This window comes from Panthera onca, chromosome C2, assembly GCF_046562875.1.
Source record: "Panthera onca isolate mPanOnc1 chromosome C2, mPanOnc1 haplotype 2, whole genome shotgun sequence".
Classification (NCBI taxonomy): domain Eukaryota; kingdom Metazoa; phylum Chordata; class Mammalia; order Carnivora; family Felidae; genus Panthera; species Panthera onca.
In genome coordinates this window covers 57,819,423-58,061,629 of record NC_138347.1, presented here as the reverse complement: position 1 = coordinate 58,061,629, position 242,207 = coordinate 57,819,423, and the positions used below count along the sequence as shown (strand labels likewise).

General features: G+C 39.9%; 1 long non-coding RNA gene across 1 annotated transcript; it reads right to left on the bottom strand.

Moving 5' to 3' along the window:
* Window positions 1-43,991: 43,991 nt before the first annotated feature.
* LOC132683741 (uncharacterized) lies at window positions 43,992-215,614 on the bottom strand. Its single transcript, XR_009612356.3, has 3 exons — window positions 215,472-215,614; window positions 60,958-61,025; window positions 43,992-44,156 (listed from the first exon to the last, which is right to left on the bottom strand). It is a non-coding gene; the product is annotated as an uncharacterized LOC132683741 (long non-coding RNA).
* Between the last annotated feature and the right edge of the window lie 26,593 nt (window positions 215,615-242,207).

Here is a 242,207-nt window from a genome sequence, read left to right as displayed (position 1 = left end):
ACAGAGGCTTTATTGAGGGGCTTTGGGTCAGACAAAGCTGTTCAAAGAGTGAGATTAGATTATGGAGGGCTTTGAATTCTGAGCTATAAATTTTGTTCTTCCTGTTAGAGAGAGTTACAGATTTTTCAAGAGAAGAGTGACATATATAAAGTAACATTTTAGAAAGATGAATCAGGTGGGCTTGTGAATAACAGTAAGGGGGGAAAAGAGGGTTAAGAGCTGTTAGGGGTCTTATATTTCCCTAAGCAGTGGAGGGCAAGAGGCTGCTGATTGGTTATGGCAGTGTGACGGGTGGTGGGGGGGTGGAGAGGCGGTGGACATTACAAAGAAAGAGGAAGTAAGGCTTGGTGTCCCATTGAACATGCAATAAAAATCTGCTCTCAAGTTTCATGCATCAGAATGTGGAGAAAAAAACAACTCTAATAGATGTAAGGGCTGTAAAATGATGTGAAAGTATAATGGATTAATTCAATATCCCTGCTGGAAGAGCCACTCTACCCTCGGGGCAGTGGGCAAGGGGTCACTGAACTTTGGACAGAAAGTGAGGGATAGCCTATTAGGGTACAGGTAGAAAGGCCTCGCCTTCACGAGAATCAAGTTCCTCTTTTGGTTTTCACTTGGATTTTATGAGTTTTAAGAATTACCATCTAAAGGGAGAGAAAGAATATCATGGCACTTTCATAACATATAGCAATCTATTTTATCATTGTCCTCTCCACCATGCTCAACTCTCTCCATTAAAGACTGATTCTAATGTAATGCATTTTGCCAATGACAACATCAATATCTGCTCATTGCCAGAAAACATTTTAAAAGGTTAACAAAGAAAATAAATATCAGCTGGAATCCTAACCACCCACAGGCAATCAGTACTTACATTTTGTCTTATATCTTTCTAGATTTTTACATAAATATGTATATAGGAAGAAAATGAATTTTTACTATCTTTACTATATGCACTCTACCCTGTCCCTTTTGTTTTACTTCATAATATAATGTAGACACACATGGTAATGAAACGAAGATAAACTTCCTTCCTTTTTTTTTTTTTTTTAAATTTTTTTTTTCAACGTTTTTAATTTATTTTTGGGACAGAGAGAGACAGAGCATGAATGGGGGAGGGGCAGAGAGAGAGGGAGACACAGAATCGGAAACAGGCTCCAGGCTCCGAGCCATCAGCCCAGAGCCTGACGCGGGGCTCGAACTCACGGACCGCGAGATCGTGACCTGGCTGAAGTCGGACGCTTAACCGACTGCGCCACCCAGGCGCCCCAACTTCCTTCCTTTAAAATAGTTGCATGGTAGTTTATTGTATAGACATACAAAAAAAATCTTTAAGTAAGATAAGTATAAAATTTCTACTAATGTTTTACTTTAAGAAATAGAATTTAAAAATTCAGTGGAATAATTATAGTTAGTGATCTCTGAATATTTTTCAATGGTAAGCTAAAATAAACAATGAGAGAAAGAGCAACAGACAGAAGGGAGAGAGAGCTTGATTTTGCCAAAGCCCTGGGAAGCTAATGCTGGCTCACTAATCACTCAATAAAGTTGACTTTTGCAGCAATACATTTTAAAAACTATTAGTATTTCTAGGATTAACATAGAATAGAAGAAATCTTTTAGATGATGTTCTACCCAGATTCAAAACATTGAAATGTCTCTTCACACGCAATGGAGAAAAAAGTACCACCTGAAAAACTGAGAAGTTTTGCAATTGATTTTAGAACTTAAAAAAGATAGTATGGAACTAAATCACATACTGTGATTCTTTGGTAGACTCCTACAAATATATTTTGACCACACTGTATTTTTAAAACTATAGATCACATACAGATATTGTTTCTTTTTTTTTTTAAGTTTATTTATTTATTTTGAGAGAGATAGAGCATAAGTGGAGGAGGGGCAGAGAGAGAGAGGGAGAGAGAGAATCCCAAGCAGGCTCTGCACTACCAGCACAGAGCCTGAGACGGGGCTCGAACTCACAAAACCAAGAGATCACAACCTGAGTGGAAACTGAGAGTCCGACGCTTAACTGATTGAGCTACCCAGGTGCTCCTGTGTTTCTATACTTGGTAAAAAGAATAGACTAAGTAAAACTGGATATAACCATTAGCCAGTAATCCCCCCCACCAATCAGAGCCAGCAAGTGAGAGAGGAAGGGATACAGAGGCCACATTGATATTTGCTGCTTTATGTAATGGTGTGGCTCAATACAACCTTAATTAGGTAGTGTTACCAGGAAATAGCAGATTGTGATTAATAGCATTTCCTGGGTAATTGAGAGTTAAATCACATTCTTTTCTTGGGGGAAGAAGAACTATAATGGGAAGGCTCGTTGAGTGGGATAGAAAGTCCTCATTGCTGAACAACTTTTAAAAAGGTATTATTTTGCATTTCTAGCTCAATGATAACCTTGGAATGAACATTATTTCACTTTATTTGGTGATTGAGGATCTTTTTTTTTAATTAAAAAAAATTAATGTTTATTTATTCTTGAGAGACAGAGAGAGACAGAGAGAACGAGCAGGGGAGGGGCAGATAGAAACAAAGACACAGAATCTGAAGCAGGCTCCAGGCTCTGAGCTGTCAGTACACAGCCTGATGTGGGGCTCGAACCCATGAACCGTGAGATCATGACCAGAACCAAAGTCATATGCTTAAGCAACTGAGCCACTCAGGTACCCCAGTGATTGAGGATCTTACAGAGACCACAAATATTGTTCTGAACCTGAGACCCTATCTAAGAATATAGAGGGTAGTTATAAATAAAAATATACTCCCCTTCTCCAAAAAAGAAGTCTAACTTATTAAAAATTTGTCTGCTTTGTGGAAGAATCAAAAACAGAGACACGTGCATACCCCAACACGAAATTTGTCTGCTTTGTGGAAGAATCAAAAACAGAGACACGTGCATACCCCAACACGAAGACTGTCTATTTTCTGCCAAAATCTATAGAATGTTGGAGCTACAAGGGACTGTAGCAATTATATAGTATAGGTAGAGTCCTTCATATTAAAGATGAAGAAACTGAGGCTCCAGAGGTAAGTGTCTTGGCCAAGGTCAAAGAGTTTGTTGAAAAGAACCCTGTACTACTTGTTACACTGAGGTAATGAGTCATACCTCACACTATTAAACTATTCAGTTTAGTATGCTTAACAGTTAAAACCAACCATTCTTCAAATTAAAATGCAAATTGCCTCCAATATCTTTACAAGTAAGAAACAATCTAGAAATCATTTGCTTTCTTTTAATTCCCTTGACATTTCTCTTGACTCACCTGCTCCTGTATATCCCAGAGGAAACAACAGTGAGCAATTTATATGTCTGAATGTACACACACACACACACACACACACGCACACATTTGTTTGAGAAGTTTCTGTTTGTGTATTTATTTGTTTGCTTGCTTGCTTTTCAGTTTAATTTCCTGGAGGAATTCTGACCAACTCTCTGGGCAATGCCAAACAGGCAATTTTTAAATCGAAGACAGTGAATTAACTTCACCTGGTATTATGTAACGCATCGATTTGATTTTATTGCCACTGTTCTTTCACCACTTATTATGTATTTTCCTCTTTCATTTTGCTCAGAGAGGGCACAATAGGTCTCCTATTTACTTCTCCAAACACTTCTTTTTCTTGGGGGCCTCTCTGTCCTCCACCCACACAGTTTGGTAGACGAGGAAGCTGCTCTAATTACCCAGCACCCAGCCGGGAAGACCACACTTCTAGAACTAGATGATCATGCAAACAAATGAACAACAGAAAACAGTGTGTGTGGAGAGTACTCTGAAGCAAACAGAAGATCCTCAAAGCGTTATTTTTTCTAAAACAGTCATGCCTTGTCACTTCTGAGAAGGTAGAAAAGCTTTTCTTCTCTCTTTTCCCCTAAAACTTAATCATGCCTTTTTGCTTTTGAGAATGTTAGAATCTACTTGGAATTACCAGCATTTGTATAATTTTCACACTCTAACAATTGTTATAGGGCCCTGGAACTTCAGAATAATCAACCCCTTACTTTATAAATAAGGAATCTGGGGCCCAGTGAAGGGAAATGATGAACCTAAAGGGTTCTGTGCCTAAAGGCACAGAGTTATGTCTTCCATAAATACTGAACTCAAAGGCATGGTTTAACTTGGGCCACTTCCCCCACCCCCATACAGATTATATCATGAATATTGCTATTTACCTGACCCTATTTACACGGTTCTGTGGTTTAAAGCACCACAGAACCAGACTGAGTTGTTAACTAGGCCTCCCCAGCAAAGAGATTCACCCCCACATACCAGTCTCCCAACACAGGTAACTCAAATATGTGTCTTTGTGACATATAATTGCACAGAACAATATATCAGAGGCCTGATAAGAGGTGCAAACCTCAAATGCCAGCTCTGTAAATGTCTAAGCTCCTCTTTCCATACATCTCTAAGGCATAGTCAGTGGTGCTTGAGAGGAACTCAACACCTCGTTGTGGCTGGCCAGGCTCTGCACAACCAATCGCTGGGCCCCTGAATCCCTCTCCTCCCTCCCAGCCCCACAGGCCCTCACTCACCACAAACCTGCTCTCTTTCCTTTCTGTCCCTCAGGCCCTCTGTATTCATTAAACACAGACACAGAGGGTGTCTATATATGCCATTTTCTCTGTTCGGTACTCTTCCCCAGCCTTGTTACATTACTGGATTCTGTCATTCTGGGGTTATTGAAATGCCCCCTTCCTCTTCAAGGGCTTTTCTGACCCCTGTGATTATACAAGGGAGCACCCCCACCCCCTCACCACGGGTCTGTTTCACAACAGCCGTATTTCCTCTATGGGGCTTATGAACTAAGAGAAGTTAGGTTGCTTACATTCTTGTTGGTGTATTGTTATTTTCCATTAGAATGTAAGTTCTGCAAGGAGAGGGATTTTGTGTAGTATTCACCTCTTACACCTCACCAAACATCCCCTTGACTCACCTTTTCGTCCCAGCTGGTTTTTGAAGGAACCAGCTGCTTACATGTGCAACACGAAAGCACCCCCTCTTGGCCGCCCTGAATGTCCCTCTCTTTCTGACCTGGGGTCTCTGGAGCAGAGACGCAGTGCCTCATCTATTCTGATACATGAACAACCCTGAGAATTCAAGGTAGTCAGCGCACCATGGGGCAACACGTGACCAATGAGGAGCAGGATCCTGCTGGTGCCTAAATCCCTCCTCTTCTCATGTTCAGGTGAGTGATTCTAAGGTGTGTTATGCATGGCCCCTCAGAGGGTACCCAGAGGGACCCAGACACATCTGTCTACAATATAAGCTGCTTAATAATGTGCTCTTGGACTGGCTTGCCTTCATTTCCTGCTTTACTCATTCCAGTCCCTAATTTGTGTTCCAGAGAACAACACCCCAAAGTAGCTGTAAACAGGCTCTTACCTCAGGCTGTGCCCTTGAGGGGGAATGCATGCGAAGGCCCTCTCCTTATTCACTGCTCTATCTCCAGCCCCCAGAATGGTTCTGGCCACAAAATAGATACTATCTCAGTATTTTTTGGTCAGATTTTCTTTACTGAGTAATACCATTTCCAATCAATGGGAACAATATAGCCTACTTATCTCACAGTGTCCATGAAATTGAAATAAGCTAGTCAGATAGTCTTAAAAATAATATATATCCTTTATTTTGATGAGTTTCTCAACAAATATTGGGCTCCAACTACATGTTAGGCACTAGGACTGATCCAGAGGTAAAGATAAAGAACCTTTCCTCTTCTCTGACATCATTTCAGCATTATCAAGGAGAGGGGTGACCACTGTAAGGGCGAACAGTTAAAGGACTCCCATTGGGTCCCCCACAAATTATGACCTTTAGGTCCACTGTAAAGAATACAAGACTAGGGAAATTAGCAGCTCATAAAAGAGCAGACGGTATATACCCTGACAAAGTCAATATACATTTAAAGACACTTCATGGCTGACTTGCCAAATGCTCAAATGAACTATAGAAAATAGAGAAACCCTTGTCCCACGAGCCATGGAATCCAATGGCAGTACTTCAGACAGAAGTGACAAACTTACCTCTACCCATGGCAAGATTCTTTTCTCTGATACCCACACAGCCAAAAGGTGTAACCATAACCATGAGGAGATGAGTATGATAAAATCTAGGCCTCTTATCCAAAGGCAGGTAATCTTTAACAATATCAGAAAAGACACAATGCAACTTCTGTCGGCACTAGAGGCCTAGCACTCGCTGAAGTTAGTGCTCTCTGGGAGCTGCATTCCTCCAGAGCTGGTAAGCCAGTCTCATCCCAGCAGAAGACAAAAGGCATACCCAAAAGAGATAATTGAGTAGAGTTTAATAGAGGGTTTATACGTAAGGCATGGTAGGGTGTAGGGGAAACAAGAAGCGATGGCATAGTTCTCAGGGCTAGCAACACTGGGGATCCAGTTCCTTTCCCGAGACTGAGGAGGATTGGAGAGGGGCACCAGAGAGAGTAACTGTAGGGAGAGGGCCTCTTGGCAGGAATCGTGGCCTTCAGTATAGAAGTGCAAGCAAGCCACGGACACCCTTCAGATAGGGAGCTGGGGACATAAACATCCCAAGCTCACCTCCCACAGAGGGAGGAAGGAGAGTGAGGTCGAGACATTCGTGTGTACTCATTTGCAGAACCAAAGGTCAAGAGAGCTCATTTACACAGTCCACACAGCCTAGCCTCCTGGACTGGTAAACATGGTAGATCTGGAGGGACAAAAAGGTAATATCCAGAATACCAGCTATGTGGTCCTCAGTTATTGTAACAGAAAAGGCTGCAGGCATTCTTTGCTGGTTCACCTGCACCATGGTCGAGTCCACTGTTGAGTACCCAGCCTCACAGGAGTCACCAGTCAGAGAATTTGCAGCAGGGTGATAAATGAGAGCCAGTTGGAGGATCCTTTTCCTTCTATAAGAAGGGCTTAAAAAGATGTCACTTCCTTCAGTCCTGTGCAATATGAGGTAAGTCCTATCATGAGAAAGAGCTCCCCTTATTGGCGATGCCTGCAAGAGGATCTCAGATCTCCTGGAAGGAAAACGGTTGAAATCAGAAGAATGTGTCATTATGTTCAACTTCAGTTCCATCACCTCTTGTCACTTCCTTGTATGTTAAAAGCATTCCAGGAGGGGCGCCTGGGTGGCTCAGTCGGTTAAGCGTCCGACTTCGGCTCAGGTCACGATCTCGCGGTCCGTGAGTTCGAGCCCCGCGTTGGGCTCTGTGCTGACAGCTCAGAGCCTGGAGCCTGTTTCCGATTCTGTGTCTCCCTCTCTCTCTGCCCCTCCCCCGTTCATGCTCTGTCTCTCTCTGTCTCAAAAATAAATAAACGTTAAAAAAAAAATTTAGGGGCGCCTGGGTGGCTCAGTCGGTTAAGCGTCCGACTTCAGCTCAGGTCACGATCTCGCGGTCCGTGAGTTCGAGCCCCGCGTCAGGCTCTGGGCAGATGGCTCAGAGCCTGGAGCCTGTTTCCGATTCTGTGTCTCCCTCTCTCTCTGCCCCTCCCCCGTTCATGCTCTGTCTCTCTCTGTCTCAAAAATAAATAAACGTTAAAAAAAAAAAATTAAAAAAAAAAACGGGATATTTAAAAAAAAAAAAAATTAAAAAAAAAAAAAAAAGCATTCCAGGAGACCAAGTGTTACTGTAACAGACCTCCTCTTTTCATTTGGTCCCAACATTCCAGGTAAGACCAAGGTTCCCTGACAGGAAGAGCATGGGCACAGGTGTCAACTTGAAATCTTTATCTAGGAAAACTCTTGGATGTTTCCAATGAATCTTCTACTTTTATGATGTGGAAAAGAAGCTTGATATAGGGCATGAAATACTGCAGATCAGGAAAATACCCCATGGCCTATTAGAAGGGGGAAATGAAGACTTGAGAATAAGCAAACCAGAAATGTAGAGTTCAAAGTGGGTAGCAGGACCCAGCCACAGACTATGAACTAAAACCCCTTTTTCATGAATATCTATCAAGACATTGTGCACCACCACCATGTGATGCCCATGGAGTCCTGGATCCTGACACGTTGTTGTCACGGTTTGCACTAAATCCACTGGACAGAGATATTAGGGATTATGGATTTTAAATATATAATTTCCTATGTAGGGATTAAATGGTGTAACATACCATATTTGTTCTCTAAGGGCTACTGTAACAAATTGCCACAAACTTAGTGGTCAAAAACAACAGAAATTTATTCTCTCACAACTCTAGGAACAGGAAGTCCAGAATCAGGTGTCAGTAGGGTTGCTTTCCCTTTGAAAACGCTAGAAGACAATCTTTTCATTCCTTCTTCTGCTTCCAGGGACTGTTAGCATCACTCCAGTCTGTTTCAGTCTTCACATGGCCTTCTCCCCCTCACCCTGTGTCATCTCCTCTTCTGTTTCTTATAAAGACATTAGTCATTGGATTTGGGGCCCACCCTGTTAATCCAGGATGATCTCATCTTGAGATTTTTAACTTAATTACATCTGCCAGAGACTTTTTTTTTCAAATTAGGTCACATTTATAGGTTTAGAACCTGCACATTTCTTTTGGGAGGCCACCTTTCAAACCGCTAAAGATACTGTGAAGCAAAATCATCTCAGATAATCAAGCATTCTCTGAGCACTGAGAAAACTGGCATCTTATAGATACTGTGGTGTACTGACAAACTCCCCCATTCAGGACTGAATCGCGCATTTCCCCTGCCTGCTCATGGCTCATAGCTGAGTCACTTTCCAAGAATTTTCATCATCTGAAGAGGGCTGCCTCTGCCAAGTGTATGCTTCCTTCCTGGGAAAAACCCAGATGTAATGAGAGGATAATGAGGGGCAGGTACAAAGGCCTGGTCTTTGCCTCAATTTTGGGCACCTTAACAGGGCCCCCTGTAGGATGGGCTGAGTTCTCTGCTACAACTTTATCACAAACCATCTTCTCCTTCTGCCCCATCTTGCTTCCTCACTCCCTGGTAGATGTTGTTCCCAAGAGCAGCCCCCATTACACCTCCTGTGGGCAAAATCTCACCACAATATGTTTCCCAAAGACCTTGACCTAAGACGCACCCTGACATGAGATAAACCATAGATACTCTAAGTAGCTTAGAAGGAGTCTTTTTGGAGAACCATCTGCTTAATGGGCTGGGAGAGCCATTTGAATTATCAAAGGAGAGCTCGGGTAAAAGAAGTCCTTACCCTCCGTTGTGTGAGCTCCCTGCTGTATTATCATCCCTGTGATTAGAAACATGAAGAAGTTAAACACACGAAGACAAGGACACATTTTTTTTTTTAAATATAAGGAGCATTCTTCAAAAATTATAGGGCTAAGATGATTAGCAGGTACTGAATATTAGTAAGAGAAATCAAACCAAAAATCTTAACACATTAATAAAGATAATGTGTTATCTTGGCTACATGGATAAAGACATCCAGGCATGGCCTCCAGAAACTTAATGTCTACACTCCCAGTGGAAGTATTTGGTAGAAATGTATCAGGAACCTTTCAACTGCAGATTGCTTCACCATGTTGGAGTCCCACGCCATGTGTGAAAACCACACCCAAACCTGTACACAAATATAAAGAAAAAGATCTGTATTCATTTGGAGCATGAGCTGCACAGTTAGATCGGCTTCAGTTCTTGGCTTTGCCATTTACTGTCATTACCACCTTAAACAAATGCTTAATGTTTCTGAGCCGCTGTGTCCTGCCATCAGTAAAATAGGGTGAGTGTGAATATTTATGTAAAGCACCAGACACCAAAGGAAACCCACTGCAAAATTAGCTATTATTAACATGAAATGCCGAGTACTATTTTATTGTTTTTATAATGACAATAACTTTTCCCAAAATGTTAGTTTGCATTTATTGCCTAATTCTTTCCTTGATGAAAACAATTTGAATTTATTTTTCTCAATGTGTGCCAGCTACAATTTCAAAGGAGCTAAAGAGGTACGCCTGGGAGGCTCAGTTGGTTGAGTATCTGACTTCATCTCGGGTCATGATTTCATGGTTTGTGGGTTCAAGCCCTGGGTCAGGCTCCGTGCTGACAGCTCAGAGCCTAAAGTCTGCTTTGGATTCTGTGTCTCCCTCTCTCTCTGCCCTTTCTCCAGTCATGCTCTGTCTCTCTGTCTCAAAAATAAATAAACATTAAAAAGGTTTTTTGTTTTTTTTCAAAGGAGCTAGAGAAAATGATCTGTGCCCTGGTTAGTGCCATTCTTCATTAACTAAAGTTTCCAGCTATGTTTTGAATCCTTAACACAGACAGTAACGTGTGAAGCAAAGGTTGGGTCAAAAGGAATGATTTTCAGACAAGGATTTGAGCTCAGGGGATGAGAAAATTAGAAAATCACATTTTGCCTTAAGAGAGGCAGTATAGGGTATGGTGGGGAATTTAGGGTTTGCATTAAAATGAACTTTGGTTTTAAAATATTGGATTCACTAGCTATTAGTTCAATGACCTTGGTCAAGTAACAACTTCTTTGAGCCTTAGTTTTCTTACATAGGAGGATAGTGACAATACCTAGCCACCAGAGTTGCTGTGAAAAAGCAGTCAGTGAGACTGCATATGTCAAAGTACTTGGAACAGAGTCTGGCCAATAGTGTAGCTAATGAGGCCACAGTAATGATAATAAAAATAAGATGCAAAGGAAGGGAGTCAAGGAAGACTTTCTAACTATAGGTCTTCCTCAACTCAGTGATGTTAGACAGATAAGTCATTTAACTTTTCTGGGTTTGCGTTTCCTCATTAGTAAAACAGTAAACTGCTAAAGATTATAGAAATGGAAATGGCCTTCTAGTTCACTGACTCAAGACGAGTCTAATGGTCATCATTAAATGACTTTTAGAGATCTCAACATTATAGCAGTCTGCTAGGCCTGCTATTAAGCTACAAAACATAAGATATCCATGAAATATACAAAAGATGATAGACCATATAAAACATAGAAAATTACGGTAAATTATATGGATGAATATCTTAGTTCTGGCAGATGCAGCCTATAATCTCTTAATGTTTTTTCCCCTCTGAGTAAGGGGCTTTTTCTCTAATCCTTAAAAATCAATGCTATAGTAAATTAATCATAACCTGCTGTAGTAATTGGATTAACAGAAAGATCTTGCTAGGGTTTGCATGAAAGCCTAAAGTAAACAGCCACCCAATATACAGATATACTGGTTAGGGTATAGAGACACTATAAAATCCAGTTAAAATTGAATTAATAAACCTATCTACTTAAAAAAAAAAAAAAACACCTTCGGGGAGCCTGGGTGGTTTACTTGGTTAAATGTCTGACTGTCGATTTCAGCACAAGTCATGATCTCACAGTTTGTGAGTTGGAGCCCTGTGTCTGGCTCTGCACTGACAGTGTGGAGCCTGCTTGGGATTCTCTCTTTCCCCCTCTCTCTGCTCCTCCCCCCACTTTCTCTCTCTCTCTCTCTCAAAATAAATACGTAAACATTTAAAAAAAAGAAAACTTCTAAAGCAGAAGGGATTGGGACCTCAGATTCTTAATCTTTTTGCCTCTCTAGCTATTTTGCTCAAATAAAATTTAAGTTTTATTAAAATCATAGATTCCATGAAAGTCTCAGGCAAGTTAGTCAATACATCTGCCCCAGGTGCTTCCTGGAGTGGTCCTGGTTCTAGGCTATTTAATCTAGACCAGATGAATATCTTCATCTCCATCAAATTCATTTGTGAATTTAAGTTAGCCCCAGATCATTCAACAACTGAGTGTTTTTAAGCTGACCTTGAGAAAGTCTTTTAAGCTTCTTCAGCAGAAGACAGCTATAACACTATGGTAGGAGAAGATAGCTAGGAAGTTCAGTCTCCACGAATCCACATGGCTCAAAATGTTTGGCATAAAGGTTCAGGGCATGCATGATGAGTCGATATGTACTCAGAAGTGGCCATAATGTTCTGATTTATCATGTTTCACTTTTCCCACAAAGCAGGTGACAAAATGGGAATAAAACAAAATGAATCTATTCTTATTAGATTGGGGCCACAATCTCATATTGAGTTTAGATATTGGATTTCCTGACAGCTTCCTGTGTTGTCAGCTTATTGCTTTCAAGGGAGCCAGCAATGGCCTGGGATAACAGAGTGTCTAGGATGTGAGACATCTTAAATGGATGACATATTTCCCTGGGCTCTGCTGCCAGCGGAGTTCCCTAAGCAAGTTAGAGTTTATGTGTCGGTGATGTTTGGGGGCTCAGTGGAAACCAGACAGGAACGATCCTTGTCTAGAGTAATGATACCATAGAAGAAAGTGGGAACACAGAGATGAATACTCTTACTGATGGTATTTACTCAGGTGCAGTATTGTCTGCGTGAGGAGTTTTGTTTCTTTGGGCCCACGAAGACTCGAGGGTTCCTTCTGCACTGGTCTCCGCTCCTTTCAGGGTGTTTCTGAGTACCCTTGCCTCTGACCCAGTCATGGCTGTTCCTCTCTTTCTTGTATCAAATGTGACACATGCCCCCAACTCCATATGTTGTCGAGTAGGTCCTTTAATATTTTCTGACATAAACTCGATCTGTCTGGCTCAGGGCCTCAGTGTGACAAAACAATAAAGCACTCTCTTCTCTTTGAGTTATACGGGAGCTTTAGCCTGGCTTTGCTTCTTATAAGTGTAAGTTTGATGATAGGTCCTGGTGTTTGCTGATAGGTCAAAGATCAAGAATATTTTCCATTAATTCAAAGAAAAAGAAGACATCACCTGAAATAAGCACTGAGAAAAGAGCAGACAAATTTAAATGAAAACGAAACTTGGAAATTTATAATGCTTTGTTAAAGCTGAAGTACTTGGGGCTAGAAGCTGTGGCTGGATGAGTGGGTGGGGAGAGATGAGGGGAGACCACACCACCCAACTAGAAGATTCCTTCATCCTCTAGCAGCTCCATCTTGGATTGCAGGACTCCCTGGTATCAGCAGCTGACTGATCCCTCTGCCTAGCAGTGCATGGCAGGAGGGCCAAGGTCAGCCCCATACCTGCTGCATTAGGACTCCACTGCTCTGTCCCATCAACTTGCCCATGAACTGACCGTGTTACGAGTCCACCTGGATGGAATGGGACACTGGTTCTTTCCTATCATGATTCCCCTCACTCAGAGAGTGGGACTGCTGGAAAACTTGTCTGGTTTCCGTAGGCAAGACCAGGGCAGTGCTCTTCCACTCCTACCCCCCACCCCCCTCCACCCTATGCACAGTTCCGTGGCCAACCCTCCTCCATCTTTTTGAAGCCATTCAAACTTCCACTCCATAAGATGAGTCTTCCTATAATACGAGTCTATTTTCCTTCTTCTTTTCTTCTCTGTCTACCCTCTCTGCTGTGTTTCTCACCAGGAGTTCAAGTAGGCGGTGGCAGAGTAATAGTGTATGCAGATGCTGAGCTTCGTATTGGGAAAGCAGAAAGAATAGAGGATTCTTTTAGGGGAAAAAAAGGCGAGTGTGAAGTAGCAGGAGTGGGGAGCGGTTAAGTTAGCAGGAATTATCCTATTTTTAGGATAGGATTTTTGGGAGTACAACATTGATTTTAGGCTGAGGGGAAGTAGACAGTAAAGAGACTAATAATTTAAGAAAAAGGGGGAAAGTCACAGGAAAGTGTCTGGGAAAGGATGAGGAGGGCTGAGATCACAACACAGTTGGAGTGACCACACTGCAAAGGGAGAGCAAAGTGTTTCCATTCTTCTGGGGAGAAGAAAAAGTATAGTGGACTCGGTATGTAGAGAGCAAGAAAATTGGACGAGTTCAGATCTGAGCCCTCAGCCTTGGATGTAAATAGAAGAGCAGGTGGACAGCTTGCTGAAAATCGGTGATGGGGGAGCCCTGAGGAAAGTGGAGTAGGGAGTTTTGGACTACAGACCTGGAGGATGGTGACAGGAGGGCAAGAGAAATGAAGAAATGGGTTTCTGAGCAGAGGTGAGACTGCGCTTGAGGATGATGGGCCGACTTTGGACTGAAACCAAACAATGCTTGATGTCAGGGAGCAGGACAGACAGTTGCGGCTCAGCAAGGCGGTAATGCCAGGAGGCTGAGAGGCCCAGGTGCAAAGACAAGACAGAGGACAACTAACTCTGCTGGCTATGGGGTATCTGAGGAGAGATGGAAACTGAAAAGGTGGCTGAAGAATGGGGAGAAGAGGAGCGTTGGAGGGGATAAAGGAGGTAAAGAAAAGAGAGATCAACTCTCCCTCCATGCTTACAGATTGTTCTCTGTTCCTACTGGTCTATAATTTTGACCCAATTTCACTAGTAAATTTTTTAAAGAAGGACTTGTGTGGCTAATATGCAATTTAAAATGTAACTACTCCTTATCCCAACAGCTCATTGTTGTACCAGCTCACACCAATATATGTGGAAAAACGGCCTTTGTTACAAGGAGACTATAGGCTATACCCTTTCTGAGTGAGCTAAAGAGAAAAAGGCTAGTGTCTGCGGCTGAAGATCAGCAAATTGGGAACCACAGACCTTGGACTTGGGAGTGGGGCAAGGGCGTGAGGCATGATCCTTAGCACAATGCTGAAGAATAAGCTTTGCTTCCTCCATTCTTGCTGTGCTGTGTCTCAGGCATATGTGGCATTAAATGAGAGGAAGAAATGGTTATGAAATTCTGTCCAACTCTGACCCAGGATCATGCTAGTGCTCAGTTAGGAACCAAACACCCGGATTGTGTGGAGAGGTGGGAGGGAAATCACCTGATTAGATCAAGACAGTTCTCCACATCCAAATACAAATGGTGCCAGCCCTCGACTGTCTGATTATCTTTGGGCAGTTGCCAACTTTCATCCCAGGAGGTCTTTATTTTCTTTCAAGAGACCCAAAATCAATCACTTAATTCTTGGTGAGGTTAAGGTGGAAGATTAGAGTGGATTAGAGTCAATTATAAATACAGTCCCTTCTGCCATGCTTCCTGGGGACCAACAGAAGCTCACCAGACCACTCATTAAAGCAATTACTCTCACAAGCCAGTGATACTGTATCTCTTTTACCTGTTGGCTATACCTGGGTCTATATTGAAACCAGACAAGAAAAATTAAGGGAATTAATAGGAAATAAGTAGGAATAAAATAGGAAACAAGAAATAAAATACCTGAAAAACTGCACAGCCTCAGACTGGAAAGACCTGCCTTACAATCCAGATAGATAGAGAGATAGATAGATAGATAGATAGATGTTTATCTTAGATCAAGACTGGTGAGGACCATTCACTTCTGGAATTGACCAATGTAGATATTAATATTAGTGCAACATTTTCTAAGCTAGAAGAAATTGAAATGGTGGTAGTGGTGGGAGATGAGAGGAAATTGAACACTAAGTAAATGAGAGAATGTTAGGGGCCAAGGAGACAGCTGAGCCCAGAAAACACTCCTGGTGCTCCCCCATACCACTTGGACTTGTTGTGGTAAAAGGCATGTCTGCTCAGCTGGCTTCTCTGCCAGAGTAGATTCCATATGAAGCATTTCTATTATGCAGAAGAATGGCTAAATGGCTCACAGATGTGCTGTTTAAAAATCTGCCAGCTGCCAAGTACGAACTGGGGTTTGACAACATAAAGTCTCTACTATGTGACCTCAGAGTCATTTCAAACTGTTTCCTCATTTTTTATGAATATTAATTGAGGCAATAACACCTTTATGTATTTCTTTTTAATATATCACGTCTCTATAATAACGCTTCATTTTTCAAGAATGTTTACAAAATGGGAAAGAATTCTGGTTAAAATTAATGCAGTCTCAAAATCAGTACTTTAACCATACAGAAAGGCAGAAAATGTAAAGTTGCGACTCTCGGTTCTACCACAATCCAGTGTCCTAGCAGTACTTAAAACTTCTCATTAGCAGGTATGGTATTAATTCCTTCTTCTGCTAGTACAATGGGTTCAGCTACATCTGCCTTGGGATTTTAAACTTGAGGTTTTTACTGGAATTTGCATGATTAAAAACACAGCATTAATTTTGCCTTAATACTTAACTATGCTTTATTTTTAGTTCTCCTTTTTAAGGAAGGAAAGTGAGTAGGAACAGAAAGGGGACAGAGACATTTATTCAGTTAGCCCAGAGACTGAGTGTACTGTAAGCCTTATGGGGGACCTTGAAGGGAAGCATGAAGTGAAGGCAAATAGCAGTGCTCTCACAGGTTATTATCCACAGTCATTCTCTACCCAAGTGAACCAGCCAGTTAGTTTATACACAAGGACCTCTTCCACCTGCAGGATTAGAACAGAATTTGAGCTATCAACAGCACTGGATTTAGGATCACAAAACCTTAACTTGAGCCCTGCTTCTGTCATTCACTAGCTCTGTGAACTTAGACAAGTTATTTTACCCTCTGAGTCTGCTTTGTCTTCTAAAATGAGAATTTTCCAGGATCTTCCAACTAGAATAGGAATTCTCCTAGATTTTTAAAGGGATTAGATGAACTCACAAGAGAAGCACCCCAGACAATGCCTGGTGCATGATAGTTACCGGATAAATCCTAGGTTATTTTCTTCTTTCCCATTTTAATGAATAAAGGATGGATTTTGAGAAATTGTTTCTAGGAATCACATTTCTACCTACTTAGAGCATTAGCAGAGACAACATCTGTGTAAGTCATTTCATAGCCATTTTCAAAGGCTGGCAAACGTATACTACCCCAGTCAAAAGGGTCTGACCTTAACAATCTTCTAGTCCAATTCCCTCATTTTATAGACAAGGAAATTGACCCAGAGACCTTAAATGAAACACCCAAGGTCACACAGGTACATAGTGGCACAGTCGAGACTTGCAGCCGGCTCTCTTGCCTGGACTCCTGAGCTACCCATTACCATGTGGATACCACTGGAGCTGGGAAAAAGAAGTGCATGTGTCCATGAAGTCTGAAGGTTCAGGTATGCTTGCAAGTTTTCAGTCAACTCACTGGTCTCAGAAAGTGGCTGAACCTGGCACATAATCAAATCACAACAAAAAAGGAACATTCAATCTGGTTGACAGGTAAGTACTTCCAGAAATTTATGTAAGGGCTAAGACTAACCTTGAAAGTAACCACCTAGAGCTGGCCTCATACACATATCATCATAGCCCACAGTGGTCTGGCTATGTTCTAAGGAGCTCTACCCAATGGTGGCAAATGAGAGTCTAGACATAACGAATGGCATTGAAAAATACTTGGGGGACTTCCACATTTAACATATACCATATTTCCCCCAGGTACCTCTTCCGTAGATTGGGTTTATAGCCGAATCTTTCAAAGGAGGTAACGTCATGTGGCACACTTCAGGGAATACTTACCCAGCCCGCCACTAGACTGGGATTTTGGTTGAGGCCATTTGGGGAGAACTTTTAGAGCAATGGTTTTCAAGAACCGGTGTGAAAACTTGGGCCAAGCTGGCTAGCTCTACCACTAGAGAATCTTCTGGAGAGAAAGCTTGAAGAAATAGAGATCCTCCCCTGGAGATCCTCTTTCAGGTCAGTCTGTGGTGGGGCTTGGACATCTGTGTTTTTCAGAAGTTCCAGAAGTGTTTTGATATGCAGCCATCACACTAACTCAGGGTGGGGGCATTTGGGGAAAGATACTAGGAACTTTTACAAATGACAGATATGACAGCTTCTAAGCCAAGTGTCTCCCCTCATGGCACAGATGTGGTAATGTGCAAGGTAGTGGCTAAGTGTCTCTCACTCTATTCTGCACTACCATTAGCTATTCCTCTCTCCATAGTCAAACTTGCCCATCTACCAGAATCCAGGCATATACTTTGAATACACCTTTCTGCCCTGTCTTAGTAATTCTCTTAGTAATTCTCTCTGTCCTGTCTGCTCCCCCAGGAGTCAGTGACCTCCTTGAGATAAGAATGGAGACTACGTGTATCTTTCAATGATCTCTGTACCAAGTGCTGGGGCTGGCACATGATAGGAACACAATAAACACTGGAAACAAGAATTAAATACAGCCTCCTTGTTATCAGAGGATGTCATCATTTCTGCCGTGGCTTTAGAGGAAAAGCATATTGACATCCTTGGGAAAAATCTTATGTCATTCAGAATTCTGAGATTTACTTTTCCAGGGAACTGATAGACACAATCTTTGAGCTCAATTTCCATGAGAGAAATCCTAACCTGACAAATGATATAAACACCCATAGTGTCACTTCAAGAGATGAGCCATGTGGTCCCTGGGCCTTCCACATGGCTTCCGTGATTCTCAGAGTGATTCAGCCAATGGCTGTTAAACAAACACAGATGCTGATCTGGGAAGCAAAATGAGGTTAAAAGCTGGTGAGCCCACAAGTCTACAATAAATCAGCCCTTGAATCAACTGGGATACTTTGGGAAGCATGTAGTCTTCTGAAGCAGATTCATCTTCAGCTGCACTGAGTTAATTTGGGGGTTATAAAACTGGAGTATAGGAATGAGGAAACAATGAAAGTGTCAGTTTGTGCTGGCACTCAAAGAACTCAACTGCATGAGCAAAGTTACTTATCATGACCCAAGGAGCAATTCTGTTTCTTATTGAAAGAGAGGATAGTGGGGGTCCCAGCTGAGCCTAAATTCTTTTTAGTTGTGGTCAAGCCAAGGCTGGCCAACTCTGGCTAAGTCAAGAGTAAATCTACCAGAAGTTTATAGGACTAAGAGCAACCTTGATGAGAATTCATCTCATCAAGGGGAGGAGAGAGACAGGCTTCACTTTGTAGTAAAGCCTCAGCTTCAAGAGGCAGCAGGAACTCTGTATACATCTTGGTGTCTCTCCTTTGCATTTGTCTCCTGACCTAGTCCTTATGAACTCATATCTTAGTCTACGGAGGGGAGAGGCATAGGGAGTGGATAGGGAGGTGGGCAGCACATAACTACAGAAATAACTGCACAGTGTGTACAAAGCTACACCTAGTCCAGACGGAAATTTAAGACTTCTTTATCTTTCCAGGATCATGTGAGTAGAGAAACTTAGTCCACAGCTACTCTCATGAAAACCTCCTGTCCCCTCCAAATTCTTGAGCATCTCCAGATTCCTGGAAGCCTCTCATCGTTGCTTCCTATCAGAATTCTCCCATGTGTATAGTCTTGTCCTCACCATCCTGATCTATCAAGCTCCCCATCCTTGGTACAGAGCATTCACAACACGCATCTGAGCTGGGCTCTCCCTCTACTGTATGCTCCCCTTCACTGGGTTTTTACTTCTTTTTCCTTGATTGCTTTTCTCAAACTTTGATTTTGTCCTTTCTCTGTTCAGAAAGGAGGGAAGCAAAGAAGCTGTGAACATCTATGTGTTAGGTGCATCTCCTCACAGCTGTTTCGATAAAAACTCTGTCAAGTTTGGAACCAAACAGCCCTTTTTAATATGCCATTAAGAGAAACAACACAAGTAGAGAGAAGAGATCTTTACAGTTCTCCCCAGAGCCCCATATAGCCTTGGCCAGGGTTCCCTGAGGGTTCATATGCAAGAACAGCCCCGATGCAGGCAATGGTAGTCAGAGTAAGTGGCAGAGGTGCATCAAGACATTAGTGGTATAGAGGTACAGGGAGAGGCAGTGGCAATGCCCAGTGGCAACATCAGGGCCCTGTGGAGGTGATGGGGAGACCCATGAGAGCAGCTATATCCTGTAAGAGAGAACCACTATGGCTTCTACCAGCTGATGCAGGGCACCTTCACATGGGTCTCCATACACTGGAGGCCTTGGAAGCAGGCATCCCTGAATGAGTCTGGAGCAGAAGAATAAGAAAAGGGCTCATGACTTTTGGTCTTGAAAAGAATTGTTTGAAGCGTATGTGGGGTACCATTTAAAAACTAAGGGGTTGATATGGGAGCTAGTGATACTATAATAGCGGGTGGCAGAAAGAGCCAGTGAAAAGTTAGGTAATGTCACTCTAATTCCTGTGTTTTATGCTCTTCTAGAGAGTATCACAAGTCCATGAGTGAGGATGTTTGACTTGAAGACACATAGATCACTTACGACAAAAATGATATCAGTATGTAATTCAACTTTGATATACTGATATCCGGGTTTTCATAGCAAAATATAAATACAAAGTTCCTCTATTTAATATGAATTGTTTGGTGAAGTCCCCAGGAATCATTGATCAGAAGTCTTATATGTACGCCCACTATCTGATTCAGTGTTCTCTTAAATGTAGGTTCTGGAATATATGACCTTCATATACATCTTAAAGACACGCTTCTGGTCTTCAGACTTTGAGTGCTTGAGAATTGGGTGAACTTATTACACAATTGCTACCGTAAAAAATATAATCAGAAATAGGCTTCTAGGGGCACCTGGGTGGCTCAGTTGGTTAAGCGTCTGACATTGGCTCAGGTCATGATCTCACAGTTTGTGGGTTTGAGCCCCACATCAGGTTCTGTACTGATAGCTGAGAGCCTGGATTCTGCTTCAGATTCTGTGTCTCCCGCTCTCTCTGCCCCTCCCCTGCTAGCACTCTGTGTCTCTCAGAGTTTTAAATAAACATTAAAAAAAAGGAAGAAAAAAGAAATAGGCTTCTACTATTAACCTACATTTCATTGGCTAAGGATGGGTAGATGGATGAAGAGCTGGATGGAAGGATGACTGAATGGGGACGAATCTGTTTTAATACTCCATAGGATATTTAAAGTAGTTAACAACATCATCCAGTTTAGTTAGCCATTAGAAATATTTTTCCACACTCATCATTCTTTAAACATCACTGACATTATCAAACAAAAAAAGTTAGAATATTGGATTAGAAATCAATAGATCTATGTCTGCCAATCACCATGAGCCCTCAGACATGTTTCTTTACTTCTCCCCAACTCAGTTTTCTCATCCATATTATCAGAGAATTGAACTAAATTGTCTCTGAGATCTCTTTTTGCTCTATATTTCTATGATTCTGCTTTTCTTTGGTTGTTCTAAATTGGGTAATGATTTTCCAACTTTTTAAACCAGTGGTGTTCTTAATCCATATGGTATATAAATTAGTCTTAACACATAAAACAAATAAAGGCAGAAGTTTTGTAGATGAATTATAGGTGGGAGGTAGATTTTACAATTTCTTTGTACTCCTCTCAAACCTCCTCTGGCCCCGAGTGTTCCATAGACACCAAATTATAAACCACTACACTATGGAGGCAGGGGCTAAAGCAGTAGAAACTAAGTAGGTACATTTGAAGTGATGAAGTAGAAGCTAAACCTTGGAAACAGCTAGAAATTGGGTTGCCAGTGGTTCTAGTTAGTTCTGGAGTCAACTAGGAAAAGCATCAAAGTTTCAGAGAGGTACCTCATAAAACAGAGGACTGATTCCACAAAACACCAATTTTCTTTCCTCTATGACTTCAAGACCAAACTCTGTAGAAGTTTTGTGTCAACTTCACATTCCTTGAAAAATGAAGACACAAAGAGGGGGAGCATCCCTGGAGGAGTTTTGGGCAGACAACCTTAAATCAAGTTCAAGGAAAGAAAAATGCATTTTGAATTGTATCAAGTAGCATGATGCAATGACATATCAGTAACAAGTGCCTGTGGCCACATTTTTAAATGATGGCTTGAAATTTATCCCCATTGCCCTCCTACCTCCCTTTTAAACTAAATGGCAAATAAGGTTGAGTGAGAAATGTCATCTATGCTTTTCCCATTCTTCTCCCATCCAATTCAGAAATGAAAATGATGTTGATGGTTTATTTTGGTCATCTTTTGTTAGAATTCTCACTGCAATCCATCATGTTCTCTAAAAATATTAGCAATTCCTTTTGACCTAGTAGAAGACAGTGAGCTTCAAATTGAATTGTTGACGGGGGTAAGTGATAGACAATGGTACCTTTCAGCTATTTTAGGTAAAGCCCGTTCTTGCCATAACTCTGATGGATGGTAGTAAAACACACAATGGGCAAGAAGAAAAAGGAGGCAATGAAAAAAAGTGACCATGATATTTCCCCCACCTTTCTCTCTCATCTACCTCTCCCCAAGAGAATGGTATATCAGAGAGACCTTCACTATGAAATTTATAATTGTTCCTTTATTTAGCACAGTTCAAGGCTGTAACTTACTGTATCATTGGGGACTCTGCGGGAAAACTTGAAATAGTCATTGAAGGTGAAGGATAAAGAGTAGAAAAAAACAAAACTCCTGAGTGATGCCATTTCCTCAAACAAGAATTATCTTACCTTTATTCCTTATCTACTCTTAATTTATCTCATCTCATCTTTGGCTTTGTTCAAATAGAATAAGACTGTACTGGTTTAGGTTTTAGGCATAAATTTCTTCTTAGTGAAAAATAAAAATCAAATATTTCCTTGTATAATTTGTCACAGTATTTTTTTCTTCCATTTACTTATCTAAACATTAAGAATTTATGGGGTTCCTATATGCTAACTGCTATTAATTGCTGGAAAGAAAAAAAAAATGAATAAGACATGATTCTTCCCCTCAGGAAATTCATGGTTTGATTTTTCCACATTGAAATCATAGCCTTAATAGAGAAGTCTCTAAGCAGAATGTATTGCCCTTAATAAGAAGCTTAAAATTAAGACTAGAATAAATTGGGATTACTAACAGGAATATAGGGAGAGAAAGATCAGTTAATTCTTCATTTTCTACTATAGCTTAGTTATTTATGATGATATTCTCTCCTTTTCTCCTATCTTATCCAGTTGGAGGTACAATGCTGTTGTACGAGGCCATAGCCTCCCATCTCATACAAAGGACAGACATAAGCAGCAGCTTGAGTAGAAGCAGCCCTTTGGTCTTTCCTCTTTCAACCTAAAGGTGTGTAAGATCTAACTATTAAATTTGAAGGGAAAACAAATTCTAAAAAGAAAACAGGAACTTTTAAGTCCCTTAAGGGGCGCCTGGGTGGCTCAGTCGGTTGGGCGGCTGACTTCAGCTCAGGTCATGGTCTCGTGCTCCATGGGTTCGGTTCGAGCCCTACATCAGGCTCTGTGCTGACTGCTCAGAGCCTGGAGCCTGCTTCAGATTCTATCTCTCCCTCTCTCTGCCCCTCCCATGCTCATGCTCTGTCTCTGTCTGTCTCTCAATAAAAAAAAAAAAAAAAATGTTAAGTACCTTGCAAATTTTCTCTCTATTCCACTTTTACATAAGATTAGGTATGGGGAATCATTTTTACATCTATCTCATTTAATCCTGTCAATGTTACTGTGAGGGAGACATTATTAATATGGAAATTCAAAAATTTGGGTACTTAAACAATATTTTTAACTCTGAAAAATCTTTTTGTTTGAACAGTGCTTTGAACTTTGTTTTATCTTACTGTGTCAAGAAGACATAACATGAGAGCTACCCTCTTCACAAATTTTTAACTGTACAATACAGTAGAGTTGACTACAGGTACCATGTTGTATGGGTAGATCTCTAGAAGTTGCTGCCTAATTGAACTTTTACATCTGTTGGCTAATAATTCCCTTTTCTCCTCTCCCCTTAGCCATTGGCAATCACCATTCTACTCTTGATTCTATGAATTGGATCATTTTAGACACCTCAAATAAATTGAATCATGTAGTATTTTATTTCTGTGACTGGCTTATTTCACCTAGCAAAATGTCCTCAAGATTCTACCATGTTGTCAAACATTGCAGAATCTTCTTCTTTTTCTGAGGCTGAATAATATGCCACTGTATATATAGGCCATAGTTTTATCCATTCATTTGTGAATGGACAATTAGGTTGTTTCCACACATTAGCTATTACTAATAAGTGCTGAAATGAACATAGGAATGCTAATATCACTTTGAGATAATGACTTCAATTCTTTTGGATAAACATCCAGAAGTGGGATAGCTGGATAATATGGTAGTCTATTTTTTATTTTTTGAGTAACCCTCATACTGTTTTCCATAGCAGCTGCACCATTTTGCATTCCCACCAACGGTGCACAAAGATTCTCTTTTTTCCACATCCTCACCAACACTCTATCTCTTATCTTTGTGAGGACAGCCATCCTAACAGATACAAGAGGATATCTCATTGTAATTTTGATTTGCATTTTCCTGATGACTAGTCACACTGAATATTTTTCATATGTCTATTTGCCATTAATATGTGTTCTTTGGAAAAATGCCTATTCAAGTCTTTAGCACATTTTAATTTTCTTCTTTGGCCCTCTTAACTAATTTCTTTCATCCTCCACACCTCTCCTCTGGCAACTACCAATCTGTTTTCTGAAACTATGAACTTGTTTTTGTTTTTATTGTTGTTAGTTTTGTTTTATTTTAGATCCCACACATAAGAGAGATCATACGGTGTTTGTTTTTCTCTTTCTGACTTATTTCACTTAGAAAAGTGCCCCCAAGTCCCCTCCATTTGTTGTAAATGGCTACATTTCATTCTTTTTTATGGCTGAGCAGTATTCCATTGTGTATATATATCACAACATATCTCTATAATATTCATCTATTGATGGACACTTAAGTTGTTTCCATATCTTAATTGTAAATAATTCTGCAATGAACATGGGAGTACAAATATCTTTTCAAGTTAGTGTTTTCATTTTTATTTAGACAAATACCCAGAAGTGGAATTGCTAGATCATATGGTAGTTACATTTTTTAATCTTCTGAGGATCTCCATACTGTTTTCCATAGCAGCCACACCAGTTTACATTCCCACAAACGGTGTGTAAGTGTTCCCTTTTCTTTACACCCTTACCAACACTTATTATTTCTTGTCTTTTTGTTAATAGCTATTCTAACAGGTGTGAAGTGATATCTCATTGTGGCTCTGATTTGCATATCTCTGATGATTAATGCTACTGAGAACCTTTTCATGTACCTGTTGGTCATCTGTACATATTCTTTGGAAAATGTGTACTTGGATCTTCTGTCCATGTTTTAATTGGACTTGTGGGTTTTTTGTTTTTTGTTTTGTTTTGTTTTGTTTTGTTTTGTTCCTGTTTTGGTTTTGGTTTTGTTTTTGTCGTTGGGTTGTACAAGTTCTTTATATATTTTGAATATTAGTTCTTTACCAGGTATATGATTTGTAAATACTTTCTTCCATCTAAGAAGTTGCCTTTTCATTTGTTTTCATTTCAAACAAATTTCATTTGTTTTGATGGTTTCCTTTGCTGTGAAGAAGCTTTTGGTATGATGTAATCCCATTTATTCATTTTTGCTCTGGTTGCTTTTGCTTTTGGTGTCATATTTTAAAAATTATCACCAAGACCTATGTTAAGGCATTTACCACCTGTGTTTTCTTCTAGAAGTTTTATGGTTTCAAGTCTTAAGTCTTCATGTTACCTTAACTTTTGTGTATGGTGTAAGATAGCCATCTAGTTTCATTCTTTTGCATGTGGCTATACAGTTTTTCCAACACCATTTATTGAAGAGACTGTCCTTTCCCCCATTGTATCCTCTGGGCACCTTTGTCATAAATTAATTGAACATATATGCATTGGTTTGTTTCTGGGCTCTCTTATCTATTCCATTGACCTATGTGTCTATTTTTATGTCAATACTGTAGTGCTTTAATTACTATAGTTCTGTAGTTTGGGTTGAAATCAGGAAGTCACAAAGAAAATCACAAAGAAAAAGTCACAAAGAAAATCTACACTTTTACTGCATAAAGACATGATCCAGCTCTGTTATTCTTTTTCAAAATTGCTTGGCTGTTCGAGGTTTTTTTGGTTCCATACAAATTTTAGGGTTATTTGTTCCACTTCTTTGAAAACAGCCATTGTAATTTTGCTAAGGCTGGCACTGAATATGTAGATTTATTTGGGTAGTATTGATATTTTAACAACATTGGCTGGTCCAATCCATGAGCATGGAATATCTTTCCATTTATGTGTGTCTTTTTCAATATCAAAATTTCTTCAGTTAATCAAGTTATTAGTTTTTATGCTATTGGGTTGTAGGAGTCCCTTTTATATTTTGGAGATTAACTCCTTATCAGATACGTACTTTGTGAATATTTTCTCCCATTCTCTAGGTCGCCTTTCACTCTATTAATTTTTTCCTTTGCTATGCATAATCTTTTCAGCTTGATGTAGTCCCATTTGTTTATTTTTTGTTTCATTGCCTATGCTTTTGGTTGTCATATCTATGAAATCACTGCCATAACTAATAACCAATGTCAAAAAGTTTTTCCCTTGTTTTCTTCTAGGGGTTTTGCAGTTTCAAGTTTAATGTTTAAGTATTTAATCCATATTGAGTTGATTTTATGTATGGTGTAAGATAAGATTTCACTTTCGATCTTTTGCATGTAGATATTCAGTTTTCACAGAACCTTTTGGAAGAAATCATCCTTTCTCTATTGTGTATTTTTAACACCCTTATTGAAGGTTAATTTCCTGCATATGCTAGGGTTCATTTCTGGGCTTTCTATTATGTTCCATTGGTTTGTATGTCAGTCTTTATGCCAGTACCGTTGTGCTTTGATTATTGTGGTTTTGAAATATATTTTGAAACTAGAAAGTTTAATGCCTCCAACTTCATTATTCTTCTCAAGACTTATTTGGCTATTCATGGTTCCATATGAATTTTGGAATTTTTTTCCCCATTTCTGTAAAAAGTGGCATTGGAATTTTTATAGGAATTGGAATTAATCTGTAGATAGCTTTGGGTAGTAGGAACATTTTACAATATTAAATCTTCCAATCCATGAACACTGGAAATCTTTCCATTTGCTTGTGTCTTCTTCAATTTCTTCATCAGTGTTTTTGTAGTTTTCAGTATACAAGTATTTCATCTTCTTTGATAAGCTGATTCCCAAGCATTTTATTCTTTTTGATGCTATGGTAAGTGAGATTATTTTCCTAATTTCATTTTCAGGTAGTTTATTTTTAGTGTATAGAAATGTGACTGATTTTTGTATGTTAAAAGGACCATACACCATCACCAAACAGGATTTATCCCTGGGATGCACAGATGATTCAACATACAAAAATCAATTAATGTGATGTACCACATTAACAAAATAAATGATAAAAAAACATATGATCATCTCAATAGATACATAAAAAGACTTTGACAAGATTCCATACCTTTTAATGATAAAAACTCTCAACAAATTAAGAATAAAAGGAAAGTATCTCAACATAATAAAGAAGGCCATATATGAAAAGCCCACAGCTAGCATACTCAATGATGAAAAAATGAAAGCCTTCCCTTTAAGATTAGGAACAAGGCAAGAATGCTAACTTCTATTTAACTGACAGTGTTAGCCAGAGCAATTAGGCAGAAAAAAAAAAAAAAAACAAAACTAAAAAACATCTAAACTGGAAGGGAAGTAAAACTAGCCATGTTTTCAGATGAAAAAAATCTTACATATAGAAAACTTTAAAGACTCCATAAAAAAAAAACCCAAAAAACAAACAAAACAAAACAAAACAAAACAAAACAAAACACCCAAAACCAAACCTGTTAGAACTAACAAGCTAAGAGTTTAAGGTATAATTGGGTAATTTACCCAAACATATAGTTGAATGGGTGCCAATTCTAACAGGAAATCCAAAGTTTTGTTTTTTGATAATCTTATCTGTGTTCATTGGTTAGAAATGTTTTAATCTTAAGATGTTTAAGAAAGGAATTTCCATCATATCAGTGTACCTCACAAAATATATTGTCCTGATCTATAGTCACAAATAACTGTATATATTTAATTGTATAGGATGAGTGTTTAAGAGAGTCAAGAATGAATGGTAGGGTTAGTGGAGATGGAACAGAATAAATTATTACAGAATTACTATAATTCATCCATATGACATCATGCAGATTAGAAACTGTTGATCATATTCCTCAGCAATATCTGAGGTGGATGATTGCAGAGAATCTTCCTCCTCTATTCAAGGAGGCTCAAATGTATCAATTATTTATCATGGCTATATTCATCATATAGAATCCCCTGCAACATCTGAATTAAAATAATTAGCGTTCATTACAGATGAACACAAACACAGTAGAAACACAAGGTCCCCTTTGCAATAACTATACTACTTCATGGGTAATGCAGTTACCTTATAACAGAATATTCCTGATTTCTCCCTCCTGTCCCCTATTACATTACTGTCACTTATTTCATTTATCAATAAGTTCTACTCAGCCAGTATACTGTTGCTATTATTTTTTTGACAAAACCGTTATTTGGTAAATCAATTACGACTAATAGAAATATAATAGTTTATTTTACCTTGATTTATTCTTTCTCTAATGTCCTTTTGTTTATGCAGATCTGGGTTTCTGACCTATTTCATTTTCCTTCCCTCTGAAGAATTTCTTTTAACATTTCCTCTAAGGCAGGTCTACTAACGACAAGTTCTCTCAGTTTTCAGTTGCCTGAAAAAGTCTTCATGTATCCTTAAATTTTGAAAGACGATTTCACTGAATACGAGATCACTGATTGTTACTGTAGCCTTGTCTGGTCTACTGATAAGGCCATCAAAGGTATTCTTCATTTCTGTAACAGTATGATTCTAGCATTTCCTTTTGATTTTTCTTAGTCCTTTCCCCAGATTAGTTAGACTCCGGTAGAACCCAAGTAAACTAAGCTCCAGTAAAATAGTTTCCCTTGAGGGCAGGCCATTGTTAAGGAGAACAGAGAACCCTGGACTTATTCCAAAATGGCTGCTTACTCCATCCCCCTGCCAAAAGCATGCGGGGATTTTTCTCTGATCTTCAACCTGAGAACCTAGTGGTTCTCGGCATCCAGAAGTTTTTATTTCTCATGTTAGTCTATGCTCAGTCTCCAGCTATTAGTCAATTATCCTTTGATTGTTCTTAACAAGCTCCAGCCGTGGCTGCTGATGCCACTAAGCTGTGATTTCCTGTATTCTGACTCCAGTTTTCAGGGCAGTAGTTTGCCTTGTGAAGTCAGTTCTGATGAATCTAAGAAGAGTAATTGTTTTTCAGTTTGTTTAGCTTTTTCCTTATTGTAGCACAGGATGACAACTTCCAAACTCTGTACATGTCAGACCAGAGATCGGAAGTCTACAAATTTTCAATCCATATAGTTGGTACTTTTTTTTCTGGTATGACTTCTGTCACATAATTTTGAGATTCACCCATGTTGTTGCATGTACTAATAGTCTTGTTATTTTTTATTACAGGGCAGCAGTCCATTGTTTAGATATACCATAATTTGTTTATACACTCATCTGCTGATCAAAATTTGGGTTGTTTTCAGTTATTGACTATTGCAAATAAAGCTGCTATAAACAAAAGCATGTAAGACTTTGAATGAACAGATTTTTTTGTTTTCCTTTGAGCCAATTCCTAGGAGAGGAATGGCCAGGTATTTTGCTAGGTGTGTATTTAACTTCTTCTTAAACTGCCAAAACATTTCCCAAAATTGTTTTACTATTTTACACTGTCACCAGCAGTGTATGAGAGTCTACTTTCTTCACATCCTCACCAACTCTTGATCTGGTTAAGTTTTGTTAATTTGAGTCATTCTAAGGGGTGTTTAGTAGAATCTCATGCTTTTAATTTGCATTTTCATGACTAATGATGATCATCTTTTCATGCCCTTATCTACTTTTGGTATATCATTTGTGGTGTTCATTCAAATCTTTTGCCCATTTGGTTCTGGTGGTAGGGTGTGATGATGAAGGTCTTTTTTGTTTCTGTTATTAACTTGTATTTTTTTTTAATGTATTTTAGATACAAGTCTTTTGTCTGATATATGTATTCTAAGTATATCTTCTCCTAATATGGCTTGCCTTTTTTCCCCCTCTTAATTATAATTTTCAAAGTGCAAAGGCTTTTAACCGTGGAGCTGTCCCAATTATTTTTTTATGGTTTTGCTGAATTGTAAGCAATTTCTCTTGTGTTTTCTTATAAAGCTTTTTTGTTTGTTGTTTTCTATTTTTTTTTTAATTTTTTAAATGTTTATTTTGAGAGAGAGTGCATGCAAGTAGGGGAGGGGCAGAGAGAGAGAGGGAGAGAGAGAATCCCAAGAAGGCTCTGCACTGTCAGTAGAGTCCAACACAGGGCTTGAACTCATGAACCACAGGATCATGATGTGAACTGAGATCAAGAGTCAGATGCCTAACTGACTGATCCCCCACGTGCCCCTCTTCTAAAGTTTTATAATTTTAATTTTTATGTTTAGGTCTATAATCCCTTTTTAGTTATTTTTACATATGGCAAGAAGTAAAAGTCAATAGAATTCATCATTTTTTAGCTGCTTTCAAAACTGCTTATATGTCTTTATATTCCTTGTTTTTTTCAGTACTTTGATTATGCTATGTCTAGGCATGCTATTTTTCCTTTTGTTTTTATATCCCATTGGGGGTTAAATGAGCTTCTTTCCATTGCTTTCAAGTGCATTTTCCATGGTCTTATGGAGACGAGTTATAATAGCTGCTTTAAAATCTTTTTTTCATATTTTAAACTCCAAGTCACTTTATGATTAGCATTTGTTGTCTTCTCTCCCGAAAATTGCTCACATTTACTAGGCAATTTATGATTGTATTTTATAAATTATGGCATGTTACTTGTGTAGACCCTGAAACATGTTATAATCTTCAGGCGAATGTAATGATTTTTATCCATATACGTACAGACCCAAGTACTGTTTCACTTTCCCAAGGTCATGGCTCACATGTAAGTTGGGTTCTTTAAGGCACTGCTATGCTGGTTTGGGTTTGTCCCACACATGCATAATTCAGGAGTGAGCCTAAGATCTGCAGCTTTTTATGCATAATTAGGGACTCCTTTCTGATCTGGGATTATCCTTCCTCATACTCCAGATTCCAGGGTGTCTTTTCCCTGTTTCCTCTGGCCAGAAAAATAGGGCTACTATTGGTGGTTTGGTGCTCTGCCCTCATCACCCCATAGCTCTGCAACAGAGGTCTGCACTCAGAGCAAAGCCCATTAGGAGACAAAAAGCAAACTGAGAAACTCACGTATGAGGTCCCTTAAATTTTGATTTTCCCCCACAATCAACTTGCTGTTGTTTAATTTTAGAGGCCAGAGGTGGTGCATTTTTGTGTTTTATCTAGGGGTTTTAATTGTAATCAGCTGGAAAGGTAGACCCAGTGAACTTAGGCCACCATGATAGATCTGGAACCAAGTTGCATATTTCTTTTAAAGGTTACTCTTAAGTATTTCATCTTTTAATAGTGAATACAAAATGTCTTCTCTTCCATTATAAAATTATATCTTTTAACTGGTTATTGCTTATATACGTGAAGGCCATGTATTTGCATATATTAATTTTGTATCTTTCTACATTATTGTTATTATTTGTGTTTTATCATTTTATTCCTTTGAGTTATTTAATCATAGTCTCTCAAAAAAAGATATAGATTTGCTTCTTTTTCCAATTTCATGTTGGTAATCATTATCTCTTCTCTAAAATATATAGGCTAATACCTGGAATATGTTGTTAGTGAAAGAGAGTGGACATCTTTAACTCTATTCTGACCCTAGTGGAACGACTACATAAAGTTGTACTGTTAAGTCAAATATGGCTTTAGAAATGAGTTCTATATATTTAGTGTTAAAGCAGAAGCAATACTTTTTCATTGAGTTTATTATTTTTTTTTAATCAGCAATGGGTGCTGAATTTTGTCAAAGGTCTTTTTAGGATCTATAAGAAATCAGCATTTATTATTTCTCCTTAGCTAGTAAAGGTAATGAACTGTCTTAACAGATTTCCTCATATTAAATCACTTGGGAATAAATCACCTGATCATGGGTATTTTTATAAATATACCATTGGAATTTGTTTGCTGGTGTTTAACTTTTAATTTTGGCATTATTATTAAAAAGTGAGACTGGTAAAAAAAAATGAGACTTGTTCTTAAATTTTCTTTTTATATTTTATTGATTCGGCCATCAATGTCATACTTGCTTCATTAAAGAAATTTGGAAGTTTCCCTTCTTTTTCTATGCTCAGGGGCAAGGATGATGGACTATCTTTGAGAAAAATATCTGAATCTGGTGCTTCTTGTGGGATAATTCTTTCATATCTCACTGGTTTTTCCTGTCAAAAATTATTTGCTTGAAACTTTTATCCCTGTTGAGGTCAATTTTGGCACATTGTATTTTTGTAGGAAGCTATCCATTTCATTTTAAATTTCACATATTTGCATTGAGCTGTGCAAAACAATGTGTTATGACTTTTATAATTTTCTCTTTTTCAAAAGTTATTTCCCTCACACCATTTATTTTATGAATATACCCTTTCTCCTCTTTTTCTGGGTTTGATTAGCTAGTAGTGTGTCTATTTTGGTGATTTTTCACCAAAATTCAATGTTTTGATTTATTTAGTTAGTTTTACCATTTTTCTACTTCCTATTCCATTGATTTGTACTTCTTTATTTTAAAATTTTCTTTTAAGAGAAACCCTTTTGCACTGCTAGTGGGAATATAAACTGGTATAGCCACTCTCGAAAACAGTATGAAGGGTACTCAAAAAATTAAAAATAGAATTACCCTATGACCCAACAATTGTAGTACTAGGTATTTATCCAAAGGATACAAAAATGCTGGTTCGAAGGGGCTCACCCCCAGTGTTTTTAACAGCACTATCAACAATAGCCAAAGTATGGAAAGAGTCTAAATATCCATTGACTGATGAATGGATAAAGAAGATGTGGTGTGTATACACACACACACACACACACACACACACACACACACACACACACTGGAACATTACTTGGCAATCAAAAAGAATGAAATCTCACCATTTGCAACAACTTGGATGGAACTAGAGTGTATTATGTGAATAACTGAAATAAGTGAAATAAGTCCGTCAGAGGAAGACAAATATATGATTTAACTCATATGTGTAAGTTAAGAACCAAAACAGATGAACATAGGGGAAAGAAAGCAAAAATAAGATAAAAACAGAGAGGGAGGCAAACCATAGGAGACTCTTAAATACACAAAACAAACTGAGGGTTGCTGGTGGGGTGTTGGGTGGAGGGATGGGCTAAATGGGTGATGGGCACTTGCTGGGATGAGAACTGGGTGTTAAAATGATGAATCACTCAGTTCTACTCCTGAAATCATTATTACACTATATGTTAACTAACTTGGATATAAATTTTTTAAAAATTAAAAAAAAATAAATAAAATTTTTTCTTCTTTTTCCCTCCTATCCTTCTGAGTTGGGGATTTAATTGGTTTCTGTTTTTAATTTTTATTTACCTAAGTATCACAAGTGTGTAGTGCTATGCATTTTCCTCTAATCACAACTTTAATTGTATCTCACAAATTTTTTAGGAAGGGTTCATGTGTAGAGTATTTGCTGAGTTTTTGTCTGCATCAGACTTTTTCTATAGGACTTATATTTAAAAGACAGCTTGCCTACATATAAAATCATTGGTTTACAGTTTCTTCAGTTTTTGAAAGTTGTTATTCCATTATTTTCTTAATTTATGATCTTATTTTCTTTGTGACTTGGCTTTTTCATGTGGATGCACAGAAGATTGCTTTTATATATTTGATGTCTAATAGGTTTATTAGACTATGTTGTAGAGTTGACCATTCTAGGCCATTTTTTCCCATGTACACAATGGGTTCTTTCAATTCATGGACCCAAGTTTTCTCTTATTTATGAAATTTTTATTGGATTACAGTTTAAATATTAGTTCTCTTGTCCACGGTTCTGTTTTTCTTTTTTAGAAATTTGATTATGTATACAGTTGACCTTTGGACCACATGAGGAGGGTTAGGGGTACTGACCCTCCTTGCAGCTGAAAATCCATGTATAAGCTTAGACTGCCCCAAATTTCACTATTAATAGCCTACTATTGACTGAAAGCCTTTCTGGGAACATAAATAGTCAATTATCACATATTTTGTACGTTATATGAATTATATACTATATTCTTACAATAAAATAAGCTAGAAAAAAAGTTAAGAAAATCAAAAGGAAGAGAATATACATTTATAGAACTGTACTGTATGTATAAAAAAAAATCTGTGTATAAGTGGCTTCTTTCTTTCCTTTTATCTTCAAGCATCCAAAGAATGCCTCTCTTTTCCAAGTTGGCTCTTCTCCCATAGAAATTATATATCTCCAAGACTGCCAAAATTTCTTCTTCATCCTTCAAGCTATTTCCTTTTGATCCTTTAGTAGTTATGTTCTGATCCATTTGGCCTTAGACCTGTTCTAAGTATTGTCCACATTTGGAATGGACTCTCTTTTATGGGAGTGATTTTATCTGTGTACTGCCATGTTGGTTTCTCACTTGGATAATGGCTTCTTATGTACTGTCTGTTATGGCATGGCTCTAGAGCTGGCTTTGGAATATTTTGGAATATTTGTTCCTCATATACACATGTAATTTCACATATTACATCCTGCCTTCTAGTTTTGCTATAAAAACCAGTGGTGAATCGTTCTTGTTTAATTTTCTTTCACGTTTATTTTATTTTTCAGAGACAGAAGGAATGGGGTAGGGTCAGAGAGAGAAGGAGACACAGAACCCGAAGCAGGATCCACAGGTTCCACACTGTCAGCACAGAGCCCGACATGGGGCTTGAACTCACGAACCGTGAGATCGTGACTGAGCCGAAGTCAGATACTTAACTGACTGAGCCACCCAGGAGCCCCAAGTGGTGAGTAGTTTTATTTACTCTTCATATGGATCTGCATGCTTTTTTTGACAATGTATGGAGAGATTTGAATTAGAAAACTGCAATTGACCTACAGGAACCCAAAAATCTATAATTGTACTCCTGGTGTCCTCTTCAATCCAGTGGTTTTACAGATTTTTTTTTTCCATTTCCACTTGGAAGGAAGTGTCTCTTTAAATTTTTATTTCTTGTCATAAGATATTTATTAAATAAATTAATAGATGAACATTTGGCATCAAATTTACATATATATACACACACATTTATACATATTTTATATATTTATATATTTTATATACAAAATTGTATATATGTATATTTTACACACACACACACATATATACATATATATTTATAAATTGGTTTCAGTGTTAATGACAATCTTCTTATATGATTTTTTCCCCTATTCCTTAATTCTTTATTTCATTTACTTCAGTTGGCTAAAATATCTTGAAACAGATTGTTCAAATGTAATAGGTAGATGGTATACTTTATGAGCCACTGAATATCTAAAAGATTGTTTTTCTCTTGCTTTCACACCTAAGTGACCACATTTTGTGACTCACATTCTTGGGTCATGACATTTTCCACTATTTTGTGGTTGCCTGGTGTTCAATGTCAAAAAAGTTTAAGGTTCATCTGGTTGTCTTCCTTTATAAATAACTTTCTTGTTTTCATTTTGTTGCCTGGGGTTTAGCTATCAATGTTATACTCACTTGGTAAAAGAATTTAGTAGAAGTCTATTTTATTCTACCTCAGTGAACATTTTAAACAATTCTGAAGTTATCCTCAGTAGAATTCCCTTGTGATACCATTTGGGGACTGATGCTTTTTTATTTATTTATTTATTTATTTATTTATTTATTATTATTATTTTTTAATCTCTTTGACATCTTTCTCTGTTTCCTGCATGGTATTTGATCTGTTCATATTTTGTCTTTGGTCAATGTTGGTCAATGCTTGGTATTGATAATTTCCTAGAAAATCAACCATTTCATCTAAATCCTAGAACATATTCTCTTAAGCTGATAAAATCATCCTTGTAATTATTATAATTAGTTTATAAATTTGTGCTATCCTCATTTCTCCTAATTTAGTTTTTTATCAATTTATCTGTCTCTATTTTATTATCATTGTTTTCATTTTTATCAAAGAATCACCTCTCAGATTTATGATATCCATTTGTGATTTTTAACAAATTAATTCCTAGTCATTTACTTAGGGTTATTATTATTTGCAATTACCTTTTTCTAATTTATTAATTAGGTTCTTAATTTCTACATAATCTGGGCTTATAAACTCCATCTTCTGCTCTGTGATTGTTATCCTCATATTTGCATTAGTTTCAGATTTATAGCTAAATGAATCAAATGCTCATGCCAGACCTTTTTCTATAAGGTCTGCATTTAAATCTCAGTTGAGTAAAGTTTTCTTCAGTGTCTTCAAGTGTCTTTAAGACAAGCTCAAGGAAACTTAGACTTGGCATGTTTCACACTATTTATCTGTCAGCTCTATACCTTAATCGTGGATTAGCTAGGTATAAAATATTTGGATCACATTTTCTTCCCTTGAGAATTTTATAACACTTTTAGATTGGAAGTTGCTATGGAAAAGTCTGAAATGAATCTTATTTTTTTTCCCCATAACAGATGAATAGCTTTCACTGGTCAGTCTTATTTTCTTATCTTTGAAACTGATCATTTTGCCAGAATATTATTTCTTTTTTTTTTTCCCAGTTTTTTTATTTTTAGACAGGCAGAGAGGGTGCCAGCCGGGAGGGGCAGAGACAGAGGGAAAATCTCAATCAGGCTCCCTGCTGTCAGCACAGAGCCCATGTGGGGCTTGAACTCACAAAACCGTGAGAGATCATGACCTGAACAGAATCAGGAGTCCGATGCTTAACAGACTGAGCCATGCAGGCGCCCCTAGAATATTATTTCTTAGTGCTGATGATTATGTAAACATTTTTCCATGGCATGTGTGCCCTTACAGTCTACAGATGAAAGGGTTTTTTAAAAACATTTTTGGCAACATTACAAATATCTTTATATGTTTTCTGTCTCATTATGTCAGATCTCTTTTTTATGGTAGGTACAGAGGGAGATACATATTATACTTATGCTGCATTTCCCATATCTGTTTTCCACATGGATAATCTTCTTTCTAGTACCTTTCATTTTACTAATTTTAATTTCATTTTGATCATTTTCCTCAAGCCTATCATTTGCCTCATTTATTTGAAAATGTTTTGTGCAGTTTTCTGCTTTTGATGTATCTTTTACCTCTGTTATGGTTTTAAACATTTTTTGTTTACTTCTTACCTGGTAAAAGATCAAATTTTATCTCCTTCTGTTGCCTTGTCATATCTTCCCTCTTATTTATTTGTTTTATTTTATAGAGTGAGAGAGAGAGAGACCATGAGTGGGAAGAGGGGCAGAGGGAGAGAGAGAGAGAGAGAGAGAGTAAGAGAGTGAGAGAGAATAAGAGAGAGAGAATCTTAAGCAGGCTGCATGCACAGGGAGGAGCCCAGTGTGGGGCTTGATCCCAAGACCCTGAGATCACGACTTGGGCTGAAATCAAGAGACTGCCACTCAACCTACTCAGCCACCCAGGCACCCCTCTTTCCTTTTATTTTAGAGACAACTTCTTTAAAAGCAATTTAGAGACAATTAAGCTTCTGATTTTTAATTTTTATGGGGGTCCACTTGCCCACAATTGGTATTTGCTCCAACAAAACTTTTTAGAATGAGTGTATTTTATCTGTAAGTTCTTTCCAAATTCCTCGCCTCTATCTGTAATATCTTTGTAACGATCTTGTGTTACTTCTTTTGATTTTATTACTTCTTTTGAATTCATATAATTCATATTATAAATTCCTAGACTTTGAAGTTTCCTATGGATTAAGGACTAAGACTATGTTTCAAGTTTGTAGAAATTCTCTTTATGACATGTGTGTGTGTGTAACTTCTTTTTGCCTCTACTTTCCTTAACCTACTGGAATCAACCTGGTTGGGTAACTTACCATATGCAAATTCTCTCATCCCCTGCCTTACCAGTAGCCATCTTCCAGCAAATATGGCTTTTCTGTGTGATCTCTTACTTACCCTTGATTTCCTTGCTGCTTAAAATACTGTGGTGAAATAATCCAGAGAAGTGATGGCTACCAGACAACATTCTCATCCTCCTTATTCCAAATGAGAGCTCATTGGTTAGGGTGCCAATTACTTTGGAGATTTGTGCTTTGACAGCTTTGTGTGATATTTACAGATATGAGTACATGTCCTCGGTTTCTTCCATAATGCTATTAGACCTTGACTATGTTCTTTCTTAGAAATTTGTTGAAAATGAAGATGAGTACTTTTGTTTCTCATTCTCTGAGTTTTGTGTGATATCTAAAAGTGGAAAGGAGAAACCACATTTTTTTACAGCCATTTTAAAACTGAAAATACTCTTCTATCACAGCATTCTGAGAATACAAAGTAGAGGCTTCTGAAACTTTCATTGGCTTATTATACAAAATCATATTAAGAGTTTTCTCCTTGTGAATCTTCACAACAATGTTCTCTTTATTGTGACTTTTTTTTTATGGGCTCAGTGTGGGTCTTTTTAAGCTTTTCTGTCAGGGGAGACACAAATGAAGTGTTAGGATTTGCTATCAGAAAGGATTGGTAGTATGTTCTAGGTCCATCACTATCTCCTGGGGGTCTGGAAAATTGTTTCCTTAAAATATAACCATTAAAGGGCACCTGGATGGCTCAGTCACTTAAGCGCCCAACTTCAGTTCAGGTCATGATCTCGCGGTTTGTGGATTCGAGCCCCACATCGGGGTCTGTGCTGACAGCTTGCTCAGAGCCCGGAGCCTGCTTCAGATTCTGTGTCTCCCTCTCTCTCTGTCCCTCCCCCATTCATCCTCTGTCTCTGTCTCTCTCAAAAATAAATAAACATTAAAAATTTTAAACATAAACGTTAAGTTTTGTTCTTACTCATTTTATCATTGTTAGAAGGCAGGAATCCAGTGCAAGTTTCCTGGATCTTCTCTTGCTCTGTCAGATTCTCTCACTAAACGAGGGGGTATGATGTAATTTGTATTTTGAAGAGTGGAATTACATGAAAGACCGTCGCTCCCAGCCTGCACTTCTAACATTCTTCTTATCTCTGCCCAGGTTCAGGGGACAGAGCATTTTCTGTTTTATCAAGTTTCTTCTCATCCCTATGTCCTTCCTTCTGTGCTGTGTTCTGGGAATTGCCATTTTGAAATGATGGCAATAAAAAGAATGTCATAGGGAATACATGTGGAGGGGATAAGACCTTGGCTCTATGTGGCTACAAAATTAACTCCTCTGGAGTTGGAGAATGGCCACCTGTTTTTCTGAGTCAGTCCATCTTCACTGCTGCAGAATTAAGTTCTTACAGAGAAGGTGAATCAAAGCCTTTTCTAACCTTACTAGGTCCATCTGGCCTGTTTTGGTTCAGAGATTAAAGCATGTGTTGTGCAGTTCAAAAATGTACTTCTTGAATTTATCCCCACGGCTGATGCAATTAGTTGAAATTCCACCCGGATCTGGCATATGGTCTTCTCTTGTCTTGAGTTTACAGTGATTTTGCCAGCTTTTAAAAAAACTTTTCATATTTTCATGGATATTTTAATGGTAAGTGGGAGAGCTGACATAAACAGCTCAAGCCTGCCACCATCTTAACTTCCATATTTTCACAATGAAGCCACACCTTAAATGCCTCGGGAGCAGGGACTCCTATGTCATCTGCAGGGCTCTTTATTTAATTACTGTCCAGAAAACATGATTGATTTAGAACTGAATAAAATAAAAATTAAGTTGTCCTTGGTTCTTACTTTACTATGCTAATTTTGAACTTTATATTATCCTAGTTCTGAATATTATGAGTACATTAAAGTGATAAAATTCACATGTAAAAAATACATCTAAACTTCAGATTTTTGTTTACCTGTACAAATCTTACTCTAGTTGAAATTCTCTATTATTTTTTTTAAAAAAATTTTTTAACGTTTATTTATTGTTGAGAGACAGAGAGACACAGAGCATGAGCAGGGGAAGGGCTGAGAGATGGAGAGACACAGAATCTCTCCACAGAGAGCCGAAGTTGGTCGCTCAACCGACTGAGCCACTCAGGCACCCCTCTATTATTTTTTTTTAAAGAAAGCTCAACTTGTAAATAAATGGAATTTTGAAAAGTCTTGGAAATTGTGCACTTGTAAAGTACAAATCATTATTCTCTTTAGTTCACTCTACCAAATTGCTCACAATATATAGTGAAGCATTCAGCTTGGTCATATTAGAGGCAGCAATTTACAAAATTTCCATTATTGTCAAGAGACATATGGGAGTTAATGAGCTCTCAAATCATGGTTTACTCCAGGTGTTATTTACTTTACCCATCAGTATCTTTTCTTTTTAGAGTCACAAAGACAACTAGTATCAGAAGATCTCTTTTAGACCATCACACACATTCTGCCATATCATGAAAGATGCCATAGCTACTGACCTAGATTGTAAGTCCCCCTTCACTTGTATCATAACCACCTAAGGCAACGGCTGTCTTTTAATTTTTCCTTTTGCAATGACCTCTAGGCACTGAGAACGGTTGTAAGGCCCAATCTAGAACCATACTTTAAAGGATAAATTATAGAATTTAGAGTCAAAGGACTTGAGTTTCTAGCTCTGCCATTTATGATCTATATGACTTCGGACATGCCATTTATTCTCTCTCATATGTTCAGAGGGCTGTTTAAATAAATATATTTGGTGCTCGCTTCGGCAGCACATATACTAAAATTGGAACGATACAAGATGTTCAACGTCGCTCCTTATCAGGGAAATACAAATCAAAACCACACTCAGATATCACCTCACGCCAGTCAGAGTGGCCAAAATGAACAAATCAGGAGACTATAGATGCTGGAGAGGATGTGGAGAAACAGGAACCCTCTTGCACTGTTGGTGGGAATGCAAATTGGTGCAGCCGCTCTGGAAAGCAGTGTGGAGGTTCCTCAGAAAATTAAAAATAGACCTACCCTATGACCCAGCAATAGCACTGCTAGGAATTTGTCCAAGGGATACAGGAGTACTGATGCATAGGGGCACTTGTACCCCAATGTTTATAGCAGCACTCTCAACAATAGCCAAATTATGGAAAGAGCCTAAATGTCCATCAACTGATGAATGGATAAAGAAATTGTGGTTTATATACACAATGGAATACTACGTGGCAATGAGAAAAAATGAAATATGGCCTTTTGTAGCAACGTGGATGGAACTGGAGAGTGTGATGCTAAGTGAAATAAGCCATACAGAGAAAGACAGATACCATATGGTTTCACTCTTATGTGGATCTTGAGAAACTTAACAGTAACCCATGGGGGAGGGGAAGGAAAAAAAAAAAAGAGGTTAGAGTGGGAGAGAGCTAAAGCATAAGAGACTGTTAAAAACTGAGAACAAACTGAGGGTTGATGGGGGGTGGGAGGGTGGGGAGGGTGGGAGATGGGTATTGAGGAGGGCACCTTTTGGGATGAGCACTGGGTGTTGTATGGAAACCAATTTGACAATAAATTTCATATATTAAAAAAAATAAATAAAAATAAAAAAAATAAAAAATAAATAAATATATTTGAATAAGCTTGATAAACTATAAATATGCTATAGAACACTGCACTTACTGTGGATTGCTCTTCAGATGGATGATATTCAGTGGTGATCAGAGCCAGGTCAACTGGCAACCGACTAGAGCAGTAACATGTTACATAGAATGTAAAAGGAGGAAAAGAACCTTATTTATCAGAACACTTAAATGGGATGAAATGCGGAATGGGTGTGCATGTGTTTGGGAGGACGATTTTGATAACTTAGGCTGAAGGAGAAGACCCTCAAGGGATATGTATCAACAGATGATGCCTAAACTGCTTTCCAGGAAGGACCAGACAAATTAACTACAGCTTTCTGTTTTGATGAGCAAAATACAGAATCTGGGTTTACCAATGGGACCCTCTTCCCCTTTCCTTCCCTCACATACCTGAGCAATCGTTCTCAATATGTTCTAAACCATGAGTTAGAAAAATATTTGTTATAACGGCTACCACCTTAACAGCCTGTTTGGGACATGCATGGGAAGCAATTGAGTCTTCAATTGTATATTTAATTGAATATTCAAATTGTACTATAAATTGTACTATAATGGATATTCAAATTGTACTATATAGTAATATGCAATTGTACAGTAACATCAATGCGGTGTTAAACAAGAGGCATGTCTTTTCAGGATTAAGTTCTCTAAATTCTCCGACTCTTGGCATTATTTGCTCTGACTTAGGTCTTTGTGGTTCAGCTTTTAACATACTGATTAAACTCTGCTTTTCGGGTTTCTTATGAAGTTATAGCTCTTGAAATGACCGATGGTGGCTTCCTGCTTTATTCATGATTAATGAGGTTTTTCACAACCTCTCTGTGTCTATGCTTGTTGTCCTGGCTAATCTCCTAGAAATTAGCCATCTTTCTGCTTTTCAGGGATTGGTTGTCTGGGATGCTGATTATTTTGCCTTATGGGTCACCCCTGGTACTTGTAAGTAGAAGCGAAGGACACAGTAGATGCCACTGTTTGGGTCTAAGCATTGCTTTTTTATTATTACAATCCAAGAGATAATTTATAAAGGCTGACAGCCTTATTTTAGTTTCCCTGAAAGTTGTTTTGATTCTCTGGGCCCCAGAGCAAGCCCTTTTTAGAACAGAAACTATTTGTTTATACAGTCAGACTTTGAGGATGATTTATTATATATTCATATGAGAAAACTACAACTCAGGCAATTCAGGACTTTCAACTTATTTAAAAAAAAAAAAACTTTCAACAGCAATGGGATGTTTCCAGATAAAAGCAATGTCACTTGATGAACAGCCTACTTGTTATCTATCTTTCTGTTTTTGGGAAACCAAGAGAGGTCAGCCAAGGACATCTCCAAAAAGGTACTATTATTAATGGAAATTAAATTCATTAAATGGTATACAATACACAATATGTTTTCTGCAATTGTATTCTAAAATGAAATGGAAAATAGTTCCATAACTCTGGAGCTGATATCTGATTTAAAATATGTTTTTGCACATAATTTAATTTAATCTTTGTTTTGTATGAAATTTATAAATCATCAAGAAGATATAAACAGGGATGCTGGAATTAATTTGCTTGATGAAAGATGATCCTGTTGGCTGTGCTTATGGTTTGAGAATCCCCTCAGGACTTTGACCATTTTGTTTATGTCTTTAAGTCTGTTGGGAGTATATACATGGTACATACAAGTGTGAAGGCATAAAATGTAATATAAACACCATAAATGTGATTCTATTACTCTTTTGCTGAAAATCACTTTAAGTCTCATTCAAGTCTTCACGTCTTTAAGATGTAAATTTCTTAATATTACATACAGACCCTCCATGATGAGACCCTCGACCATGTTCTTCACTGGATCCCTGACCACTGCTTCTGAACTTCCCCTCCAAGCTACACATACATGCACACATGTGAGCATACAAACCTCCCTAACTGTGGCTGTAAGTTTACTACATAATTCTGTCTGGATTTGTCTGATGTTATCCCTATCGGATATAACTTACACTAAGCCAAAGCAACCCAGCCCGTGCATGGTCCTGCCACTAAACTTGCAAAATTAAGAGATACGAGGCAGCCCCTGTCTTGACATTTTTAGAGGAAAGACAGTTAATTTACATTGAAAAAGCATTTGCTGTTGAGTGATATATGATTGGAGAGTATAAAAAGGGTGGCTAATGTATAGCCTATTGATAATTAGAGGTAGCTTGAATTTGGGTTATAATTCAAGCATTTATGTGACATGTGATCTTCTTAGTCAAGGAAACTTCTCTCAGCTTCAGTTTCCTTGTCTAAAAAGTGGGCCCAGCTAGAATACTAGGCAATCAGGAAATCGGGTTTATTTCTCACCCATTGGATGGGTAAAGAAGAGAATTACCTGGGTGAGGGATAGGGAGAATGGGGGGACTTGGCTGGTGGTAAAAAGTGGAAAGTACTGGATGAGTTGCCTCAAGTATTTGGAGGACTTGGAGTCTGGCTGTGCACCCATGAGCATTTTGAAAAGTGCAAAGAGCAAAGGCAGACCAGAAAATGGGAGTCAGAGGCAAGGGTCAGAGACAAGTCAGGCCTTAATGGAGGGAACAATAGGGTCAGGATCACACGAAGTGGTGATGGCTAGGAACAAAGTGGAGGGGACTGTGACTTGTCCCAGATCAGCCCAGACAATAAAAATGCATTAACTCCCAGGGTGATTGTGAGCATAGGCTATTAAAAGTCATGTAATTCGAAGCATTTAAAAAACCGTAAAGCTCTAACAGAGATTACTATTTTTATCTTATGTATCATAAAGATGAAACAACTGCCAAAAAGCTTGTCAAGATTAACTCCATCAGGGAGCAACCTAACAGCTGTCCTCCCTTCTACCCAGGGGAACGTGCACTTGGCATTCACAGAAAACTTGCCTTTGCTTCTCCTCATGCGTCCGACGCTCTCTCAGACTCGGGGCATTCACCTTCTGCTTTGATCCCTCGGTGCTTCTGGTGAATCGTCCAATTCCCAACCATAAAGGCTAATGCAATAGCAGGACTTCAGGCATTTTGCATCAAGAAATCTCTCCACTCTTGCTACCTAGAGTTAAAAAATGTATTTCTGAAGGGCCAAGTTATTTTTTCCCCTACTTTATTATTTGTTGAGTCCTCTGTCCTAGTGAGACGATGTGCTTACATTCCATTACCATAAATTCAATTGTTGGAGAATTTGTTCTCAATCTTTTCTCCCCCCCTCTGGATATACAGCTACATTTAGGATAGGTTGTCATTAGAAAGTTGCTTGCTTTCCTTTTGTTGAAGAGTTCTCTGAACTTCTCACTGCCTGTTTGATTCTATTATTCCTTTTCAATAGCTTTTCATTTTCTCAAATAGTACTGGTCACTCTACTGTCCAGTGAATATTTTCCTACCAACAGATAGACATTTACCTGCCAGTCATAAAGGAACTGGTATACTGGAGATCTTTCCTTTGTGCATTAATTCACAAAATCAGTTTGTCATTGTCTTTCTTATTCAATGATCTATCCTCATTGGTCCTTGTTTCTTTCCCCTCATTCTTCAAAGCTGCACAGATTCCTGAGCAGGCAGATTATGCTGCCCCTTTCTGATAATATTAACCTGACATTCAGGGTGCTCCATTAACGTGCCTGTGGTCAGAAACACAAAGTGAAATGCTCATCTCAACCTCCTTTTTAAGAGAAGTTACTGCCCTGCACACTGTAATCACAGAACAGTGACGAGGCAGTCAGCCAAATGCATCTCCTCTGTTGAGAATGTTAAATTCTAGAATTTAATGTGGCTACAATCTACATGTTGAAGAGACCCCGGATTAGAAATGAGGCAAATTAAGTCATAATTTCCGTTCTGTATCAAAAAGTCTTTATTCATTGATCTTCTTACTACTCCTATATTTCCCTGATCTTTTACCCTGTAAAATTAGAAGCTTGATTAATTGACCTTTAAGGTTCCTGACAACTTTAGAACTCCATTTTCACAATTTCTTTTCTTCCTGTACAAATACAGTCTCCCCACAGTGGGAAAAAAAAACAAACAAACAAACAACCCAGAGTGATTGGGGAAGTCAACAGAACAGACGTTTTAGCTGAGCTTGAAAGACAGAGTTCAACACTTCCAGATAGATGAAGGAAGAAAAGCGTTCTAAATAGCAAGTGCAAAGTCACAGAGGTGAATTAGCATGGAGTATGTGAACTTTGGGTAAATAACCAGTGTGGCACTCAAGGGGACCTCAAGCCTAGGATGGCGGCTCTAGCCTAGTGAGGTTTGTACGATCATATTACATGACTAACTTTGAATTAACATGGAATTTCTTAGTTGAAAAAAAAAAGACATTAAATCACATTTACACAGAGGATAACAAGGGCCAGTGGGTTTTCCCGGCTCTCAGGAAGGAGCTTTGCAGTAGAGGCTCTAATTCTAGGGCCAGTAATTACTTTCAGGAGGCCAGACCAGTGAAGGGTTTCTGGAGCCTGCATGGAGTCAAGTATTAGGGGAGATGGCTCCTTAGTCTGACTGTCCATAGTGCAGCCAAAATGAAGAGCCCAAACTCAGTCCAGTTGCTGCACAAAGAGACAGAATCTAGATATGAAGCTCTGGAAAGGCAGATGGAAGGTTGGAAGTACAGCCTGAGGATAACAACAAAGATGATACCTTCTGCGTGCCCAGAAATTTATGGTGATTAAATTGTCTAAGGCAGTTAAAGGGTTTAACATACTTTCTGACCCGTAACATTGAATAAATGGAAGGGTGTTTATTGTTGTTGCTTAAGGCACTGAAATTTAAACACTGAAGGCCTTAGTTGAGGTTTGGTTGGCTTCTAACGTAAAGGTGTGAGACTACACAACAACAATAAAAACAACAAAGAAATAAAACAAGCAAAGAGCAAAAAATAGTAGAATGTTCCTCAAGCCCCAGGCGTTTTCCTATTCTTCCCCTGCCCTCCTCTCCATTGGATCTCCCAGGGAGCCCTCCCTAGTGCTTTTGCACTCATTCATTATGAGATCCAGATCCTACTCCACCCCCCTGCCCTACAGTGTTTCTGGTTACAATACACTGAGTTTTACATGGTGCTGCCATGACTTTGAACTAGAAGTTCCTCTCACCTCTCACTTAGAGGATCAAGAGGTAGTTTCATGAACTATAGTTGGATAGCACCAGCATGAAAGTCAGGATACCTGGGTTGTTTTTTGGGGTTTGTTGGTGGTGGTGGTGGTTTTTGGTTTTTGTTTTTTATTTTTTTTGAAGCTCTGTCATTAATAAGCTAGGTGTCCTGAGCAAGTAACTCAATCTGCCTATGCCAGAGTTTCTTATCTGAAAAAAGAGATGAGTTAGATGACATGCAAGGACTTCTCCAAATACAGCAGTATGAAAGAGTGGCAGTACCTAGGGAATCTGCCCTCATTACTAAAGTTGCCAAAACGTCTCATCCCATCATCTTGGGCCTCAAACTAGCATCAGCTGCATAATACCAGATAATGAGCTCTAGCTGGAAGGAAAATGACAAAGAGGGAAGTAATACCCACAATGTTCCAAAGTTATTATTTTAGCCAACAGGAAGCTGTTCCCAATAGCCATGAGTTTGGATAAAGGACATCCAAAGAGCTAATGGCCATTTTTGGATATTCAGTAATCAGTAACTGTAGGCTATTTAATTCTCCTTGTTACAAGTCAACTTGAGCACCACACCTTTACTGGATGCCTCCCTCCTGCATGTAGGTGTCCTAGGCATGTCTTCTCTGTACTAGATATACTAATGCTTACCAACTAGATGTGCTAATGCTTACCAAATATCCACTTTCTTTAAAACATATTCTATAACTTGGCCGATTCTAGAGTGAAAAAAATCTCCTTATTTCCACGCTAAATTTGGATTAACATGTAAACTAACATCAGGATCTATTAGTTTACACATTCCTGGTGAGAGAGATTTAACTTAGGTTAAGGCTAGCTTTTCATGACAATTGCATTCTATCATTATCCACAGATACTAAGTCTTTGCCAAGAACTCCTTATGCTGATGTGGTTTCAAGAAGAACTATGAAGAGTCAATAAAACTGGAAACAGTAACAGCAAATATGATCTTTTATATCCTTATGATTAGGCCATTCGTATTTTCCAGTTCTCCAATGAAGTTGATGCCATCCCACTAATCCCCTCACTGTATTTGTGTACCTTTTATTTTCTGGTGTCTCTGGCTAAATGCACTTTCTAAAGGCATTGTGGGTTAAGGGAGAGCTATCTTCTCTGGAAATCCTCAGGCTACTTGGGTGTGTAAAGAAAACCCTGAGATCCATCCATCCTTACTTGGAGCTCTGGTCCTGCCATTAGTAAATAGCACTTCAGTATTTGAAATGACGCCCAAGGAGCTCTGAATCAGAGCTTCAGTGATTTACCTGAATCAATGTCTAGATAAAACTTATTAAGAGTATCAAAAGAGATGGCGCATAAGAAGGCATTTTGCGATAGCATAAAACCTGGTTATATAATTAACATTATTGTGAGGACCTACCTTTCTTTCTTCTTCTCTCTGTTTTGCTGGTTTCCATGGAGCTAAAGATATTGTGAATGATGAGGCAGAATGGAAACTTGACCAGTGTGGCCCATTCAGACTATTCAGGAAATGAGATTATCAGAAATTTCTTTCAATAATGTAAAAGCAGGAGTGTTGAAACAAAGGTTTTGATAAATTCATTTTATAAGGCCAGATTGGTTCTCCATGTCCAAACATAAGCATGAATTAGTTCTTTCCCCAACATTTTTTTACTGTAGTATATGTCTTCTTTCTGTCTCCTAGTAATATATAGACCATTAAAATTAAGGAACATGACAATAAAACTACTGATTTTTGACCATTACCAAAGCAACTTATCATTAAAGAGAACATATTGAAGCAGTAAATCAAATGAACATTGCATCATGGAGACTATAAGGTTATTAAGAAAGAGGTTTTTTTCCTAACTTTTCAATATTAGGATATTGTGCTGTGAGGTATTTCAATGTGGGGGTTAGCGAAGGAAATTGAACTTATCTAGGAAGGTCGCAATAATATTTTTTGAAAAGAAATGAATTAAACAATGAAACATTTTTAAAAATGTGATCTCCTGAAAATGCAATCTCTACTGTAGTCTTTTTCCACATTGACAATCTACTTTCTGTCCTTTCTGCATTCATAAGACCAGAGAAGTGGCAATAAATTGTGTCTCTCCCTGGTCGTGCCTGAATTCTGTGTAGAATATTTTAGACACACCTACTTTCTTCCTGATCACAGCAAAGGGTTTAAATCCATCAGCAATGTGATTCCCAGAACATATGGCTCATAGGGGAGAATAGCTTGCATTTAGCTCTGGCCAGCTGTCCAGAGCTCAACAACGTTGGTAACATATTTCAGGCCATATAAACTAGGAAATATATTTAGAAAGTGCAAGCTAAGAAATGTACACTAATCTCTACTATATTCGAAAACACAAATTGCCATTGCATTATTGCTTAGAGCAGAATTTAATTAAATTATTCCTGGTCACTAAAGATCTGACTGAACAGGAATAATATTCACCTTTTCAGACCTTGTGTAGATGGCATTCATCTGGCTAAAACCATAAAAATAAGCTTTCTGATAACTGGCAAGTTCTTCAATTGCGTGTCAGATATGATTTCTGACACTGTAAAAGTTAAATGATCAAGGGAAGATCCATATGCATAAGATGGACCATCTGCATATTTGCCTCAGCTTTCAGACACTTAAGTGAAAATAAGGCTTATTTTAAGTTTCTGAGTTCATGAATAAAAAATAACTTCGTTAACAAGGCTCCTTGGAGATGTGGCTAATTCTTGGGCTGGGGCAGGGAAAAGAAAGATGAACCTGGAGTATCTTGTAGTGCCAGAAAGAAAGGGATTTAAAAATAAAAGAACAAAAGAAAAAGGAAAGGAAAAAAGATGGACATATGTCAAAAGCACACAGGAACCAACCCAACAGAGCTCCCAATGGCCAAAACTGCAACAATCTGAGCAACAAAATAAAGAACTATAGCATTGGATTAACACTCAAAGAATTAAACAAATATCCATGTGCCCATACTAAGGGAAATAAATGACTGAATAAGAAATAAATACCGGAGAAGAGACAAATCTTCCATAGACAAGAATTCTAAGATATATATATATATATATTTTAGAACTATATATATATATATATATATATATATATATATATATATATATATATATATTTTAGAACTATATATATATATATATATATATAGTTCTTCCCCTCTTCAGGAGGCAGAGCTTAATTCTCCCCTGCTTGAGTGTTCATTGAACTTAGTGACTCACTTCCAAAGAATAGAATATGAAAGGAAAAATAATAACTTCAGACTAGAGAGCCATGACAGATACCACCTTAACCAAGAGATCAATGGTACAATCATCAGTGATAAGTCATGTTAATAATATGTATCCAATATGGTATGATATAATGAAAAGTTCCCTCAACTCCTCAGCATGTCTCCCCCAAGTCCATAATTCCAGTCTAATCATAAGGAAACATCAAACCAAACCAGAATCAAGGGGCTTTCTACAAAATATGTGACCTCTATTCTTCAAAATTCTCAATAAATAAGAAACAAGGAAAGACTGAGGAACTGTCACAGATTAGAGGACAGTAAGGTGGCATTTTGGCTACATGTAATACAGTTGAAACAGAAAAAGAACATAAGTGGAAAAAACAGGTGAAATACAAATCAAGTCTGTAGTTTAATTAACAGTATTGTAACAAGATTAATTTTTTAGCTTTGACAAATGTACTCGAGTTATATAAGATGCTAACATTAGGGGAAGCTGGATGAAGGTAACATATCAAGTTTAGATTTTTAAAAATAACATATTTAAACTCAGTTTTTAACTTCACACATTTAAAAGAGAGTTAAACCCGCATTTAATGGTGTTAAAATAAATCCAACTTCACTTTCTAAGGAGAGCATTGGTTCTTTCCACAGTGTTTTTTTGCTGACAGCCTCTGAGAGAGATGGGATGTCCATCTATCCATGCATTTGTCCTTGTTAAAACCTTTAATTTTTATAAAAGGGTATTCATTTTCCCACTACTTTATTAAAAGAAACATGTCTATGTATTAACTAATATCATCAGATTATTCCATTCTCAAGGCTTTCCAGGAGGGATAATAACAAATTCATTATTGCTTATTTAAAATTTTGACTGAGTGGGGAGAGGTCAAGACGGTGGAAAAGCATGAAAGTTTTTTTTTTGCGTCTCTCATTGCTGAAATACAACCAGATCAACACAAAACCATCTTGCACATCTAGAAAACTGATTTGAGGATTAACACAACAATCTTCACAACCTGAACCACAGAACTTGGCAGGTATGCAGCATGGAGAGGTGAACGGGGGGAGAGAGAAGACATGGAAGGCAGGGAGCTGTTTTTGCTTGTGGAAAGAGGACAGAGACATGGGGGGAGAGTACAGGAAAAGCACCTCCCCCAAAAGCAGCTAGAGAGAAGGTGAAAAAGTGGAATCAGCTGCAGGGACTGAACAAAAAAGGGAGAAAGGATAAAGGAGAGTGTTTAAATTCCATTAAGACTCTATAAATAGGGGGAACACAGAGTCTGAGGCTCCGTAGCTTGGTACCTGGCGGTGCTCTGGTGGGAAGGACGAATCCCCAGGAGCAGAGAGCGAGGTCCAAGGGGTCCTCGGGCCACATGGGGAGAGGTGGTTCTCCTGCTGGGAGGACATTTGGTAGAGGCTGTGCGGCCACCACACAGGCAAAGGTCCCAATGGACTCTGGAGAACAACCATATTCGCTGGTGTTGGAACAAGGATGTTAAGGGTGAAGCCTGGTGCCAGATGTGTGTTGTGATTTTCCATAAACCCTGAAACACTGCTGCCACAAGATCACGTGAACATCCTGGGGTGGGCTAGCACCCAGCCACAGTCTCTGGGAATTGGCATCAGTGTGGTCTTGTAAACGTTCCTGGGGGTGGGCGGGCACCCGGCCATTGCTCAGTGAGACTCTCCCCTAGAGGACCTGAGCAGATCAAAACCACAGTCCTTCAGAAGTGAGGGGGTGAGAAACGCAGCCCCATTTGAGATAAAACTCAGGAGGGAGGTGCCACCTGGCACCTGATGGCTTGGTCACAGACAAGAAGCAGGGGTGGAAAGAAGCCAGAGACAAAGGAGGGATGCCTGATTGCTGGTTGTGGAAAGCACAGAGTTCCCATACTTGAGACTGGGTAGCTGGGTGACACCATTTTCACCCCTCCCACGCATGCACATACATGCCTAGACATGCCACAGCAATCCACCCTAGTAAGCTAAGCAGTGCCTCTAAGTGGAGAACGGAGCTGTTACACTAAACCCCACCCAACTGGGCCAATTGCACTCTTGATAAACACAAGTCTCTCCACCTGCTTAGTTTACAGACTATAAAGTGCTTTGTAGCTTGATTTCTATGGGAAACCAGATGAAATTTCAATCATACTTCATTCTGTTCGCTGGTCCTTTTATTCATTTTTTTCCTTTTTCTTTTCTTATTCTTGAATATAGAAAGAAAAAAATATTTTTATTTTCCATTTTTATTACAAAGATTTTCAATTTTTTTCTGTGTATTTTTTACTTTTTTGTAGATATTTTAAATTCTATTTTACTTTCATCATTTCATTTTATTCTATTTTATTGTATCCATTTTTTCAAATTTTCAAATGTTTTCCTTTCCCCCACTTTTTTTCTTTTGTCTATTTTTTCTTTCCTTATCTTTCCCTTTTTTATCTAATCTATCAAACTTCTTTCAACAACCAGACCAAAAAACACCTAGGCTCTAGCATCCTTAATTTGATTTCTTTATGTTATTTTTAACTTTTTAATTTTAAGGTTTTTTTTTTACTTTATTATTCTGTTTCTTCCTTCAAAATGACGAAACTAAGGAATTCACCAAAAAAGAGCAGGAAGAAATGACAACCAGAGAATTAATCAACACAGATACAAGCAAGACGTCTGAACCAGAATTTAGAATCACGATAATAAGAATACTAGCTGAGGTTGAAAAAAGATTAGAATCCCTTTCTGCAAAGATAAAAGAAGTAAAAGCTAGTCAGGATGAAATAAAAAATGTTGTAACTGAGCTGCAATCTCTAATAGATGCCATGACAGCAAGGATGGATGAGGCAGAGCAGCAAATCAGTGATACAGAGGACAAACCTATGAGGAATAATAAAGCAGAAAAAAAAGAGGGAGACTAAGGCAAAAGAGCATGAAATAAAAATAAGAGAACTTAGTGATTCATTAAAAAGGAATAACATCAGAATAACAGGGTCCCAGAAGATGAAGAGAGAGAAATAGGGGTAGAAGGGTTATGTGAGCAAATCATAGCAGAAAACTTTCCTAACCTGGGGAAAGACACAGACATCAAAATCCAGGAAGCACAGAGGACCCCCATTAGATTCAACAAAAACTGACCATCAACAAGGCATGTCATAGTCAAATTCACAAAATACTCAGGCAAGGAGAGAATCATGAAAGCAGCAAGGAGGAAAAAGGCCCTAACCTACAAGTGAAGACAGATCAGGTTTGCAGCAGACCTATCCACAGAAACTTGGCAGGCCAGAAAGGAGTGACAGGATATATTCAATGTGCTGAATCAGAAAAATATGCAGCCAAGAGTTCTTCATTCAGCAAGGCTGTCATTCAAAATAGAAGGAGAGATAAAAAGTTTCCCAGACAAACAAAAATTAAAGGAGTTTGTGACCACTAAACCATCCCTGTAAGAAATTTTAAGGGGGACTCTCTGAGGGGAGAAAAGATGAATATATATACATACATATATCAAAAGCAACAAAGATTAGAAAGGACCAGAGAACACCACCAGAAACTCCAACTCTACAAGCATCATAATGGCAATAAATTCATATCTTTCAGTACTCACTCTAAACATCAGTGGACTCAATGTTCCAATCAAAAGACATAGGGTAACAGAATGGATAAGAAAACAAGATCCATCTATATGCTGTTTACAAGAGACCCACTTTAGGCCTAAAGACACCTTTAGATTGAGAATAAGGGGATGGAAAACCATCTATCATGCTAATGGTCAACAAAAGAAAGCCAGAGTAGCCATACTTATATCAGACAACCTAGACTTTAAAATAAAGACTGTATCAAGAGATGCAGAAGGGCATTACATCATAATTGAGGGGTCTATCCACCAAGAAGACCTAACAATTGTAAACATTTATGTGCCAAATGTGGCAGAACCCAAATATGTAAATAAATTAATCATAAACATAAAGAAACTCATTGATAGTAATACCATAATAGTAGGAGACTTCAACACCCCACTCACAGCAATGGACAGATCATCTAATCAAAACATCAACAAAGAAACGATGGCTTTGAATGACACACTGGACCATATGGACTTAAAAGATATATTCAGAACATTTCATCCTAAAGCAGTGGAATATACATTCTTCTCTAGTGCACATGGAACATTCTCCAGAATAGAACATATACTATTGGAGAGGAGAGGGACACAAATCAGCTCTAAGTAAGTATAAAAAGATCGAGATCATACCGTGCATATTTCCAGACCACAATGCTATGAAACTCAAAATCAACCACAAGAAAAAATTTGGAAAGGTAACAAATACTTGGAGACTGAAGAACATCCTACTAAAGAATGAATGGGCTAACCAAGAAGTCAAAGAGGAAATTAAAAAGTATATTGAAGCCAATGAAAATGGTAACACCACAGCCCCAAACCTCTGGGATGCAGCAAAGGCAGTCATAAGAGGAAAGTATATAGCAATCCAGGCCTTCCTAATGAAGTAAGAAAGATCTCAGATACAGCCTAACCTTACGCCTTAAGGAGCTGGAAAAAGAATAGCAAAAAAAACCCCAAACCAGCCAAAGACAGGAAATAATAAAGATTAGAGCAGAAATTAATGCTATCGAAACCGAAAAAACAGTTGAACGTATCAATGAAACCAGAAGCTGGTTCTTTGAAAGAATTAACAAAATTGATAAACCACTAGCCAGTTTGATCAAAAAGAAAAAGGAAAGGATCCAAATAAACTCAAGAATGAAAGAGGAGAGATCACAATCAACACGGCAGAAATAAAAACAAGAATAAGAGAATATTATGAGCAATTATGCCATAATTATGCCAATAAAATGCCAATATTATGCCAATATTATGCCAGTAAAATGGGCAATCTGGAAGAAATGGACAAATTGCTAGAAACATATACACTACCAAAACTGAAACAGGAAGAAATAGAAAATTTGAACAGACCCATAAGCAGTAAGGAAATCGAATTAGTAACCAAAAATTTCCCAAAAAACAAGAGTCTAGGGCAAGAAAGCTTTCTACCAAACATTCTACCGAACATTTAAGGGAGAGTTAACACCTATTCTCTTCAAGGTGTTCCAAAAAATAGAAATGGAAGGAAAACTTCCAAACTCTTTCTATGAAATCATTACCTTGATTCCAATACCAGACAGAGACCCCACTAAAAAGGAGAACTATAGACCAATTTCCCCTAAAGGCTAAAGACTCCACCAAAAAACAACAACAAACTATTAGAACACATAAATGAATTTAATAGGTTGCAGGATATAAAAATCAATATACAAAATTGTTGCAGTTCTTTTTTTTAAGAGAGAAAGAGAGAGGAGAGGGGCAGAAGGAGAGAAATAGATTGTGGAGCCTGATTTGGAGCTTCATCCCATGATCCTGGGATCATGACCTGAGCCAAGAGTCTGATGCTCAACAAACTGAGCCATCCAGGCACCCCCAAAATTGTTGCATTTCTATATATTAATAATGAACTACCAGAAACCAAAATCAAGAGAATAATACCATTCAAAACCTCATCAAAAAGAGTAAAATACCTAGGAATAAATTTAACCAAGGAGATGAAAACTGTAAGACACTTATGAAAGAAATTAAAGGATATGGACAAATAAATGGAAAGGAATTCTGTGCTTGTGGATTGAGAAAATTAATACTGTTAAAATGTCCATATCACCTAAAGTAATCTACAGGTCCAATGCAATCCCTATCAAAATCTCCATGGCTGGAACTGGCCATGGCTGGAACTGTTCCATGGCTGGAACTGGAACAAATAATTCTAAAATTCACATGGAATCACAAAAGACCCTACCTATGTCAACCAAAGAAGTCTTGAGGAAGAATTAGAAAGCTGGAAGGATCATACCCCCTGTTTTCAAACTTAAAAAGTTATATGATATGGCACAAAAACAGCCACTCAGACCAATGGAACAGAACAGAGAACCCTGAAATGGACCTACAAACGAATGGCCAACTAATCTTTGACAAAGCAGGAAAGAATATCCAATGGAATAAAGACAATCTCTTCAGCAGGTGGTACTGGGAAAACTGGACAGTGACATGCAGAAAAATGAACCTGGACCACTTTCTTACACCATACACAAAAATAAACTCAAAATGGATAAGAGAACTAAAAGTAAGACAGGAAGCCATCTAAAACCTCAAGAAGAAAGCAAGCAAAAACCTCTTTGACCTCGGCTGCAGCAACTTCTTACTCAACACGTCTCCAGAGGCAAGGGAAACAAAAGCAAAAATAAACTATTGGGACCTCATCAAGATAAAAAGCTTCTGCACAGCAAAGGAAACAATCAGCAAAACTAAAAGGCAACTGACAGAATGGGAGAAGATATTTACAAATGATGTATCAGATAAAGGGTTAACATCCAAAATCTGTAAAGAACTTACCAAACTCAACACACGGAAAACAAATAATCCAGTGAAGAAATGAGCAAAAGACATGAATAGATACTTCTCCAAAGAAGACATCCCGATGGCCAACTGACACATGAACTAATGCTCAACATCACTCATCATCAAGGAAATACAAATCAAAACGGCAACAGGATACCACTCACATCTGTAGAATGGCTAACGTTAACAACTCAGGCAACACAGATGTTGGTGAGGATGCAGAGAAAGTGGATCTCTTTTGCACTCCTGATGGGAATGCAAACTGGTGCAGCCATCTGGAAAACACTATGGAGGTTCCTCAAAAAATTAAGAATAGAACTACCCTTCGACCCAGCAATTGCACTACTAGGTATTTATCCAAGGGATATAGGTGTGCTGTTTCAAAGGGGCACACAGACCCCAATGTTTATAGCAGAGCTATCAACAATAGCCGAAGTATGGAAAGAGCCCAAATGTCCATCAATGGATGAATGGATAAAGAAGATGTGGTATATATATACAATGAAGTATTACCCAGCAATCAAAAAGAATGAAATCTTGCCATTTGCGACTTGCCATTTGGAGGGTATTATGCTAAGTGAAATTAGTCAGAGAAAGACAAATTCAGATGACTTCACTCATTTGAAGACTTTAAGACACAAAACAGATGAACATAAGGGAAGGGAAGCAAAAATAATATAAAAACAGGGAGGGGGACAAACCATAAAAGACTCTTAAATATAGAGAACAAACAGGAGGGTTGCGGGAGGGGTTGTGGGAGGGGGGATGGTCTAAATGCATAAGGGGCATTAAGGAATCTACTCCTTAAATCATTATTGTATCATATTGTAACTAACTTGGATATAAAGTAAACAATAAATAAATTAAAATGTTTCAAAAAATAAATTAAAAATAAAAGTTTGAATGAGACAATATTTATGTATAATTGCTTGGAGGATATTCAGTATATCCATTTCTCTAGGTGCTCAAAAATCTCAGTATGGAATGAACATGTCATCAGATATGCCCAATACATTTTGGGCATCATGCCGACCTCCTAGGCAATTGCCTTACATCAAATTATTCTTTGGTAAAATGTCATTAGTCTGAATTGAGACCTACACAGACCATTCCATTAAACTCATCACTGTGGTTTCTAGAATACTGTTTGAGTTATGATTTCTCACACTACATAGTATAATCCAGGTATGAGATATTTCTTAAGTATCAACAACAGGATTATGTGCTCCTCTCTTGAGAAATAGATGGCTCTTAAACTCAGACACCCTTTAGATTATGGAATTGGTTCTGTTTTCATTTTTGCATTAATTAGATGCTAGAAAACTCAGTTAAATTCGTGACTGGCATCAAACAAGCATATTTAAAGTCAGAGCATGCATTCCAAGCACTAATCTTACTTTTGACTTTATTTTGCTTTTTTATTATTTTATTTTATTTTATTTTATTTTATTTTATTTTATTTATTTTATTTTATTTTATATATTATTTTTAGAGAGAGTATGCGTGAGTGGGGGAAAGGAGCAGAGAGAGAGAGAGAAAGAGAGAGAGAGAGAGAGAAGAGAGAATCTTAAGCAGGCTCCATGCTCAGCACAGAGCCCAACATGGGGCTTGATCTTACAACTCTGGGGTCATGACCCGAGCCAAAATCAAGAGTCAGATGCTCAACTGACTAAGGCACTCCTGACTTCATTTTAAGTTACTGTACCTTTATTTTAGCATTACTTGTATTATTTTTATATTGTTGATATGTGTTCACTGTTGAGAAATGTAGGGAATACAGATAGACAATATGTAAGAAAATTAAAGATTATCATGTCACTTGGATAATGATTGTTAACATATTGAAGTATAGCATATGAACATTTAGATTTATTTTATCATGCTGTATTTTATTACCTTTATTAGGCTGCTTTGAGTTTAGTGGAGTGGTCTTTTTTTTTTTTTTTTTTTTTTTTTTTTTTTGCAGAAGGGGGAGGATATGACATAGGATATAAATTAATTAAAGCAAAATTAAAGGAACACTTTGAAGTCCTTGATCTTGTTTTGATTGGGTTTGAGCTAATCACTTTTAGGTGGACTAAATTCTGTGTCTGTGTCTTCATACATGCTTTGAGAATCTTTCCATTTAGAAACACTGAGGAAAATACCCGTAGTCATCAATTTATTTATTAAGCAACACTGACAATAAAAATATTTACCTGATGTATTATAATAAAGTCAACAAGCAATCATTGGTTCCTTAATAAACATTCTGGTACAAGAGCATTACATGTTTTTAATTAGAACTTGGAACCAATTCACCTCTTTCCTGTTAATTAAAGAATGGCAACATTCATTGGCTGACTCTTGAAATAAAAGCTTAACTTTGAGGTCTCCATAGAGTTCTGCTAGTCTAACAGGAACCTTGCTACATGAGATATTGGAAGTAAAAATAATTTTCATATAAGGCATTGTGGCAGCATCAATGCCGTAATCATGATAATGGTAATAAAAATGATACCTTTATCTTTTAAAAATAGTCAAAAGATACCCTAATAAGAAGAGGAAACAAAGGAAGAAAAAAAGGAAATAGATTGCATAAATAATTTTATTAGAGAAATCATGACCTTAATGTTTCTTAGCCTATGTTGTTGAAGAAGGGTGGGGAGGAGAGGAAGAGGTGAACATTTTTAAATAAAGAGGAAAATGGAGACAAGCTGGACAATTTTCATGAAGAGTTAATGAGGAAGAAAAGGATCTCATTCAAAAAGAATGTTAAGGGCATTCTAAGTCCACAGAAAATACTCATTGGTTTATGGTTATGAACTGTTGGAACCAGGAGGACATCTTTAAAACACATCTACCTTAATCTCTCTCTCTCTCTCTCTCTCGCCCTTTCTATCTCCCTCCTTCTCACCCTGCCTTCCTCCCTCTTTCTCCCCCATCCTCCCTCTCTCTCCCCATCCCCTCCCTTTAATAGATAGAGAAATTGAGATTCAAAACAATAATACGGTCTACCCTAATTACACAGCTGTGTGGCTAAGATAAGGGTAAAAATCTACACTTATTGATTACTAGCTCAATTTTCCTTTTACTTTACTGGGCAGGGACAAGATATATATTTTATATATATTTATATATATCTTTATTTTTATATATTATATATATTTATTTATATTTATTATTTATTATTTATATATAAATATATAAATAATAATATATATAAATTTATATATATATAATATATATATATATGGCAATGTCATGACATAGTCAACTCAAACATAAACCATGGTTAATAACAGCTCTACTGCTGAAATTAGGTAGCTCAAGGGCCAACCTTATTGATGTGTGTCTACAGTGGGGCTCTGCAGTTAAAGATTTAAGTAATTATGTCTATTTCTGTCTTATTAACTTGTACATACAAAGGCTGAATACATATCATCTATAATAATCTACTAGATTATGGTTGAATTTCCACCCTGGCTTGAGGTTTTGGTCAGCCCTTTGATGTTAGAGAAACTATGACTCCTGATCCCTTTGCCTCCTTGGACCTCTTTCCTATTCCTCACACCAGCCCTCAACCCTAGATCACCCCTGCCCTAGAAAACAGCTAGAGAAAGTCACACACTGAGTAAACTTCATCTTCTAGCCTCTTAGCCCTTAATAGATTCAGACAGTGGCTCCTAATTAATGTTCAAAAATTCTTTTTACCCTTCATTAACACTATGGAAAATTCCACATTGTAGTTGTTGCCCAGTTTTTCTTTTGTCCTATGTCTAGTTCCATCTTCAGAGCAGAGAACCCCATTTATTATGTCACTGTGAAGCTTGAGGCCATTTTTTTTTCTTTTTCTCTTCCAGAAAATATCTGTGTACATATTTTGGGCACATTCCTATGTACTTTTACACACTCATCCTCTTTCCTAAATTAACTCCTACATCTGCTTCCTCCTGGTCCTATTCCCTCTCTCCATTTCCAAACCTCCCACTAGCCCACCTCTGCAGATTTTTCTCTGCCAGTAATTCCTTATATCTGGTTTGCTCAAAATTTTTCTTTGTTGGCTTCTTATCCTCAAAAATGTTCAGGTTTCCACCCTCTTGAGGAACGCATCCTTGAGCTTTCTGCTCACTTCGGTGGCTCTGCCCCTTGGCAAGTGCATTAACTCTCAATGGTTGAGGTACTGCTGTTGTTCAAATCCTTTGCAGACCTTTTTCTCCAACCTATACCTTTCTCATAAACCACAGCTAATGTTTATTGAATTCTATTCAAGGTCATTCCAATTCACTTTGGTCAGTTTAAGAAAAGTTGATTTCACATTTGTTACCACCTTTCTTTTTTCTTTTTCTGACTTGTTACAGCTTGATTTCATTTTTTTTGGCTCACCGACCTCCTTTTTATTCAAAACTACAGTACTCCTATAATACTTTCCTCATATACATGTGGCTCAAACTGGCATCTCCAATATAGTAGACACCATTCTTATATTTTTCTTCAGCACCACATACCAAGTATATAACCCTCCGTGCCTATGGAATTAATGGACTTGTTTCCTACTCAGATTCTTCTCCAGCAGCTGGTGGTCAGGTAACTGCCTGGCTAGGCCCTTATTTCCTTTCATCTCAATGATCACAATGGCCTTCACACAAGATTCGTAGCTAGTGGGTTCAGAACAAAGATTAAGTGTTATCTTTGTAAGTTATATCTTACACAGCTGATGCCAAAACATTTTTGATAAAATTCAACACCCACTACTGCTTAAAACCTTTAGTTTCTTGGGACCAGGTGGATAATTCTCTAACTTGATGAAGGACTTTCATTGTAAACAGTCAATATTACTTTTAATCGTGAAATTCTAAAGTATTTCTATTAAAATACAGAATAAGCAGAGAATGTTGGCCATTACCGATTTTATTACCTAATGCTATGATGGAATTTAAGAGATACATATTTTGGAAAAAAGGAGCCAAATATATCTTAATCTGAAGAAGATATGATTGTTGCCTACTTAGGCAACTTAAGGGAATCAGATAAAAAAAAAGTATTAGAACTAATAAGAGAGCTCACCAAGGTTACAGGTTATAAAATAAATACCCAAAAGAACATTGCACTTACCCTGGTAGGAAGATGAATGTATTCAGAGGGGTGATGGGTTGAATTTGCTGACATTCTAAGCATTAATCCTGCAGAAAGAGTCAAGATAGCTTTCAATTAATAGAAAGGTGAGGGTGGGGGCAGCAGCCAAACTATATGCAATCAAAACCTCATACTTCAGCCTATAGTAGATGCACAATAAATATGCTTTGAATAAATGCCGTGTACTTTCACGATAATCAAGATCATTTAGAGTGACAGATTTACAGTATTATGAAACAGTTGCTTATGATCAACGGGTTCAAAAGCCAAGTCCCAATTAGAGAATATTTATTCCACATGAACTACAAAAAGCCAAAGGATATTCTGAATCAGGCTTATGTTAGTTTGACTTCAAGAGAAGAGAAATTAATTTTTTTAATTATTACTCATGTTACTTCAAAAAGCATTTAAGGCAGCAGAAATCTGTATTTTCATTCTAATCCAGGTGTTACCAAACCCCATTGTAAGAACATACAGGGGCCCTTGTATAATGTATGTTGTATAACATTTTTTTTGTATTACTAAATGTGTTACAATCATTAATAAGTTTTCAGACACATTTGTACTGTTATTTTAGCAAAGATCTTTTTAATGTTAACACAGTCTCTACAAGGGGACCTTCTAGACATGTTAAATTAGGATTCAGGAGAACCTTTACAATGTTTAGATCTCATCTGCCAATCTATTTCCTCCTTCTGCCTCTCTGTTGCATAGGGCTCAAGAAAGCATATATAACTTGCTCTCATATGGCATAAGGGCTTCTTCTGTTGCACAAGCCTAATATTTTAAAAACAAGTCAAATGGAAATGAAAGAAGACCACCATATTTATCACACTGTTAAGTTCACCCAAGAATTTTGTTATATGACCACATTAAAAACAAAAACAATTTTCAGCATACATTTCAGTCTTTTCCACAGATAATCATAAGCATAACTGCCATCCAAGAAGACCTCGACTTTGATGGGCCAAAGGAAGGTGCTGTGATGAGCTATAGTGAGGGAGTTTGGGGAATGGAAAATAGAGAATAATCCAACTGGCTAAAGGGGCTAGCTAGGACTTCTCAGTGTTGTGTCAATAATTATGCATAAGGGGTCTATGAATGCGCAATAGAGATAAATGAGATGAAAAGATTTTAAAAGTCAGGTAAAAATGTGAGCACCAGTTCAAAGCAGCACTAACTAATGTGATGTCACCATAGCATTAAGAAAGGACAAATGGAGGGGCACCTGGGTGGCTCAGTCGGTTGGGCAGCCGACTTCGGCTCAGGTCATGATCTCGCAGTCTGTGAGTTTGAGCCCCGCGTCGGGCTCTGTGCTGACAGCTCAGAGCCTGGAGCCTGTTTCAGATTCTGTGCCTCCCTCTCTCTGACCCTCCCCCGTTCATGCTCTGTCTCTCTCTGTCTCAAAAATAAATAAACGTGAAAAAAAAAAAAAAAAAAAAAGAAAGGACAAATGGACTCTTCTGCTGAAGAACTGGGTTAAAATCCCAAACCTGCCACTTGCTGTCTCTGTCAGTTGAGTGAATTATTTACCCCGAAAACCTCATTTTCCTCATTTATACACTGACAGTAATCTCTACCTCCTGAGCTGTTTTGAGGGTTAAATGAGAGAGATTGTATGGAAAGTCTTAATAAATTTTACTAATCAACATTATGAAAATAATATAAATTGTTAAGAAAGAAAAAAAGTCCAAAATGGAGCCATTTGGCCCCCAAAACAGTAAGCCAAGACTTAGTTACAGTTTCAACCTATTCCGAGAATGTGACATTTTAACAGTAAATCTGAAATTTCCTTATCAGCATGAGTGATGTTATCAGTATAATTAAAAACCCTGCCTACTGTGCTCGCTTCGGCAGCACATATACTAAAAACCCTGCCTACTCCCTTCCCCAAAAAGATGACGTCCTGGCCTGAAATAATCCTTCCTTTTCTTTTGTTAATAACCTCTTGCCCCATCCTCCTTCCTATAAAAACCTTCCATTTTGTACAATTCTTCAGAGCTCCCCTCTGCTTGCTAGCTGGGATGCTGCCCAATTCATGAATTGCTTAATAAACCCAATTCGATGTTTAAATTTACTCAGTTGAAATTTCATTCTATAAATGAAATTCACACTATAAAATGTCCGTGTTTCTTTTTCTTTCTTTCTTTCTTTTTTTTTTTTCTTTCTTTCTTTCTTTCTTTCTTTCTTTCTTTCTTTTAGTTTATTTATTTATTTTGAGAGAGAGATGGCGCACAAGCATGAGTGGGGGAGAGGCAGAGGGGGAGAGAATCTCAAGCAGGCTCTGTGCCACCAGCGCAGAGCCCCACGCGGGTCTCAAACTCACGAACCATGAGATCCTGATCTGAGCTGCAACCAAGCATTGGTACTTAACTGACTGAGCCACCCACGCACCCCAAGCTGTAAGTTTTATGAAGGTGAAAACCATATCTGTGTTTTTAGCTCGGGTCTACCCCAGTGCCCAGGACTCTATAGGTATTTGTGGACTTAAACAAAATGAATAACTGAATGAACTGCAACCAATAACTGTAAATAGGAGCTCAAGAAGAGGCCAGTTTTCAGAAAGAAAGCTTAGAAGGAAATTGGGTTGTGCAGTTGGCCTTGTTGCCTTGTGTTTTTTTACAAGGATAATAAAAATTCAAAGAATGCAGAGACAAGACATTAACATCTGTATAGCAGAAAGAAAATGCACTGCCATTCAGCTGATGAATGTTTAGAAAGAAGGGTAAACAAGATCCTGTGGATCAGAGCCTGGTGTACTTCCACTCAGAGAAACTCCACTTCATCTGTGTTTCTCAGTAATTCATTGCCCTCAGGGATAGTCATGTAAATCAATGCACACTTACCAGGAAGGTACAAAAGTGGACTGATAAACTACACACCCAGTGAAGATCTAATCACACATCTTTAAAGATTTATGAGATTCCTCCATAGGTGAGGGTTTGTCCACAAGAATCAGCAGGACAAAACAAATGTGGCTACTGGCATTTTTTCAGGTCATAAATGTGCCTCCCTTCCCCCCTTTGTCTCTTAGGAGTCACTCAGAGCCCCTGCCGTGTAGACCACTTTGAAATGCACTCTGTAGGAAAGTGAAATAGAAAGAAAAAGTGAGGTTTCAAGACTTAGTATCTAATGAAGATAAAAGTGAATGAGAAATGAAAATTCCTTCCAAAAACTGAAGACAACGTGGTATAGACGTTAAGAGCACAAACTTCAGAATCAGATTTATCAGGGCTGGATTCCTGGCTCCACTGCTTGCTGACCAAGTGACCACATGAAAGTAATTCAAAATGTCTATGCGTCGGCTCCATGGGGGTGACGACATCTCACGGGATGACCTGTGTGTTCCAGGCAACAATACGTGTCATGCACTTGGTGCAAGCATTCAGTACTGACGGGTACTATGTTTACGTTGAGGGAAATGATCTCAGTCTCGGAAATGTAAGCACTCGTCCCCCTCACCCTGCCCCCCGCCCCCCCCCCCCCCCCCCCCCGCTTCAAAATCAATTAATGATAATTTTGCCTTTCTTTGATTTCTCAAATGCCTGATCATTGACAGTTGAATTGTTGCTAATTAAGAAAATGGATGAACCGGAGAAAAAAGAGATGGGGGGTGGGGGGCATTGCTGGATTAGGAAGAGCTCTGCTTTTCATTTCCTGATTAAGCCTTGATTGAAAGGAACTGAATGGCTACGGGTCCACGAATGTTCACTGTGGGTCTGGAGTCCAACAACCAGGGTTTGAGCGTCACCCCTGCCACTCACTAGCTTTGCTACCCTGCCAAGCTCTTTACCTGTGGACCTCGGTGTCCGCCTCTGCAAAAGGAGGATGGCATTAGTACCTAAGACACAGAGTTGTTGGTGTTTAAATGAAATCTGTGTGTGAAAAGGTTAACCTAACGCCTAGCCATCTAAGCAGTCAAGAGAATTCAGAAGCTAATAATAGCAGTTAAGTAGGTCGCCTTGCAATTTGAATCTGCAAGTCTAATACTACTACAGAATTCCTTATAAGGAGTTAATACAGTGAATTCAAACTGAAATGATGTATTATTATTGGCACTACATGTTTTATATCTAGGGTAAAAATTGATACTAATTTCGGCGAAGGTTTTTACAAACCCAGGAGAGACAAGACGCTCCTACTTGATGTCTGATTCCCCCAAACTTCTCCATTATATTGCTCAAACCTTCCTGGCTCTTGGTGAATTTTTTTCCTCCTGATCTTTTATGATGAGACATTTGTCAAATATTTTATACTTTAGTAAATGCCATCATATTAAATATGTTTTACCTCCAAATAACTTCAAATTCCAACTGAAACTAAATATGAAACTCTTGGGAAGTCTGGAATGTCTAGTGAAGTTACATCAAGCACCAAGGACACGTTGGCAGCACAAGCCTTAAGCTGCAACTCAAAGGAAGCTCACTGAGCATCTTCTAATACCAGGCACTGTGCTAGGCTCTTTACATAGTTTATTGAATCTCATAACAACCCTGAAAGGTGAATGCTCTTATGCTTACACTTGAAAAGCAGACCTTGAGACATGAGGCAGTTTGCTTAAGATCAAAGAATTAAGAAATGGCAGAGTCAGGGCTAGACTCTTAAGTCTGTCTGACTTCAAAGCCTTTCCTCTTTCTTAAGCCTTACTGCCTCTCCCCAGGAAACTGGGCACCCACTCAAGCCTGTCAGTGGGGGCCACAGCAACCTGCTAGTGACAGCAGGGCCCAGGCACCATTGCAGGCAGCACCATGGAATCTAAGGCATACCAGAGGGTGGTGCTGAGGCAGCTGAGAAGCTTCCTGTCCCAGACAGGATTGGCTATGGCACCAGCAGGTCTGCAGGGGAGGCCCACAGAAAGTTCCAGGAAGCTGGAAAGACAAGGCAGAAGGGCAGGTGGAGCCTGACACAGAGAGCTTTACAATGAATCTATTTGGTCCAGAGACTTTCAAGTTGTTACCGCTCACAGTGGTGTTTTGTTTTCCTGTTAACAGGGGCACTCTTTTTTCAGATGAACTCTTATGTGCTACCCCTTTATAAATGACTATATACATAAAAGCTCAGATGCTCTGATGTGGGATCAAGGTACAAAGAACCTTTAGATTCTTTAGATTCTTTGCTGGGTTCTGGTAGGTGGTTCAAGAGACACCTCTGTGGATTCATAAGACTCAGGAGTAGTTTGAAAATTACTACAGTACTTACTAAGTAAAAAAAAAAAGAGGTAACTGAAAATTGAAGAACCATTTCGCATAATGACGTTTTTCTGGAGTGTTTCTGAAAGTGTGCACAAGGATCAAATAATAAATGATGTGTACAAATGCAGATTCCCGCTCCCTAGTCCAAACCTGCTATTTGGGGGAATTCTTGGCCAAAGACTCTGGTTCTTGCCATACCCCAAGTAATTCAGTTTCTCTTTATAAAGCTGTGGCTTGAAAGCTTTAGAACTCAAACAGTTACATCCCTCAGAAAGTTTTTTTATGTTGTGTTTTGTTTTTTGGTTTTTGTTTTTTTTTTTCAATAAAGCCCACAACTTAGTAACAACCTGTCCTTGCTGAGGCCACCAGCTTCCTGCACTTGATCCAGATGATTGACAATGATGTCATCCAATGACAACTTTTCCCTGCTTATGTGAGGGACAGGCTTACTCCAAGATCCAATAAAAATGTGTAAAAGTACAAGCATGCAAAAACTGTCATAATAGAAAGGAAAAAGCTTTTGAAAACTCCAATGTATATTTTTTTTCTTCCCTTAATGACAACTTTCATGCAAATAAAAAAAATCTCAAGCTTTGCATTTCCAGTCTCTCCTGGAAAGAGTTTCTTATATTCTCTGGTGGTAGAATTTAGGAATCTGCATTTTGTTCATCCCCTAAGTAATTCTTAGGCACACTGAAACTTAAGAATTAGCGGTCTAAGATAAAAACCATTTTTTAATTGCCTGTGCATCCCAGGCAGGGGAAGGAAGACATTATCTCCACCCTTTGGGCCTCACCCATACCCACATCAATAGGCCTGGCCTGTACCCTTACCCGCCTCTGCCTCCTACTCCTGTGCCCCAAGCCCATTTTGAATGTGGATAATGGACTTAAATGTGGCCACTTTGGTGAAGCTGTTCCTCATTAGTTGGAGCTTGGCTGTGCCACATCCCACATCGTCCTCAAGGACGGATCACCGGTTGGTCTTCTCCATTTCTCTTCACCTGGCATGAGGGCTCACTCAACAGCAGCTTCCTGTGTGTGACCTGCAGCTTCCGTGGTGAAGAAGCACGAGGACCTGATCCAGGCCCCCTCACTGCTCACGCCCGTGTCCCCCACCACAGACCATCTGAACCATTCTGACCTCTGCATCCTTCAGAAGACTGCTTGTGGGCTCTGCCTTGCCCAGGGGTAAAACGGGAGGGTGGGTCCCCCGATTCTCCGTGGATTTTCAACAATCCTGATCAGAAAGGGTTTCAGTTCCTCCCCATATTTGTAATGTTGTGGTGCTGTCATCCAGTCTTCACACTGCTCTGCCTCCTTCGGGAAATGTTCTATTTAGGATTCAGTTAGGTGGAGAAGCATATGTCTCCCTCCTGCTACATGTGTCCTTTCATGGTGTGATGGAGTAAAGGTGTCTGGGCAGCACTGGGCATTTTCACAGCCATCTTGTGAAACTCCAACACGGCCAGCAGGATCTCCTCCAGAGAGCTTTCCATCACTATGGTGTTGAAATGATCACACTCAGCCACGCTCTGCATTACACATGCAATTTAACTTCCTTCACAGAGGCAAGGAAAGTTAGGGTTTCTCTTCTTCATAGTGTTGTTGTTGTTGCTGGTACAGGAGAGAATTGGAACCACCCTATGTGCCTCTTAACATCTCTACACCTTTTTCCACACTCACCCCCCACACCGTCTCTTAGTACTGCATCACAGCTGTGGGAAACTCCCCCTGTGGACAGACATGGTGATTCATTCCACTCATATCTGTCATTTTCAAAGAAGTTTCAAAAAGTTCGAGTTTCCATCTTTCGGCTAACAGGGAACTGCCCAACTGTACTCTGAAAAGAGTCTAAATTGGTTTGCTTCTGAAACAGACTGAAGCCATTTCCTGTAGATAACCATGACTTTGAACTTCATAAAAGTCAACAAACCCCTATGGATGACACATCTATAAATGCAAAAATTCCTGCAAAAGGTGGGAGGCTGTACAAGGTGGTCTTCTCAAGTACTTTCTAGCAACAAGACTGATGCATCCGTGAACTTCTCTCCTTTTGTCTCATCTCACCCCCTTTCCAGCAAGGCCTTCACAAAGATTTCCCTATTCCCTATTCTCAGAGCAGCATGGGGATTGTAGCCTCTACTGCAGGTTTAGTGTGAGGTAGACACAAGGGGTCCCGTGGGTAGAATGTGTACTCTTTCTCAATGAAAGGGATTTCTTTATCTCACTGCGTATGTGTTCTGCTTCCTGTCCTCCCCATCTTTTATCAAATGGATGTTCTCAGTTCATCTCCTTAAATGTGATTTTATACTCTTTTCATTCTTTTAGTTGTTTATTCATCCTTTCTTTAAACAAGTGTTCACAGAATACCTTCATATGTGTGGCACAGTGCTAGGTGTTGCAGATTCAAAGATGAGTTAGTTTCTTTTTTTTTAATGTTTATTTATTTTTGAGAGAGAGAGAGAGAGAGAGAGAGAGAATCTGAAGCAGGCTCCAGGCTCTGAGCTGTCAGCACACAGCCCAATGTGGGGCTCGAAGTCACGGACCATGAGATCATGACCTGAGCTGAAGTCAGATGCTTAACTAACTGAGCCACCCAGGCGCCGCAAGATGTTAGTTTCATGTAGCTAATGGCATAGATAGGTAGGTAAGCCTTCATCAAGAAACATACAACACATAACCGTAGATTAGAGTAAGAGCCCTAAAAAAAAGGGTCACCATTCCCAATGAGTCTGTAACTACAGCACATGACTGCACCGGCTCTGAGTGATATTAAGCAATATGAGAAAAGTTGAACTCTAAGAGATTCACTGGCACAATTGGACAAGCCAGACAAAACTCCTCATCAAAAGCTTGTCTGAAGACCCTTGTAATCTGCCACATTGTGAAGCACTCTCCAAACAGAATAGTTAATTAGTGCTTGGTGGAGACAGGTGAACTCATGTGCTAGGAAGAAGCCAGCATCTTCTTCCCAGCCTCTTAATTGATTGTATTGTCACTGTATCAAGTCTTGCCTGACAGCTGTCAAGATTCAGTGAACTACAGGAACAAAGTAATGTGACAGCTCTGAAGACTACAGAAGTCCTAAGATAGAATGATCTCATACAAATGCAATTCCTGCATCACTCCCATTTCAGGTAGTCTGGGCAGATCCCAAACTTCTTCAAGCAGTGGTAGCTCAGGTATAGGGCAGATTGTCAAGAGAGACTTTGCCAAACTAAATTCCCCACTGGCACCTTAGTAAAGATGCTAAAGGGAAGGAAGCATGTTAGAGGGAAATGCTATAAATGACAAGGACAGAAGTAGATGAGAAGAGGAAGGACTGTATACAATAAGGGTGGTGCTGTCTCTTCCTTCCCACTGATGCATTTGTCCAGGTAGATATGTGTATTTATCATGTGGCTATCAGTTATAAGTACTGAAATCCGATTTGATTCGCTATTTCAAAATGGTAATTAATTGGCTCATGTATTAGAAAAGTTCAAGAGTAGGTCTAGTTCCAGTCAAAGGCTGAAATGATGAAAGCTAGACCTAATTTTCTTCTAATTTTTCGTCTAATTTTCTTCTCTCCTTCCTTATCTCTACCTTCCTCTGGAGTGACCTCACTCACAGACAGGCCTCATCCACAGAGTAGCACCCGGCAGTTGCAGACTGAGATCTTCTAAGATGAAAGAGAGTTTCTCCCCCTCGATAATACCAGAAAATTCCGGGGAAGGGTTCTCATTGACCCAGTCGGTTACCTTCCCATCCCTAAACAAATCCAGATGAACAAGGTTTTAACCAGTTTTGCTTAGGTTTCATGGCCTTTGCTGGAGCCTGTGATTATTGCTAGACTCACTATGGACCATGGCTGAGAGTGATGTGGGGAGATTCTGGAAAAGGAAACCAGAGAGCTATTAATAGAATAGGGAATGGAGCTACTTACTATCCTATGTGCTAATGTTAGTGCTTACAATAGAATGGAGGGTTTTCCTGGTAAGAACCAGAGGGTTTTCCAAGTGGGTAAAGACAGAATCAACTGCTCAACTGCTCATCTGGAAAAATAAAGTCCTCTGTCAAAATTTGTGACTTAGGATAAGATAGTCAAAATCACATCAGATAAGGTCCCAGAAGAAATATTGGAGAAGACAAATAGCATTATTCTTAAATGGAGGACAAATGTGATGAACTCACAGATTTTTCCAATTCTTATTTCATGATGACTTACACTCAGAAGACACTCAATAAATATTTTTATTTGATTTCTGTGATTTGATACTCAGAGTGAAAATTAATCTCCATGCAATTATAAGAGAACTAATTAAGGCAACCGAGTTATTGCTAAGATGCCTAATCAATAAAACCTGCAGGTGTCCTTTCAATTAGATTAGGAAATTAATGAATACACATTTTTCCCTCAATTTTCTGTGCCAACTTAAAATTTCTCCCAAGCTTTAAATGATTTCATTTTGTTTTCATAGAAAGGAAAAGATTACAGACACTTTAAGGTGTTATCCGGACTAATCTCATGTTTCTAAATAGGCTCATATCTAACACCATCCCAGAAACATGCTTATGACAAGGACTGAATGACATGACCAAATATTCCACTGTTAAGTTCTCCCCCCCCATCCAAAAAAAATTACCTAAGCATATACCCAAAATCAGCTGGTTCAGCCACACTGGATTCTATCATATTTCCTAGCATCCATAGGCACAAATAAATGTTTACTGAATTAAGAGATGAAATGATAATGGCTGAAAATGCCAAACTGACCATTCCAAAGCCCAGGACTAGTCAGTTTTTAAAGATGGGCCCCGTAGCCGCATCATGGTTGAAGAGTAAAAAAACCAAGGTCTTTGGGGCTAAGGAGTTTTGGATTAAAATCTCTAACTTCTATCACTTTGGGTTAATCACTTTGTCTTCTGAGCTTCAAATTCTTCATATGTAAAATATAACAACACCAACAATAGCTTTAGAGCTTTTACAAGGATTTGATGAGATGTTATATACAAAGTGGTTGGGACAAAATACAACCTCAAAGATGGTTGCTGTATTTATATTTTTCAAGGTCTTCATAAAGTTCCATATTTATACATGTTTGCAATGTCTCCAAAATCACCCCTGAATCAAGATATTACATCTATAATCCACTAGGTCACAAATGTTTTGAGTATCTCTCTGTATGTAGAAAAAACCCAAAACTTGATTAAATGAAATTTCATTGTCAGAATTATATTAGCCATTGATGACCTGTAACCATTTTTTAAAAGAAGATACTATTTTTGTGTATATATATGAACATGCACACACTTATAACAAATATATATGTGTGTATATAAAACCATACTGCTTTACTAGTATTGAATGCAAATTTATTTCACTCACTCTTATCTGTGTGTAATGGGAAGGGAAAAAATAAACTGAAATACACACACAACTGAGCCTTTATGAATCAGGATTAGGCTTTATATTTAAAGATGGAGCCAGTTTTTTTGTTAAATGGAGCCAAATTGTGCAAAAATGTTGTTAGAGTGTGTTTGTTTTTTAACATTGTTTTATCAAGTCATTGCTAAGTAGAAGAAAGCCATAGTAGACTGATATAACCTAAATATATCAGGAGAAGCTTAACTCACTGTTCAAGATAAATTACTTTATAAGGTGTTTTTTTCCTATATCTACAGCAACATCCTGGAAGTTACATACTTGTCCAAAGATTTTATTGACCGATATATCAAATCAGCAGAATGTAAACAAATTCTTGAATTTATTTAAAATTGTGTAGGGACATCTGAACATGAGTATTGTTTGTGGTATTTATTTAAGAAATGGAATTGGATTATCATTATGTGATGTCAATGGATTGTAATATAATTTAGGCCAATAAAATGTAATTTAACGGCCCCAGATATTATTGTTGAATACTCAACAAGAAAAGCTTTCATTTCACTAAAGTTTTACGCTTTGATTTTTTTTCTTTTTGTTTGTTTTCTAGGTGCAAATTTTAATTTTTATTTAGGAAGGAGCAGTGTAAATCTTACCTGTATTCAGGAGTGTGTCTCATATATACAGACAAGGCAAAAAGATAAGCTGTTTAAATACTGTTTAATATTAATGGAGGGAGTGTATTAAAGATATAATAGTAGGGGCGCCTGGGTGGCTCAGTCGGTTAAGTGTCCGACTTCAGCTCAGGTCATGATCTCACAGTCTGTGAGTTCGAGCCCCGCGTCGGGCTCTGTGCTGATAGCTCGGAGCCTGGAGCCTGCTTCAGATTCTGTGTCTCCCTTTCTATCTGCCCCTCCCCTGCTCATGCTCTGTCTCTTTCTATCTCAAAAATAAATAAAACATTTAAAAAAATTTTTTTTAAAAAGATACAATACTATATGCATTTTGTGTATCATTAAGTCTTGAAAATTTAATCTTGTTTTTGTTTTTGTTTTTTTAAAAGAAATACATATACACAAAAGTTATTCACATTTGCTCTGGAAAGGGGAAGAATAACTTTATCAGCCCCAAACTATCATTTGCACTTAAAATTCAGTACAGACAAATGAAAGAAGCAGTGAATTTGATCTTGGTCACCCCACCTAAGAATTTAATATGGAACATATAGATTCATTAAGGAAAACCTGTGATTTCAAAGCTTCTGGTTGTTCTCTGTGGTCCCAAAGGGAAGTTATTCTGTTAAGGAGAGCAATGTTCATAGAAATTTTCATTATTAAAGGTAAGACACAGTACTTAGCCTAGAGTGGACTCAGAGAAAAGAGAGGATGATGGAAAAGGGGGCTAAGTACACAGAAAGTGGGATCTGGCCACATGGGTGTAGCCATGTGCATGGAAAGAGATAGCCAGTCAAAGCCTCCTGCAGTCGACACTGTAATGCCCCTTCAGATCCCCTTTTAGAAAACACTTATTCTAGCTGGTAGGAGGACTACTGACAGAAAGCACTCAGCTGTCGGTTGTCTTTGAAAACAGGCTAGACTGAAGAGCATTACCTCACCCAGTGGTATCCTTCTGAAGCAACTCAGCTCCAATGAAACAGTGGTATAAAGGACTGTCCATTTTTCCCCAACTTGAGGTGACTTAGAAGGGCCATTCCAGGCTCAGAGTTCTCCACGGAGTCTTCTGAAGCCTTCACTGAGATGCATCACAGCTGAACCTGTCTGCCTAATACCGCTTCTCTACCTCTCCTTCCATAGCCCTTCCAAGAGGACTCCCATCCTGCACACTGAATTTTGTCTAAGATTCTGCCTTCTAAAGAACTCCTCCTGCAACATACCTCTGTGGTGGGGCTGGAAGAAGGATTTAAAGAATGTTGAAATGAACAGTTGATCTTAAATGATTTCTTTACTGTAATTTCAATCCATTATTTCTAATTCTTGAGTAAAAGCATGATACACAGGACCTTCGTGATTGTCTCATGCCTTGAAGAATAAAGGACAGAGGTGTCTCTCCCTACTTGGGCCACAAAAATGTAACAATTAATACACCAGTGGTAATCTGGGACTTTGGTTGGGAGGCTGAGTTCAGAGAAAAAGCTGACAGACCATCGACCATGGTAGAAGATAAGTACCATCCCACATTGCCCTTCTGGGGGAAATCATGACTTTCCAAGGTTAGGCGGGTTGGAGGGCTGAATCTGTCTATGTGGACATTAAAGAAAATGGTGGTTCCAGGGGAGTGAAGAGACGCTATCCTTTGTAAATGAAGGTGATTAGTGATCCTTAGTAGATAGGTCTACACCAAGTTGATTTTCCAGCCATTTTTTTTTTTTTTTTATAAATTCGTAACGTCATTCCCACCTTGCTCAGGAACACAGCCTGGGGGCATTGTGTGAGAGTCTTCCAGGGTAACCACACCCACAGCTGGGGTTCCATTAACATAAACTGCTAACCACATTGAGTAATACGATTCTGCAGATTTCTAGACCACTGAAAAAAATAGTTTCCTAAAATGCAGATTTAGTGCAATAAAGTCTTCCTGTGTTGTTTCCCCTGCTCTTTTCCCTGCATCTCACAAAAGTGCTTGCGGACTCAAGACATTTGGAACATTAGCTCCAGAGAAGCCTCAAGGCCTCAGGTATGTTTTCATCAGCCTCCTCTCCTTTTGACAGAAGTTGTAGATTGATTTACCTCAAATTGTATCTACCAGGATTCACATCTTGGAGGCTTAAAATCATTGGAAAAATGGTACTGGTATCAGGAATTTCAATAAGTGCTGCCGGTAATGTGTTCTAAGCTCTATTTTTAAGACGAATTCATAATAAAATTGTTCATATTTGTTTCCTTGGAATTGGCAAAAGGTAAATTTTCAATGGTACAATCAACTTCTTCCTTAAAAAAAATTTTTTTTTAAGTTTATTTTTTGAGTGAGTGAGAGAGAGAGGGAAGGGCCAGAGAGAGAGAGAAAGAGAGAGAGAGAATCCCAAGTACACCCTGCAAAGTCAGCCCAGAGCTGGATGCGGGTCTTGAACTCACAAACCGTGAAATCAAGACCTAAGCAGAAATCAAGAGTCTGGACGCTTAACCCACTGAACCACCCAGGTGCCCCTCTGCCTTTTTAACTGACATATCTTGGGCTCTCACCCAGTAAATGTCTGCATGGGATCACAGTCAAAACTGACATCAGGTGTATCAGAGAATAACAAAAGTATTTTCTATAAATTTCTTGTAAGAGCTAGTTCAGGGGTTTTACACAGTGCACTACACAGAAAGGTTCCCAGAAATGAATTTTAAGTTGCATAATCCCAGCTACTGCTAAAAGTTCCTTCTATTATCCATGTTTTCTCTCTTTTCTGTTCATCCTTCCATGTCTGTTCCTGAGCTAATGCGCTCAGGGTGTAATTTCTCCAGTTAGGACATCCCATGTGACTACCACATCCAGTTATCAGGAAAACCTCTCCTTCTCTGGTCTTCTCTCTTTTCTCCTCCAACCGCATGGCCCATTATTTGCTTAACCCCTTTGCTTCCTTGCCCTCCGTAATATCCTACCTGCCCTTACACTCAGCCTTCACCCAGGTTGTATGTGAGGGGCAGTGTAAAGTACCAAGCAAAGGTCTCGCTGTGGTGTCGTCTAACTTCAGGGTGGAGTGCCACCTTGGCCCCACTGCCAAGATGGGCCTTGACTGTGTACTCACCCAAGTTCTTTTATTAAATAGTGTCTCTTTCCCTGACTTGAGTTACATTACCAAAGGCCTATTTCAGTTAACCTAGCTAAATATATGGCAGGCTCAGGAGAAGAAAAAGGATTCATCTCACCACATGAAGAGAGCACGTTTTAAAGAGTTTTTAGGCCACAGATTTATGAAGTCTGCTACACAATTTATCATACAGTTTCAAAGGCAAAAATGCAAGCACACTATGAAACAATTGATTTACACACAGACTTTTGAAATTTAAGCCTGTGAAGTGCTTGTGGCTCTAATGGAATCTTTGTCATTGCTCTCGAAAACTACCCCGGTGACCGTGTTGTGTTGATGAAGGAGGAAAAACGTTTAGGCGGGGGAAGGGGCAGAGTGTTATCAATGAAATGAAGGGAGGGATGTAGCAAATAATTAGAGAAACGTCACAAAAGCGGAAGTGGGTCTGGCTGAGTGACATAGATTGCCTAGTGCTTGAGACCCATTCCATGAATCAAATCAGAAATAGAACTGGTTCTTTCAGTATAAATAAATCATGGGTTGATGGGTTAATAGGTTAATATTCACTGCTCTAAGGTCCTTATATTTAAAATCCATGTAAATAGCAGAAAAATGCTATTCTAGTTCAGTTTTTATATTTCTGTGCACTCTTGATCTAGATCGATAGACAGACAGGCAGACAGACAACTATCTTGGCACTGGTAGACCCAGGTTACATCTGAGCTCCCTAAGGCAGCCTGTGGTTTCACTCTTCTGCCCCAAGGCTGCTCTCAGCCTTTGCTGCAACCTGACTCCCAAGGCCCTTCTTCCCCCAAACCTACAAATCCAATCCTGTGAACGCAAAGTCAAAGGAGATTTCACTGAAGCTTCCGCAGGAAGTAGAAGGAAAGGTTTCCTTTTCTATTTTTCTTCCCACTCTGGCTGCTCTCTCCCAGTCCCCTCCAACTCGACATAGCACTGCCTGTCCCACTTTGCTCCAGTTAACTTCACTCCTGGAGGTCCCCACGCACAACCACTGCTGGGGCCAGTACTGCATTTCCACCCAATTTGAGGAATTACACTCTTTGGCTTCTTCAAATTGCATTCTCACACACTACCACGTGTGGCAAACAGCCTGAGTGAATCAGCTCAGGAACAGACATGGAAGCAGCATTCTAGGGTAGAATCTGTTTGCCACAGAAGCTCACAGGTCACAGAAGGCACATGGGTTGTAAATAAGAGTCTTTGTTAAGGGGCGCCTGGGTGGCTCAGTCCGTTAAGCGTCCATTCTTGATTTTGGCTCAGGTCATGATCTCAGAGTTCAAAGAGTTTGAGCCCCGCATGGGACTCTGTGCTGGCAGTGCAATGTCTGCTTGGGATTCTCTCTCTCCCTCTCTCTCTGCCCTTCCCCTGCTCATGTTAACTCTTTCTAAATAAACAAACAAATAAATAAATAAATATATATATTTATATATACAGACATTTATATATATATAAGAGTTCTTATGGGGCGCCTGGGTGGCTCAGTCGGTTGAGCGTCCGACTTCGGCTCAGGTCATGATCTCACAGTCCGTGAGTTCGAGCCTGGTGTCGGGCTCCGTGCTGACAGCTCGGAGCCTGGAGCCTGCTTCGGATTCTGTGTCTCCCTCTCTCTCTGCCCCTCCCCTGCTCGCATTCTGTCTCTTTCTCTCTCTCTCTTAAAAATAAATAAAACGTTAAGAGAAAGAGAGAGAGTTCCTGTTAAAATCCAAGTAAAACCCACATGGAAGGACGAATACTAGGAAGTAAGGTGACTCCCATAATAATTCACCTGGCCAGGCAGGATATTTTTAGACAGGTACAAATTTAAGATAGGAAGCTCCTGCTGCTGGGGCACCAAAAGTGTTAGGACAGGCTTTCCTGGCGCTGCCCTCCAAATGCACCAGGGACAGATAATAACTAGAACTCTTATGAAGTCTTAAGAAGTGTGTACAGCCTCATTTCTCAAATTCTAAGACAAATATTAACACTGTAAAGCAGACACGGATAAGGGTTACTAAGCCCTATCGTGATTTATTAAAACAAAACAATCCAGGCAAGGGATAACCTTCTATTTTGACCTCCAGGCTACATTAAGGATGTAAAAATGTTGTCATTATTAGCCTGCACAAATATCATGGCTGAATGATAATCATGCCAACATTTATCTCACTCGAAGAAATCATCTCATTATTTGAGCAGTTCTTCAAGTTACCTGGACTGGTCTCCCACACATATGTCTACTCACGTTTTCCCTTCGCCCATGATTTTGCCAATGCTGATATGTCTGAGATAAATAGGTATGGAGATCAGCAGATAGATACAGACAAATTTCCCAGAAATTAAAAAGCAGCTTTTACTTATAGGATTATTTCCCCCTTGTGGGTCTCTGAAAAGATTTAGCATGCTTTGGCCCAGGAGAGGAAGGATAGTCAGCACTTCAGCTCTGACTGGTGCCCCAATGTCTTTGGGCAAGGTTGGAAGTGACTTTTCTCCTTACCATCATGGAGCTTCACAGCTCAATAGCCAAAGTGGAAGAAAGGAGCAAAAAATAAATAAAGGAGGAAAAATACAACTGAACAGGAATAGAAAAGTGAATTCTGGTTCTCCCTCCTTTCAACACAGCCAGAGGCTAACAAAGTATTCTGCTTTATGTTAAGAAGTGCTCCCCAAAGAAAGTGTTTTGCCTCCAACTGTGAAACTGATTGATGTTCTTAAAACCCTAGAGTAATCTCTCCTGGTTCTGAACTTGCTGTGATAGAGGAGGGGCAGGAAAGGGAGGAGGGGGTATATGTAGAAAGGGAAATTTTCAAAGGAAACATTTTTCGTGATTTATTCTTTGCAAAGCGCAGGTGAGTGAGAACATGTAAGGACAGAAACATAAGTAAACATGCTAACTGCACATTCCATTTACAAAGAGTGTGTATATGTGGTGGGGGAGGAATCCAACTCTTCAAAAGGATCTGCGGACAATCTGAAAAATGTTGATCCAAATCTATTTCATGTCTCAGGTCACAGCATCGTTAAAGCTGGATTCAGCAGATCCAGTGGATGACTCCGCTCTCTATTCCCTCTTCCCCCCAATGTCTCAAACTGTGGGAACAATAATCATTCAGGAGCCTGGACAAATATTGTGTATTTCATAAAAGTAAACACAGAGCATTAAAATGTCAACTCATAAATGCTTTTCGGTGAAGATGGGATGTCATGCTAACATAGTGTATCTAGATAGTTCTGGTGGCTTTCCATGCTACAAGCGTGATGAGACAAAAACATTACGGAGGTGTAGAGGCTCCCAATTTTCCCCCAACCTCCCCACCCCACTCCTGCCATTTCTCCATACATACTCCCCAAACAGAATGATCTGGTATGCCTGCTTAGCCTGCAGAGTCCTCTGTACTCCAGGTGAACAAAGAACAAAATCCGTAAGCAATCCAGAAAAAAAGATGAGCCACCTTTGTGGGGCTCTGCATGGCAGGGAGATGTGATGTGCCAGTGGCATTTTTTTGAAGGACACAGTGATAAGAGAGGGAGCATGTAGGATATGATGCTGTCAAAGAGAAAGTTCTGGGCTCAGAGAGAGGAAGCCTTCTGCCAAGTAAAAATGCAAAAGAGGTTGAGGTGCCTGGGTGGCCCAGTCGGTTAAGACTTCAGCTCAGGTCATGATCTCTCGGTTCCTAAGTTTGAGTCCGTGTTGGTGTCTGTGCTGACAGCTCAGAGCCTGGGGCCTGCTTCAGATTCTTTGTCTCCCTCTCTCTCTGCCCCTCCCCAGTTTGCTCTCTGTCTCTGTCTCAAAATATAAATAAAAAAATAAAAATAAGAAATGCTAGAGGGGGGAAAGGACAAGAGAAGTTAAGAAGAGGTTACATAGACCATATATATGAAACCCCTTTAAATGGTTCAAGAGAAGTGAATAAAGATTGGGGTTTCTTTGGGGACTGCTGTGCTTCTATAAAAACACAAGCTCCGGACTGGTCAGGGAGAGCTTGGCTCTATAAGCCTAACACAAATATAAATTGAGGACGCTCTGTACATAAATTTCTTTCTCTTACACTGCCATAAATTCATTGCTGTGCTTTTGGTGCCTTGGTTTAAACTGCTTAGTGTTAGCACAGAATCATTCACAGTTACCCATAGTTCAGAGCTTTTTTTTCCTGGCATGGTTTAGAAGGGCAAATTGCTCTTTTTCATTCAGGCTCCCATTAATTTATACTTTTCTTCATTAGCGGAAAATTTTGTGGGAAAACAAGTATACATGACCATGTAAATGGATAGAAACTGACTTATAGAAAGATTCATGCAAAGGGAGACATGTAAATGAGTTAGTAAGCCAAGCACTGGGGTCTGAGAGGTAGGGATCAATAAATAACACTCCCCCTTTCCCCCTCAAGTTCAAAAACATTGAGATGAAACAGGAGTCATTTATGCAGATTAAAAAATATATCACCTTTATTGCTTATAAGTTACTGGGATGATATGGCTTAGTGGGAGGGCTCGATAAACTTACAAGCACTTTTTCTTCTCCTACTCCCAGTCCAGTCCTGGCATTCAAGGGAAAAGTGAATCTCTCTGCTAGTCACACGTACCCAAGTTTCTGTTTCACGCTTGGGAACAGGGGAGGAAGAGAGGCTAACTCCCCACTACATATGGATTTTAGTACATTATCTTCCTCCAACTGAGACACAGAACCTCATATCACCTGTTAACCAGATACTACAGTCTGCCTCCTTGGGAAGGAGTGACTTAGGAGTTGGGGTGAGAGACACTTCTAGCAGGAGCTTACTACATGGAATCCAGAAACGTGGGGGAAATGCATTTTTCCACAGATTTAAGCGTTAAAAAGAAACTTTAACTTTTCTTATTTCTTACTGCAGCATCTTTTGTCCTGTTCCTTTCATTCTGTGTCATAGAATGAAGTACCAGACATTTTACATTCAACAGACCCGTGGACAGGAAGTATGTAATGTGAGGGAGAGGAGAAAGAAGGATGTTTACTAATTAAAATATCAAGGTGTGAGTGTGTGCACCTGTCTTATATTTGTTTGGGCTTTTTTTTTTTCCCCAAAAGAAAACAGTTGAGTTTTGAGTAAAGGTAATATAGAGTGGGGCGTCTGGGTGGCTTGGTCGGTTAAGCGTCCGACTTAGGCTCAGGTCATGATCTCACAGTCCGTGAGTTCAAGCCCCACGTCGGGCTCTGTGCTGACAGCTCAGAGCCTGGAGCCTGTTTCAGATTCTGTGTCTCCCTCTCTCTCTGCCCCTCCCCTGTTCATGCTCTGTCTCTCTCTGTCTCAAAAATAAATAAATGTTAAAAAAAATTTAAAAAAAAAAGGTAATATAGAGCAGTGAGGAAAGTTTGGAAAACCAAATCTACTGCAGTCTTTCTATAGTCCACTTTTATCAGAGTCACTTGAAATGCTTATTAAAAATGCACCTCACACCTATGGGAATCAGAATCTCTTGAGACAGGAAGAGAAATTTGTATTAAGCAACTTTTTGACTAATTCAAATGCACAGTGAAGACAGGAGAGCTGGCCTTAAGACAGCACTACAGGTGTATTCACTACAGGTGTATTTGAACCATGGTCACAACACAAGATTAGCCTTAGTTCTCCTGAGGAGCTAAACTCTCTTCTCTCCTATCAGGGAACAGGTCTTATTTGTAAAGAAAAATTGGAAACTATAAAACACAAATCAGGTTATAGTACAAAATATATACTAGTATAATAAAGCAGGAGAAAGTAAGCAGATGGCAACAGGAGTTTGGGTTAGACTACAAAGCTGGTCTGGTGCCAGGTCATACTTCAACAATTCTTTTCATTCACATCCAGAAACTGTGTATAAATCCACAAGTCTCTGGTTATGCCCATATGATTTTGATTAAGTTCCTGTGCCACTTAGCTACATAGTCATCAGTTTGTACAGATTGGCAGAAATGCTGCATATCCCACTTGGAAATCCCTTAACCAGATTAGAAACCCCTGGGTCTACACATTGAAAATGATTTTCCAGAAAGGATCTACAGTAATTAGTGATTAGTGGAGTTTCTGGAACAACTGTTTCACAGTCTAAGACGGCTAATCCATAAATGCATTAATTGTATTAGACTCTGTAGGTAAGAAATAAAAAAGTCTACTAAGAGGGAAAATTACTGAACTATTCTAGTTCATTGGGTAAAATGGCACATGTTTAACTATCTCCAACACATAATACAGATAAATTAGTTCCTATAGTTGAGTCAATGAATTATGGATAAATAGCATTGATGGTGAATTTCTCCCAAAGAGGTGTATGAATCTTCTTGATATATTTATAATAGTTTGAGATTTAGAATTATTTTGAAAATAAATTTGTAAAATATAAAAGTGCAAAAAAACTATATTCATTTTCCATTGATTAGATTGTTTATCAGATCCCAGAGTCCTATAGAACTCTTCCAGATTTTAATTGGCAATGCAAAGTGCCATATCATGTACCCCCTGCATTTGTGTGCTTTTTAAAATCTGAGATCCAAGATGGGGTGCCTGGGTGGCTCAGTCGGTTAAGCATCGGACATCGGCTCAGGTCATGATCTCATGGTGCGTGACTTCGAGCCCCACGTCAGGCTCTGTGCTGACAGCTCGGAGCCTGAAGCCTGCTTCGGATTCTGTCTCCCTCTCTCTCTGACCCTTCCCTACTTGAGCACGCTCTCTCTCTAAAAAATACACATTAAAAAAAATTTTTTTTTAAATCTGAGATCCAAGAAAGAAATTTTATTAATGCTATGTGTTCTAACACCAGTTACACATTATCCCAACTGATATAATACTTTTCAGATAATTTTAGTGATAGAACTGTAGACATTATCACTATACATCCTATATTATTTAGGGATATGAAACTAGTTTTACAAATATTTGTCCCTCTCTCAGAACTACACATGATTCTATATATATTCAAGTTGCTAAACAGATGTTCCTAGAACTGAGTCATCTACTCCAGAGAGTGTCAGTTGAAAGAATGGAACATCCAACTAAAGACCCATTTTCAAGGTACACAACTCCTTTTATCTCATCCCCTAAAGGGAATGAACACCCACCTCATCCTAACCTACTGAGAATCACTCCCAGAGAGAATTTCTGTAATTTTACTCAGATCTGCTGAGGAAGATAAAAAATTTAGCATCACTGACCTGGTCCAATCATATCATTTATAAGGAAACAAAGTCATTTAGACTAGGAATATTAGGTAACTTATTAAAGTTGTAGAACTTAGATGAGTCTCAAAATCATGTCACAATCAGATACATACTAAAATGTGTCAGGGGGGCCTGGGTGGCTCAGTCAGTTAAGCGTCCGACTCTGGCTCAGGTTATGGTCTCACAGTTTGTGAGTTTGAGCCCCTCATTGGCCTCTGTGCTGACACTCAGAGCCTGGAGCCTGCTTTGAATTCTGTGTCTCCCTCTCTCTCTGCCCCTTCCCCACTCGTGCTCTCTATCTCTCTCTCTCTGTCTCTCTCTCTCTCAAAAATAAATAAAACATTAAAAAAAATAAAAGAAAACCAAAATGTGTTAAAGCGGCTTGGACTAAGTTATGGGGATGTAACATAGAACATGTGATTATAGTTAATAATACTGGATTGCATATTTGAAAGTTGCTTAGAGAATGGATCTTCAAAGTACTTATTATCATAAGAAAAAAATTTATAACCATGTACAATGTTAACTAGACATATTGTGGTGAACCCTTTAATATATATACAAATATTGAATAATTAAGTTGTACTTCTAAAACTAATACAATGTTGGGGCGCCTGGGTGGCTCAGTCGTTTAAGCATCTGGCTTCAGCTGAGATCATTATCTCATGGGTCTGTGAGTTTGACCCTGCATCAGGCTCTGTGCTGACAGCTCAGAGCCTGGAGTCTGCTTCAGATTCTGTGCCTTCCACACTCTGCTCCTCCCCTGCTCGCATTCTGTCTGTCTCTCATTCTCTCTCAAAAATAAATAAACATTAAAAAAATTTTAAACTAATACAATGGCATATGTCAATTACACCTCAATAAAAACAAAAATCTTGGAAATAACATCTAGGAGTAGGAAAAACAGTGAAACCTCCATATCTAAGTGAGGTGGAGTAATGAGTGCTGGACTTACTCCCTTATCCAAAAACAACTAAAACTCCAGGCAAAATACATGAAGTATCAGTTGTCAGACATTAGACATCAGATGGCACAGAACAGTGATCACTGAGAAAGGGGAGGAAAAACAGATAAGCCTTGTAAGTTCCCTAACTTTACTTCCTGGAGTTTCTGGACTGAATTACAAGGAGGGTAAAGCCAAGAAGGTCCCAGCAAATTCACTGAGTGAAGGAGATGGAGGTGGAATCTGGACATGTCAGATTGGCTACAGTGAACAGACAAAACACTAGAGAAGAGAGATCTGCATAGAGAAAAAGCTCTGAAGATATGCAAAGTGTCCCGAGTACCGAGCAGCAAATATGTATGAGGAGAGTACCCAAGGATTGAGAAACAATCAACCAAAAGGATAAAAATAAATAATTCCTGGAGTCCACATAAGGCTGAGAATAACATGTTCTTATAGTCAGAATAGAAAAACTCTTAATTCATACGGAACTAGGAAGAAAGTATTGCCTCAGTCATGGGGCAAAGTTAGCCCTATACTAAATATTTTCCAGATCCCACCTAACAAAGCTTAGAATGTGGCTTCAAAAACAAAAACAACAGGGGTGCCTGTGTGGCTCGGTCAGTTGAGTGACCAACTTCGGCTCAGGTCATGATCTCACGGTTTGTGAGTTCAAGCCCCGCGTCAGGCTCTGTGCTGATGGCTCAGAGCCTGGAGCCTGCTTCTGGTTCTGTGTCTCCCTCTCTCTCTGCCCCTCCCCCACTCATTCTCTGTCTCTCTCTCTCTGTTTCAGAAATAAACAAACACTAAAAAAAATTAAAAAAAAACAAAAACAACAAAAAACAAACAAAAAACCTGCCTTCAACAAGCTTAATGAAATTCCAGAAATAGTTTGAGTCCATTTGTAGAAACACTAAAATCTCCAGCACCCCCAAATTCACAATGTCTGGTATCCCATCAAAAATTACCAGGCTTGAAAAGAAGCAGAAAAGTACAACCAATAATGAAGGATAAAATAAGTCAATAAAATCAATCAAGAAAGGACATAGATCATAAAATTAAAAAAATAAGGGTATTAAAAGTTATTAACATTATATGTTTTGAACATTCCATATGTTCAAAAAAATAAAAGCTGAGCATGTTAAATAGAGACATGAAAGATGCAAAACAGACCTAAAGTGAAAATCTAGACAGGAAAATACGTCTAAAATGAAAAATACAGTGATGGGATTGACAACAGAAAAAATACTGATGAAAAAAATATAGTGAACTTGAAGACATACTAAATACACAGGAATGAAGACAGAAATGATAGAAGACTTCTCACCAGCAATGATGCAAGCTAGAAGAAAAAAAGTGGAGTAACAACTTTAAAGTACTAAAAGAAAAAAAAACTATCAGCTTAGAAATCTATAACCAATGACTATATCCTTCAAAAACAAAGGTAAAATACATATCTTTTTAGACATATTAGGGTTGAAATAGTTCAGTAAAACTGTAATACAAGAAATGTTAAAATAAGTCCTTCAGGTAGGAGAACATTACCAGATGAAAAATCTAAATATACACAAAGGAATGAAGAGCACTAGAACTGGTAAATAAATGTATTAATATAAATTGACGTTACTCTTATTTTTAAATATCTTTTAAAAATAATTGATTTTTTGAAACAAAACCTAAAATCATATATTGTGAGGTTTGTGATAGATACAGAATTTAAGTGTAGAACAACAAAAATACAAAGGCTGGGAATAGAAAATAGAAAGTTATTGTTTGAAGTTTCTTGTACTGTACATGAAGCAACATCGTATTATTTGAAGGTACACTATTTATTGTAGTTAAACAGTATAAACTCTAAAGCAGCCATTACAGTAAAACAACCAAAAGTCTTAGATGATAATCCAACCAAAGGGATAAAATGGAACCAAAAAGGAAACGCTCAACTGCAAAAGAAGGCAAAAACAGAGAACACAGGAAATAAACAACCAATGATATACATGGAAAAATAAGCAGCAAAATGATAGGCTGAATCCTAACCATATCAATAATCGCATTAAATGTAAATCATATAACTATGCTCCGAAAAGAGAAAGGTAGTCATATTGGATCAAAAAGCAAGACCCAATTTTATCTTGTGTACAAAAATATATGAAGACATATATAGGCTACATGTAAAAGAATAAAAAAAATAAATAAAAAAACCCATTTACATAGCCATGTAAATACTAATCAAAGAATGTTAGAATGGCTATATTAATAGTAGACAAAATATTTTCAGTGCAGAAAAATTTTGCCAAGACCAATTCGCAAGAGAAACTAACAATCCTATTAATCAAATGGACCTAACTGACATTTATAGAACTCAATACCAGCAGAGTACAAATTCGTCAAGGACCTATGAAGCATTTCCTAAGAAAGACTACATTCTGAGCCATAAAAAAGACTTAATAAATTTAAAATCATTCAAATAGTTAAAAGTGTGTCTATTAGCACAATGAAATTAAATTAGAAATTGATAACAAAAAGATATTTGGAAAATTGATAGAACAAGGAAGGTTGAAGAACTTGAAGACTATGAGTCAACCAGACACAGTTGACATTTCACGTGTTCTATCAGTTATTGAGAGAAGAGTGTTGAATACTTTGGTGGGTTTTTCTATTTCTCCTTGCAATTCTATCAGTTTGGATTTTGAAGCTCTTTTATGAGGTACATGAACATTTAGGATGAAGAACTTTATGCCAATATATTTAAAAGCTTAGATGAAAGGGACAATTCCTTAAAAGACACAATGAACTACCTGGGTTACTCATTCAGTTAAGCATCTGACTCTTGATTTTGGCTCAGGTGATGATCTCACGGTAGGTAAGATCACTCCCCACATCAAGCTCCGGGCTGTCAGTGTGGATTTTCTGTCAGCTGTCAGTGCTTGGGATTCTCTCTCTCTCCATCTCTCTGCCCCTCCCCCGCTCACACTCTCCCTGTCTCTCTGTCTCAAAATAAATAATCTTAAAAAAAAGAGAAAAGCTGCTAAAGCTCATTTAAGAAGAAATAGATAACCTGAATATAGCTGTACAGATCAAAGCAATTGAATTTACAGTTAAAAAAAAAAATGATTACCCAAACAACTGGACTCTGGGCTCAGACGACTTTTACTGATGAATTTACCAAATGTTTAAGGGAAAAAGAATACCAATTCCACACATATTCTTCCAGAAAATCAGAGGAAGGAATAATTCCCAACTTAATTTAATATGAGGCCAGTACATCCAAATCCAAAAAAGAAAACTGCATTCCTCATCCACAGACTCTAAAATTATTAATGTAATTTTAACAAATTGAATCCACTAATATAAAAGTATAATACATCATAAACAAATGAGATTTATTCTAGGAATACAAAAATGAAAATTTAATGATTGTAATATACCATGTTAATAGATCCAAAAAGAAAAAAAGTCTCTATTACACTCTTGATAGACACAGATACAGCGTTTTATAAAGAAATACTCTATTCCTTGGGGCACCTGGTGGCTCAGTTGGTAAAACTGGCTTAGTCATGATCTCACAGTTCATTGGTTTGAGCCCCACATTGGGCCCTGTGCTGACAGCTCAGAACCGGGAGCCTCCTTCAGATTCTGTGTCTCCCTCTCTCTGCCCCTCCTCCACTTGTTCTCTCTCTCTCTCTCTCTCAAGAAGTAAATAAACATTAAAAAAAAGAAACACTCTATTCCTGATTAAAAAAAAATTCTCTCAGCAAACTAGGAATAGAAGGGAACTGAACCTGATAAAGGGCATATAAGAAAATACTATAGCTAATATCATACCTAAAAAGTGAAAGACTGAAGGCTTTCCCTTCAAGATCAGAAAACAATGAAAGATATCTTATCGCTTCTATTCAACATCATATTGAAGACTCTATTCAGGAAACTTCAAGAATAGTAAATAAAAGGCATCCAGATTGGAAAAGAAAGGGGAAAACGGTCTTTCTTTATAGACAGTATAATCATCTATCCAGAAAATGCTAAGATTGTTTCCTGTTCCTGAAGAGCTGATGCCCTATTTTACCTACTAATATTCTACCCTTCCTTCTAGACCTAGCTCAAATGTTAATTTATGCCCATTTGGGCTTACTTCTCCATTTCTTGAACTCCCTTATTACCTGGTAAAACTAAGACCTCTGCTGAACAGAGAAAGGTCACCTCGTGACTTGATCCTAAGGTTAGGTGTATGTCTCACCTCCTGTTAGACCGTTAAGTCCTCAAGAGTAGGGAATGCGTTTCGGTCATCTTTTCCCCCTGTCACAGAAACTAGTCTCGTGCCTGGACGATAGAAAGGCTCAGGAAACACTCACTGTTGTATCGCTGTGGTTAATCATACAGGTCAAGTGCTCATGTTCCTCCCCTCACACTTATGGAGCTCTCCTAGTTTACATATGTGGAATATACAGACTTCCATTTCAGCTAACTCACCCTTTCCTCCACTACCTGTAAAAGCACTTGAGTGCATCTCCATCACCACAATATAAAAGATACATATGTTTTTCATGATTACAATTACAATTTTCTACAGAGGCGATTTTACATTCCAGGATATATCTCACAGTCTCCAGACACAGAAGAAAAGCGGTGGAAAACTCCTGTATATTTTGTCTGTAAGGAGCAGCAGCTGGGAAATATTTCTGAACCACTCAGGTAACCTCAGCCACTTTGACGGCGCTGGCCAAGGAGCAGCACAAGCTTTTCACTTCCTGTTGCAAACTGATAACTATAAACAGTGGTTTGTGCTCAGCTTTGCTCCTCTCAGGTTCTCATGCATCGAGCTGCTGTGGTCAGGGTATGTCTGGCTCTGCAGGCCAGGCTCATCTTCATGTATAGCTCTTGTTCAGGGAGACTGCACACTATTTTCTCAGTGATCCAATGCTCACCAACGATATCATGCTCGCCCCTTCTGGCAGCCCAGACACCATAGCAAAATTCTCCTAGCCTTGGGTATAACAATACACTGCAGTGTTTTCTGGTTTGGGACTTCGGGGAACCAAATGCAGTTCCTTGACTACCAACCAAGGGATGGCTATAGCATTAACATCAATCATCTGATTCTACTTAATTGTATTGAAATGCTTATTAACGCGATTTCTAAATGCTCGCAATAATTTTCTTGACCTGTCTTTGCTCTGATTAGCTGCCAGGAGGATCATGGCCCTGGAGTCAGACACAGCTGAGTCCACATCCCAGTTCTCCCACTACATAGCTGCATGCCTTTGGGTAGTATCCTTTCATGCCTCCGCTCTTCAGTAGGACTTCCCAAAGGTCTGAGAGTAAACAAGATCCCAGTGTTGCGTTTGAGGTGGAATCTGGCTGGGTCATACAGAAGAGACACAGTTGTGTAGTGGAAAGAACGTGTGACTAGAGGTGAGATTGCACTCTGGCTTTAGTTGATCCTCATCCTTGGCCCATCTTCCTATATTTGTGCACACAGCACTAATGGTCAAGTATGCATTCTCAGGTGCTGCGAAGGTGTAGGCAAGGGCTACCACACAGACTGCTTGGGTTCAAATCCAACTCCACCCCTCACTAACTGGGTGATATCACGTAAATTGCTTAACCTTTCCAGACTTTGCCTGTACAATGAGGGAGCCTGGTTACGTGGTCTTAAGGACTCTTCCCATCTCCTACTTAAAAGACACAGGGACAATAGCACAGAGGTTTAAAAAGTGAGGGCTCGGGGCGCCTGGGTGGCGCAGTCGGTTAAGCGTCCGACTTCAGCCAGGTCACGATCTCGCGGTCCGTGAGTTCGAGCCCCGCGTCAGGCTCTGGGCTGATGGCTCGGAGCCTGGAGCCTGTTTCTGATTCTGTGTCTCCCTCTCTCTCTGCCCCTCCCCCGTTCATGCTCTGTCTCTGTCCCAAAAATAAATAAAAAACGTTGAAAAAAAAAAAAATTTAAAAAAAAAAAAAAAAAAAAAGTGAGGGCTCTAGAGCCAGCCTGCCTAGATTTACACCCATTATGCTTGCTTTCTAATCTGTAAAATGGAAATTGTCATAGTTTCTATCTCATAGGATTTTTAATGAAAATTTAAAAAGCAAGTACATGTAAAATTCCTGCAACACTGCCTAGCACATAATAAGCCTCCAAAAGATGTTAGTCTTTTATGACTACATGTTTTATATTCGGGGAGAAGCAGCAGAACCTCAAGCATAAAGTCTGAAGGTAGGAGCAGAATCAGGACACTGTAGACTCCTTTTTTTTTAGAAATCTGTGGTGTCACCCACCACCCTAAGAGGGATATTTTGTGTTCAAGACCCACCTCCATTATTTTCCTTCCCCTCCTCCCCATCCTAAGCCTTCTGGTGTCCTCAGCTCACTCCGAAGATGCTCAGCTCCCTTTCGATCTGCCATCAGATTGTTTTCTCCCTAACATTATTCCTTGTCCCGGACTTGTCCATTTCAGTGTGTTGTAATAATGATCATAATAATGATGACGATCATATTCAGGCATGAATAAGGTAAGGTAATGAATGGGAGTATTCTGAAATGAAGCATCACCCCCCTCCAAGAATTTCACTCGGGAATTACTTTTAATATATAAATTACAAGAAGATTTTCAATCCCAGAAGTTAAAGATACATTTTAACCCGTTCTTTGTTTTTGGTTGTTTTGTCCTTTCATTTTAAGCTTTACCCTATTAAATGTTTCCTTTATGAAGTACTATGACACAAAGGGGAAAAAACACAGGAGATTTGGGAAATGGTTCTTGTTGTTTTCAAAAAAAAACGAATAAATAAAGTACAAATAAAAATGTTCAAGGAAGGGCGCCTGGGTAGCTCAGTCGGTTGAGTGACTGACTTTTGACTTTGGCTCAGGTCATGATCTCAGAATCATGAGATCGAGCCTTGCATCAAGCTTGGTGCTGGGCATGGAGCCTGCTTAAGATTTTCTCTCTCTCCCTCTGTCCCTCCCCCACTGTCTCTCTCAAATATATATACAGTTAATATGTGTGTATAAATGTTCAAGGACTCATTTTTCTACTCAAGAGTCCTTTGCTGAACACTTATTCTGTGCTAGTCACTCAAACAGATAAAATACAAAGACAAGACATGAGTCTTCACAGGGAAATGGCATATATTTTTTAAAAAGAATTGAGGTTATCTGGAAAAACTCAGAACTTAAAAAAAAATCTCCTTGTATCCATTTTGGGATTTAGTAATGTCTTATTTGCATTATCCATTGGGAAGCCTGCATAATTGTTTTCGTGGTTGGGCCTCAAGTCTTCACTGAACCCTGCCTGGTGGGCGTGTCCAAGAAAAAGGGTCAGGATCCACTGAGGTTGCGATGAGGAAAGTCCTTATGAAGGAAGTGGCATTTCAGATGTCTTAAAAGACAAAAGTTTGTCCTCCCACTGATGGAAAAGGAGAAGGGGAGGGACTTCTAAGCAGGGAACGCAGATGCTGTTGCTCAGGAAGTCTGAAAGAGAATGTGTAGCTTAGACAGTAATTGCAATAGTTCCTTGTTGCCGGACCACATGATCCCTGAGGTCGTGAGTAGGCCTTGGCCATGTCGCCAAGGGCCTCCTGAGTTCTGCTAAGATCCAGGCTGTTCTTTAAAGAGAATGCCGTATCTATGGTTGAGGAGAGACCAGCTTCAACTCCCAAGATATTCCAAGGAGATTTGGAGATTTGGACTCGATGTGAAGGCTCAGGACCAAGGGCCCCTCTGCCTCATCTCACCTTCCCAGGCAATAGGCCTGGTCATTTGAAGGAGGGTATTACTGGGGCAAACAGCTGAGATCATAACTGGCCAAGGTGATTCACAAAGGACATAATTTTTTAGCCGTTGCTATGAACTCATCTTCCCACACAGAGAAACTCAGATTTGGTCCGAATCAAATTGGAAGCCGGTCTTCCCTGCCAAAGGGCAATCCCCCAAACACCCATACTTATTATTTTCAGATTCTTTTTTCTGTGAAATGCTTTTTGCTTATCTCAAGTGTCTATCCTATTCCAAACCTAAAATTAATAATAGCTAGAACATTTCTTGGGGCATTTTTTTTCTCAGGATCCCACACTGTTAGCTCCCTAAGAAATTTTTAATTTGCTTCTCATTGAGACGTATTAGCAATTCCACTTCTCATTGTTTCACATCTTTGTGTTTTAGAGAGCACAGTCATTGAGTCACGGCCTTACTGTAGATAACCATATCATGCATGTCAACACAGCTCGTACTCTAAAGTGTTTGGGTAAAAGGCCAAGGCTAAATCTTGTTCAACTAAACTACATTTTTCAAAGGAAAAAAAAAAAAAGAGGAGACATTTGAATTTTAGAGAATCAGCCAAAAATTGAGTTGTGAAATATGAATCATTTCCTGGCCTTTATCCTACAGGCTATAGGAAATACTTACACCGACTGAATCTGTAGGAATAAGGACATAATTATTGTTACTCTTGTTTTATAACCGGGACATTGAAGAATAAAGTGGCAGTCATTCTGGTAAGCCCATTAAATCATACATAACAACTATTACATGTCGATTTTAGAGAGATGGTTACAAATAAAATGTTCATTTCTCTTCTCACCCTATCATTCATGTTATATGTCTCTTTTGTTCCTCTTCCTTTATTGCCTCAAAGTTCCCATCATTTCTTTATATTTTTCTGTGCCTGTATAGAGGTGGGATTTTCTGTTTGTTTATTGGGGTGGGGGTGGGGGCCTTTGAATATGCTCTCCTATTTCATCCTTACCACCTCTTCCCACCTCTCCTCTGTCCTAACTGTGTCCTCCTCAGTCCTTCTTGGACTGTTTGACCCATCTAGTTATTAAGCCCCTTTTTGTCCCTCTCATTTTCCTCCCCAGTCACCACCTTATTCTCTGATTCATAATAGATTTTGTTTTACTTAAAATAATTTATTTCTTCTTATTATATTGATCATGTCTCCATTCCTCTAATGGGCAAATTTATTCACTCAAATATTTATTAGGTGTCTATTCCACATAGATCCTCTGCTAGATACTGAGGAAATATAGCAACAAATAAGCCAGAGATCTTATAACCCACAGAGGGAGATAAAGGTGTTGTTATTGTTTGTTTGTCAAAATGAATGAGAAGAGTATGACCTGTTAGGAGGGTCTTATAATACCTAATTGCCAAAATGGAATAACAGGGACTGGATTTATTCTTTTGCTTGTAACAACTAAAAAGCTGCACTAAATATTTTTGAAATGGTTTTCAAGACAGTAGACAACAGACAATGAAGGAGAGTAGTCACTAAGAGGCCAAAAAAAAAAAAAAAAAAAAACCCCAAAAAAAACACCAAATGAGTTGAGCTATAACTACGAACTTACTTCCTGCCTAGAGAGAGTTTGGGAGTCATAGTGCAGGGAAACACATGTGGGGCCCAGCGGACCCCATCAGCTATGAGATAGAGCTCGGAGTCCAGGAAGGCCAAGGCAGCAGAATTTACTAGAGCAAAGTCCCAGAGAAGAGAGACCTGCACAGAGAAAGAACTGCAGAGACGTGCACACAACCTTTTCATGCTTCTGATCAGCGCATCTGTGTGAGGAAACTACTCGGAGCAAGAGGAAGAAAAGCCAATCAATCAAAACTGACAAAATAAAATAAAATAAAATTGATAAAATTAGTAGACAAGGATATAAAACTAGTTTCCATAACTGTATTTCATTATGTTCTGCAAGCTAAAGGAAATCATAAGCATGTTAAACAAAAACGTGGAAGATGTAAAAAAGATCAAAATTGAAATTACAGAGATGAAAAACACATTTGAGATGCCAACTTCACTGAATACACTTAGTGACAGATTAATGAACTTGAAGACATAACAGAAGAAATTATCCCAAATGAAAACAGAAGGGGAAAAAGACTGGAAAAGAAGAAAATTGCATCACTGAACTGTAGGATAACTCCAAGCTGTCTGCTATACATGTTTTTGGAATCATGGAAAAAGAGGAGAGGCAGGGGACAGAAAAAAATGATTGAAACAATCATGGCCAATTTTTTTTCAAATTTGCTTAAATCTAGTTATATAGAGACAGTGTTAAAAGTAGCCAGAGTACACGTGATGTGCAGAGAGAGAAAGATAAGGATGCCAGATTTCTCCTGGAAAACAATACAGGCCAGAAGGCAGTAGAGGAGCATCATTAATGTAAGGGAAAAAGTGTGAGGCGTGGGGAGCAGGAGAAACTGTCTTCTAGAATTCTATACTCGTTTAAAAATATCTTGCAAAATCCAAGATGAAAGGAAGATTTTTCAGACATATAAAAGCTGAAAGACTTCATCACCAGCAGATCTGCACTAACAGAGATAATAAAGGAAACTCTTCAAGCATAAGAAAATGATAAGGAAATGATGCCAGAGGAAATCTGGATACAAGAAAAAATTAGTAACTATGTGAGTAAGTATAAAGCATGTTTTTCTAATTATCTCACAGCCTTCAAAAATTACTACATAAAATAAAAGTAATAACAATATGTTATGGAATTTATGATGTACGTAAGAGAGAAACAAATGACAATACAACAGAGGGCACCAGAGGAGAAAAAGAAGTACCACTCAGGTTCTGTGATTTATGGAAAGTGGTATAACATCACTCAAAGGTAGGATGGGATGTATTAAAGCTGAACACCATAAACCCTAAAGCAACTACAAAAATAATATTCCAATTTCTATAGCTAATAAAACAACAAAGGAAATAAAATGAAATTATAACACATCATCACTGAATCCAAAAACCAAGGCAGGATAAGGGGGGACAAATAAGAGATGGGACAAATAGAAACAAGTAACAGCATGGTAGATTTAAACCAAAACATGTCAGTAATTACATTGTATGTTGCTGATTGGGTAAAAAGACAAGAATCAACTAAATACTGTCTATGAACAACATACTTAAAATACGAATACACAAATAGCTTAGAAGTGGAAAAATAAAAAAAGATATGCCATGCTACTAAGAATCAAAGGAAAGCTGCAATGGAATGTTTTTATTAATATCAAAGTATCTATTGGAGTAAAGAAAATTACTGGGATAAAGATGATTATTTCCTAATAATATATAGTTTTTTCATGAAGATGACATAATGAGCCTGAACTTTTATGCACCTAATAACAGAAGTTCAGAATACATAAAACCAAAACTGAGAGAGTGCAAGGAAAACAAACATATCAACAATTATAGTAAAAAAGTTCAACACCTCTCTCTTATTAAGTTATAGAGTATCAGGAAGGATATAGAAAACTTGATGAATGCAATCTATCAACATGAACTAAGTGCTATTTACTGAGCATACAACAGAAAACCAGCAAACATTCACATTCTTTTCAAGTACACACAGAACATTTACCAACCTAGATCATATTTGGAGACATAAACAGATACCAATAAATTTGAAGGGATTTAATTTATATAATGTATGTTCTCTGACTAGAATGCAATTAAACTGGAAATCAACAACTGGCAGATATATGGAAAATCCACCCAATTATTTGGAAAATAACTGGCATGCTTCTAAATAACTCATGAGACAAAGATGACATAAAAAGGGAAATCAGAAAGTACATTTAACCAAAAGGAAATGAAAACAACATAGACATTTGTGGGATGCAATTAAAGCAGTATGGAGAAGGAACTTACAGCACAAAATAAATAAAACCAAAAGCTGATTGTTTAACATCAACCTTTAACCAGAGTGATCAGGAAAAAAGCAAGAAGACACAAATTAACAATATCAGGAATGTGGAGTGACATCAATAGTCCAGAAGATATTAAAAATAATAAAAGAATATAATGAACAACTTTAAGTCAATACATTTAACAACTTAAATTCATAAATTCCTTAAAACCTACAAGCTACGCATGGTTATTCAGAAAAAACAGATAACCTGAATAGCCTTTTATCTATTAAAACAACTAAAGTTACAGTGAAAAATCTTACTACAAAGAAAACTCTGGACTAAGAGAACTTTGAATTCTACTATGGATTTAAGAGAGAAGTGATATTAATTTTACACAAACTCTTACATAATATTCAAGAGGAGGGAATATTTCCCAAATTATTCTGTGAAGCCAACATTACTGGGATACCAAAGTTAGACAAAGCCATAACAAGAAAAATAATATCCCTTACTAGCATAGATGCAAATTTCTTAAAAAGTGTTTATAACATGACCAAGTGAGGTTTATCCCTGAAATGTCAGGTTACTTTAACATTTGGATATCAATCGATGTAGTTCATCATATTAACAGACTAAAAAGGAAAAATCTACTAATCATGTCAATAGATATAGGAAAAGTATTTGACAAAATTCCAAGTCCATCCCTGATTTTAAAAAACAAAAACAAAAACCTCTCAGCAAACAGAAATAGATGGAACATTCCTCAACCAGATCAAGGGCATCTACAAAAAGCCTACAACTAACATTATACTTAATGATAAAAGACTAAATGATTTTCTCCTAAGATTGGAAAAATGCCGCTCATGCAATTTGTTTGAATCATAACTGAAGAACTTTGAGCTTAGAGAACTTCAATCTTTTGAACTGGAAAGTCAGCTTCATACCTCAGGAGAGCTGCCCTCTACTTCCCAAGGCTGATCACCATCCAAACATCCTTAAATAGGTAGTTCAGAATAAAAGGGCAGTCAGTGCCTCTGCTTGCAAAATGTTCAGAAACATGAGAAATCCATGCATAATTGTCCTCCAAAATAAAGGAAAAATTGAGGTACTGTATTGGCTGAATTGTGCCCCCCCCATTCATATGTTGAAACCCTAACCTCCACTACCACAGGATATGGCTTTGTTTGAAGACAGGGCCTTTAAAAATGATTAAATTGAGTTGTTAGGGTGAGCCGTAATCCCATCTTACTGGTGTCTTAATAAGAAGAGATTAGGACACACAGAGAGACACGAGGGATGTGTGTACAGAGAGGGACAACCATATGAAGAGGCAGCAGTAGGTGTCCATCTCCAAGGAAAGGAGAGAGACTTCAGAAGAACCCAAGCCTACCAATACTTTCATCTTAAATGGCTAGCCTCCAGGAGTATAAGAAAATAAATTTCTGTTGTTCAAAACACCCAGTCTATGTTATTTTCTTATGGCAGCCTTAGTAAACTCACACAGGTACCATTACAAACCAACTTGAATGGCCAAAATTAAGGAATGCGGGTTGGAGTAGAGCTGGTTAACTTACAAAGAGCAGGAGGAGATTAGAAGAGCTGTAGGACTGATGTAAGGAGTCAGCCAGCAAGGAGAGAATGAAAGAACTGCCAGGCAACTTTTAGAATTCTACGGCAGCAGCTAAGAATAATTTGGGGGTCAGAAGTATGGTTGATGGATTTTATGCGAGAAGATAAAGTTCCACTATGAAACACTTGACAAACTGTAAAACTCCATCTTTCCTGTGCCTTCTACATCCATTTCTAGTCCAACTGGATGTCAAATGTGCCATACTAACAAATGATTCCAGAAGGGAATGGTAGTCTACTTCAGCCAAAGTGTGTCAAGGATCACCTGCAATAAAAGAGGCTGTGATGATACAATATTCTCTGAAATCACCACTAAAACTCAGTATGAAGTACCACTATGTGACGTAGGCCATCAATACTCAATAACCCAGAGTGAATGGATGTTCGGATTTATCCAGAGCAAAGGATTATCAAAGTATGGCAGAGATTCAAGAGACATGATCTTGAGATCTAGTGAGTTCTGAGTTGGAATGTGAACCATAGAGTCCAGGGCTGAGAGAACACCAAGGCAGAAATGACTAAGAATCAAAGGGAAACATCAGGGAGCTCTGAGCTTTTGTGAGGAAGATACAAGGAAAGGGAAGGGAAAGGGAGGGGAGTGGGGGTTGGGAAAAGCAGGGGAAAGTTCCTCTTTATTGTATATTTATTCTTTTTTTTAATGTTTTACATATTTCTGAGAGAGCACAGTCGGGGAGAGGCAGAGAGAGGGGGAAACAGGATCAGAAGTGGGCTCTGCACTGACAGCAGTGAGCCTGATGTGGGGCTTGAACTCACAAACCGCGAGATCATGACCTGAGCCAAAGTTGGACGTTCAACCAACTGAGCCACCCAGGTGTCCCTTATTCTTTTTTATAATTAAATTAAATTAAGCTAAATTAATTTTTTTTTGAGAGAGAGAGAGAAAGCATGAGTGGGTGAGAGGGGCAGAGAGAGAATCTTAAGTAGACTCCATGTTCAGTGCCGAGCCCAACATGGAGCTGGATGCCACGACCCTTGGATCATGACCTGAGCTAAAATGAAGAGTTGGATGCTCAACCCAATGAGCCATTCAGGTGCCTCAGGTGTACACTTATTCTGACATGGGTAACATTATCACTCTTTTACAGTGGAGAAAACGGAGGTGTGGAGAGGTTGGATAGTTTGTGCACAATTATAGAAGTACGGGGCCGGCTTTCAATCTTGGGTCTGATAGTGCAACCCACGCCCTTTCCCCAACTTTCCAGTGGCTGGTAAGTCAAAGAGGAATAGGACGGAGAAAAGAGGAGAAACAGAAGTCCATTAAAAAGACGAAATTTCAAGTCTGAGATACTGGAGTTGACACACTTAGGCCTGAAGAGAAGTTTCAAGGTATGGCTGCTCATGCATCTGCCAGAGCGAAATGAAGGTGAGCTACCTGGAGGAGAGATGACAAATTCTGTGCACGTGACACAGAATAAGCCATCCATGTGGAGATTTCAGGTCAGAGTAGAGGAGTGGGGGGAGTGGGGAGAGAAAGAGACAGAGACTGCAAAAGATTTATTCCTCACCACTGCTGCTTCAAACTAGACAAAACAATCCATACCAAGATTATATGTTCTTTCTTCCCATCTGATGTTAGGGAAGACAAAAATTTTTTAAAAGCCTGAAGGCTTTTTGATTCTGAAATGTTTCTTCTCTAACTAAATCCATAACACATAAGGCAAATATTTCACTGCAGTTTGTATGAGAAGGTGATAGGACTAAATAGTGTAAAGAAGGTATATTCCCAGTCTATTCGCTAATTTGACCTACCCTGAGTCATTTGTTATTGGATTCTCACCTTTGGTCTTGACCATAGTCATGATTTTAACTCACCAGTAAGAAATACTAACTATAAAACATCAGTCAACTTAGTGGAAGTCCATTTGCTCGGTATCTAGGAAGGAACCGTCCCATCTGATAAACTTGCTGTTTCGTGTACCATGCAGAATGGGGAAATGTGTCTCATCTCCATGAAACTCTGTGGGTGGAAAGAGTCTACCTCAGGGCACATCTGAATATCTGAGGTAAAAACACTCTGTGCGATACATGTTTTCAGATCTCCTGGATCCTTTACAAGGGCCCCATTTTTACTGGTTTCCTGAAATATGGCTGTCATAGAACTCAAGGCATTTGAGAAAAAAATGAAAATACTATGACTCACACTGTCTGTGCTGCTTGAGTTACTTAAATTTCACAGCCTATTTATGCTAATAAAAAAAATTCCTGAAAATCCATTTGCATAGCATGCACCCACAAGTCTTTAAAATAGATAGTGAAAAACTGTCTAATAGTTGCTATACATAGATACTCTATTGTTTAATTATTTAGATGACTGCTATTTAATTGCAATTCAAATGGATCATCTTCTAAAAGTTCAATTTGTAAGATGGAAAGGGACTTTTAGTTTAATGAGGTCCAAAAATAAAATTTATTCAATTATCCTGATAAGTGTCTTATCTAATTAGCTGAATATGTGGAGCTGACATAGGACGAATATTAGCTATTGCTGTATGCTTTGATTTTTTTATAATATTTAAGTGCTCATTTGTGTGCCAGGTAATTTATATATGTTATCTCATTTTATTCTTACTTTATGGAGTAGGTATTATTATCACCACTTCAAAGCTGGGGAAGCTAAAGTCCAGGGGGCTAAGTAACTTGTGCTTGTCATGTTTCAAGAACTGATTATAAACTAATCTAATCTTTACAACAGGTTTATGACACGCATGCCACATTTGACAAATGAGGAAACTGAGGCAGAGGAGTCTACTGGTGGTCAGTGATGGAGGTGGATCTGAACTCAGGTCTGATTCACTTCTCTTAACCACTACTCTACCTTTTTAGTTTCAGCTTGACTATTATTGAACCCATCCATGTAGATGTGGCTTCCCTGGGCCTTAATTAGAATAAACCAGAGATGGAGTTATTTGAAATATTCCTCTAGTCAGTTTTTATTGGATTTTGGCTCAGCATAGCCAGGGGATTAGGTTATATCTCATTAAGAATCCAGCTTGTTAGTATACTATACTTCCTATAGTGTCTCTTGTTTCTCCCCTGTAACCACGATCCTAACCAAATCTCATAATGTATTCTAAGGTAGCCTGTCTAGACCAGCTGGACAAGTCAGTGGTTACGGCCACAGGCTCTGAAACGTCTCATGTACTCATGTACAAATGATTTAATACATATAGAGGGTTAAATCCAAGGCCTGAAATATAGTAAGTGCACAATGAATATTAGCTATTATTATTCCATAATATTCCCAAAGAGGAGAGACAGAGAGAACGGAAATCTGGACAGGAGTCCTGATGCAGCAATCAGGACGCTGCCCATAACTCAATGGTATGTTCCATGATCCGAGACATGGGGTTAGCATATAATCCATTTCTACAGATAGGGGTGTGGGGGGACTGTTTGATCATTGACCTCTTTTGGACCCCTTTTAGTCTAAGTGGCTTTGCTTTCAAATCTCACATTCTTACCTCACCCAATGTTGCCTCCCTTTCTGTTTTACTATGTCAGTTTATTTTTCATTACAACCCAAACCTCAGTATAGATTACTAAAGTAGAGACATTGATGAATACCAAACGGGTATCAAAATCCTATTTTTTAGCAATGTTGCTAGTCATTCTGTAGTCATTCAGAATAAGGTAGAAACCTTTATTCTGGTAGCTTCTCTGGCAGAGAGCAGATAGGGTGACTCTGTCCTTCCTGTCTATTTTACTTTATGTTTCCTAAAGGTTGGCAAAACCTTAATAGGTGGAAATAGAGCTAGAGAGGGGCAAGCGTCTACACGTCCCCTTTCCTGGTCTGGTGCACAGGGTCTCAGTAGTGCCAGGTTTTAAGCATGGAGTTTTCATTTCTCTGGGATAAATTCCCAGGAGTGTAATTTATCATGACTGATATGAGAAGCATATGTTTAGTTTTTAAGAAATTTCCAAACAGTTTTCCAGAGTGGCTATACCATTTAACATTCTCATCATCCACATCTTGGTCAGCATTTAGTGTTGTTATCTTTTTTTTTTTTTCTTTTTAATTTTAGCCATCCTGATAGGTGTATTGTAGTGTTGTAGTGATATTTCATGTTGTTTTCTTTTTTCTCTTTTTTTCATTGTTTTAATTTATATTTCCCTAATGGCTAATGATGTGGAAACCGTTTTATTTGCCTGCTTTCCACCTGTATATCCTCTTCAGTGAAATGCATGTTCATATCTTTTGCCCATTTCTTTTTTTTTTTTTTAATTTTTTTTTCAACGTTTTTTATTTATTTTTGGGACAGAGAGAGACAGAGCATGAACGGGGGAGGGGCAGAGAGAGAGGGAGACACAGAATCAGAAACAGGCTCCAGGCTCCGAGCCATCAGCCCAGAGCCTGACGCGGGGCTCGAACTCACGGACCGCGAGATCGTGACCTGGCTGAAGTCGGACGCTTAACCGACTGCGCCACCCAGGCGCCCCCATTTCTTTTTTTTTTTTTTTATAAAGTTTTATTTATTTTTGAGAGAAAGAGAGAGAGTATAAGTGGGGTATAGGCAGAAAGAGACAGAGACAGAGAATCCGAAGGAGGCTCCAGCCTCTGAGCTGTCAGCACAGAGCCTGACGTGGTGCTTGAACTCACAGTCGAGTCAACCGCTCAACTGACTGAGCCACCCAGGTGTCCCTCTTTTGCCCATTTTCTAATTGAATGGTTTGCTTTCTTTAGCTTTTTGCCTAACCCTCTGAAACATCATGCTGAAGGTTCAATGTGCAAAGCCATCTTACAGAAAGATTTCTGTAACACATTAATATGTATGTAATTTATTTTAGCAGAGTCTAAGACAGACCCACATCTGACCTTTGGCAAACATGGAATCAGGTGTTCCTCACATGACATTTCCCTGTGATGTTTATCAAGTTTCATTTAAAATAGAAGTTTCCATGGGGCGCCTGGGTGGCTCAGTCGGTTGAGCGTCCGACTTCGGCTCAGGTCATGACCTCGCGGTCTGTGAGTTGGAGCCCCGCATCAGGCTCTGTGCTGACAGCTCAGAGCCTGGAGCCTGCTTCGAATTCTGTGTCTCCCTCTCCCTCTGCCCCTACCCCACTCATGCTCTGTCTCTCTCTCTGTCAAAAATAAATAAACATTAAAAAAAATTAAAAAAATAAAATAAAACAGAAGTTTCCTTCTGGAGGATGGAAAGATGGGTGTTCATTCCTTCCTACCTTTTCTCCTCTCCCTGATTTTCTAATGGGTCCTAGTCTACATGTCATGATGAGGAAACCGCAAGGCAAAGTGTAGTGTTCAAAATCGTTCTTGTTCATTCTCATTTTGGTTTTCAGTTAAGGGTTTGTATATCATTCCATCATTAATCCTCACAGGCTCTATAGATTGCTTTCTTAACAGATTGCATTTCCAGCATCCACTGAGTCAAATATTTTGCACAAAAAAGATTGGAAGCCCATCTTTCCAAGACAGAAGGGAATACAGGTGTGTAAATGTACTTCAAACTTGAGTCTTCTCATCTCTCATTTGAAGAGAACTGCCTTTCAGTGGCCAGCTGCCAAACTGAACTGAACATAATCATGAGAACTGAAACTCTGCTGGCTGAGTTGTAGGAAAAGTAAAGAAAACAAGGATGGTGCAATTATATCTGGAGGATGTTGACACGGCCATTAACATAGGTGACCATAAGTTGTGGCCTTCTTAGTACTTCTGTTGTACTATAAACACCATGGAAACAGTCTTAGTTTGAAATGACATCATCAATATACAAAGCAGTCCAATATGGAGATGGTCATGGAGCAGAAGGACAGAAAGTTGGAGCTAATGGAATAAGGTCAGTGGTACTCATATTTCTGGTCACCTGGCTATTGAAATCAGGGACCAAGAGCCAGGATCCAGCCTTCTCCTACCACACCCACCACCGGAGATAGTCGTAGGAACTAAACAGGTCAGATCCTAGCCAAAGAGTATGGGCTTCTGGCTAGGGCTCTGGATCCAACAGAAAGTTTAGATCCAGAACAGAAATCCAGGGTGCAAAGACTAGGCCAATAAACAATGGCATATCCCATGTGTAACTGACTCAGCCTATTGGGGGTGTGGTGCAGCAAGACCAAAGCTAAATCACACTGGTTGGTAAACTGAATCCCTTAATTATTTCTAACAAACTCCCAGATGATGCTGATACAGATGGCCTGGAGACCACACTTGGAGGAGCAAGGTACTGCTTGCTTCTTCGGGATTCACCAGCGAATAAGGGTGAGGGGGTGGGGTGGGGAAATTGAGTGCAGATTGAAGAAATTAGTGCTTAGGGTTCAGAGAAGCTGGGGAACCCAAAGAAGTGACTCAAAGTCAATGTCTATTCAGTCAGCAGCAGCTAAGGGCTTACAGTCTCAGGAGGCCTATGGCATCATGCCATCCTACGATAGGCATTCTCTGATCCCTTTGGAAAATGGTGGTTTCTAGAAGCCTACCTTCCTGGGACTCCTTAGGTAGTGTATTTGCTCTGAGATGATAGGCTCTCCATCGTGGCGGAAGCAGTGACAGAGGACAAGTATTAGTTGTGCCCTTCTGGTCCAGTGTTCTGGCCCATTCCCATCTCAATTATGCTATTCTCTCTTTCCTGATGGCCTGGCCAAGTACATGGCTGGAGGCAGACTGTGTCCTTTTATCACAGCGGCTATCTTGAACTCAAGGAAGAAGAAATGTTCTCCCACACATAAAAAACCAGTGAGCCATCTCACTGCTGCCGGAGAAAAACACTGAGCTCAGAGCGGTGCAGAGTAACTTCAGTGATGGTCTTTCTTTTCTTTTTTTCCTAAAAATATCAGTTTCTGCCACATCAGCCGACTCTCCCCATTCTGTTTAAACATGTCAGAAAGATCCCAGTGTCAAGTTCCTATCAACCTAAATAAAAGAATGACCTAAGAATAAAGACAAGTTTAACACAATGATAAAACGAAGATTCAGGCTCTGAAACTAGGCACAACCCAAGTGGTTTTAGTGTAGCCAAACTGAGGTCTAAGCCCAGGAATTCTGATCCTAGCCTTTAGTCCTCCGAGGGTTAGCAGCCATTACTTTCAGAGACTAAATGTTTGGTCACTCCCAGAAAATTTCCAGTTACAAAGTCTGATATTATGCACTAGGAATCTCTGTGGTCCCAGTCACCGTGGAGAATATTTGAAAGAACGATCTATACACTTTACATGTCAGTTTATAGCACGCTTCATCTTCTACTATCTCCAAAAATGACAGCTTGATTATAATGTAATTATCTTTTGTCGTGAAGCTAGTGCATAATTTTATTTCCAGATGGGTTTATGTTGCCTATATTTAAACTCATTACTGGAAAAGCGGTCAAGGAGCAAAATATAAATAAATAATCTAAAGGCAGACCATCATAAATTCCTCTAAAAAGGAGAGTCTTACAAGGTGAGGCCTGCAGGGAAAGCAGTCCCGTCCATCTTATGTCACATGTATCTCACTGTTTGAAAGACAAATATCTCTGTCTTAAGAGGACAGAGGCGGTTCTGAGTCAGTGGAGATGTTTCTATGGAAATGGAAAAAAAAATGCAAATGCTGCCATCAAGAGCATGAGAGCCTCCCTACAGCAGATAAACTGACCTGGGGGGAGACAGTACATATAGAGGAAACACCAAGAAGCCAGCGTCAAGGCCCATTGGAAAGCATGCGGCTAAGACACCATATTATGTAGATGAATGGAAAAAATAATCATAGCCATCCCACAAAGAATATTCCTCATGCTGATGAAGGAATTTCTTTTTTCTTATTCTGCTCCTATAAAGTCTTTGGTAGATTCCGTCCTGTTGATTCCCGCTTTTGATGAAAGTGAGAGTGTGTCTGTTTAAAATTTAAGCTCGGAACTGTTCTATAATTTGATTTATCATATGACAGTGTTAAGTGATTCGGAAGTCAGGTGTCCCCTGCCACCACCCGTCCAATCACATGGCCTTCACGGGTACTTGATAAGCTTGGCTCGTTCATTTCCCACACAACTCTCAAGCCATGTGCAGGCACCATAATAAAAACAGTGCAATCAAGGTTACTGGAAAGATGCATGCAGGATCTAACGGGAACTCTGCTGGAAAAACAAGTTTGCAGGATGCCTCATAGTGAGGGTGATGTTTGATGGGAGTCTTAAGGGAATTAGCCACGTGGATGCTGCTGGCTCTGGAAGGAAGAAGTAGGACGCACCAAGAGAGATGATAGTGTGTATGTATGTAAATAGTTGCCAATTTAGGAATGGCATCTCTTTCTGAGTTAGACTTAATTTTTGTTTTGTTTTGTTTTTCGAAACAGGCATTTCCGAAATGCCGTAAGGCAGATATTTAAAGTTACCAAGAGAATGAGAGCCTAGTATAGTGTTTTTCTATTCCCTTCTGTCTTAACATTAAAAAATATTTATCTATAGGGGTGCCTGGGGGGCTCAGTCGGTTAAGCATCTGACTCTTAATTTTGGCTCAGGTCATGGTCTCATGGTTTGTGAGTTCAAGCCCCACATCTCTGCTTTGGATTCTCTCTCTCCCTCTCTCTGCCCTTCCCTCACTCTCTCTCTCTCTCTAAAATAAATAAATAAACTTACAATTTTTTCAAAATATTACTCTGCATTCAGTTATTAGCACTTTTATTCCAGCCTTCTACTCACTATACATTTCCTTTTTTTATATATTAGAGCAGATGTGAGGTGGTTCTCCAAACTTTTCTCAAAATCAGACATGTGTTTCAAAGGGAGAAGGTTTATTGGCCGTTGGTATAACTTCTCTAAGGGCAGGTATAATAGACAGTGATAACATTCACACTAAGTCCATCATCTCATTTTAGATAAAAAAAATAGTTAGATCTCTCTCTCTCTCTCTCTCCTCCTATTCTCTAATAAAACATTAATTTACAAATTTTCATTAAAAAAATTTTTTTTAATCTTTATTTATTTTTGAGAGAGAGGCAGAGTGTGAGCAGGGGAGGAGCAGAGAGAGAGGGAGACACAGAATCCGAAGCAGGCTCCAGGCCCTGACCTGTCAGCACAGAGCCTGATGCGGGGCTGGAACCGATGAACCATGAGATCATGACCTGAGCTGAAGTCGGACGTTCAACCAACTGAGCCACCCAGGCACCCTGCAAATTTTCATTTTTAATAAACAATTATCATAGGAGCTTAAATATTACACATTCTATTAGCTGCAATTCTCTGAAATGCATATTTTTGAGAAATGTTCATAGAGATCTTGATGGGGCTTACTTAAGTCATAATTTATTACTCCAACATACCCAAAATTGGTTAAATAATTAAGTGTATGGTATTAATGGGGCTATCCAGCCTATAAAGAGAAATTTGACCCAGAGTCTCTTGGAATAAGTACACATCTTCCCATGTCACGATGTAGTGTGAATGGAGACCAGCCAGGGGGCTCTGATTTACAAAATTACAAAAACAAATACTTGAAGAATATCTATGGAAAGAGGCTAGGCTATGTGAGGACATATCCAACTACAGAAAAGACCAAACTGTCCTATTATAGTAATCAGAGGATGTGATCAATATATTAAAACAAATGCTAAAAATAATGTGTGTGTAACTCTCTTAAGTCAGTGTGAAAGACTGTTGTATAGACATAATTTGTCCACATTAGATATAGACTGTGTTGTATAGACAAAGTATAATGGAGTACCTCCAACAAAATGGAGTATAAAATAAATCTTTAAATAGTATTCAGGCAGTCATTTCATTTCACTGCCACCTTGGGTAATACAGGTCTCAAAGAAACTCCTTCTCATACTTCAAATTCAGAACAATGAATCTAATATAATTGTAGGACTCCATGGACTAGGGTATGGCCCTTTGAGCCTTTTTAGCAGAAGGGCTTTGAAAGTATAAAGTGAAAAGATGGGTTGCATTAGGTTCCTGCTAAAATCTTGACTTTTAGGTAGTCAAAGCACAGTGCTGTGAGATCATACAATATTTAATTATATTTCTGAAGCCAGGGCACAAAGTAAATAAGAATGAGCCACTGTAGGAAGCAAACTTCCACTGTGCTGCAACTGCTCAAAAAGATAAAGTTGAGGATTGAGTAGAAATTATCGTTGAAATTTTAAAATTTGCTTAGGGAAGTAGAATGCACATTAATGAGTTATTAACATAATTTTAGAGTCTATATAGGAAGAATTGCTGCTACAGAGGTAATAAGAGACAGATTACATCTGTGAACTCAGATATAACAAAATGGAGAAATAAGACCCAGGCGCCAGGCCCACCCAGCACCAGGTCAGGGCCTGACATAAAAAAGGATACACAGACCAACAACACAGAAGGGAGATCCCAGATATAAACCCATGTGTATATGTCACCTAATGTTCGATAAAGGTGCCAAGAATACAAAGTGGGTAAGAGTATTCTCTCCAGTAAACATCACTGTGAGAATTGGACATCCACATGTAAAAGAACTGAATTAGACCCTTATCTTAACACAAGTATACACAAGTATCAACTCAACTGAAGCATAAGACCTGACTATAAAATTCCCAGAAAAAAACATGGAAGAAAAGCTTCAGGTCATTGGTCTTGGCAAAGATTTCTTGAATCTGACACCAAAAGAATAGGCCAAAATAGTAAAAATAAATAAGTGAGATTACACCAAACTAAAAAGCTTCTGCACAGCAATAGAAACAATCAAGAAAATAAAAAGGCAACCTATGGGATGGGAGAAAATATTGCAAACCGTATATGTGATAAAGGGTTACTATCCAAAATACAACTCAAAAAAAAAAAAAAAAACCCAATTAAAAAGCAGGAAAAGGATGTGAACAGACATTTCTCCAAAGAATTAATAATACCAATGGCCAAAAGATGCTCAACATGACTCATCATCAGGCAAATACAAATCAAAACCACAATGAGATCTCACTTTACACCTGTCAGGATGACTATTATAAAAAAAATAGATAAGAAGTGTTGGCAAATATATGAAGAAAAGAGATCCAGGTATACTGCTGATGGGAATGAAAACTGGTGCAGCCACTATGGAAAACAGTATGGAGGTTCCTCAAAAACTCAAAAGTAGAACTACAATGCGATCCAGCAATACTACATCTGGATATTTATCCAAAGGAAATGAAAGCAGACTCTTGAAGAGATACCTCGCATATTCACTGCAGTATTATTCACAATAGCTAAGATGTGGAAACAATCTGTCAATGTACGAATAAATGGATTAAAAAATGGGGTATATACATACAATGGAATATTACTCAGCCTTAAAAAAGGAATTCTGCTCTTGGCAACAACCTAGATGGATCTGGAGGCCATTATGTTCAGTGAAATAGGCCAAACTCAAAAAGACAACCACTATACAATCCCACTTACATGTGGAACCTAAAACAGTCAAACTCATAAAAGCAGAGAGTAGAATGGTGACTGCCAGGGAGTTGAAGGAGGAGGCAAATGAGGACGTCATGGTCACAGGGAACAAAGTTTCCATTATGTGAAATTAGTTCTGGAGATATACTTCTATACAGTAGAGTGCCTATAGCTAACACTACTTTATTGTACATTTAAAATTTTCTAAGAGGGCAGATATTATATTACGTGTTCTTACCACTAAAATATTAATTAATAATAAGGGGGCAAGAGGACACTTTGGGAGATGATGGATATGTCTATGGCCTTGATAACGATGATGGTTTCACGAATGTGTATTTATGCCCAAGCTCAACATCATATGCGTTAAATATGTACAACTTTTTACATGTCAATCATATCTCAATAAAGTGATTTTAAAAATAAAACGATGAAATAAAATAAAATTATAAATAAAAAACATTTTGTGTTCAACTGCATGGTATAACTTTGTGTTAAGAACTGTATTAAGAATTGAGACTGGAAATTATTCAACGCAATGTCAGAAGTGTTGGTTCACTTGTGTTTTTCAATCAATTGTATTACACTTGTAATTGTCCCATTTTTAGCTACCACTACACCAGGAGTGTTCTTTTTTCTGGCTCAACCGTGGTGTTTTGTTTATTATAGATTTTTTAAAATGTTCTCAGACACTTGAAAAAAAATGCCTAGACATATCTAATGCTGATTGATAAATTACAAATGTCAGTTTAAAGTTAAACTAACTAATGTTACTGTTAATACTCACGTGGGTACTCTGGCCTCCAAGGCAAGGTGAAAGAAAATATTCCATTCAGGAGTATTTCAGTTAAAACTCATGAAGGCCAGGATTATCATCCTTAGATCCAATGGGATGAATCGGAAGTAGTTACTTTGATACAGATCACACTGAAAGGAAGCAATCTTACCTGACACTACAGAAAAAACTAACATGAGGTAAAGATGAAATATAAATATAAATTAGAAACCCATTAAACCTTTGGATGGTTGGTTCCAAACTCTCAGAGTGAAAACATCCTTGACTAGAAGCTATGGACACTAGTCTATGTCACCCTGAATATCATCATTTTATCAATTCCAGGCTGTTCTAGGTCAGATAAATGCCAGCCCCCTTCCTTAACATTGTTGCCTTGGACAACGTCTAATATAAGATTTTATGATGCCTTAGGGTATTACACCCATTGCTCCCCAAGAACTAGAAGGAATTGGAGGGTAGAATGTTTAAGAGTTCCCTGGAATATCCCGTATTATGACTTCTCAGCTATTTCTCAAGTGATCATCTCTCCTACACACAGTATATCAGTTTCTTAGGGCTGCCATAACAGAGTGCCATGAACTGAGCGGCTTACAAAAACACAATCTGGCAGATAGAAGTCCAAAAGCAAGATATCAAAGAGGGCCATGATCCCTTCCTGAGACTGTGCCTTGCATCTTCCTGGTTTCTGGTGGGTGGCCATTGATTTCTGGCATTCCTTAGCCTATGTCACACCACTCCAACCTCTGCCTCTGTCACCAGTGGCATTCCCTCTATGTGTGTCTGTCTTCACATGGCACTTTCCTCTTCTTGTAAGGACAGCAATCATATTAGTGTTTAATTACTTTATCTTAACTTGAGTACATCTACAAAGGCCCTATTTCCCAATAAGGTCACACGCACAGATACCAGGAGTTAGGATTTCAATATGCCTTTTGTGGGGACACAATTCAACCATGAAACCTGGGAAATAGATAAACTAGGAGAACTTGGGCTATTCCATTCTGAGGATAGTTGCAATATGAGACAGCAAAATAGGAGATGCCTGGCAGTTTTTATTTTGTATATTGTGAAAATTTTTGCGTGGTTGATACTTTGTAATATTTCCACCTAGGACTAGATAAAGCCCACTTCCCCATGCCTTAAGTGAGAAAGAAAAAGTTGCAACTCAATATTATCACTGTTAACCATTTTTAGTATAAAAGGAAGTCACCTAGCTCAGGTCTGTTATAATAAGCAGGTGGGTTCCAAAGGGCTAGATCATGGGAGATTGTCTTACTCTTAAAGTAGGGAAGGTCTCCACTACTCAGATTATTGAAGCAAAAGATGCCTCAATAGCAAAGGGCTGAGAAACTAGTGTAGATAATGCCTACTTTTTTTTTTTTTACTTAATGGTGTCTTGTATAGAAAATAAATAGGAGTTTATTAAATATTTTTCCACTGATCATTCTTGAAGTACTGACTCCTTTATTCACTATTATCTATAAAAAATTAATTACTCTAGGACAGAGGAAGAACAGGGTCTTTCCTGATTTTTAGCTAAGAATTTCCCTAAATGGAATGAAAAAGGCATAGAATACATTATGTGAGAGGACATATTCAAGGAACTACCACTTATGTCTGTCTGATTATAGCTTAGGGCACATGTAAGGAAGCAGTAACTAACAATATTTCCTAAGCTTTTGCAAAGTAGGAATGTAGGAAATCAACCAATTGCCATGCTCACAGAGCTACTGATAATTTTGAATCTTAAAATATTTTAGGGGTGAAAGAATATGACAGTGAGCACCACCACAAGCAGATGTCACAAAGTGGCATCATATGAAGCAACTTCGCTCTCTCCATCTAACTCATCAGTAGTCTTAAAGGGACCAATGTCAGTTCCTTTATTTCAGACTATTGACTTCTCATTCCGTTTTATGCTAGCTTCTACATTTTTGTTTACAAATACATTTTCCTTAGATGCTATCGTGGTGAAGGATCCCTAGACATAGCAAGTCTAAGAAAGGGCTTTCAAATTGACCTAAACTGTCCTTCAAAGGGCATGAATGCTTCAGAGACAAGGATGCATCATGTCCCCTGTTGCTATGCTTCATGGTATCCTGAAGTATCAGACATTATAAGAAGGACTACCAGGCTGCAGGATATTAGGAGTTTTTATAGGCAACATGGTATCTGCCATGCTGGGAGAGTAAATAAAATAAAATAATAAAATAAAATAAAATAAAATAAAATAAAATAAAAAGACCCAATCGAAGCTAATCTGAGAGGGGCTGAAACAACAGCTAATGAACTCCAAAATTTACAATAGCTTCTTAAGTCTTCTCTCAGAAATCCCATCTCATTTTCTAGTCCATCACCACATTTACCTTAATTCCTATGGCTAAAATGCAGAGGGTGTAGAGGGGATCTAATAAAGAGTGGAGGGGAGCACGTCCAAACTCTCCTTTCATCCTGATGGGTCAATCTTACCTCTAATATTTACCTATTCTATAATTAAAGTCCTTGGCATCCTATGTCACTATAGTTTATATACTAGATAGAAGAAAACATCTTTATATTGACATTTAATTAGACGTGACTAAAAGAGGGATCAAGATCTGGATGTTTAAGGATCTAATCCAGTTGACATAACTTCATAGCTGGATATAAGGGCAAAAGAAAGTCAGCATGCAGGCATATGACAATTCAAAACCATCCTGTCTTGAAGAGTTTAGGCAGGGATTTGTGGATGGTACATTTGAAGTTTTCTGCTTGAGTTCATTTCCAATTCTACTTATTTAGATTATACAGCAATGGTAGTTTCTTACAAATGCACCTAGACCCACTGAGCCTTGTTTGTGTACCTCACCAGAATATGAAGAGGGTTCATTAGCAGAAGAATATGAATTTTCTCTTTTCTTCTTTTAGCTCATTCTCCTTCAGCCCAGATCAGAATACCCCCACCCCTGAATAAGCCAAATGCTAAAACTGCAAAACCCACATGATGAATAATAGCTTTTTTGATACTGTTTTTAGAAAATACTCAGATATGTTGTGTGAATAAACCTCTCCCAATCAAGTTTCAACAAATCTACTTGAGGCTGAACTTCTTACTACAGACTATCCTTCTACCATGAGACACCATGCATCTTCATGGTGAAAAGAGGGTCCACGCTGGCTTTTTTGCAATGGAGTTAGTATGAAAATTTCTCTCCCAACAGAAGGTATTTAACTAAGCCCTGTACTGCTGCCTCAATTCCTTTTTTAAAGGAAGCAGGAAATCAATCAATCATTCATTTCATTTCAACTATCTGATATCTGCTTTGGGACAACAAAAGAAAAAATAAGTGGGAAGGGAAAGTGAATACAAATCCACATTTCTTTTTAATTTATATCTCCTGAGTGCCAGAACCACATCCAAAATCCTGGATATATGTCCAGTATAGGCATTTCAAATTTAACATTCCTAAATCTAAATTCATTACATGTAATCCACAAAGAGCTTTCCCCATATAGTGTCTATCTCACTGCATTGCATAACCACATAGCCAGTCACTAAGCCATAAACCTAGTTACAATTCTTGTCTTCTCTTTTTCCTTTCATCCTCACAGTCAGTTGGTCACCAAGTTCTATAAATTCTAAATCGTAATTAGTCCTCAGGTATGTTTCCTCTCTCCCCTTCCACAGATGCTTTCTCAGTATTGCTTACTTGGGTTATAACAATACTTTCTAACTCCCTCCAGTCTGTCTTTTATCTATTCTGTATATCACAGCCAGTGTTTTATCTCAAATGCAAATCTGACCTAGTTGAGATGCCTCAGTGGTTCTTCTTGACTAGGATAAAAGTCCCATTCATTCATTTGTTTAACCAATATTTGATGCATGTGTACATGAAGCCAAACATCCCAGGAAATGGTGAGTAAAATCAAATCTGCTTTCCTGGGCTTACAGTCTCTCATGAGAGATATAGGATGGAGACATTAATCATCACAGATTTTGCATAAAATAACCAACTGGGGTGTTATGATGAAAAAAATTCGGTGTTGTGAAAGCAGATAGCAGAAGAGCCTGATCTAGTTTGGAGAATAAGTGAATAAAGAAAGAAGAGGAACCTAAGACTGAGCTTTGGGGAGGTTCAACATTTAAGGGTTAGTGAAGGGAGGAGTATGGACTATAAGGAAGACTGAGAAGGAGCAGTCAGAGGCATCATACGGTATCGCTGATGTGAGAAGGAAGGGAACATTTCAAGAGGAAGAGTGGTTCTTACGTCACATTCTTCTTAGAGGTCAAATAGGATGAGCTCCGGAAAACACCCCTCAGATGGAAGTCATCAGTGGAAGAGATGATGAGGTGAACTAATGCAAGGAAAGCACACACTGGAATGAGTTAAGAAGCATGTGATCTAAGGAAAAGGAGACAGTGGGAAGGGGAGCTTTCAAGGATCTCTGTAACCTCTGCTTCCTAACCTCCCTTCTAGCTTCTTCTCGCATCACCCCCTACCTACCTACCCTCTTTCCCCACCAAATGCAGTACTTACTGCCCCAAGAAGTGACTCATAATTTGCTCAGGGCTCCACAGTCTCCATTACCCCAAGGGCCTTAGAGTGTGTGCTATTCTTTCTACCCAGAAGGCCTTGAAGACCTCATACCTAGACAAGTCCTATATCTCCTTCAAGGCTTAACTCAATGTCACTGCCTCTGGAAGACTTTTCTATTACCCACCCCATCTTAATACTGGTAGAATCACTACCATAAGCATAGGCCTAATGTTATCCTTATGAAAGACTCAAGTTTGAATCTACTTCTCTGTTTTTCCCACAAAAATTGTGAGTTGCAAGATGATAGGGACTCTATGTCATCTGTATGACAGTACTCAGAATATGTTTGAAGAAGGAATGGATGATCATTTTTTTAAGTTTATTTATTTATTTTTGAGAGAGACAGAGACAACATGAGTGGGAGAAGGGCAGAGGCAGAGAATCCCAAGCAGGTTCCACACTATCAGCACAGAGCCCGCTGTGGGGCTCAAACTCATCAACCGTGAAATCACGACCCGTGCTGAAACCAAGAGCTGGAGGCTTAACCGACTGAGCCATCCAGGTGCTCCAGAATGGATGATCATTTTAATCTGCTCTTATAGACATCAAGAGCTTTGTCCCAGCATGACAGAGTTCTAACAGTACAGCCACCTCTGGGGACAGCAGCGGTTTCCTCCTGGAATATTAACACTGTGGGGGGCACAACTTCCCTATACAGATTCAGAGAAGTGGTTTTGGGGTCAGACAGATATGGGTTTAATACCAGCTCTTCTCTAAGACTCAGTTTCCTCATCTGTAAAGTGAGAATAATTTTCATACCCATCTTATGTTGATTTGTGAGTATAAAATTCTAAAAAACCCATGTAGAATATTTAGCAAAGTTATTGATTAGCAAGTAAAACAGCAAATGGTCAAATACAGTTTTGGAGACTAGCAGTCCAAAATGGGTTTCACCGCGCTGAAATCAAGGTGTGGGTAGGGCCATACAGTGTCTGGATGCTCTAGTGGAGAATCTATTTCCTCATCTTTTCTACCTTCCAGTGACTGGCTGTGTTTCTAGGTTCACTGCTCCATCCTCCATCTTTAAAGCCAGAGGTGTGGCATCCCTCTCCACTCTGCTTCTCTGCTTCCTTCACATGGTCTCCTCCTCTGGGTCTGTTCTCCTTCTGCCTGTTCCCTATAAACACACTTGCAGGGCACCAGGGTGGCTCAGTCAGTTAAGCGTATGACATCGGCTCAGGTCATGATCTCGTGGCTCATGAGTTTGAGCCCCACGTCAGGCTCTGTGCTGACAGCTCGGAGCCTGGAGCCTGCTTTGGATTCTGTGTCTCCCTCTCTCTCTCTGTCCTTCCTCCGCTCATGCTCTGACTCTCTCTCTCTCAAAAATAAATAAACATTAAAAAAGACACTTGTGAGTACATGTAGGGTCCACCTGGAGTATCTATGGTAACCTTCCAATCCAAAGACCCTAATTTAATCACATCTGCAAAGTCTCTTTTGCCCTATAAGGTAACATTCACAATTCCAGGGATTGGGACCTGGATAATTTGGAGACCCGTTATTCAGCCTACCATACTGTTGTTAATATCATTGGAATGGAAAAACTTGATGGAGTGGTATGGGTAATTCTACACACACTAAATACCCAATCAAAGTATCTGGTATCTCTGCAAAATGCACAGTACTTAAGATCTATCGCAGCAGACCAAGAAATCCTTCTGTCTTAAGCTTCTACTAAAGTTACACATGTGAGGAAATAAAGGACTACAGGATTATAGCTTCCTCCACTTAACTCATAAGAGAAATAATCCATTATGTTTTCCCGGAAACAACATTAATCAGATACATTTTCTGAAGATTGGTAGAAGTACAGGAAGGTCAGGAGGTAGCTCACAGAAGTTGGCTGTTATTATTGATTCTTTGTTTTTAAGTTTATTTATTTTTGAGAGAGAGAGAGAGGGAGAGAGAGAGAGAGAGAGAGAGAGAGAGAGAGCGCAAGCAGGGGAGGGGCAGAGAGAGGGAGAGAGAATCTCAAGCAGGCTCTTCGCTGTCAGAGCGGAGCCCGATATAGGGCTCGAATCCAAGAACCGTGAGATCCTGACCTGAGCTGAAGTCAAATGCTAAACTGACTGAGCCACCCAGGCACCCCAATGTGCCTTTATTTGACATCACCCCAATGATTCTTTATTTGACATAGACATACAGGGTTGCATCCTGTCTCTCTTCCTCCTTGCAAAATCACAGCAAGATCTATCCGTGCCTGAAGCTGCCACAGAACAGAAGATAGGAAAGATTAGTTTTTTTTTTTCAGACCTAGGTGTCTCTTTTCAACTTGTCAACATGCTCTACTGAAATAGAAAAGGCTTGCTGTCATATTAGGGATTGTTGCCAGGTCTCTGTGTATGGCATTTGTTTGCAACTTTAGCAATTTGTTCATCAGCCAACATGCTTCCTTGATACAGGTGTAGTTGGACTGGGAAAGGATTCTTGAGCTAACAAAAATCAATAAAAGAAATTACAATTGTGGGGCACCTGGGTGGCTCAGTCAGTTAGGCATCCGACTTTGGCTCGGGTCATGATCTCATGGCTCAGCTTATGAGTTCGAGCCCCGCATCAGGCTATGTGCTGACAGCTCAAAGCCTGGAGCTTGCAGCCTGCTTCAGATTCTGTGTCTCCCTCTCTCTCTGCTCCCTATCCCCCACCCCCGGCTGACTCAAGCTCTATGCCTCTCCCAAAAATTAATAAACATTAAAACAATTAACATAAAGAAATTACAATTGCAAAAAATTCTACAAAATTAATTTCTTCTAAGCATAAGACAATAGAGAGGATTTTACATAAAGGTTCTTATATTCCAATAGCTTTTTTTAAAGTTTATTTATTTATTTTGAGACAGAGAGAGAGCACAGGAGAGGAACAGAGAGAGAAGGAGAGAGAAAATCCCAGGCAGGCTCTGCACTGGCTGCACCAGTGTGGGGCTTGAACCCATGAACTGTGAGATCATGACATGAGCTGAAATCAAGAGTTAGACACGTTACCGACTGAGCCACCCAGGCGCCCCTTCCAATAATTTTCTGATACCTCAATGGTAAAAAATAATAATAATAAAATAAAATAAAATAAGGACAGAAACTGTATAGTTATGAATGTCAAATCAAGTCCTGATAGTTTATCTCCTCATGGTATATACATTATCATTTGTCCACATTATAAGCTCCAAAATCCAGGATATTAACATGAGAGATAACAGGAATAAGTAGTGAAGTCAGTGGTGTGTGTGTGTGTGTGTGTGTGAGAGAGAGAGAGAGAGAGAGAGAGAGAGAGAAACAGAGACAGAGACTGAGAGGGAGAAGGAGAAGGAAGGGAAAGAACTATAGGTTATTAAACAGCAAATGCTTTTTGAAACTGTTTTGTTCCCAACTGATTTAGTAGATGCCAAAATTGTGATTAAGGTAGAAAACAAAGTAGGAAATCAGCATTAACTTCCAAAGTGTTTTGCTTCCAATCTAGGCAATACTGATAAAGCAGACTATTAATACAACTTAACAGTAAACAATGCTCTTTTATGAGAATCTCAAGTATCTTCACCAACAAGCGTGGCTGTCTACATGATGTGGGAAGGAAAACACTGAGTGAATGATTTAGTACGTGGTTGATGTGCAGCTGAAGTAGGACTGAGATGTGAAACAGATCAATCCAGAGCAGTCTCGGGCATGTGTTATGGTCTGTCTTCCCAGGGAGGTGGACAGGGCAAGTTCCGTATAGGGTTGCCAGGGTGATAGGGAGACTTCGCCCAACTCAGTGTAACAAGGCAATGGAAGGAGAAAAGATGCTTCACCGCACAACGATAAATCACTGTACTTATTTCTCCAGATGACCCTGCTTCACTTCTGATTTCAGAGAAAAAAAAAAAAAAGAACCTTGGAGAAGGAGCTTTACAGGCTCATCAAAAAATATCATGAGCCACAATTAACAAAGAACAACATTACGCTCTTCCCGCGTAGCATCTACGTAATCTCAAGGCTTGGGGATGACGCCACTCAAGGAAGTTATGCCCATAGGGGTCCCCTGAGCTAGCGAGTGCCTGTTCCAGGTTGGGCATTTGGGGCTATAACTGTCTGGAAGAAGGAAAGTTCAAGCACCTCTTATAAGGTCACCAGTGGGAACCAGACCTTTCCCCTGCCCAGGAGCCCGCAGGTTCCACGGAAGTGCCCCTGCAATAATGACCGAGTTGTCACCTCCAAATGTGGTATTAAATTATTAAACTCGACTACAATTACTACAGCTGATAAAGTGTTGGTGCAGAGCGCAACAGCAGCAGTAATTGTGTGGTGGAATGATTAAACAGCAGGCTGCAATAATTATTCCAATCCATCTTCAGAGATGGAGTCAAAGCTCGAACAATCAAATCAATCAATTAGTGAAGAAGAGCACTGAAGGGAAAAAAATCAATGAAAAACAAGTTTTCACAACAAAGCAATAAATCAATCCCAAATAATTGTGCCGCTTCATTGTACAAAAAAAAAAAAAAAAAAGTGATACCAGCTATTGCAATGAAATACCAAAGCAAGGGTTTCCTTATCTATTACTCCGGCTGAAGCTAGAGGGGGATCTAATATTTGTCAGACTTTGTGGCCTCTAAATAAGTAGATGGGACTCAATTTATATTTTTAAGAGTAATGTCATAGCGTGGTATCTCTTTTGGCAAGAAGTCCCAGGCTCCTGTCACTTTCCTCTGCCAAATACCCAAACAACCAGGGATGATGGCTTCCACAACCACCCTATAAAAAACCCAGAGCAGGCCCTGAGTGGTCCTCTGTGTAGTATTTTACAACTCCAAAGCACTTTTACCAACATTTTCAGAAGGTTTCTTTCTCAACAAGTGTCAAGGGAGATGACAGAGAGTTGATATTATGGATTTATTTATTTAAATTTTTTTTTAACTTTATTTTTTTTGAGAGAGAGAGAGAGCGCGCAGAGGAAGGAAAGAGAAAGAGAGGGAGAGAGAATCCCAAGCAGGCTCCACACTGCCAGCGCGGAGCCCAATGCGGGGTTTGGGCCCACAAACTGTGAGATCATGACCTGAGCCGAAATCAAGAATCAGAAGCCTTACCAACTGAGCCACCCAGGTGCCCCCAGAAAATTTGTATTTTTAATTAATCTATTTTACAGCGAGGCATACTGAGGTTCAGAGAGGTGCCTTTCCCAAGGTCGTATGGGGTGAAACAAACAGAGAGAGGCCCATGTGTCTTTCTACCTTGATCACTCAACATTTCTAGCATCATGGCATTATGGAAGCTTAGGGAAAGGACTTAAGGAAACCCCAAAAGTCCCCCTTGCCCCTGCAGGTAGCTTCAAGAGCCTGAGATCATGCAAGAAAGACTGGGAATGGACACGGGGAACACTTAGTTAGAGGACTGTGAGGTGTAGGCTCACCCCTGAGTAGCCTAGAATGGTCTTAAAACAACACCTCCAGGGGCTGCTCTAGATGTGAATGGAGCCTCCCAGGTCCAGTCAATCAGCTATCAGTTTCTCCTTCTCAGATTGTGCCAGAAGTGAACTTGACAGCCTCTTTGCATTGTTTCTGCTCATTGTTCATTGACAATATATATTTATGCTGCTGATTAAGTGCTTAGAATGTGCCAGGCACTATGTAAAGTGTATTACATAAGCATTCAAGTTAATTCCCCAAAACAAATGAGTACTGCTAGTCCCTTTTTACAGGTTTAAAAACGAAAGCTCCAGCTCAGAAAAGTTAACTTTTATAAAGTCATAGAGTAATTAGATTTAGATAGTAGAGCCAAGCCTCACACACAAATTTATGATTCTGCTCTGACCTGTTTTTCACTTGGATCTCTATAACATTTTGATTGTGAATTAATTCGTTGTATATAATCCAAAGAACAATTGCATTCCCCATCGGTCTCACCTTCTAAACATTTCAAAAGACTATTCATTTTGACCACATTCTTCAAACAAACTTGAAATTCGTGAGTACAGAAAAGATGAATCAAAATTTCTCCTGGGCCGTTTATAAAGTTACCACATAGTTTTTTAAAATTGAATGAATTAAATGATGGCAGACCGGCGATGTGTCAGGGGTCCCTAAAGACCAGTGCCAGGTTCCATAATTTGCTAGGACTCACAGGACTCAGCATAGAGTTGTACTTGGAGCTATGATTAATTACAACAAGAGGATACAAAACAAAATCAGGAAAGAGAAAAGGTGCATGGTGGCAAGTCCAGAGAAAACAAAGCTCAAGTTTCTAAAATCCTCTGCCAGTGTGTTGTTACACGATTCCTCCTGCCAGGAACTGTGACAGCACATGTGAAATGCTGCCTCTCAGGAAAGCCCATTGGAGACTCAGAGCTCAAGGTCACAGAAGCTCCCTCTACTGAGCGTGTATCGAAATCCAGACTCCCAGAAAGCACACACGGATTCAACACAGACCACATCATTTTCACAAACAGTTTAGGCAGGTGAGGCTTTCTTATCAGCAAACTGTGAGACTCTTCCAAAATTCCAAATTCCCAGACGCCTGCCAAGGGCCAACCTTTGACAGGATAGCAGTCTCAGGTCTCCTAATGCTAACTCTTTTCTGCCCAGGGTGGGTTTGTCACATCTTGCCATTTTATTTACTTTCTCTCCTCCCCCCCACCTCCTTTCCTTCCTTCCTTCCTTCCTTCCTTCCTTCCTTCCTTCCCTCCTTCCTTCCTTCCTTCCTTCCCTCCTTCCTTCCTTCCTTCCTTCCTTCCTTCCTTCCTTCCTTCCCCCATCCCTCCCTCCTTCCCTCTCTCTTTTCCTTCCTTCCTTCCTCCCCTCCTCCCTTTCTAAGAAAAACAGAGGCAAAGAATGGCCTCAGTTTAGCATGACTCCAGGTCAGAGAAGTGTCTGAGTAGAAATGGTGACAAAACCCAAAAGTTACCAGAGAGGGAGGTGAGGGAGGAAGAGACAGAGAGAGAGAATCCTAATGGAGAATTCTACTTTGTGGAGGCATTAAAAAAAGAAAAAAAAGATTAACACTACTTCACAACTTTGCCATCGTTAAATATTTCCCGTGTTTGATTATGCTGTGGACGAAGAATAAATGATCATTTAAGGTGGTATCTACATAGAAACGTGTTAACACCACCACTGCCCCACACAGATACTAACCAATTATTAACCAGTTGTTTGAATTAAGACACATTTTTATTTACCTTCCATCCAATTTGCTTTGTGTATATCTACCCTTTGAGTACTGAAAAACAAATCACTGGTTGTTTTTTTGTTTTGTTTTATGGTTTGTTTGTTTCCATGAGAAGGATTTGCTTCCTAATCAGTAAAAGATACTACCCCTACTTTCAACATTGCTCCCTTTCTCTGTCTCCTCACGATCTATTCCTTGCCACCTGCTACATTCCACCCCTTTTCTTCCCCCTCCTCCTTCTTCCCTCAAGTCCAGAAATGTGGTGACTTCTGCTTCCTCCTCATCCCCAGCCCCGTTTCGCGTCCCAAAGTCCTTGAAACAAATGACACACCTTCATTAGCTTCCATAGTTTGTGTTCGTGTTGGAAATACTCTATTCTAAACAAGGCTCGAAGCTTCCATGAAATCAGGCAAATGCCTACTCAGCTGTGCCCCCCCATCTTGGATGACTGTTTTTGATGTGTCATGCTATTAAAAAATGAGGGGTTTCTGTCATCTAAAACTGGTCTTGTCATGAGAAAACAGCTATGCAAAACCTTGTTTAAAGATTTTTCTGTGGTGTTACATGCTTGCAGAGCATGTACAGACAGAAGGCTGGGAGCCAAGACGAGGTATAAAGGGATCTGAAGCCTGCTGAGCTAGTTTTAGGAGACAGAGAGGATGTTTTTGAAATGATTTGCAAATAACCATCATCCCAGTGAGAAACTTAAAAAGAGGGACTCTAACTGGCTGTTTCATGAGGCAGCCAGGCTCTTCCCAGTTCTTTGGTGAGTTTACTGGATTACAATGCTTCCTTTCTAATGCAGTTTTGATCTGCAAGGAAGAAAGGCAGAAATAAAGAAGGGAAAAGCCAGTATTTTGATGTTTGCACACAAATGGAAATGGAGCTGTCTCATTCTGATAAGGAAGCTGCTCAATGGAGAGAGCTGCGGGGTCTTTTTAAACTCAAAAACACGTTTAGCTCAGGAAGGGCTGAAGCAAGCCACTTAGTTGGAAAAGGTAGTTCCAAGACAGGCCACGCATGCTGCACCCTCCCCACTGCTGAACTGCTCTGTTCCCAGCGTTTCCAGGGCTAAGAAAAGAGAGGAGTCATTTTGCATCTGAAGATCAGAAAGCAAGTGACAAAAATGATGAATTGCATCAACTCTACAGATAAGTTCTAGGGCCTCCTCATAGACTATTTACTAAACTCTGAAGAGTTTTAGAATTTGTAAGTATTATGAAATAGCAAAAATTAACCTAATGATATGAGTTTATCTATATCCCCAATTAAAACTGACAAAAGTCTGGGCGCCTGGGTGGTTCAGTCAGTTCTGTGGCCAGCTCAGGTCAAGATCTCGCAGTTAGTGAGTTCGAGCCCCACATCAGTCTCTGTGCTGATAGCTCAGAGCCTGGAACCTGTTTCAGATTCTGTCTCCCAATCTCTCTCTGCCCCTCCCCCGCTCACACTTTGTCTCTCTCCCAAAAATAAATAAACATTAAAAAATTAAAAAAAAAAACTGACAAAATTCTAAGGCTAGCTAATTATCAGAATCACTGGGAAGTTTTAATAAATAAGGTTTTGTGTGGGATCACCTCTAGAGATTCATATCCAGTAGGTCTCATATCTCTGTGTTTCTAAAAATCTATGCTATTGACTTTGGTGTTAAAGCAGGTTTGGAATTCCCAGACCTGAAGAGTACTAGGTCCAAATGACCAGAATTTCTGGTAAAGTTTATAACAGAGCTTCTCAAATTAATATGTAGATCGATCACCCAGGGATCTTGTTAGAAGATAGATTCTGGTTAGTATCACTAAGGTAGAGAAAGAGCTAATAAATTTCTTTTCTTTTCTCTTTTTTCTTTCTTTCTTTCTTTCTTTCTTTCTTTCTTTCTTTCTTTCTTTATCTTTCCTTCTTTCTTTCTTTCATTAATTTACTTAAATTTACATCCAAGTTAGTTAGCATATAGTGTAATGATGATTTCAGGAGTAGAATCCAGAGATTCATCCCCTACATATAACACCTAGGGCTCATCACAACAAGTATCCTCCTTAATGCCCCTTGCCCATTTAGCCCATTTCCCACCCAACACCCTTCCAGCAACCCTCAATTTGTTCTCTGTATTTAAGAGTCTCTTAGTTTTGTCTCCCTCCTTGTTTTTATATAATTTTTGCTTCCTTACCCTATGCCCATCAGTTTTGTATCTTAAATTCCACATGAGTGAAGTCATATGTTTGTCTTTCTCTGACTTATTTTGCTTAGTACAATACACTCTAATTCCATCCACGTTGTTGTAAATGGCAAGATTTCATTTTTTTTAATGTTTATTTGTTTTTGAGAGAGAGAGAGAGAGAGAGAGAGAGAGAGACAAAGCATGAGCAGGGGAGGAGCAGGAAGAGGGAGACACAGAATCCAAAGTAGGCTCCAGTCTCTGAGCTGTCAGCACAGAGCCTGACATGGGGCTTGAACTCATGAATTGCAAAATCATGACCTGAGCCAAAGTCGGTCGCTCAACCAACTGAGCCACCCAGGAACCCCAAAATTTCATCCTTTTTGATTGCTGAGTAATATTCCATTATATCCATATACCACATCGTCTTTATCCATTCATCAGTCAATGGATATTTGAGCTCTTTCCATACTTTAACTGTTGTCGATAGTGCTATTATAAACATTGGGGTGCACATGCCCCTTCGAATCAGCACACCTGGAGATACTACATTTCTAATAAGCTTCCAGGGGAGGCTGATACTGCTTGTCTGTAACTATACTCTGAGGGCAGCTGTGATAGACCAACTCCCCAAATCTCAGAGACCAGACACATCAAATGTATACTTCTCACTCATGGAGAGCCCAGTGTGGATTGGATCGGATTGGATGGCCCTCTTCCATCTCATAGTTATGTCATTTGGAACTTCTGGCCTCCCAAGTTGCCAGAGTAGGAGACGAAAAGGATGGTGGTGGCACCATGGCTTTTAAATGCCTCCATCTGGAAGCAGTGCATGGCATAGGCTGGGCATGTGGCCTCAGTTTAACTGCAAGGGAGGCCAGAAAATGCAGAAGAGCACATGGAAATTGGTATTAGTGGCCTTTGCACAAGGACCTAATGTTGAACCAGAAGTTAACAAATTTCAATACCTATTGGGTAAATGCCTGATCTCATCTTTATTTGCTAGTTTTGTTTTAATCTAAATTATATCATTCAACCAGAATAAAATCACTACCTCTTTGATTCACTTGGCTCCATAGAGTGATTATCTTGTCAAATATCTGAAGTCCAGGAAACACCACGATAATGTGTTCCATTAGTCCATTGTACACAAAATTATACTGTTTTTGATTACAACATTTGCATTCAGTAACATAGAAAATGAAAAGCACTAAAAACAGTAATTTCCAATCAGTGTATCATGGGATAATGGTAGACGGGTCAGGAGACCTACCAATACAGACAGCATCAAGGTAAGTGTCCTCATCAAATGGAACATGATTCTCTTCAACTCCTCTGTTCAGCCTGGACCTGTCCACTTCATTGCATACTCACCTGGTGCCATTCCCTTTGGCATCCTTCACTCAGAAACCCTTCTTAGCTCTCCTGACACAGGTAAGTAGCTTAATATTGTTGGGTCTCAATATCTTCATGTGTAAAGTGGGAATTAAAAAATCTAATGTTTGGGGTGCCTGGGTGGCTCAGTCGGTTAAGCATCTGACTCTTGATTTCAACTCACGTCAGGATCTTACGGTTCGTGATATCAAGCCCCATATTGGGCTCTGTGCTGACAGTGCAGAGCCTGCTTGGGATTCTCTCCCCTTCTCCCTGTGCCCCTTCCCTCCTGCTCCCCTTCTCTGCTCCCCCTGTTCACATGTGCACTCTCTCTCTCTCTTAAAGTGAATAAACATTTTTTTAAAAAATCTAATGCTTCACAGAGTTGTTGTAATGACAAATAGTTACTGAATAAATATTCTCTTACAAATAGACTATGAACAAAATGTGAAAGAATAAAAGTAGGAGAAAAGGTAGATATGAGTATATTTAGGGGGTCTACTCCAAATTTTATTAAGCCATGGTTTGAAGAGTCTGTCTATATGAGTATTATAAATGTTGAAGATGTTGAGACAGTTGTGGAAAGTTCTACCTGGAGATGCATGGAGCCAAGGAGATCCTCACTGGTGAGCTTAAGTTTAGTTTCAATGGAATAGAAAAACCTTTCGGTGTCCCTCCTGTAGTATGATTCTAAATAAACACTTTGGTCACATGTTTTCAGTTTTCTCCCCAAAGCTTGAGATTACGTTTACACAAGCACAATGCCTCTTCTTATTTTCCCTTCGGAGCTTCTAATAACTGCTATGGGGGAAGTTGCTTCTCAAAGTAGATTTATGCTTAATAGTGAGCTGTGTTATTTTGGAAGAACATTCTATTGACTTTTTTGTGACAAATATTTTTAACTTTTGGGAGGTCATAGGACACTTAGAGAGTTTCGACAAACTATAAACCCCACTTCCCTAGAAAAATTTATATTATCAATACATATAAATGTTTATAGATAATTTCTGGAGGTTCATAAACTTTCAGTGCCTGGATTCCCTGCACCACAGTTACAAATTTATGTTAACTTTCTAAAATTTGGCAATAAACCCTACTAACATGCAGGAAATACGGTAGTGTTTCCCATAGAATGAAGCAAATGACCCCACAGGTACATAGAGGAGGACTCACAAGGCCAGAGAAATCCCGTAACAGGCTGCCTATTCTACTTTCCCAGAACTTCTGGTCCCTGATACACTCTTCCCAAGAGGGAGAAATGCTGTTTCTGTCACTTCTGTCACTCCTCCCCTGATGCTACCAGATAAAGGCATCTTTCCCTCATTATGTACCTCTTCCAAGACTGTCGGCATGTTAGGGCAAAGGCCTATCCATTTCCACCCCTTCAGCATCTAGCCCAGCAGATGGTACACGGTGAGCACTGAGTGTTTACTTAACAGAGCCAAGTGGCAGGCCACACTGATCTATTCTTTTTTATACTGAGCGTAATTCCATAGTTCATCAGAACCAGAATAAGCAGAACATTCCTGACAGACTACCTCACCAGCCCTTCTCCTTCCAGATCATGCCTGACCCAGCATGAGACAAATATTAGTCAAATTAAATAAAATTTGATTTAAAACACTTGTCAGCTCTTTGGACAAAGCTGTTGTGTCTAAGGTATTGTAAAACAAATGATTCCTTAAACTTGTATTAAAATTGGGGTGGGCAGAAAGAGGGGAGCAGCATTAGACAGAGTCAAAGCCTCTCAACTGCAGTTATGCAGTTGAGGCCTGAGGTTCCCCACTTCTCTTGAAAGCTTGGGAAACAGTTGCATTTCGGCTTGGTGGTACCACTATTGGTCTTAGGAGAATAATCAGGAATCAGGAAGGGAAATAGATTGTCCATTGGACTCCAAATCCAGGAAAAAAATAACACAAAACACCCAGTCACATTTGCATTTCAGGTTCACGACAAATAACTCCTGGGTACAAGAATGTCCCAGATACTGCCTGAAACATATTTATACAACATTTTTCATTGTTCACCTGAAATCACAATTTAATGGGCACTCTATTTTACTTGCATAATCTGGCAATTTTAATTTGAGGGTCAATGCCTCAAAGTCAAAATCATCATCATCATCATCATCATCATCATACATACATACATACAGCATTACCATCCTCTGTCCCTCCCTACAAAAACAGCTTTAATTTGAACAACTTTGATTTGCATTTTTATTTACCATGTTCCAAAGACTACTTTTACCTGTATGTAATTGTTTTTGTGTTTTTTTTTTCTGATGACTACCTGTAACTTTCCAAATCTTTGACATCTGTGGTAATTGCATTCACAGAAAACAAGATTCTCAGCAGTTCTGTTGGTTTTTTTCCTTCCCTATTGGGTGGTTTATAAGGAGAAGCGGCTGGTGCCATGTATCCTCGGCTGTCTCTTCTGAGCTTTTCTCCTTGCTGGCATGTGTGGTGAGAGGAGACCAGCTGTCATCCTGTGGTGTCAGGTTGTGGGGCTATTCCTTTTGGAAAGCGTAGACAGTCCCTTCCCTGAAAGGGGAAAGGCCCCCAGAGGTCAGCAAAGGCTGACACCTGTTGGGATTTGATAGTGTTCCAAAGTGAAGTCAAAAGGCCCTGCCTTGCTATTTATATTGGGAAAGGACAAAAGGGCCTTAAAATCTTGAGACAGCTGATTGAGCCAGAGCACAGTTACATCTTGGTGAAAGAGAACAGATGTGGCTTCTGCTGAACTATGTATAGAATCGACCTGGGGGTTCTCCCCAAAATGATGGCTGCAGAGAATCACCATGTGTCAACTCTCCATGGGTCACTGCATGTATTTGCCTCTGGTTCTTTGGTTTCCATATGAACCAAATGTTCTGGGTATATTTTGTCCCGGTGTATAGGACAATAGGACACTATAGTAGTATGCCGTTTTAAACTTGAATCTTATTGCTAGACTATGAGATCACTGACTGATCTTAGTGGTGTTCTGAGGAGACAAAGGTCCACGGGGTCATGAGGATCTGTGGCCGAAATTATATTTTAGTAAAACATTCAAAATCTGTTTAATTCTTTGTCAATGCCTGCTTGATGTCCCAAATAATCTTAATACCACCAATGGGTATTAAGACCAATGGGTGTTGTAGACAGTCTAAGTCTTCAAGGTCAATGAAGACCAATGGGTCTTGTAGACAGTCTAGGGACATTTTTAGGCTTGGAAGTCAGAAGGGCTTTCCCAATCTTGGGACTCCTCAGGACATAAAGTCAGGAACACATCTGCTTCAAAGCAGAATCTAATGCCAGTAAGATCAGGGGTTTATTCTGCACAGAGCTTCACTGCAAGCTGGATTGGATGCAGAGGTCTCAAAACATAGAGAAGGGCAATGGGTATAGTTCTAGAGTAGAAGGATCACATCATGGCCCTTTCTGAACAGCTTGTCAATATTATTTCCCACTATTCCCTGGCATATATCTGATATTATCACCTGTCACCAAAACATATTCCTTACCATCGTCACTGCTTAAAAACCACACTTATCACCACCATAAACTCTCTCTCCAATATTTTACTTCACAAACTCTTCTCTTCAAGGCACAACTCAAATATTGCTTTTATTTAGTGTACCCATGACCTTGGGTCTAGCTTGTAAGAGCCCCTACCATGAGATGGGCTGGTCTTCAGGGACAAAGTGTCAGTCAAGGTGGCCTGAGGCAGCACAGGTGGGTGGAGAACAAAAAGACTTGAAAGGAGCCCAGATTAATCTAAAGCTGGGATTGGGGAGATCAGTCACAACCAGGTCAAATAGCAAAGGAAGAACAGAGTGAATTTATAAAATTGATAGCTGAGGAGGAATGACTTTGGAGAAGCAAGTGGTTCATGTCTGAAATTGTGAATCAGTGCCAAATGTCCTCTTTCTTTTGTATGGTGTAGAGTGTAGAACCTTGAGACAACAACGTCCTCCCTGACCAATCACAATTTATTATTGCTTCACGTGTTGACTTTCCCTCTGACGCTGTCATCTTCTAGATCTCTGGCATCTTCTATGCCATAATGCAAGGCATAGAGTGCATGCTCAGTGAGTGTTGGTTGGCTGATTCACTGCCAATGGACCTGCAGCCCCTTTAAATCCTTTACCCACAGTTTTCACTGTTTGCCTGGGCCAGCATGCCTGTGCCATGGTGACGACTGACTTCCAAGGATTTTATGTCCAGAGGGATGCTGAGTGATGCCATCTTATAGATTGCCATTATGCCTGCTGCTCAAAGGGATAGAAATAAATTTAAAAATTAGTAGCATTAAATTGACCTCTTTCCCTGCATCACATAGACTATGTACAATGAGAAGCCACTTTCAAGGAAGTATGAACACAAACCCATTTAGAACTGTGATTCATGTTTCAACATCTATAATAGGGTGAAACTAAATTCATTTAGAGATTGAAGGGATTGTTGTTAGGGTAAATACGTCAAAGGGCTATGGAGCTAATGGTAAGGGGTAAAACAATATCATTTTTTAATATAAAGTTGAAAATAAAATATCTGAAATAAAAATAATAAATTCTATAGCTTTGTCCTGGGGATTAAAGAAGGAGAATGAGTTAGGCACTACAAGAAACTCATGATATTTTATTGACTCTATGAGCCATCCTTTCCTCCTTTCACGATCTTCTCTAATTTAGCACCCATTTTGTAAAACCAAAGACAGAAACATCCCAATTTCAGTGGAATCAGGATTGCTCTGGATTTTCTTTACCTTAGGACCTTGCTACCTAACGTGTGTTCTTATAGCCTGTAGCCTCACTACCGCTGGGAAGCTTACTAAAGATGTAAAATCTCAGGTCCTACTCCAGACCTACTGAATGAGAAGATATATCTTAACAAGATCCCCAGGCAATTTATAGGCAGTTACTAAAACTGGAGATGCTCTGACCTAGGGTAAGCGACACATAGAGTATCAGCTTTCAAGAGAACTCTTGCTAATTTATGACAGACATGATATAGAAACAATCCAAGTGTCCGTGTTCAGATGAATAAATAAAATGTGATATATACATACAATGGAAATTATTCATCCTGAACCAAAGAAGGAAATCCTGCCATTTATGACAACATAGAGGACATCATATGTAAGTTTTATAAGCTGTGAAATAAGCTAGTCACAGGATAAGCTAGTCACATGATTCCACTTATATAAGATATATAAACTAGTCAAACTCATAGAAGCAGAGAATACAACAGTGCTTGCCACAAGGTGGGGAGTGGAGCTAGAGAGTGGGGCGGTGGGTTTAAAGCTTCAGTTATGCTAGATAAGTAAGTTCTAGATATCTGATGAACAACACACTGCTCACAGTTAACAATATGGCATTGTACACTTCAAAATTTATTAAGTGAGTAAATCTCACATTAAGTGTTTTTAAAATGCACACACAACACACACACACACACAAAACACAAAAGGAAATTTAGGGAGGTGTTAGGTATTTCTACTGCCTTCATTGTGGTGATGGTATCATGGGTGTTTGCATGTGTTTAGACTCATCAAAGTGCACACATTAAATGTGTAGTTCTTTTTGTGTCAATTATATACCTCAATAAAACTGTTAACAAATAAAGAGAATCCACACTAAGACACTTTTTAATTATCCAACAGAATAATTTACCCATTCACTCTCATTCTCATATTGGGTTCTGACTTGAACTCTTGATCATTTATGCTTGCCCCAACAGAGCCCCCTGCCCCCACCAGCCTTTGCACACGCCCTGGAGTCACTGATACAATCAGATGCCTATTTATTTTACCATTGGAGGGCCTCAACCTACCACATGAGCTCTGCAGACAAATATGATCAGCAAGTTGACCCTCTGGTCACTAATTTATCATTACATGTTGCTTTATATCCCTTTTCCTTTGGTAGAAGTCATTAGAGTGTTCTCAGGTTACAGGTGGAAGGGGAGTATTTGGGTTTTCTGTGTCAAGATAATTGACACTTTCCCCATATACCTTCTTGGAGAAAAATAAATGGGGGCTATAACCACCAGCCTGACTTACCTGACTAGTACATGAAAAACATATGATTCTTTTAAGGAGGAGCCCTCCACCCCTCTGTACTTTTCTCTGTGTCCCCGGGAGACTGACTTCTAGGGACTGTATGGGCTAGGCATCCTTGCCTTCTAATTTCTAGGTGGATTTGGCCTATGAAGGACACATGGAGGATCCTAAAGAATGAAAAGGTATGGATATTTATCTGTCCTCTACCCCCTACAGCTCTTCCACTTGCCCCTTTGGGGCTAAGGGTGGTAACAGCTTTTGGCTTTTATTAATACCTAAATGTATCACCATCTATTAAACGTTAGCCTGATCCTGCCCACACCTTTGCAAATAGCATCTTCAGTAAAGTTTCTTCAATTTCCTCTTTGAGTAGTCCAGATAGGACTCTCCAGATAGTCCAGATAGGGTTCTGCTGGGACCTTGACTGATTTAATCACCTTGTTTCTCTGCTCTCTTGCCTTAGTTCAAAGATACACAATCAAGCACACTGTAGCTTCCTGATACTTTTCATCAGAACATCTTTCTCTTAACATTTCTCTGGCCTCCTCTGCCAGTGACCGCTTTCAGTGCTCTAAGTCAGTGTTTCTCTAACTTTAATGACTACAAAGTCATCACCTGAGCTATTGTGCTACAGTGTAGATTCTGACTCAGAGGTCATGGGTGATACCTGAGATCCCTGATTTCTAAAAATCTCTGGCAGATTACTGTCAGTGCTGTGGCCCACAGACCACACTTTGGGGCTCCAACTCAAGCACTGAAGACCAAGAAGTAGAAATAAATAGGGCAGTGGTTCCCAAAGTATAGTTAATCCTACACGAGTAGCATTAGCATCACCTGAGAACAAGCCGATCAGAAATGATGATTCTAGGCCCCCATCCCAGACCTACTGAAGAAGCTCTAACACAGAGATTGCTAGGCCCCAAACCCTACAGAAGCTCTGATGTTGGGGCCTAGCAATCTGTGTATTCCTGTGCTGTGTATTAGCAAGCTCTCTTGGTGATGCTGATTCACAACTAGGTTTGAGGACTACTGAAATGGGACATACTACACTTGCAATAACTCTTTTTGAGATATCATTATGTGAGTAACTTCACATTATTGGAGTAACTTTAGAATAAATATACTCAATATACCGATAGAGTTGTTATATAATTTCAGAAACCGACTTTAGCCTCATGTACAGAATTTTAAACTTCTTCTACTGGCATACACAACACTGGGAAGGGAAAGAAAATTACCAATCAATATGTTTTGAAGATAGTAAATGATCTCAAGTTATGGTTCATTTCAATCATACTTATACAAAGTCTAGGGTAGATGCTGTAAAAGATACAAAGATGAGTTATGCAATCTTTGCCTTATGAAACTTACAGTTTCATGGAGAAAAAAAAAAGAGCATTTACTAGGGGTACAGCAAAACTGCTCTCTGGGATTTAAACTACACAATCGGTACATAAGGAACGGTCAGAAGCCTGCAAAAAGGCAACTTAGACATGAAGTGATTTCCGGCTTGAAGATGGCAAGATGAACAAGAATCAGGTGATTCTTGGGTAAAGGAGAGCCACAGAGATAAACACTCTCCAGTTCTGTTGTCTGGTTTAGCCCTGCTGGGAAGCTGCTTTTGACTAGAGGCCTTTTGTACCAAGCTTTTGAATCATAGCATCGCTCTGATTACGTGCCAACCAAGCAAATTTCTGGCTTTTGCTACCCCCGTTGGTATATACTCAGAGGAAGGACAGGCACCGGTATGACCACTCCACCAGACAGTTGATCTCAATAAAAATTAACATAATGGCATTCTGATCTCACGTTCATACTCTTAGGCATTTACAAACTGTATAAGTCTGATTGGCTCTGGAACACTGACAAGACAGAATTTCTTGCTAGTGAGACTGGAATCACTGCTTGGACCACAGCAAATTCTCTGTGGGCATACAATTTGCTACCCGTACAATCGCTGTGTGGATAACCTCCCAGCCTCTCCTGGTGATGTTCATTTCAGTACACACTCACTTTCAACCTTCAAAACCACACAACAATTGTATGACAAGGTCACCGGAGTTACCAGAAAAGATTTCTGCTTAAAAGATAAAAGTTCAAAGGAAGAATGGAACACATTAGATTGAGGTGGATGCTGAAGAAGATTAATGTAGCTTAAAGAATGGGCAGAATTCTTTTGGTGAAATATACTTCACAAACCATAAAACCCACCCTTTTAAAGCAGACAACTCCATGATTTTTATTATATCACAAAGTTGTGCAACCATCACCACTATTTAATTCTAGAACTTTTCCTGACCCCCAAAAGAAACGCCATGGCCATTAACAGTCATTCCCTATTGCCCCTCCCCCAGACCCTGGCAACCATTAATCTGTTTCTCTCTCTCTTTATATGCCTACTCTGGATATTTCATATGAATAGAATTATGCACTATGTGGTCATTGGTGTCAGGCACTACGTTTTCAGGATTCATCCATGTTGTAGCATATATCAGTACGCCATAGTTTTTTACTACCGAATAATATTCCATTGGATGGATATACCAGATTTTCCTAATCCATTTATCACCTGATGGCCATTAAGATTATTTCCACTTTTGACTATAATGAATCATGTTGCTATGAACATTACAAGCTTTTGTGTGAACATGTTTTCAATTGCCTTGAATTTATACCTAAGAGTGGAATTTCAGAGTCCTATGGGTAATTCTGCGCTTAACTTAAAAAAAAAATTCTAGTGTTTATTTTATTTGTGAGAGAGAAACAGAGCATGAATGAGGGAAGGTCACAGAGAGAGGGAGACACAGAATCCAAAGTAGACTCCAGGATCTGAGCTGTCAGCATAGAGTCTGACAATAGGGCTCAAACTCACAAACTGGGAGATCATGACCTGAGCCAAAGTCAGATGCTTAACTGACTGAGCCACCCAGGTGCTCCTGTGGTTGACTTTTTAGGGAACCATCAGGCTGTTTCCCAAAGTGGCTGCACATTTAATATTCCCTCTGGCAACATATAAGTGTTGGCAAAATCCAACACCATTTCCTGATTAAAGACAACAAAAACAACAAGAAAACTGGGAATAGAAGGAAACTTCCTTAACCTAACAAAGAGCATCTGCAAAAATCCACAGCCAATGTCATGCTTAATGGACAAAGATTGAAAGTTGTAGCCCCTGATTTTAGAAACAAGACAGAGGTCTATTCTTACGACTTTTATTCAACATAAAGGGTTATAACCAGATTATTTTGGGCTAGAATAAAAGAAAGAGTAAAAGAACAAAAGAAAGAAAGAAAATCCAGAAAAATGAAAGTAGAGCTATCACTAATTCTTTGTGACATCATCTTCCATTTAGAAAATCCTAAAGAATCTACCAAAAAAAGAACAAAAATTATTACAACTAACTAATGAGTTTGGCAATATTTCAGGATACAAGTTGGTATATAAAAATCAACTATATTTTTATGTGCTGGCAATAAACAATCAGAAATTAAAGTTAAGAAAAGAATCCCATTTGCAATGGCATCAAAAAGAATTTGGGGCACCTGGGTGGCTCAGTCGGTTAAGTGTCTGACTTTGGCTCAGGTCATGATATCGCGGTTTGTGGGTTCGAGCCCCGTGTCGGGCTCTGTGCTGACAGCTTGGAGCCTGGAGCCTGCTTCGGATTCTGTGCCTCTTTCTCTCTTTGCCCCTCCCCTACTTGTGCTCTGTCTCTCTCTGTCTATCAAAAATAAATAAATGTAAAAAAAACAAAAACAAAAATAAAATACAACAGATGGAACACAATAGTCAGTAAAGTTAATGGTAGAAAAGCCATTGTAATTATGTACAGGAGCCCCACAAAGATATGAGACTCCAAAATGACAGCAAGCAATTGAAACTTATATACCATCCTGAGCTAAGGAAAGGGAGAGGGGGTCTGGGCGCTTCAGAAGGTAAAAAGGCAGATCACAGGAAGATGAGACAAGGAAATATTTGGTAAAGAAAATTTGCCATGCCACACAGGGCTATCCAAGGAAGAAATCAAAGCACACCTGGTGGAGGCTCCAAAACATCACTACAAGTAAGGTAATAAAATTAACAAAGTCACAACAACAGAGAGCAAGTAACAATCTCTAGAAAAACACCTCCTGAATGACCAGGCTCTGGACAGTGTATGACCCTCCTTTAATATAACAGTGCTCACAGGTGCAGAGCGAAAAACAAGCTTTTGAAAGGTATAAGGGACTGAAAGCTAGCCAAAATGATGAAACAGAAGAATTCTCCTCAAAAGAAACTCCAGGAAGTAGTGACAGCTAACAAATTGATCAAAAACGATTTAAGCAATATAACGGAACAAGAATTTAGAATAATAGTCATAAAATTAATCGCTGGGCTTGAAAAAAGTATAGAGGACAGCAGAGAATCTATTGCTACAGAGATCAAGGGACTAAGAAATAGTCATGAGGAGCTAAAAAATGCTATAAATGAGGTGAAAAATAAAATGGAGGCGACCACAGTTTGGATTGAAGAGGCAGAGGAGAGAATAGGTGAATTAGAAGGTAAAATTATGGAAAAAGAGGAAGTGGAGAAACAGAGAGAGATAAAAAAAATCCAGGAGTATGAGAGGAGAATTAGAGAACTAAGTGATGCAATCAAATGGAACAATATCCATATAATAGGAATTCCAGAAGAAGAGAGAGAGAAAGCGTTGAAGGTGTACTTGAACAAATCATAGCTAAGAACTTCCCTGTTCTGGGGAAGGAAACAGGCATTGAAATCCAAGAGGCACAGAGAACTCCCTTCAGACATAACTTGAATCGATCTTCTGCATGACATATCATAGTGAAACTGACAATATACAAAGATAAAGAGAGAATTCTGAAAGCAGCTAGGGTAAACAGGCCTTAACATACAAAGGTAGACACATAAGGTTAGTAGCAGACCTATCTACTGAAACTTGGCAGGCCAGAAAGGACTGGCAGGAAATCTTCAATGTGATGAACAGGAAAAATATGCAGCCAAGAATCCTTTACCCAGCAAGTCTGTCATTCAGAATAGAAGGAGAGGTAAAGGTTTTCCCAAACAAATAAAAACTAAAGGAATTCATCACCACTAAACTAGCCCTACAAGAGATCCTAAGGGGGATTCTGTGAGTGAAATGTTGCAAGGACCACAAAGTACCAGAGACATTGCTACAAGCATGAAACCTACAGACATCACAATGGCTCTAAACCCATATCTTTCAATACTAACACTGAATGTAAATAGACTAAATGCTCCAACCAAAAGCATAGGGTATCAGAATGGATAAAAAAACAAGACCCATCTATCTGCTATCTACAAGAGACTCATTTTAGACCTGAGGACACCTTCAGATTGAAAGTGAGGGGGTGGAGAACTATCATGCTACTGGAACTCAAAAGAAAGCTGGAGTAGCCATACTTATATCAGAAAAACTAGACTTTAAATTAAAGGCTGTAACAAGAGATGAAGAAGGGCATTATATAATAATTACAGGGTCTATCCATCAGGAAGAGCTAACAATTATAAATGTCTATGCACTGAATTTGGAAGAACCCAAATATATAAAACAATTAATCACAAACATAAGCAACCTCATTGATAAGAATGTGGTAATTTTAGGCGACTTTAATACTCCACTTACAACAATGGATAGATCATCTAAACATAGAATAAATAAATAAACAAGGGCCCTGAATGATACATTGGATCAGATGGACTTGAAAGATATATTTAGAACTGTGTATCCCAAAGCAGTGGAATATACTTTCTTCTCGAGTGCGCTTGGGACATTCTCCAGATAGATTACATACTGGGCCACAAAACAGCCCTTTATAAGTATAAAAGAAGTGAGATCATATCATGCACACTTTCAGACCACAGCACTATAAAGCTTGAAATCAACCACAGGAAAAAGTCTGGAAAACCTCTAAAAGCATGGAGGTTAAAGAACATCCTACTAAAGAGTGAATGCATCAACCAGGCAATTAGAGAAGAAATTAAAAATATATGGAAACAGATGAAAATGAAAATAAAACAATCCAAACTCTTTGGGATGCAGCAAAGGCAGTCCTGAGAGGAAAATACATTACAATCCAGGCCTATCTCAAGAAACAAGAAAAATTTCAAATACAAAATCTAACAGCACACCTAAGAAAATAGAAGCAGAACAGCAAAGACAGCCTAAACCCAGCAGAAGAAGAGAAATAATAAAGATCAGAGCAGAAATAAACAATATAGAATCTAAAAAAAACTGTAGAGCAGATCAATGAAACCAAGAGTTGTTTTTTTTGAAAAAATAGACAAAACTGATACACCTCTAGCCAGGCTTCTCAAAAAGAAAAGGGAGAGGACCCAAATAGATAAAATCATGAATGAAAATGGAATTATTGCAACCAACCCCTCAGAAATACAAGAAATTATCAGCGAATACTATGAAAAAATTATATGCCAACAAACTGGACACCCGGGAAGAAATGGACAAATTCCTAAGTACCCACACACTTCCAAAACTCAAACAGGAAGAAATAGAAAACTTGAACAGACCCATAACCAGTGAAGAAATGGAATCAGTTATCAAAAATCTCCCAACAAATAAGAGTCCAAGACCAGATGGCTTCCCTGAGGAATTCTACCAGACATTTAAAGCAGAGATAATACCTATCCTTCTCAAGCTGTTCCAAAAAAATAGGGAAGAAAAACTTCCAGACTCATTCTATGAAGCCAGCATTACTTTGATTCCCAAACCAAACAGAGAACCAGCAAAAAAAGAGAACTACAGGCCAATATCCCTGATGAATATGGATGCAAAAATTCTCAACAAGATACTAGCAAATTGAATTCAACAGCATATAAAAAGAATTATTCACCATAATCAAGCAGGATTCATTCCTGGGCTGCAGGGCTGATTCAATATTCGCAAATCAATCAACATGATAAATCACATTAATAAAAGAAAAGATAAGAACCATATGATCCTGTCAATCGATGCAGAAAAGGCATTTGACAAAATTCAGCAACCTTTCTTAATAAAAACCCTTGAGAAAGTCGGGATAGAAGGAACATAAAGATCATAAAAGCCATTTATGAAAAGCTCACAGTTAACATCATCCTCAATGGGGAAAAACTGGGAGCTTTTTCCCTGAGATCAGGAACACGACAGGGATGTCCACTCTCACTGCTGTTGTTTAACATAGTGTTGGAAGTTCTAGCATCAGCAATCAGACAACAAAATGAAATCAAAGGCATTGAAATTGGCAATGATGAAGTCAAGTTTTCACTTTTTGCAGACGACATGATATTATACATGGAAAACCCGACAGACTCCACCAAAAGTCTTCTAGAACTGATACATGAATTCAGCAAAGTAGCAGGATACAAAATCAATGTACAGAAATCAGTTGCATTCTTATACACTAATAATGAAGCAACAGAAAGACAAATAAAGAAACTGATCCCATTCACAATTGCACAAGAATCATAAAATATCTAGGAATAAACTGAACCAAAGATGTAAAAGATCTGTATGCTGAAAACTATAGAAAGCTTATGAAGGAAATTGAAGAGGATATAAAGAAATGGAAAAACATTCCGTGCTCATGGATTGGAAGAATAAATATTGTTAAAATGCCAATACTACCCAAAGCTATCTACACATTCAATGAAATCCCAAGTAAAATTGCACCAGCATTCTTCTCGAAGCTAGAACAAGCAATCCTAAAATTTGTATGAAACCACAAAAGGCCCCAAATAGCCAAAGTAATTTTGAAGAAGAAGACCAAAGCAGGAGGCATCACAATCCCAGACTTTAGCCTCTACTACAAAGCTGTAATACCAAGACAGCATGGTATTGGCACAAAAACAGACTCACACATAGACCAATGGAATAGAATAGAAGCCCCAGAACTAGACCCACAAAAGTATGGCCGACTAATCTTTGACAAAGCAGGAAAGAATATTCAATGGAAAAAGGACTGTCTCTTTAACAAATGGTGCTGGGAGAACTGGACAGCAACATGTAGATGGATGAAACTAGACCACTTTCTTACACCATTCACAAAAATAAACTCAAAAGGGATAAAGGACCTGAATGTGAGACAGGAAACCATCAAAACCCTAGAGGAGAAAGCAGGAAAAAACCTCTCTGACATCAGCCGCAGCAATTTCTTACTTGACACATCCCCAAAGGCAAAGGAATTAAAAGCAAAAATGAACTATTGGGACCTCATGAAGATAAAAAGATTCTGCACTGCAAAGGAAACAGTCAACACTACTAAAAGGCAACCGACGGAATGGGAAAAGATATTTGCAAACGACATAGCAGATAAAAGGTTAGTAATCAAAATCTATAAAGAGCTCACCAAATTCCACACCTGAAAAACAAATAACCCAGTGAAGAAATGGGCAGAAAATATGAATAGATACTTCTCCAAAGAAGACATCTAGATGGCCAACAGGCACATGAAAAGATGCTCAACATCACTCCTCATCAGGGAAATACAAATCAAAACCACACTCAGATACCACCTAACACCAGTCACAGTGGCTAAAATGAACAGATGAGGAGACTACAGATGCTGGCGAAGATCTGGAGAAACGGGAATCCTCTTGCACTGTTGGTGGGAATGCAAACTGGTGTAGCCAATCTGGAAAACAGTGTGGAAGTTCCTCGAAAAATTAAAAATAGACCTACCCTATGACCCAGCAATAGCACTGCTAGGAATTTACCCAAGGGATACAGGAGTGCTGATGCGTGGGGCACTTGTACCCCAATGTTTATAGCAGCACTCTCAACAATAGCCAAATTATGGAAAGAGCCTAAATGTCCATCAACTGATGAATGGATAAAGAAATTGTGGTTTATATACACAATGGCATACTACTTGGCAATGAGAAAGAATGAAATATGGCCTTTTGTAGCAACGTGGATGGAACTAGAGAGTGTCATGCTAAGTGAAATAAGGCATACAGAGAAAGAGAGATGCCATATGTTTTCACTCTTATGTAGATCCTGAGAAACGTAACAGAAGACCATGGGGGAGGGGAAGGATCAACAAAAAAAAAAGAGGTTAGAGAGGGAGGGATCAAAGCATAAGAGACTCTTAAAAACTGAGAACAAACTGAGGGTTGATGTGGGGTGGGTGATGGGTATTGAGGAGGGTACCTGTTGGGATGAGCAATGGATGTTGTATGGAAACCAATTTGACAATAAATTTCATATTTAAAAAAAATTAAAGAATAAAAATAAAAAATAAAAATAAAAAAAGAAAGAAGATTATACAAATGGCAAACAAGCCATGAAAAATGCTCACATCATTAGCCATTACAGAGTGCAACTCAAAACCATGATGAAATACCAGTTCATACCCACTAAGATGGCTACAACAGAGACAAACAATAATTGTTGGTGAGGATGTGGAGAAATGGATACCCTTTTACTCTACTAGTGGGAATGTAAAATGATGTGGCTACTTCAGAAACAATCTGACATTTCCTCAAATAGTTATACATATAGTTACCATATGACCCAGTAATTCCACTGCTAGTATATACCCAAGAATATTGAAAACATATGATCACACAAAAACATACATAACTGTTCATTTCATAGCAGCATTATTCATAACAGCCAAAGGATATAAACAACCCAAATGTCTATCAGGTAACTAATGGATGAACAAAATGTGGTATATCCATCCAATGGAATATTTTTCAGTCATAAAAAAACAATGAAGTTTTTTATGCTATATGCTATATAACTATATATATGCTATATGCTATAACACAGATGAACATTTAAAAGATTCTAAGTAAAAGAAACCAGCCATAAGAAATCACATATTATATGATTCTAGTTATATGAAATGACCAGAATAGGCAAATTTAGAGATACAGAAAATAATTAGTGGTTGCTTAGGGATGCAAGGGAGGGGGCACGGAGAACTAAGGATAACAGCTAAAGAGTATATAGAGTTTTGTTTGTTTGTTTGTTTGTTGGTGATGAAAAATCCTCTGAAAGTGATTGTGGAGATGGCAGCTAGACTCTGTGACTATACTAAAAAGCATTTAAGTGTATATTTTCAACAGGCAAATTTTATGGTATGTGGATAATACCTCAATAAAGATTTTTTTAAGGAAAAGAAAAAGTCAGGAAGAAAAGATACAGAGAAACCAAGTCCTTGGTGTTGTTTAAGTCATTGGAACATGCTTTTCCTGAGTCATTCCTACCTCAACATTTTTAGTTACATGTATTACGTAAATAATGTTTAGGTTAATTTGAATTGATATTCTGATCACTTGCAACATGGATTCATAATCAACACGTAAAGTGGCAATGGTTCATCAGGAAAAATTGGGTGCAGGAAGCAGTTAAGGGCCAGGAAACCAAACAGGGGTCGTTGCTATAGTTGAGAAAATGGCAAATAGTAAAAAGGGGTTGACAACATGGATGTTAAATCTAGAGGATGAACTGAATTTTATAAAAAGTGGGATGCAGTGAAAAAGGGAAGAATATGAAAATAACTGAAGAGATAAATCTTAGTGAGCTGGAGATATTTTACTGAATACTGAGCCACTGATGACAGGAACAGTATTTCATCATTAGTCTGTTAGTCAAGCTAGCTGCTATAAGAATTCCAAAGCACCACTTGCTTTGCACAATCACTGATTTCTTGCTCACATTTTAAGCGTACTATGAGTCACCTGCAGCTCTGTTAAGTAGGTCCCTCATTCAAGAACCTAGGCTGAAGAGGTAGGCCCTCTCTGAAAATATCATTCTCTGGAAGAAGTCAGGAGCTAGAGCGCTGGCAAATTTGTGACACTTTCTCTTTTTTTAATTTTTAATTTTTACTTTTAAGAGAGAGAGAGAGAGCATGAGTAGGGGAGGGGCAGAGGGAGAGAGGGAGACAGAATCTGAAGCAGGTTCCAGGCTCCGAAATGTCAGCACAGAGCCCGACATGGGGCTCGAACTCATGAACCATAAGATCATGACCTGAGCTGAAGTTGGACCCTTAACGACTGAACCACCAAGGTGCCCCAATTTGTGACACTTTCTAAAAAATTTGCTCACTCATGGTATACATCACATCTCATATTCCTTTGGTTAAAATATGTTACATGGCCAGCCAAGCCCAAAGTTAATACAGCAGGGAACTATTATTCTTTATACAGAACAGACTGTAAATCATAGCAATGAGCAGCATGTATAGCCTTCTCAAGGAGAAGGAAGGAAGGAATTCTTGAATTCTTGTTGATAATATAATTCCCACAACTGCTTTACCAGGCTTATCATTGTGCCTGGTATATTGCAGATAGTTAATTGATATGTATATAGAAGTTAAACAAATATATTCATAAATTAACAACCATGTGCATCAATAAATGGAACAAGAAACTTTTGTGGAGATGGTAAAGAAAGTCAAAGAGGAGGAGCCTGAGTGGCTCAGTCGGTTAAGCGTCTGACTTCAGCTCAGGTCATGATCTCATGGTCCATGAGTTCGAGCCCTGCGTTGGGCTCTGTGCTGACAGCTCAGAGCCTGGAGCCTGCTTCACATTCTGTGCCTCCCTTTCTTTCTGCTCCTCCCCCCCCCCCCCAAAATAAATAAACATTAAAAAAAAAGAAAGTAAAAGAAGATGAATTCATGTTAATTTTGAAGAACTAAAGGAGGTAAAGATGAAGATTGTTCAACCAAAAATAATAAAGTTAGATAGAGTGAGAATGAGATTAAGGGAAGGACATGAGACTGAAGCTTTTAGTAGGTGAGATCACCAATGTGGAATGCATGCAATGAGAAAAGAAACGGCTATTAGATCAGGAAGAGAAAGGGAAGCCAGGAAAGATCAGTCAGGACATGGTCAAAAACCAGAACAAGGCAATATCAGGCGTATTGAAAAGAAAAGGTAGTTAAGAATATCAAAGATGTTTTTGTAATTACTAAATAATGCCTCTCAAAACTCCAAATAGTTGTGTCATTTTTTTCTTCTACAAAGGTCTATTTCACACAGGAAAATAAATTAATTGAAGGCTACATGTAACAACAGCCTAATTAAGTTTAGTTGAGGGTGAAAAGAGATAGTTTAAAGGGAAGAAAAAAAGATTTAAATGACCCGATTTAAAAATTAAGACTAAGCAGGAAACAAAAATCAATACATGTAACAAATATGTAACAGATATTTAACAATAAAATATAAATCCGTATAATATCCAGTTAAGAAGGAATCAGAAAAGAGAATGGAAATAAGGAAGAGAAAAGGGGAAAAGAGACATACCTGAAAAAATGTGAAGCTAAAACCAAAAACAAGGGAACAATCCCTTAGCCTAGTAGGTCTCAAAGCTAGATACACATTAGAATTACTTGAGAAGTTAAAAAAAATATATATGCCTAGGTCCATCCCCAGAGGTTCTGAATTAATAGCTAGAATGAGACCTCATATCATTATTTAAAAAAAAAATCTCCCAGTTGATTCCAATGTGCTTTTGAACTAAGAACTACTGTCTTAGAGATATGGAGCAAAAATAAAGAGGAAGCTGTAATGAGGTAAATTACTTTTGTCCAATCTCATGATCCATTTCAGCTACAGTCTGCAAGAAATCTTTAAGATGTAAATTAGCTAATTAACCAAGCATAGCTCAGTTATATTTCACTTTTTAGACAATGAAATGCCTAAAGACCTAGTTTTATTTTTTTCATTTTTTTGTTTTAATGAGAGACAGCATGAGCAGGCTAGGGGCAGAGAGAGAGAGAGGGAGACAGAGAATCTGAAGCAGGTTCCACGTTGTTGGCTCAGAGCCTGACATAGGGCTTAAACCCACAAACTGTGAGAGCATGACCTGAGCCAAAATCAGACACTTAATTGAGCCACCCAGGAGCCCCCAGACCTAGTTTTAATACTAACTGTAAGACCCTGAGAAAACCACTTAGTATCTCTGGATCTCTTTCCAGATTTGCAAAATGAAAAGGTTTAGGCAAGACCATTTCTTTTTTTTTTTTATGAATATAATTTATTATCAAATTGGCTTATATAAAACACCCAGTGCTCATCCCAACAAGTGCCCTCCTCAATGCCCATCACCCATTTTCCCTCTTCCCCACCCCCATGCACCCTTAGTTTGCTCTCTGTATTTAATAGTCTTTTGTGGTTTTAGGCAAGATGATTTCTAAGGCTATGACCACAACTATGATTTGAAGAGTATTAGAATGAGAGAAGGTGAGGGTCCAGACAAAATCAGCTCTCTTCCAGATCTGTACTGAATGGTCGACTGGGCACACTTAGCATATATTTTTAAAACATAAAATAAAAAAAAGGGAGTGGGGTGGAAAGGAGAAAGTCAGAAAATATGAGAAGATAGAAGAACACGAGGTTCCAGCTGTCATCCCCCAACACCAACACTGATATAACAACTATCCACAGACAAAAATAATTTGAGTTCTAGAACTCAAGTGAGGTAACAGTACCCTGATGGACCTCAGAAACAAGAAAAGACTCATTAAAAAGGTAAGAACAATTTCATTTACCTGAATCACTGCATTTTCAACCTGGTACAGTGCAGAGCTGAGAGAGATCCCATTGGCCCACAATCTCTCCTTTGGAGGAAAGAAAGAGCAAGCCTACTTACTGACCTTGACACCAGGTCCACCCATCTATGAATCCCAGCATCAGGCCCACCAGTGGACCCCACAAATCAGGCCTGCGTGGAGAAGAAGTGACTGCTTTTTCAAGTGTGCAGACACCAACACAAGGTTACAAAGATCACAAAGAATCAGGAAAACACAACACCACCAAAGGAGCAAAACAGAGTACTAGTAACTGACTGAAAAGAAATGGAGGTCTACCAACTGCCTGACCAATAATTCAAAATAATCATCTTAAACAAGCTCAGTGAACTACCAGAGAACACAGAATGAGAAATGACATCAGGAAAACATTACATGAGCAAATGAGAAGTTCAACAAAGAAAAAGCATCAGAATGAATCAAACAGAAATTCTGGAGCTAAATAATACAATGACTGAACTGAAAAATTCATTAGGGAACTTCAAAACTAAACTCAATCAAGTAGAAGAATCAGTGAATCGAAAGACCAAGTAATTTGATAGTGTACAGAGAGAAAAGGAAAGAGAATGAAAAAAATCAAAGAAAACTATAGATTTATGGGACACTGTGCATTATGGGAGTCTCAGAAGGAGAAGTAAAAGAGAAAGGGTAAAAAGCTTATTTAAACAAATAATGGGTGCAAACTTCCAAAGTCTAAGGAGGACAAAAGAGCCATATTCATGAAGCTCATAAGACCTCAAATAGGTTGAACTTAAAGAGGTCTATACCTACACATATTATAATTAAGTTGTCAAAGTCAAAGATAAAGAGAAAATTTTGAAAGAAGCAAGATAAAAGCAACTCATGACATAGATGAGAACCCAGAAGATAATCAGCAGATTGCTTTGAAGAAACTTTGCAAGTGAGGAAAGACTGGGATGACATATTCCAAGTGTCAAAGAAAAAAACTACCAGCCAAGAACAGTATACCCAGCAAAACTGTGCTGTAAAAAATGAAGGGGAAATAGACTCTCTGAGATAAACACAAACCAAGGGAATTTGTCACTACTAGAACTGCCTTACAAGGAGTGATAAAAGAAGTTGTTCAAAATCCTCCCAAAAAACAAAATTCCAAAAGCAGATGGCTTCACAGGTGAATTCTACCAAACATTTAAAGAATAAACACCACTCCTTCTTTAGCCATTTGAAAAAATAAAAGTATCAAACGCATAAAAGCCAAAGACATCACAAAAAGCAAAACTATAGGATAATATCCCTGATAAAAATGAATATAAAAATCCTTAAGAAATATTAGCAAACCAAATTCAACAGCACATTAAAGGGATTATACACCATGGCCAAGTGGGACTTATCACTAAAATGTAAGGATGGTTCAACATACATAAAGCAATGTGATATACCACATTCACAGAATTAAGGATTAAAAACTCACATGATCATCTCAATAAATGCAGAGAAGTAGTTGATCAGTTAACATCCATTTGTGATAAAAACTATCAAAAAATTAGGCATTGAAGAGACATATCAGCATAATAAAGGGCATAGATGACAAGCCCACAGCTAACATCATATTCAATAAAAGCTGGAAGCTTTCCTCTAAGATTAGAAATAAGAGTGCCCACTCTCACCACTTCTATTCAACATAGTACTAGAAGTGCCAATTAGTAAAAAGTAAAATAAAATAAAATAGAATAAAATTAATTAATTAATTTAAAAAAGGGGAAAAAAGGGATCCAAATCATAAAGGAAGAAATTAAATAATTGTCTTTGTAGGCTGGAAACATGATCTCATGTATTTTTTAAAAACCTTGAAGACTCTACCCCAAAACTGTTAGAACAAACATGAATTTGTTATTTATGATATTGTAGGACACAATATCAATACGAATGAATAACATTTTCATACACTAATGGTGAATTAACAGAAAAATTAAAGCAATATTATACACAATAGCATTAAAAATGATAAAATACTAAGGAATAAATTTAATCAAGGAAGTGAAAGATTATAAAGTAAAATCTGTAAGACACTGAAAAAGACACAAATAAATGAAAAAATGTCCCATGTTCTTGGATTGGAAGAATTAATTTTATGATTCTACACAACCAAAAATGATCCACAGACTCAATGCAATCCCTATCAAAGTTCCAATGGCACTTTTTCACAGAAATAGGAAAAAACATCCTAAAATTTCTACAGAACCACAAAAGACCCTAAGTAGTCAAAGCAATCTTGAAAAAGAAGAACAAAGCTGGAGGTAACTTCTTGATTTAAAACTGTATTACAAACTAATCAAATTAGTATGATATTGGCATAAAAATAAACACCTAGATCAATGGAATAGAATAGAGAGCTCAGAAACATACCCATATGTATATGGTCAACTAATCTCTCACAAAGTCACCAAAAACACACAATGGAGAAAGAACAGTCTCTTTAATAAGTGGTGTTGGGAAACTGGATATCCATATGCAAAAGAAATTGCACTCTTATTTTATACCATACATGAAAATCAACTCAAAATGTATTAAAGACCTAAATGGAAGACCTGAAACTGTAAAACTCCTAGAGGAAAATTTAGCTGAAAAGCTTGTTGACATTGGTCTTGGCAGTGTTTCTGGGATAGGACACTGAAAGTACAGCAACAAAAGGAAAAATAAACAAGTGGGACTACATCAAACTAAAAAACTTCTGTATCAAAGGTAAAAATCAGCAAAATAAAATGTCCACCTCCAGAATTGGAGAAAATATTTGCAAACCATATCCGATAAAGGGTTACTATTCTGAATATACAATGAATCACAACTCAATAGCAAAAAACATATATGCTGTCATTTAAAAATGTGCAAAGAACCTGAACAGACATTGCTCCAAAAAATATACAAATTACCCACAGGTGTATGAAAAAATACTTAATACCATTAATCATCAGAGACATACAAATCAAAACTACAATAAGATATCACCTCACATCCATTACAATGGTTGTTATTTCTTTTAAAGTTTATTTATTCTTTAGTAATCTCTACACCCACCATGGGGCCTGAACTCACAACCTTGAGATCAAGAGTTACACATTCCACCAAATGAGCCAGCCAGGCGTCCCTAGAATGGCTGTTATTGAAAGAAAAAAAGATGGGGCGCCTGGGTGGCTCAGTCGGTTGAGCATCTGACTTCGGCTCAGATCATGATGTCACGGTTTGTGAGTTTGAGCCCCACATGGGGCTCTGTGCTGACAGTTTGGAGCCTGGAGCCTGCCTCATATTCTGTGTCTCCCTCTCTCCCTGCCCCTTCCCCACTTGTACCCTGTCTCTCTCTCTCTCTCTGTCTCTGTCTCAAAAATAAACAAAAAAAAGAAAGAAAAAAGATAAGTACTGTAAAGGACACGGAGTAAAGGGAACCCTGGTTGCACTGCCGGTGAGAATGTAGACTGGTACAGCCATTAAAGAAAACGGTATGGAGTTTCCTCAAAAAATTAAAAATAGAATTACGATATGACCCAGCAATCCTACTTCTGAGTATATTCCCCCAAGAATTCAAACTGGTTTCTCAAAGAAACATTGGCACTCCCATGTTTTCTGCAGCATTATTCATAATAACCAAGACATGGAAGCAAGCTAAATGTCTACTGATTGATGAATGGATAAAAAAAATGTGGTGTGCACACGCAATGGAATATCATTCAGCCTTAAAAAGGAAATCCTGCCATTGGTGACAATGAGGGTGAACGTGGAGGACATCATGCTAAGTGAAATCAGCCAGACACAGAGGAACAAGTGGCACCTAACACCACTCCTGTGCAGAATCTAACAGAGTCAAACTCATAGAAGCAGGGAATGGAATGATGGCTTCCAGGACGTAGAAGGAGATGGAAACAGAGGCATCAGTCAAAGGCTACAAAGCTGTAGTTACGCAAGAGGAATACATCGTAGAGGTCCACTGTACCGCATAGCGCCTACAGTTCACAACACGCTGTTGTATACATAAAAATTTGCCAAAAGTGCACACAATGTTAAGAGTTTTAATCGCACGTGAACATAATAATAAAAAGGATGGAGAAATGGTTTGGAGGTGAGGATGTTGATCAGCGCAGATTACGGTGATGGTTTCACGAGTGTATATGCAGCTCCAAATCCAGCAAGTTGCATACATGAAATATGTACAGCTTTTTGTACGTCAATCGTATCTCAATAAAGTGGTTTTTTTAAAGAAAATGCCAAAAGTTCAAAAGTTCTTTTAATTTCAGTGCACCTGAGTTTTGCGTTACTTTGAAACATAATTTTTCAAAGCTTAGGGTGTTTTCAAAAATAAACAGCAGCTGGGCACTCTTACTCTTTCCCATGCTTATGGCCTCTAAGTTATTAATATGGCTCTGCTTTTCCCATTATCCACAAATAATCTGAAGTACCTTGAGGCTCAGAAAAACTTAGAATGAAAGAGTAAGGCTTATGTGGAAAATGTATGAGAACTATTTGCCTATTTAAAGCTTCAAATTCTGAACCCTGTTGCCACTTCTAGATACACATAGGGAAGGAAGAAGGGCAGCATGAAGGCAGAAATAGGACTGAGGAGAGACCCCCACCACCACCACCACCAGCAGCAGCTCACAGCCTCATTACCCTACCTCTTATGTACGTACCTAGTACATCCTGCCTTTGCAACCTCTAGGCCAATCCCCATGCCAAGTGTAGGAAAGACTAATGCATGGCCTGCCTGCACCAGAGGCTGGAGTTCACACTGTTACGACGTTTTAAGGATGTTCACCTAGCTTGTCCCACTGCAGAGGCCCAAGGCCAAGAAGACACAGGGAGAATTAGACCTTTTAGTTGCATTGCTTTCTTTAGACCCATGGACCTTCCCACGTGAGCATAGCTGAGAAGCCACCCGGTTAATTTTTAAGATCAAGAAGATCCATACATTATGGGAATGTTTATATTAATGGATTTGGCTGGTTTCCAACTTTATTTTTAAAAAAATCCAACTCACAGTAGCACTGTATTTCAAGAAATATGGATGAAGCAAGAGCCAGTTTAAATGTCACACCCTTTTGCTCTCGTAGTCAGGATTAGCTGTCTCTTATCTGTGCTCTCCAGGTATTGAAATAGTTACTTTTGTCAGATGTTAGACACAGCAGCAGGCTAAGTGTTTTACATGTGCTTAACGCTCACAAAGCCCTAGGCAATAGGAATTACTATTTCTCCATTTTCCAGAATGAAACGCAGGCTAAAAGAGGTCAATCCACGTGACCAAGACTGCTCAGCTAGTAAGTGGCAGAAGCAAAATACAAACACAGAGTGTTTAACTCTGGAGTTTTGACACTACAAAATACTGCCTGTAGTGAGTGTCTTCTTTAAAACAGTTTTTCAATTTGCTGATTATAAGTCACACATGATCATTGCAGGGAATTTCCACAAATCAAGAAGAGACTAAAATCAAAGTGTTAACTTTCTATAGTCTTTACCACCACTCACATTAAACCTCAATTTGTATTTTGATGTTTTTGTGGTACTTTTAAAACTTTCATAAGAATTGCTTCACTTATTATATCATTTGTACTTTTCTCACATCATTGAATTCGTCATGAACATAATTCTAACTGGCTTAAAAAGAGTTGATCTTAACTTACAGAAACATTCCCTTCCGACCAGACATTGAGGTTTCTCCTTCTCTGCCCCTGTAAATAATCCTAGGGTGAGCATCCTACAAATCTTTCTTCCTCTTTCTGATTACTCCCTTAGGACACATCTCTTCTCCGAGACCGATCTGCTGCACCCACAGGTGGCCCCTATATTTACACTTAAGCTGTGGAATCCTGACCTTCTGACCATAACTAATTGGTTGCAATGTTGTATACCAGACCCAAACTGATTTATTTATTTTTGGAATTCGGAATTTTAACCCAAGAGACGTAGAAACTTGAGTGTTATTCCTAGCCAAGCCACATGACCAGCAGCGTTCTCATCCCACAGACGAGATCTCCAAAGCTGTTCTGGTTCCTTTCTTCCCAAAGCCTAGCTTTCTAACCACTCCTTGTGTCCCCAGATTCACCCAGTATCCTTCCAATAAATACCCTTGCTTGACATGCTATCTCTGGTTTGTCTCGGTAACTTTCAAACAAATGAAACTTAATTAGTAAAAACTGCACAGTAATATTTCCTAAAGAGGTATTACTTGGTCAAAGTAAATGTAGGGCCATTCATGCATGTTGCCTCACTGTCCCCCAGAAATCTCTAAAGTTTGCATTCTCATCAGTAAGCACACGGGAAGATACTGTTATATTTAATATCTTTTGCCAAAATTGAAGGCAAGTAACACCTTCTTATTTACATGTAAATTTATTTAATTACCAATGTTTAACATTTTTAAATGCTTATTATATTAATCAACATCTGTACCTATTCTTTGTTCTTATCTATTGTGGTCTAAGGGATTTATTGCTGATCTATACAAGATCTTTCTATATTGAGATTAACGTTGATTAGAGGGCTTCTCACATTTTGCTGTGTTTATACAACTATGTAGCTGCCATTGCTCTCCCACCGCTGCCTTTCATGGATCCTAAGCCTCTGTCAGACTGAACCGCATACATTCCTTGTCTTAGTCAGGATGCGCTTGCTTATGCCACGGTAACAAATAGCCCAATATTTCAGTTGCTCAGTAGACACACAAATTGAATAGTTTTTGCTCAGCTTTGTCAGAAGTGAGAGGGTTCTGTAAACACTAAGCGAGCCAGGGTGATGGAAATTCCATCTTGATTCGTGCTTCCATGAGCACTGTGGCCGGATAGGGAATTAGAGGATTTGAGGGCTCTTTCTGCCAGGAAGTAATGCACATCCTTTCTGATGACATTTCAATGACCAACAAGCCATGTGGCCATGACACAATTCCAATTGGCTGGCATGTACACATGTGTCTAACAGGAAGTGAGAAGAAGAATATGTGTGAAAATTCCTAAACGGCTCTACCCCTGTACGTTCTTGGCATTTCCCACTGCTCCACCTCCTGGAAACCTCCTCCTGCTCCTCCACACATGAGATTCTACCAATGCCTCAAAGACCATCTTAAAATCCATGTCACTCCTGAAGTCTTTTCTCATCTCCACCAGAGGGGATTGTTTTCATCCTCCTCTGAGCCACCTTAAAATCTCACGTCTCTTAAAAAGAGACTCATGTCTTTTTATCTTGAATTATAGTCATTTATGTACAATCTTCCTCCCTTTCACTGGATCCTGAGCTTGGTAAAGGAAAGTTCTGTATCTGATCAGTGATCATATACTTCACAGGGTTTAGTCCAGCACCTGGTACATTAGGCTCCCAATAATGTTGGCTGAATGAAAAACTGTGTCGTTCATAGCTTATAGACTTTAATTTTTGCATAATACTAAAGTCTACTTGTAGCTCATTAATTGTATTCATAAGAAGTATATTTCTAAACCTGCTAAACTTAAAATTAGCATGTTCCTTAACTTTTCCTGAGGCCCCTCGATTCAGTGATTTATTGAGAAATGAGGTAGATGTAAAGTGCTTGACAAAACTGTAAAGCTCTTCTTCTCTAGGAGCACAGGCAGATGACTGGACTTCTAGAACTTTTCAGGAAGAAGTTTTTATTAGTGGGTATATTACTACTATTTATTTAGGTATATTGCTACTAATATAGAGAAGTTGATACCTGATAGAACTTTTCAGAAAGAACTTCATTAGTAGGTATATTACTAGTATTCATTAGTGAGTATATTACTCCTAATACAGAAAAGTTTTGCTATTCTTACTTTTAAATATAAATCACTGATAGTTCATCTTTCCCCATTTGTTTTGGTAATTTGTTTACTTAACCCTATATAAGTTTACTTAACCCTTTTGAAATTTTATTCAGCCCTTTATGTAGATTAGATTAGAATTTTTTCTAATTGGATTAGAATTTATTATATATATACACACATACATGTGTATATATGTATACATGCAGAAAATGTATATATGCAATGTTATATATATTTATATATACATATACACATACACCCCTATATTCTCTGTGCACACACAAACACATGTATGGGGTCTTTGCATTTAACCTTTATCCAGATCTTTGTATGGCAGCAGATTTCCATCATTGTCTGGAATGTCGGCTCCTCAACTTCCTTCCCTGATCACCCTGGCCAGAGAAGCATCTGACCACACCCCAAGTCCTCACTCCCCCACTTTATTCACTGCTCTTTTTAGATTTTATTATTATCTGAAATTCTCTTATATATGTGCTTATTTTGTTTTATGTCTATTGTTATTCTTACCACACTGTGGTTAATCTCTTCCCACTAAAATGCACTGTCTTAAAGACAGGGATTTTGTTTTTGAACGACTATATTGACATCAAGCAAACATTGTCTGGTATGGAGTAAAATAAATATTTTTTTCAGATCAGTGAGTGAATGAATAAAAGATTCTTTCTGGGATGACTGGGTGGATTGCGATGTCATTCACTTGGAAAGGAAGTGCAAAGGCAGAAGTGATTTCAGAGGAATAGTGATGATGTCTTTGAACATGTTGAGTTTCAGCTTCCTGTGTGATACTCAGATGAAGATGTCAAGTAGGAATTTGGCTTCATAGGTCTGAAATGTAGATCAGGGGATAGAGATGTGGAGGTCACTGGCTCAGAAGTGATATTGCAACCACGGGAATAGCTGCAATTCCTGTGTAGGTACAGTAGGGTAAGAACAGAAAAGGACACATTTGGCCTCCCAGATCTTCCTCTCTCTGATGTCTGCTCCTCCCAACAGCCTCAATAGGCAGGAGTCCCAGAAACCTTCTCCTCTTGACAGTGCAAATGGCCTTGCTTCTTTAATCTCATTGGCCTCCCTATCAACAAAGACAGCTCAGGAGTGCTGGCCCTGCATAGTCTATTTATCCCAGTCTGTTAGACTCATGTTCATCCCTGATGTTACAGATGTAGGAGAATCAATACATCCCATGGGGCCTTACAGAAGCAGATAGCAGACCCCACTTGCTTACTCAAACACTTGCTCCCAGCCCTTCTGGCAAAATTCCCAGGAAGAAAAGACAGGGATGTGTGAAGAGTGTTTTATCGGTGATGCACAGCAGCAGCCAGCTGTCTCTCTAATGATTATTTGTATTCATACAGAGATCTGTTCAACAAAGGAATTCAAGCTCAGAAGGAACTCCTCCTTGGTAATACACACCACAGTCCCGCAAAGTGTTTTCATAATTTACTATATCTCTGCCCTGGGGCTGTTCGAAGCACAACATGTAATTCAAAGCTTCTAAGAATAAATAAGAGTTGAATCTTGTTCTAAAGTTAAGGACACTGAGTCATAGCAAACTGCCTGGTGACTCCTAAAGATCAACCCTGGCACCAAAAATCACACTCTGGCTTCCTAATTTTCATTCCGGAGATCTTCCTGCGTCTTTACAATGGTTTCCTAAAAATCTTAATCCACCTTCTAAAAATTACATCAGCCCCAGCTCATGAACCAATATAATACCATTCAAGGATTGTCCAGTAAGTTGAAACCATGTGAAGGTGGATTTTCTCCAAAACTATAAGCTTCTCTGCAACTTTATACCCACCCTACCGATTAAACACTAAATGCCAAGGTTAGACATTAGGCATCATCTGTCCATATGTTGCATAAATTCCCTTCTGTAGTTTGTTCATGGAGTATTCATCCATTTCTGCTTGGACACCCTAGGGATGCGAAATTCACTATCTCCTAAGCTAGTGCATTTAATTTTTAGGTAGATCAGGCAATTCCATGTGTTGGGTTGAAATCTGCTGCAGTGTATTTTGTCCTTATTAGCTTTAGTCCTGCACTCTAGAGCCACCCAAAACAAGTCTGAAAGTGCTCTTCCATAGAAGAGTGCTACAGATTGATGAGGGAATGATCCACCCTCGTGTCCTCTCCTAATCCAATGTGAATTCCCTCCATTCCTTCAGCATGTCCACATGTACTGTCAGTTTGCCAGCTTCTGCTCCTCAGTCCAGGGCCCTAAACAGCTTGCTCTCCTTCAAGTACACTTCTTCCAGCACAGAGCTCAGGTTCTGCTAATGGTGTCCAGAACCTCATCAGCCTTTTGGGCAGGCGTATCCCACTATTGATTCAGACGGAGCTTACCGCCAACTGTAATAGGATGTAAATGAGTTTCACATCCTGCTATTAAAATATGCCTCCTTTATGCTGTTCTTAGGAAGCTAATATCCTGATGCCAGGTGATAGGCTTTGCATTTACTTGTGCTAAATTTCACCTCACCGAAGTGGACTTATGTTTTCAGTTTGCCATTCAATATTCTCACTCAAGTCCGTAATACGAGTTACACACAGGACAGGGTCAAGAAGAAATCCTATGACAAGAATTTCAATCAACACTGATCCATTCATTAATCTTTCTGGTCTCACTCAACCAGTTACTAAGCCATCCACCTGTACTTTCACTAGCTCACAGCCCTGCATTTGGCATCCTGGGCAACACAGAAGAACTTGTCAAACACGGGCTGAAACCCAGACCCACTCCATTCAACGTCATCCTCAAACAGTTGGTTGAGTAACTTTATCAACTTACTCTCCATGAAACAGCTTAAAACCCACATTAAAATATCATTTTTTTTACATTTAAAAAATTTTTAATCTTTATTTATTTTTTGAGAGAGAGAGAGAGAGAGAGAGAGACAGACATGCAGAGAGAGAGAGAGAGTGAGTGCGAGTCGGGGAGGAACAGAGAGGGAGACACAGAATCTGAAGCAGGCTCCAGGCTGTCAGCACAGAGCCCAAGATGGGGCTCGAACTCAGGAACTGTGAGATCATGAGCTGAGCCGAAGTCAGACACTTACCTGACTGAGCCACCCAAGCACCCCTAAAACATCATTTTTAAATACTGAAATGAGTCATAGAAATTTGGCCTTTGCCACCCCAGGTTCCTATCAGAACCCACTCTGTACCATTCTGCCTCTGGGTTCTGAGTGCATTTCTCCTTTAAGTCAGCATCAGAAACCTAAGGGCTACTAGACATTTCCTTAGTTCTCCTTGAAAAGTATTTATTTGGTGGGGGGAAAAAAGATAGCCCGGGGTTTTAACACTTTTGAAGGCAGAGGATGAATGACTACATAGTTGTCGCTGCTACTCTGGAAGAAATCTCACCACCTCACGTCACAGGAATTGCCCCCCAACTGCCTTCCTCAGGTGCCCTGGAACATGAGTAAGGAGCTGTGTCATCAGGAAAATTCTCAATCATCTCTGACATACATTTATTGATGACATAACTCTTTAGCTTTTTGGTTGAGGAAGTCAAGACACTCATGCCTTTGCTTCCACAAAATACTCAAGGTCAACCTAGAACCATTTCTTCCAAACTATCATCTTTAAGCATGTGCTAAAACATCACCCAAGCAATGGTTCCCCACAGGATAGCCCATGGTTCCAGAACCAATCATAACTTCCTGGAGGTCCCCCTTCGTAGAGGAGAGGTCACAATCAGCCTCTACAACAACAGTAGAATTACCAAGGATCCCAGCAATTCCCAGATTCCTCCTTCTTTATTTTACATGTGAAAAAATTCCCAGAGATGTTGAGTAAGTTCCCAAAGGCCATAAAGCTGGCTAAATCCAGAGCCAGAACAAGATTTCAGCTCTTTGACTCAGAGTCCAATGTTCTTTTTACTGTTACAAAGAGGAGAGATGGGACAAAAGAGTGGAAGAGGCAGCAGCGTCCTCTGACCACACAAGAAATCTCCAGAGCCATTATTTCCTGTCCATCATTTCCAGCCTGAGAAACAAAGAACGGGAGGGCATCTCTGATCAACTTCTTCTTCTCCTGGAACTAGGGGGCAATGGTCATGTGCATCCCTGTTCCACCATTTCTGGATTACTGGTTATTAAATATCAACATCCTTGACTCAGGGTGGGCCTTTGCATAGCACTGGATGAGAAAGGAGCAGAGTGCTTGCAAACTCAGCCATTTCACTCTTTCACATGGTGTATGCCACCAGAACTCCCCAAGTTTGTAGCTTGTCTCCAGTGTGTTAGTTGCTTGTACTTCTTTACTTCATACTCTCATATAAAGAGAAATTCCAAATCTGAGAAGTCTGTTTTATTTTTCAAAATCAGGCCAGCACCACAATGAGCTTTTTTTTTTTTCTTTTTTAGGAAACTGGAAAGATGCCTTTAATCATTTAGCTATAAGAAAACTCACAAGCCTAGGTAATAGATAAGGGAACAAGGAACCATTCAGCAATTCAACCAGATAAAAGGAGGAAGAGGGTCCTTCAGCCTGGCTCCAGGAAGAAGTGCCAGAGACAAAAACCCTAAACTCCCACAGAATGAGGAGCCTGAAAGTCTCCTGTGATAGTCAACCCAAAGGTACTAACTCAAAATGTAGACAGATGAGGGCAACCTCGTCTTCTTGAACAATGATTCCCAAATGAGACCAATCATCAAGGTCATCCTGGATTTTTTTTTTACAAGTTTCATCTCCAGAAGTGGATCTCAGCCATGTGTATTTTATCAAAGTACATAACTGGATTCCTATGTTGCCGGCTTGGAATCATCTAGAGACGATGAGCTATAATCTTGCTGATTTTACTTTATTTAGAATCTTATGTCTCCTACAATGTAAGTATCTATAATAACAAGGAGACAGTAATGACTTTTATGTAAAACATTCTGGCATGGAAAAAAGAGGGAGGAATTTGTATATGCCAAGGGTATTTTCTAGAAAAAAAAAAAGCTTTAGAAGGGAGTACTGTGGAAGAGTCAGTTCTCCAGAAAGCCAAACCATCCTATTTCTACAGAGTAAGACCTGAACAATTATTGAATACTGAAAATATGACAGTATACATTGTGTTTACTGGCCCTCCCATATTCAAGGATTTTACTCAATACAAAATGTGGGGGGGAAATGAATTTGTTATCTCAAGGGACTGACTTGTGTCCATCAAGAGAGGGGCTTTCCTTCCATCACATTATACTCCATCTCATATGTTCTCAGATGCTACAACTGAGGGTATCTCAGCATCTAAGGGCAAGGGCAGTAGAGTGGAGACAGATTATTTATTACACTTATATCCAGTTATCTGTGGGTGTTAAGCTAGACAACATTTTCTACCTTGCCTTGCAATTAGATGTGGCCTTTGATAAGTTCTGGCCAACCAAATGTGGGTGATAGGAATCACTTCTGGGCAGTATAAAACTTGATAAGGAAAACTGAACAGTGAAAGCAAGGCCTAGGAGATGACAAAACCAGAGTGGGGGAGCCTGGGTTCCCGAGTGCATGTGTAGCCCTGCTCTACACCTGCAGCCAATTAGACTCTACGTAAGGAAGAAATAAACCTCTAATGTGTTAGCCACTGATATTTTGGGGTTATTGGTTCTAGCTGTTAGCCTTCTGTGTCTAATACAGAAATCAGGACAGAAAGTGGGGTGCTGGCTTAGTGAAAGCCTAAATGTGTGGTATTGTGTTAGTGGTCAGATAGCAGACAGGGCAGAAATAAATACAGCAAGTTAGAGTATTAGAGACCCTTGATATTCTCTAGCCATACATTATATAAGTGTCATCTGCAGTAGCTTAAGAGAAGGACCACATGCTTCTGAGCCTCAAGTTGTGAGGAAAACGGTTGGGAAAACACGGAAAAGCATGCTGATTACTCTTAAATGCCTTCAGTACAGGAGCTTAGACAAAAAAAGGAGGGCTTTTCACACAGAGATTGAAGGGAATGGAAAAAGTACAAAGATCAAGAGCTATTCAAGAACAAATTTGGAAGAGCTGATTGGACTGTGCTCCAAATGGTAAGAGATAAGACTGGACAGGATCCCGAGCTACAGAGACCCACCAAGACCTCTTGCTCACAAGTTGAATTTGTAGGAAAGATCAGCCTAAAGGAATATCTTGGTAACCAAGGCTATTGTTTCAGTGAGCTTCAAGTTAGCTGCCAAGAAGTTGAGAGAAGGAATGCAGGGATGAAGGAAAAGAAAGAAATCAAACTGGAGAATTATGTTTCGTAAAGAACTTGAATGTGGTTACTTATTAGAAGCAAATAGGTCAGAAGCCTACTGAGTCCTTGAGTCAATTACAGTGCCAAACTAATCACAAGTTGGAGCTAATGAAAATTCTGATTGTTTAAGGCTTAACACCATACTTGAGCTCTCGAACTTATGTGAGCAGGAGAGCAGGCTGTGAAAGCTGGAAAGCTTCCAGGGAGAATATATTTCTTTGTGCACACTTCAGATGTAACCATGGAGAAAACAGGGAAGGAAGAAATTGTCCATCGCCAACTGAGGGAAAATGCAGTGCCATGGAGGGGTGAGGAGTGGGAAATGATACTTATTTTTTCACGTTAGAGGTCACCTGACTTTCCACATCCAAGCCTGATAGGGACTTTGGGTTTGCCCAGAGATCCTGGACTTTGAACTGAATGTAGAAACTGGCTGTGACTTAGGGTTTTCTCCCTCGGGCAGGGGAACAGTGGGTTCTATATATGGAAAGAAGAGTGAAATTAATATTTAGTGCCCACAAGACAGACTGTGGCATAGACTATCTAGCCATAAAATCTATTTTCCTGCTTGTCTCACCCAAAATGCTTCTCCAGTCTCTTTTTCATGTGGTCAAGTTCTGGCAGTTAGGAATATGAGCAGAAGTGACGTGTCCACTTCCAGGCCTGGATCGTAAGCAGTTCCAATGTGCCAAACTCACCTTTTCCCCTCATTTACTAGCTGTAGGCAGAGGATTCAACAGAATATTCCAGGACTGGCAAGAAGGAAGGAGCCTAAGCTCCTAAATGTAGAAGCCCCATCTCCACCCATCCACCAACACTGATCAGCTTTGACGTGAGCAGAATAAACTTCTGTGTAAAGCCACTGAAATCTGCAGTTGTCTCTTCCAGCAACAAGGCTTCCCTTACTCATACAGGTGGGCAGGGCCCAAACACTCCTACTTAGAGCATCTTTAATTGAAGGAGGATCCAGAGACTTCTGAAATAAACATCTATTCTTTTTCTTCCTGTGATTCAAACACTGAATCAGAGGACAAGAAGTATCCTATTGTGTAATAAAGTAGACCTGATTTTTAAATCCAAGATCTGTCACAGATTAGCTACTTGTTTTGGGGTAAGTCATCAAAGCTCTCTGAACTAGTTACCTTCTAGAGTTGGTATGAAGAGGAAATGAGAAAATGTGATGGTACTTAGCACAATTCCTGGCACAGGGTAGGTGCTCAGTAGGTGTTAGTTTCCTTTCTTCTTTCTATCATAATAAGCAATGCTTATTAAGCTCTTACTCTGCATAAGGTGCTCTAAGCACCTTTAATAGCTTTCTGCATCTACATCTGGAACCACATAGAAAAAACAAGTGTAGTTGGGCGTTTGGTCCTGCCTGATGAGTACATTGAAGGGAAAGTTCAATAGAAGCAGGTCCCTGAGGTCTCTATTTTCTCCTCTGTGATATTCACTGAAATGGCCTACCCACCCCACTCAACAGATACATACTCAGGAGGGACAGTAATGATTTCCATGTCTCCTTTTGGGTGACCTGGGAACAGTGGTTCAGGAATCCAAGTATAAACCACTCAACAGAGCATTAAAACTACCAAGTTCTCATCACTGGTCATGCCTTTAGCAAATGTCAAAGTAGAGTACACCTTTTGGACTATGGGATCCCCACAGCAGGAGAAGATTCATCCAGGAGCTGAAAGTTTGCACTGACCTTTCAGGGACACAGCTTCTGCTGGGCCAATGGCCCAGAGCCTACATGTCTAATTGATAGGTTGCCAGCTTATTTAGGAGACATGAATTCTCTCCTCTGTTGCTGCTTCTATTCTTTCAGTGGTCATCTTACTGTGGTACCATTGTCAACATCAAGAGAAGGCTTATTGAATCTTGACCTTTGGTATTTTATATTCTATCTTGGTTTTCTCATCCTTTCCTAATCCAAAATCATCTTTCAGCTAAACGTTTTTTGTAGTATGAAAGTCTGTAGCAGCAGAGGCAAAGCTTAGCTGAATATAACAGATACAATTAAACTGATGTCCAACCTTCAGGATATATTCTTATTGACCTCTACACACACACACACACACACACACACACACACACACACACATTTTACATCTATTGTATCGCCCACAGTGATTTTCAGTTTACAAGTGATCCAATTCAATTTTTCAAATGATTTAAACTGTTCCTCTTCACTTGCCATAAGAAAGTTCTTATTCAAGTTTCTCAAAAGCAGGTGTAACACAAGGTGATTATTAGATTTGTTTGCGCATTTTGTAGATGAGTGCTTAATTTGCAATGCTCACTAGTGCCTCCTAGAAATGAATCCAAGAGGAGTAGTCTGTTCTTTGAACTCCCAGAGAGTTGCAAGTTAGTTTTCCAGGGGAAATTTGTCTCGTGTTCTTCAAAGGAAGGTGGGAGAAACACCTTAACTGGACAGAGGAGAGGCCACCCCGCTTGCATATGGAATCAGTGTCCAAGATCTTCCAATCATTATTAGCAAAGAAAAGTATTTTCTTGCTATTGCGTGGCTTTGGGGAAAGTCACTCAAGACAGGGGCCATGGTTTATTTTTGCCCCTACAACAATGACAATAAGATATTAGATGGCAGCCAGTGGGACAAACTTTAAAAAGAAACACTTGACCTGGGAGTTAGAAAAATAATATATATTCAAAAGTCAACATTAAATAAGCAGAACTTAGTTGACAAAATTATAAAGGAATTCTTCTTCTCCAACTCTCTCCTTAAAATATTTTCATACATAAGGTGGGAGGATGCTTTTTTCCATGCCCACGAATGAAAATTCAAATACTTCCATGACTTTTTCAGTCACTCTCAGGTAATAATTCCACGTTCACCCTAAATCCCCAAACCTAATCCTGATGCTATATTAAAAGCGTCTAATCCTACATTATCAAAATTCCAAATGTGACTGAAAGTTAAATCCTCTCCCAGCTGCAAGCAGGAACCTGGGAAACAGAAACATCGTCCTTCTTTTCTCTTTTCCTGTCCTAAGCTTTCATCCCTCCTTCCTCTTACTAACTCTGGTTTCTGACTGCCCTCTCCCCACCAGGGTTGAATCTGAGAGAGGAAGGAGGGAATTGTGGATGTCCTGTTTGGACTGGTACTGTTATAAGAGGCCTACATGGTTTCTGACACTGACCCGTTCTCTAGCAGGCATTTTCTTGGCTTCCCCGGGGACCACGCCATCGCCAGCGTTGGGGGTTTCTAAGATGTAGTTTCCACAACGTGGGTGATTCATTATTCCTGATCACATCGCCTACCCCTCCAATAGTCCCCAGGAGTCCAGAAATATGTTGAACTATTTTTGTTTTTTGTTCTTTCAGCTCTCTACTGAACAGGGCCTCATGGGAGCCCATGCTGGTTCTCTTATGAGGTGGCCCACTGTGAGCCACAGGAAGTAATTATCTGCTTTGTCCTCACAGCTCTGAGAATGTAGGCAGATCCTAAAGCAGCACCCCGCCCCCCCCCCCACCACCACCAACTTCACTTGAGCTCATCTGTCAGGATCTACACTGTCCATCTCTCTCTCTCTTTCAATTTTTCAGGTAGAAGTCAGACACAAGTCTATTCTCCTTCAAAGAAGATACATATCAAATTCTTCTAGTCATCCTCTTGAAACCTTTTTTCTTGGCTAGAGAGGAAAGAGCAGTATCCCTCTACCTCTCCTCCTTGATGGAGACAGGAATCAACAGTACAAATCTTTTCAAAGAAATCCCTCTGGAAGTCCCATCCTACTAATCTTCAACAACCTGGCACTTTACACTCTCACTGTGGATGAGGGGTTCCAAACTTGTAAAACTGTGTTTTGAAGTTACTTTTGCAATTTTATAATTTGGTCTAGAATCTTACTTTGGAATGCCATACCCATTATAGCTTGGTGCGTACATGGGAAACTTCCAATTTAACACCCTAACATACTTATTATTGAAAACTTGGAACCTACGGGTCACATGATGAAGAACGAGAGTCTTTGATAATTTGACTTCCCACACAAATATAACCACTGAGCATTTGGGGGAATACTTGTTCAGTCCTTTTCCTTTGCTTAGAAACACACTTAAAAATATATACTTTGAGAAAATAGGATTCTACTGTACATACAATTAGTAAAATGTTATTTTTTCTAATATATTTTAAACAACTTTCTAAGACAATAAATGTGTTTTTACATATTTTTAGATGGCTGTTCTAGATATCATCTGTGGACGTATCACTGTTGATTCAACAAATTGTTTACTGTTAAGCTACTGTTCAAGGATTCCTTTACATAAAAAATACTCTTATGAACATCTTTGTGAACACAAAGATAAATAGTAAAATATACATGACAAATGTATTTATAGTAAATAAATATATTGATAGTATATTTCATAGTAAAATATAAATGATAAAATTACAATTACAAATCATACTAAAAACAAGAAGTAAAATATAAATCCTACCATTCCGGAGTAGTATTTATGTCAAGCTATAATCAGTAATCATTAAATTCACATTCCCATAAATTAAGGATGTAAGAGCAGATTTTGATGAAAGGTCCTATAGAGAAGCCAAAGCCCACAGAGTGGATTCCAGAAGACTGAAAACAAATTTTACCCATTTTCACATTTTTCCCTAAAGCCAACTCTTACTTAATTCTCACCTCAAAATAGCACTAAATACTATAAACTCCACTCTAGAAACATGTCCTGGTTGTGGTCTTTCTCCCTCTTCTCCACTATCACTTCTTTAATTCATGCCCTCACTACTTCTCACCCAAACTCACCCCTCCTTACCCTTCATTCACACAGATACCCTTAAAACACATCAATTCTTGCATTGCGTCTTGATTTAACTTCTTTTCTAGCTTTCGGATGCTAAGGAATAAGTCTAAATGCATTTCACAGCAGTGCCTGGTATTCCCCACGGATCTCATTCTTGTTTGCAGGGTTATCCTGGACTCTCTCATTGTCCCTGCACATTAGCCATGTTCAGTTTCTCACTGGTTCCCAGATGCACTGAGTTTTTGCCGTAGACTCTGGGTCTGGAGTTCTCTCTTGTCCAGCAAGACAGCAGACCCAGGATTGAAATGCGAGAGAGGCTAATGTCTGGGAGGAGACAAGAACCGCGAGTAAGGGTCCTTGCTCCATTTTTATTAGGATCAGAAGGCTTACAAGTGTGATGGATGTGCACAAAGAGGCAATGAAATCGTGAACATTAACTCATGGGTGTGAGGGAAAGGGGGTTTTGAAGATATGTGGCGTTAGGGGTTTGGGTCAATCCAAAACAAAATCCTGGTGCTGGGGGAAGGTTATTTACAACAGACATGAGGCTTCACCTCTGTTTACCTAAACTAGCCTAGGGGACATGAAAGGCAGAGCATTCTACCTCAGGGTCAACAAGGCACCTTTCTTTTGCTAATTAGCTCCACTCTGGGCAACTTCACCCTGCTGAGGTCCATAGCCCTGTTTACCTGTTAACCTATTTTGGTTCTTCCTTCCTGTGAAAGCAGCTTTCTGCTATTGTACTAAGTTGGGGGGCATTTCTGCCCTGATTACCTAATCCTGTTTACCTCATTTTTGATGTTTTCATCCTGAGGCTTTTCTATTCCTATGTCTTTGTCCTATACTGGGCACTTTTGCTCTGTTTACCTGATCTGTTTTACCTAATCTTGGATGCATACATCCTGTGGCTTTCTATTTCTTTATGCCTTGTTAACCCATTGGTACAAGCTCAGGGAATTCCTAAGCTTATTCCCCACAAGTTTTTTCTAATGGTTTCTATACATACGTTCCTTCCTTTGTCTGGACGGTTCCTGCATTCTCCTTTATTCATCTTTCAAACTGGACCCTACTATCTCCTGTCCCTTCTCCTGAAATGTCTAGGTGGCATTCACTGCTCTCTCCGCTAATTGCTAGAACAGTGTTCTCAGTTTCATTCTTGCTTTTACTGCACTGTGTTGTTTTCCTTCAGTCCACCTGCGCCGTTAGGTTGAGAGCTGCCAGAGGGCAGGGACTTGGTCTCTTTGGCACACGCACCATTAGACATGTAGTATATGCTCAATAAATCAGAATGATCACTTAGCAATCTATTATTAATAAAATACTTCTTCACTCACAACATAATACAGAAACCAGGAGTCCTTTCCCCCCACCTTTTAGAGCTAGAAGAATAAAGCCAAGGGAGGGGGAAGTCACAGCCTTGAGATAAAGCACAGGGGTGTCTGACTTGGGAGTGCGGGAATGCCATCCCGTTTGCTATTATACTAGACAGTAGCAGGTCCAGGTTGACCTACATGGATTCCGTTACAGAAAACCCTCAGGTTTCCATGTTAAAACTGAGGCCTAAAGGTTTGAAAATATTTCTCCTCCCACTGCACTGATGGTGTGCAATGACAGCATACTTGGTGTGTCTAAAATACAAGCCCAGATAAGCATTTCTGGGCTGCACAAAATAGCACTCCAACTCCATAAACATCGTTTTTAAAGCACACGCTAAATGATAGATTTAAATTAGGATAAAACGACAGAAAACAGTATGTGAAACACTTCATTACCTTTTGCAGTTCTGGGAAGCCTAGGGTGGAGGCAAGCACTAAGATGACAAGATTGAAAAGTGGCTGGTGGAAAGGTCTTTAGCCTTTCCCAACTGACATTTTTAAGCGGGCTTATGAATGCAAACACCCTGAGGCTTTCAGCGTCCGCACACACAGACATGACTCTCTGAGGCACAGACACACAGGAAACGAAGACTGCCCCATTTGAGATGCTCCGTAGAAGAGGGAAAAAGGAGCTTTTACTCTTTCGATGTCCCTTTGTCCACCCTCTTCCATCACCACCTCCCCCAAAAGGCAGGCTGACAAATAGGGTTTCAGTCCTTCTTCCTAATGCTAGCCTCGTCGAACTCTGCAGGTTGCCATTCCCCACTGCCTGGCACCATTACAGGCTGCTGGGTAGTGCCGCCCAGCCCAAAGCAAAAGGAGTTACATAACGATAGTCTTTCACTGCTCCTAGGGCCAAGTGGGTGGTCAACCTGGCCCTCTGGTATTTTTTGACAGCACAGGAGAAATCCCTTTTACAGAGACCAGTCTCCTTCTTTCAGAGCCAGTGGGTGGCTCAGTTGGTTAAGCGTCCAACTTCAGCTCAGGTCACGGTCTCATCGTTCATGGGTTCGAGCCCCACGGCAGGCTCTGTACTGACAGTCTGGAGCCTCCTTCAGATTCTGTGTCTCCCTCTCTCTCCCTGCCCCTCCTCTGCTTGTGTTCTGTCTCTCTCTCTCTCTCTCTCTCTTAATAATAAAATAAAAACATTAAAAAATTTTTTTAAGTCAGTGGAACCCAAGAGTCTTTGCTATCTGAGAGAATTCTACCCAGGACCTTGAATAAGACATAGGGGCTGTTATCCAGCATTATTCCTGCTGGCCCATATTCTAGAATCCTGTTCCCTGTTTTATCGTGCCCTATCTCAATACACTGTCACACCATGCGATGTACCCATGGTAGCTGAAGTGCACATTTGAAGCCCTATCTCATTCTGTTCCTCATACCCTTGGACATTCAGGCAACCAGAGATTGGACAAGAGTTTCATTTTTGAAAAGTGTTTCTTCAACTGTCCCTGAGACTTTTATCCTCTTATTTTTCCTGGGAAACTATTAAAAATTCCCTCCGTCATCCTAATCCATCCTAACCTCACCCTGTCTCAGCGTTTGAATTCCTCCTAATGCTGGCACAGAACAGGCCCTGGAGAATCTCATAGAAAGATCACAAACCCTTCCCATCACCACCCACACCAACCCAAACTAAGCCTCACCTCACTGAGTTGATGACAAAGAGAGAACTAAGTAGAAGTAACCTCTACATTTCAGATTATTGATTCATAGGGTGGAAAAACATTTCAACAATAGTTAAAATTCCAGTTGATACTGGAATATTTGCCCACAGGGGCAAATCAAGAATATGACTATTCATTTGGAAGAGTTTCTATCCCTTTCATATAACACTGGGACTCATTCTCCATGCTTGTGCCCTTGAAAGTACCTCTGAGTCTTTGTTACTCAGTAAAACAAACATTGCTGTGGCTAAAACCATCCTGATCTCCCCTGCACTCCTGACCATATGAGTAGAGCCAAGGAGCCGTAGAGCTCAATGGTGATCTGGAGATCATCTCATAAAAAGTCACCATTCCCACTATTTTACAAAAGGAAAAACAGAGGGAAAAAGAAAGAGACTTGTCTAAGTTGGAAGTGGATGTAACATTTTTTAGCATTTAGGGCCCATGATTACAAAGCCACTGCTCTTTTCACCATTCCACACAAATGTCAACCTACTAAAGATCTCCTCTTATTCTCCCCCATCAGGGAAGAATTTGGATGCCTGACACAGGACTTTGCACCTAGCAGTCATTCATAAGTGACATGCTGAACAGCACAAGTTTCTTGTAGAAAAGTGGCCCAAGGCAATGTTTTTTTTTTGTTTTTGCTTTGTTTTCTTGTCTGTCTCTCTTTTTTTTAATCTAACTAAGAACAGATTCTCTTCTGCCTCAAGAGCTTGCAGGATTCTTCACTTCTAACATCAGAGCAGAGAAGTCTTTAAGTCTTAAGAAGTCTTTAAGTCTTAAGGTCTTTAAGACCTTAAGAGTGTAACAGCAATGTTCAAACTTGGAACCTTGAAACTCGAGGACCCACTGGACAGAGCAGCTAGAAAGACTTTAAACTCCCAGGCCATGATCAATAATCAACTTTTGAGGGTCTTCAGAGCTGAAAAGGTGACTGTAACATAAAACACCTCATTTTTTAACCCAAGTAGTTGCTCTGTGAGACAATACAGTTTATCCTAATATAAATATTCACAAAGTGTTTTCAAACTTCTCTTTGGAAATTGCTACCAAAACCTGTGCGGAATTCTTTTTAATATCTTTGGTGTTGGCAGATAGTTTTTCTTCAAGGTGGATTTGGTTATTAGAAATAGACAAAAGTCACTCTTAGCTAATTGGAAGGAATGAGATATGTAAATTATATTTTTGTTTTAAAAATTGAATATTGAGGGGTGCCTGGGTGGCTCAGTTGGTTGAGCATCTGACTCTTGATTTTGGCTCAGGTCATGATCCCAGGGTCATGGGATCGAGCCCCACGTTGGGCTCTGCACTGACCTCGGGATTCTCTCTCTCTCTCTCTCTCTCTCTCTCTCTCTCTCTCCCTTTGCTCCTCTCCCCAGCTTGTGCTCACTCTAAAATAAATTAAATAAATAAATAAAATTTTAAAAACTATATATTAAGAACAACACCAATATTCTGAGTTGTTTTGAAGGTGTTTCCAAAACCTCATTTCAAAAATAATCTAAGAATGGTAAAGTCATTGGAATAAGAATACAGTCTTCCTAGTTAATTAAAACAGAGTCACCATTCATTAATTCAAGTAAGTTTTTGTATTGTGATCCAAAGACTGGCTACAGTGAAATACATGCTGTCCTTTCGATGGATGCTTGAAAAGATGTTTAATAGCTTAGAAAATGCTTTTGTTAAAATGCTAAATTAGAAAAAGCACAGTATGTAATCATACATCAAGTGTTACTGCAACCACAGAAAAATACATAGTTAAAGACTGGAGGAATAGACACTACAAGGTTAAAAGTGAAGGTGTTGGGGGGCGCCTGGATGGCTCAGTCGGTTAAGCGTCTGACTTTGGCTCAGGCCATGATCTCGTGGTCGTGGGTTTGAGCTCCGTGTTGGGCTCTGTGCTGACGGCTCAGAGCCTGGAGCCTATTTCAGATTCTGTGTCTGTCTCTCTCTCTCTGCCCCTCCCCTGCTCTCACTCTGTCTCTCTGTCTCAAAAATAAATAGACATTAAAAAAAAGTTTTTTTTAAGTGAGGGTGTCGGGGCAGTGAAATAGCAGATGAGTATCTTTCTACTTTTTAGTCGTTTCTAATTTTTTCTTGTAAACAGGCATAATCTGTATAAAGGGAAAAGCTTTCTTTTCATTTTTTAAAAAACTCAATCACATGTAAGCATTTTCTCACAACTAATGAAACGCTTGTTGATATTGGCCTCTAACTGCTATCACTTCCCAGCGTGGTGCCTCATCTGTAACATGAAGTGGCTGGGTAGTTACCATCGCTCTGAAAACTGTAGAAAAGACCGATATGTGGCAGTAACAAATGCTAAGATTAAACACCTAGAAAAGTCACAGAACAATCAAATAGTACGACTTGATTCTACTAAATGAGTATTTTGTTTACTTGACTATCTTATACTATAATTAAACTAAGTTCTGTAACCATATATTTATTTTAGAACAGTGTGACCATGTGTTAAGAAGTTTAGACATAACCACACAGAGGGGGAGCAAGACTTAAAAAGACACGGTAGGCTTTCCCTAAATAACCCGGTGACCTACTACTCGGTTCATGCCTTCACTACTCAGTTCATGGTACACATATGTCAGGGGCCAGAATACACCCAGCACCCAGAAGCTCTATGAGCAACTGCATCTTACATATTTATGGGACAGTATTTTCCACATTCACAAAATATGTTCACTTACATCATTTGATTTTGTACATACTTCTGTATTCATCTTACAGCTACGATTAGTGTTCATCCCACAGAATTAGAAATGGTTCCAGGGCTGGTTGTTAATAGCTCTAAATTGAAGGCATGGAGCATACCTTATTTGTCCTAATGACCAACAAATTTGCCAAATTAAATTCTCATTGTGCAGATTAGGAAACAGGTTTGGGGTTGTCATGTGGTTTGTTCATGGTCATAAAGCCAAGAAGTGGCTCAAGACAGCCAACTTTTTTATTCTATGGCTTTTCTATAATAATACCTGTTTTTTTTTTTTATTCCTGCGATTACCTTTTAGCTGTGGCTAACAAAAAATTAACTTAATACTCAAGTATCTAAATTCCTGAAAGAGACAAAACTTACAACTAACGGAGCTATTCTTTACAAAAATACCTGTAACTACCAGTATTATATCCACTAAAGTGTAACATCCACTAAGGATGACTACGTCTATTTACAGCTAGGCGATTACAAATGAAAAGGGTTATTAGAACATAAATAATAATGAAGCATGCAAGTTGAGTTTAGCCTCAGTAGGAAAGATAAGATCTTGAGCTGTGACCCAATAGAAGTTCTCAAAATCCTAAAAGAAATCAATAGAGGTTGAGAGAGACAAATCCTCCATATGGGTAAAGTACTAACAAAACTGTCTAGAGACCATCATTCAAGAATAAGAAATGAGAATACAAAGGATTTGGACACCATTTTTTTTTATAAACAGTAATAAACACAGGTTCCCTGAATTTGATCAGGTATCAGGTCAAATGTTATACACCTCTTCCATAATATCCCTGACATGAAGTTTCCCTATCCCGTGATGTGCTGGTAAATGTTTACAACCAGATCTCTGGGGTGGGATGGGTGGGATGTACGTATGTATATATGCATATGTGTTTATTATAATTTTACTGAAATAAGAGATGTAGATCAAACTATTTAGAAATGAAAATAACTCTAAGCATTATTGTTTATCATAAATTTTTCAGAGTCGATTGATCTGCATAGAATGCTTTTGCTGATTTTTTACATACTCTTGTATCCATAGCCAATCTATGACTGCAATTGAACACGTACAGTTCAGATTCATTGATGTCATTGAATGTATAATTAGGAAGGGATGTGCAGTAAGGCACCATTATATAGTATTTCCACCACACAGATATAATAATGTAAATAACTACAAGAACGTACATTATCACAAAATGTAGTAAAATGAGAAAGTGATGAGTTTTGAGTACGTATTACACCAGTTCCCAATATGATTTATTTGATTTTAAGTTCATAGAATCGATTTCTTAATAAGAGCTCTGTTTAACAACCAGCTTGTAAAATCCCTCTGGATTTCGCAATAGGTTCTCACAAGCCAGCAGGAGCCAGCTCTAGCACATCACCGCCCCTACTCTGCCATCATTCTCTGTTCTCTTACCCCGTTTTTATTGTTGTAAACAGCTTTCGTCACTCAGATTTAAATTTTTTTTTTAACGTTTATTTATTTTTGAGACAGAGAGAGACAGAGCATGAACAGGGGAGGGTCAGAGAGAGAGGGAGACACAGAATCTGAAACAGGCTCCAGGCTCTGAGCTGTCAGCACAGAGCCCGACACGGGGCTCGAACTCACGGAGTGCAAGATCATGACCTGAGCTGAAGTCGGCTGCTCAACCGACTGAGCCACCCAGGTGCCCCTCGTCACTCAGATTTATATGTCTGTTGCTTGTGTCTCCCACTATAATGTAAGCTTAATGAGGGAGGGGATTTTGTCTGTCCTGATCATTACCACCATGACATGTGGTACATGGTGAACAGGGGTGTGAGGGGCCTGGGCTCAATCTGAGGGGGCACGGACAGCATTTCGTGCCATTGTCTTTGTGTCCTCAGTAGCCTGACTCTGACATGGAGATTAGGGTGAAGGAGTTCATCAGGAAGTGTTCTTACCAACACCTGCAGAGGAAGGCGAAGGAGGAGGGGCTGGCACAGGAAGAAGTCAATTCAGCCCAACCATGGCGTCAGTTTACCCACAGGAGCTTGGGAGCTGAGACAGTCCAGTGGAGTTGCCCTGAGATGGAGCAAAGCACGAGCCTTTATACCCTCATGTCAGTCATTAGATACGGGCTACCCGCACTAAGGGGCGTGACTGTGGATGAGGCAACTCTCTTACTGATGGCTGGTTGATAGCTAAGGAGGGTCTGTGGGCAGCACCCCCAGTGGCTGGGGAGCATGTTTTACAGAAGGTTGGATCCCGGGCAAGGTGCTAGTGCTAGCAGAAAACTGTAGTGAAATGAGAAAGTGAAGAGGAATTGCAGGAATCACAGGAAGGGAGCATATCTGGTGGGGATTGAGGGAAACATTGCAGCTTAGAAGGCATTCGGGTTCCTAGAACTGGCTCCAAGACTGTCTTCTGGAGTTGGGAAGCAACGGTAAAATTGGGGTAGGAATACTGCCACACTCTCTAATTTGCCCTAACACTCACAGAGGCCCTAGGCAGTGTGCCTCTACCCGGGAGTATTACAAAGCACATCACTCAAAAATATTTATTGAGGGGTGCCTGGGTGGCTCAGCTGGTTAAGGTCATGATCTCAGGGGTTGTGAGTTCAAGCCCCACGTGGGCTCCGCACTGACAGGGCAAAGCCTGCTTGGGATGCTCTCTCTCTCTCTCTCTCTCTCTCTTTCTCTGCTCCTCCCCCACTGACTCTATTTCTCTCAAGTAAATAAATAAAAACTTTAAAAATATATTTATTGGATATTTATAACATGTCAGGACCTGTGCTACATTCTACAAATGCAAGGGTGAATCAAATAGACATAGTCCTTGCCCTAATGGGACTTACATGGGTTCTTAACCCTGACTTCCCATTAGTATCACCTGCACAGCTACTTTAAAATGCCAGTAACTTGGGGCACCTGGGTGGCTCAGTGGGTTAAGCATCTGACTCTTGATTCTGGCTCAGGTCATGATCCCAAGGTTGTGAGATGGAGCCCCATGGCAAGCCCCAGGTCAGGCTCCAAGTTGAGTAGGCAGCCTACTTGGGGTTCTCCCTCTCTGCCTCTCCCCTGCTTGCGGTCAGCTCTCTCTCTCTCTCTCAAAATAAATAAATAAACATTTAAACATTTAAAATGCCAGCACCTGCCTCATCACCAGAGATCAGCCCTAGCATCAGCATTTTCTAATTCATGTTGATGTGCAGTCAGGGTTGAGAAGAACTGCTTTAAGCCATTGAATGAAAAGAAAGTAAACAGATTACATACCCAATACTCCCAAATTCTAACTGAGAAATTTGCATGCTGGACACAAAGAGACAAATAAAAATTTTAACAATTGGCCTGATCCAAAAATATGATTCCACCTGCTTCCCTGTACCTCAATCTGAATCAACTCAAGACTAGAGCAAGTCACTGAAACCACATCTCCAGGATGGATGGTAAACATCTTTGCTGATCATTTGGGATTACATGCTGTATGTATCCCCTGTGTTGTGTCTGATAGCACAGTAGACACAGTGCCCTGCAGGCATCAATAGACATCAGGGCAACCCAAACAGGATCCAAACTGCTCCTGCGGAAAACTGGCAGCACCTGGGGCTTTTGGTTGCTGATACTGTCGACAGTAAGTCAAAGTCAGCCTTTCTCTCTGAATTCCCAACTCTAGTGCCCAGACGCAGTATTTAATTAGTGTTTCAATTATCATTTAAATGTTTGCACATCAAGTTCAATAAAGATCAGGCAGATGAATTCTGAGACAAGTGGGTGTATCGTCAATGATTTCCACAGAGATAGCTTATGTGAAGGTTAACAATCCAAGCAGAGGGCCTTAGAAAGTTGTTAATTGGTGTAACTACTTTTTCAGCTGCAGAAATCAGCACTGCGAATAAGTGACTAGCTCCTTTGATCGTAATGAAGTCAGATGTTTTTCATGCATCACAGCAGCTGGTTGGGTCCTAAACTGCAGTTACCAAGAGCACAGAGGTCATCTCTTTCTAAACAATCGTTCATATTGGCTAAATTGTAATTACCCTGTACGCAATTAGCCATCAGCTCACTAGAACAACTTTATTGCCTGGAATGTTTTTTTTTTAATCATGCAAATAATAAAATAAAATTTGAATGGAAATGTTTCGAGTGGAGAAGCCAGCTTTCTATCACTAGCAGAAGATGAAAAAGAAATGGAGGACGCCTGGACTCAGATTGGTTGTTAATATTACTTTATTCTTTTGCTTCAAGGGCAATAACATTGCTTATGATCAGAAAAAAAAAATGTGTAGGAGGTAGAGGGAAAGGAGGAAAAAGGAAACTTAAATGACATATCTATCCACAGCACTACATTTGGACTAAAATGGCTCTCAATGCTCTAAAGATTAACTGAGAACATGCTGAGACCCCTACCCACATTTAGGGAGGTACAGCTGGATTTCCATTTAATTCTGAGTTTTCCTGCCTACAGGCCTTACTGGTCTTTGGTTCGTTTTCAACTCAGGTTCAGTATGAAGAAGGGAATGCTTAATCCACCTCAAAATGAGATGAAAGGTTTCCAGAAAGCTGAAGATCCCAAGAACTAAGGCAGATTACCTGGCAATCCCTCGAAATGGAATCTCTTGTATTTTTGCAGAACTTCAGGCTCTGTCTTCTGAGCATCCAATTAATAAAGTGGGAAACGAGACCATATAATGTGTTTGAATCCCCCATGAGTCCTTTCTCCAAAATTAAGATTCACCTTTCTTTGTCTGAGACATATCAACATACAATATTTCAGAAATCTTTCCAGGATTCTCCTAGGACTTAACTACTCAGTTGTTGTTGTTGTTGTTATTGTTGTTGGTTTCCTCCCCTCCCAAAGGAATTTACTTGGTCTCTAAGTTGCCAAGGCCAGGGACATAATACTCTTAATCTTTTATGTCATGTCACCATTTTTATACTGTATCCTTCAGAAGACAGAGCTGGACAGGATTTTGAGGCTGGAAGCAACCTTATGAATCATCAAGGCCAATGTCCTTGCTTTAAATGCTACTGATATTCAGAGTGGGTGGTTGGTCTTCCAAGGCCCAGTACCCTTTGGACAAACAATGATTTAGAGCACCAGTCCAAAGCCCTCCACACTGGTTGTGACACCAGCACCAGCAACATTTGCTTTTGGGACCTTGGGCAAGCTACTTAACCTTCCTGAGCCTCAATTTTTGCATCTGTTAAAACAGGACTAAGAATAGTACTCTCCTCTAGGAAATGTGAAAAGGATCAAATGAAAGCATTCATGAAAAACACTCAGCCCAGCGTCTGACACAGTAAGCACACGGTAAGAGGTGGCTGTTATAATTAGGGACAGAACCCAGACTAGAACCAAAGATCCTGATTTTCAGTACTACAAGATTCATTCCTTCTTGTCACGATGAGCAACCTTTTTAGTTGTTAGGGCCCTACCATTCAAATTTTAGGCCTTCTTGCCCTGGAAAGAAACATGTTTCCTTTCCTCTGTATTTGAAGATGGATGCAAACTCCCATGAAGAAGTGAGTTAGGAAATGATTGTTCCTTCAAGGTGGCCCTTTGGAAACGTCTCAGCAGAAGCAAAATGGAGTGTGGGGCCACTTCCCTGGAGGAGGAGAGAAGTGCTCATGTTATTTCTAGCTGCCCTGCCGTATGGCCATGTTGGGCGTAACATTCTGCCTCTGAGCTTGACTATTTTCCTCCTAACTACACAGTTAGCCAAGTGTGTGCCTCACCCCCAAGACCATCTATTTCATAAATTAATTAGGCTCTTTCAAAAGGCAATGGACACACACGGCACAGAAAGGTACCATAACATAAAGTGGGAAGTCCATTCTGCCTCCTTCTGAAAAATGGCTTTGCCATTCCAAAAGGTTACTCTTGGCATCAGTCACTTCGATCACTTCGAAACTGCAACAGCATCTTCATAACAAAGAAGGCAAAAACAAACATTAAGCCCCACGCTAACCTTGATTATGTTGTCAGAAAGAATAGCTTCTGAAGTGTGTCAAGCATGAAAAGCAGTTAAGGTGGAACATTTTCAATTTTCGACCCTGGTTCATACAAGATGAGTTTTCCTCATCTGATCTGTGTCACTGTGAGGAAGTGTCACCTCTGACTCACCGATCAGAGCACTGGAGGGAAGGCAGCGCACAGACCAGCAGCCATCTCAGCTGTCACAAAGGTTTTCAAGGAAGCTCGGTGGTCCTGTTGCTAAGGAAAACATCAAGGGAGCCTGCTCACACCATTATGAGGCTCAGATATAAAGATAGGAATGTTCTGAGAAAATCATACTCCCAGTTCCGTCAACTGGAAGGGGAAAAAAATAACCTAAAACTCAAATTGAAACCTTTGAGATCCTTGTGTCTTGGAACATACCTGATTCTCCACTGAGTGAGCTTTGAAGTTATACCTTTAGAAGTTGAATCAGAACTAAAAGAAACTTTAGAAGCCACATGAGAATCTGTGAGCTCTCTCCCACCTTGGACTTTGCTCCCCTCAGCTCTCTCTTCTAGTCGGTTAGCACATTCTGCTGACTTTCCTCTTCCACGTTTCTGGAAGAAATGCCTGTTTCTCTCGCTTCCACTACGGGCAAAATTCTTCAACACTCACATCTCAATTACTGCAATAGTTGCTTAGTTGGTCTTCTTTGTCATCAATGGCTTTCTGGCCCAAACCATCTTCATGTGCTAAGGATTCATCTTCCCTAAGTCATAATTTTCATCTTGTCTCTTCTTCCCTGGGAAAGTAACTCGAGCCCCTTCAGTATTCCTCACTGTATCTTTGCCCTCAGCTGCCTCTCAGGAATTTTTTTCTTCTCTAAAAGTCTCTCACTTCTTTACCACTCTACCCCTTGGTGACCCCATCCCTCCTTACCCTCTAGAATGCACATGGTCTTCAAAACTTCCCTGTCCCCCACAACTTTGTTCCTAAATGTAACCAATCTCCTGGATTAGCATGAAACACCCACCTGAGTGAACTACTAGAAAAGAGCACGGGACATAGATTCCAAAGTGACTTTTGTTTTCAGCAATATTTTTACGTATACAGAATGCCTAAAAATTCTGGGAGACATGTAAAAACCTTTTTTTTTTCTTTTTTCTTTTTTTTTTTTTTAATGCATGGCTGAACTGGCTGGAAAATAAGAGATGTCTTTAGAGGTCAGAATAAATGGAAATCTCAACTCCAGAAATGGGCTATCAGAATTTGTTACAGAGGGGCGCCTGGGTGGCTCAGTCGGTTGGGTGTCTGACTCTTGATTTGGGTTCAGGTCATGATCTTGCTGTTTGTGGGTTCAAGCCCTGCATTGGGTTCTGCACTGACATGGCAAAGCCTGCTTGGGATTTCCTCTCCCTCTCTCTCTCTGCCCCTCCCCGATGTGTGCACTTTCTCTCTCTCTCTGTCTCAAAATAAACATTAAAAAAAAAGAATTTGTCATAGAGAAATGAAAAGTCAGTATCTGTCCTCTTTCAATCCTAATGGCCTTGAACCATACTTGAGCAAACCATGAGGAGACAACCAGGGTATGGACATCACAGACATTCAGATCAGGGATCTCTGTATCAAGCTGGGCTCCTGGAATCTTCTGTGAGTAAAATTGGGAAAAAACTGCCTCACAGAGAGAGGATAAATATGTTTTGGCCTTGGCTTTGGGAAAAGGGGTGAAAAAGAAAATGATTCCTCTGAAATCTTAACCACAATTTTGCCCTCACACAAATTGACGCCTGGAATCTACATTGATCATAAGACCCATAAAAAAACCACACACTAAAATTTTAGTTTAAATCAGAAGGTGGCAAACTATGGTTCGTGGCCAAATCTAGGCTGCCATCTGCTTTAGTATAGTCCATGAGCCAAAATGGTTTTTATGTGTTTAAATGGTTGAAAGAAAATAAAAAGAGAAAAATACTTCATGACAAATGTAAATTATATGAAATTCAAATTTCAGTGTCCAAAAAAGTTTTATGGGAACATAGTTATGCTCATTTATTTACATATTGTCTACAGATCATTTTGCATTACAATACTGGAGTTGAGTAGTTGTGACAGAGACCATATAGACCATGATGCCCAAAATATTTAATACCTGGCCTTTCACAGAAAGCATTTGCTGACCTCTGGTTTAAAGTGATCCCTAGCTGGCAGAAGCAAACACTCATGGCCTCTGGTAAGCAAACTTCAAACACAAACCTCAAGGAATTCCACAAATAAAGTTCTAAGCACTACAGGCATACAATAAAACTAGAAAGAAAGAAAGAAAGAAAGAAAGAAAGAAAGAAAGAAAGAAAGAAAGAAAGAGAAAGATGGAGGGAGGGAAGTAGGGAGGGAGGGAGAAAGGAAGGAAGGAAGAAAGGAAGGAAGGAAGGAAGGAAGGAAGGAAGGAAGGAAGGAAGGAAGGAAAGGAGAAAGAAAGAGAGAAGGACAGAGGGATGGAGGGATGAAAGCAGGAAGGACAGGAGGGAGGAAGGGAGGAAGGAATGGGAGAAAGAGAGCAAAGAAAAAGAAAGGACATTAACACTCCAGGAATAAGACAGCACAGGTGACACAGAAATAACTAATTAGGGAATCAGACCTGCAGAGAATGCAGATACCCAAAATATCAGAGATCGAATATAAAATATGGTTTATCACATTTATTCATCTGGGAGTCTCTATCCAGTCATATTTATGTATGTATTCGTTTGCTCACTCATCAATTTTTCACTTGCTGTCTGCTTCCTTTATAGAAAGTGATTGATGGTAGTTTGTTTGGGGTTTTGTTTTTCCCTACATGCATTATAAATGCCATCCCTTTTATAGAGCAAGATATTTTAGGGACTAATCTCAAAACTTTGTTTAAAATAGTTCCTGGGGGCACTTTAGCTCCTAGGCACAATCCCAACACTGGCATTTCACTCACTCAGAATTTAAATGTCCCCAATGGAATTGGAAAATTCTAGTCTCCTGGTGTACTTACTACTAACAGGTATTACAATCAGCCATGATTCATAACTTGTGTCCTACAAGTACTCATGAAATTGGGAAATCTTATATCTACTTGATCTTCAAATAGGTCAGCCACCTGCAGAAACCAAGCCATCTAGCTGATGCCACGGGTTGTGTTCTTCCTCTAGATCACGGAGGACACAACTCAAATGTTACTTTACAAGAGAGGACTTCTAAGCACTCTTTTTTAAGAACCCTTTCATACATACATTGCCTTTCACATTAGCCTATTTAATTGCCTTCAAGACATTTCACATTATCCAAATATTATTTATTTATATATTCATTGTCCATCTCTCCCCCACCCCCAGAAGGTAGGTTGCAATAACAAAGGAATGCTGTCTTTGTCACACATATACATTACTCCTGTATACAGAGTACTTGTATTCCTAGGACCTAGAAAAGTACCTGGCCCCCAGGTACTCTTCACATTTGACTAATCAATGGGATGCTGCCTGAAAAGATGAATGTGGACCAACTCAGCCTTTGAGACAAGTTAGAAGTTACAGATTTTTTGTTTTACGTGTCTCTGTAAAAGCTAGTGAGTGACCTCTGGTTTTACTTTCATTTCTGCCTAAGAATTCAGGGTGGTTGTGGCATACCAGACTCCAGATTTCATTTGTTTTAAGCACTGAAAACCCAGAGAGAAGAGGTTATAAGTTTTCAGGTTCAGTTTCTCTTGAATACTGAACTCAATCCTTCCAGTATGCATTCTTTCCAGTTGGGTGGTCGGAAAGACAACAAATATTTGGCCATTCCCAGGACCGTGAAACATCCTCAGTTAAGTTTACAAATGTCAACGAACAAACCACCCTGCCTCTCCCACGAGCAGTGTGGTGAGCTCCTCTCTCATCAGAGTGCACCCCTGGAGATTCTATTTTTGTTGGAATTAAGATAAGTCTAAATCTTGGTGCTTATTTCTCTGCCTAGCAGAACAGAGATGAGTATGTATTATCCATCACAAAGGTGACTTTTCCCAGTTACTGTTACTTTGTAACAATCTATCCCCAAATGTATGGCTTAATACAACAGTCATTTTATCATATGTGTTGAGTGAGAAGTACAGTAGCAGTCAGCACAGCAGGGATGGCTTGTCTCTACCCCATGATGCTTAGCACCTCATCTGAGAAGACTCAATGACTGGGGATGACTTCCTGGCTGGGGCTGGAATTATCTGGAGGTTCTACATATCTGGTGCCCGGACTGCCAACCAGAGCTCTGAGATGAGGTCTGTCCCTGTAACTTGACTCCCTCACCGCATGGTGGTCTCAGGCTTGGGAGACTGCTTCCATGGTGGTCCAGGCCTCCAAATTAGAGTGTTACAGTGAACGAGACAGTGCTGCCTCCCCATCTAGAACTCAGCTCAGGAGTCACACAGCATCACCACCACCGTCTCTAATGATCAAAGCAGTCAAGTCCCTCTACACTCAGTAGGAGGAGTGTCAAAGAATTTGCAGCCAATTTTATAAACTGCCACATTCTCTTTCCTCTCAAATTTATTCCTCTCTCAACATAGTTGAGTGTATCTAGCACTAAGGTTAAAAAAAAATTCCTATCACTTATAACTCAGGTGAAGCTGCGTAACTCATCTGCATAATAAAGACCCTGATGATCTTAGGTTCCTTCCTTCCAGCTTTTACATTCCATGCTTCTACTATTGTAGTGTGTTGAATAATATCATCCAAAAATTCTTATCTGCCTGGTTCCTTGGGGTGTGACCTTATTTAGAAATAGTGTCTTTCTAGATGCAGTTAGTTAAGGATCTCAAGATTAAATCATTCTAGGTTTATTTATTTATTTATTTATTTATTTTAACGTTTATTTATTTTTGAGACAGAGAGAGACAGAGCATGAATGGGGGAGGGTGAGAGAGAGAGGGAGACACAGAATATGAAACAGGCTCCAGGCTCTGAGCGGTCAGCACAGAGCCCGACGCAGGGCTCGAACTCACGGACCGTGAGATCATGACCTGAGCCGAAGTGGGATGCTTAACCGACTGAGCCACCCAGGCGCCCCTAAATCATTCTAGGTTTAAAATGGCCATAAAGAGGGGTGCCTGGGTGGCTCAGTCAGTTAAGCATCCAACTTCAGCTCAGGTCATGATGTTGCAGTTCACGAGTTTGAGCCCCACATCGGGCTCTCTGCTGTCAGCACAGAGCCCACTTCGGATCTTCTGTCCCCTCCTCTGTCTGCCCCTCCCCCACTGGTTCTCTCTTTCTCTCAAAATAAATAAACCTAAAAAAAATGGGCCCTAAACATATTGGAAGGTGTCCTTATAAGAAGAGGAGAGAACACAGAGGGACACAGAGGAGGCCACGTGAAGACAGAGGCAGAGGCTGGAGCGATGCTACCACAAGCCAAGGAATCCCTGGAGCCACCAGAAACTAAGAGGCAAGGCAAGATTCTCCCTTAGAGCCTTAAGAGGGAGCAGAGAGAGCACAGCGCTGCTGCCACCTTGACCTCAGATGTCTAGCTCCTGGCACTGAGAATAAATTTGCATCGTTGTAAGCCACCAGGTTTGGGGTGGGTTATTATGACATCCTAGGAAACAAACACAATTACCTGCTCCGTCTCTCCCTTTCCCAAATCAGGACTCAGGTACTAAAGGTAAAAAGCTCTCCCTGACTCCCCACTCCTGAGCTGCTCCACAGTGTGGAGTTCCTTCCTGAGCACAGCAGTGAGAAAGTAAAGAACGAAGACACTGGGGGAGTATGCTCACCATGCTGGGTCTGATGAGGAGTCCTACCGTGTGGAAGACACAGACCTGCTCTGATGCAGGTTCTCCAGGAGCCTTCCCTCGGAAGGGACGATGGGAACGTGTGCATCATGCCTACCATTGATGCCTGCTCCTTGAGAAGACAAACCCAGCTCGACATGACTGCGAGGCCCAAGTGCAATTATCTGTATTCTCAAGGCATGGAAACCAGAACAGCTAGACCTGATACAAGGTCTTGGAAGCAGGAAAAACAAGAAATAAACTTAATTTCATCAGGTCATAGTCTACAAGTCATAAAAGTGCGAATTATTCAACAGTTCACATCTTGACTCCTAAAGACTTTGTGTGTGGCCAAAGCCTGGCTGCTCTTTTGCAGCTTGAGGGACACTCCTTTCTCTTGACTCTCAGGTGGCTCTCTCCCCACCCCCTAGACTGCTGAGTCCAGAAGCACAAAGCTTTCTCACAGGAGAGCACCCCCTCCCTCTCCCACACCTCATTTAAATTTCTAATTCCCCAGGGGCACCTGGGTGGTTCAGTCAGTTAAGCATCTGACTTCAGCTCAGGTCATGATCTCATGGTTCGTGAGTTCGAGCCCCGCATCAGGCTCTGTGCTGACAACTTGGAACGTGGAGCCTGCTTCAGATTTTGCGTCTCCCTCTCTCTCTGCCCTGACCCCACTCATGCTTTGTCTCTCTCTCAAAAATAAATAAATGTTAAAAAAATTTTTTTAGGGGCGCCTGGATGGCTCAGTCGGTTGAGCATCCGACTTCAGCTCAGGTCATGATCTCGAGGTCCATGAGTTCAAGCCCCGTGTCGGGCTCTGTGCTGACAGCTCGGGGCCTGGAGCCTGCTTCGGAATCTGTGTCTCCCTCTCTCTCTGCCCCTCCTCTGCTCATGCTCTGTCTCTATCTGTCTCAAAAATAAATAGAAACATTCAAATAATAATAATAATAATTTTTTAATAAATAAATTTCTAATTCCCCAAAGCTTAAAAAAAAAAAAAAGATGCCTCAAGACAAGCCAAATTGAGAAAGTCAAAGTGAATGGTAATAAGGGATTCAGTTACAGACCACACAATCTCCTTATCTGGGTCATAAGCACACTCAAACAATTTGAGATCTTGTCCTCATTTTGAACTATGTCCCCCAATAGTTCAAAGAAAGCCTCTTGCCCACCATATTCTACATAGATCACATGCAAGCTATCCCGAAAGGAGACATTTTACTTTGAAGATAAAAAAGTTGCCTTTTCTAATGCTCTCAAAGCTGATTCCAAGATGCAAAAGGTAGAGCTAATCAGATATTTAGAATATAGAGCTTGACACCAGTAAGAGTATATTTTGTTGATTTGTGCAAATAGTTTTGAATAGATTGTGGAGAAAAGGAACATGTGTAATAAGGACCTTAGTTTTTACTTTACAAGACAGAAGATCACAGGGGACAGCAAAGGAACTGAACTGTTTATGGAGAGGCTTCAACTAAAGAAGAGCAAAACCAGCTGGCTAACATAGCAGCAGGCCAGTGAATACTGAGGCATTGCTTGGAGCCCTTCTGGAAGCTGCAGAAATCAAGCCTTTTTGTTCTTGTATCGTGGCCTGGTTGACTTTGCACCAGGTTGAAGCAATGATCTGTATAATTGCAAACCCTCCCTAATACCAGGGGCCTGTCACTTCAGAAAGTGATATCTGGGCTCCCAGCCAGATTTAGGTTTCACCTTAGCTTTCAGGATACTCCATATTGATGAAATTAAATATATTATGGTGCATAAAAGAGGGAGAGATGGAGTAGGCAGTGGGAGGGAGAGAGAAGGGAGAGACGGGAGGAGACAGAAAAGAATGAGAACCACTAGGAGAGGAGGTTGGGCCAGAAGGTGGTCTGCAAGATAGTGAAATTGTTTGAAAGAACAGCTTGTCCATATTTGTTTGTTTGAGGGAAAGCAGTGTGAGGACATACAGCAGATTTCCTTCTAACCAAGAGTCTTCTTCCCTACGTGTTTTGCACCACAACTTGGGCTCCAGAACCCCCAGCTTGGGAAATGACTCTAATCTCATTGCAAATGAAGTTCCCTGAGAAATAATGGAATTCTGGCTCTAGTGCAGATCCTGGTGAATGTCAAGAGGGCAGAGATGTCCAATGTCCAGAGATGTCCAATGTCCAGAGGCCAGAGCCTGCCTGACCTGGGTCCTTTAGAAATTTGTGAATGAAAGAAGGGTCCTGCAGGGAGCAGACCTGGGCACCTGGCAGTATTCCACAAATATTTGGTGAATGAACTGAATTTATTTATTTTATATTCTTATTTTTTTACGTTTATTTATCTATTTTGAGAGAGAGCATGTGCGAGAGTAGGCGAGGGACAGAGAGAGAGGGAGAGAGAGAGAATCCAAGCAGGTTCTGCACTGTCAGCATGGATCCCAATAAGGGGCTCTAACTCTTGAACCGCAAGATCATAACCTAAGCCAAAACCAAGAGTCAGAAGCTTAACTAACTGGGCCACCCAGGCACCCAGAGCTGAATTTAAATAAAGAAAATATATTCTATATGCAATAAGAATATATGGTTTAATTTTTAAAAAATCATTAAGGTAATGGTATACCATAGGAAATATAGTCAATTATACTGTAATTGTGTTGTATGGGGTTGAATGGTAGCTATGCTTGTGGTGAGCATAGCATGACGTATAGAGATGTCAAATCGCCATGTTGTACACCTGAAACTAATGTCACATTGGGTGTCAACTACACTCAAATTAAAAAAAAAAAATTTAATCATTAAAGTAAGGCCTAATCTTGAAATGAACTTATATTCAATAGAGGGGTGTGTGTGTGTGTGTGTGTGTGTGTGTGTGCATGTGTGTGTGTGTGTGTGTGTGTGTGTGTGTGTTTCACCCCAGAAACTCATCTTAAAGCTGAATTTCCTAACCCATTTTTCTCCTGGATCCACAGAGAAAAACCTCATCTAGATCACCTAGATCCTCATGGATCTTCAGAGCTTCCATGGTTGTTAGTGGATTTCCAAAATCATGACTTACAATTCAGACAAAATATAAAATACAAAAGAAAAGCAGTGAGAGGGATAATGGCATGAATAGATTGCCACTGTCTTTCTATGTTTTGCTATGCCTGTCTTTTTGGATAATTATCATCCTTATTCTTAAGATTTTCACTCAAATGGTTGTCATCTTAAATCATGCATCACTCATTGTTTAAGTTGCAAAGTGCACAGAGAACACTGTAGCATGGGAAGGTACAATTCAATTTGGTGGAGGCAGGGGACATGAAAGAATAATGTGTTGGGGTATAACCGCAAGTCTACTAAGTCATTTTGTAGAATTCATTTCTTCTGAGATGTATTTGCAAACCATGAAAATCTCTAGTAGAAAAAAACCGGTGCATCCTTCCCAGAAACTCAGATCTTCTCATAGGTTGCTGTCATCTTCTTCCTTTGAGATACATTGATCCATTTTCCTCTTAATTTATTTTTGGCCCAGGCTGTTAGTCCACAGTGAATGGAAGGAATAATCAGGTGATTGATACTGGTTAGTCTGCAGTAATTGGGAATTCTCTCACATTCACAGGACTGGGGAAAAAGCAATAACAATCGCCTTCCTCACTGGCAGGTGAGCAGCTCAAGTAATGGTGCACGCAACTCCATTACATTCTACCTCTTTATCGTAGGGGAAAGCAACACTGCACCCTCGCAAAGCCTTGAGGGAACAAAATCTCTTCTCTGCGTCCTTCAAATCTCCATAGTGACTGGGTACATGGCTTGCACCATTTAATTACTACAACTCTCTGTAATATCTCCTTTTGGTTCTCAAAGTGCATTCACATAGAGTAGCTTACTTGGTCTTCTAACCATTTTGCTTTCACTAGGTGAGGAAAGTCTTAGAGATAGTGAGTGATTCTCAAGACTGCATGCCGAGTAAAGAGGGGCCAGAAAACCAAGTTTCTTCACATTATAGAAGAACTAGACCCACTCAGCTGCTTGGAAAACAGCATTTGGGACTGGACAATGGGCTAATAATAATAATAAAAATATCTAGAAAAGATAGGTAGGAAATGTAGTGAAGTCCCCTGGCCCTGGGTAATAAGACCAAAAAAAGAATGGGGGGTTGAAAATTATTAGCAGCAGAAGCTTTGTTTTTGTTTTTGTTTTTGTTTTTTAATGACGTCCTTGTTTTTAAATTGATGGAGGGAATAAAAGAAGGAGTCATGAGAGATCTAGACTCACAGATGAAGTTCATAGGTGCACATTTGAGTGGCTGAAATTTCCAGAAATCTCTGGAAAATAGTGTCTATTTTTAAGTAATGCCCACCATAATTAAAGATATGACATGTGGTTATTCTTGATAATTGGGGAAGAAATCAAGTACAGCTTTATGTCACCATTCCTGTGGTATATGAAAATCATGTCATTAATAGCTTTCTACAAGAAAGCACCTACCTCTAGTTGGCGCTTCTCCCTGTTCATCTACGCAAACCCCTTTGCACTATTCCTTAACTTTCTCTCCATCTATCTGAAACCACTGTTGCACATTATTGTGATTCTGCTGTTGCAAACAGAAATAAGCTTTTTTGTTTGTACATCAGCCAACATGCCTACTGCAGTATTTATTGAGAGTATACTATCTTAGGCACCAAGGGTAGAATAGTGATCAAGGCATCAAAAGAAATCACTCCTGCTATGAGTATGGAGAAAATATACCCAATTTACATAGAGTCACTACTATTATTGAAAATTGTGTGGGGCTGGTTTGTTTGTTTTTGTTTTTCATATCCATCTGGGGATGGCTACGCTCCAGCATCAACAGGAGTGGCTATGGTGACTCTGTCCGAGGTACCACCATACACACATCCCTACCCCTCATCCCCCAAGAAGAGGAGTCAATGCTTAGATTGAAGTGCAAAACGTGGCAAGACTAAACATGTAGAAACCCTAATTATAAGTACATAAATATAATATGTGATGCAGAATAAAATCTCAAACTAATAAAGTACTAACGTAGGTATTTACTTCAGTTTGGCAACTTCAGCCTTCTTGGCAATGCACCACAGATTGCATTTTAAGGTTTTCATTCTGTCAGTAGGATATTTTTTTTTCTGGATGACAAGTAAATACATTGATCTGTTATCAAAAATAACCCTAGAGATTATTAGAACATTTTCCTCCAAGTTACATTCCTTTTGAAGTTTATTGCTGGTAATTTATTGCAGCACATTTAGCAGAGCAAGGGAAAATGGAGTTAGGTCAGACTCACAAAAACACCCATATTTCAAATATCAAGGATTCTCTGGAATTTCTTATTATATTAACCGACTTGATAGTCTACGTGGTTGAGGAGCTGTCTCCTTTATTCTCCCACTTCTACCCGTTTAAATTGTGTCTGCTTCTAAAAAGAACGTTACATGATTTAAATACACACACTTAAAATGAAGATTAAGGAAACAAATTAGGGGAGAAAGAATAATTTTATCCATTACTAGTATGAGATCATTACTGCAAGTAAACATTTATTTTATCTCCCAGCTTCCTAGCAGTCAAGGCTAACATTAAACGTAACATTATATAGCTATATTAAAAGCAGCCCACCATTTTATCTGGGAAGACATTTTTATGGCACTAAATTCCTGAACAATGGTTTTCCATTCCACATTGTGTAAGAAACAGTAAGCAATAGAGTAGGCACAATAAAAAATAAAATTTTGGAAGTGCTCATGAGATATTCTTCAGAGTCCCTCCCTATATCAAAATTTAATGAAAATCCAACAACATAAAGAAAAGTTTGCATGGGGGCGCCTGGGTGGCTCAGCCCATTGAGCATTCGACTTGGGCTCAGGTCATGGTCTTGTGGTCTGTGAGTTCGAGCCCTGCGACAGGTTCTGTGCTGACGGCTCAGAGCCTGGAGCTTGCTTCGGATTCTGTGTCTCCCTCTCTCTCTGCCTTCCCCTCACTTGTGCTATGTCTCTCTCTCTATCAAAAATAAATAAACATTAAAAAATCTTTTTGAAAGTTTGCATGAAGGTAGCTCTGTGGGAAGTTAAGAGAACAGTCCTGGTATGTAACATCCTGATGATCTTATTTTACACAAGGATAGAGTTTGAAGAACCTAGAGCAGTGAATAGATAGCCCGCCTCTTTTAATCACAATTTGTCAGCTGTACTTAAGTGAATGCTTTATAGGGGCCACTGCAAGACTGAGATCTTTTAAACGTGTCTAAAATGCTGATCTGTGTTGTCGATTGATGATAGCCTTGGTTTTTGCTGTGGACATGAGATGGATTTTTGCTAAGCAGAATATCGGTCAGATTCCTTAATGTTTATTACAGGATACTAACCTTGACACCCCCACTCCTGCTCCTCTGGTACCACAACCTGTTTGAGACAGTAATTTAGCTGAACCACTACACTGAAAACCATCAAGAAAAAAAGATAACAATTTGAGTTTTAACAGCCTATGTGTTAAGCATCAAGTCTTCGTCAATAATTCATTTGTGTTTTAAAAGACCAATCAACTCAAAGTTACAGTCAGAGAATTGGAATCTGAAAATTGGAAGGTAGTCCTTCAATGTTGGACTATGAACAGCAACAGTGACAGGGGACTTGCTATTAAATGAGACGGCTGTGTAGCTTTTAAAACACTCTAAAACACTCTAAATGTGAGAATGTTTTTTGTGGGTTTTTTTTTATACAATGCTCTAAAAATTACTTCTGCCTAACTTCCAGCTACAATCCTTTCTTTTGCCCTCTGATGCATGCAGGGTGTACATAATAAATAAAGACATGCATTACCAACCACAGCTATACCGAAATCTTAATTATGCCACGAGGACAAAGTTTATCTTTGCCCATAGAGATATGGAGTGCACCTGTATCCTTTCAACCCAGAAAGCTCACAGCACAACTGTTTTTTGTGGTGTTAACAGCATGATTCTGGTATTTTTCTCTATGGACTTAACACTTCTCTACTCTCCCCTGTGGTGAGGACTCAATCTGTATGTTTTGTGCACCTGTCCTTCCTAAAGTTCCTAAAGGGTCGGTGCTATGCACTACACGCTTCCACCCCAAGCTAGGCTAGGACAGGTTGGAATATGGACAAATATCCCAACCAGAGGCTACCAGTCCACAGCCCGAGTGCTCTGGCTTACACGAAGGAACTGGCCCCATAACATTCTCTCAATATTTCCACTAAAGTACAAGCTATGCTGTTAGCTGGGGGCGAATGTTGGGAGTATAAAGATCGTGAAGATTGTAGGATGTCTTAGCAGTTTGAGGCGTCACTGGGAAACTGAGGAATAGGAGAAAACAAATATTTCAAGAAAGGATGGAGAGTATGTGCACCGAAGGACTGAGCTGGTAGTTCATCAGGCCCTGAGTGACCAAGGAAGATATTTTGACGCCTGGTGACCATTGTTTCCTAGTTACGCTGGCTCAGCTCCAATCCTCAGATCCCTATATGAGCGCTGAGTCCTCACAGAGCTCTCCCACCTTTACTCGATCTGATCTCACTGGGTCTCTGTTCCTTACAAATGAGATAGTCCTGACTGGAGGGGACTGAGAGAGAAACATCCCAGGTATACGGATGGAGAATCTAAGCTACTGAATGAGATCGGAGGTAACAGGAACACTGATAACCGCACGCCGCCCTGGCAATTGAAATCCTTCCATACAGAATTCCATTTTGTACGGGCTAATTTCAGTAACACGGATTGTTTTATACACTTTTATGCACAATAAGAAGGCAGAATGCTGATTAAAAGAGACGAGCCGTGACTCCAGTCAGCTTATGTGGCTCAGAGTGCAAGTATATTCACATAAAGAATTAATGACACTTAGTACAACAGATGATCACCAGGAACTTGGCTCTGTTTAATGGGAAGACGCGGGTCCAATGAGCGGGTCCTCCCAGGGACCCATAGTCATGATAAGTGGGTCCATAGTCATGATAAGCAGGTCCATAGTCACGATAAGCAGGAGTTCAGACTGACATTAGAAAGCCCCACTTGGTATGAACAGAGCAGATCACAGAATTTATGGAAACCTACTTGGAGACTCCTCCTCACACAACAACTCTCCTCTTCGGATGTCCTGCAATTCCAGGAGGATAGGATTCTGTGTGACCGAGGGACAGTGAGGGCAAATGAGGGACACAGCAGGTCATGACTGCTGTGAAGAAAAGATATGGGTGACATTGGAGAGCCACTGGTCTGGAACATGATTCACGGCATTTTCCAAAAGGGAGTTAGTACCTCAGAGCACACTACTTTATACCATGCAGTATGTATTCATTTTCCAGCTCCTTCTCCAGTCTGTTACAGGGTTTCTCCAGTAAGTCATTCTTCACACATGTTGTATTATCCTGGACACCAGTTATTTTGAAAAACAATATGGAATAAAATGCTCTCTCATCACTTTATATTCCTAGGAGCTACTGGTAATTTCATTTGGTTTGTAATATTCTTTTCTTCCTCCCTTCCTTTCTTCCTACCCCTCTTCCTTCCTTCCTCCCTCCCTTTCTTTCTTATTATCTTTCCTTCTTCTTGGTTCATAATATGTACCCATCACTGAAGCTTTAAGGTAATCATGCACGAAAACAAAAACATTAGGAAGCAAAATTTACCCCACAAAATTCCCATTTTCCCCCAGGCCCAAGGGAGTTTTCCATTGGGAAAGTGGAAAGCAAGAGGGAGAGAACAAAGACTGGGACTTCATAGTTAAAGTAATTGCTAGCAGGCACAGGGAAAAAAAAAAAAAAAAAGGTAGAAATTACATTCAGTAAGACCAGAGCAAAAAGCAGAGCAAAATGAATCACAGAAATAATGTCTGCTCAGAATCTAAAAATTAAAATACTGCTCTGAAAAGAACAGATATGATTCCCAATTGAACAATGAGCTGAAATCCAGGAAGCTTTCAAAAATAAATAAAAGGTAATCATAGTGAAGAATAAAGATAAGTGCACCTTCTCATTTACATGAGCGGACAGTAGTTCCCCAACTACTTGCTTATTGAAATGGATTGTTAACCAGACCACAAGGAGTGAAACGAAATGGATCATAACGTTGCTCATTTTAATGCTACATTCTCTCAATGAAAATGTATTTTTAAATGAAGATATAATATGCAAGATGAAATCTTAACATCTGAGCGATCACAGAACAAAGAGGTATTTTGAATTAGGCAACAATCTACTGTTTGGGGCAAAGTGAGTTTTTCTTTAAGTGACCCATCATGCTAATACAAGGGCTCATTAAGAGATCTCTGTGTATCTTTCCCAGGGGCAATCCCTGACTCTATGTCAGTGTTCCTACTTTTTCCAGGTAACTATAGCTTTGCACTCATTGCTGCAGGGTGACTGATTCAACTGTGAGATTACTTATGTAGGCACACAGGAGATAAGTCCTACCCTCAATGAGTTTTCTTATCTGTGAGTAAGTTATTCACTGCTGGTTAACAAACATTTCTCAAACTTGAAAACAAAAACAACTTACTGGCTCATGAATCTGCAATTTGGGCTGGGCTCTGCTGGGCAGTTTTCCAACTGATCTTGTCTGGCATCACTCATGGCAGGCTGACTTGGGGTGGGTGGTCCAAGGTGGCCTAATTCAACTAGGTCTGAGGCACCTCAGCTCTCTTCCATGCGATTTTGCATGAAGGCAGCCCCCTTCTTCCAAGAAGGCAAACCCCAATTCTCAAGTGTATATTAAGCCTCTGCTTGCATCATTTTTATTGATGGCCAAAGCCACTGGCCAAAGTAACATAGCCAATCACATAGCCCAGAATCAACATGAGAGAGAAATAACATCAAGGCGTGAAATTCCAGAAGTCATGATTCACTCTGGGCTATCAAAGTAACAATCTACTAAAACTCCCATTCCATGTTTTTTACATAGCTTTTGGAACCATGTATTCTGAAGTATGCTTCAAATAACAAATGTTCTTGTTAAAAAAGAAAAGCAAAAACAAAACTTTAACTGAGGGTACTCATTTAAAATAAAGCATATCAGAGGGGAGGTGGGGGGATGGGCAAAATATGTGAAGGGGATTAAAGGTATACTCATCACTATGAACACAGAGTAATGTATAGAATTGTTGAGTCACTATATTGTACACCTGAAACTAATATAACACTGTATGTTAACTATACTGGAATTAAAATTAAAAACTTAATGAAAAATAAATTTTAAAAAATTTTAATTAAAAAAAAGTAACTCCTTACTCTCAAATTTCCAAACCATTTGTGTAGACATTGCTTATTTAACCTAGAAGATATTTTTAAATGTTTAAACACTAACTAACATAATAAACATTTACATTACAATATAATCAAGGGAGACATTCCTTTTTCTTTTTAAGGAAGACATTCCAAATAATTGAGGGGTTAAACTAATAGGGAGTGATTTAAATGTAATAGTGAGCATTTTATTTCATTCATAATCATCATAGATTTAGCCACAAATCAAATTTTTGGAAATATTTAAGGTTTAGCTTAACCAAAATGCTAAAAGAAAACTTTTTAGCAATTTTTAAAAATCCATGTGTATATAAAGCCCTACCAGTCACAACTGAAGTGAACTTTATTTATTTACTTATTTATTTATTCATATAATTATTATTTTTTTAATATAATTTATTATCAAGTTGGCTAACATACGGTATATAACAGTGTGCTCTTGGTTTTGGGGGTAGATGCCTGTGATTCATCGCTTACATACAACACTCAGTGCTATCCCAACAAGTGCCTTCCTCAATGCCCATCAGCCATTTTCCCCTCTCCCCCACACACCGCCATCAACCCTTGGTTTCTCAGACGAAACTATGAATGGTAATCTGTAACGTAACCCTTTTGTTTCACTTTCTCAGGTTCTAAGCAGTCTTGATTTCCTCCTCCAATCACTCAAATGTCCCAGTCTCTTACATATGTTTCAGTCAACTCTATCTGTGTTATGGCAACAGGTATAAGAGAGTCTGAAACCTCAGAAATAAATAAAAATAAAACTCCCATTACCAGCTGAGCATTGAACAAGGTATAAAGTTCTTGGCCTGGCAAACATAGCTCAACATCTTCTCCCAAATTTCCTTTCCTTTTATTGCTCCACTGGGTCCCACTAGAAATATTACAATAGCAAAAACAGTCATATGCTTCAACCTGTAGGCAGATTTGCATGCCATATCCTGAATTGTATCTTTCTTTATTGCTCAAATTTACTCTTATGGCCTCCACTCCCTCTGTCTAGCTCCTTCCAACTGCCAAGAATTCTGGCCATCCTTCAGGGTCCAGGTCATAGGTTACACGCTCCACACAAACACTTCCATGAATGTCCCAACAGATGGGTATTTCTCCCTTCTCTGAACTTAGTATCCAGGTGGCACAGTGTAGGAGAAATGACCCAGGCTTTGGAATGAGACAGATCTGGTTTCAAACCCCAGTTCTTCCAATTATGTGACTATAGCCACCCTAAGTTGGGTTTCTTAGCTGTAAAGTAGGTCTACTTTGTAGGTTGGTCACCGGGAGATTAAGAGAAATAACATGGTAAACATCTAGTAGATTATGTAGCATATGATGGTCTTGCAGATGTAAGGAGTATTAGGAGACACATCCATAACTTTTGTAACATTAAGGTTTTGCTTTTTATCCTCTTACTTTATGAACAAATGTCTCCATCACAGAATATGAATCCTTAAAAAAATAAATAAATATTGAGCCCCATTTTATCACTCAAGCCTTCCTCTCCATCACTCCAGTGTCTAGTGCTTACTCAATGTTAGTGGAAGGCAAAAAGAGAGGAAAAAAGGAAGCAGGGAGGGAAGGATGGTTGACATTCACTTTACTTTTTAAAGCAAATGGCACTGAATACAGTGCCCCTATTTATGAAGAAGCAAGTTAAGGATCACTGCCTGGTAAATGTTGTAACTGCTAAGCTGCTAAGACATACTGTCATTGTAGGAAAACTTTTTTTTGTTGTTTTTTTAACCGTAGTATGTTTCTATTTGATGAGTAAAAATATGGATTTATAGACCCGGAATGGATGCTAAGAAGTTGTTTACCTAAGGTTCTCCCTTCAAACAGAACTGCACCTGTTTCATAAAGACAAGCACAGGAGGAAAGTAAACCTCCCCCTGAGAAGGCACAGGCTGGGCTGGCCCAGCACCTGTGCAGACACCTGCTGCTGAGACATGGCGGAAAATGCTGATGGTGGACATGTGATCTCCCGCAGGCCACTGTTAAAACTACTTCTTGTCTGGGGTACCTGGGCCACTCAGTCAGTTAAGCATCCAACTCTTGATTTCAGTTCAAGTCATGATCTCATGGTTCCTGAGTTTGAGCCCCACTGATAATGCAGAGCCTGCTTGGGATTCTCTCTCTCTCTCTCTCTCTCTCTCTCTCTCTCTCTCTCTCTCTCTTCTCTCTTTCTCTCTCTCTCTCTCTCTCCCTCCCTCCCTCTCTGCCCCTCACTCCCCAACCACACCCCCTTCACCCCAGGTACACACACCCCTTCTCTCTCAAAAAAATAAACAAATAAACTTGAAAAGAAAAACTAGGGGCGCCTGGGTGGCTCAGGTGGTTAAGCGTCCGACTTCAGCTCAGGTCACGATCTCGCGGTCCGTGAGTTCGAGCCCCGCGTCAGGCTCTGGGCTGATGGCTCAGAGCCTGGAGCCTGCTTCCGATTCTGTGTCTCCCTCTCTCTCTGCCCCTCCCCCGTTCATGCTCTGTCTCTCTCTGTCTCAAAAATAAATAAACGTTAAAAAAATTTAAAAAAAAAAGAAAAGAAAAACTATGTTTTGTTTGCACATTCACAGAAATTTGTCTACCCTCATTTGGAATAGCGCCAGAAAGTTCTTGGGGGAGATAATGGAAGGCAATGAAACTAACAGGCAAGGAAACAGGACAATAGGATTCGAGTTGTCAAAATCAAATTTCCATTTGTATACAAACATCCAAATATCCTGACCTGGTATAGAACTATGTGAAAATTTCTAAGGATATATCAAGAGATGCAGAAAGACAGATACTGCCTAGCATCTAGCAACTGTGAAATCTAAAAAAGAAAAAAAGAAAAAAACGTCAAATTCCTGTAAACGAAGTAGAAAAGTGGCTGCCAGCAGTTGTGGAGGGAGAATAGGCTGAGGTTGGTAAAACAGTACAAACTTTTAGTTGTAAGATGAACGTGGTCTGAAGATACGCTGTACAATTTTAGTTAATAAACACTGTACTGTATAATTGAAATTGGCTAAAAGAGTAGAATTTAAATGTTCCCCTCTGCCCAAAAAAGGTAATATGTGAGGAAATTAATGTGTTAATTAACTCAATGATGGGAATCCTTTCACAATATCTTACAATTTTATTTGTCAATTATACTTCAATGAAGCTAAACACACACACACTCTCTCTCTCTCTCTCTCTCTCTCTCTCTCTCTCTCTCTCTCTCTCTAAAACACTGAACTATTCCACATTCAAAGGTCCTAAGATGAGATAAAGAAAATTAACTTTAAGAAAGCCTCTTTGGGGCACCTGGATGGCTCAGTCGGTTAAGTGTCTGAGTCAGGCTCAGGTCACGGTCTCACAGTTGGTGGGTTCGAACCCTGCATTCAGCTCTGAGTTCGTCTCTGTGCTGACAACTCAGAGCCTAGAGCCTGCTTCGGATTCTGTGTCTCCCTCTCTCTCTGCCCCTCTTCTGCTTATTCTCTCTCTCTCTCTCTCTCTCTCAAAAATAAAATATTAAAAATATTTAAAAAGAAAAAAGCCTCTTTGAGCTTTAAAACTCAACTATTCAATCAGAACATTAGAATTGATAATTTTGTTAATTATACCTCAATAAGGCTGAAAAAAGAAAGAAATCACTGTTAAAGCCAATGCCATGATTACTCTCTGTTTTCTTCTAGTTATTGCACAGTTTTTGGTCTTACATTTAAGTTTTTCATTTATTTTGAGTTAATTTTTATATATGGTGTAACATAAGGGTCTAATATCATTATTTTTTTATGTGGATGTCAACACCATTTGTTGAAGGGACTGTCCTTTCTCCGTTGTATAGTCTTAGAACTCTTCTTGAAGTTCATTTGAGCATATGCATGGGGTTTTATTTCTGGGATCTCTATTCTGTTCCATTGGTCTATATGTGTGTATTTATGCTGATACCATACGGTTTTGATTACTGTAGCTTTGTAATATGTTTTAAAACCAGGATATGTGAGGTCTCCAATTTTGTTCCTTTTAAAGGTTGTCTTGGCTATTGGGATCACTTGAGATTCCATATTAATTTAAAAATGTTTTCTATTTCTGCAAAACATGCCATTGTGGTTTTGATAGATATTGCATTGAATTTACCGAGTACTTAGGGTAGTATGAATAGTTTAACAATATTATGTCGTCTAATCCATGAGCATGGGATACATTTTTATTTATTTGTGTCTTCTTTAATTTCTTTCAGTAATGTTTTGCAGTTTTCAGTGTCTTTTAACTTGGTTAAATTTATTTATAAGCATTTTATTCATTTTGATGCTATTATAAATGGGATTGCTTTCTTAATTTCCTTTTTAGATTGTTCATTGTTAGTGTATAGAAATGCATCTGATTTTTGTGCATTGATTTTGTATCCTGTAAGTTTGCTAAATTTATTTATTAATTCTAACAATTTTATGTATATGTGTGTGTGGAATCTTTAGTATTTTCTCCATATAAAATCATGTCATCTACAAACAAAAATTTTACTTCTTCCTTTCCAATTTGGATGTCTTTTATTTCCTTTTCTTGTCCCTTTGCTCTGCCTAGGACTTCCAGACTGTGTTGAACAGAAATGGCGAGAGTGGGCATCCTTGCCTTCTTCCTGATTATAAAGGAAAAGCTTTCAGTTTTTCCCCATTGAATATGACTTTAGGTATGGACTTGTCTTACATGGCCATTATTATATCGAGTTATTTCCTTCTACTCTAGCTTATTGAGTGTTTTTTTATCATGTAAGGTATTGAGTTTTGTCATTTTGTTTTTTCTGTGTCAAGTGAAATGATCATGTGGTTTTTGTCCTTCATTTTGTTAACGTGGTATATTACCTTTGATTTTTGTATGTTGCAGCCTTCTTGAATTCCAAGAATAAGTCTCAGTTGGTCATGGCGTATTATGCTTTTAATATGCTGTTGAATTCAGTTTGCTATTATTTTGCTGAGGATTTTTACATTAATATTCATCAAAGATATTGGTCTGTAGCTTTCTTTTCTTATAATATTTTTGGGTATCAGGGTAAGGGTAATACTAGCCTCATAAAATGAGTTTGGAAGTGTTCCTTCCTTTCCAACTTTTTGGAAGAGTTGGAGGAAAATTAACATTAATCCTTCTTGAAAGTTTGGTAGAATTCTCCAGTGAAGCCATCTGATGCTGTTTTTCTTTGTTGGAAGGTTTTTGATTACTTATTCAGAATCCTTATTGGTGATAGATCTGCTCAGATTTTTTATTTCTTCATGATTCAGTCTTGGTATGTTGTAGATTTCTGGGAATTTATCCATTTTTTCTAGGTTATCTAATTTGTTGGCATAGTCTCATAATCTTTGTTTTCCCTGTGAGGTGAGTTGCAATGTCTCCTCTTTCAATGAATTTTTAAAAATATTTTTTATGTTTTATTTTTTATATTTGAGAGAGAGAGAGAGAGAGAGAGAGAGAGCACGAGCAGGGGAGGGGCAGAGAGAGGGAGACACAGAATCTCAAGCAGGCTCCAGGCTCCCAGCTGTCAGCACAGAGCCCAACGAGGGGCTCAAACTCATGAATAGTGAGATCATGACCTGAGCCGAAGTCAGATGCCCAACCTACTGAGCCATCCAGGCACCCCTCATTTCAGAGATAGACAGAGAGCAAGCCAGGGAGGGGTAGAGAGAGAGAGAGAAACAGAATCTGAGGCAAACTCCAGGCTCTGAGCTGTCAGCACCCAGGCGCCCCTCCTCTTTCCTTTCTGATATTACTTATTTGAATCTTCTCCCTTTTTGTCATAGATAATTTAGTCGCTTGTCAATTTTAGTGATCTTTTAAAAAAAAACAACTCTTAGTTTTGTTATTTTTTACGTATTGTTTTTCTATTCTCAGTTATACTTGTTTCTACTCCAACCTTTCTTTCTTTCTTTCTTTCTTTCTTTCTTTCTTTCTTTCTCTCTTTCCTCAAGGTGTAAAATTAGGCTGTTCATTTGAAATTCTTCTTTTTTAATGGATTTATTTACCATTATAAACTTCCCTCTTTGTACTGCTTTCACTATATCCCATATATTTTGATATATTGTGTTTCATTTTCATGCGTCTCAAGATATTTTCTGATTTTCCTTCTGATTTTTTTCTTTGATTGATTTATTGTCTAAGAGGGTGTTGTTTAATTTCCACACAGTTGTAAATTTTCCAGTTTTCCTTCAGCTATTGATTTCTAGTTTCATTCTATTGTGATAAAAAAAATACTTGGTATGAATAGTAATAAGTTTAAAAAGCCAGTCCCCCAAAGTGACATAGTGCATGATTCCATTTATATAGCATTCTTGAAAGGACAAAATTATACAAATGAAGAACAGAATAGTAGCTGCCAGGAGTTAGGGACAAGAGGGAAGGGAGTGTGGCTGTAAAAGGCAGCAAGAGGGATCCTTCTAATGGAACCGTTCTGTAGCTTGACTATAGCAATGCCGATATCCTAGCTGTGATCTGGTACTATAATTCATAAGACATTATTGCAAAAACAGGGTAAAAGTATCTTCTCTGTATTTTTTTTTTACAATTGCATGTGAATCTATCATTATTTCAAAATTAAAAGTTTAATTTTAAAAAATCCTTAAAGAGGCAAGTAAAGCAGTTGAGAGTTGAGTTTGTGGTCAGACAGAACAAGTTTCCATTCCCAATTTCATCATTAATAGCTGTTTGACTTTGGCCACTGCCTTAACCTCTCTGAACCTGAAGTCTTTTGTCTGTCAAATGGGGTTAATAGCACCCATCCCACAGAGGTGTGGTAAGGATTCAGTGAAGGTACAAGAAGACTAATTCCAAAGCCAGGCACACAGTAAGCACTCCAAGAACACCGTTTCTAGTTATTATTGTACATTTCCCCTCTCTCAATACAGTCCATGGTTGGTGAGCATGATTTTAGGGACACAGGAGAAATGACAAGGTAGAAAAATAGGAATCTCAAGAGACACTTGCTTCTTACACTGAAGCTGGAGATACACTGAAGATTTAGGGCAAATATCTCAGATGCATAAATCATGAGACACAAATGCATTTACAATTAAACTAAACAATTTTATGAACTGGAAACAAAATCACTGCCCAGGTTTATGCATCTCTCTTTTTTTTGTAATGAAACGGAGAACCAATTAGACAGCCTGAGTAGAAGCCTGAATAAGCGTTAAACAGAGGCACAAAAGTGACAAAGATAATTCCTTCCTAGCTTCCCAATTTGCTAGCAATAATAAGCAAAATCAATTAAAGTTTTCCGAAGATGACCTTTCTTCTTCCTTGGAATGAAATTTCTGAGATGTTTGCACTCATATGAAATAAATTCCCCAGGGTTTTGCATGGCCTTCCTTTATGGTTTCTTTTTCTTTTCCCAAAATCAGGGGAGGCTATAAGGTAGTCAGGCCATGACCATCTCTTCCCAAGAATGGTGGTGGATGCGGATAACACAGGCAACTGATGTCCCTTGGAAAAATAAAACCATAAATTTGTTTTAGCAATCCAAATGGACTGATTAGCATTTGCATGTTTTGTCTGTCCTGATTACCAGTTTCTAAAAAAGGAAGAAAACACTCTAGGTCAGGATAAATTTAAATAGTCGTAGAGGATATCATGACAGCCTTTATACTTTAAACCATCATGGATTCAAGAATTCATAGAACATGAAACTTAAACTACGAGAAAACAAAAGAACCCTGCACAACATGAAGAACATGATTTTCTTAATGAGACTTTACTATTTGTGAAGATGAATCTATTACTCTGGTGAAACAGAAAGAACACGAACCTTGAAATCAAAATGTAGTCACAACCCAAGCTCCATCAAGTACTTGCTGTGTGACTTGAGACCAGTGATTAACCTGTTTGAGCTGCAGGTTCTTCCACCTGTGAAACTGGGATTAAAGCAGCTGTCCTACCCATAGTTCTGGAGCAAAGTGAGAGCTTGTGGATTACGTGCCTACCTCAGTGCCTAGATCAAAACAGGAGTTCAGGATAGAGTTAGATCTTTTCTTTCCTTGCCCTTGCATCTTTTGTTTCTCTTGTCATCGTGGCTTATTATTGGGCCAAGTTATTCCCAGCTTTTGATTATGAAATTGTTCGCCAAGGACTGAACCCCAACTTTTCATGACGATGCTGAAGGAAGATGTGATGCCTGTCAAGTCCGAATATTCCCTTTTCCCTGTCCTGAAGACACACAAGTGTTTACTATAACCTTGATCTCTGTATATTATTGGTTTTCAAGAATTAGCTGGGAGTTGCTTTTCGTATAGAAAACAAAACACAGGCAAAGCTCGTGCAGGTATTTCATTTTTTACAAATAGGAGGTTGATGGCAATTTTTCCAACAGCACTTTCTCACTTTGTATCTTGGTGTCACACTTTGGTAATTCTCATAACATCTCAAACTTTTTCATTACTATTATATTTGTTATGGTGATCTGTGATCAGTGATCGTTGATGTGACTATCGTAATTATCTTGGAGTGCCCATATAAGACGGCAAACTTAATCGGTAAATTTGTGTGTGTTTTGACTACTCTACCCACCAGTCATTCCCCATCTCTCCCTCTCCTTGGGCCTCTCTATTCCCCCAAACACAAAAAATACTGAAACTGGGCCAACTGATAACCCTACGGTGGCTTCTAAGTGTTCAAGTAAAAGTCACACATCTCTCACTTTAAATCAAAAGCTAGAGATGATTAAGCTTAATGAGTGAAGTATGCCAAAGGCAAGATAGGCCAAAAGCTAGGCCTCCTGTGCCAAATGGTTTGCCAAGTTGTGAATGAAAAGGACAAGTTCTTGAAGGAAATTAAAAGTGCTACTCCAGTGAACACACAAAAGATAAGAAGGCAAAACAGCCTTACTGCTGATACAGAGAAAGTTTTAATAGTGTGCCTAGAAGATCAAACCAACAGCAACATTTCCCTAAACCAAAGCCTAATCCAGAGCAAGGCCTTAACTCTCTTCAATTCAATGAAGGCTTAGACAGGTGAGGAAGCTGCAGAAGAAAGGTTTGAGGCCAGCAGACCTCGGTTCATGAGGGTTAAGGAAAGAAGCTGACTCCGTAACATACAAGTGCAAGGTGAAACACCAAGTGCTGATGTGGACCTTGTAGCAATTATCCAGAAGATCTAGTTAGGATAATTCACGAAGGTGGCTACGCTAAACAATAGATTTTCAGTGTAGACAAAGACCCTTCTATTGAAAAAAAGATGTTATCTAGGACTTTCATAGCTAGAGAAAAGAAGTTAATGCTTGGTTTGAAAGCTTCAAAAAACAGCTCAACTCTCGTGTTAGGAGCTGGTAACTTGAAGTGGAAGCCAATGTTCACTTAGCATTCTGCAAAGCCTAAGGCCATTACAAATTCTGCTAGAGCTATTCTGCCTGTGTCTAGAAGTGGAATAAGAAAGCCTAGATGGCAGCACACCTGTTGACAACATGGTTTACTGAATTTAATGTTTTAAACACATTGTTGAGACCTATTGCTCAGAAAAAAGATTTATTTCAAAATACCACTGCTCGGGGCGCCTGGGTGGCTCAGTCGGTTAAGCGTCCGACTTCAGCTCAGGTCACGATCTCGCAGTCTGTGAGTTTGAGCCCCGCGTCGGGCTCTGGGCTGATGGCTCAGAGCCTGGAGCCTGCTTCCGATTCTGTGTCTGCCTCTCTCTCTGCCCCTCCCCGGTTCATGCTCTCTCTCTGTCTCAAAAATAAACATTAAAAAAAAACAAAAAACAAACAAAAAACAAAATACCACTGCTCATTGACAATGGACCGGGACGCCCAAAAGTTCAAATGGAGATGGACAATGAAATTAATGTTGTTTTCATGCCCGCTAACACAACATTCATTCTGCAGCCCATGGATCAAAGAGTCACTTCAGCTTAAGAAACATATTTCTTAAGGCAGTGGCTGCCATAGATAGTGATTCTTCTGATGGATCTGGGCAAAGTCAACTGAAAACCTTCTGGAAAGGATTCACTATTCTAGATGCTATTAAGAACATTCATGAATCATGGGAAGAAGTCAAAATATCAACATTCACAGAGGTTTGGAAGAAGTTGATTCCAGCCCTCACGGCTGACTTTGTGGGGTTCAAGACTTGAGTAGAGGAAGTAACTACAGATGGGGTGGAAATAGCAAGAGAATTAGAATCAGAAATGGAACCTGAAGATGTGACTGAATGGCTGCGATCTCTTGATACAACTTGAATGGATGAGGAGTTGCTTCACAGATGAGCAAAGAAAGTGGTTTCCTGAGATAGGATCTACTCCTGAAGATGCTGTGAAGGTTGTTGAAATGACAACAAAGGATTTAGAATATGACATAAACTTAACCGATAAAGCAGCATCAGGGTTTGAGAGGATTATCTTCGATCTTGAAGGAAGTTCCACAGTGGGTAAAATGCTATCTAATAGCATCACGTGCCACAGAGAAACTTTTTGTGAAAGGAAGAGCCAACTCATGCAACAAACTTCACTGTTGTCTTATTTTATGAAATTGCCACAGCCACCCCAGCCTTCAGCAACCACTCCCCTGATCAGTGAGTAGCCATCAACATCGAGGCAAGACCCTCCACCAGCAAAAAGATCACGACTCACTGAAAGCTCAGACGATGGTTAGCCCTTTTTAGCAAGCAAGTATTTTTAAAGTAAAGTGTGCACATTGGTTTTTTTGTACATAATTCTATGTCACACTTAGTAGACTACAGTACAGTGTAAGCATTAAGGTGTATGCACTGGGAAACCGAAAAATTCACTTGACTCACTCTATTGTGATATTCACTTTATTGTGGTGGTCTAGAACCAAACCTGCAATATCTTCAAGGTATGCCTGTCTGCACATTGACTGTGATTCTCAGAATTATGACTGACAAAACTGAAAGTATCTGGAAATCTCTTAAGGGGTCTTGATTTCAGCTTTCTCCCACGGGAATTTTGCATATTAAATTCAGCTCAAACTAGTTCCCATCCTCAGGAAGAAGCCACCAAGGAACAAATAAAAACAACCAGTGAGAGTTCAACTCTTATGGTAAACCCAAGACACAAAATAAATGAAAGATTCAACTATTACATAGTCACATGTAGCTGCTGCTTAAATACAGTTTTGCAATCCTCACTTAAGCATTCAGAGATGATTCTGCCAGTTCCAAATAGGAATCCACACGTAGCTCTGGGCTTCAAAGAATGAAATAAAACAATAATTTCAATTTTACAAGTCCTCAGAGTGAAAACAACTGAGACGTAGCCTTTTTCTGGCTGTTGTGTGTTCCAGTCCCTGCAGGCCAATTAAGTTCTTTCAAAGCCCCAGCAAGGGCTTGAAGGTTAATTAAAATGTGTGATTTAGGAAAAGCTGAGGATAGTATATAGTGCACATACTCCACCAGCTGCTTCGAAGCAACATTTAATTAACCAGCAGTGAGGCTCAGCACCTGCTTTTTTCCCCATTTCTGCACAGACACCATGGATGCAGAGCGCCAAGGTCTCAGTAGGTGATGTGCATAAAGAGAGTGAATGGAACATCTCTCCATTCCCCACTCCCACTCTCTCCCATCTCAGAGAGGGATCCTGCTTTTTTGGTGTCTCTATTATCATACTGCCTTAACACTTCCTCCCACAAAAATCCTTCCCCACTGCCCCTCCTTCCTTCCCAGCCCCACCTCCTGCCTCCTGCCCCCCACCCCCCAACACACACAGTACTCCCTATTTTCCGCTTTTCACAGTGGCAGCTACTCGGCTAATTAGCTAATGGCCTGTTGAGATACTAACCCTCTCTGTAAATGCCTGCGTTTTTTTGATTTTTTTTTTTTACATTTATTTATTTTTGAGAGACAGAGAGAGATAGAGCGTGAACAGGGGAGGGGCAGAGAGAAAAGGAGACACAGAATCTGAAGCAGGCTCCAGGCTCTGAGCAAGCGGTCAGCACAGAGCCCGACGCGGGGCTCGAAACCACGAACCGCAACATTGTGACCTGAGCTGAAGTTGGATGCTCAACCGATTGAGCCCCCCAGGTGCCCCGTAAACACCTGCATTTTAACTGAAGGGTCTATATGACTTAAAAGCCCATCAGTGGAAAGTGGTAGCCCGCCTCAAAGACAGCCCCCAATGACCCGGGTCTCCTGGTATTCATACCCTCGTATAATCCACTCCACATATTTTACTGGGGTTGGTCTGGGTGATCAGTAGCATGTAACAGAAGGAATCGTATGTCATTTCCAAGATTAGGTTATGAATAAAACCTCCTCTTAGGAGAGGCCTTTGTAGTCACGTCGCCTGGAGAGTCACATGAGTGAGCTTGGAGGTGGTCCCCGCAGCCCCAGTTAAGCCTTCAGAGACTACAGATTTCGTCGATTGCTTGGCTGCCACTTCGAGAGAGATCCTGATCTAGTACTACCAACTAAGCTGCTCCCAGATTCGTAATGTACAGAAACTGTGAGATAAGCATTTTGTTGTCTTAAACTACTAAGTTGGGAGTAATTTGTCATGCAGCAGTAGACGGTTAATACTGAAAGCTGGGTCTTTCCCACATGATGGAACCATTTAGCAGCACACAGAGGCAACTTGCTACAGAGTGAGCTGGGCACCCTTTCCTGGGAGTTTCTAGGAAAAAAGAACAAGGAGAGCAGACACTTCAGGAAAAGTGTCATGTCAGGGAGGGGACCAATAGGACAGTGTTGCTGGGCAGAATGAGCTGCACTGGAGAAGGAAAGAGGTAACTGCTCAGGAGACCAGAGTTTTCCCTTGTCAGGTCAGGCTTTGAAGCCTCCTCTATTCCTCCCTTTCTCTTTTCCTCAAGCCTCAGCCACCCTGAGACTATAGACCAGCTACATTTTGCTCTGTACGATGCCTATCTCCCATGATCTCTGTCAAGGTATGTATCTCCTTTCTTTCTCTTAAAGTTTCCTTTGAGGTGACGATACACATTGCTGTTCCTTATGCATGAAATGAGCTTTTGTGTAATGATTCCCAAATGGTTAGTCAGGAGGAACGATCTACGGCGCATGAGAGGGGAAGGTGCGAGTCTTATTTGATGGACTAATAGAGTCACACGGGAAGCTTTAGTAAAGTGTGGATGGCTCATTCCTATTCATGCCTTCATTCATTTAACGTATAGTTGCCCAAAGGTGTCAGGCATTGGTACAGGTGCAGGGATGCAGAAGTAAATGAATCAAATATCCCTGCCTGAATGAAGCTTGTATCAGAAATTTTTATTCAGGAGATCTGACTCTTCCTTCTGTGGTCCTGTGGTGCAGCCAGGCTGATCGACAACCGGCCTGATCCAATCTTAACAATGTGACCTCCTTGTTGATATACTCAGTCTTTTTTATTATGCAACATCTGATATTGACTAAGGAATATAACAGCTATATGGGTTATAGCTGGATATAACCTGGATGTCTGTGAACCCATTACTAACTTGTGTCCTAGAACATCACCGGAGCTGTCCCATCCAGCTTTGCTTTTACCTCTTCCTTTCTCCTGCTTTCACCAGAGGCTTTCACCTCCTTGGTTAAGCTTATTCCTAAGTATTTTATTCTTTTTATGTTATTGTAAATGGGATTGTGTTCTTAATTTTCTTTTTTGGAGAGAACGAACTCATTATTAGTGTATAGAAATGCAACTGGTTTTTAAATGTTGATTTTTGGGGCACCTGGGTGGCTCAGTCGGTTAAGCGTCCAACTTCAGCTCAGGTCACGATCTCGCGGTCTGTGAGTTCGAGCCCCGCGTCGGGCTCTGGGCTGATGGCTCGGAGCCTGGAGCCTGCTTCTGATTCTGTGTCTCCCTCTCTCTCTGCCCTCCCCTGTTTATGCTCTGTCTCTCTCTGTCTCAAAAAAAATAAACGTTAAAAAAATTAAAAAAAAAAAATAATAAAATAAATAAATAAATAAATGTTGATTTTTGTATCACCTGTTATTTCCAACAGTTTAGGACCATATACCATGACCAAGTGGGATTTATCCCTGGGATGCAACGATGGTTCAACATATGCCAATCAATTAATGCAATACAGCACATCAACGGAAAGAAGGATAAAAACCACAGGATCATCTCAATAGATACAGAAAATGCACTGGAAAAAATTAAACACCGTTTCATGATTAAAAACTCTTAACAAACTAGGTACAGAAGGAACTCACATCAACACAATAAAGGCCACATATGAAAAGGCCACAGCTAATGTCATACTAAAACTGAAAGTTTTTCCACTAACATCAGGATAAGGTAAGAATAAGGATGTCCACTCTTGCTATTTCTATTTAGCATCATACAGGAAGTCCTAGCCAGAGTAATCAGTCAAGAAAAAGAAATAAAAGGGTTGGAATCAAGAAAGAAGTTTGTTTGCAGACATGACCTTATGTAGAGAGAACTCTAAAGACCACACCCACACACATAAATATTAGAACTAATAAACAAATCCAGTAAAATTTTAGGATACAAAATTAACATGCATAGATCAATTAGATTTCCATGACTGCCAAGTATGATAGATTAGTGGTAGAAGGCTACTTTTTTTTTTAGTTTATTTATTTATTTATTTATTTATTTAGAGAGAGAAAGAGCACATGCACATGAAGGGAGAGAGAGAATCCCAAGAAGGCTCTGCACTGTAAGTGCAGAGCCCGATGCAGAACTCCAACTCAGGAACCATGAGATCATGACCTGAGCCAAAGTCAGACACTTAACCAACCAAGCCACCTAGGTGCCCCCAGTAGACTGCTTTGATCAGTGGAAGAGGGCTGGGACTGAACCTCAGATAAAGGGCTGCCTGCCCCCCTATTATGCTCTGCAATGGGTCTTGGGTACAGATATTTTCTTTTCTTTTCTCTCTCTTTTTTTTTTTTTTTTTTTTGGCATGCAGACATTCTAAATAAAGCATTTGAGAGTGGAAATAACATGAACTTTGGAGTTAGTTAGACCTGAGTTCAAGTTTTCTTCCCACCACTCCATATTTTCTGACTTTGAGAAAGCTATTTTCTCTCACTGCACCTTTGTTTCTCATCTGTAAAATGAGGCTATTAATATTAACTTCACAGCTTTGTTGCCAGAATGAGGTATGGCATGGCATATATGAATATAGAATGCTTCCAATTTAGTAGAGAGTTCCATATAAAGTGGCTGCCAACGGGAGCCATAGTAGAATAAGGAGTAACAGTAAAAGCAAAACCCTTTATGAAGGTTGTATAAAGTTATATGCCCCAGGTGCCAAACTTTATGAAAAAATTCTACCCTCTGAATACTCAGATTTTCAGGACTCTCCTCCTTCCCCAAGTTTCTTAGAAACTCTGGACAGAGAAACGGTGAGCATGTTAGCATAGAGAGTGGCTAATAAAGGAACTAGTATATCTACTCCTCAACGAGTTCTTGAACTTAGCCAAACCCAAGGTAGATTCTACATGTTTGTGACTAAGAAGCAATATAGGAGAATTGGAAAAGCACATTTTGGCATCAGAGGCCTCTGGGTGCTAAGGTATTTTCTGCAGCTTACTTACTAACAGTGTTAGGAGGGTAGTTGCTCTCAAATCTGGTTTACTAATGTATAAAATGGGAATAATGTCTAACCCACTGTAAGCATTAAGTGAGGTAATATAGTAAGTCTCTAAACGCAGTTCCTGGCATCGAGGAAATCCTCATCATATATAAATATCTTTTCTTTCTATTCTCCCATCTGAATCACTCTGGGCAACTCTAATAACTCACAGACATTAAGAAACTCCAGGGCTTATTTATGATTGAAAAGGGAGGGGAGGTATATTATAACCCTTTTGGATGTGTAATCACTTGCCAAAAAAAAGGAAATCATTTGTATGCCTGCTTTTTTTGTGTTATTTGTGCTTTACCTCCAGATAAAATACTTAAGATACACAGGATTCAAATCAATCTACAAAATCATTTAAAGCATAGATGAAACATAGATGTATTTTTAACTCTTACTTATGTAAGAAGGACCATCTTTCTGGAAGACCTAGCGATGAAGGAGAACTTAGAGCACCTCTATGCTAAATGCACATCCCGCATGGAAAGCCCATCTAGAAACTTTTACAGACAGAATGATACTAGAATGCCTGGATTGAAATCCCAGCCCTGCCCTTAATTAGTTGTGTGACCTTGGGCAATGAACTCTGAGCCTCAGTCTTCTCATCTCTAAAATGGGAATAATTATGTGAGAATATGAATTGAATAATTATGTGACAATTATTATGAGAATTTATTTAAAAAAAGAGACAATATATATGTAAAGTGCTTATCTACACCACTGTCTGGTAATGAGTAAATATAAGTGGACGCTGTCATTTTCAAGGGGCAACTGAGCTCCTGCTTGAAATTTCAGGAAAACTTAGGACACTCATCCATTATTGGATAGCGCTGGTCCTGCCTTCTAGTACAGAATAAACAAAGTACTCTATCCACAGAGGCGGACCTCCTGATGCTCTGTCTCTCCTGTGGCTCCCGTCATGAAGGGTTTCTAGACCCCTCTTTCCCTCCCACCTCTTCTCTGGCTGCCCTCCTCTAACGCTCCCAGTCTGTCAGCCACCTTTCTGGAGTGCGTCACGCATTAACCCAGTCCTCCAGATGTGGCCAAGTAAAATGGGACTAGAGTTTCCACGAGCAAAGAGTGACTCTGCACCTTTGCCAGCATAGAATCCCAATGTGTCAGGTTCTGTTGTGTTGTGTTGTGTGTAATACTGTAAGAACAAGCTTATTTGGTGCTACATATAGGCCTTTATCTCTTGGGTTTTACCTTATCAGTTGACTCCAGCGTTCCATCTGTTCTGTCCTACTTTGAATTCTATTTTTCCCACTTTTCTGTCAGTGACAAAGCTACAAACCAGACAGGAAGCTTCATCCAAATCATGAAGGAAAGAGTATTTTCTTAAATTGATGACAGTGAGAGAGGAACAGGGCTACACCTAAGCGTGTGCAGAGAACGAAGGGGTAAGGCATCGTTTGGGCCCAGCTTACCAAGGATAAGTGGTCTGGCGTAATCTCTGCAAGCCGAGAAAAGCCACTAATCAACAGCAAAATGAAGTAATTCATTAATCAATCAATCATTCAATTGATCATTGGGGAGATGCCTGAAAGAAGGAATACCCAGGCTAAAATTCATACTGGGTGAGAAATGACCAGTATCAGATACTCTCTGAGAAAATGTTTTATTAAGGAACAGTGACTGAATTCCTGAACAAGGTAGAAGAAAGTTATGCAAAACAGGATAACTGGAAACATCTCATAGAAACTGCAGTTAGTCCATAATTCACTGGGCTCTGCTAATACAAGCAGGGCTTCTTTTCTAGAAATGCTGGAGGGAAAAGACTATTGTGTTTTATAATAGATACAGACTCTCGGGCTACACGATTTACACCTTCCATATATGCAGATAACTAAGAGATATAAAAGACAAATTCCTTTCCTTGAAGAATCTGCTTTAGAATTAGAGAGAGAACAGCGTGCCTGGGTGGATCAGTCGGCTGAGCATCCAACTTCAGCTCAGGTCATGATCTCACAGTTTGTGGGTTCGAACCCTGCATTGGGCTCTGTGCTGACAGCTCAGAGCCTGGAGCCTGCTTCAGATTCTGTGTCTCCCTCTCTCTCTCTGCTCCTCCCATGCTCAAGCTCTGTCTCTCTCTGTCTCTCAATAATAAATAAATGTAAAAAAAAATTTTTTTTAAATAATTAGAGAATGAAAACACATAAATAGAACATAGTCATATTAAATAGCAATGAGAACCCAAGGGATACAAAAAACGAGGGAGGGAATGGGGAAGAAAGCAAAATATTATTGAAAGCCTACTGTGTGCCAAGTGATTTCCATACATGATCTCTCTTATTCCTTACGAAGATTCTTTAGCATAAATAACCCATTTTTTATAGATGAAAGAACCAATGCTTAATGAGTTTAAGTAATTTTCTCAAGGTTCACAGGTAATAAGTCAAATAAGACTCAAACTAGATTTATCTGCCTCTAAATCCTACACTTCCTCAATGCAACACATTGCCTCCTTGGGTTACAGTCCATTTGGGGAGAGTAGATATATACCAATTGGACAAAACAAATTATGCCAGAAAGAACTGAATTGATAAATTGATAATTGATAATATGGATACTTTTGTGGCACAGATTAGAAATAGTTTTGGATGGGGTGCCTGGGTGGCTCAGCTGGCTAGGTGTCTGACTTCGGCTCAAGTCATGATCTCACAGTTGGTGAGATCGAGCCCCGTGTCGGGCTCTGTGCTGACAGCTTGGAGCCTGGAGCTTGCTTCAGATTCTCTGTCTTCCTCTCTCTCCACCCCTCCCCTGCTCGTGATCTGTCTCTCAAAAGTAAATAAACACTAAAAAAAAAACAACAATTTTTGTTTTAAATAAAAAAAAAGAAATAGTTTTGGAATTCAAAAGCAAAGAAAAGAAAAGCAATCTGGAAATGTCAGAGAAGCTGGCTCTGCAGAAAAGTTGGGGGGCCATGTGTTGAATTATGAAGGATGCATATAGAGCACGACTAGTGGAGTTGGGGAATCAGGAAAACAGAAGCCATGTTAGGAAGGAAAGAAGAGTCATTGCTCAAGAAAATTTGTTAAGGGTGGCTCAGGCGGTTAGACGTCTGACTCTAGATTTTGGCTCAAGTCATGATCGCGCAGATCGTGAATTTGAGCCCTACACTGGGCTCTATGTTGACAGTGTGGATACCCCTCTCCTCCTCCCCCATGCACTCTCTCTCCTTCTCTTTCTCTATCAGAATAAATAAACCTAAAAAAAAGAAAAAAGAAAATTTGTTAAGACCTAATATGGTACATGATATGGAGTGTGAAGGATTGAGGAAAAAAATGACAACTCCAAAGTGTAATGGTGATACCACTGCTGAGGGTCAAAGAACGTAAGAGGAAAAGATGCTTTTAGGTGAAAGATATTGAATTATTTTTGGAATTATTGAATCTAGGGTTATATTGATTTATAAAGCCAAAAATTTTAGTAGAGGAAACTGGTAAGAAAATAGGGCTTAGCGTAAAGTCCTGAGAGGTACTTCAACATGGAGGAACTCAAGGCTCTTATTGACGAAGAGAAGAGTGTAAGACAAGAGAATACTGCTGAAAATCCATAAGTATGTAAGTAGAGGATCCAGTGAAAGGTCACCAGAAACCTTTTAAGATCTCAGAATGGTGCAGTGTCACAAAAGCACCTGAATGGCTTCAGTTGTTTCCCACTCCCTACATCCACACCTCTACCATGGTCTCATCAGTGGTGAAGGTCCCTCTCTGCCTGAGACTTCAGGTTTATCATTGTGACTTGTGTTGACCAGTGAGTGGTACGTGGGAAGAAGTGACAGTGTGCCAGCGCCAAGCATAGGCTTTAAGGAGCTTTATGTGTTTCTGCTTGGCTTCTTGTATCTCTGCCCTTACCAGGAAAAGAACACGTCTCAGCTTTCTCGCTGATCATAGGAAGAGAACGCTCAATAGAAGAGCCTCCATGGCTGAATTTAGTACAGCAGAGAAACTGCAGCAGCCACAGCCTGAAGAAAGGGCCACCAGCCAAATCCGTCCTATATCAGACGAACCCCTGACAATCGGCAAAATGTGTGAGCAGTAATATCTAATTATTGTTTGACATCACGGAGCTTGAGGTTGGTTTGTTATGCAGCTGCAGCTAAGCATCAGGTAAGTTGACTTTGGCAAATATGTCAGACATAATATAGAGAAAAGATTATTGAACTTGGAAGCAGGTAGTCACTAGAACTCTTTAAGAATGAATGATGATGCTTCAGGAAAATTGCAAGTGCCAAAATTAGATTTTAAGGTATTAAGAACCTCAGAAGAGGCTCGGAAATGCAGTCTTAAATAGAGAATACGTAGTTGAGAAGCCTTGAGGTTAAAATGAACAGGATAATTGTTAGCAGGATAATCACACGTCATATCCCAATAGAAGTGGCTTGTACAGGAAAGGAGTCTGTGGGGTGGGGATGGGGGCACAGGGAGGTTGATGACTGTAGACAATGAGAGACTAAGTGTGGGGGAAAGAGTCCCCAGAAAACAGCACAGAGCACAAAATTAGTGATTCTATAATTGCCAAGGGGACATAATGAAGGAACTAAAATCAGTTTGAGTCAATAGGCCACACTTCATGGGAGAGATATTTTTTTTGCAGTGAAATCCCAAGAATGTGTACATAGCAATCATGTGAGTATGAAAGAGCAGCACATAGTTTTGTCTGAAATTTGTTTCCCTTACATTGAATAGGCCTCTGAAGAGTGAAATATCTAATCAAGAGATGTACCCAAAAAGTTATAATAAATACAGTTTTCATGGTGAGAGAAGGAATTTGGCATTCTCCATAATATCCAAGTCCATGGCTTTGAGTATTTCGAAGTGTTTGTAAGTGACCAGTCATGATATCTGATGGGGATGTGAGTTTGTGGGGTCACCAGGAGAGGGGAGGAGTCCGTGTATGGAGTCCCTAAGGAAGGGGAGGAGCCTGTGTGGGGGGTCCCTAAACAAGGGGAGGAGCCTGTGGGGGGGGGTCCCTAAGGAAGGGGAGGAGCCTGTGGGGGGGTCCCTAAGAGAGGGGAGGAGCATGTGGCACTGGGGTGTCGGCAGACATGCTGCCTTGGGTGAGCTGCCACTAGACCACCCCGAGCTAGAAGGAGTGGCGCTGTCTCAGGATTTCTAGTACCCAGGAGTTCGTGATGTTTCCTTTTGTTGGCCTGACTTCAATCTCCAGCCAACTGTATGAGTGTGTCTATCTGGAGGTCTTTTAAAGTGACATAACAGGACTATGGAAAACGCCTACCAGCAATTCACAGATGAGGCTGGTTCTATTTTTGAGTACTGGTTTGCAGTGATGCGCCCCGAACTGGCTGAGGCCAACGTGTCAGAGCCATCTGAGCAAAATGGAATGGGAGCCATTTTCCGAAGATCTCTTCCTGGCAGGACTGCTGACTCACCAGGAGAGACGGTCCGTACCACAGCCACTGGGCCATCACCCACAAGTTGTTCTGCCTCATTTCGGCTCTAATGGGGGGGTCAGGACAATATTTACTTTGCCTGCTCTGACCCCAGTGGACTGTTATGAAGCCTTCTCTATGGCACAGCCCTCCGTTTCCTGCTTCCTACCCTGGGTCCCAGCCTGGGTCAGGATTGTCAGTGAAAAATCGAGACCTGGATGCTTGGTGCCACTGGCCCATTGGCTGTGATCATACCTACAAGTGACTGAAGCCAAAGCGATTCCCAGAGCACCCATCAGGTGAGCAGAGCATACTTGTTAGGGAATGGGTTAGTGCAAGAGGGTGGAGGGAAACATCATTTGGGTTTTCTAGTGAAGGGAAAGCAAACAGACCACAATGTGAGGAGATGAAAATTCAGTAGTCTGGCATGCTCCTGACAGTTATTTTCAGAGACACACTGGAAATACCACTGGGGGGCAGGGAAGAAGCTTGCCAGGTAGATCTAGTCTTAGCTAGGAAACCCCTAGGCACCCTGAGTTCCGATTTTACAACATGCTGTTGCAGTGTGCTGGGTGGCTTATGATTGACAGGAGCAGACTGTAGTCACCACAAAACTAGAGTAGTTGCCTAATCAACAAATGAACCATCTGTGCTGGATATTGTTTGTTGGAAATCAGAAGCTTCCTACCTTCCTAAGCTCTCCTCTGTACTGAAGGGATGAGAAGCTCAAAAACCGTAGTTCGCAGACCTCCTTGCCAGTCAGCCCAGTTAGATTTGGCCAATGAGAAGCACCTGTTGGATACACACACACACACACACACACACACACACACACACACGGCAGGGTAAACAGAACGGTGTGCCTGTGGGGAGGGAGTTCCTTAATAAATGGCAGTCAGGAAAAGCCTCCTAGATAAGGTAGTATTTGAGCAGGGATCCAAAAGAAATGAGATAGTGAGTCACGGACCTGTGGAGAGGAAGAGCTTCCTCCTGGTACAATCTTGGAAGCCTGAGTACGCTGAGCCTGAATGAGAGAACAATATGGCTGAGGTGAAGTGAGTGACAGGGAGAACAGAAAGATTCTATCAGAAAAGTGACAGGGGCCCACGTTGTAGTGGGTCTTCCAGATCACGGGAAGGTTTCTGGCTTTTACACTAAGCGAGATGGGAAACGGCTGGATAGTTTTGAGCAATACTTATGATTTTGCTTTTTTACTGAGAAAACTTTGTCAGACACCTCAGTAAAGAGGCTATGTACAGATGGCGAGCAGGCATATGAAAAGTTGCTCCCACATCCTATGTCACCAGGGAAACACAAATTAAAACAACAAAGTGATGCCACCATCCTTCTATCAGAATGGCCCAAATCCAGAATACTTGCAACACCAAGTGCTGGCTAGTACGTGGAACAACAGACACTCCTTCGTGGCTGGTGGGAACACAAAATGGTATGGGCACTCGGGGAGCCAGGCTGGTGGTTTTTTATGAAACTAGACATACTCTGATCATACGATCCAGCATTTGCTCAAAGGAGTTGAAAACCTATGTTCCCACAAAACTCTTCACACAGACGTATGCAGTTTTACTCATAATTACCAAAACTCAGAAGCCACCAATACGTTCTTCAGTAGGTGAATGGAAAAATAAACTACGACACAGCCAGACAATGGAATATTATTCAGCAATAAAAAATAATGAACTACCAAACAACGAAAAGACATGGAGGAACCTTAAATGCCTATTACTGAGTGAAAGAAGCTTACTGACAGGGCTACATACTGTATGATTCCAACTACCTGACATTGCGGAAAAGGCAAAACTGTAGAGACAGTAAAAAATCAGCAGGTTTCCAGGGACTGGGGGAGTGAGAGAGGTGGAGAAGTGAAGCAGAGATTTTTTTAGGGCGGTGAAAATACTCTTTATGATACTGTGCTGGTGGATACATGTCATTACACATTTTGTGCAAGACCATGGAATGTACAACAGCCAAGAGTAAGACCTACTAAAAACTATGGACTGTGGGTGATAATGGTGTGTTAATACAGGTTCATCAGTTATAACAAGGTACCAGTCTCGTGGGGGATGTTGGTAATGGGGGAGGGGACGCATGTGTGGGGGAAGGAGTAAAAGGAAATCTCAGAACCTTCTGCTCAATATTGCTGTGAACCTAAAACTGCTCTAAAAAAATAGAGCATGAGAAAACACAGACACGGCATCCTATCCTCAAAAGCCACACCACACTATACTTCCCACCTGCCCACTAGTCCTCAAATATAACCTATTGGGTTCTTGAGTTTTATTTGAAAACTTCTTTTCTTGCCATCCTCACAAGCTGGCTTATAAAGTGATTATGAATTCTAACATCAAGCTCTTACCAGAATTTCCTGCGGATTGCAAAATAAAGGTTTGGTCTCCAGATGGCTACAAGATCCAGAGCGGCAAGAGACTGAAGAGTAATAATAACTTCATGCTACGCGAGAAGATGCCTGTGATTTGGCTGAAGACGATTTCCCTGGGAAGAATGCCCACTTGATATTAGAAAATGTCTCATTGGAGGGGGCTCCAGCTCAAGAATCGTGAGAGTCCCACAGCAGCCCTCCAGCCCACTGTGCTGAAGAAGGCCTCAACGCGAAGAGGTGCTTTCTCCTGAGGACTCACTTCCATCCTTAGGGGCTGCACACAAATACTGTGCACTGGGCCTTGTATGGAAACCAATTTAACAATAAATTTCATATTAAAAAAAAATACTGTGCTAAGTAAGACGGGTGCAAACCTGGGGCCCCGGGCGCAAAAGCAACTCCTGAAACAAGCAGCTGAAAGCCCAAGAAGATTGCAAGAAAAGTGTGAAAAAGAAGAGAGGAGAAGAAAGGGGAGAGCCGGAGGGCGGGGGGGGGTGGGGGGGGGGGTAGAGAAGAGAAAAGGAAAAAGAGAAAAAAGAATTCAGACTATCCCAGGTAGCACTGGGATTGTAGATTGCATGAGAAAAAAAAAATCCCCAACGAAACAGAAGAGAGAAAGCTCTCTGAGTTTCATTAACTGACCTTAGCCAGAAATAACACAAGGAAGAATTGCAGGCTGACTTTACAAACAGTCTCAACTGAAAAGATGAGAGGTTATTAGAGCTTTTATTTGTTGCTGGGTTCAATCAAACCCCTTCCCCAGTAAGCTTCTCACCTAAAGCCCCATTTGAGAAAATACCATCTAGTCATTAAAAACAAAAATCTTCCAGTTCTATGTAGACAGGAAAATAGTTTAAGACATCAACTGTAGAGTCAAAATTCAGGGAGCTATTAACACACAAGTAACCTAGTTTTAAAAGGGGCGCACTCCTGGCTCGAATGACTCGCTTTGTCAAGCCCCTCCGCCCTCCTCCCCCTACAGTACATAACGCGCATCACACCCCTGCCGCTCCTCCCATGGACTTTAGGTGTCACACTCCAGCCCATCCACACGCATGAGCCCGTTCCCCTCACCTACTTCAGTGCCTGGCACATGCCGAATGGGCGTGTCAACATCTGGGGCAGCCCTCTCCCTCAGTTATTGTGTTCACGGTGTGGCCTGAGAAGCCTGCAAAGCCCCCTGCTCAAAAGTGCGGTTTCTGTCCCTCTTCTAGGGATTCCTGCTCTTCCAAGTAGGTAGGTGGGCGCCCCAGCATCAGCACCACCGAGCCGCTCGTAACAAAGAACCTCAGGTTGCACTCTCAGACCTACCACGGAACGAGAGCCCGCATTTAACAAGACCTGCGAGTGTTCTGTACACAACTGAAATTTGAGAAGTACCATTCCACGGAGCCCCGCTTCTACGCCACACAGAGTCCACCACTGGAGAAAGGGACGGTTTTCTTAAGTCCTCACTGGAATGAGTCCTGGGGACCTTCTTTAACATCTTCACCCTGATATCAACGTGCTGTGGACTTTAGGCAAGTCTGAGAGACGCAAAGGCAAGCGTATGTGCTTGTACACTTCCTAGTAGCCGCATCCAAAGGTGAAAAGAAATAGCTGAAAATTATTTTACCAATACATTTTAACCCAACATATACAAAATATAATTATTTCAACATGCAACGGGTACAAAAATTTATTGACATATTTTACATTTTCTTTCATACTATGTCCTCGAAACTCTGCATTTTATATTCACAGCACAACTCAATCTGGGCGTGCCACATTTCCTTTTTTTTTTAGGTTTATTTATTTATTTTGAGAGAGAGAGAGAGCACGCAGGAGGGGTAGAGAAAGAGGGAGAGAGAGGATCCCAAACAGGATCCCCATTGTCAGTGCAAAACCGGACGTGGGGCTCCATCTCATGAACTGTGAGATCATGTCCTGAGCCCAGACCAAGTCGGATGCTTAACCGACTGAGCCATCCGGGCGCCCATGGGCTTGCCACGTTTCACATGCCCAGAAGCCACCCGTGTCTAGTGGCTTCAGTATTGCCCTAGGTATCTCACATACATACAAACAGTACGTGTATTTTCTGTGTATTAGATGATTTATGTGGACATACCTTATGATCACTAAGCGCTGCCATTTGCAGGGAATTCATCACTCGGGTCTGTCATGAGTTATGCCAACTATCATGGACCCTAGTTTACTTTCCTCCCTGACGATGAGCCGTGAACTGAACACACCGCCCCGCACGGCTGTACTGTGGTGTCACAGAAAGAACACAGAACGCGCAGTCAGAATGCAGGCAGTTGTGCTTGTGACCACATCCTAGCTGTATGACTTTGGCGAAGCCCTGTTTCACTTTTCAGCCTCAGTTTCCTTCGTCCTATAAAGGAAAACAATACCTCTTCCATGAACACCACAAAGTGGTTGCAAAGATAAACGAATATAATAAGTGTAAGCAAACCCTTATATATTATAAATTGCTTATTGTCATCCTAGTATTTATTAAACCTGGCATGCCCTCACATAATTCAAAACATAGATAATTATAGGTGTTTCAAAAATTTTAACACATTTCCTATTCATTGTTTCCTCTAACAGAGAACAACTCTGGGGGTTCGGTGCGCTGGGCTATGCTGTCAGATGTGATGCCTCCAGATGCCCCCTCTGCTGGAGGATGTGTCCTGTGTACGTTGTTTCTGCAGTGGGGAGAGGATGGCCAAGATAAAGTCAGAGGAGAGCCATGTTGAGAATGTAGATTTGGAGTCAGAAAGAGCCAGATAAGACTACTGGGACTGCGACTCGCTCTCCAAGTGGTTTTCCTTCCTGAACCCTAGGTTCCCTGTCTGTGAAATACGCTCCTGCCCTAGAGTGGGTGTGAGGCTTACGGGAGAAAATACTGGATAACACTTCCTCAGTTCCCAGCCGTGGTCCACCCTCATTCATTTGTAACTGTTTTTATAGCATCCCAACATACCAGATGTCTGGCCTGTCATCCAGGAGAGGGGGCAAGCTGTGGTGAGGTTCCAAAGTGGGCTGGCCATTCATCTTGTTGGGTGGTTCTGTGTGGAGGCTGTTGGCAGCTCTGTTTAGCGGGGACAGGCCCTCGGTTGGCACTCAGCTATAACTTCAAGCCATTTAGTCACATCCCGCTGGACAGACCCATTATTTCTGAAGAGTTAGAGCAGCAGCTCACAAGATGGATGGCTCCTTCCCATCTGGCCAGTTCCCAGGGGACATCCCTCATAGTGTTCGGCTTCTCAGGGACAACCTTTCTGCTCGATCGACTTGGGCAGATTGAGTCCTGGCTCCTGAGTTCTCACGGCTGACATGCCCTCCATGAGTTTGCGATGGCAATGGTAGCACTCTGGGTGGAGATCTGTAAGAAGTCTTTTCATCCCAGAGGGTCTTACGTTCCTGTCTCCAGCCCACCTGTTGTGAGAAGCCACTGTAGGAATGATATAATCCTGGGGTGACAGTGGAGCTCTGGAGGGAATGGCACAGGGCCACAGAGGTGTCATCGAGCAGGTGTTTATAATCGTAACACTGTGCCTTGGATGATAGAAGCCTGGGTGACCAACCGTCCTGGTTTACCAGGGATTTCCCCGAGTGCAAAACTTGTCAGATGATTAAGGAGCCTACACAATAGGTTTCCTCCTTAGGAGCAGCTGGGTAGAGCAATGCTTCTCAAACTTTAATGCAGGTATGAGTCACCTGGGAATCCTGTTAAAATGCAGATTCTGGTTCTGGAGGTCTGAGGTGGGACCCGAGATTCTTCATGTCTAACAAGCACCAGCTAGTACTGATGCTGGGATTTGCAGGCCACACTCTGAGTAACACTGGGTTGGTGGGCCTACATGGGGCTATGGAAAGGCCTAGGCTGGCATCCTGGCATACCTCTTCCCAGATGGTATTCTTAGAACTTCACTTTCCTGATTGGCTCTACCTCTCCTGGCCCTGAGGATGAAACCCACCATTCAGCTACTCATAATTCTGTGTCCCGCACCCCCTGACCGTCCATCTTCCTCTGAAGAAGTTTTCCCCTTACTCTTTTTACCCTCCTTATTCATACCAATGCTCACACTTTCCAATCCAACAATCCAATCCACAATCCAAATCCAAATCCAATCCAAATCCAATCCACAATCGTATCCAACAAATGCAAGTTTCCTCCTCTCATTTCTCACACCTCCACCAGTGGTGATTCAAAGTTACCACTCGGAGGCACCTGAATGGCTCAGTCAATTAAGCATCTGAATCTTGATTTCTGCTCAGGTCATGGTCCCAGGGTCGTGAGATCAAGCCCTGAGTCAGACTCTGCACTGAGCATGGAGCCTGCTTGAGATTCTCTCTCTCTCTCTCTCTTTGCTCCTCTCCCCCACTCTCTCTCTAAAAAACAAACAAATAAATAAATATACTAAAAACAAAAACACCCCAAAAAACCCCACAAAGCTACCACTGTTAAAACTCCCCACCTTTTCAACTTACCCTCTTCACCCATTTCCAATATACATTTGGATTTAGGTCTAAGTTTGTCATACACATTCCATTCCTACATACAGTGCACTCTAGCTATAGGTTTTCCCGCTATGGTAGGCAGAAATCTAAGCGGACCCCCAGGATTCCTGGCTCCCAGTGTATATACACCTTCTGCCAGTAATTCAGTCAAACGTCAATCTAGGTGCTGCTATGAAGAGATTTTGCAGACGTAATTAATTTCCCTAATTAGTTGACTCCAAGTAGAGAGATCACCCTTGGTGGGCCTGACCTAATCAGATGAACCCTTAAACAGAACTGGGCCCTTCTTGGCATAAGAGACTGGAACTGTGAAAGGGAGGTTCTCTTTTGCAGGCTTTGAAGACAGAGGGCGCCTTGTGACTGGGAACTGCAGGGAATTGTAGACACTGAGAGTAGGTCTTGATTGACAGCAAGGAAACAAAGACAGTCCTCCAACTAACTGTAAGGAACTAAATTTGGCCAACCACCCGCACCAGCTTGGATGCAGATTTCTCTCCAGAGCCTCCAGACAAGAATATAGACCAGTCCATCCCTTGATTTTGGTTTGTGAGACCCTGAGGAGAGGATCCAACTTCTGACCCACAGAAATTATAGATGATAAACGGGCATTGTTTCGAGCCACCAAATGTGTGGTGATTTGTTATGCAGCAATGGAAACGTCATCCACTAATATACCCACCCAGATTACCAAAACAAGAGAACAAATAATCACCAGTCCATTTGGCTGGAATTTCTCTTGTACAATTTCTTCCAAAAGTCAAAGTATACTGGGTCAAAGTATGAGTGAGATGATACGCACACAGCATCTAGAAGAAATGTTAGAGAAGTTGTGGACCATGGTTTAACAAACCCCCTGACTCATCTCTGATCTCACTTGTTACCATTTTCCCCTCACTTCTCCTGGACTAGCCATACTAGCCTCCTTGCTCTTCCTCGAGTACATCTGGGGTATATCACCCTTGGGGACTTGCACGTGTGGATCCCTCTGCCTCTGTCACTCTTCCTCCAGGAAGCTGCATGACTTCCTTCCTCACAGGCTGTAGGCCCCCATTCACAAGCCTCCTTATCACTCACATCTGTGGTGAACATGATTTGTCATACATGTGGTCACTATTTAAAATACCCACCCTCTGGGGCACCAGGGTGGCTCAGTTGTTTAAGCGTCTGACTCTTGATTTTAGCTCAGATCATAATCTCATGGTTTGTGAGATCAAGCCCCACGTCAGGCTCCACACTGACAGCACAGAGCCTGCTTGGAATTCTCTCCCTCTCTCTCTCTGCCCCTCCCTTGTGCTCTCTCTCTCTCAAAATAAATAAACCTTAAAAAAATTAAAATAAATTAAAAAAAAAAAAAAACTACCCTGGGCACACCTGGGTGGCTCAGTTGGTTAAATCCCCGACTTCAGCTCAGGTCATGATCTCACGGTTCATGAGTTTGAGCCCCGCATCAGGCCCTATGTTGACAGCTCAGAGCCTGGAGCCTGCTTCGGATCCTGTGTCTCCCTTGCTCTCTGCCCCTCCCTTGCTCACACTCTCTCCCTGTCTCTCAAAAATAAATAAACGTTAAAAAAAAAAAAACCCACCATCAAACCCTTCCCCACCAACACCTACCAGCATTCATATGCATGTCCTATCCCCCTGCCTTGTCTCTCCCCAGCAGTAATCAATATCTTTTTTTTTTTTTACTTTTCTCCACTAGAACATCGATTCTGGGAGAGCAGCATTTGTCTGTTTCTTCCCTGCTGTAGCCCCAAAGCCTAGCAGAGTGTCTGACACATGGTGGGCCCTCAATACATCTTAGTAGATAGGGGGTTATTGTAAACTGTGTGATACAGGGAAACCTTCTATATAAGACGATAACCACAGTTAACAAGATTGCTGCACATATCAGCTACAAAAAGAAAATGCATTTTGACTTCAAATCCATATATATATATGTGTGTATATATATATATATATATACACACATATATATTCTTTCTATACTATTTATAACTTGTAATAATAGGCTGATGTACTTAAAAATGCCTGGGTGTCTGTGAACTTTCACGTGCAAACACAGGCACACACTCGAGTACACCCATTCAGGCACACATGCACGTGGACACACACAGCTTAATAACAGATAGTGAGCATCACACACGTGGGGATTTTTTAGGGGGAGAATTGTCTACGAACCCTGAACAGCACGGCTGGCACCCAGTGCCAAAGTAACTTGGCACAAAGTAACAGAAAATTCTCTTGCAAGGAAAGGTAGTCCTGGTGCAGATGTCTGTTCAAATATCTCCCAGACTAACTCAGCTTAACTTGGATGAATTCACCAAATCTCTGTGTCAAGCACAAAGACAGAGAATAAAGCACATTGGTGTCTAAAAGGTGCCTGGACAGTTACACAGTGGCCTTAATTTAGTGCTAATGGTTTAATTTGTAGGTTGCACGTCCTCCTTCCTTAAACAGCACTTAGTATAATTGATGCCAGGTTAATCACCGCGCCAGCCATGGGAAGTGTCCACAGGGCAGGAACCACATACTGTTTTACCTGTGCTTAAAGAGGAGAATGTCACGCCTGTCTGAAGAAACAATGCTGCCTGAAAACAGTGCTGAGTCTCAAATGAGATCTTTGAGAAAAATCAAGGATGAAGCACAAGGTGGGAAAGAGACCAAACACTTCCCAGTATCTAAGAATTAGATGTTTTTTAACTTTTGTATTATTTTTGTAACGTTTATTCATTTTTGAGAGACAGAGTGTGAGTGGGGGAGGGGCAGAGCGACACAGAATCCAAAGCAGGCTCCAGGCTCTAAGTTGTCAGTACAGAGCCCGACACTGGGCTCAAACTCCTGAACCATGAGATCACGACCTGAGCCAAAGTTGGATGCTTAACTGACTGAGCCATGCAGGTGCCCCAATTTTTTTTTTTATTTTAGAGAGAGAGAGCAGGGGAGAGGGGCAGAGGCAGAGAGAGAGAGAATCTTAAGCAGGCTCCACAATCAGCACAGAGCCTGACACGGGGGTCGATCTCATGACCCTGGGATCATGACCTGAGCTGAAACCAAGAGTCGGATGCTCACCCAACTGATCCACGCAGGAGCCACACATCAGAGTCTAAGAATTAATGTGAAGATTAAGGTAACTGTTTTTTTCTTCTTTATATTATTAGTTTCCAAATATACATATCATTTTATAATTATTGACAATACACTATTATGGGGGAAAAAACATATGGAAAGTATTCCCAATTTTAGTTGGGACTTAACTTAGTCCATTAGGTTTGCTGTAATGGAATACCACAGACTGGGTGGCTTATAAGCAATAGAAATTTATTTCTCACAGTTCGGACTGGGAAGTTCAAGATTCAGGCACCAGTAGATTCAGAATCTGGTCGTAACTGTCTCCTTGTATGGTGGAAGGGGTGGGGGAGCTCTCTAGGTGTCTTTTTTAAGGGCACTAATCCCATTCATGAGGGCTCCACCCTCATGACTTAATCACCTCCAAAGATGTCACCTCTTAATACCATCACACTGGGGTTAGGCTTCAACATACAAATTGCAGGGGGATATATAAGGAACTATAAGACTCTAAGGAAGCACACTAAAATGTTAACAGTGGATATCTCTGAACACTGGGATTACTGCTGAATGTTATCCCTCTGCCTTTGCTTTTTATTTTCTAAATTTTTGACAGTGAGTATGTGTTACATTTTCAATTTTTAAAAAAGTTGGTTAATTTTCTAAAAATTGCTACCATGGGGCGCCTGGGTGGCTCAGTCGGTTGAGCGGCCAACTTCGGCTCAGGTCATGATCTCGTGGTCCATGAGTTCGAGCCCTGCGTCGGGCTCTGTGCTGACAGCTCGGAGCCTGGAGCCTGTTTCAGATTCTGTGTCTCCTTCTCTCTCTGACCCTCCCCCATTCATGCTCTGTCTCTCTCTGTCACAAAAATAAACTTAAAAAAAAAATTAAAAATTGCTACCATACTCTTTTTACGTAACAGATTTCATCTCTGATTCCTGAAATACACTGTGAGGGGAAAGTTTTTTATCTTGTAGACATAAAGGGCATATTTCCCATAAAGCGTACACCCTTTAGAAGCAATCTTTCTATCCCATCTTTCCTAAGGTTTTTCCATCACTTGTTGAAACAGGGCAGGCCTGGAGAGCTACATGCCTGGACTTATGCTCATTTGAACCCAGGGCTGGAGTGACCTTGGAGATCAGCCAGTGCCAGTCTCTTTCCCAGTGGCGGAACAGAGTTCCTGAGACAGGACGGGATTTGCTCAAGGTCACACTCTGTTGGTGACATCATAATAAACCCAGGCCTAGAATCTCAGAAGGAAATATGTTCTCTCTTTTCTGTGTGTTCATGCTGCTTATTCTTTGGACTCAGATGTAGAATCCTTATGAATATGTATATATATATATATATATATATATATATATATATCCCTTATATATAGTAGATCCTCAATAAACAAAGTTTGGAAGAATAGAAAAACTAACTAAACTAAAAGAGTTTTGACTAGTAATGATTAACACTTTACATTGGGAAAAAGAGCCTCTGGAAATAAACACCCATTCCTTTTTGTTACCTTGACAGGAGAAAAGAAAAAGCAAAGACAAAACTACCTTAAGAGTAGAACATCTCCCACTGTCTGCGAAACACGTTGGCATCAGGTGCCGGCACTTGTCGCCAGAGAGGAAGTCAAAATGACTCTGATGAGGGAAACACACAGGAAAACCTGCACAGATCCTTCTTCAGGGGTCCAAAGAACTTGGAAGAGATGTTAAAATGCCTCTATCTCTTCCTGGTGGGTAAAGAGAAAACCTAATTCAGTGGCCACAAGGGAGCTCCAGTAAGCAATTGATGGAGGGGCCTCCAGAACCCAGTGGGGTATCACTGAGGTCAGCAAAAACCAAAGCAGCCAACACATGACAAACTTCAGGTAGTAAAAGAAAGTTTAAATGTACCCTAGAGGCAGTCAAAGGAACAGAAAGAACATTTAGTCTCCAAAGTAGGGACAGTTTTAGAAGCAAAGAGAACATTTTCAGGATTTAGTAAGGCTTACTAATGACGATGCACAGGCCTCTCCAATGACAGGCTGTACATAAAATGCAGGGCTTGCCTTTCTTCTTCTGTCCTCTTTCTATCATTCAAATCAACTACATTCTTCTCAGTACCTGGGCTTACTCTGAGGCACGGCCATTTCACACAACTCAGGAGACCACACCGCTCACAAACATGGCAGCTAGCAGAGTTGATGGAAATTTCTCCATTATCCCTAACATGAGGGCCTCCAAAGCTAGTTTTCATATTTTCCCATCCAGAGATGCCTTTTCTGAGGATTTCAAATGGTCTTTTTAACCACAGTCTCTGACCCAGTTGAAACATAATGCAAATATAAGTATGGTATATCAGATGTGCTTTCTTTAAATGTTTTTCTCTCCTGATTCTGAAACGGGGGATTTGAATTTTCTTTATAGGATGAGAAAACAAAAGGTCACTGAAGACCGTATTGTGGCATCGCTATCCTATGTGTCATGGAATCAGGCGGGGCGGGATGGGGGGTTGGGGGGCGGCCGGGGGTTGCAATGGACAAAGATATGCATCTAGTTCTTTTTTTTTTTTTAATTTTTTTTATTTTTTTTTTTTTAACGTTTATTTTTGAGACAGAGAGAGACAGAGCATGAACAGGGGAGGGGCAGAGAGAGAGGGAAACACAGAATCGGAAACAGGCTCCAGGCTCTGAGCTGTCAGCACAGAGCCCGACGCGGGGCTCGAACTCACAGACCGTGAGATCATGACCTGAGCCGAAGTCGGACGCTCAACCGACCGAGCCACCCAGGCACCCGGATATGCATCTAGTTCTTACAGAGAGCCAACTTTCTTAGATGCTTCCCTTATTGGAAGACAGGCTTCTCTTCCCAAGATAATCTCTATTTCTTCTCATTTACTAACAGCAGTACTGAGACTTATTTGGTAAAAAGATGGCTTTTCTCCCAGAGCTGTCCAGGCTGAGAGGAAATCTATCAAGGGTTTTCACATTTATAAAAGGGTCTTAAACACAGAAGTGGCTTAATATGCATTCAGTAAGTACTCTGTAGAAGGTAGAATAATGTCCCTCCCAAAGATGTCCGTGTCCTAATCCCTGGAACCTATGAAAATGTAACCTTACAAGGCTGAAGGGACTTTGCAGATGTGATCAAGTTAGGGATCTTGCAATCGGGGGCGGGGTGGGGGGGGGGTGTCCCTGGGTGGCTTAATCAGTTAAGCTTCCAGATCTTGGTTTCAGCTCAGGTCATGAACTCGGGGTTTGTGGGTTTGAGCCCCACATTAGGCTCTGTGCTGATGGCGCAGAGCCTGCTTGGGAGTCTCTCTCTCTCCCTCTCTCTCTCTGCCTGCTCTCTCTTAAAATAAATAAATAAGTGTTTTTTAAAAAGGATGCTGCAATGGGGAAATTATTCTGTATTTTCTTAGTGGGTTCAATGTAATCACATGGGTTCTTAGAGGTTAAAGATGGAGACAGGAAGGTGACAGTAAAAGACAGTTTCCAGATGCCACACTGCTGCCTTTGAAGATGGAGGAAGGGCCCCAAGCAAAGGAATGCAGGCAGCCTTTAGAAACTGAAAAAGGCAAGGAAGCAGATTCTTCCCTAAAGCCTCCAGGGGGACCGCACCCCTTCTGACACCTTAATTGTAGCCTTGTAAGACCCATTTCAGACTTTGACCTCCAGAACCGTAAAATATTAAATTTGTATTGTTTTAAGCCACTAAGTTTGTGATCACTCATTTCAACAGTAGTAACAGGAAGTTCCCCAACTGATAAGGAATATTGGAGAATTACCCAAATTATCCCTCACCCCTTTCTTTAAAGAGATGACTGATGAACAGGAAAAGCAATGCCAGAGACTTCTAGTGTGCACTCTTCCACTAGCCTCTCCCAATAAAACTGTGCTAGAATGACGTGCAAGAATGAGTACACAGAGCCATGACCACCCCCATTTGGGCCAAATGGCATTTCACGAAGCCATATGCAATCAGAACAATCAATTCTAAATTATAGAGCTTTTCACTCTGCAAATCAGCTTTCCGGCTTCCTCTTTACTCCAGATTATAACAAATTCAAATACCTCAGTAGCACATGAAACAAAGACATTGCCTAATGTGTAATTTGGGCGGGAATTTAATGATACATCTGTCTGTTTTGACAAAGCACAGTCTTGAAGTATCTATTTAAAATAAAATCAGCAGATTGGCAACGATTAAAAATGAAAGGCTATAAAAAGTTTAGGGAAAAAAGCATTAAAGTCTAATAGCTCTTGGTTTATGTGCCAGTACTATAGTAAATATTTGCAGCACCGAATTTCTTCTCCTGGAATTTCGGCATTAGTTACTGCAAAAAATACCACCATTAAACACACACCAAAGCATCCATCTTTATAAATATTAGGCAATGCATCCATCTGGGATGCAGTAAGACTGGGGGTGCATAATATTTCAAAAGATTTTATTGGATGTTGCTGAGCATTATCTTTCAAGCCATTAAGGTAGGAACAATACACGACTCTTCCGTATAAAGACTGCCTTGAAATCTTTTTGAAACTACACTAATGTTAGTTTGCCTGAGCAATTTATTAAGGAATGGTGAAAGTTTGTGAGTTTAGAATGTTCTGAATGATCACTGGGAAATACACTGAACAGTAACGTAATGTATTGATATCTGTTCTCAAAAGCTTTAATATAGTTTAGACCTTAAGGCAATAACGTAATGACAATCAGAATGGCTACTACCAAAATGAACGTTTAAGTTAGCCATGAAGTCGCAGGAATTACCAGTGACTGAATGTACCTGTAAGAACTCTAGGGGTAAAAGCTACATAGGCAACAGTCCCAGACCCATAACCCCATCCTAAATCACCTTCCCATGCAGACCTCAGTGCTCTCTTGAGATTAATCTTGCTTTACCTTCCAGTTCTGGTCATACTCAGTGTCTCCTTAGGTCCCCTGCTTCCTTTCCCCAGCTTAGCTGATTAGAACTGTTGGAGACTGGTAAGAATCCAGTCCTTGCTTCATGTATCTTTTACCTGGTATCAATCTGCTGATATAAATTCTCTTGCATGAGTTCCTTATGCTATGATGAAGCCTTACATTCAGTGACTCTCCCAAGAATTACAATGGCAACTTCAGAATAATTCTATTAACTAGTTATTTGTGTAAATGGTTAGTTAACTGTGTAAATTTACTTGTGTAACTTTTAAACTCGTTATTTGTGGAAATTTATAAAACTAGTTAATTGTATAAATGGCTAGAGATGGTTTAGGGCTTGGCATAGGACTCTGCAAACGTGAAATGTTAATACCTTTACTATTATAACTACTTTCTTAGAATATAGTTGTCCAAAGCTTCTCCAAGAAGAAAACAGGGGAAGAGAATATGATCAAAGAAATCATATTTATTCATTTATTCAATATATATTTACTGTATATCTACTATATACGATGTCTCGTGCTAAGTGTTGAAAACACACTGAGGGAGAAGATGGACATGGTTGCGGCTTTTTTCCTCATAGTCTAAAATGATTGCTAAAGCTCCAGCCATCACAAATGCACTGCAGTCATTAGGATGTAGGGAGGGATAAAGAAGAGCATGTCTTCCCTCTTTAAGGGAGGAACTATCCACCTCATCACTTAAAACTTGTTGCGAAAACTTAGTCTCATTCACACTGAGCTGCAAGTTTCCTGAGGAAAATAGATTCTTAGCTGTGTGCCCAGCTCAAAGTTAGTGCCCTTTATTTCTAAGAAAGGAGGAGAAATGGATCTTGGAAGTTAACTAACATATCTGACATAGTATCTTTATTCCTTTTATATTCAGTAGCACATAGCCTGACTTTAAGCACAGGAAATTCTCCAGTTAGTTTGAATAATAATCAACTGTGACAACATAAGACACAGCTAGCGTCACATGAATGTAAAATATTATCATTGAAGTAAAAATCTACTAGCTTTTAATTCAGGAAATTGGCACTTGAAACTCATGGTCTGAAAGATGTTTTAGGACAGAAACAAGATCGATCCCATAATATATGGACTTATCTTCTGTTAACAGTTATTTCAACTTCAGATTTGGTTGCTAATTTTTACAGTTATTTCTATTAACAGATTGTTTTTCTTTTCAAAATAGCTAAGTATCTTCTTGTATAAAACATCTGTCCTCAGGGTTTCTTTCTAGAATGGACTGCATACTCTCCTTATTTGTGAAAATGATTCAGAAATAAATTCACTCATTCAGTATATGCCTACGGAGTACCTACTGTGTAGCAGGCACTGTTCTAGGTCGCAGATAATAATAGAGCAGGCAGTATTTTTTTAAATGCTTTCAGGGAGTGTCTTATTCAAGTGTAGGAAGAGAGAAAACAAAGAACAAAGAAAATCTTTCTTTCCAGTTTTGCAACTTCTGTGAGTGATGCAAAAAGAAACAAACACCGGTTAATGTTCCTTTACTTCTATAATGCTAAAACAAGCATAGCCTGATTGTTAAATAAAGATGAGTGGCGGAGGCCTCATTTGCAGAGCTGAACAGACCCGCTGAACAGGAGGTGACTTTATGGTAAGGACAGGAAAAACAACAGAGGAGAAGGAAAAAGTTGGCAAATGTTAATTAAAGAACAACATTTCATTATAAGATGGAATGAAACGTGAATGAAAGAACCTGCCCCACCCCAACCAATGGTGATTGCGAAGAGAGTTTTGTCGGTGTTGGTTCTGGAACTCCGGAGCTTTCCGTGGTGAAATGTGAAACTGACCCTGTGCATGGGGGAGGAAAGGAGAGACAAGAACGACGCAGCCACTCCACGCTGGCAGGTGGTGGGTTTAATAAGCCAGGGAACTTACACGCGAAGCTTGTCTCGAAAAGCAGCAGGACGGGCAGGTGTCCACACCCGCCGCCTGCCAGAAACTTAAAAGTTTGCATCGAGGCCTTACCTGGCTTAAGTCAAGCGTCTCGCTCGTCCAGGTTGTCTCAGAAGCGCTTTGCTCTCTCACGTCTGTATCCCTGAAAATGGCTCCGGCTTTGGAACTGGGGGTCAGAATCTGCAGGAGGACTCCACGGATGGGCCGGATGGGCCGGGGGAGGAGCCTCCGATTGCCCCAGACCAGCTCTGGAGTTGAGGGTCAACCTGCGGTCACGTCCATTCAATGACCTCCTTCAACTGATGCAAATGGCTGGAAACACAATAGCTTCTTTTGCTCTGTTATATCTTAACCGACTGAAGAGTTATGGGCCTAGCAAGCAGAGGAGGGGCCACCCCAGGGCAGAAAGAGGTGAAACCTGTGAGGTATTGCTGAGCAGGAATTCTCAGTCAAGGCGATGGACCCACCCATTCATTCATGGTGCTGCTGGGGCCACGGATAAACAAAAGGGACACAGTCCCAGGCTTCCTGTGGTATCTAGTTTAGTGAGGGTTTCAGACATTATAGAAACAAAAATATATATCCATAAATCGTGCATGGTACTCTGAAGGCAAAGTAAAACCGTGATGAGAAATTATGATATGTGGTCGGGTGTTAAACTGGTTGTGTGAGGGAGAGGGAGTGGTCGGTGGGAACTAAGAAAAAGGCCTCTGGGTACAGACAAAAGGGATGAGTAGAAATCAGCTGGGGGGTGGGGGCGGGTAGAGTGGGCTACTTCTGGGAAAGCATTAAACACTAGCGGTTGCTGGTGAGCAAAGAGATTTTGGAGACTGAAACCATTAAAGAAGTCCCATTGTTTGAGTGCATGTGACTCATTTGAATGTTGATATATATTGTAGAACATTTTCCATTAGTTGCATTTAATATATCCCTAGCACTGGAATGCTGGGGCTAGCTCATACTGGCTCACTGTATCTTCCGGTAGGCATCTCTTCCTAAATCGTGTTCAGTGATATCAAAATGGTAGCTTGAAATTGGCCTCGGTCAGAGTATTTACTCAGCGGCAAAAGCTACACCCGAGGGCATTTTCTTTTTCCTTCCGGAGAGCTGGTCATTAAACATTTACCAACACATCATTGCTCTTCTGTGAACTAATGCTAGGATGACGAGGTAAGAAACACCTGGAGAAAAGATGTAATTTAAACCACTTTAAGCAAAAATTGATATAATATTTTGCAATTTCAGTAATGGTGTAACATCTTCCTAGAGAAAGTATCAAGATTATTTGGGGAACAAAATAGAATAGTCACACATTTAAGTGTGCTGTATCTGTAGCAATTTGCTTAATAACCATGGTTCTAGAATTTAGCTAAGTCTGATAAAGAGAAAGTTGGTAATTTTTTGAAAACTACAACACATTTAATTGACTCATATTGCTTCTTATGTATTCAACTTCAATCATTCAAAACCTATTTTCTGAATACTAATTATTGTGCCAGACTCAGCAGGGGAAATAGCAAGGGAAAATAATGATCCTAGGGCTTGGCGAGTTTACAGTGTAGTTAGAATGGGGAGGCTTTAAAATAAGAAATATTTAAATATTGAAAGTCTACCAATATTAGTGAATGGTTCAAAATATTACAAGATGTAAGAGAGGGGTAAACATAGCCGGAAATGATGAGGGAGAGATGTCACGGAGAACTTGAATTGGCCTGGGCTCTCAAAGGTGTGTGGAACGTGATTTTATTGTTACGGAACAATCTAATGTGTTGCTGCTGGGAATATAAAATAGTGCAGCCAATCTAGAAAAGAGTAGCGAAGTTTCTTATAAAACTAAATAAGCATTTACCATAAAATTCAACAATTGCACTCCTGGGCATTTATCCCAGAGAAATGAAACTTACGTTCCCCCCAAAACCTGTACACAGATGTTCATATTTGTAATAGGCCAAAATTGGGGGGAGAAAAATCACAGGTTTTTTGACCATTTAGCCTTGAATGGAGTGAATGACTAAATAAACCGTGGTACATTTATGTTATGAACTACAACTTGGATAGATCTCAGGGGGATTATTCTGAGTTAAAAAGCCAATCTCAAAAGGTTACATACTGTATGATTCCATTTATATAGAATTCTTGAAATGACATGTGTAGAAGGATGGAGAACAGATTAGTGGTTAGAAGGGGTTAGGGAGAGGACAACGGAGGGAGGTGGCTATGGCCACAAAAGAATAGTACAAGGGATCCTCATGACAGAATTGTTTTGTATCTTGACTGTGTTGTCGGTCACATGAATCTACACATGTGATAAAACTGCATAGAATTAAATGCATAAACACAGGTGCATGCACAAAAATGAGTACTTTTAGAACAGGAATCTGAATAAGGCCCGAATTATATCAATGTTAATTTCTTGTTTGTGACATTGTACTATAGTTGTTTCAAGATTTTACTGCTAGGAGAAACTAGGTGAAGGGTACACAGAAAACCCTCTATATTGTTTCTTTCAACTGCATGTGAATTTATAATTACCTCAAAATAAATGTTATTAAAAATTATAATAGTAAAGAGAGAAGGGAACATAATCTCCATAATACCAATTCACTATTCTAATAATGGCAATTTCTTTTATTCTTGGGGGTAGCGCTGGATAAACACAAAGAATAGGATGAGGTTTATTAGACTCTCTCGAATAATAATTCATGATTTTAACAAAGCAAAAATGTCAGTCTTATTTATTCTTTGTACATCTGAGCGATGAGAAGAAAATGGTACCGAACTGCTTTGCTGTTTCCTCTCTTCATTCATGCTATTTCACCACTGATAAGGGGAAGTATCCACACCACCAACATCATCCTTGGCTCTCCCATGAGGACTGATGTTAAGAGTCATAGATACCACATCAGATTACCATTTAGAGCAGAATGCTATAGAAACAGAGTGCTTCTTTCCGTACGTTTTTAAGATACAGAGACAATCAGTCACGATATTATAGCAGAGTGGATCCCAGAGTCTTGGCAGGCTATTGCGTCAGAATGTAAAACTTCAGGTTCAGAATGGCAGTGAAGCATATTTTTCATTTGATAAGGCAAAACAAAACAAAACAAAACAAAAACCCTACGCACTAATTGGTTTTGTTGAAAATCAGAATTGTAGGGTTTGGATCTTTATGTACAATATCCCCCAACACACACACACACTCGAAAGATACACGTTTTAAGTTCTTCTCACAAATGAATGTAGAAAATTATGTAGAACTTACTGATGAGACCAAGCCATAAATTTGACATTTGAATCTGCTTTCTGTTGAGTAGCCCCAGGTAAGATCCAAAAGCCACAATTTAATTTTAGACCCAGAGTGAAAGGTTTATGACCATGTTATTCAAACAAACACATGTTGCTGTGAAATACCACCGTGGCCAGGCCATCTGTTTATCTGGGCCATTTCATTTAGTACACAGATCTCACGGATAAATCAGCTGCTTTTTGGCATAACGGGAGCCTGCAGAAAAGGCCAAAGTCTGTAATTCAGTTTCTACTCATTACTGGTCAAGCAAGAAGCCCTAATCAGAGTAGAATGGCAAATGGCTGATGTCACACAGCAGCTCTGGTCTCTATTTCTGACACCTACCTCTCTTTCTAGAAGGTCCTTCAAGTTAGATCGGGCATACAATTATATGCACATCTCCAGTGCACCTGGTTGAATGACTCAAACAGGTATTGTCCTGAAAATGCTAATTACATCATTTCTCCTTTCAGCTCTTTTTCATGCTTTCTCTTTCAAAGCAAAGGTGTTTTAAGATATTAGGTCAAAATAGAGTCATTAGTGTTAACTGGCCATTGTAATATTGTTCAATAAAGATCTCGTGTGGAAAATTTAATAACTATATATATTTTTAAACTAAAACTCTATGGGGCGCCTGGATGGCTCCGTCGGTTGGTCATCTGACTTCGGCTCAGGTCATGATCTCGCGGGTTCATGAATTCGAGCCCCACAAGGCCTCTGTGCTGACAGCTCAGAACCTGGAGCCTGCTTCTGATTCTGTCTCCCTCTCTCTCTGCTCCTCCCCTGCTCGTGCTCTGTCTCAAAAATAAATAAACACTAAAAAAAAACAAAACTAAAATTCTAGACCACAGAACAAGTTCAGGTATCAGATTATTTGCCTGTACTTCTTAGTGCAGGATGGTGGGATAAATACAAATTTGAGATCAAATACATGTTCAGATACCTGCTCTCTTTCTCAACCGGTTGTGACTTGAGCAAATTAACTACACCTCTCTGAACCTCACTCTCTGAATCTAGTCCTTCATTTGACATCAGGAAAACTACCTGAGAGTTTTCTGAGAGTTGATCCAATAACTAGCACACAGTTTCAGGATAAATGCTCGTTCAGATCTGTTTCTTTTCTTTCCCTAATGTCCATTTATTTTTGAGAAAGTGTGCATGGGGCAGGGGCAGAGAGAGGGGGACAGAGGATCCGAAGTGGGCTCTGAGCTCACTGTGCAGACGCCAATGCGGGGCTCGAACTCACGAACCGTGAGGTCATGACCTGAGCCAAAGTCAGACGCTTAACCAACCGAGCCACCCAGGTGCCCCTCACTCAGATCTTTGACTGAGATTTTCTCGGATAACAGATCTCCTTGGGGTGTTGTGAGAATTGGCCCAATAATTGGCATGCAGTAGGCACACCGTAAATGCTTGTTCTAGTCCCTCACTGAGATTTTCTCAGTAACGGAGTGGAACCGTTGAATGGGAACAACTGTTGATTCAAGGCACAGTGTGTTTAGTGGTTCAGAGTGTAGGTCCTCAGGCCAAACTGCCAACCCACAAATACCAGCTCTAGCACTTTCTATTCATATGACTTGGGGCAAGTTATTTCATCTCTTTCAGCAGTATTCTCATCTGTGCAGTGTGAATACTGATAGTGTACCTACCTCGTAAGGATTAAATGAGTTCATAGAAGTATGAACCACTCAGAGCAACACCTGGCATGCAGCAAGTGATGGATAAGGGTCGGTTCTGACTGGTATTGTTACCATGGGTTGTTTGGAAACTCACATTTCATGGCTTGTATCTATTATTTCCAATAACCTCTTTTTTATCAGTCATTTAATAAAACTATTTCTTTTCCCATTGTTTTATATTAAATACACCTGAGTAAATCTGGCTCCTTCCCCACCCCCCCATCAAGTGAAATTATGCTTCAAATGAGGGAATCGATGACCTTTACGAGCTTCTCTCGGGAGAGGAAGCTGGCTCTAAGGTTCTTTTGAATATCTGAAAAAAAGGTGGGATTTTTCTGCTAAATCTGCCCTCAGGCTTGACATTCTCTAGGGTTCCTTCCTGCTTTAAAATTCTGTGAGGAAATCCTTTTCCACTCTTGGAGATGATTAGGGACAAAGACAAGTTTATCTAAATCTCTATGGGAAAGAAATGAATAATAAAAATGGAACTAAGACATCCTTACTCCCTTCTCTTCTTCAATGATGAGTCCATTAATACATTTCAAGGCCATTCTATCACAATAGCTTTTAAAAAGCTCCCCTTTTTGCTTTCCATTTTTAGGAAACAGCAGATTTAATTATATTAAAGAAAAACTTCTACAACCCAGAGTAATAGCAGGGGTGTCCTTTGCAGAGAGAAAGGTGGCACTGTTGGGCATGTATCGTTGAGTGAATTTATGGATTTGCACTCTTCCTGAATACTCTTAGGCTCTGCTTCTCTTTGAACAAGGTAACATGTTTTGGAGATGGTTACCTCAGGCTAGACACGTGGGTGTTCTCTGTAGCTGTGTCACAAAGCACAGGTGTTGGTCCCCAACCTTCAAGCTCCTGAGGTGGTGGTTACAGTTCCGTGTTGTACTGACCAGCCAGATTCAAAGGGTGCATAAGCCGCCAATGGGGGGAGGGGCAGGGGTAGGAGCTCATCTCATTCAGCTCCGCCATCTTCTGAAGTAAGGGGACCAAGACGGGGAACCGCCTTTAAAAGAACAGCTGGATTGGGGTGCCTGGGTGGCTCAGTCGGTTGAGCATCCGACTTCGGTTCCGGTCATGATCTCATGGATCTTGAGTTCGAGCCCCGTGTCAGGCTCTGTGCTGACAGCTCAGAGCCTGGAACTGCTTCAGATTCTGTGTCTCCCTCTCTCTCTGCCCCTAACCCACTCATATTCTGTCTCTGTCTCTCTCAAAAATAAATAAACATTAAAAAAATTTTTTTAAAGAACATCCGGAGACTTTTCTCTTTCTTTCCTAAGAAAAATTCCTGTGCTTTTATCCTATTTCCTGTCCTGGGTCACATACAACATTTATGAGGCATTGAACCCTCCTGGAACTCATGAAACAGAGTTTAAAAAAAAAGTGTTTTTTTAATGTTTATTTATTTCTGAGAAAGAGAGAGAGAGAGAGAAAGAGTGTGACCAGAAGAGGGGCAGAGAGAGAAAGAGAGAGAGAGAGAGAGAGAGAGAGAGAGACAACAGAATCCAAAGCAGGCTCCAGGCTCTGAGCTGTCAGCACAGAGCCCGACACGGGGCTTGAACCCACAAGACCGCGAGATCATGACCTGGGCTGAAGTCAGATGCTTAACCAACTGAGCCCCTCGGGGGCTCCTCATGAAGCACAGTTTAAAGAGCAAGTTCTTGGTGGTAAAGCTAACCTTCCACAGAGGCGGAGCTTACGTACCCTGTGTGGCTCTAGAGACTGTGAGAAGCTCCCTGAAGTTTCACGCTCCCCACCTATGCCCCCATCAGAGCTAACTGTTCAGGTATTCACTGCAAATAACTTGCAATTTGAGATAAACTGTTTCTGTCTTTAGTTGACCTTTGAAGAAAATGAAGACTATCATTGAAAAATAGGAGAGGACAGATGTAATTTTTCCTTTCTTTTCTTTTCTTTTTTTTACTGTTTATCAAATACATAGACTGTGCCAAAAGCTTAGCAGTGTAAACACTAAAGCTCCTTTAGGAATAAGCTTGGAGTGGCTGAAAACTGCTAGCCTATTAGTTCATAGGTGACTAAGTAATTCTGCCCAAAGTTCTCCCAGGAGCAGCAGCATTAGAGAGAAGAAGCCCATTTAGGTTGGAGTCACCTGACCTGGGTGGGGAGGGGGCCCAAGGGCAGACCCCACTGATGCTCCAGGGTTTCCTCAGGACAGTCAGCCAGAAGTACAGTGACCACAAGAACCAGATATGCTGGGACAGTTCTGTTTCATGCATTTGTTTTTCCTCAAAAGAAGCATTTTGCTAAATATAACTACGTATGACCTAATTTCTATATTGAAAAGACTTTTCCGAGGCAAATTGGGAAAAAGTGTCCTGTCCCCACATGTTCGGGTTTGAGGTTAGGAAAATATAGCCTTTATAGTAAGGAATGCATAAGTCAGAGCTGGGAAACTTTGTGCCACCAAGGGAAGAGAAGCTGCTGACAGCTACAGAGCTCAGACGAGGGCAGGAGTCGGGGCAGAACCGTCCTTCACCTGCCCAGAACCTGTGGGGGCAAAAAGGCGAGGAGTTCAAAAAGTCCACCAGCAAGGCCTTCCCACCGGAACCAGTCCGTGGCACCAGGAGAAAAGGGGTGTCCTGAAGCATTGGCTTACACCACAGCTGCCTGTGCCTCGAAAAACCAAAACCACATGTGGGCCCAGCCCAAGAAGGCGTCTGAGGTTTCCTCCCCTGGCTCCCCGGCTGGCTCCACTGTCCGTTTGCCTCCTCCTCTAACAGAAGACAGAAGGGCAGTTTCTCCAGGAAGTCACTCAAAGAAAGTTCGTTTCAGGGACAGGGTTCCAGCAGCGTGAGCCCGGTCAGCACTCTCTGCCGGGGATGTCCGGCAAGAGTCACAGGGACACGGTGGTCAAAGGTGGCCGATCAGTTAGAGTTCCAGCATCTTCCTTGTGTGGAGTTTATCTCAACAAACACAATTTTAAAACAGTTTGTTTGTTTGTTTGTTTGTTTAATGTTTAGAGTGCACGTGGGGAAGGGACACAGAGAGGAGGGAACAGAAGATCTGAAGCAGGCTCTGCGTTGACAGCAGTGAGCCTGCTGCGGGGCTCAAACTCACAAACTGTGAGATCATGACCTGAGCCAAGTCAGATACTCAACCCGCTGAGCCCCCCAGGTGCCCCTCAACAAACACAATTTTACACCATTATGATTGTTATGCTCAACCCATTGAATGTTCCTCTTGAACGTGAGAACATATGTTATACTCGTAAGCCAAGAAGCTGAAAGCGTGTGATTTCTCCAGCGATGAAGCAGGAAAACTCACTGATAGAAGTACTATTTTGTGTGGACGTCCCTCCTGTCCACACGGAGGTGCTCCCTGCATCCACAGCTCCAGCCGCTAAAAATGTTTACCTTGGGGTGCCTGGGTGGCTCAGCATCCGATTTCAGCTCAGGTCACGGTCTCTCCATTTGTGAGTCTCGGTTCATGAGTTCAAGCCCCACGTCGGGCTCTGTGCTGACAGCTCAGATCCTGGAGCCTGCTTCTGATTCTGTGTCTCCCTCTCTCTGCCCTTCTCCTGCTCATGCTCTCTCTCTCTCTCAAAAATAAGTAAACGTTAAAAAAAATTTTTTTTTAATGTTTACCTTGAACTCAAGCCTAACCCCCTTTGTGTGCTTAATTCTGTTTTTGAGACTATAAAAGTAATACATGTTTGTTTATTATAGATAATTTGAGAAAAGACACAAACATAAATATAAAAATCATTTCTGATCCTATAAAGGAATGCTGTTAACATTTAGTGTATTTACCCAGCCTTATTTATACAATACACACATACACAATTTGTGGTATGTATGTATCACACCACACACACCATACCACAGCATTTGTGACATAACGGAGATCACAGGATACAATATTTTCAATCTTACTGCTTCACTTAACAACATATCATTAGCATTTTCCTCTGATTTAAAATATTCTTGGGTCACCTGGGTGGCTTAGTCAGTTAGGCATCAGACTCTCGATCTTGGCTCAGGTCACCACCTCATGGTTTATCAGATGGAGCCCGCTGCAGAGTCTTTCCTTCTCCGCCTCTCTCTGCCCCTCCCCCACTCATGCTCTCGCTCTCTTTCTCCCGTTCTCTCTTTCAAAGTAAACAAATAAGCTTTAAAAAAAATAAGTAAAATATTCTTTGAAAACATTTCAATGAACGCGTAATGTTCCATAGTATAAATGTATGATCATATATTACCTTTTTCCAATTAATGTGTTTTTGTATTGTTTACAAATACTTGGTCTTTTAAATAATAATATAATAAAAATCTCAATACATAAATCTTTGTCTGATTGTTTTACTACATCCACAGGGCAGAGTGCTAAATGGGAAATTCTCACGTCAGAGAGTGTGGGTTTCTTTTTATAAAGATACGTTAGTTTGTGTTGCTAGAAGCAGTGTATGAAAAAAGCATTACTTTCTTATCCTGCTTTCAATACTAAATATTATAATTTTAAAATTCCTCATTACTCTAAGGAGTGAAAAACGGCCACTTCGTTGTTGTTTCAAGTCTCATCGTTTCTAAGAGGTTTCCTTTTCTGTTAGGAAAAAGGCGTGATTGCGCATATGGCTTATTTTCTTCAAAACATCTATAGTTCTATAGTAGGTTTACCTAAAGAGCCTTCCTTAACTATCATAAAGAGAACCATCTGGTGGGAACTATAATGTTTTCAGGGTAGAGTTTCAAGAGACACCCCCTGGTCTGTGAGGCTCTGTGTTGACAGTGCAGTGCCTGCTTGGGATTCTCTCTCTCTCTCTCTCTCTCTCTCTCTCTGCCCCTCCCCCACTCATGCTCTCCCTCTTTCTCTTTCTTTCTCTCAAAAATAAATAACTAAACATTAGAAAAATTTAAAAGTTTAAAAGAAGGGGAGGGCAAAGGGGGCAGGTTTGAGGAAGGGGACAGCTCTCAAGCTGGGAGCAGGGGGGCCTATCCGAGCTGCCGGCAAGAGGGCTTTGGACACTGGGGAGGGAGGTGCTGGAGGATGGAAAAGAGTTTTTGAGGATTGACAGTGTTGAAACACACACTGTTTAATAGCTTGTCATCCGGAGGATATTTCTATTGGGAGGAAAGCCTAGGGTGGACCCGGGGATGGACAGAAATCATTCAACCCTCTTATGGCAGTGAGCGTCAGATCAAGATGCATGCTAGAAACGAAGCAGGTCAGACCTACGCATGTGGGGGCAGATAGTGGAGAGATGTTCACACAGGAAGGCAGAGCACGCATCCGGAGTATGAGGTGCTGGCAGTCGCCCAAGCAGACAGCACTTGGCATTGAGCAGTTCCTTCAGTGATCCTTGGTGGGTGTCCCTGATCTCGATAGGGCATGAAGAACTAAATATGTTGTCTACCCAAATGTGAGGCTATATCAGGGTGTTGCAGCAAGCAAAGGCAGACCCCTGGGCCCTTGCCTGTGGCTCAGGGGACAGACCGGCAAGGCTAAGGGGGACCCACTGGATGATCTGAAGATCTGGACAAGCTAGGTCAGATCCTTGGGCCCCAACATCCAAATAGGAGGCCGGTTACTAGAGTTTACATGCAAGGCGAGGGCTGGCTGGATGAGAATATCCTCAACGCCTAGGTACCAACTCCAAACATTCTCCAGGCAAGGCCTGGGAGCAAGCCCAGATCCTGCCACCAGTTGGGATTTGAGAGGTCTCAGCTGTGGGGACTGGCAGATGGAGGTGGCAAGGGGCTATGACCGTCATCAGAGAAAACAAGGAGAGAGCTCTTGAGGAGACCCTAAATGAAACTCAAGATAATGTATTTTCTTCTCACCGTTCAAGTTCTTGAACAACCAGAAACTTCAAAGAAGAAATTACAAGAGATTTATGGGTGAGGAAAAAGGTATGCATTAGAAAAGGCCCAATGGGGAAGGAAGAAAAACGATAACTGGTCAAGCTGGCTAAAGGGAGTGGAAAGAGCAGTCAAATGGAGTTTGTTTTGATGCCAGCAGGGGGTGGGGGAGGGGACTGAAAAGCCGGAGACGGATTTGTAGGGACGTCTTTTTTTTAAAAAGCCAGATTGGAAATCAAGAGCAAGAGATTAATGATGACTTTAAAATGGCTAAGGTATTGAACTGATTTTCTTAATCTGTCTTTAATAAGAAGAATGGAACCAAGCAGCCATTTCAATTAGGTGGTAATGTAGAGTTTGCAAAAATGTCCACAGCTGGTAAGAAAAATGTGGAGACTGTGTAGATATGCAGCTCAACAGGTCTTGATGAAATTCATCCTTGAAGTAATGCCTGTGAATAATCCACACGACGTGGGGGAAAGGGTAGACAGGGTGGGGAGGGGCGGAAACAGGGGGGAAGCGGGGAGAAGGCAGCCAGCTCTTGAATCCCTAGAAGAGCACCAGGCAGCAGGCTGCAGGGGGTAGGTGTTAGACAAGAGCCATAGGAGAGATCTCAGCATGGTCCTGGGGAGGAGGCATTGAAGCGTGCTACCACTCCAGGAAGAGTCCTAGGGAAAAGCAGTTTAGAGCACGAGCAAGGAATTGCGGGCGGTAGGAACGTCGTCCTGTTTTCTCATGTGTCTTTAACTCGTTCAAGACAGTCTGCCATATCACTCTGCAGGGCATTTTTGGAAAGAGCTATCTTAGTTTTGAAGAGCATGTATTGCATTTTGTTCAACCCAGCAAATGTTTCTCAAATATACATGACATGCCTCAGCTGTTCTGGAGGAGCGATGGAAGAGGCAAAAATATACTGTAACCAGTCCCTGACATTTTGGAGCTTATGAACTCATGGAGGCACCGAAGACCAAGTGAGAAAACAGTGCAAACGGTGTGAGCTAAACTGTCAGCACAGGAGGTGCAGCCCCTAAGGGCCAGACCAGAGAACACAGGCACAAGGACTTTCAACTGCGGGAGACATCAGGAGGAGGGCACTTGGAATGGGCTTTAAGGATGAGAAGGAGGGCACCAGGGTGGCTCAGTCATTAAGCATCTGATTTCAGCTCAGGTTATGATCTCACGGTTCCTTAGTTCGAGTCCCACATCAGGTGAGCTCCACTTTTCTCTCTCTTCCTCTCTCTTTCTCTCTCTCTCTCTGTCTGCCCCCTCACTCCCTTGGGGCCTCTGTTTCTCTCTCCCTCTCTCAGAAAGAAAGAAAGAAAGAAAGAAAGAAAGAAAGAAAGAAAGAAAGAAAGAAGGAAGGAAGAAAAAAATAAGAAAAAGGGGGAAAGGATCCCGGCAAGAAGAGAGTGTGGGCTCTCCCGGCAAAGGTTAGAACAGCAGGCATTCTATGTGGGGGGAACAGCACATTAGCTGGTGGGAATGGAAAACACGTGCTGGGAAGTGGGAAGGGATAAAGTAGAGAGGTAGAATGCCAAGTTGCAAAAGGTTAGAGAACTAGAAAACAGAACATGATTTGGTCAGCAAGGGGTTATTGTCACATTCTTGAGCAAGAGAGCGACATGAGGAGAGGACTCTTCGAAAGGGGTTCAGTCCTAGAGAACGTGGGCAGAATCAGAGCGTGGACAGATGGTTAGGAGGGTACGCCCTCAGTGTAAACACCAGCTTTCCTGTCACTGCCCTGATCTAAGCCACCACACCTCTCCATTAAATGCTTTAACTGGTCTCTAAACTAGACTCCCAATGCTGTCCTTGCTTCTCTTCGGTTGGTCTCAACATGGTAGCCAGAGTGATTCTGTTAAAGCATAAGCAGACTATATCTCTCCCCTGTCGGGGACCCCTCCCAATGGCTCCTACCTCATGCAAGGGGAAGTCCAAGTCCTTCCAACGCCCCACAAAGTAGTACCTGATCCAGTGCCTACTTTCCATTCCCTCTCAGACCTCATCTACCTCTTTTGCCCTCACTCATTCACTGCTATTCCTTAAATGTGGTGGACATCGTGCTGCCACAGGACCTTTGCACTTGCTGCTCCTACTGCCTGCAAGGATCTTTCCCCAGGTGCATGGCCCTCCTGGGGGAGTACCTTTACTTGAATATCACCTTATCAGTGAGGTCTTCCCTGCCGCTCTATCTAAATTGTAAACACTATGCCCCCAAAACTTTCTAACTCCCTCCCCTACTTTGTTTTTCATTTATATTTATCTCTCTCTTACAATTGTTTTAAAAATTAAGTTGTTTACTGTCTCTCCCCTCCTCTGTTTCTATTTGTTCTGTTCATTGCCCTGGTCTTAGCACCTAGAGCAGAACTTGGCAGGTGTGCAACCATATGTACTGGACCAGTGAATGAATGAATGAGTAAATGAATGAGTGGGTGAATGAACAAATGAATATCACAGAAAGCTGAGAAAGGTTGAGATTGCACAATGGATGAGAGCTGTAAGAATGGAGGAAAAGAGGATAACCATAGAGAAGCTGTACAAAGATGTCAGAGTCTGAATTCCTGAAGGAAGAGTTAGGAAAACGCATATACTTTCAGTGGAAGCCTAGCTCACTGAAACATGGGCTGACAAGGCCGGGGGTTATAAAGGGGAATCATCTTTGAAGCATGATAAGCATCTGGATGAGACCCATTAAATGACCTTCTATGTGAACGCATCTCAACTTTTTCTTTCCAGTATATCCCTTTTAAATAATTTCATTTATTTATTTTAAGGGAGACAGCAAGAGGGAGAGAGAAGAACCCTAAGCAGGCTCTGCACCGTCAGCACGGAGCCCGATGCGGGGCTCAAACCCGCAAACTGCGAGATCATGTAAACTGCAATCAAGAGTCAGATGCTTAACCGCCTGAACCACCCAGCTGCCCCTTTTCCAGGATATTCCTAATGGGATTTTGAAACATGTACTACCCTCCTTCGGTCTTTGATTCTGCTTGATATTACTACCAAAAAATTCTATTTTAATACTCCAAAGAATTCTAAAACCGGTATTCGCATGTTCTACGCGTTTTAAGAGTTCATTTTTAAAATAGCATTTCAGGATTTCTTATGACAAATACTACAATCCATTGTTTCACAGTTAGAACTCTCAGAGACCCTCACATATGTGGAAATGGAAACGAAACAAGAAAAGAGATACAAGATGAGTGATACGAAGGAAAGGAACATGACTGTGCGGCTGAAAAAAACTGAGGATAAAAACAACACATGGATGGAGTCAAGATTTTTCCAGATGTGCTATAAATAAATATTTGTGGGACTAGAGTCAAGGTGCAGTCAATGAAAGAACCAGCATGTGGGCGGGGGTGGGGGGCGTGGAGGTGGCAAGAGAGGATCTGGAGTGAGGCTTTGCATAGAGTGCTCCCCAGCCTCTCGGCATCTGGCTGGCAGTGTGCCTAAGCACACAGTAGGTACAGGTGGAAGAGGTGGGGGACTGGGGACCTGAGCGATTATGAGGGCAGAGGAGGACTGAGGTGATGGGGTCCCTTCTTTATGTGAAGCAGGTCTGAATCAGTCCAGACACATAGGTGTGCAGGAAATATCACGTCTATTTTCTTCTAGTCCACTTCTTTTTTTATATAGATTTTTTAAA